Raw genomic sequence first — 288,358 nt, forward strand, 5'->3', positions numbered from 1 at the left:
GATTTAATCTCAACAAGGTTTGATATCATGAATCGAGGTATTTATATCTAACCATTTATTTATGCATTATAGATATATGAAAATCATGAAGTTCTAAGATATGGGATTCATGTAAATTTGTGATTAATGGCTTAACACGAATTATTAAAGTTTACATCTTCTTCCATATATGTGTTTATTTGTGTGTCCGTGTGTGATATATGTATATGTATAGAGTGAGACCTTGTCAATGCCAACATTAGGTTCACTATAATCGGCTACCCTCTTCCTGATGGAATATCTTTAGCAGCATTCTTCAAGGAATATCTATGGTTCATCGTCTTTGTTTATACGAGGGTTCAAGGAATAATGTAAGCCCAGCTCAATCTATTTTTCATGATTTTATTATTATTATTATTATTATTATTATTATTTTCATGAAGATCTTTCATTTGTGCCAAATTTTGAACATTAAGCTTGTTGCTTCCCAGTATATTGAAATGAAATTATTAAATTTGAGTCCTTACTATTTATAATTTCTAATTTGATTAGGGTCGGTTAATAATTTTAATTTACTTGACTTTGTCTTTATTTTACTTATTCATTTATTTTTTACAGAAGATCGTTCAGTCTTGTTGGCTTCTGCTCCCAAAGTTTGAAAATTTGACTTATTTGAATTTTACTGCTTTCTCATATATTCAATTGAAATTGTTACTGAATTTTCTTGAAAGCTCACCACAACTGAAAACTCTTTTATTTTTGGTAACGCTTACTGTATTTTGATTAATTGTGCAGTTAAATTTGAGTTGTTACTAATTATACTTTCACTCTTATGTAATTAGGGTCTTTCGTTCAATTTTCAATTTGACGATGAAGGGGAATGTCATTCTACATGTTGTTGGTATCCACCTCAGGATGTGCCTTCTTGTTTGTTGTTTCACCTAAAGAAAATTGAAATTTGGACGTTGGGAGGAAGGAGTGAGGAATTGCAACTGGTGGAGTATTTCTTGACTAATTCAATGGTTTTGGAGAAACTAATTGTTCCTTTGGATGACGAGATTCGCGAAATGTTATTGAAGGTTCCAAGGGCTTCCAAGACTTTTAGGGTTGCAGAAAGTTTTGGTAGCCATATTGCTGATGCTACCTAAGATGAAATAAGCTGGATTTGTTGCAGCCAACCATGTCCAACTCATTTTATGTGAGTACTATTTTTCCAATGAAATCTTACAGTCGTTTGTTCTGTTCCACTAGAACCCCTCCTTTTTGTTGGGTTGTAATGTAAATAGTACATGGTGGAGCTTGAGCAGAAAGTATTGATTCATTTCTCGGGGCACGGATCTAGGGTTAATGGTAATCAATAAATTGGAACAACTTCGTTAGTATATCTTCGATATAGAAGTAGAAATCGAAAGAATCCAATTCGAGCAAGTTTCCGCCCCAAAAGGAAAAATTGTTGGAATTGATAAAACTCTTTCGATCCAAGGTGTATCGCGCGAGAATCCACAGTTCATATGATTCTTTGATAGAAAGGGTATGTTACTGCCGTTTTGAAAGGATTAAAGATCACCGAAGTAATGTCTAAACTTAATGATTCAAAATAAAGATAAAGAATCCCCAGAACAAGGAAACGCCGTTTGAGTTGTCTCAATAACTGGATCAGAATGTTATTTTCGTGAACTTGGTTTTTAGGGCACAAGTTGTATATATATCTCTTTGCCAACAACAATCATATTTCACTTTTTAGGTAGATCATCCACTAAAACTCACTATGAGGCCTCGTCTTTATTTTAAAACCAAATTAAGGTGTCAAAAATTGGAGACCGAGATACAAAGGAGATTACTATCGACCGATTCAACCCTCCATAGAAGAGTAATGCAACAATGCTCCAGCTGTTTTTTGCGTGATTGCAATAGATAGTATCCAATAAGGACTCTTGAAAACTAAATGGTAAAATTAACTTTTTCATCCATAGAAAATCAATAAGAAACATCTTTAAAAAACATGGAATTGTGGGGGAGAAAGAATTAAGATCGAAATAAACCCAACATATAGGATGAATTTGGGCCAAGGTTTTTGAGGAGAAAGAATTGAAATAGCTTCATGTTGAAGATATATCAACAAATGGCTTTTCTGCTCTAAAAATGCCTTTTCCAAAAGTAATCCCAATCGCGTGGTTAAATTTATCTCATAGATTTTATTTTTGTTTCTAAAACAGTTATATTAATTATGGGATGCTACAGTTCTCCTCTACATTATTAACTGGTAAAGAAAGAGTGAAATGTGTTTGATGGAGAGTTCTTTATATATGTACAGTAATGTTCGACAGTTCCTGTTGAGTACAGAGTAGTATTTTCAATCTGACAATAATTACTTAATACGTAGAGTTACAAACGAACCGAGTCGAGACGAGCCGAACTTTAGGATGTTTGGGCTCACGCTCATTTGTTTATAGCTAAGCTCGGGCTCGTGACGAGCTCAAAAATCTCAGCTCGGACTCGTCATGGTATTAAAGATCTCGGGCTCAGCTCGGCTTGTTTAAGAAATTAAATTGAATTCAAGTTTAAAATCTGCTTAGGCTCATTTGCAAGCTCGTTAGGCTCTTTTAGTAAATCATTACATTTTTATTTTATACTTTCAAAAATTAAATAATTCCAACAAAAAATAAGAAATAGATGTAAATGAGCCTTAACGAACCTATTATTCACGAACATATATAAGCCTTATATGAGTATATATTCACGAACATAAACAAGTCTACACAAGCCAAACCTAACACTGATCGGGCTCGGCTTATTTAGTAAACGAACTTCAAAATTAAGTTTGAGTTCAGCTCATTTTCTTAATGAACAAGCCCGAACCCGAGCAGCTCGGTTCATCTGCAGCCCTATTAATAAACCTGCCATTTCACTGTTTTAGGAAAATTACCCATTTTTAATTACTCATTAAATATCATTGGAGTGAAATGACAAAAGAAGACGCTTTCACAAAGGAGAATAACACTTTACAAGAGACATGTAAAATACGCACCTAAAGGGGCAGACATAAGTCCTTTTTATTTTTTAAATCACATTATCATACAAGATACTAGTGATTGATCACGCAATTTTCAGTTAAATCATACAGCATAATCCTTAGAACTCAAAGAACCTTTGAAACCAATTATAGAATTGTTTGTTAATTGGGAAGCACTATCAGTTAAGTCAGTCCTTTGACTGCTGAAGTTTCAAATTATAAGAGCTTTCCATCTCCTCCTTGCAATACAAATTTTACTGCTAGAATAAATTATTGGACTGTTAATCTGCTCCTTATTACAATTCTATACCATAATTCAATTTTTTTTCCTTGCCAAATACCATCACAATCAAAACAAAGGTAGAACAATAAGTACTGAATCACAAGTGTACCCAAAGGAACTGATCGACTAATAAGCGTAAAAACCAATCTAGAATATGTAATAAAGAATGAATTTGAGGTCTTTGAAACCAAATCGTAAATGATCCATGAGACTGTTTTCCGCTTCGCTTCAGTTCAAATATATCCCATACCCAATTAAGCTATCTCTAATTCAAAAAATGTGAGCCCTAAGTTCTTCTATCTAACAATTGCATATTAATAGACCTCTCATATGCAGAAGGTTAAATCCAGAGATAAATGTATTACATAATATATGAACGAGGAGAAAGGATAGGACAGCTAGACAGTCATTACGAAACCACACCAAAGCTAAATCCAGAGATAAAGATTTTTAAGTAATATATGAATGAATAGACAAGGTTAACACATAGGACTAATTAGCCATGATGAAATCAAACACACATGGACATGACTGCTACCCCTTCATAGATAATAAGTTCTCTTATTGGTAAAACAACGCAATCCACCAAACCAGTGTAAATACTATATAAAAACACACACTGCCATCACAATCACCACATGAGCATTTTGCGGACCAAGAAAAGAACGAATAATTGAAAGATAATGGGAACTATGAAGCAAATCTGCCGGTTGTCAAAATTTAATTAATTGAATCAAGTACTATAACATCACAGGTAAGAAACATGAATAATCACGAAATTTTTGAAGATGTGATAAAGTCAACAGAGAAAAATAATGCGATCTTCATAACATACAATGTGATCTTACCTCTTCTTATACTGCATCAGCCACCAAAAAAACCTCACTGAAGTGCTTAGAGGATCACTTCTTAGATGGAAGACCTTATATGCAGCCAAATCATCGTGATATAAACTCATATACACCATATTGTTAGTCTTGTTAGTCCTCTTCTGTTGCTAGCAGGTCTAGCAGTTGCGCTTTTGTGATTCCACATTGCCCTACAATTTAGTATTGAATCCTTGAAATCCTATCTCGCCCTCGTATGCTTTGATTACCTCAGGAGCTACCTCCTTATACTTGGTCAGAAACCTGGTTTCAAAATTCTTTTTGTTACAACTTAACAGCCAAACCAAATTTACATCTCTCCCAATCAAATCCTTTGACATAAGAACTTGCAGAACAGAACATCTTGGAATGATTCTCCTCTCCAAGCTAAATAAAAAAATATTTGGGCATTTAGCAATCTCTGATGCTCTCAACCCCGCCTTATTCATGAAGAAATTGTTGGAAACGGCATTAGAAAACGCAAACTTTGGAAGGATTATTAAAAAGATTCCGCTAAGAATTTTTTGCGAATCTATTGATGAGCGCGTTCCTCTCTGCGAGGAGATGAACGTGGTATATTTATTTTCTCAAATCCGTTTCCGGGTGAATGAGAAATTGGCTCCAAAGTAAGTGATTTATAAAGCCTAAATGGGTGTGAATAAAGTGGGAAATGGTTGTCCCACATCGAAAAAGTAGCAAAGCAACCTTGAGTATATATATGTCTAGTATGGGATTTGGGTTTGGGCCCAAGGGCACCCAAGTTTTTAAGAGGGGGAGGACCTAGGCTAGCCTGGATCTGAACCAACTACCACACGCGCGCGCCCCCGACCCGGTCCGGTCCGGGCTAGGGCGGGGCGGGACTTGATTGTGAAATGGGTTTAACTTTTTACCCAAAGTTGGGATGGGCCTGTGTGTTTGTAATTTTATTTTGTTGCTGGACTTATCAAAATGGGCCTGTTTACTGGGCTGAATTAATGGCCGAGTTGGATTATTTGCTTGCTGGACTGGACGAAATTAAAGGGCTGGGCTGGATCAGAATTAATTTTGAACCAAGAGTTGCACCCTTTACAATTTAAAAAACCACCAACAGTTTTTTAATTCTGATTGGTCAACAATGGTTGCACCCATTCGGACTATGGGTGCACCCATTCAGAATAGGCACCAACAAGCCTATAAATACCCATCATTGGGTTCATTTCAATTTACACCAAATTCAGAAATATTCTTCTCTTCTTCTGAATTTCTTCTTCTAATTCTTCTTTGTTCGGTTCAGCCACTGGTTTGGGTTCAACCTAAACTGGTTTGGATTGGGTTCGAACCTTGGTTTCCAAGTTTAGGTTCAATCCTGGTCTCCGAGTCTGAGTTCATCAGAGAGTACTACACCGAGCCGGTTCGCCTATTCCATTGGTTTGAAGTGCTACTACCAAAGGAAGAAAAGTCGTTGTATCCTGGGAGATAGACGCCGAAGAGTCCGTTAGCACCGTAGCGGGGTGTATCTGTCTTAAGGCTATAGAATTAAATTCTAGCCTCGACTTTATCAGGTTCTTTTATAGTTTTATTTTCTTGATATTAAACCATATAAATATATATATATAGATTATTATAATAAATATTATATTTACAAAATAATATTTAAATAAATTATACTATAGTATATGATACATTATTTTTTTTTTATTAACAATCTTAAGACAGATACCTTTATACTATAGTAATAATTATTTAATTATTATTCTTGTTATAATTATTATAATTTGACTCGTGGTCTGTATATCAATATATAACAGACAAATGGCAAGTACGAGTATTACTGTGCCTAATGTTCCCGTCAGTCATGGGGAGAAGCCCGAAAAATTCAACGGGACAGAGTTTAAAAGGTGGCAACAGAAAATGATGTTCTACCTTACAACTCTGAATCTAAGCAAGTATCTGACTGAGACTGCTCCAGTGTTAGATGAGGGTGATACAGACATTACCAAGCTTGGAGCTGTTGATACATGGAAGCATGGAGACTTCCTATGCAAGAACTACATCCTCAATGGATTGGACAACACCTTATATAATGTGTACAGTCCAATAAATACTGCTAAAGAGCTTTGGGAGTCGTTAGACAAAAAGTATAAAACAGAGGATGCTGGATTGAAGAAATTCGTGGTTGGACGATTTCTGGACTTCAAAATGATAGACTCCATGACAGTCGTGAGCCAAGTGCAGGAGCTCCAGCTAATCCTACATGAGATACTTGCTGAGAAGATGACATTGAGTGAATCCTTTCAAGTAGCTTCAATCATTGAAAAGCTGCCACCTACTTGGAAAGATTTCAAAAATTACTTGAAGCATAAGCGCAAGGAAATGGGGCTCGAAGACTTAATTGTCAGGCTGAGAATTGAAGAAGATAACCGTACATCTGAAAAGAGAGCCGGAAATTCTTCAATAGTGTCAAAGGCAAATGTAGTGGAAGCAGGACAGAAAAATAAGAAGAGGAAGCACTCTGGAGAAGGTCCTAGCCAAGGAAACTACAAGAAGTTCACTGGGAAGTGTTTCATATGCGGCAAGCTAGGACACCGAGCTAAAGATTGTCGTAGCCGCAAAACACATCATAACCCCAAGAAGAAGACCACTGAGGTGCACATAGCTGAAGAAGATAAGTTGACAGCTGATGTATCAGAGTTAAATCTTTCAGCTGTGGTTTCTGAAATCAACCTGGTAAGCAACAACAGAGAATGGTGGGTGGACACAGGAGCTACTCGTCATGTTTGCTCTGAAAAGAGGATGTTCACTACCTATGAAACTATAAATAATGAAGAACAACTCTACATGGGGAATTCTTCTACTGCAAAGGTTGAAGGACAAGGAAAAATCAAGCTACTAATGACCTCAGGGAAAGAGCTCACTCTTAATAATGTGTTGCATGTACCAGACATCAGGAAGAACTTGGTCTCTGGGTCACTACTAAGCAAGAATGGGTTCAAGCTGGTCTTTGTATCTGATAAGTTTGTGCTGACTAAGAATGGGGTGTATGTGGGCAAAGGGTATTTAAGTAATGGACTATTTAAGTTCAATGTAATGACTGTTGTACCCAAAGCTATTAATGATAATAATAAAGCTAGTGCTTCTTCTACTTATATTATTGACTCATCTGATGTATGGCATGGTAGGTTAGGACATGTTAATTATGATACTATTCGTAGATTGATTAACATGGAATCTATACCTAAATTTAATATTGATTTAAATCAAAATGCCAAACATGTGTAGAAGCAAAATTGACTAGAACCTCATTTCACTCCATAGAGCGAAGTACTGAACCTCTAGCATTAATTCACAGTGATATCTGTGACTTTAAATCTGTGCCAACTAGAGGTGGGAAAAAGTATTTCGTTACTTTTATTGATGACTGCACAAGATATTGTTATGTATATTTGTTAAGAAGTAAAGATGAAGCCTTGGAAATGTTTAAACATTACAAGAATGAGGTTGAGAATCAACTTGGAAAAAAGATAAAGATGTTTAGAAGTGATAGAGGTGGTGAATACGAAATACCATTCGCTGACATTTGTTCAGAACATGGTATTATTCACCAAACTACCGCTCCTTATTCACCTCAACAGAACGGTGTTGCTGAACGCAAAAATCGTACCTTAAAAGAAATGATGAATGCTATGTTGATAAGTTCTGGTTTAACCCAGAATTTGTGGGGGGAAGCTTTGCTCTCTGCTAATTATGTTCTCAACAAGGTACCTCAAAAGAAATCAAATGTGACACCTTATGAATTATGGAAAGGTCAAAAACCTTCCTATAAATTTTTAAAAGTGTGGGGGTGTTTAGCTAAGGTTGCGGTTCCTACTCCTAAGAAAGTTAAGATAGGACCAAAAACCTTTGATGGTATTTTCATAGGCTATGCACAGAATAGTAGTGCATATCGTTTTCTTGTGCATAAATCAGACATTCCTGATATCCATGTCAATACAATTATTGAGTCAAGGAATGCTTATTTCTTTGAGGATATATTTCCTTGCAAAAATCCTCTTAAAAGAAATTATGATACTGCTAATAGCAATATACAAGAGAATATAGACCAAGAGTCTATAGATGATGAAAATGAGGAAGAACCTAGACGTAGCAAAAGAGCTAGAACGTCTAAGTCATTCGGTCCTGACTTTCTGACATATATATTGGAGAATGAGCCACAAAGCTACAAGGAAGCTATGTCTTCTCCTGAAGCTAATTTATGGAAAGAAGCCATAAATAGTGAAATTGAATCCATCATGCAAAATCATACTTGGGAGCTGGTGGATCTTCCTCCTGGTACTAAACCTTTAGGGTATAAGTGGATTTTCAAGAGGAAGATGAAGCCTGATGGTTCAATTGAAAAATATAAAGCCCGACTTGTTGCTAAGGGATATAGGCAAAAAGAAGGCCTGGATTATTTTGATACATATTCACCAGTCACAAGAATAACATCCATTAGATTGTTACTAGCTATTGCAGCACTGCAAAACTTAGAAATACATCAAATGGATGTTAAGACTGCCTTCTTAAATGGTGAATTAGAGGAGGAAATCTATATGGAACAACCTGAAGGGTTTATAGTTCCAGGGAAAGAAAAGAAGGTGTGCAAACTTGTAAAATCCTTATATGGATTAAAACAAGCACCTAAACAATGGCATGAAAAATTTGACAAAGTGATGTTGTCAAATGGTTTTAAAATTAATGAGTGTGATAAATGTGTGTATGTGAAAAACACTCAAAATGGATATGTCATTGTGTGCCTATATGTGGATGATATGCTAATAATGGGTAGTAATGATGTTATAATCAAAACTACTAAAAAGATGTTGACCAAAAATTTTGATATGAAAGATTTAGGCATAGCAGATGTCATACTAGGAATTAAGATTTCTAGAACATCAGATGGTCTAGTATTATCTCAATCTCACTATATTGAGAAAATATTAGAAAATTTTAATAAAGGGGATAGTAGTCTTGTAAAGACTCCTGTTGATGTAAATCTTCATTTATCGAAAAATACTGGTCCTAGCATATCACAACTTGAGTATTCTCGCATTATAGGAAGCTTAATGTATTTGACGAATTGCACACGCCCAGACATAGCATACTCAGTTAATAAATTGAGTAGATATACTAGTAATCCAGGAAAGAACCATTGGACTGCAATAATTAGGGTTCTAAGGTATTTAAAATATACTATAAGTTATGGATTACATTATTCTAGATATCCAGCAGTACTTGAAGGATACAGTGATGCTAATTGGATATCAGATACTAAGGATTCTAAATCCACAAGTGGCTATGTCTTTACTATTGGAGGAGGTGCCATATCTTGGAAATCTTCAAAACAAACTTGTATTGCCAGATCCACTATGGAATCTGAATTTATTGCTTTGGATAAAGCAGGTGAAGAAGCTGAGTGGCTTCGTAATTTCTTAGAAGATATTCCAAATTGGCCTAAACCGGTGCCCGCTATATGTATACATTGTGATAGTCAATCAGCAATTGGAAGGGCACAAAGTAATATGTACAACGGTAAGTCTCGACATATACGTCGACGACATAATACCGTTAGACAATTGCTCTCAAGTGGGATAATCTCAATAGATTATATCAGGTCAAAAGATAATTTAGCGGATCCGTTTACAAAAGGTTTGACAAGAGAGCAAGTATATAGTTCATCGAGGGGAATGGGATTAAAGTCGAAAGCTAACGAGTCATCTTAATGGAAACCCAACCTAGTTGACTGGAGATCCCAAGATCTAGGTTCAAAGGGACAACACAAATTCTGAATGGCTCACCAGAAGCACTGGGAAGATTCAATCTTCTACCTATTTCTATGATGAGACAGTGTTACCTACAGCGATAAGTAGGATAAGCTATGCTTTTAATGACTCTTATACCTTGAAAATTCAAGTGGGGTATGGTAGGATACTCTTAATAAGAAGTCACCTATATGAGTGTGAAGTGGGGCCGCTTCTATGAGAACTTCTAAGGCTAAGTTTTCTGGAGCGCTCATGAAATACCAGGCGTTGTTCAGGGCCATATGAACACAACCGTGAGAACCGACTTTGTGTGGGAAGGAATTGTGTGTTTGCTATTGTCTTGGTTTACATCAATGGCTGAACAGTTCAAGACATAATGTTCACTGGTTAGCTAGTAAATCCGATAGTAATACACTAGGGAAGGTTCAAGGCCAAAAGCTACCTATCCCGATGCAGTAACTTTCCAATAGTACTCTCTATAGTGTCTGTATCTTCTCCTTTTGTAATCTGCGAAAATTTTCATTCATGTGGGGGATTGTTGGAAACGGCATTAGAAAACGCAAACTTTGGAAGGATTATTAAAAAGATTCCGCTAAGAATTTTTTGCGAATCTATTGATGAGCGCGTTCGTCTCTGCGAGGAGATGAACGTGGTATATTTATTTTCTCAAATCCGTTTCCGGGTGAATGAGAAATTGGCTCCAAAGTAAGTGATTTATAAAGCCTAAATGGGTGTGAATAAAGTGGGAAATGCTTGTCCCACATCGAAAAAGTAGCAAAGCAACCTTGAGTATATATATGTCTAGTATGGGATTTGGGTTTGGGCCCAAGGGCACCCAAGTTTTTAAGAGGGGGAGGACCTAGGCTAGCCTGGATCCGAACCAACTACCGCGCGCGCCGCCCGCCCGACCCGGTCCGGGCTAGGGCGGGGCGGGGCGGGACTTGATTGTGAAATGGGTTTAACTATTTACCCAGCACCAACAGTTTTTTAATTCTGATTGGTCAACAATGGTTGCACCCATTCAGAATAGGCACCAACAAGCCTATAAATACCCATCATTGGGTTCATTTCAATTTACACCAAATTCAGAAATATTCTTCTCTTCTTCTGAATTTCTTCTTTGTTCGGTTCAGCCACTGGTTTGGGTTCAACCTAAACTGGTTTGGATTGGGTTCGAACCTTGGTTTCCAAGTTTAGGTTCAATCCTGGTCTCCGAGTCTGAGTTCATCAGAGAGTACTACACCGAGCCGGTTCGCCTATTCCATTGGTTTGAAGTGCTACTACCAAAGGAAGAAAAGTCGTTGTATCCTGGGAGATAGACGCCGAAGAGTCCGTTAGCACCGTAGCGGGGCGTATCTGTCTTAAGGCTATAGAATTAAATTCTAGCCTCGACTTTATCAGATTCTTTTATAGTTTTATTTTCTTGATATTAAACCATATAAATATATATATATAGATTATTATAATAAATATTATATTTACAAAATAATATTTAAATAAATTATACTATAGTATATGATACATTATTTTTTTTTATTAACAGAAATTCATCAGTTCCTTGATCTTCTTCTCCGAACAAAGCATACACAATGGTTGCAATTTGAATGCGGAATTAAATGTGCTATCAGACCAACCAAAGCTCATATAAGCTTCCTTCTTCTTTTCCCAGGTGAGTTTACTATTAATCAACATTGAACGGACAGCCAATACGTTATGATACAGTTTTGGGATCAAAACCCATTTCCTTTACTGCATCGGCAGCCTCTTTGAACACATCAACTCTCAACAGTAGTGTGCCCACCTGCAACATGATCAGTCTTCCAATAAGGGATTCAGGCACACCATGAGCCCGCAAGGTGTAGATATTTGGCACCATAATTTTTTCAACTTTGTACAGAACCACACGGCTACATCGCTTAATAGCATAAATTAAATTCTCATTGGTCCTTAAGTATTGTTTAAGGAAATCACATGTGGGTTTGATTTGGTTTTCCAAACTGCTATTTAACACGTTACATGAACAAAGAACCCTAGGCAAGTCAGGTCCGACAAGACCTAAAGATGCAAAATAATCAATTTTGGGTCTCACAGTTCTCTCTGGATCAGCCAAAATTAAACCTGGCCAACAGGAAATTAGGCGAGAAATGTGATTTTCAGTGAAGCCATGCGACCTTAGGAGCTCAAGAACCGAGTCCGGTTTCTCAGTGCTCTTAATTTTGAGCTTCTTAGAAGCTGAAATGGCAGATTCTAAAGACAACCCACATGACTTTGTGAGGTAAGAGATCGTGACAGCTTGTTTCTCTGTGAAATTTGAGGTGTTTGCTATTGATTGTGTTTCAAAAAAACGAACAACTCTGTGTGTATTATGATTGATTCTGTGATGTATGAGAGTGTCGAATATGAAATGAAACATGGGTGAAATAGACCTACTGGATCTAAAAGCCATAGGGTTGAGCGATTTGAATGTTAGCCTCTATCCTGTGCTCGATCTTCGACAAGCATCAGGGAAAAACCTTAGCCCTAGGGCTGGAGAGTGATTCAGAAAAGCCCATTCCTTTTTGTGAGTTAGCTTAGCTCAGAGTGAGTTAAGTTAACGAGTCTTGAGCTATGAAAATTTAAAGTGGTGAGATGTAGAATTAGGTTATCATCGGCCCAATAAGAATATGAAATTCTAGCGCCTTGAAAATGGGTTCTCCTTGTATTAAAGCCCACGTTGATATAAATGTTATCCACCCTGCAACAAGCCACATTACCCACAATTTGGAGACTTACTACCATTATTAACATAAATTACTCTCAGCTCCCCTGAAGTTTGGGCTAATTACTTACATATGAATTTTTTTGTAAGAAATAACTTCAAACACCCCTTACTAAAACCCACATTCATACCCACCTTGAGTTTGAAAGGGATGTTAGATTATAAGTTTATCCCTTTACCTATCACATAAGTTTCTTGCATACTACAAATTATCATCAATGATTACACTTACCATATTATTATCTATAGGTTACTTGTTCATCACTCACCTAGTCCCAAACCTTCTCCTATAAATAGGCCGTTTATGTAACTCATTACATACAATACAATACAATACAATACAGAGTTCTATACTCTTTCTCTCTCTCTCTCTCTCTCTCTCTTTATTTTTAACAAGGAGATAGATTTCCCCGTGATAAAGACAATAATTATCATAGCATTATCATATGACATTTTCATTTTTCTCCAATAGATGAACAATAATTATCATAGCATTAGAGACCTAATTTTTTTTAAAATAAATAAATAATTATTGCTAGACAATGACTAAGAAAGTTGCATAACAGAACACAGAAGCTCATAGAAGTTCAATTACACTGTTTTTGTCTCATCCTTGTGTGTGTGTGTATATATTCATGTCCAGTTGTAAACTGGAGAGAGGGAACAAACCACGGATAGCTACATACTATATATATTACATATTATATAGTGCGTGTATGTGTGAAGAGAGAGATGATAAGAGAGAGGGGACGTACATGTTTGTGTGAACAAAAGGCAAAGGGTCTCTTTTTGCCCATGCTCGGTGCTCCTCGGCTGATAAAAAAGAAGAGAGGATTGCATATACTTATAAAAATGAAAAAATATATATAATTATTTTCTATGGAAACTAATAAAAGAGCCGGTCGGTATTATTACTGTTTTCTGTACCCATCATTAATTTAAGGGTGAATTATACTAACCTCCCATGAGGCTTGCCCTAATTACACATGGCATCAAACTTGTACATTTTGTTTCACTGTGCTCCCCTACCTTCAAAACAATTGCCTTTTTCATTCAAAATTTTTGTTGCAGTGGCCAAAATGCTCATCAAGTAAATGAAAAAGATGCAATATGTCATCAAATTAAGAAGCAATAATTTTGAGACACACAGTTTGTAAATATAATTAAATAATGCCAAATGAATCTCAAATGTAAATGAAAATGTGAGATATAAAATTTATAATTAGCAAATTTTTGTGTCAAAACGTATCCGATCGAGTTGTTACTTTGAGTCTTGATATCGAAAGTGAAACTACAAATGTTGTAACGTGCGAGCATACTTCGATTTGATGAGTACATCATTTACAATAGGTATGTGAATGGGGAACACTTGTGTTTTTTTTTAAAGTTGGGTACGAGAGTTTAGGTTGGAAATAGTAATCAACAAAATCCAACCGACTACATTTCATTTTAGAACCATTTGCATTTCTTGCACAAAAAACAGCTCTTAGGAAAAATCCAACCGGTTGCATTTTCAAGTAGAACCGGTTGCACTTTCTAAAGGAAAATGGGATTCAGTGAAAGTCAAACCGGTTGCACTTTGAAATAGATCCGGTTGCACTTTCTTGAATGTGTGAAAAATCAGATCTTGGTAACTTTTCAATTTCCTATTTTTACCCAAACTCTTGGAGAAGTTCTTATACAATTTTAAAACAACTTTCTATATATTTTAGAGACTCTCCAAGTATATATAAACTCTATTTCTCTCTTGATTAATTAGGGGTTTTAAAGATTGAAAATATTTTTGCTATTGAGAATTTTTTTAGAATATTTTTCTACAGAAAATCACCTTAATTGTTCTGTATATTTTTTTATACTTCAGAGCACACATTATTACAGGAGAGTGATCTTAGGGTAGTGATCTCTATTTGATCAGAGTTCAAGCATATTGAAGATTTAGTTAAATTTGTATATAAAAAGTAGGGTTTCTATTTGTCTTCATCAATTTAGATTTGAGAAAAGAAGAAAGCGATCGAGCTATCGCTATGAAGGGCTCAGAGCATTCACGAAGTGTTCGTGATCTACCAACAACCTTGCTACAAGGGTTGAGGAGTAAGCGTGTAGCCTGCAGCAATTGGATGGGGAGTCGCAAGTGTTGGGATTTATATGCCCTGGCATAACAAATTCCTGTTTGGATTAAAGTGACATATGTTCCTGACGTTTGTGAAATATTTATGTTTTATACAATTGGTGAATTCAATGTATTATATTTCGATTCATTATAGAATTAATAGTGTTCATTTGATTACAAGAGATATTTATATATATGTTTGTGATGGCAATCAATGCATGATATATAAATAGTAATCATAAATGGTTCATAGTCGGTAATTATGGATGGACTCATAATTAATTAAGATTTGAACTGGATCCGCGTTAGGTTGAGATATATTGCGAGAGCCGTCGTATGCAATTGCTCCCTATCACCGTCATGGCATTTGACTCTTAAGTATGAGAAAATTATAAACTCTTTTATTAATTAATAATTACTTTGATTTGTTCGGCGGATTCTTCGGGATCCTTAGACTGACACTTTGGGTAGCTATGTAATTAATAGTTAGAGGGTTATATTTTCAATATTTGCATCATTGCTACTTGTATTTATTTTGTATTGATTATGGTTGATCACAAAGGAAATTCGAAGGCCTTCGTGTATTTTTAGACAAAATGATTTATTATATATTTATTTATTTAAATTATTATTTTTGTCAAACAAATATTTTATTGTGATCGAGCCAGAAATAATCAAAGGTACCAAAATAAATATATTAACTAAGTAGTGTTTTTGACTAAATCTTAGTTTGAATCACATGCGCATATGGGGTAGTCTTGCACATGTGCGCTTGATATGGACAAGTAAGTTGGAAACAGATCATACGCATGATAGATTTGATAGCTACTCTAAAAGTCACTAGGACGGATTATTTTATGATCTCAATGATAAAAGTTGATTGTTTACACTCACTGTTTATCTATAGGAGAATCATATTATAAATCACATACCTAGTAGCATAGTGTTAGAGAATATGGTATGAGTACCAGATGTACCACATATGAACACACTTAGTATAGAGATTTAGAATTATAGATGAATTCCCTATTGATGCGTCAGCATCGTCTAGTACACAGATTCCTTCATCGATACATTGATGTAGTGGGAGGATAATTATCTAATCCGACAAAATAATGTTTTTAGGTGAGACCGTTATGGACATCCCTGTTAAACATGAGTTGGACCCAGTAAGCTACACGGAAGCGTGAACCGATATGGATACAGATCGTTTTGGCGAGTTACTATGAAATCAGAGTTGGAATCTATATATTCTAATAAATTCTGGGATCTTGTAGAACTTTTTAGTAGGGTGATTCCTATGGAAGGCAAGTTAATCTACAAAAAGATACCAGAAGATTTCTTAGTGAATAAATTATGAGTGTACAAGGGAATGTCATTATTTTTCTGATTTTATATATATTGATGATATCCTACTCGTATAGAATGATGTGGAAGGTTTGTCATCAATAAAGAGGTAGTTGTTCAATTACTTTTAAATGAAGGATTTTTCAAGATGTAAGCTATATTCCTAGGATCAAGCTTTTGCAAGATCAGGTTAAAAGGAAAATAGGCTTATCTTAATAATCCTACATTGATAAAGTTTTGACCAGGTTTGGTATGCATAACTCAAAGAATGAGTTCTTGTTTTATTAATATGGATTGCTCTCTCTAGTAAGTAGTTTTCCAAGACTAGCAGAGGAGACTGAGCAAATGAGACTTGAACTATATGCTTTGGCATATGGGAGTCTCATATATGCCATGGTCTATACTAAACAGGACATCCGCTACATAGTAGGGATAGTCAGTAAAGATCAGTCCAATACTGGACTTGACAACTAGTCTGTTGTGAAAAATATCATTAAGTACCTAAGGATAATCAATGATATCATACTCATTTATGGATGTGATGATATGGTCCTAGTCAGGTATGCTAGTTCTGATTTTCAATCAGAAGTAGATACTATGAGGTTCATGACTTAGTGTATGTTCACTTAATGGAAGGGAAATCAGTTGGTAGATTATTAAGCAGATTTCAACTGCTGACTCAAACCTGCAGGTGGAATATATTGCAGCCTTAAAGGCGGCAAAAGAAGCCTATTGGTTTGATCTCACTGATTTAGAGGTTGTGGAGCATACTAGCCTGCCTATCGAGTTATATTGCGACAATAGTGCAGAAATAGTCCAAACCAATGACCCAAGGTTCCATAGATGAACAAAATACACTAATAGGAAGTATCATGTTCTACATGATATTGTCCGGCAAGAAAATGTACTTGTGGCTAAAACATTGCATTGGAACACAACTTTGTTGATCCATTAACAAAGGTGTCGTCGATCAATAGTTTTGATCAACACCTGGATAACATTGGAGTTAGATGCAATTTGAATTGGCTATGAGGAAAATGTACTTGTGGCTAGAACATTGCATTGGAACACAACTTTGTTGATCCATTATCAAAGGTGCTATTGATCAATAATTTTGATCATCATCTGGATAACATTGTAGTTAGGTGCAATTTGAATTGGCTATGAGGGCAAGTGGGAGCTATTGGGATTTATATGCCCTGGCATAGCAAATTCCTGTTTGGATTAAAGTGACATATGTTCCTGACGTTTATGAAATATTTATGTTTTATACAATTGGTGAATTCAATGCATTATATTTCGATTCATTATAGAATTGATAGTGTTCATTTGATTACAAGAGATATTTATATATATGTTTGTGATGGCAATCAATGCATGATATATAAATAGTAATCATAAATGGTTCATAGTCGGTAATTATGGATGGACTCATAATTAATTAAGATTTGAACTGGATCCGCGTTAGGTTGAGATATATTGCCAGAGCCGTCGTATGCAATTGCTCCCTATCACCGTCATGGCATTTGACTCTTAAGTATGAGAAAATTATAAACTCTTTTATTAATTAATAATTACTTTGATTTGTTCGGCGGATTCTTCGGGATCCTTAGACTGACACTTTGGGTAGTTATGTAATTAATAGTTAGAGAGTTATATTTTCAATATTTGCATCATTGCTACTTGTATTTATTTTGTATTGATTATGGTTGATCACAAAGGAAATTCGAAGGCCTTCGTGTATTTTTAGACAAAATAATTTATTATATATTTATTTATTTAAATTATTATTTTTGTCAAACAAATGTTTTATTGTGATCGAGCCAGAAATAATCAAAGGTACCAAAATAAATATATTAATTAGGTAGTCGGATTGATGGCTTTATTTATCCGATAACTAATTATGCATAGAGGGGTCAAAGTGCAATATTGACTTAGAGGTTATTTATTATTTAATTGGAGTTCAATTAATTTCTTTTAGTGGAGTAGAAATTAATTTATGAATTAATTGAATTGGGTCCATGGACCGGGCCAATTATTAATTCGTTGTAGCCAATAAAATAATAGGCCCAATGGATTCTCACTCATAGCCCAACTTGATATTGGAATCATATTAGATTTGAGACATATGAATTAGAGATTGAGAAGGATTTGTTGTTTCCTTTTCTTTACCTTTATGTTGCCTATAAATATACATGGTCTATGTATATTTTAGGGGTGATTTTTGGAAGAAGAAAAAAGGAATAAATTTTCTCTTTCTACAAAAAATTAGGGTTAGTGTTCTCATCTAATGGAGGCTCCCACAAGCCTAGTTTTTCAAGGTCATTCATGGAGGCATATGAGTGATTCCTAAAGGCAAAACAATTATCAAGAAGATGGAGATCCATGGAGAATGCATCTTGCTAAGAGATCTACAATAAGTGAGAACATTCACTTTAGAGAAGAGATCTAAGGTTTACTCAAACCTTGATGTAAGTATTCAATCTTTTAATTGAATGATACATCATGTTTTATTTTTGCATAAAACTTGTCTCTAAGTAATGAATCAAGATTTATGAATTTAAATCCCTCGAAAAGTTTTTAAAACTAGCACGTTTCCCAACAACAAGAGTAAGCTTGGAATGTTCAGCAACTAGTTCTTAGTAAAGCAAAGTGGGTGTGAGCCTAAGTCAATGTCTATTATACTTTGCTTCCAAGTTAGTGGATTGTTTCGCTCGAGGCTGCGAAAGTCTTCATGGTTTTCATATCGGTATTGCGTCGACCCTTTAGGCGTCTAAACAAACGACGGCCGCTATTATGCTGCAATAGGATATAGCAGCAATTTTTTCAACTTTTAGAGGTGGTTTCAACTGTTGCTATAGGTCAGTTTGGTTGCAGTGCTCACCACCTTGGCAAAATAGCTTTGAGATATACGACTGGACTTCTATTTGTTCAGGGGTTGCCTGAATTCATTTGTGAAGAAGTTGGTATTGATGTATTATCCAAAATCGATTTATATAATATGTATTCTTGCCTTGAAAAACAAAGTGTTATTTCTCTATTTCTTTAACATTTTGTTTTTTTCTTCATAAAAGGTCTCAATAAAGCACTTAAAGTTTCAGAACTATTTGATATATATACTTTAGTTCTTTCATTTATAGACACACTTATTGTATATATGAGTTTCTTGTCAACGACAAAAAAAAATTTTCAAAAAAATTTATAACTCTTATATCATTTCAATGTTTATACACCAAGTGACCATACTTTTTTATATTTCAAATCAAAAAATAAGGTTTTTGCCTTGATTAAAAGAATTTACATTAATGTGTTCCATTAAAAGCCTAATTGAAGGTTAATTTTAGTTTTTGATTCTTCAAATTCTTTAATATTTTAAATTACACTTCAGTGTATAGCCTTCGTGGTCATTGCCTTGATAAAAAGAATTTACAGTAATGTTGTTCCATTAAAAGTTTAATTTTAATTTTTTACTCTTCAAATTCTGTAACGTTTTAGATTTCATAGAGTGAATTGATTTTTTATTTTATTTTTATTTTTTGTGAATTCTTCGAATTTATGTTTTTTGAATTCTTTTTTTCAGGTTAAGATTTTTTATAATATAAAATATTTATTTTTTCACGTGCATCCCACGTGGATTATACCAGTATATATATATATATATATATATATCAAAATGTCCTGTTTGGAATTGAATTCAAGTTATTGAATTATATTAGGGTTTGTATCCTATAGGCTACAGTAATATATAAGTTTTGCGATTTTTACTTTTAAAATACCAAAAAACAAAACTGCCAAATAAACAGTCATCTAAATTCAGATACTAATTCACTAATTATATTTGTGATCGATGTTCAGCAATTTACTAAAAATAAAAATAAAAATAACATTAAAAACTACGATATTAAAAAGTTTAGCTCCCCATAAGGAACACCAATCGATGAATGTTCACAACTCATGAGAAAATTTTTAGTCACTAAGATGAATTTAGAAACAGAAATCACCAAGATGTCCAACTTTTTAGCCAAATTAACATGTTTTAATTCAGTGGCTCTGGAAAAGTGAACCATTTGATTGCCTTTCACCTATCTAGTTCAGATTTTAATTCAATTTAAAAAATTAGCACACAATCAATGTTCTTCTAGGGTGCCCAACGGCCATCTAAATAAATTAAATAATTGAGTTGAAAATTCTATAAATAGACAAGAGATATTATTGGATCACAAGACTCTTGGTATAATAATATTAAAAAATGAATAATCAAAAAATGATTACCGAGTACATATTTTCTACTACAATTTATATATATATATATATATATATATATATATATATATATTTTGTTAAAGACTGTCCCACTTACATAATTTTTTGGGTTTGTGCGAAGTATCAAATATTAACTAATTTTTTTTTTTCTTAGTTGGTACTCACACACACATGTCTTTTCTGATTCTTGAACCCCAGAATTTCCTTTGAAAAATAAGAGACCGATACCGCTAGATCACTAGCCGTTGGTATTAAATATTAACTAATTACTATCTTAAAAATCTTATGCTTAATTTCAAGTGTTTAGTCTCCTATTTTATAAGGCCAAAAGTGCTTATAAGACAACTAATGAGTTAATGGAAACAATGGATTCAATCTATTGTCCCAAATAATAATAATAATAATAATATATTTTAAATTTTTTTATTTAAGTTTTTTGTCATTGGCAAGAACTTACATATACTATTCACACACTTACTTTGCTTTTTTAGACACTTAAACACTCACGGTCTATTTTGAAAGGTAAAGAAGAATCACAAGATTCTTGGTATAATAATAAGAAATAAAAAATTAAAAAATATGTATTACGAGAGTACATATTTTCTACTCTTTTTTTTTTTTTGGGTTGGGGCGGGGGTTGGAAAGTGAACCATTTTTCATGACCTATCTCATTAGAATTTTAATTCAGTTACAACGTACCCACCACCTTCCTCGATCAATGGTCTTATGGGGTAGCTAAATAGTTGATTTCAAAACACTATATATAGACATATAATTCAACAAGTTATTCACTGCCATCTTTTTAGACGTTCATAAATTTATTCTTTTCAGCCTGAAATATCACAGGCCGAAGTGGAGTCAATTTCAGAACTCAGGAAGGATCTTGAGGAAGTGAAAATGGAGGAAAATGAAGACAGAATTAGCAACTTGCCGCGTTGCCTTCTTGAACAAATCCTCTCTTCTCTTCCAACGACCAAATGGAAGTGTCTTTGGACTTCCATCACTAATCTCGACTTCGATGATTGTGAGGTGGGAGGGAAATCTATAACTCAACAGATGAATAGAATGTGAAATTAAACGAGCTTCGTCAATTTTGTCAATAGAGTTCTAATGCGTAATGTATCAGATTTTCAGAAATTTAGTCTGAGATGCAGTCGGGCTTATGATGTTTCACATCTTAATGCATGGATTTCTACCGCGCTATCACGTAATGTGCGTGAACTTCATATTTTCTACCAAATGAGAGGCAACAATGGGAACTACAATGGGCTGCCTCGTGAGCTTTTTACTTGTAGTACAAGTCTGGTGCTTCTTGAACTCTCTGCTGGAATTGTTCTCAATTTCCCTACTTTGGGGTGTCTACCGAGTCTTAAAATTCACCGTATTTATTCAATTCAATTTGTGGATGATGACTCAATTTATAGGCTCTTTTCCAGCTGCCCTCTGCTTGAAGAATTGTTTATAAAGAGTGATGGTTGGAAAAATGATATTAGTGTTTTTAACATTTCTGCCCCATCTCTTATGAAATAAAAGAATTACGCATTACAGTGCTGGCACGTACGGGGTGCACAAGTATGTGGTTAATGCACTGAATCTTCAAGATTTTGTATCCGACGTACGACTAAGTAGCAAAAGACTATTCAGTGAATACATTACATGCCCTTGTCAATGCCAACATCACTTTAAATCCAACTCGCAACCATGTTCATGATCGATCTGTGGACGTGCTTGTTGCTGAATTTCTTCAAGCAATATCTAAGGTTCAGTGTCTTAGTTTATCGGCCGGTTCAATGAAGGTTAGCTCGTTCTATTTTTCATCATTTCTTCTTCTTCGTCTTTATTTATATATGCCCAAATGTTCTTTCTAGACTTTAATTAATAATTTCTTTTCCTTGTTTTTTTCTTTCATGAAGACCTTTCAGTCATGCAGGGTTACCCTGCCAAAGTTTGAACATTTGACTCATTTGAAGCTTGCGGATCAATGTGTTGAATGGAAATTCATTCTGGACTTTCTTGAAAGCATGCCACAATTGGAATCCCTTGATATTTTGAGGGAAAAACACTATTTGTCTGGATTAATTCACTCTATACTTGTGCAATTCAATTTGACTTCCTTTTTTTCCTTTATTATTATTATTATTATTATTATTATGTTATTTATTTATTTTATTTTTCCGCATGTAGATCCCATGTAGATCTATCAATACTCTTGCTGGCTTCCTCAGCCAAAGTTCGAACATTTGAGTTATTTGGAGCTTTTCCATTCGCAATTATGTTGAATGGAAATTCGTTCCGGATTTTCTTGCCAGCTCGCCACAACTGGAAACTCTTATTTTTAGGGTAAAACTAACAGTCTTGATTAATTTATCTGTGTAATTAAATTTGAGATGTTACTACTAATAATTTCTTATTTAATTAGGGTCTTAAATTCGATGCTGGAGAGGATGAATTCTATGATGAAGAGGAATTTGATGATGGAGAGGATGAATTCTATGATGAAGAGGAAAATCAGGCTACGTGGCGTTAGTATCCACCTCAGAATGTGCCTTCTTGTTTGTTGTTTAACCTAAAGAATGTTGAAATTAATTTATTTCAATGGGAGAGTGATGATCTGAAAATGGTGGAGTATTTCTTGAAGAATTCAGTAGTTTTGGAGAAACTGACCATTCTTAATTATTTTTGCAAAAGAGTTTTGCAAAAAGTTTTTGATGTTACCAAGGGGCTCCAAGATGTGTCAAGTCGAGGTTTCATTTTCTTGTGTTGCCTTGTTAGAAGAATTTCTTGGTAGCACTTTTGCTATATTTGAAGGGAGTTGTCATCAAGGTTGTTAAAATCGAGATTCTAAGTAGAATCGTTTTGGATTCTGTAGAATCGGAATCGTAGAATTGGATCGTAAATCGTTAAATTCTACCAAATTAATAAAAATACAATTCAAACTAACTTTTTCAACAAAAATTATTTTCAAAATAAATAAAAAATAAGCCAAACACACAAATATATATATAAAAGAATAATTTCATATAAAATTATTAACAATTTCTTTTAAAATTTAATTTATTTAGTTTTTGGAATGTAAGACAAATTTTATATAAATGTAAATATTACATTGGGCTTCAAAAACTTAAAGTTTGCAAAGCCCGTTTGGCCCAGCTGTATAACAGAACAAATAGAGCCCAAGAGAAGTACAAGGCCCAAGACCAATCTTTTTTAGGCAAGTCTCAACTTGCCCATCTGTAGAGAGTGAAATTCCCTAGCCGGCGCAGACGAACTGAAGAGACCAAAATTCCCCTGTTGCAATTCCACAGCGGCAACGGCTGCGGCAACTCCTATTGTCTTTTTCAAGTAAGCTCTCTTAGCCTCTTGTTCCCTCTCTCCTCCTCCTCTGCTTCTTCGTCACCAAAACCCTAGCATTCTTTTTGTCCTCGGCATCTTTTCTCTTCTCAGAGCTGTGCTAGAGGATACGAAAGAGATGGAATTGTTGCACTGTGGTAATCGATTTAGGGTTTCTTCACAACTCTTAAACTCAAAAAAAGGCCGTAATCGTGGATAATTCAGAATCGTTGGAATCGTATAAAATCGTACGATTCCACGGTTTTATGTACGATTCCGGCGATTCAACTCACGATTCTGCCAAAGCCACGATTTTCCTGCGATTTGGATCGATTTGGGCATTTGGATCGTAAAATCGCATGATTCTACGAGTTAGAATCGCGATTTTAACAACCATGGTTGTCATGCTTAAGAACTTATTAGACAAATAGAGAAGTACTTCTTCTATTCAGTTATTTAGGTTCGGTTTGGTAACTATGTTTTATAAGCAAAAGTAAAAGCTGTGTTACTATGCTGGAGTAGTTGCAGCATAAATTCCATGTCCAACTCATTTTATGCAATTACATTTTTATTTATTTTCGTGACCTTGGTTCAGACGGGCTTTTCAAGGGAATCAATATATATTTACCTTTTTGCCTACAACAATTATATATAAAAAATAAAAATAATAAATAATAATAAAAATAAATCAAATAAATTCCTGTCTTCAACTAGATCATCCACTTTGAATACTGTTTATTCCATTATTTTTGACCCAGTGGAAATGCGACATGTGACGAGTTCCAATGGAACTTATCACACTGAATCACAACTCTAATAAATTATTATTGGAAGCTATGCAATATTATGTAGTAATTGAAATCAAAGACAAGTGGGCCAATATAATCCTACCATGTGGGGTTTTCTATTTTTAAAGGAAAGAGGTGAGTCCTAGACTTGCCATCTTTAAAACAAGGGCCCACATCTTCCTGTATGGAATGAGTTTTACTACATATGGTGAGTTCTACTGAGCTTACTATGGTATTTACTGCTATGGATCAATTCTTTTAAGGGATTGTTATCTTACCAAATATGGTAAGACCAAAGTTGGTTTAGCCAAAAAAAAAAGGAAAACGTGGGGTTGATTCTCTCCTTAATTTTAGGAGACTTCATTTAGCCAAGTCAATCAATGTTACTTAAAGGGAGGAGACGTGGGAGTTTAATTTCTATATATATATATATTTATCAGATTTGGCCCACGATGAAGTAATTGTTGTGAGGAAGGAATCCATGGCGCCATGGGTTCTAAATGAGGCAAAGCTGAAGGGAAGCTGCTAAAATTAAGGAGACGTGATTGTCCAATATGGAGGATGATATATCTATTCATGGAAGGAACAACCCATGATAAAAGCTAAAATCAAGGAGGTGTTGTCTACATAAGAAAAGGGTGTGGGATGATTTGTATCCATATATATATATATATATATATATATATATATATATATATATGTCAGATATAGTCCATAATGAAGAAAATGCTGAAATTCAGGAGGCCATGATGTTATGGAAGATTCAAGAAGGAAAGTTCAGTTAAAAGAGGGGAACGTGGGTCTACAATAATTCTTATATACACTCATGTATATATGGAATTAGAGGAAGAGAAGGAGTTTAAAAAAGGAGGAGATTATAAGACTCATGGGACACTTGGCTAAATAAGGATACGATAGTTGAATGTGGTGGTATTTCATGCAACTGCTACTACCAACTGAAGGGAAGTTATCGTAAAGCATGGAGGGCAAGTCTAGTTAAATCGTGTCTAGAGGGAGAGATATTTACGGCAGGGAGAAGAAAAACATGGAGACGTGGGACACATGTCAACCTATGGAGAAACCAAGTGGAAAATATATTGCAAGAACTATCCATAAACTGAGATCATGGAGGATATAGCTGAAGTCTGCAACAGAGAAGAGAAAGATGGAAGTTACAACTGCCAAGAGATCATGGGGCACATGGCAGTCCAGAATCTGGCCACGTGGAAATCGCTGGAGCTACCACATCAAGCTGCTGCATGCATGGAAAACTCTATAAATAAAGTACTTAGAGCTAGTTTGCAAACCCTGTTCAACACACACAACCAACAGCACTTCAATTTCTTTACATTCATGTATCTTTACATTCATGTAATGCACTTTCAATATGTTTAATTCAAGTTTTGCACTTATTATTCCTACTTTCCAGCACTTTACTTTGAAGTCATGCACTTTCAATATAACTTTCCTTTCCACTAGCCATAATTTAGTCCGAAAGTCCTTTTCCAAGGCAAAAAGAACCTTTAAAGGTGGTAATTCCAGTCCTTCATACAATCGCCTGATCCCTACAATCTCCTACTGGATAGTTGTTCGGATATCCACTTTGGAACGACAGTAGTTTCTGGCATGCCCGACGTTCACCCTCCATTCCGCACTTGGAAAGGACTCCGGTTTTTAGGAGCCGAACACATACCATGAAGCCTTGTCTTTATTATAAAACCATATTAATTTATCAAAGACTCAAGATCGAGGTATCAAGGAACCAAGATTAATACCAACCCTCTATAGAAGACTAATGGTACAATGCTCGGTTGATTTTTTTTGTGATTGTAATAGTTACAATTATTGTCTAACAAGAACTTTTGTCAATGTCAAATAATAATACAATCTCTCCCCTTCCGAAATGTTTAACTCAATATTTGTCACATCAGCGGTGTCAAAAATTGATTGACATGATTATAATAAGTTACAAGTTAGAGATAAAGAATAGAAATGGTTAAAATGTTGACGAAGTTCCTTGGACATGGTTAGAATATCATTTGTTTAACTCAACAAAATAATTAAGAGCACACTTGGTCTGGTATTAAGAAATTTCCACTAAACCATGAGTTTTTTCCTAGATCACTTGAGAAGAGCTTCTTGGAAAAGCTAGTTCTCTTTTAAAGACACGTCTTCATCAACTGGTTAAAAAAAAAAAAAAAAAGTGAAAGGTTTGTTTGATGCAGGGTTCATTCATTATATGTGTGGTGTTCATGAGATAACTGAATTTTTAGTTCAAATCGAGTTTGAAGATTTAACAAGCTTCATGATAAATACCATGGATCTATTTTCATAATATCGATCTTGAATTATGTGACTTAATTTGTAAAAGAAAGAGTTGTAATCAAAGTGAGTTTTAAGAATATCCAAAATTTACAAAAAAATAAAAAAATTATAATTTAAATTAGGGTTTTATTTTCATTTGTGCATTGATAAAGCTAAGATTGTAAACACGAAAGAAATATATAATCAAAATTAAGGTTTCAGTTGGGATTGTGTGATGATAATAATAATAACAACAACAACAACAACAACAACAATAATAATAATAATCTCATGTAAAAGTAGCAAGGATAAGGTTTTTTTCAAAAAAAAAAATTTGGCAAGAAATTCCTAAAATTGACACTCAGCAACTAATGTTTGGGCATAGATTATCTCTAGGCTTGTGTGGGCTTAGTTGGTCTATCTGGACTTGGCTAGGCTAATCCTGTTTGGATTTCTTTATATGATCCATGTATTGGCCTTCCAGCCTCTTTTTGTACAATTTACTTTTTCATAGATATTGTTCGGCTCCTAAAAACTGTGGTCTTTTCCAAGTGTGGAAAGGAGGGTGAATTGCGGGCATGCCAGGAACTGCTGTCGTTTCAAAGTGAGTATCCGAACAATTATCCAGTAGGAGATTGTAGGGATCAAAAGACTGTACGAAGGACTGGAATTACCACATTCGGAGGTTCTTTTTGCCTTAAAAAAAGACTTCTGGACTACTTCTCTATGGCTAGTGGAAAGAAAAACGGTATTAAAAGTGCAGGACTTCAATGTAAGGTGCTGGAAAGTAGGAATTATAAGTGCATGACTTGAATTAAACATATTGAAGGTGTATTACATGAATGTAAAGAGACATGAAATGTAATTGAAAGATAATGTGCTGTTTATTGTGTGAACAGGGTTTGTAAACTAGCTCTAAGTGCTCTATTTATAGAGCTCTTCCATGCATGTAGCAGCTTGATGTGGTAGCTTCGGCAACTTCCATCTGGCTTGACTTTGAACTGCCAAGTATCCCATTCTTTTGGCAGTTGTAACCTCCTTCTTCTATCTTCTTCCTTCTCTTGGTTTCTTCCGAGCATATCTTCATGGTATATCTCCCACGATTTCAAGTTGTACATAACTCTGAACTGAATTTTCCACTTGTCCTTTTCACAAAGTTACACATGTCCCACTCTTGCTTGCTCTTCTTTCTTCTGCCGTAGATTTCTTCTCCAAATCAAACACGATTTCATCATCTTAGTCCTGTTATCCATAATTTAAGACAACTGCTTTCAGTTAGTGGCGATGATAGCATGAAGCACCGCCACTTTCAACCAAAGTATTTTTGTTCAGCCAAGTGTCCCACGTTTTCCAAGGTCTTTCCTTCTGCAGATATTTCATTCACGTATAACTCCATATATATCATACATATATGGAAGTTATTTGCAGACCCACATTGCCCTTTTCCTTAGTAACCTCTCGTTTTGGACTTTCTAATTTAACCTTGGCTTTCATGGCATCATGGACCCAAGACTTCAGTAATCTTCTCATCATGGGTTGTATCTGATACAATATATATATATATATATATATATATATATATATATAGATAAGCCACTACCCACGTTCCTTTTCCTTCTAGGTAACTTCCCCACTTTTAGACTTTCCTGTTTGATCGTGGCTTCCATGACGGCATGGTCGCATGATTTTAGCGATTTCTTCAACGTGGGTTGTATTCCAGCATATATATATATATATATATATATATATATATATATATATATATATCACTCGCTTCCCTACTTGTTTGCAACTCGGTGTCTTGACCTAGCCAAACAGTTATTGAAATCTCCTACAATCTAGGAGATAATTCAGCCCACGTTCTCCTTCTTCTAGCTTTGGTCAACTTTAAGTCTTGCCACCTTCCTATTCTTTTAGTTTATTATGCATATCATTTAAAGTTGGTAAGTCCTATTAAGACTCACCACTTCCCCTTTTAATCAATAATTCCACATGGTAGAATTTAACTGGACCAATTATTCTTAGCCCTCATATGCAACCACATAATCTCAATAAACTGAATAGAATTTTACTAAGGTTATGATCTGGCATGGTAAGTTCCATTGGAACTCACCGCACACCCCCTCTTTATTGGTAGATCGTATTCAATCTTCCTTTAACAATTCCACCTCACATGTTCCTCTTTTAGATATTGAAAATACCAATCTAGTGTAGCAAGTTCATTGGAACTCGCCGCATGTCGTCTTTCCATTGGGCCGAAAATAATAGAGTAAACATATGCCCCCCAAATTCCATGCCGTGTGAAACAAATTGATGACAAGGCATACGATTTGAATTTCGCCATCATGACTCACTTAAATTTTAAGGTAATCAAAACTGGTTTATCAACTTCCATCACTTCAAACAGGTGACTCCTTGGTTCCTTCCATATCAATATCACTTACCGCCAATTTCAAAAGTGCTATATATTCCAAGAAAATCTCATTTATTTAAGGTTCATAACCAATCGTCTCTTTAAAATCCTATCACTTCTTTCTTTCAAATTTTGAAAACTTTCCAAACAACTCCCTAACAAGTCGTCCTTGGATTGGGCATTTAAAATAATCATGAAGAGTTTCTGCATATCACACGGCTGTCTCCTCAATTTCCTCCATGTCAATCTCACTTGCCGCCAATTTCAAAAGGGATTCCGTATCTCAATAGGAGTCTTATCCATTTATAGCAAAAACATCTTAATCCTCATTACTTTCCTTTGGAATTTTAAACTTTCCAACCACCAACCTTAAAAGCCTTTCCTCTTTTCTGATTCCTTCTCTGCCTATATATATGTGCATCTACTTCTATCCTTATCATCTAACGCCTAAAACCTTTTTCTCTCTTCCTCTTTCTTCTCCTCCAACCAAACCCTAAAGTAACAAACCCAACTTTTGTGGAATTCACGAGTCATGGCTCCTGCCAAAGTCAAGAAACCTTCCAAGCAAGTTCATCCCTTCCAGCTCCTTCAACTCAACCCAAACTAAAACCTAAAGCCCTAGTCATCAAGTTCAATTACTTTTGAAATCCTTGATGGGCTTCATCTTGAACCCTCGGTGTCCTTTAAAGATTCTTCAGTTGGGCTTGGACCAGCCTTTGCAGGTGTGGCCCCTTCCGAGTTGGCAGAGTTCTATCTTTCTGGTACGTCCCCTCTTCCCTTTGATTAAGAGTTCCTTCTTATTTCAAAGAAGGGAAAAAAAGTAAAGACCTGCTTCAGTATAAAGAATTAGCCACTATACCGCTCCTTTTGGACTTCTTGGGTGAGCCGTTTTTCCAAAGACGAAAAGATTTCCTCACAATGGAGAAGATAATGAATCTTTGACATTATCCAGATTAGTAAGGCCTCCATCATACTTGACCCAAATCTCCTCTTTTCAGCCCTTTTCTTTTGGTTCACAACTACGAATGCCCTCCACCTGAAATGTGGAATGATGTCTCCTACTCCAAGAGATATTTGTTGCATTACCGGCCTTAAACCCCATGGAGATGATGTTAGTGCCACTCTCTTCTTTGACCAATTCCCTTTTCCTACCAAAACTACTGGCAGTAAGAAATTCATTTCCTCCCACCTTCCTTTCATCAAGTATTACAAGAAAACTGGCAAGTCGAAGAGGACGAGCACATAGCTTTCCTGATCTGTTGGCTTTCTAGCTATTTGCTATGCGTTCTATCTAGCCAAGTTACCAAGGACTTTGTTCAGGTTGCCATATCCTTAGCCAGGAATGGAGATTTGGCAAAGGCTCCTCTCGTGCTCTCCTATCTGTATAGAGGTCTGAATGACCTCCTTGCTTCCAAATTCTCAAGATTCAAGACCCTTTCTAGTTATTCCAGATATGGCTTAAGGTATATTTCTAGTTATAACAATGCATTCACCTAAGTTGTCATTCATCAAACCATTCAATAAGTGCAAACCATATTTATCAAACCATTTAACTATAGCAATTAATATCTTACTAATAAGCGTTCACTAAACATAAAGCATCGGTGTAAGTCGTGGAATTGCTCTTGCAATCAAATTAATTACTATCCCAAGAAGCCCCATGCTTGTTAAACAAAAAATGTGTATCATCATGAACTAAAAACCTTGGATCCACATCGCAAGACTCCGCCCAAATCCATAACCTAAATTTTCCTTCTCTTCTTCACCTTCCATGCTCACTATTTGTTGAAATTATCGATAAAGAAATTTAGATTAAAAAAAAGAACTTTTTATCAATAAAGAGATTTATTCAATTTAAACTCAATCTGCGAACTTTTTATTATGAGAGAAGGACAATCATAAGAGATTGAAAAAAATGTAGCAACCAAACATCATGTTACATAGGGAATTTTTTTAATTTTATTTTAAGAGATTAGAAATTAGATATTCCTTAACACACTGTTCAATCAGGTTTCTACAATTTCTAGCTAGAACAAGTGAACTCCACGATTCTAAAAAAAATTATAAATCTAAAGTTACATTATATTCGTTTGGACACACTCATTTTCGATTATCCGTGTAGTGTTTGCAACAAAAAATAAAAATAAAGAGTAGTGGTACGAGGCCCAAAAATCGGACTAATAAATTGAACTTCATTTATATGGGAGGAGAATGACTCATAGTGAGGTGAAATTGGTTTAGTCCAAATGCTATTAATTACCTAAAAATAAATACTAATATATTAAATATTTTCTACTATCTGTTAGTTCATTTATTTAATTTTTTTGGTACCCAACATAAATTATTGATGAGACAAAACGTCTCATTCACATTCATTACGGGGTAGATTAAACGAAGAAGTCCAACTTTTTAGTCAAATTAAGGTATACATCAATTCGGTGGCTCTTGAAAAGTGAACCATGTGAGTGCCTTTTCATCTATGTATTTGATTCGAATTTTAATTCAATTTCGAAAATTAGCACACAAAAACCCACCCCCTTCCACAATCAATGTTCTTCTGGGGTACCCAACGGATAGCTAAATAGTTGAGTTCAAAACTCTCTCTATATATATACACATAACTCTACAAGTTCTTCATTGTCATCTTTTTAGCAGTTCTTAAATTTCATCTTTTCAGCAAGAGAGTCACAGCAGTGATGGATTCAATTTCAAAACTACGGAAGGATTCTAAGAGTGTGAAGGTGGAGGAAAATGAAGATAGAATAGCAACTTACCAAACATTCTTATCAAACATATCCTCTCTTTTCTTCCGACCAATGTTCTTCTAGGTAGCTAAATAGTTGAGTTCAAAACTCTATATACAGACGTATGCCGGGCGACTCAATTTAATTTAAGGTCTTAGGCAAAAAATAAAAAGTAGCCTTTTACTATTATATAATTTTTTAATTCTTTTAGATGGCGTGGTTAATCATTTATTGAATTTTCACCTAATTTTTTTTTATTATTCTTGTTGATGGTTTGGTTGTTCATTTATTGAATTTTCACCCATTCTATTTATTATTATTATTATTATTATTATTTGTTGTAACAATTTATCTATTGTCTTCACTTTTTAGTAGATATATTCAATCATATAAATAAAAGTGGTCACACAACTTACAAACAAAATATATAATTTTATAATAACAAAAATTAAAAAACTACAAAAATAATAATTTAAAGTAAAGAACAATAAAACCTAATTTAGAAAAATCTGATCTAATGCTCCAAAAAGTTATTCAAATAATTCTTCACGTGGAGTGAGAGAAGAAAAAGTATGTAAAAATTAAAAGGAATAAAAAGGAAGATAAAAATTTAAAGAGGAATATGGAAAGTTTTACAATTCCCATAACCATATATATTCAATAAAAATAAAAATTGAATTAGGGCTGCTGTAATTATAATGATAGAGGATAATAAAAAAAATGGAATGACGGGTAGTAGAAGAGGAAAAAAGAAAATTGAAATAAGTAATAGAAATTTATAATTTACTATTTTTTTAATTGGAATGAAATAAAAATTTTAGAAAGATTATTATATATGGAAGTAAAATATTTTGGGGGCTTTTTAATAGCTGAGGCCTTAGGCAACAGCCTAACTCAACTCCAGCCGGCCTGGACGTATAACTCTACAAGTTTTTCCCTGCAATTCATAAATTTCTTCTTTTCAGCAAGAAATATCACAGCAGAAATGGATCCAATTTATGAACTATCGAACGATCTTGAGAGAGTGAAAATGGAGGAAAATGAAGACAGAATTAGCAACTTACCAATCAGTCTTATCGAAGATATCCTCTCTTCTCTTCCAGCAAAGTATGCGGTGTCAACTAGTGTTTTATCAACCAAATGGAAGTATCTTTGGACTTCCATCACTAATCTCGACTTCGATGATCATGACACGCGAATGCGAATGCGACATCATGAAACGAGCTTCATAAATTTTGTCAACAGAGTTCTAATGCGTAATGTATTAGATTTGCAGAAATTCAGTCTGAGATGCACTCGGAATTATGATGATGTTTCACATCTTCATGCATGGATTTCTACCGCGCTATCACGTAATGTGCGTGAACTTCATATTTTCTACCATATGAAGGCCAACAATGGGTTGCCTCGTGAGCTTTATACTTGTACAAGTCTAGTGTTTCTTGAACTGTCTGGTGGAATTGTTGTCAATTTTCCTACTTTGGGGTGTCTACCGAGTCTTAAAATCCTCCATATTTATTCTATTCAATTTGTGGATGATGACTCAATTTATAGACTCTTTTCCAGCTGCCCTCTGCTTGAAGAATTGTTTATAACGAGTAATGGTTGGAAATATTATATTAGTGTTTTTAACATTTCTGCCCCAGCTCTTAAGAAATTAAGATATAAGCATTTCAGTGTTGGCATGTATAGGGCGCACAAGCTTGTGCTTAATACACCCAATCTTCAAGATCTTGAATATACAGACAATGTAGCAGAAGACTATCCAGTGAATACATTACATGCCCTTGTCAATGCCGACATTAATTTAAATACAACTCACAATTATGTTCCTGGTCGATCTGTGGAAGTACTTGTTGCTGAATTTCTTCAAGCAATATCTGAGGTTCAGTGTCCTGGTTTATTTGGCGATTCAATGAAGGTTAGCTCGATCTATTTTTCATGATTTCTTCTTCTTCGTCTTTATTTATATGTGCCCAAATATTCTTTCCAGACTTCAATTAATAATTTCTTTTCCTTTTTTTTTTTTCTTTCATGAAGATCTTTCAGTCATGCAGTGTTACCCTGCCAAAGTTTGAACATTTGACTCATTCGGAGCTTGCGGTTTCTCATGGTGTTGAATGGAAATTCGTTCTGGATTTTCTTGAAAGCTTGCCACAACTGGAATGCCTTGATATTTTTTGGGTAAAACACTATTTGTCTGGATTAATTCACTCTATGGAGAGTTGTCATGCTTAAGAACTTATTACACATGTAACACAACAAACAGAGATACGTACTTCTTCTATTCGATCAATTAGTTTGCGTTTGGTAACTACGTTTTGTAAGCAAAAGTAAAAGCTGTTTTACTATGCTGGATTTGTTGCAGCATAAATATATTCCATGTCCAACTCATTTTATGCAATTACATTTTTATTTTATTTTGGTTCAGCGGGGCTTTTCAAGGGAATCAAGTTATATTTATCTCTTTGCCTACAACAATCATATAAAAAAATAAAAATAAATTATTAATAAAAATAAATAAATAAATTATATGTATTCCTCTCTTTAACTAGATCATCCACCATGCAGACCATGGGACCTTGTCTTTATTCTAAAACTATATTAATTTATCAAAGACTCAAGACCGAGGTATCAAGGAACCAAGATTAATGCCAACCCACTATAGAAGTGTAATGGTATAATGCTCAATTAATTTTTTGTGTGTAATTGTAAACGTTACAAATAGTGTCTAATAAGAATTTTTGTCAATGTCAGTCAAAAATATAATCTCCCTCCTTCTGAAATGTTTAACTCAATAATTATCACATCGGTCAGATTTTTTCCCTAGATATCTTGAGAAGAGCTTTCTGGAAAAGCTAATTCTCTTCTAAAGACACGTACATCTTCATCCAAAGCAATCTTTTCAGCTGGTAAAGAAAATAGTGAAAGGTTTGTTTGATGCAGGGTTCATTCATTATATTTGTGGGGTTCATGAGATAACTGAATTTTTAGTATAATTTGAGTTTCAAGATTTAACAAGCTTCATGATAAATACCATGAATCTATTTTCAAGATATCGATCTTGAATTATGTGACTTAATTTGAAAAATAAAAAATTATAATTAAAATTAGGATTTTATTTTGCATCTTTGCATTGATAAAGCTAAGATTGTATACAGGAAAGAAATATATGATCAAAATTAAGGTTTCAGTTGGGATTGTGTGATAATAATAATAATAATAATAATAATAATAATCTCCTGTAAAAGCAGCAATAATATCTGTAAAAGCAGCAGCAAGGATAATTTTTTTTTTTTTTTAAAAAAAATTTGGCAAGAAATTCCCAAAATTGACACTCTCAGCAACCATCTACCATGTTTGGGCTTAGATTCTCTCTAGGCTTGTGTGAGCTTAGTTGGTCTATCTGGACTTGGCTGGGCTTAGCCTGTTTGGATTTCTTCATATGATCCATGTATCGGGCTTTCGGCCCTCCTTTTGTACAATTTACTTTTTCAAAGATAGACGGGCAGATAGATAGATAGATAGATAGATAGATAGATAGATATATATATATATATATATTTGCTTAACGAACCCAAAAAAAAGCCTTACCCTTGCTGCTTTTACATTTTCCATATAATATTTATCAGAAATTATTCAGCTTAATCCAAGCTGTGCAAGTAATAATACAATTAAGTGGGATTACTATGAATAATAAGAATATGAAACTAATAGACTTGTGATATAAATGATAATATCTATTCACAAGAATCACAAGTCTTTTAGTTTCATGATTCATTGCATGTTTTATATGTATATAGCTGATGCCCGCATTGCATGTTTTTATTACGGAGTATCAGATATTACCTATTCGTTATGTTTAAAATTTTATGTTTAATTTCAAGTTATAGTCTACTATCTTATCAGACCAAAGTGCTTATAAGACAATTAATGAATTAAGAATAGAGAAATGATAGGTCTTCCGATTTCAATTGCCAACTCATCTTCCGAATACAATGTGGTTGAAGTACAATGGAACTCTTAAAACAAAATCCTATAAACATCTTTTTCTTTTCGACTCATTCCCAACTACGTTATATTCGGTAAATGAGTCGTCAATTGAGGTTGGAAGACCTATCACTTTTCTTAAGAATAATAATAGAAAACCGTAACTTTTCCACCAAATTTGAAATCAAACATGACATGGTTTGGACACTCAATAAAATAACTTAAAAACAAGTATACCCTCCCTAAAAAAATAGATTCTCTCTATATATACATATAGCCCTTGCAATTATTGCTCCATATTACTTCCTCAGTTTTTTTATTTGTTTATATCTCTATCTATTCACTCTCTCTTCTATATTACCCATCTCAGCTGTAAATTTTTGGACAATAAAACTGTTTTGATTTTGGGTAAGAACTGTGTATGTCTCTCTAGATTCAGTCTATGTTCATATATATCATCCATCTCAGTCATAAGTTCCTTTTATCTCACGCTTTGATCAATCACTTCGTTTTTCTCAAACACTCTCTAAGTAGAAAAGGGGTTTAACCATGAATATATATACATAATACATACATATATAATTTGACGTGGAGTACTATTTTAAATAATCTGATGTGGCAACACCAATGTTAGGTTCGGTGCCTATTCAGTTTGGTTTACCTTGTTAGGATTTGTGTATCCTAACATAGCAAATTCTTTCTTGGATTATAAAAGTCATTATTCCTTATCTAAATATTATTATTAATGCATTATATAATTGATAAATATAATGTATTATTTTTTTGATTCATTATGGAATTGATTGTGTTTACTTGAATACAAGATATATATATATATATGATGACAATTAATATAGAGTTATAAATAGTAATTATAAATGGTTCAAAGTCGATATTTATGGATGGCCATTTAATTAAGTAAGACTTGAATCAAATCCACGATAGGTTGAGATATATTGCAAGTTAGAGTCATCGTATGCAATTGCTTTCTATCACTATCCGAGCATTTGACCCTCAAGCATAAGAGAAGTATAGACTCTTTTATTAATTAATAATTACTTTGATTTATTCGGCGAATAATTCGGGATCCAAAGACCAGCACTTTGGGTAGTTATATAATTGATAGTTAGAGAGTTATATTCTCAATATTTGCATCAGTACTATTTATATTTATTTTGTATTGATTATGGTTGATCACAAATTAAATTCGAAAGCCTTCGTATATTTTAGACAAAATGTTTTCTATGTATTAATTTCCTAAATTATTATTTTTGTCAAACAAATTTTTATTATGATCAAACCGGATATACTCAAAGATACTAAAATAAATATATTAATTATGTAATCAGATTAATGGCTTTATAATCAGATAAATAATTATGCATATAGGGGTAAAAATGCAACATTGACTTAGAAGTTATTTATTATTTAATTAGAGTTCAATTAATTTCTTTTAGTGGAGTAGAAATTAATTTATAAATTAATTGAATTGGGCACATGGTTTAATGGACCAGCCCAATTATTAATTTATAGTAACCAACAAAATATTAAGCCTAAGGAATTCTCAGCCATAGCCCAACTTGATATTAGAGGTCCATTAAATTTGAGATATCACGTTAATTTTAGAGATTGAGAAAAATATAGGAAAACGATATTCACATTTCACTTTTCTCCAATTGCACTTCATTTATCATTTTCTTTTAAAGGAAATGACAAGAAGGTCCTTAAATTCATTAATGCACAATTCCTTAATTTGTAATGTTATAACTACCTTTTATAAATCTTTAATATATTTTTTTTTTACCTTCTTTATTTTCTTTACTATTTTTTTTTCCTTTCTTTTTGTTTTTCTTCCGGAGGCCCTCTCAAAGAAAGTAATTTATTTCATAATAATAATTTTATTTTTGGCAGTCAAAATGGAGATAATTTATTCCATAATAACTTTTTTTTTTTTTTTTTTTTTTTACAATGGAAAGAGATATATATTCAACAAAATTAACTTTTTTTCAATTTTGTCAAAAGAGGAAACTTTATTTTTTGGTAATTTTGTATGGATCCGGTCAAAAGAAATAATTTATTCGATAAAAATAATGTTTTATTATTATTATTATTGGGTGTTGTCAAAAGAGATTATTTATTCAATAGAAAAAAAAAAAATTAATCATCTTCCTTTTGTACTTTTTACTATTATTTTTTTGGGGGTTTTTGACCACAGATATAATTTATTCAATAAATATATATTTTGGGATTTTTTTTTTTCGATGTCAAAAAGAGATAATTTTTTAAATGGTTACTTTTTATTTTTTTGATCCTGTCAAAAGAGGTAATTTATTAAATATAACAATATTTTATTTTTTTGTCCCTTAAAAAAAATTATTCACATTTTATTTTATTTTATTTGTATTGTCAAAAGATACTTAAAACATTAAAGATGAGAGATAAGAAGGGAAAATATAATAATTTATTTAAAAAATTATTATTATTTACTTATAAAGATCTCAAAATATATTGTCTTTAATATTTATTTTTATTTTGCCTATATATAAGTCCAATGTATATTTTATATTACACGTTTGTCAAGATAAAAAAATTTAGAGTTAGCTTTCTCATATAAAGGAGGCTACCATAAGCAAGTTCATTTTTATGAGTGATCGTTAAAGAAAGATTACTACCAAGAAGAAGGAGATCATAGGAGAAAGGATCTTGCTAAGCAATAAGTGAAAACATTCACTAGGTTTATTCAAACCTTTTCTGTAAGTTTTCAATGAATGTTTCATCATCTTATATTTTTTTTGCATAAAACTTGTCTGTGATGTATCAAGATCCATGTATGAAAATCACTCAAAAAGTTTTAAAACTTCAATTTTCCAAACATAACTATCATTACTCGTGAGTTAATACTGGATTCAATCTATTGCCCTCCAAAAAATAATAATAATAATACGAGTAATACTAAATGAAAAAACAATAATTTATTACATATTTCCTTCTACTTTTTGTCATCAATTTTCATCACTTTTCACATTCATTACCAGGTACATTAAAGAAACTTTTTAGCCAAATTAACGTGCTTGGAAAGTGCCTTTTCATGGACCTATGTCGTTCTAATTTTAATTCAATTACAACCAATGTTCTTCTGTGGTAGCTAAATAGTTGAGTTCAAAACTCTATATATATATATATAGACGTATATATAACTCTACAAGTTTTTCACTGCCATCTTTTTAGCAATTCATAAATTTCTTCTTTTCAGCAAGAAATATCCTACGCAGGAATGGATCCAATTTCCGAAAATGAAGACAGAATTAGCAACTTGCCGCGTTGCCTTATTGAACATATCCTCTCTTCTCTTCCATTAGAGTATGCGGTGAAAACTAGTGTTTTATCAACCAAATGGAGGTATCTTTGGACTTCCATCACCAATCTCAACTTCGATGATTGTGAAACGAGAAATGAAACGAGGTTCATAAATTTTGTCAACAGAGTTCTAATGCGTAATGTATCAGATTTGCAGAAATTCAGTCTGACATGTTATCAGGATTATGATGTTTCACATCTTAATGCATGGATTTGTACCGCGCTATCACGTAATGTGCGTGAACTTCATATTTATTACAATCACACACACAACAATGGGCTGCCTCGTGAGGTTTTTACTTGTACAAGTCTGGTGTTTCTCGAACTGTCTCGTGGAAATATTGTTGTCAATTTTACTACTGGAGTCTTAAAATTATCCATATTTATCAAATTCACTTTGCGGATGATGACTCATTTTATAGGCTCTTTTCCAGCTGCCCTCTGCTTGAAGAATTGTGTATAAAGAGTCATTGCCGCCGTTGGGAAAATAATATTAGTGTTTTTAACATTTCTGCACCATCTCTTAAGAAATTAAGCTTTGCGCATCACTGTGATGGCAAGTCCGCGGTGCACAAGTTTGTGCTCAATGCACCGAATCTTCAATATTTTGGATACCACGGCTATTTAGCAAAAGACTATTCAGTGAATACATTACATGCCCTTGTCAATGCCTACATTACTTTAAATCCAAGTCGCGACCATGGTCATGATCGATCTGTGGGAGTACTTGTTGCTGAATTTCTTCAAGCAATATCTAAGGTTCAGTGTCTTAGTTTATCGGACGGTTCAATGAAGGTTAGCTCGTTCTATTTTTCATGATTTCTTCTTCGTCGTCTTTATTTATATATGCCCAAATATTCTTTCTAGACTTCAATTAATAATTTCTTTTCCTTGGTTTTTTTCTTTCATGAAGACCTTTCAGTCATGCAGGCTTACCCTGCCAAAGTTTGAACATTTGACTCATTTGAATCTTGACGCTCAAGGTGCTGAATGGAAATTCATTCTGGATTTTCTTGAAAGCACGCCACAATTGGAATCCCTTTATATTTTGTGGGTAAAATACTATTCGTCTAGATTAATTCACTCTATACTTGTGCAATTCAATTTGACTTCCTTTTTTCTTTTATTATTATTTTTATTTTTATTATTTTCCTCGCATGTAGATCTATCAGTACTCTTGCTGGCTTCCTGTGCCAAAGTTGGAACATTTGAGTTATTTGGAGCTTTCTGTTTTCAATTATGTTGAATGGAAATTCGTTATGGATTTTCTTGCCAACTCGCCACAATTGGAAACTCTTATTTTTACGGTAACACTAACTGTTTTGATTAATTTATTTGTGTAATTAAATTTGATTGAGACTTTACTATTTATAATTCCTTATTTAATTAGGGTCCTCATGAGGATGAATTCTATGATGAAGAGAAAAATCGGGCTATGCGGCGTTGGTATCCACCTCAGAATGTGCCTTCTTGTCTGTTGTTTCACCTTCAAAAAATTGAAATGATGTCGTTTCGATAGGAGAGCGATGATCTGAAAATGGTGGAGTATTTGTTGAAGAATTCAGTAGTTTTGGAGAAACTGATCATTCTTGATTATCATGGGGAGGGAGAGATTTGCAAAAAGTTTTTGATGTTACCAAGGGGCTCCAAGATGTGTCAAGTCGAGGTTCCATTTTATCGTGTCGCCTTGTTTGAAGAATTTCTTAGTACCACTTTTGCTACTTGTGAATGTCTTTTTCTCTTTTAAGAGCACTAGAGAAGTACTTCTTCTATTCAGTCTATTTAGTAAACTATGTTTTATAAGCAAAAGTAAAAGCTGTTTTACTATGCTGGAGTAGTTGCAGCATAACTTCCATGTCCAACTCATTTTATGCAATTACATTTTTATTTATTTGCGTAACCTTGGTTCAGAGGGGATTTTCAAGGGAATCAAGTTATATTTATCTCCTTGCCTACAAAAATCATATATAAATTTTTTTTAATAATAATAAAAATAAATAAATAAATCATATATATTCCTCTCTTTAACTAGATCCATCCAATCAATGGGCAAGTGATCTAACAGTATCAAATCATTACATCCTCGGAGGCATGTGTGTGTGACTGTGTGAGTACCAATTAATTAAAAAAAAAAAAAAAGAACAAACAAACAAACTAGATCATCCACTATGCATACCATGAAGCCTTCTCTTTATTCTAAAAGAATATTAATTTATCAAAGACTCGAAACCAAGGTATCAAGGACCAAGATTAATACCAACCCACTATAGAAGAGTAATGGTACATTGCTCGATTGATTTTTTGTGTGATTGTAATAGTTATAGATAGTGTCCAATAAAATTTTTTGTCAATGTCAAATAAAAATATAATATCTCCTCTTCTGAAGTGTTTAACTAAATAATTGTCACAGTTGATGGATTAAAAAACAAAAAAAAAAAAGAAAAAAAGAAGAAGAAGAAGACTAGACATGGTAAAAACGTTGCGGTTGTTGATTGGTCAAATTGAAAAGTGGGCCAAGTAAAATTTGATAAACAAAGAAGGCACAAGAATAAATAAAATAGAATATTTGTTTTAAGGGAATTTCTCTAGTTAGGTTGATTATATTATTATTATTTTTTTTTTAATCTTTGCAACAAATTCACAAACTCGATCACTTTATTCTCTCCTCCTTCTAGAAGGTAAAAAAATACCACTAAACTATCAAGCTGGTGCTTGGTTGATTATAGTCAAATTGACACTTACGCAAGTGCTTGGTTGATTAATTTGAGAATCTTCAAGAGGATTTCTAATTCCCAACATTCACCCTTGTTGAAGATATGGAATTCAATACGGGACAAACTCAAATTCATCTCCTTCAAGAATTGTCCGGCTGCCCAGCCAGCGTACTCGTCCTGCTTGGGACCTTCCACCGTCAGTTATCCGTCCACCGCCTCGACCACCGGACGACTATAGGATGGCCTCTCCCAAGTGGTGAGGCTGTATCAACCATCACAAATGGTTCAGTGGCCTATTATTGGCGTGTTGGGCTTAGATTCTCCCTAGGCTTGTGTGGCTTAGTTGGTCCATCTAGACTTAGTTGGGCTTAGCCTGTTTGGATTTCTTCGCATGATCCGTGTTTGAGAAAATATCAGTTTGCACGTTGATATTATCCCAAAATATCTTGTTCTCTCAATTACAGGGAGAGGAAGGCTTGTAAATTATAAAAAAAAAAATTTTGTATTTTGTGATGTTTGATTGTCATAAAATATTTACGAAGAAAAAAAAATATTAAAATCTAACGAAAATAACTTATTCATTAATTTTCAACAAGTTATTTTACACACTCCCACCGGATGGACTCGACTTTAACATCAACCTAAACCTACACCTTTGCAAAATACTGAAAATATATATATTTTTTAGCTGAAAGAAGAAAATATTTTCGAAAAAAAAAAAAAAAATTATGTCAAAACAATTAAACTGAACCGTAATGTACTTTGTTGTTCATCAAAACAATATTATTCTTACACGCTAATTAAATGCATTGTATTTGTGTTTCATTAATCTAACTTATTTATAATTCAATTAGATCTATTTAACTAAACATATCAAAATGACGTGTTCGAAATAATCTTAATAATATAAAATTTCATATAAATGTAACTCTTTTTTTTTTTGGTAAAAAAAATAATAAATAAATAAAATTGTCTTTTTTTGCGATGGTGAATCTTCCTTAACACCAACCCGTGATGGAGAGTGGAGAGTGATATAATAAGCCTTTGATGGACAAATAAACCTTTTTTGCAAAGGAAGATGATGTGGTTTATTGAATCGTATCTGGTTTATTGGTTTCAGCTTACTAATCAATTAGTAGTAGTAGGTAGGAGATCATTTTCAGTGCACTACTTGATGCGTTGTGTCTTTTATTTTATTGAATCATATGTAGTTTATTGGTGGCTAAATAGTTGGACAAAGTTGTATTTTACTGATTTTGTTTAGTGCATGAATGACAGAATTGTGTCCCTTTTAGTTTGTTGTTGGCTAAAAAATTTGGACAAAATTTATTACTTTAAGTTAAAATATCATCAATTTCGTTATTCTATTATTTTCCGCGTTCAAGTGACACGGTTGTATTATTTTAAGATTAAATTTTCAATTGCAAGTTAATAATTCGAGTTTAAATGACATGTGTTATTTGTTAATAATTATATATATATATATAAATAAAGATATATATATCTGAAATTTTTACCTTGTAATTACAATGCCAAAAGTGTTGTGGTTGAAAGAACTCACTTTGTAATAAACAAATATAAAAAATGATAATTGGATAATTTATGCCAAAAGGGGATACTTTAAGATGTATGTTTGTAGAATATAAGAGGGATTCTAAAATTTTTAAATAGGAAATGAAAAAAAAAAAATAAGGAATTTTAAATTCTTGCAGAATAGTTGCAATAAATTATTAAACTTACTCTTTTAATTGGTCAATTATATAACAAATAAGGAAGTGGAGCCATCCACTTAGTTGTATTTAATATAAATAGCCAATTAAAAATTATTCGATTAGGCAATTCACTGCAAGTGTTTAAATTTAACCGATAAGAAGTTGGATAATAAGCATTATTAAAAAAATTAAAAATTTGGATATATGTCTAAATTGTATTTGGCCACATCAGTCTTCATCCTCCTAAGGGAGGATCCTAGTATTGCCTATCTGAAAATCACACGTGTCATCACACATTCACTTACCTTACTAAAGAATTGTTTTTATTATTACGGAGCGTGTCTAACATTTAGACATCATCAATCTTCAATTTCGTTCACTGAGACTGAAAAATAAACCGGAAGTTTACAACTCATAGAATTGTTGTCACTTGGGATTTGCATTATGATATTATTACCAAAATATCCGGATGCTCTCGAGAGAAAGTGATGTATATTTTGTTACGAGGAATGCTAATCACAATCGCGCCGCGACTGTACGTAAAATTTCAGTCGCTAATTGAGGGATTGACGCGTGTGTTTTTTTTTTTAATAATTAATTACTATTTTTCTACTAACTTCCTTTTGGATCTCTCATTATATATAATTACTATACTAGCCTCTTAATTAAGAAATTTCATAAACTTTCACGGTTCCGTCTCACTTTAAAATTTTATTTTTTACAAAATTCTAATAATTAATTACTATTTTTATACTAACTTCCTTTTGGGTCTCTTATTATATATAATTACTATACTAGCCTCCAAAAACCAGTAAAAAAGTACTATAATTTGGTTCTCTCTAAAATTATCTGATTTTTTCAAATCCATATTCTCTGTTTTTAAGTATTCGGTTATTTTTCAAATAAAAAAAAAATCAGATGAAAAAAAAAGAAAAGAAAGTATAATCTAAAAAAAATTATAGTACTTTTTTCTTTTTATTTTATGATATTTTTTTTTTTTAATCTGAAAAATCGGAGCAATACTTCGAATATAAAGAATATGAATCTAAAAAAAATTCAGATTTGAACTTCAAACATTAAGATATGGACTTTTGTATAAAGAAAATTTTAGTGTTGGAACTTCAAACATTTAGATATGGAATTTTGTAAAAAATAAAATTTTAAAGTGAGATGGAACCGTGAAAGTTTCAGATTAAAAAAAATAAAAAATAAAAATCAGTTAAAAAAGTACTATAAGATCCTTGTTCTCTATTTCGCAGAGAATAAAAAATAAAAAATAAAATAAAAGTATAATCTGAAAAAAAAAATTTATAGTACTTTTTTCTTTTTATTTTATATTTTTAATCTGAAAAATCAGAGCAATACTTCGAATACAAATAATACAGATCTAAAAAAATTCAAATTTAAACTTCAAACATTTAGATATGTAGTTTTGTAAAAAAAAAAATTTTAGCGTTGGAACTTCAAATATTTAGATATAAGATTTTGTAAAAAATAAAATTTTAAAGAGATGTAATCGTGAAGGTTTATGAAGTTTCTTAATTAAAAGTTAGTATAGTAATTATATATAATGAGAGACCTAAAAAGAAGTTAACAGAAAAATAATAATTAATTATTAGAAAAGAAAACACACGCTTTTATCCCTTAACTAACGACTCAGATTCTTCGGTCGCGGAAGTAATTGTGATTAGCAGCATCCCTCTTTTGTTATTCATCAAAATAATATTATTTCGTTTGCACGTGTTACGATTCAGGTCGTAATCATGTTGACTCATAAACTAAAACATCAATTAAATACATCTCGTTTGTGTTTGATTGGTCAACTCATATTTGAAATGACTTGTATAGTGTTAAAAAAAAAAAAAAAAAAAAAAAAAAAAAAAACCTAATGTCTTTTGGCAATGCAATGTTCACACCAACCCGTGATCGAGACACTGAGAGTGATATATAGGTCTTTCATGTACAAATTAACCCTTTTTACAATGTTAGATAATGTGAGAAAAAGATATTAAGTAGTAGGTAGGAGATCATTTTCACAGCACTACGTTATTTAGTGTGCTACTGTGCTGTCAGATGATGTGTTTGTCTCTTATTGTATTCTATCATATGTAGGACAATTATTTTTTAGTGCACCCATCAGAGATTGGGTGTCCCTTTCAGTTTTGTTGATGACTAAAAAGTTGGATTAAAGTTGATTAATTTATGTTAAAATATGATTGAATTTCTTTAATTTATTATTAAAAAATGATTCATACGAATAATTACAATAAATTATTAAACTTATTTTTTTAATTAATCAATTATGCAATAAATAAAAAAATAAAATTTTTTATTTAATTGTATTTGGTATGAATAACTAATTAAAAATTATTCGGTCTGCAAATAATCAATGTGAGTACTACTATATTTTATTATTTTGTCCTTCCAAATAACACGCCTAGCATTATTTTAAAATTAGAATTTTAATGGCAAGTCTGTCAAGGTAACATATTCAAAATTTATATTGCTTGATGATTAGAAGGGTTCTTATTTCCAAAAAAAAAAAAGTTTACAATTGTGTAATTTAATCAAAAAGGGCGTAATATAAAGGGTTAAAGTGTCAAAAATATAGCTCCAGTGAGTTTAAAATTTACATGTTGTAACATGCCTATTTCAAGAGGCTATATATATGCAATTTACCCGTGTGTGTGTGTGTGTAAAAACAAAGATCGTTCTAACTTTTTTGTTCTTTTAAGAAATAAATTAAAATAATTGTTCTTAAAAACACAATTGCAATGATAATATTAACATATAGCAATCTTGTCATTTTATTAATAAAATTACTGTGAATATCCCCCTATGTTACATAGTGAAAATGATAAAAATACTAATAAATATCTATTCAAAATTACATAGTCTTGACTTCAATTTTGTTAGATTAGACTCCTTTCGTACTTAAATTTAAGTTTTTAAATTCGGCAGCTTGATTTTTATCATAAACCAAACAAAAAAATACTTCCGGTCAAGTTTGGAAATACTCAACACAATCACCTTCTTTTTTCTTTTCTTTTTTTTCTTTTTTTTTTTTTAAAGCCCAGGATTTGCACCGAAATTCTTGTTCGAATGTTGTTTATCTCCGTGATATAATAAATGAGACTCACCTTCGATCACACCTCACTAAATTGTGGATAACACTGCTCCATGGAGGATTTCAGTGTTGGTTTTGTGGCTCTATTAAGTTTCTATTTTAGGGTTTGAATTGATATAGTGACTTCTTGCAAGCAAGTTGAGGAAAATTTCGGCCCGGTGTGGGGAGGCATCACTGGGCAATGCCTCGGATACTCCGGATTATCCAAAAAAAAAATGTTGAAAAAAACTTGTCCAACAAGAAATTTAATTTTGAAAACTCTATAAATAGAGATGAGTGGGTGTGAGGGGTTTAAAGAGAGAAAGAAGAGAGAAAATATGTAAGGGTTTTAGGAGTGAATGTTGTGAGAAGATGGGAGAATATATATAATTCCCGAGTGTATACATGTAGCCTCAAAAGAGATGATGAGTAAGTGAATGGGGTTTTGACATGTATATGTAGTTGTATATTCTCTTCTTTAATTCATACAAAATAGTGAAAAAAATTTCTTCCATGAGCGTAACCATAGAATTGAGTGAATCATGTAAAATATTATATTGTGTGTTGATGTGTATGATTGTTATCTCTATATATATTTATGTTGATATGATCTGATGTGATGATGCTTCTGTGCAATTAAGGAGAAATTTAACTCTGAACAGCAACCGTTAGAGGAAGTTAATTAATCCCCACTCATTTTTCAAATGGAGCAAAACACCACAAATTATATATTTAGTATGTAAGTTTCTTCTATTTTCAATAAATTCATCAATTGCAACTTTATAAGTTTCTTCTATTTTCAATAAATTCATCAATTGCAACTTTAACTGATTTTATTCTAAGTCTCTTCTAAATGATTGAGTTGGAACATAAGGACACTTAGTTGGACCACACCAAAATCCCACCAATGTTAACTTGCTGGAATTAAGGTTGGAAACCCACCTTTATTCTATCTTATCTCGGAAAAGAGAGGTATTAGGTGTGAACAAATCTTCTAGCTAAAATTCACTTAGGATATGGTCCAGCAGTTGGTTTGCTAGACTTTAGTGCGTTGAAAGTTCAAGGTCTCGATTTTGAGTTCTCGTTGGTTACTTTTTGTGGTTAGTCTCTATTGCTCTTGCAGTAATTTATTCAGTCTGGGTAGAGAAACACCTTTCCGACCTCACGAAAATTAGTCGGGTTGTTGAGGGACCTGCCTTTCCGAATACTCAGAATTAATAAAAGAATTGTTGCTGCTATAAAATTCTATTTTTTTTTTTTTTTTTTTTTTTTGGGTCCTAAAATAATAAAGGATGACTTTGTAGACCATGTTTGTTTTGCTATGCGGTCTCTGGAAGTTTCAGTTTTATATAGGTTTTATTCTAACAAGCACGCATTTGTTCCATGGACTAGGATCACTAAAAATTGCCAACATCTATTACATAATTGTATTACACTTCTTGGAATTAAAGATATGTGACTATCTATATATATATATATATATATAATTTTAATCAAAATTTTCAATGATTCATGAATTTTATAACAGCAACAACAACTAGATTAAGACCATGTTTGTTTGCTCATAATTCTTGAATTTTATAACAAGAAGAAGAAATCAACAACTACAAGATTAATACCATGTTTGTTTGCTCTACTGTCTCCATAATGACTATATATATATACACACACGTGTATATATATATTATTTTTCTATTTTATGTAGGTAATTCATACACGCACGCATTTGTTGATCCATTGACTAGAATCACAAAACTTTAATTCTTGGATCAATAAATAAGTGTTACACTTCCTGGAGTTGAAGTTTTTTTTTTTTTTCCGGAATGTCTTGGAATTGAAGTTTAGGTGACTATATATATTATACACACACGTTTCAAATAAAAAACAAGACTATATTAATTTTATGCAAATTTTCAATAATTCATGAATTTTATAATGGCCAACTAATCAAACTAGGTTCAAGTTCAACCATCCTCTCCAAATGTTATTGTAAAATCATAAAGAATAAAAATTTGATTGTTCTATGATGCTTGACTTGGATATAAAAAATAAATAAAAAATAAAAAAAAACCATTTAAATAATTAACCCAACCCTTCATCAAATAGTAGAAAGTCGGAATTTATTATTTTTAAAAAAATTAATATTAAATACTTATATTGTACTCTTCAAGATACCGAATACATTTCTCCTTCTTTAATTATGAAAAAATATTAAATACCTTGGAGTATTTACTATATAGTTTTTCGATAATGTGAATTTTTAATAAATTGTGTAATATATATATTAAAATAAAAAACAAAGTAATATTTCATGATCCAAGAAATAAAAAAATAAAAACAAAACATTTTGGCCCACACCAGGCAAAGTAAACAACGTACCGACCAACTCCGACGGACGGTTGTGAAACTGTTACTAGTGTTTTTCTCGTATGTTAAACACTCAACGGTACTGATCTGATTTGAATCTATATATATTACATATACATATATGTATTACCTTTATATTTCTATATAATATCATCACATCAACGTAACAGAAAGCCTACAGTCTCGGCAAAGTGTTCACTGACTCCATCTTTGGCTCCTTGCTTCTTCATCAGTAAAGCTTTTTGTTGAGAGAAATTTTACCATGAGGTTGAGCTCACAATAGTTACCTTGTTTTATAGTTTTTCGTTGGATTAAGTATATCTAGATTAAGGATATCAATATAAATATTAGATTGTAATGTTAAAGCCCCATTCAAAGTACGACCATTAGAGTAGCATATAAGTAAATGCCTTCAAAGTAAAGGAAAAAAAAGTTGTAATTAGAAGCATTCAAGGTCAATGAGTAATATTGCGAAGGTGTCCTGAGTAGGGATGGCAATTTGTCTGTTCCATAAATATTCGTTTCGCCTCGTCTTGTTTGTAATAATTTTGGGGGATCGTTTAGCTTATTTGAGTAGGGATGATTTGATGTATTAAAAATTCAAAGTAAGATGGCAATTTGCTCTGCTCCGTAGATATTCGCTCCGTCCCGTCTCGCTTTTGACAATTTTGGGGGATCGTTTAGCTTATTTGAGCGGGTATGGTTTGATGTATTGAAAACCCGCACGGATTCGGTATGAGAGCGAGAGAGGTCGTCCCGTCCCGTTTAGATAGATAAATTACTTAAGTACCCTTATTTCATTAATATATATATTTTGCATTAGTATCTTTATTTCGTTAGTATATATATTGAGATAGTTTGTTTTGTAACAAAATCTAAAGAAAAAAACTGAAACAAGTAACATGTGCAACCATTTAGAATGTTTTTAATGTTAAATTTTATGTTAAACTATTTTTTGTCTTTTTTTTTATAAATATTTTCAATAATTCTATAATTTTAGTTGATAAAAAAATTAAATGGAGGAGAATTTCTGGTCTTAAAAGGGGTGGGGATGGGGTGGAAAGTCCTCCCATTTTTGCAATTTTGGACACGGACATGGGTGTTGTTTTTAAATGGTTGTGGGAGCAGGGGAGGGTATACTCGCCCAAATATGCCCCCGTTGCCATCCCTAGTCCTAAGGCATAGTAAGTAAGAGTGCCTCAATGAATTTGAGAACATGCAGTAAAATCTACATTACACAAAGTGAGAACGATAACTAAAATGCAAGCGACACCCATTTAAAAAAATTCTATAACTTAAAGTGTGTCTATCTTCACTTGAACTTTCAAAGAAAAAAAAATAATAATAATACTCTCATATTATACTTTTTTTTAACAATAGAAATTGCATAATTGATCAACGGACCAATAGCCTAATGGTATCAAGTTCTTACTTTTTAAAAAAAGGTCGGGATTTAAACTTCTTCAGAGACACGTGTGTGTGAGTATTAACTAAATAAAAAATAAAAAATAAAAAAATTTGGTGTAACAACATTTATCTGTCAAAGGGAACCATGTCATTTGATTTTTTTTTTTTTTTTGTGTGCAATTATCATTGTCCTATTAATATATAAATATAAATTCATATCATTCTTGTCATTCGTATCATTGAAGTAGTCATCATTTTTAAAGAATGAGAAATACTTTTAAAACACATTTAATTTTGAAAATAATCAACGACCACTTTATCAGCAACATATCTTTCAATGAAAGCTTACCCTTCCTAATTCATTGCTCATTAGTAACTTCCAGCAACACCACCCAAAGCCCACGCGCCAACACAAACCAATTCCCGTACTCGCCTCATTCTCTCTACAAAACTCCACGTGTCAATCAAAAACCGGCGAGTACACATCAACACTCACACCATAGAGTGAGAAAAAAAACACTCTTCCCCAACTAATCTCCCATTCTGTTTCTTTTATATGAACATTTATTCTTAAACACTCCAGAGGATCTAAAATTGATATCAACATCGATTTAAGAAGAAACAAAGCTGGGATGGATGATAATGAATGGAGTCAAGTGGGTCCCACTTGATAGAGAATATATTCCCCACCTGTACCAGCTGATTCCAGTTCAGTAGTTACTGCACACAAATTTTGTTCACAAATATCCAAACACAGTGAATGAATGTTCAAGTTTCAGAGTATGCTGATATTTTTTTCTTGGAAAATATTAAAAAAATAAAAATTATGGGTTAGTTTCCCAATGCACCTTTTTCTCTGTCCCTGTCAATTTTGTTTTTGCTGAAAATGCCATTAGTTGTGGATGTCATGTTTATCTTTTCAGTTTTTATCTTCATAATTTCAGCTTTCTGGTTTTGGGTTGTACTCATAAGTTGCTTTTGTTGGTGCCTTGCTTCCCTCTGCTCTTAAACGAGGGGGTAAATGGCACATGTGTGATGTGTCTTCTCTCTGCATGCTTTCTCTTGTTTGGTTGACAACTTTCCATTCTCTCCTTTTCCCTCCACCTGTGAGTAGTTTCCATCAACCAGTCATGCCTTTCTTCTCTCTCTCTCTCTCTCTCTCTCTCTGTTCATGTCTTGTGATCCTTCAATTTCTATCTGCAACCTAAGTGGGCTTTCTTGAATGTGTCTCTTGTAGTCAAATTTTTTATTTATTTTTTAAAAATCGGAAGTCTCTATCTGATAATTGATACTGTGGTTTAATTTTATTCCCTAATTTATGATCGTTACTTCTCATTTATTTTGCAGTTGAAAATGATGTGATTGTGTTGTTTCTTTGAACACTTGTAGGGCAAGTTGGCAACCCATTCTCAAGCTTTTTGGTTTGTGATTGTCAGTAATGTCCACTTTTGATGAATTCTTGAAAATTTGAGATTGATGATCAGAAAGGGAAAGGAAAAGGGAAAGGGAAAGGGAAAGCTGAATATGATGTCATGTGATTGTAATTAAGAGTTGGTTGGAAGGAAATGACATATAACAGTTTAAAGTTTCAAAGGGCTTGTTGAGGGTCTTTTTTAATTGGTTGGAATTTATGATTGTTTGTGGAAAAGAAATGGAGCCTCTGAATCAGAAGTCCATTGAAAGAGTTTTTTCTCAGAGAGCTCTGCAAATTGGGAGCTCATTTCCATGCCAAATCTGTGTGGTGGGCTTTCTGTGTGGGGTTTGTCTCACCTCTTTGTTTCTGGCTGTTCTTACTTCAATTGGTGCTTCTCAGTTTGGAGGGACTTCGTTTTCGGCATTTTCGACATGGAATTCGAGCTCCAAAAATATCAGTATGTGGGGCTTCCTCTGTTTTTTCACTTAATTATTTCAGTTTTTTGCTTTTTATTGTTGTGCAATTTCTTTTCTAGTATTAGTTTAAAATGGCTCAGATTTTTCCATGGAAAAGGAAAAAGAAAACATATGTCTTTAAATATTATGCTTGTCTTGCATCCTTATTGTTTTTGGGAAATTCATAAGATAATGTGCTTAACCTTAACATTAATCGCAGCTAAGTTAAATGAAACAAAAACAAAAACAAAAAACAAAACAATTTGCAGATAAATGTAAAATTTAGTCATAAAATTCTAATACCAAAAAGCTTTATAGCCAAAGAAATGAAGAAGAGTTTGTGGGTTTTTTTTTTTTTTTTTTTTTGAAAATTTTTAAATTCAGATAAAGTATATTTGAAATTCAATACATAGTGTTTGCTGAAGTTTGGTCAATAGTTTTCTAGTTTGGAATATTTTTTTGTTGAGGTTTAGTCAAATTTGGCCGGAATTCATGATCAGAGGATGTAAATGGTGTATTTGAAGCAACCTAAAGTTGTAATTGCTTCTAATCCAATATTCATAATTTGCTTTAGCATTAAACTTTATCCATAACTACCAGCTTATGGTCAGTTTAATAGCAAAGTCTACTTCCTCTCTTTAATGACTGACTTCCCAATCAAGCAAGTATTTCCAACTTTATAACTAGTCTATAAGAAGACATTATTATCTCTTAAAAAAAAGAACAAAAAACAAAATTTGGGAAATTCAAAAATTTTGACATAATAGAATTAAAACCAATGTTCAACCGGAAGTTCATTTATTCTGAAATTTTGTATAGAACCTCAGTTAACATTTAGCTGCAAAATCACTATTTGAAGTGCATCATAAATGCATCGAATATCTATTATAAAAGATTTTTCCTGTTAAAACAGAACATAAATGTTTAACTAGGTTCAAAACCACTATTTGAACCCTAGTTTAGTAAAAGTCGGCCGGAATTCACGAGTTGAAATTCATGAACAGAGGATGGAAAGGGTGTATTTTAAGCAACCTAAAGTTGGAATTGCTTCTGATCCAATATTCATAACTTGCTTTAGCATTGAACTTTATCCATAACTACCAGCTTATGGTCAGTTTAATAGCTAAGTTTCTTCCTTTCTTTAATGACTGACTTCCCAATCAAGCAAGTATTTCCAACTTTATAACTAGTCTTTAAGAAGATATTATTATCACTGTAAAAAGAACAAAAAGTAAAATTTGGCCGAAAATTTGGGAAATTCGGAAATTCGGAAATTTTGACAGTATAATTAAAACCAAAGTTCAACCGGAAGTTCATTTATTCTGAAATTTTGTATAGAACTTCAGTTAACATTTAGTTGCAAAATCACTATTGGAAGTGCATCTTAAATGCATCAAAATTCTATTGTAGAAGATTTTTCCTGTTAAAACAGAGCATTAACGTTTAACACGAAAATGCGATTATAATCATACTTATTTTGAGCATATTATTTAATTAAACAGTCTTTCAGCATAATCTTTTGGCCTGGGCATTTTTTGTTTTCCTTTTTCTCTTTCTTTATGTTTGGAAATTACAAGATTATTCCTGATATTCAATCCAACCTTAGTTTCCCATGAATTTTTATACCTTATCTTTTTGAATCACTTATTTCAGGTATGGTTACAAGTGGAGGATGCAATTTTAAACCAAAGGAAATAGAAGCAAGGTTGGATTCACAGAAGAGTATCAAATGGAGAGCCGATGATAAAGTGCCTTTACTGTATTCGTCTTGGAGTGATATGCTAAATGACTCGATAATTGAGGAAGAAGATCAGTTCTTGCAAGGTATCGGATGGGGTAGTTCTAATGTACCAAAGGCCCCTCACTTTGAGAATTGCATGTTGAGTGCACAAGTAAACGAACGTCTTGATAACCGTGTTGCAAATGAAAGCTTCCCTCCTTGGACAATTTGGAAAGGGCAGCTAGATGTCTTCCCATTTTCGGCAGCTGACGAGCAACTGAGGTATTATAGGCATGAAGCCTTATCTGAAGGTGCTTATCCTCCTTGGGTATGTTTCTATGCTATAATCAATTAGTTATTTGTTTCACTCCTAAATATCATTTCAGAAAAGTACAAAAATGTACATTTGTTTTGCAAGTAATTCTATATCTGTTGATATCCATGCACATGTGTAAAGGTATATTTTTTATTCAGGTAAAACCACATGTGTGTATGTGTTCATATGCAAAGCGGGGTTTTGATCTGTTGGAATTGTAAGTATGCGGCACGAGTAGAGCTTACATAATACTGAAAACTAACATCCACATGTGTGCACATTTATCCCTCTGCAAGTGTATGAGATAATTTTAATTGACCCTATTCGATTTTTGAGCGATGAAACAATTGGCAAATAACAATCACTTAGGGTATTGTGTATATGATAGAAATGTGCTGGTCAGATATTGAGAATTTTTAACATTTTAGAAGTCCATCAATTTTTGCAGATTACCGGATCAGATGAGGAGAATTATCCCTTTACTAGGAAAGTACAACGTGACCTATGGATCCATCAGCACCCTGTAAGCTGCAGTGATGCTAATGTGAGGTTCCTTGTTGCTGACTGGGAAAGGTTGCCTGGCTTTGGTATTGGAGCTCAGATTGCAGGAATGTGTGGGCTTCTTGCTATTGCAATTAATGAAAAAAGGGTCCTTGTTACGAACTACTATAATCGAGCAGACCATGGTGGTTGTAAAGGTACGATTTCTGATGGTCAGCATTTTAGTCTCCTCCAAAATGAATTTTTCGTTGACATTTTATTTCATTGTCTTCTTAATTCTTTTGTTTTGATGTTTAAGTTTCAACTTCAGAGCTCTAAGATTATTTTCAATTATTTAAGCTTGTAGCTAGCAGAAAACAACCATCTTACAAAAAATTTCAAATGTTGTTACTGATTAATCTCATTATATGTTTTTATAGGTTCATCACGCTCTAGTTGGTCTTGCTACTTCTTCCCAGAAACATCTAATGAATGCCGGGAACGTGCATTGAAGCTTATGGAGAGTAAGGAAGCATGGGATAAAGGAATTGTAACGGGAAAAGACAATTATAGTTCTAAGGTAATATGGTCAGGACGGACACCAAGGTGAGCTATTACATATTTTTCCCTTTCTCTAAATCATTTTTCAGATTCCATGAACACATCATATTTTTGGCAATTCTAACATCAGTTTTCGTAACAGGGTTTGGGGGAACCCTTGGAGTTATTTGCAGCCAACAACAGAAATAAATGGGAGTCTGATCGCTTATCATCGCAAAATGGACCGGAGGTGGTGGCGAGCACAGGTTCAACTAAAAATTTAATTTAGAAATTTCTTAGTTTTTTAAGAAACTAGTATTTGCGAGTATACACCTAAAATGAAAATAAATAAATATATATTTATATATAACAATCACTCTGTACGAGCAAACAAAATAATTTAATTATGAATAATGTTCTTACACTGTCAACTGAGAGGAAAACCAATGTATATCTATCATTAGACCTGCGAATTGCTGCAGTTTTATAGGGGTGCTATACAAGGCGAGTTGGCATAAGCCAGCACTTTCAAAACGGCTAATTAGGCCCACTATCGACTTGTGAGAGAGTCCGAGAGTCTGCTTATGTTGACTCAGCCTAAGAATTATGTTTATGAAAAGAATGGATCTTCTTTCCACCATTGGGACATCATGGGGTGTATGTGTTTCTTACAAACACACACACACAAAAAAAAGGGATGGTTGGTTCATGAGATAATAAGTTTATTTTTACATCACTGTCAGGCAGTGCGCTACCTAATGAGGTTCCAGACCGAGTACACTTGTAACTTACTTAATGTCGCAAGGCATGCAGCGTTTGGATGGGAAGCTGCAAAAATGGTTCTTGCAAATCCAGTTGACAAATGGCCAGAGGTTTGTCAAAATAGATGCTTATGCTAATTTCATGAAGGCACAAGTAAATGTTAAAAAGTAGAAAAGTCTTGAGTTCAGCACAGATCACACACACACACATAGTTAATAATTCTATTAAAATGTTTCCCTGTACAGGATGTCATGAGAACGCCGAGATCTGACATTGAAGAATTTGTATGGTCAAATCACAAGCCATGGATCCCCAGGCCATTGCTAAGCATGCATGTAAGAATGGGAGACAAGGCATGTGAAATGAAGGTGGTTGAATTCGAAGAATACATGCATCTCGCTGAACGCATCAGAAAGCGCTTTCCACACCTTAAAAGCATCTGGCTTTCCACTGAAATGCAGGTTCATGATTATTTCAGTTCTGCTTTAAATCCTTCCATCTTCTAGAACAGGTAACTCTTTAAACTTCATCTTCAAATTCTCATAGCAATGTTCGTTTTCAGGAAGTCATCGATAAATCAAAATTGTACCCCAATTGGAAATTTTACTACACGAACATAACGCGCCAAGTGGGAAACATGACAATGCCCATGTATGAAGCCAGCCTCGGAAGGGAAACCAGCACGAATTATCCTCTGGTTAACTTCTTGATGGCTACAGAAGCTGACTTCTTCATCGGAGCATTAGGTTCGACATGGTGCTTCTTAATAGATGGAATGAGGAATACAGGTGGAAAAGTGATGGCTGGCTACTTGAGTGTCAACAAAGATAGGTTCTGGTAGAGAGTTATCCATAGCAGGCAGCCTACTAGGAATGTAAATTATTGTGATATATAGTTATACGTATAGTTCCTTTGTGTATATGGTATCCATTTTCACCAGATACCTATGTCTGCATATCACTCTGTATCTATGGCCTCTTAGATGTGCACAAAGCTTCCTATAACTATGCAATATATTGTTCTTCTTGGTGAACAGGGTATTTTAGTCTTGACGTCTTTGGAGGTGACCTTGAGCCTAGGTTTGTAAAACCTCCCACTGAAGAAACTAAGTCAACTGGCATCTTCCTCACTATGACATAAGGTAGTTTAGTAATTAAACACTAAACTATGCTCTTGTGCTCACTCTTATCGTTCACTCTTACACTTTGTTAACTTATCATATAATACATATATCAAATGAATAAGAAAGGATGTGAAATAATGAAACAAATCACACAAAATTGCAAAAACCATGCAAAAATATTAGTATATTTTTATTCATCCATTAAATTGTTCGTACAAAGAATTGACAATGAAAACTGATGTAAAACCCTCAAGTACAAGGCCACACCATAAGAATAATAAAACACTATAATATGACACAGACCAGCTGGCATGTGCTTGAACACCAGCACCAATGCACCCATCACCTGTCCAAGTTCACCCTGAACCTCCACCTATTACCGGGCCGTTGTTGATACCGAGTCGAGTAATGAGGCTCTGATTGCATATTGCCTATCCACCTATTACCGGGCCCTTGTTGATACCGAGTCGAGTAATGAGGCTCTGATTGCATATTGCCTATCCACCTATTACCGGGCCCTTGTTGATACCGAGTCGAGTAATGAGGCTCTGATTGCATATTGCCTATCCACCTATTACCGGACCCTTGTTGATACCGAGTTGAGTAACGAGGCTCTGACTGCATATTGCCTATCTCTGTGGATGATCCCCTCGCTTGGTCTCTCCTATTCTCTCTTCTTCCTTCCGGCACTCTTCTTCCTTCCTGTCTGTCCACAAGAAGTTTTGATTTTGAACTGTTCAAACTTTTTGGTGTGCTGTCTTCATAGGACAAGGGTTGAAGTCCCTGCAAATCAGGCTCCGGAACAAATCCAATAGGCCATTTTGATTGATCCATTTTCCGGAAAGTAATTGATATCCTATGAGTTAGACAGGAAACATATTAATCAAAATCATTTATTCAAATAAACAAGAAAGAATATAATAACCAAAAACTGCAGTAAAAATAACCAAACTAGAGTGTGTCATGTACCTTTTAGTAGGTACTGCAGACACACAGTGCTTAGCCACATCGGCCCCATTTCCACTTAATACAAGGACAGATCTGGATGGGAACGAAAAACAATGAATTTCAACTTGAAGAATTTGATTTCTCAGAAACAAAAATTAAATTTAATAAATAATAAATAAAAGCATAGCATGCAGTAGATGGAATAAAACAAACAGGAAATGCATGGAAGCTGGTATGCACATCAGACTTACCCCAAGGGCAGGGGGATTTCGCTAGGACCAGTAAACTCGCCAGGACCCACAACTTCCAAGTTTGTTCCAAAGATTATATTACACTGACTCAGAAATGAAACAGTACAAAAAGGTCGAACAAACTGATGGTTGTCAATGTGAGGAGGTATGCAGTCGCCTTCATCATAAATGTTGACGATACAGCTGTCAGGTACACAGGATGGAGGAAGAACATGCCATCTTATGAGCCTCCTGATCATCACTTTAAAAAGATGTGGTAGAGGATCCACAATTTCATTCCGCATGATGCCTGGGCGATTACCATTTTTATCCTGCCACAGTATTGAAAATTTGAAATCATAAGCTCTTCTATCCATTTTACACACTTTTTTCATTCTACAGCTGTCACACAAGTATCATATCTACTAGAGCTTTGATTAGAAAATTTTACAAGTCAACAATTAATTGGAGAAAAAAGTAAGAGAAACTTACTGTCGCGTAGTTGTAACAGCAACCAAATTGGATGGTCACACGCCCCTTGCCCCTCATCCACTTTTCTGGTGCAGTATATGTGCGCGCTGCAAAAAGCAATACAAATGGATAAATGCCATAGCATAAACATAGATGCTTCTCAAACAGTTCATGGAAGAACGACAATAAAAATGAAAGAAAAGCACCCTTTCTAGGGAGAACCAAAATAATATCTAGATAATTAAATTTTAAAATTCTACACGCAGACGTGTATAGAATCCACGGCCACATTAGCCACTGGCACATTCATCTCTTAATATGCAAAGCAACAATAAATTACATTCTTAATCATCTAATTAACCAACAAATCAGATGAAAAACTTTACCCAGTAAGGAGTACAGAAATTGTACCAGCTGACATTCAAAATTTGGAAAGTGCCATTTTCTCTTGTGGTCACAGTTTGAAGACTCTTTAAGTATAAAATGCCCAGATAGGCATCTGACACACAGGCTTAATTACTTAATGTAGCATAACATGACGGACAGACGGTTATGTGTTACCCACTGAAACTACTTACGGTGCCACGACAGAATGTGATGGTATGCAATGGCTTTTAACTGCATGTAACAAGCCTGTTACAAATTTTAAAGCTGTGAATTTTAGTAGGACAATGTTATTGTAAGTGATAGTTTCGCCAAATGCCTTCATGTAATGTTACGGCCAATATTAAAAACCATATTCTATATTATATGTGCTGTTTTCTATTATTGTTATTTCCTGATGGACATTGCTCTAAGTTATAATGCCATAGAAAACCCACTTTAAAATCTTGAAGCAGTTCCCCAAGATCAAACAGCTATACTAATAGAGTCAACTAGGATGAAAATTCGTACCATGCCAAAAAGAAGAAAAATAAACTTTTTGTAGATGTCAGACAAATAATAATTTCATAATTTCATTTATTTTTCAACTTATGACCCTAGTAAGAAACTGCAAGCTTATATGAGAGCAGTGAAGCTACCCATATCTATCAAAATTAATAACGGAATGAATTTAAAAATAAATAAAGAAAGAACTAGAATTAAAAGTAGAACAAAGAATCCAATTATTTAATGCATTTAGATTATGGAATGGAATGATCAAGTAGTTAATGATCTCTAGTTAAGCAAAAGGTTGAAAGTCAGAGATACCATGAAGCGCAATACAATGAGATAGAACTAGCTCTACAGGATATACAAATAATACAATTACTTGACACCCACAACAAACCCTGAGTTTTGCTTGAATTCCCTTGACATACAGCATACAGCATATGAGAAGGTAACTGATGACCTAGGGAGCATTGTAAAGATAGCAAAATAGAGCTAATACAAGAACCAATAACCTAGGGCAGTGGAAAAATGAAAAATAGACTTAATTTAACAAGAAATCATGTCAGTGCAAGCTAAGGCACATAAACCATCATGAACAATGAGTCAACAAATTGCTGCTGTTGTTATTTAAGAATGAAGAACCTCTACAAGATTTTCTCGTGATTGTTCCTACCATTCTAATGCTTATGGCAGTTATAAAGAAACTGCAATCAGGATGTTCTCATGTCTAGCCTCCATGTAAACAGGCTTCACCACGACTCATGCAACAAGTTCCAATAATCCTTGAAATTAGCTTTTACACAAATGATAAATGAAAAAATATGGGTTTGACTTTCCATATGTGGAGGGGAATTGGCTATTAGAACATGATAAATGGTCATCATTCGATGTACAAAAACTTTGTCTAATCTTTAACTCAAAAAACCATGATTCTAATGAAAACAAACAATTAAATACAGTAAAGTAAGAGAAAAAAATTTAAAGCATTATGACAAGCACTGCACAAAGTTTTATGGACTAGTGGTGGACTAACCTTTCAACTCCCCATTCTTTCCCTTCTCCTCAAGCAAATACACCAAGTCAACTATCCTCTTCTGCTCCGCAGCACTGAAAACCCCCATGTGGAGCTCCAGCCCATCAAGAATGTTAACAAATCTCCCTTTAACTCTCTCCAAGCAGATAAAATCGTTCTTCCTCCGAACATTATTAAACCGGATGTACTCTCTTCGATCTATTGAGAACTCCGGCTTCAGCCTGTCCTTAGCTGCCATTATCACCTCTCCTGACAGCGCATGCCCATTTGATTCATTCTCTTCCTCTGCCTCAAGCTCATCTTCCTGCACCATCTCAGCCCACGACATTTTTGCTCTCCAGCTTTCATCATGTGATGGGGAGCCTGTCATTCCGCTTGTCGAGGTGGACTCACCAACAGGGTCCAACCACCCATTTGTATCTGCCGTATCATTCGTATCTGCCCCATCCTTCCAACTCCCCAGGGAATTGGAGTCGGAATTGTCACTAATCTCATTCAAATCCACATTATTTGAACTCAAAATCCCAACTCTCTCTTCTTTGTTTAAGATTTCCACATCGTCGGCAAATTCTACAATTATCCCAACAACACACAACCAAATTTTCCAATCAGATTACATAAGCACTCAACAAAAGCGTTAATTTCTAAAAATTGAATACCAACCGAAACCCTAACAAAAGGGGGCGAATTACGAAGAAAACAGAACCGAAACGAAACATAAAAAAACCCTAATACAAACCAAACCCTAATATTCATAGGCAAATCATAAATTAAACAAAACCAATACATATATATATATATATATATATATATATATATATATATATATATATTTGTCATGGACATTAATATCAATTAAAGAACAGAGGGGTTTTTGTACCTGGTTTAAGGGATCGAATGCGATCTGAGAGGGTTCGAGTGCAGCGGCCACAGAGGCCTCTGGATAGGAAAGGAAGCCAATTGGAGAGAAATTCCGACGCGATTCGCAAGTCGGTGGCGTTGTAGTTAAGGAGGAACGGGTCGTCCGTTCGAGTTCGCTGGCCGTTCATGGCGTTTTCTCCAACCAATAAATCAGAGAATCGGTGGTGGTTCGATAGATTACAGAGAATGGAGGGAACAAACTCTTCCTTGCGATTGTGTGTGTGGTGTGTGTGTGTGTGAAAGGACAAAAAAGGCAATAGTTGGCGTGATGCGTGGAGAAGACGCGTACTCAGGCGTGCAAAGTCCTTTTGAGGAGACTTTGAGTGGACTCGTCTATTTGTAATGAACTTTAAAGCTAATTTTAGAAGTAAGCTTTGAGTGGACAAGTCTAATAGTAATTGACAGGGTTTTGGTTCATATTTTTACATTGATAAACTGGTGTTTTATTATTCGGAAAAATTCATAAGACCAAAAAGGAACTAAAAATTGGTGACGTTAAATTCAAAAGTGTCCAGAATAATGTCGAATGCAATGTTTTGCGGTTAGACTTATTTAACGAAGCTGATTAAATAGGACCTCGCACCTTACCAGGGTCATCATTTTCTCCAACATTGGTATTTGAAGCTGATTTATTTATTTATTTATTTTTTATTATTTTTTTAAACTATACACTTAAATTCTCTGTGGGGTTTTGGCATTTAGAGATTTTGATCTCAAATAGCATATAGGCACAAGATGTTTTTCTTTGTTTTAGGTTTTAATTTTATTTTTATTTTTTACATGACAGAAGTGAGAAAGAGGGAGAGGAGAGAATTAGAATTTGATTAAGATTTATTTAGGTTTAACCTAGATAGGTATCAAATCATTTATTTTTTATTTTTTTAAATATAAAAAATATTTGTTAGTTTAACATTGCACCACATATGTGGTGAGTATTGTCCTTATATTAATATTGATATAAAATTTATAGAAAGTCTATCAGTTAGAGAATTGTTTTTATATTTTTTTCATCAAAAACTCCATGTATTGTTAATACTAATATATCATTAATGTTGTGGTAATCATATAATTTAAAATGATTTTACTCCAAGGTCGTGCTTTTTATGGTTTAAAATTTTAATCTATTAAATGAAATTATTAAAAAAAAAAATTCGTTTTTGGATAAAATAAACTATAAATTTGCTTCTTATATTGCTCTTAAAACGAATTAGCCCATTTACTAAAAATGGAGCCTGCCCATTTGTTCATTAGCCATATTATACTGGAGTGACCCGGCCCAAAAAAAATTCCCAAGACCAGGCCCGAGCAGATTTTGTTTGGTCCAACTCAATGGACTTTGAATCCCGAGCTTCTTAGGAAATATGATCAAGGCCCAAGGTGCTTTTTTTTAAAATTAAAATAATTCAGAATTTCTTCGGACGGTTGTTAGGCCAGGCCTAGCTTTAGACTCTAGGCCCAGGCCCATCTTACTAGGTTAATGGGCTGGACCCGATGAATCCCGATGGGCTCTAAAGGGCCTAATCCAAGTTTCGAGCTTTGGATTATCTGGAGGATCCCTACAGCCTAGTGTCACAGGGGAGAAGTTACTATTCTATTAACACCAAGTGTAACAAGGGTCATTTATTCCACATTGAATCCGAATCGAAAAAGTGATTGGATATAAATAGGTAGGTATGCAGCACTATTCAATAATTTGAACTTTTGAATAAATGGACAAACGCGAAGCAAGACGGTTCTAAGTCAGTCAGGTTCTTTTGAGGAGACTCTCTCCAAACAATTATGTTTCATCATATTATTGAAAACTAAAAAATGATTCTGTGTAAAAAAAAAAAGGCAATAGTTGGCGTTGATTATGTTTCATCATATTATTAGGGGTTGTACAATTTTTTTTTTTTTTATTTTAAAAACACCAACTTGCCAAACAAAAATAATATATTTAAGACGGTTCTAAGTAAGTCAGGCGGGCGCAAATCCTTTTAAGTAAAATGATGCATGGAGAAGTTACCTTGTACTTCCCCTAATATATAATGATAACGCGTGGAGAAGACGCAAAGCAAGACGGTTCTAAGTAAATCAGGCGGGCACAAATCCTCTTAAGTAACATGATGCGTGGAGAAGACGCAAAGTAAGACGGTTCTAAGTAAGTCAAGCGGGTGCAAATCCTCTTAAGTTACATGTATTTAATACCATAACATTGTGACGTCATGCCTAATGTTTGGGCAAGCTATTTTCACTGATATATTTTGCTTGCTGTGGGCCCCAACATTGAGTTGGTAACATTGTGTGTCAAACAAACAACTATCTCGACGTTACCTGGCGTGATAGATACGCTTCTGTTTCTGACATATAGGGCTGCAATCTGAGTCTTTTGGAAAGTCCCCAAATCCTTTCTGTCCTTTGATTTTCAGATAGCTTGTTGATGTTAGTAGTCCTATCATTACTGACACCATTGGTTGTTGTCGAGACTGTGATCTTGACATGGGTGTTAGTTAAGTTATTGCTAGCTTTTGTTCTTTGATGTTTTATGTGGTTCTTGTTGTGTATGTGGGAATTGGTCCTGTCTTGTAGATGTCGTATGGCGGTTTTCTTGCCAGGTTAAAATAAATAAATAAATAAATAAAACTTCAAGTTAAAATATATTGGATAAACCTTCAAATTCTCTCACACTGTCACAAGCTATTCTGCAGAACCATACCAGAAATAAAATTTTGATAGGTTTCACCGTCAAAGATCTTTGTGAGTTAGGATTTCTTAAGCCAAGAAGATGTTGTCTAGATATGCTTCTCCCACTCCAAGCCTTAACTCTAACTCGATAGCAGTAGATCTAAAAAAACAATCACAAATCAAGCCCAGAATCCCTCGAAGCAAAATGAATCAAAAAAGCTTGGGCAAGTGGGGTTGACACTATAATGACAAAATTGCATTGTGAAAGTATTGCGAGAAATTTTGAATTCACTTGTCTTTTGTTTTTATTTTCTTAAATATAATTTACATTTATTGGAAAAAGAAATGAAGTTCTCTTGTACCTTTGAAATAAAATATGAATTTGAGGGAAAATCAAAACGCATTGCATATTTAATGTGGCAAACTTACCTAGAATAGAGGAATCCTATATAATTCTATATCTTATATAGACTCTGAACTCTGAAGTATAATTGTATAATGGAAGTAAGATGCTAGCAACATGACACATAATAGTATAATGGAAATAAGATATTAGCGACAACATACATAATGGAATACACAATGGAAAGAGCAAAAGCGTTAGTGAACAAGGCCCTAAGAAAACCTTATTCCCACCGTATGTTTTTCCACCCCATAAGAAAACCTTATTCCCACCTATGTTTTTCCACCAGCCCCGTTTACTCCCAAATGCTTTCTCTTTTATTTTATTTTTTCCCAAACACATTTACAACCAACTAATAGTGTATAACATAAAATTCAATTTACAAATATTTTATAATAGTTTTTACTATTTTATACCTACACTACACTACGATTGACATGAAAAACCATGCTAGGGCAGGTAAGGTAACGGATATAATTTTCAAAACAGATATAACACAATGCAATCCTATTTGTCCACTGTCATAGCATCTCCAACAGATATAGCAAGCTCCTTATGTCTAAAATTGAAATGTAAATCCTGAAAATGAAGCAGAATCCGTGAATGACACAATCCACAAAAGAGGAGGATTCAAACGATAGCCAAGGCAACTTGTGCTACATTTTAAGGAAATACAGACCCCAAAAATGGTTCCAGAACCTCCGATCTCTTATTTGAGTGACAGTTCGTGGTCTGATATTGTGAAACCAGTTATCTAAAGGGCTTCATTTTTAGTCACCGCGTGGTGAAGTATTTCTTCCTGTCCCGGAAACTTTTTCTTCAGACGGAAGTTGTTCGCCGCTTATTTGTCCAGCCTGAGGAATTGCATCTCAGCCGAGTAGAGCCAAGTTTCCTTAAAGAATACAGTCATCTAACAAGTCTGGAATTAACAAAGAATCACGATCAGGAAGCATAAACTAGATAATTGAAAATAGAAAAATCAGAACAAGAACAAGCTACTGAAGAAACGAGGAACTTCTGTTCCTCGCCAATTTTACATCTCATAACAATACGACGATTGGAAGAAGATGACATATTCTGCACCAACAATAAGCAATCACCTCGCAATTGTTTCATGAGCGGTACGCCCCTCCACCACATTCGAAATAAAGAATAGAGGTCAGACATGCAAGAAATGGGCTTTACCTCTTCCTCTTGCAAAGTATCCAGAGGCAGCAAAGTATGACCAAGGATCTTCTATGCCTTTTATTCTTCCAAATCCTCCCTCAAGTGCCCTCCACTGTCCTTACTTTTGCTGCTGATTGTTTCCTATTTTTCTTGATCCTGGCTTTCCTGGCCTTTATCCGGCGTTTCCTCTCATTGATGTCAATCCAGGCATAATTTGATGGTATGTGGAAAGGGTTAATCTCATCCTGGAAGTTGCAGCTTTCACTGTCGCTTGATTGCCCACCTCTGCTCCCTCTCATCCAAGAAGTCCATGACGTGGAAGCCTCCGACTCCTTAGACTTGGCATCTCGGAAATTAGCAGGGCTGGAGAAGGGGGTTGAGAACTCCTCCATTGGCTGAAGCTCCTCAAACTTCGTAAAGGTGACAAGCACCCGAATGGTTGGGACAATTGGAATAGCAACCTGCATTATGGAAACCAGTCATCATCATCATCCTTGATGGGAATGGCAAAGTAAATTGTCTTCTTTCACTCTTTTCGGTACAAGCTTGTTCACCTATTATATTTAACTCATTAAAATTCTCTCTTATTACTTAAAATATATTAATTTTCGTTTGCCTCCTTGTCCTTTACCTTCTACTGCAATAGGTATATGTTAATGTTCAAAAATTAAAGCAAAAATCTAATCACGAGATGCAATAACTACTTTTTAGAACAATGAATAATCAAAGGATAAATTCATGGATTAAGTGAACCATGAGGATTAGAGAGAATAATCATTGTACCACAAATCTAATTGATATAATATCAGGAATAATTCCTAATTTTTGAAGGAATTAACCCCAACTCTTATCCTAGTAACACTAATAATTGTGCTCATGGGTTCCAACATTTCCACCCAATGCATCATAGAAATCATTTATCAATTAGTGACAAGACATGGTTCAAGGTCAAGCTATTAGATTAAGTAACCAATGACAAGGTACGGTAAATGTCAAGCTGTTTGATTGAGTAACCAGCAGTGTGTTGGTCATGACATCAATGTAAAATCGTGACGGACATAAGAAGCATGGCCAATATATATAATGAGAGCAGGAACCCCAATTGAAAGTTACACCCATACCATTCATTTATACTAAACAGAGCAAAAATACAGAAGAAAAATTTCCTCACGTACTCATGTGGAATTTCTCTGCCTAATTGAAAATTGCAAAGAAAATACACTTCAATAAGCATGTTAGTATAATGAGAGCAGAAACATGTCATAACATCATGAAAAATCGTGACTGACATCAGAAGCATGGCCAATATATGTATAATGAGAGCAGGAACCCCAATTGCAAGTCACACCCATACCATTCATTTATACTAAACAGAGAAAAAATATAGAAGAAAAATTCTCCTCATGTACTCATGTGGAATTTCTCTGCCTAATTGAAAATTGCATAGAAAATATGTTTCAATAAGCATGTTAGTGGGTGGACAGAAACGCAATAAAAATAAATAGAATTCAACTATCTGATACTGTAGGAATAACTTAGAATATTTTAGAGCGGGGTGAGTTTGTAATTGTCTATCATATTAAGCACAGTAGTAGAAATATGTGGGACTAGAGATGAGTGTTTTCATCTCATTCTCTAAAAACCCTTCTTTCATTTTCGTTCTCTCATTCTCCAAAACACAATTAACCCTAGTTTTTTTTTTTTTTTCAAAAAAAAAAAAAAAATTCAACTAATACTTAGTAAATGCATAAATAAATAATTTGAACTCTGTCATTTGGCTCACCAAGTAGATAAACATTTCAACTATTTAGTTTTCTTTTGAAAATAAGCGTTTTCATCCCATTCTCTAAAAACCCTTCTTTCATTTTCGTTCTCATTCTCCAAAACACAATTAACCCTAGTTTTAACTTCCAACTGATACTTAGTAAATGCATAGATAACTAATTTGAACTCTGTCATTTGGCTCATCAAGTAGATAGACATTTCAACTATATAGTTTTCTTTTGAAAATAAAGGTACAGAAAAGGAATAAACCATTCCTTCATGTTAGAATGTTATATATATATATATATTGGGCCATTATGTAATTACATTATATTAGTAGGCCCTTGTGTTATTAAGGAGGCTTGTATCCCTTATATAAGCCTATATAGGCTTATTTGGTAGTGTGTCGGTGAAATATATATACATTTGTTCTCTCTGTTCTCTCTATCTCTCATGATAAACAACATGGTATCAGAGCGGGTTGTAGTTGTGATTGCATCTGGGTTGGGTTGTTCTTCTACAAATCAAAATCAAGATCGAAGCCAACTCTGTTCTTCGCTGAAGATTTGTTCGTCGTTCTCAGATCTGACTCGCTGAAGATTTGTTCGTCGTTCTCAAATCTGACACCTTTCGTTTTGCTAGTCGAGGCTTCCTTGGCTGTCGCAAGTTGCAGAAGCTCCATCATCGCGATCCCTCTCCGCTCCGTTGTTAGATCGCTGTTTTTTTTTTTGTTGTTGTTGGGTTGTCGTCACCGCTGCAAGGGCTAGGGTGTGTACTAGCCTTGTTTTTCCATTGCGAATCTCGGGTGCTGGAATTTCTTGTCGGTGGCAGAGTTCTGGTTCTCGCCGGCGCTGATTGTGAAGGAGAAGGGTGGTGTTTGGCTGCAGGAGTGAGGCTATTCCAACCCTGGTTTACTAAACCTGGGATAGTTATTCCAACCCTGGTTTCGTAAACCCGGGATAGCCCAGATTCGGCCAGTTTGACCAGATCCGATCCGAGATCCGACCCATTCGTCCAGATCCGACCCGTTATCCGGATCCGACCCGTTATCCGGATCCGACCCGTTTGCCCAAATCCGACCTGTTCTCGGATCCGACCCGTTTGCCCAGGTTCGGCCCGAATACCAATTCTGCTTCATATTTTCTTCTCTGTTTTGCTGGGTAAGACATGGCCTCCACTTCAGATTTGTTTTCTCCCACTTTTGGTCTTCATTCTTCCATGACTTCTGTTAAACTCAATGGGAAGAACTATATACTGTGGGCTAAATCAGTTAAAAATTTTCTCAAAGGTAGAGGCCTTGGTAATCATCTGACTAAAGAGAAACTCAAGGAAACTGATGCTTCTTTTGATGCATGGGAAAAGGAAGATGCTCAGATCATTTCTGTGATGATAAACAGTATTGAACCCCAAATTAGTACAACTTTACTTTATTTGGATACTGCAAAGGAGATATGGGACAGATTGCAGCAACTGTATTCTAGGACAGGTAATATCACTCGTGTTTATGAGCTTTGTAAGCAGTATTTTCATCTTGAACAAGGTAGTCACAGTATAGAAGAGTATTATTCCAAAGTTATGGGCATTTGTGAGGAGCTAAATATGTATCAGCCCATTACTGCTGATGTTCGCAGTATGCAACAACAACGTGAGGACTTTAATGTTGTTCGTTTTCTTACTGGTTTGTCCTAAGTTTATGAGTCTTTTCGTTCACAGATTATGGGCAGTCCCACACTTCCATCTCTTGCTGATGTGTTTTCTAGACTTCAGCGCGCTACACTTGTCAGTGATACCTCCACTTTGACTACTGGGCAGAGTGGTGAGCGTTCAGCATTGATTGTTTCAAAGGGTGAAAATACTGTTTTCCGTGGAGGTCGTGGGGGACGCTCCACACGTGGCGGTCGTGATTCACGGGGAGGACGTGGCCGTGGCAGGGAATCACGAAAATGTACTCATTGTGGTCTTTCTAATCATACTGTGAATTTTTGTTGGGACCTTCATGGCAAACCATCTAGTTATGCAAATCAAGTTTCCTCCTCTCCGAATGATGTTGCTTCTGGATCTCATAATGTAGCTGAATCAGATACGGTCCCTATCTCACGTGATGAGTATACTCAGTTTTTATCTTATAAGCAAGCATCTAATTCATCTTCCACGGCTACCTTTGCCCAGTCAGGTACTGCACCCACATGTCTATTGTCTTCCACTCGCAGTCCTTGGATCATAGACACTGGAGCATCCGATCATATGACTGGATGTTCTTCTCTTCTATCTGATTTTAATTCTGTACCTCCTTCTCAAAGAGTTACCCTTGCTAACGGTTCCTCCGCTAAGGTTTCAGGTTTGGGGACAACTCAACTTAGTGATTCCTTGTCTCTCTCATCTGTTTTATATGTTCCTCAGTTTCCCTTTAATTTAATGTCTGTCAGTAAGCTTACTAAATCTCTTCAGTGCTCTGTTACATTTTATCCTACTTTTTGTGTGTTTCAGGATCTCAAGACGAAGAAGACGATTGGTACGGGGAATGAAGCTGGTGGCTTATATTACTTTGATGTGGCACCTTATCCTGTGGCTCTTCAGTCTTCTCTGTCTCCATTCCAGTGGCACTGTCGTCTTGGACACCCGTCACTTCAAGTTCTGCAGCGTCAAGTTCCTAGTCTTAGTAATTTGAAATTCTTGTCATGTGAGGTTTGTCAATTTAGTAAGCACCATCGTGTGTCTTTCAAGTCTAAGGTTAATAATCGTGTCTCTAGTCCTTTTCATTTGGTTCATTCAGATGTATGGGGTCCAATAAAGCATTCTTCAATCAATAAATTTCATTATTTTGTGACATTTGTGGATGATTATTCTCGCCTGACTTGGTTGTTTTTAATGAAAGATCGTTCTGAGTTATTTTTAATTTTTCAAAAATTTCGAAAAGAAATCAAAACTCAGTTTGGCTGTCCAATTCGTATTTTACGTTCTGATAATGCTAAGGAATATTCTGCAACCCCTTTTGATACCTATCTTAGTGATAAAGGAATTATTCATCAAAATTCATGTGTTTATACTCCTCAACAAAATGGATTTGCAGAACGTAAGAATCGACACCTCTTAGAAGTAACCCGTGCTCTTTTGTTTCATATGCGCATGCCTAAACGGTTTTGGGGTGATGCTGTTCTTACTGCCTGTCATCTTATTAACCGTATGCCGTCATCTGTATTAGATGGCAAATCTCCACATTCTATTTTATTTCCTGATTCTCCTTTGTTTTCTCTTACTCCTCGAGTTATTGGTTGTGTCTGTTATGTCCACAATCTTGGTCCTGGTTTTGATAAACTTGACCCACGTGCCACAAAGTGTGTATTTCTTGGATACTCTCGTTCTCATAAAGGTTATCGTTGTTATAGTCCTGTTTCTCAACGGTACTTTATTAGCGTGGATGTGACCTTTTGTGAGTCCGTCCCATATTTTTCAGATAGTGATTCAATTCTTGATATTACTTCTGAGTCGCTTCTTCCTGCGGTTCCACTTCCCTCACTTTCTCTTCAGCCTAGATCTCCTTTGCCTGCCCCGTTACAGGTGTACACTCGAAGACCAAAGCCATCTGCTGTCGTGCCTCCTCCGTCGTCTTCAGAGTCTTTGGATCCAACACCTTCCACTGTGTCTGAATCCTTGCCTATTGCACTACGTAAAGCTCCTCGCTCCTGTGTTACTAAACATCCCATTGCTCAGTATGTCTCTTATAATTCCTTATCGCCATCTTTCTCATGTTTTTCCTCTCAATTGTCTACTACATTTGTTCCTAAGACTGTGCAGGATGCTTTGTCTGATTCAGGCTGGAGGAAAGCCATGCAAGATGAAATTGATGCTCTGCATCAGAATGACACGTGGAATCTTGTTCCTTTATCTCCAGGTGTCAAACCAATTGGTTGTCGCTGGGTCTACACTGTGAAGTATCTTCCAGATGGGTCCGTTGAGCGGTTAAAAGCTCGTCTTGTTGCCAAAGGTTATACCCAGACTTATGGTATTGACTATGATGGGACGTTTGCCCCTGTTGCTAAGATTTCTTCTATTCGTGTTTTGATTTCTCTTGCTGCTAATAGACATTGGCCTCTGTTTCAGTTAGACGTTAAAAATGCTTTTTTGCATGGTGACTTAGTCGAAAAGGTTTATATGGAGCAACCACCTGGGTTTGTTGCTCAGGGGGAGTCTCTTCACACTGTTTGTCGCCTTAAAAAGGCCCTATATGGATTGAAACAATCTCCACGGGCTTGGTTTGGAAAATTCTCTGAGGCAGCATTAAAATTTGGTCTTAACAGATGTCAGACTGACCATTCGGTATTTCACCAGCGCACTAAAGCTGGCTTCATCTTTCTTGTTGTATATGTAGATGATATTGTGATCACAGGTGATGATTCTGAAGGCATTGCTAAGTTGAAGTTGTTTCTGCAATATCGATTCCACACTAAAGACTTGGGTAAACTTAGGTATTTCTTGGGTATTGAAGTTGCTAGATCCAAGAAGGGTATAAGTTTATCACAACGAAAATATGTGTTGGATTTATTAGAAGAAACAGGTATGTTGGGTGGTCGCCCGGTTGATGCTCCTATGGATTCGAATACAAAACTTGTGTCTGATGAGGGTGATCTATTTAATGATCCGGGCAGATTTCGTCGTCTAGTTGGGAAATTAATTTATCTCACTATCACTCGACCTGATATTTCATATGCAGTTAGTGTTGTAAGTCAGTTTATGGGAGCTCCTAGAATGCCACATTGGATTGCTGTTCTTCGGATTATCCGATATCTCAAGCAAGCTCCAGGTGTTGGGTTACTATATAAATCAAATGGTCATCTCAGGGTGGAAGGTTTTACAGATGCCGATTGGGCTGGTTCTCCTTCAGATAGGAGATCTACTACAGGCTACTGCACATTTGTAGGAGGCAATCTTGTTACATGGCGAAGTAAAAAGCAAACGGTGGTAGCTCGATCTAGTGTTGAAGCTGAGTATAGGGCAATGGCTCATACTACTAGTGAGTTGACCTGGATACAACATTTTCTAAAAGAACTTGGGTTGACAGTTGAAGTTCCTACTCCATTGTTCTGTGATAATCAAGCAGCAGTTCACATTGCCTCAAATCCTGTGTTTCATGAGAGGACCAAACATATTGAAGTTGATTGTCACTTCATTCGAGAAAAGATATTGCTTAGGAGCATCTCTACTCCATTCGTGAAGTCTGAAGATCAATTAGCTGATATGTTTACCAAAGCATTGGGTCATAACCGGTTAAGAACTATCTGTTCCAAGCTAGGATTATTTGATATATATTCTCCAACTTGAGGGGGAGTGTTAGAATGTTATATATATATATATGTTGGACCATTATGTAATTACATTATATTAGTAGGCCCTTGTGTTATTAAGGAGGCTTGTATCCCTTATATAAGCCTATATAGGCTTATTTGGTAGTGTGTCGGTGAAATATATATACATTTGTTCTCTCTGTTCTCTCTATCTCTCATGATAAACAACACTTCACAAGAGATACTTCTAGTGGTGTTTGAAAGTTGCCAAGGAGAATGAATGACAGTTTGGAACATTTGATAATCGAATCTTATGATATATAGGTGGCACCATTTTATACAATCCGCTAAACACCAATATTACCGACAATAATGAAGTCAAGTTTTGATATTGTGTGGAATAGGCTGGGCCATGCCTAATGGATCGGTTGATTGTCTGAGTGACTTATGCAGCTATGCCGCTTGGATATTTAGGCTTGATTCAGCTTGGATGTTTAGGGCCAAATTTTTATGTTATGTGTTTTTTTTTTCCCCCAATAAATTTCTAGAGCCAAAGTTGCTTTTCAAATATGACCAGAATTTATTTTTCTTATTTCTTTTTCACCCCTTTTTGGTGTCACGAGATACCCGATCCCATCACGAATTCAGTTTGCTGGCAAAATTTTCAGTACTATTCTAGGGCCACTCATTAGGGGGAGCAAAATTGTGTGCATTTAGGCCATAACTTGGAATAATCTTAGAAAACTTTAGAACCTAGGAATTTATGTTTCCTCCAAGACTCTAACCATTGGGGTGTTACTTAAGAGCTAATATATAATTCATTATAAATGCAGTATAATATAATTAAGTTTAATCACTCTTATCCACAGCCACCGAAGTAAGTTCACGTTGCAGTATGACACTCAGTAGCAACCAAAACTTACAAATAGTAAGTAGCAAGAGTATGATCTAGGGCCAGTGCTTGTGGCTCATGTCCAGAATCTATGCCAAATCAAAACTCAACTAAAGGATTGATAACTTGACCTAGCCTACCAGAACACAGAATCATTAGGTTGGATGGGGATGGCAAGACTCGCATTTGGAGATTATGACAATAGAACATTATTCACTAAACAGGAAATCTAACAAAAGTTTTTTGTGGATTTTGTTAGGTGAAGGGAAAGGTGAATACTTAAAAGTCATTTGTGGATTTTGTTAAAAATATAGATTCTTTTGTCTGTTTATAGGTTCCCTTTTTCTTAATACGTCCTGTGTACTGGATTGCACCTAGAGATGGAAATTGGGACTGGCAATGATGGGCCTGCTATTCTGACTCCGTGGCTACGCCTGTTGGAAATATCTTTTAATCCAATATTAGTTCTCATCTCAGACCTGTAATGGGCTTGTTAGACAATCAAATGTGTCCTAAACTCTTAATCTATTAATGAATGTAACTAACAATGTCTATCAAACTCGTACACTTCCTTGTTACTTGATCTTTAAAAAAAACAAAAAAAGCCCATACACTTCCACACAAACAATAATGTCTCAAGCACACGGAGATATAGAGAGAACAAATTAGACAAAAAAGACAAAACAACATAATGCAAATATAAATACAGGTGGAGTGGGACTGGGAGAACAAAAGCACAAAGGCTTGAACCCACAACCTCCTAGAAATAAAACTCTGGCACCATATTAGGTAACATGTTTCTCCATCCTGTTTTATCTGTTTTGAACCTCATTCTCTCTGTCTGTCTCTTCATGTGAGGAGGATAAGTTGATAGACAATACTTAGTCCATTCCTTATCAAATTAAGCCTTTAAGGCAAATAATAGTCAAACAGGGTATTAGAAATTTGGTTCCGGGAGGTCATAGTAAGGCAATGATGTATGTTTATAAGCTAATAGCATCCATCATTTTCTGGTTATATTCATTACTTTTTGTTTCTTAATGGGGCCATTGCTTGGTGCAGTGGCAAAAACTCAGGCTAGCAACTTTGAGAATAGATGTTCTAGTCAAAGGAGAGCCATTTTGTGCAAATAACGCCAAAGGTTAACTCAGTATATAATCCACTTAAAGGGATGGGGATATGTAGAGGCCCTAGAGGGGTTTTCTGATAGAAGGATACATGTCATAACCGGAAAGGCCACCAGAAAGGGGTGAGAATGGTGGAGGAGGAGGAAAGAAGAGAGAGGAAAGAGAGGGTGGCCATCCCATGCCCAAGGAGTGGGATATTCTCTAGATAGGGGGAGGACCCTTCATTTATCAGTGGAAGGGGTGTTTATAGCTAAAATCACATGTGAGGCCTCCACACATGTGAAAGACAAGTAATGAGTTGAGGACACGTCTTGAGTGGTGTCATTCCAAAAGAATGACGTGTCTTATTGGACCCTTTCCATCTCTCTTCTCAACTATGTAAATACCACTTACTAGAAGCGGCTAATCGCGTGGTATAAAGAGAATGAGTCCACATGCCGCTACTTCAATAGCTTGTAGTGACCCAATTACTGTGTCAAGATCCCCCGTGACACCATTCCTAGTCAGCACTTCCCTCTTGGCCCACTAAATCACACCCTCCTTGACGTATTATGGTTTGTTATGACAAACACAACGAACCCAAGATAGAACCAAAAATCAAGATAGAAAAGTAAACACACCACACAAAGAACACAAAGAACACAAAGATTTATACGTGGTTCAGCAACAGCCTACGTCCACGGTAGAGATCCAGCGAAAGACTTCACTATGTGTAAAATCGAAGGGTACAAGTTTTCAACCGCTCTCTGTGTTATGTACGAATTTCAGAATCTCTCTCTTACACTACTCCAAACCCTAAGCGCCCTTATATATCTGGCTACAAGAGACTAATTAGGGTCCACGACCCATGAGCAAACAACGGGTCAAAATTTTGGTCGTCGAGTAGTAAGCAGGTCGAAACGCGACCTGGCACCAAATTCGGACCACAACATCACATGGTTAATAATTACCTATGTGGCTAACAGGTGGCCAAGACCGAAATCTTTTACCTACGGGATGGAACTATAGAAAATGACCTTCAAGCATCTGCATTCCATGATTTTCACATTTGAGAGCAGTACCACATGAAGATTTAACTACGTACACAATCTTCTTTTATTATAGCTGTGGAAGTGTCCTAAGTCTTAGCTTTGTAACTAAGACAATTCAGTTTTTACTTTGACCAAATTTAAGGACATATCCTCTTTTAGCAAATATGTTTATTGCATGAATTCAAAAAATACATCCACTCAAAACAATCAGTCAACCTGAACCATTCGGCTAAAGCAAGATGGTGCTGCTGTCAACCTGCGACTACACTCTCATAATTGAATGCATGTCAAATTTTATCATGAAATTCCATTCTTGTCATTTGGCCTCTTACGGAAGAACATGCCATAAGTAAACAACAGAACCCGCTTAGATTTTGAGGGGCATCACATCAACAAGGATCTTAGCAAAGTTTGGGAGAGACGACAATAAAGTTTTTACCAGATTCTGTCTGAAGAATTGGAATTTATTGATATTTAAATACCATAAGTTTTAACCATTTAACCTCCTTGATACAGTTTGCAACAAGCTTATTTATCACATTAAATGTTGTCATCATGATTTAATGACTACATGACAGCAGAGAGCAGTGAGTCAAAGTTTATAATACGGACCAAAGCCAAATTGATTTAGTTGCGCTCAACAGAACCAATGAAAGCTGTCAAAATGAATTGTGTCAACAACACAGTACAAGATTTACGACGGGCTATAAAATTTTAATCCACCCTGGAGATGTTATCTAAGATTAGCACGCAATAAAGATGTGTCAGAGTAACAATGATGAAATTCCTATCAGCAATTGAAGGCTCTAGGAAGCTTGATATTGGTATGAATGAATTTTGTCAGTGCAAAAAAGTTTGACCAAAATGACAAACTGCTCATAAAAAAACACAGAAAAACACGTCAACACCTGACCAGTTCTTTCTTTTTTTTTTTTTTTTTTTTTTTTTTTATGCCGCTTGTTGAGGATCTACCTCGAAGATTAGTGATTGTGTCAAACGCAAGAGACAAACTTTGCAGATGACTTATGTCCCTTAACATTGTAATGTGGCATGTCAAAAAAAAAAAAAAAATCGCTTGGAGATTATATGGGAATTCACAAATTATAATGCATTTGGGACATAACTATGCTTCAACACAGTTTCACTCTATCAGAGAGAGAGATACAGTGCTGAAGCATAATTAATTAAGAAACACTAGTAAGCGCACATAGATGATAAAATTAGGAAAAGTAGACTTCGGTGGTATGGACATATTCAGCGTAGACCCAAGTGCACCTGTTAAAAGAGGAAGAGTTGTTTTCCTAGAAGGTAAACGACAAAGAGGCCAACCAAAGCAATAATGTTCCAAGACCATGTCCAGGAAGGCAATTTTTCAGAAGAAGGGTGGCTGGTTATGAAGAGTGTTGACATTCATACAATAATGTTCCAAGACCATTATCTTGATTTCCTTTTTTTTTTTTTTTTTTTTTTTAGTAGGAGGTGAGGGCTGCAATCCTCCTTGAGAACTACAAAATAGTGATATGTGTTCCCAAGGTAGATGCTAAATTGCTACACAACAGTATCCTTTCAACATTTTGATACAGTATGGTCATTCTTAAAACCTTTAGGAAAGAGAGAACTTCGAGGAGAATTGCTGAGTAATTGGAAGATGTGAGGATTGAACAGTCTAAGTAACTTTACATAAGTGTCATGTATGTCATGCAAGCGTGCACAACACACGTGAACACACACCACACACACTTATCATTATAAGAACATCACATCATTTAGAAGAATAGAAGTAGCAGCTATGACTGAAATGCTCCTCTGTTCTCCCTTGTCGGAGTTGAAGTAGTTGCACCAGCGACACCCTTCTAGAATCTCAATATCTCAAGTGTGCAGCGAGTTCTCTTTATAGGGTCAGTAACATGAGTAGCAAGTTGCTTACTTATCAAAAAAAAAAAAAACATGAGTAGCAAGTTGCTTATAAGAGCCAAATAAAGACTATTGAATTTGGAAGGGAAAAAACTTGATTAGTTAGGAGTTAGGACTCGTCCCAAGCCTTTCACTAATTCTCAAACTATCAACAAGGAAAGCACGTATGAACTAAATAAAAGCTGAAGAGCAGACGCAAAAAAAAAAAAAAAAAATCTAGGGAAGCCAAAAAAATAGAAGCTATGAATCATAGTCGTGACAAGAGGAATGAACTTATATTTCTATTCAGTGTAAAAACACCAACAGACTTGCTTCACTTTACACTTTACGGGCAAACTAAAATATAAGTGCTCCTGTGAGATCTAAATTTTGCCCATTTTGAAACCATGTATGAACATATGAAGTTCAGATGAGATGACATGAAGTACTATAAGCATATGCAAACAGTGAAAAAAAAAAAAATCATATGGAAAAGAGGAAAAAAAAATATAGAAGGACAAACACAATAACAGCAGAATCAAATATGCAAGAGAAATTATAATCACAAAATACCTTGACAGGAAATGTGCCTTGAGGTAGTTTAGTAGTCAAAAGATCCCTCAATCTCCTAATGGCCCTCACCTTATTGGCTAAGATGTCAAGTAAAGGCAAGAGCTCTTCTATCTTCAAAGGGAAATCTGGTGTCAACCACAGAACAGGTCTCAAACCCTTTTTATACTTGCTCTCATTCTTAGAATCACTTGTAGCCCCTTTCTTCTTTTTTTTCTTGCTGCTTTTATCTTTGTTCTTTTTAACATCCCCCATTTCTTCCCTGGGGATTTTAGATGATGATCTTTGACTATAATTAGGTTGCCGGTTGCTATTCTCAGGAGCCAACTTTGACAACTTCTTTAAAATCTTTAAATCCTCGGGATTATCACCTCCATGCTTCGAACCTTTCTTATTCCAACCAAACCAACTCTTCTTCTGTTTGACAACACCATTAAATTCATTACTTTCAGAGGAAGCTCCACCATTTTCACTGCAATCCTGACCCTCATGTTCCTCGTCCTCACAAAGACCATCTGAATTCCCCATTTCAAGTGCAGAATCTAATTGCATCCTTTCCTCAGCTGTCAACAAATCATCATAATCATGTTCACCTCCATTTATTATTCTTCCATCATCATCCACAGAAAAAAGCTCCTCGTCAGTCATAGCACCAGGAACCTGCCTCGATTTCACACTCACCGTCACATTAAGCATGTCATAGACCTTGGCTTTCCAATTTCCTACCATCTCACTCCTCTCTTGCCGCCTCCAATTATGTTGGGGAACAAGCTCAGCCTTAGTAATGTCAATACCTGGCTTATACATGTTAGTTTGAGACATCAAGGTCACTTCGTGGGCGACTTCCGCTTCCGTTGGTTGAGCACCAGCTCCCTCCAAAGTGTTTGTTATTTCTTTCCTCTTGTGAGCAAGTGCAATCAAAGAACCAGGAGGTAAAGATATATTACCATCTTCAGAAGAATATCCATCTCCAAGGAAGAGGAAAGTTTGATCGGAGCGTTGAATACGAAACCCATCAAAGCCAGCAAGGGTCATATCAGCACGGAGATTAGAGCCACGCTTCCAAATTCTGTAAGTGTCTGACGGGGCAACGCGGCCGATGAATGGAATGACAGAGCTTTCAAAATGGAAGGTTATTTCCATGTAAAAATCACGAAGTCGAGCTGTTGAGGCAATAATGCGAGGAAGCCTACGACACCATTTAGCCCAGGCAAGAAACTGGTAATGCTGGGCGATGATAATAGCAATCTTTTCCTCTCTGGCACAAATTGCTTCTTGAAGAGCACTCCATCCATCCTCATTCTGAAGACTCCAGTCAGCACCGGCTGCCATTAAAATCTCAGCTGACATTGGATCACGGAAGCGCACAGCAAGGTGCAGTGGGGTTTCACGGCCCGGAACATCCCGCCGATCAATAACAGCAGATACAGCGTCAGCTTCTACCTCAGCAGCAAGAGATTCAGCTTCAGTGTTAACCTCGCCAGCCTTAGCGAGCTGAGGGAGGGTTGAGGTGATTCTTCTGAGGGCGGCATGGTCACAGCGTGCAACCGCTAAATGAGCAGGACTGTGGGCATATTTAGACCAATCTTCCATTGAATCTTTTGTTTCCTATTACTTTTACAAAGCTACGGTTTCTTCCATTTCTATTCTAAAGTTCAAACTGCAGAGTTGGAACATTGGAGTATATACTCAAAACTTTAATCTTCTCCAAACATCCAATTATTGTGTTATTGTAGGGTTTCAGACACTATAAAAGGCCAGAAAAACTTATGGGTTTTGGCCCTCTACTACTATAGTCAACTTCAGATTCACAGTTATCACTATATATCTCTTCAATGGCACTCAAATTATTCCGAAAATCCAAATCAAAACCCTCTAAAGAAGAAGAACAATTATAAGAAATTTAAATTCAAATTCAAACCACTTCAAATTACAGTCACCTAATCATTCTTCTATATCATCAAAGACACCAGTCAGTTGCTGAAAGCGTGGCACACTTCAACATCCTATATGAAATCCAATGATCCGTACAGTGGCTTTCAAAGAGCTCAAATCTGAAAAATTAAATCAATAATAATAAAATACCATAAAACAGAAAATTCAAAATCGCATAAATTACCAGAAAAAAGCAAATCCTAATTTTGTGCATCACATACTGGATAACAAGCAATTCTCTTATAGCTAAAAAGTACTTGACTCCGTCATTTAGCAGGTTTACATATACATTTATATATATACACACATACATACACGAAGCTCCTTTTCGATAAGATAAATTTGCTTCTTATCCGGTATCTGATGCCCAAATATTAGCTTTATAATAGTAGGATTGGTTATGTGTGTGTATATCCATATATGCTATATATATAGCTATCTATATATGCATATACAGCTATCTCTTGATTTCAAAATTCTTTTCTATCAGTTAATTTTTCTCTCTCTCTCAAGTCGAGATGGGTTGTGAAAATTTATAGCTGGGAAAAAAACACCTGAAAATGCGAATTTTGAGTCGGAGATGTGTTGATTTATCTGATATATAGCTCTGATCCTTCTCATTGTTCTTCAATTGAGCTCTGGAGAGAGAAGATTGAGTTCTAGAGAGAGAAGATAGAAGAAATTAAACGAACAGATCATCACATCGGAGAGTTTAGGATCAGTCAATGGTATATATGGATCTTCTTCTTCCTCTCCCCTCCGCTGTCTCAGCCATCAATGCTGTTCTCGCAGAACAGACATGACAAACTCGACCCGAGTCGTTCCCCCAACCCAATCAGCGCTCTCTCTCTCTCCACCTCCCTCCCGCTTTCCCTCTCTCTATATATATATATATCAATTTTTCTATATCTACTACCTATGGACTTGACTTCTTTTTGGGGTTTTTATTTTTTTACTATATATAAAAAAAAATCCTTGTGTTTTCTCTCTCTAAAACTATTGGGTGGGTCAATATTTAATTTGAGTGAAGGTACAAATAAATTAGCGGGCAAATGAAATCATGAACAATTAGGGCTAGTTTATTAAGCAAATGAATTAAGTTCGCACTCGTTTCTTATGCTCGTTTAATTAATAAGTCGATCTCATATAGAGTGGAGCTCGGCTCGTGAAAATGAGTTCATATAGACTTGTTTATGTTCGTTAACATAGGCTTGTCTAGGCTCATATATGGTTTGTGAACCATAAACTCGTGAACATGGTGAGTTTGAAAACAAGCGTGAACCAATTTTGAACATATGAGTTCAATTTGTTTACTTAAGCGAGACGAGCCAAGTTGAGCTGGGTTTGAGCTGTTTAAAATCATAATCAGTTTGAGTTCAATTTTTTGAGCTTATCATGATCCCGAGTTGAGCCTGTAACAAACGGGCCTGAGCTCGAGCAGCTCAGCTCGATTACGTTCGTTTGGAGCCTTATAAATAATGATGGATCGACTGCAATGAATTTTATTTTATTTATTTATTTATTTATTTTTTGTGACTCAATAAATAGTGTCGATAAGAGAATTCTTGTCATCCCTGAATAAAAATGAGCACTGAAATAAACTCCGACACCCAACTGTCTTTAAGTTTACTAATTTACGGTAAGAATAAAGTCTTTCTCCTCGTAGGGTGTTCATCTCGGAACTTCTATTATATTTTTTTATTTTATATAAAACTCCAATAAATAGCGTCCAAGAAAAACTCTAATCCACATCTCCTACTAAGGTGTTTCTATCTCCAATAACTTGATGGATCATTTCCCTATATAGTTATATTATCACAACGCAAGAAAAGTATTATGATCTATATTTTTTACGATTAATTTACAAAAGAAAAAGGAATAGTAGTTATTTACCAATGGTAAAGTTTTTTTACTTTATTTTCTTTTAATTCAATTTTTTGTTATATGATGGTTAGCACCAATACAGGAGATACCTATAATGATGTACAATTTTTATTAGGATAGGATCAATTTACGCGAGGTATTTTTTTTACTTTCTTTTACTTTTTAACTTGTGTTTAAAGGTTTTTTTTTTTTTTATTTTTTTTTTTTACTTTCTTTCTCTTAGTAATATAATATTGGAATAAAGTTTTATGTTGAAATGTTAAAACTTCGTGTTTGTGAGATAGATGAGGTTAAAAAAAAAAAAAAAATTCCTATAAAATGAAATTCTTTTTATATTTATATAAATAGATATCACCATCATTATCATTAGTAGTACTAGTTTGCGTAATTATCTTTCGATGCCTTAAATTATAGATGCAATTTGATTCATTTTTTCAAAATAATGCATATACATTGTGTATTGAGCTTGAAGTGCTAGTAAATTTTCAATGAAACAGTAATAACAACGTGACACCACCCATATGGCACTACATATAATATATAGAGCCCTCACTCAATTCAGATACAATATTGTACGTGTCATTACGATTTGTGTCATAATTAGTGAAGAACCTACATATAACACTTCATTCTTCTACACCTAGGCGATGTGAAAATTATGAATACATGTAAATTGCACACATAGCTCACAACAAAACCTTGCCTCTCCCAAGCCTCCTCCCGCCGCTCACACTACAAGTTATTAAATCTTACCATGCAAACAAGTTGGAATAATAAACTCAAAAGCCTACACACCATGAGCAAACCTCCTCTCTCTATCCAGTACCACCATGAGCAACTACAACCACCTTCCATCTCCAATCAGTCTCACCACCATCACCAACCTTAGCAACCCCAGCTCAAACAGAAGAAAACTATACAGCATCAGCTGCAACCCTTTGACAAACAGAAAACTATGCTCACCAAAACACAAGGCCAAAAAACATCTTCCCAACAGTTTAACCAAAAACCCTCACTCAATCAAAACAACCACTCTCATCACCAGTTCCCCTCAATTAATAACCCCATTCCAAATCATCTAAAGCCACCATTCTCCCCTTTACGTTGTAAATGCATCCCACCTATAATCACAAAATAGACCACAACATTAAAAAAACCAACAAAAACAAGTCACCACCATTCACCGCTAACTTATAGACCAACAAAACCTACAACCCTGCTAACACAAGTTTATCATCCCCATTACCATCTTCCCTCAACGGAAAACCATTCCCATCACCAACCATCAAACCAATCCAAAACACAAGGAACACAATACATGTTCCCTCCTCCTTAACAAAAGAGCACATTTCCCCTCACTCACAGGAAATCTCCACTGTCCATAAGCAAGTTTCAACCTCACCACAACCATAGTTCTCCAGGGCACCAGATTGATCGCCTCACTGAACAACTGCAGTGGAAAGATGAGAATTTAGGCAAAGCATTGGACATATTCAAGGAAAAGAACGAGATCATCTTTGAATTAAGGGAAGAAATTGCTCAATCTAAAACCCATAATGCATAACCTAACATGCACTGAGGCTACAAGGACACCATCTCAAAGTTACAAACAGAACTTGCTGAGCTCAAGAGGCAGATCCACCACCAACAGCCACTAATAACCACCACCTCAAACTTCGATGATCTGACAAACAAGGTGGACCTAAGTTTGTGTTCAAATTTGAATTTGAATTCAAATGGAACTGCTACATTACCATTGCAGGCACATCTACAGGCATCACTGTCAACTGTACCATCCTTACCACATACCCCACACACCATTCCAATTAAGGTAAGCCCTCCCACCAACCTCATCCCATCCCCTACTTTACAACCTACATTTGGCTTACAACCAAACTCTCCACACACTATTGCCAACCCTATACCTATATCTACCTTAGTACATCACATCACTGATCCACAACTTTCCAAACCTCATTCCCCCCCCCCCCCCCCCCCCCCGGGAGCCATTAACCATCAGACAAAACTATGGTCTGAAGTGGTGAAATAATGCAATGACAAAATGAAATTTGAATTCCTCCCTCCACCCTCACCTTCAGCCATCATTGAACCTCCAAAAGAAGTATTTGAAGAAGGTCTCCAATTCTGGAATGAATCTCACCTGGTAGGGATATCCATCCATAAAAAAATCCCCTTCAAGGTCATCCAATCAGTAACAACCAAGTTATGTAGGAAACATGGACTCATTGCCACAATCCAAGGAGCAGGAAATTCCTATTTTTTTATATTCAAATCAACAACTGAAATAGAAAGGGTGTTATCACTTGGGCTATGGAACATTGCTGGCCATCCTTTCTCTTTGATGAAATGGAACCAAGTCAACCAACCTCATTTAACTTACCTGGGTTAAATTTCACAATATTTCCCCCAATTATTGGATAGCCAAAGGTCTTAGTTACATTTCCAGTTCAGTAAGAGAGCCCCTTTATGCTGATGAAGCCACAGAAAATAAAACCAAGCTTAAATTTGTAAGAATTTGTATTAATCTTAATCTATCCAAACCACTACAGAATGAAGTTCAGCTCAAAATGGAGGATGACAGTATTGAACAAACCAGAATTAAATACCAATGGCTTCCAAAATTCTGCACTAAATGCAACCAGCTCAACCACACTGAAAACTAATGCCCTCTAAACTTCATTAAACCTCCTCACCACAAGACCAACCACAATGTAAACACCAATAATCCCAGCCCCCCACAGAAAGATCACACCCCAGCAAACAATCCCCCCACCACAGAATGGATAACAGTCGGGAAGAAAAAGAGAAAACCACCAACAATCATTCATGAATCATCACTGTAATCCCACTCCAACTCTCTCACCAATAAAATGCTCTAGCACATCTACCTCAGGATGCCAACCCACCCAATCACCTTACTACATCATCCCCATCCACCCCTATTGTATATCACACCCACTCCTCTGCTGATACATTGGTATAGAATACTTTCTCAAGCTTAACCATGTCACCTACTACACACACTCCTTCCCACTCCCCACTATGCTCCAAGAAACTAAACTTCTCAAACATAAGCCCACCTCCTCCCAAGACTCAACATCCAGCCAACTCCATAGCCACACCAACCTCCCCATCTACCTTCCCTCAGTTCAGGAAACAAGGAAGAATCCACCAATCAACAGATTGGACATACCCTCTGCAAACACAAATGAAAAGTTAACAATTAGATCCATGAAGATAGTAGCAAGGAGGAAGTCTTGCAGCAACACAGATTTGATGTCTAATGGCTCTGTTCAAGGCCACAAGCATCCTGAAAGTCCTCTCTCCCACACTTTTTATGTTAACTTTCCTTACTTGGAATAATAGAGGGCTGAACCAACCCTCTAAACAGTCAGAGATCAAAAAACGCATCTTTGACAAGAAACTTAATTTACTTTGTATTGTGGAGACTAAGGTCTCACTTACAAACATTGAATCTATCGATAGATTCTTAGCTCCCTCAAGGTATATTGTACACAACTACAATTTCTCTCATTTAGGTAGAATTTGGGTATTGTGGAACCCCAATGTAATACAACTCACCGTAACAGACATCAATAGGTAAGCAATTCACTGCAGCATAACCATCATAGGGCAAAACATTTCCTTCTTCACCTCTTTCATATATGCAGCTAACTCAGCAGTTGAAAGACAAGTTTTTTGGGAAAACATCACTTTTCATGCAGGCAACTTGGCTCAATCCCCATGGCTTTTAATGGGTGACTTTAATGTCATCCCTAATGCTGGTGAGAAGCATGGTGGAGCAATCAGATAGTGCCCAGCCATGACTGATTTCAAATAGTGCCTACAAAAAGCTGAACTTGAAGACCTTAAATTTAATGAAATCCTGTATTTTTGGTGTAAGAAGAGCTTGGGAGCAACCTGTATTGCCAAAAAATTGGATCGAGCCTTGGTCAACCAAATGTGGATCAACTCTTTCCCGTTATTTGAATATTGCTTCTTGACACCAGGGATCTCAGACCACAGTCCCATCTTGGTTTCCATGAATTTCAACATCCCAAAAAGAAACATTCCCTTCAAGTTCTTCAATGCCTAGAGTAGTCATCCCCAATTCTTACCCTCAGTTCAGGAAGTATGGAGCACTTACATCAAAGGCACAACAATGTACCAATGTGTCCAGAAGCTCAAATTACTAAAGCAAGTCCTCAAAGCCAACTGTAAAAAAGAATTTGTAGACATTGACTCTAAGTTATTTGCAGTTAAATTGGAGCTTGATTCCTATCAAACTGACCTTGACATTGACCGAAGTAATGAATGCCTCAAACATTTAGAAAAGTCACTAACTAATCAATACCTAAGGCTGGCAAACACCAAGAAGACATGTTGAGACAGAAATCAATAATGACTTGGCTAAAATTCGATGATAGCAACATTTCTTACTTCTATAAATCCCTCTCATCCAAGAATAACAGGAAGAAAATTGTGTTTCTCACCACTGATAATGGTCAGGTACTAACTGATTGGGAATCCATCAAGACTGAAGTTGTAAATCACTTTAAAAACCCGCTTGGCTGTTCCCCCCTTTTTACACACAGCATCTCTGATCTGCAACCTTTCATTACCAAAATGGTTCCTGGTCACTTATACAGTCTTCTGGATGGCATTCCTTCTCACAGAGACATCCAGCTATCTATGTTCAAGCTTAGTAAAGATAAAGCCCCTGGCCCAGATGGTTATAATGCTGCATTCTTCCAAAAAAACTTAGGGAATTATGGGGAATTCTGTCACCAAGGCTGTTTCTGAATTCTTCAAAAATGGAAAAATGTTATCTGAATCAAATAATACATACATTGCATTGGTCCCCAAACGCCAAAACCCAACCTCCATCCATGATTATAGAGCAATATCATGTTGTAATTCCATCTACAAATGTATAGAAAAAATTCTGGCATCCAAGTTGCAGTTCTCCCTCCCATACATAATTGACATGTCACAATTAGCCTTCATAAATGGGAGGAAGATTACAAACCCCATACTCCTTGCTCATAAACTACTAAGAAGGTACCACATTGAATCTTCCACTGCCAAATGTGCTATCAAGATTGATCTAAAGAAAGCATTTGATTCAGTCAAATGGGATTTTATCTTAAGCTGTCTCACTCTTCTTAACTTCCCAACCAAGTCCATTTCATTATTACAAGCTTGCTTCTCTTCACCCTCCTTCACCATTGCTCTTAATGGAGAATTCCAAGGGTTTTTCAAAGGGAAGAGGGGATTGAGACAAGGTGACCCCATCTCACCTTTCCTATTTGTTATAGTTATGGATGCACTGTCCTACATCATCAATGAATATGTAATGAGAGTTCATACCTTCAAATTTCACTGGAGATGTGGTGCATTGAAGATCACTCACCTCTCCTATGCAGATGATCTCATTCTGTTTTGTTATGGAGACATCACATCAGTCTCAGTGTTAAAGTCTGCCATTGATCACTTCTGTTGTATGTCAGGTTTGGACATCAATCTCTCCAAAAGCAATGTCTATTTCTCTGGAACTGACCCACACACAGAAGCAGCAATCACAACCATGCTTGGCATTGGGATTGGATCCCTTTCGGTCAAATATTTAGGTGTTCCATTCATATCCACCAACCTGAAATCAGCCCACTACAGCATACTTATTGAAAAGATCACAAATAAAATCTCACATTGGTCTTCAAGATCACTCTCTTATGCAGGAAGACTCTAACTTATCAGAGCTGTATTGGTCTCAACACAAGTCTATTAGGCAAACATCTCCATTCTCCCCAAAGCAGTGATCAATGAACTCAACCAAATCTTCAGATCATTCCTCTGGTTGACCTGAAATGAAAACAACTAATGCCAAAGTGACTTGGAGCAAAGTTTGCTTACCAAAGGGGGAAGGTGGTTTTAGCATTCCAAACCTGGAACTATCAAACAAGGCTAGAATCCTAAGGTATATTTGGGATCTTCACTCAAACAACTATGACAGAATTTGGATCACTTGGTGTAGAGTTCACCTCATCAAATCAAGGAAATTTTGGAGAATCAACTTCCCCCAACCTTGCTCTTGGAGTTGGAGGAAGATTTTGTAACTCGGACATACTACTAGACTGCTTCTCAAGCACAGGATTGGCAATGGCTCAGAGACCTCATTTTGGTTTGACAACTGGTCTTCAGGTGGCCCTCTTTGCAGTCGTTTTCCATTAACAATTCTTACTAATGCAGGGTTCAATGAATTAACCACAATTGACACCTTCATTCATAACTCATCATGGTCATTTCCTACATGCCTCTCCTTTGCTATTCCTGAGTTACTACTTCAACCCCCCCCCCCCCCCCCCCCAGTTCTTCAAGAAGTGATAGCTAGCAAGATTTGGTTAGCATCACCAAATGGCAAGTTCAGCTTCAAGCACACAACATTATACGTTACAGAGCACTCTCAATTAGTCCATTGGCACAACTTAGTTTGGATTTCATCGACAATCCCTAGGATGAAATTCAACCTATGGTTAACAGCACAATCCAGGTTACCCACTCTTCATAACAGATCAATGTCCAGCCACAACAGCATATGTGCTCTATGCCAATCATATACAGAATCACATCAACATTTGTTCATCACCTGTTGTTTTGTATCTCCTATCCGGCGATTCATCAAACTTAAATGTAATTTCTTTACTGCAATCACTAATTGGGAGGATCTAATACAACTGATTTCTACGCAATGGAAAAGGAACCCCCCAGCAAATCTGCTTCGCAAGTTATGATTCTCATCCATGGTATCACACTTAGGAGGAAAAAAATGAAAGGATCTTCAAAGGGAAGAGCTCAACTCAAAGAATGGTGCTTGCTCGAATCACTTCCACCATTACTGCTGCTCTCAAATTGGGGTTCTTATGCGACTGTTCCTCTTCGAGGAAGATTCTCTTGGACTAGAATCTCTCTCCTGCTTGCTGCCATCCTCCTCTGTAGCCACCGGACTGATAATTGCACTGGTCATCTTCTTTAGGGCTACAAACCGGATAGCTTACTAACAACCACAATTAATTGCGATTATTAGGTTTGAAATATGGTCCATGGCCTTTCCCATGTTGGGCCTCGTTAGGCTTCTGTTTCCATCATTTTGGATTGTTTTTGGCCAATCAGCCCACCACTTGTAATTATTTCTTTTATTTATAAATTTGCTTAAAATTCCAAAATGATAATAATAATTATAATAAACTCATCAATCTTAACCACTCATTCAACAATACAGGTCAAATCAATAAAATTTTCACATCAATTTAACCTAAGATTTGTCTTATTTATATGTATGGAAAATTTTAAATATATGAACTTTTGGAATACAACTTACCATTTCATGGAGTCAAAGTTATGGCTTTTCGAAAAGGATAAAATATATATATATATATATATATATATATATATATGTATGTATGTATGTTTTTGAAAGTTTGATCAGGACATGAAAAAACTATTCATTTTATTTAAGTGTCCAAATTACAAAATTAGGAAATATGCTTGATATTATATCAATTAGATTTGTGGTACAACAAAATTTCTCTAATCTTTATGGTTGACCTAATACCTGATTTTATCATTTGACTATTCATTGTTCTATAAAATAGTTATTGCATCTTGTGATTATATTTTTTCTGCATTAACTTTAATTTTTGAACATTATAACATATACCATTACAGTAGAAGGTAAGCCACAAAGAGGCAAACAAAAATTAAAACGAAATAAGGTAAACAAGAGAGAATTTTAATAAATAAAATATAATAGGTGAACAAGCTTGTACAGAAAAGAGTGAAAGAAGACAATTTACGTCCCAATCCCATTCTGTTGAGGGTCAAGGCAAGAATGATGACTATGACTAATTTTCATACTGTTCAACAACAAGAACAATAATAGAGCTAATGATAAGAGACCTTATATGCTTATAGCTAGGAAACTTTGTGCGCATAAAGTGGCCATAGATACACAAAAATGAATACCGTATACACAGAAAAGAACAATAGAGTTATGACTGTTATAGATAAACTCTCTAACAGAACCTATCTTTGTTGACACTTAAGTAGCCAGCCATCACTTTCCCGCCTGTGTTCCTCTTTCCATCTATTAAGGAGCACCATGTCGAACCCAATGCTCCGATAAAGAAGTCAGCTTCGGAAGCCATCAAGAAGTTAACCAGAGGATAATTCGTGCTGGTTTCCCTTCCGAAACTGGCTTCATACAAAGACATTGCTGTGTCTCCCACTTGGCGTGTTACGTTTGTGTAGTAAAATCTCCATTGGGGGTATGATTTTGATTTATCGATCACTACCTGAAACCAATTTTGTTATGAGAATTCAAAGATAAAAGTTTTAACAGTTATCTATTCTAGAACTAGGAAGGATTTTAAAACACACACACACACACACACTAACTTGCATTTCAGTGGAAAGCCAGATGCTGTTAAGGTGTGGAAAGCACTTTCTGATGCGTTCAGCACGATGCATGTACTCTTCGAATTCAACCACCTCCATTTCACATGCCTTGTCTCCCATTCTTACATGCATGCTTAGCAATGGCCTGGGGATCCATGGCTTGTGATTCGACCATACGAATTCTTCAATGTCTGATCCTGGCATTCTTGTGACATCCTGCAGAGGGAAACAGTTTTATGTGTGCGTGCGTGTGCAGAATTCATACTTTTTAACATTTACTTGTGTTTTCATGAAATTAGCATAAGCATCTATTTTGACAAACCTGTGGCCATTCTTCAGCTGGATTTGCTAGAACCATTTTTGCTGCTTCCCATCCAAATGCTGCACGCCTCGCGACATTAAGTTACAAGTGTACTCGGTCTGGAACCTCATTAGGTAGCGCACTGCCTGACAGGGATGTAAAAATAAAATAATTATCTCATGAATCAACCATCCTTAGACATTTGTATCATGAATCAAGCATCCCTTTTTTCCTTTTCTGCGAAACACACACACACAACACCATGTCCCAATGGGGAAAGAAGATTCATTCTTTTCTGAAAAATTATTCTTAGGCCGAGTCTGCATAAGCAGACTCTCTCACGAACAGATGGCAGGTCCCACCATTTCCCATTACCCTTTGTGAGAGAGGCTGCATATCATATCAACATCATTGAGCATTGAAGACTAATACTACTTGCAGAATAAGAGTAAGACATTCACATATAGTTGCTAATATCCATTGCTCTCCTGCACTTTATCTTAATAGAACTGAATTTCATGTGTTTTTTTTTTTAATTCTTTTTTATAATTAAATTTCGTGTACTTTTCAGGTGCTTTTAAGTATAGAAGTTGTGAAATATATATTTTGTAATTGGCTAATTTCGGTGTCAAAACAAATCCGATCGAGTTGTATTTTCAAGTTTAAAATTCAAGATCAAGATCGGTTGCGGAATTGAAGAGATATTTGATAGATTGAGGTCCAAGTATGAACAACACTTTAGCAAGTTGAGTTAAAAGGTTAGGACATTTTCATACATGGTATGTTTTTCAAAATTTTCAAAATCGAAATTTTTCTAAGTGTTTAATCCTTCTGTTCAAGTCTGACCAACTTGAACTTGTTCAAAATTCTACTTCGAATCCAATTCAACACTAGCCAACTTGAACTGGTTCAAGGACTCTAAACCGGTTCAAACTCTTCTGCAGATTTTGGTAACTTAGTTTCTTGTTCCGTTTAAACTTCCTATTTGATATAAATTTCTTTCCAAAAGACCTATGCACGAAATTAACTTCTTTTCTGAGCATATCTAGGTTTTTGAAAATCTATATAAACACATTTTCTCATCTTTGTTTGTGTGAATTTTTGCATTAAAACTTCTTATTTTTCAAAAGCCTTTGAGAGATATTTTGCAGAAAATCAAATCTAATTTTTCAATTTTTATTTTGAACACACACATAAATATACGAGTGATTTTAGAGTGTTGTTCAATTTGTGACCGTATTCAAGTCTATTGAATATTGCATCTACAACAATCAGAGAAAACAGATTTATTTCTTCTACATCAAAATTCAAATCTTGAAGAAAAGAGGTGAAACGATCACACTTTGGAAGGGTTAAAGCATTCGAGGAGTGTTGTTTGATCTATCAACGTATAATCCTGTTACAGAGATCAAGAGTAAGCTTGGAGTCAAGAGCTATTAGACAGGACGTCACAAAGCCAGAGATTGTCAGCAATTGGTTTTTGGTAGAACGATAGAGTATGAGCCTGAGTCAAAGTCCACTGTACTTTCTTTCAAACATAGTGGATCGTTTTGCTCTGGACTGCACAGTCCACGAGGTTAATTCCTAGTGTGATCTGTCAAACTTTATTTGCTTTTATTTTTGCTAATTTAAGTAAAGTTAATTGAATAAAAAGACACAAAACTTTCCACAATTTATTCCACTGTACAACTCACATAACTCAAGTACTAGTTTCTTGAAAAACTAAGAAATTTCTAATTTCTAGATGAACTTGTAGTTGAACCTGTGCTCGCCACCACCTCTGCTCCATTCTGCGATGATAGGCAACAAGACTCCCATTTATTTCTGTTGTTGGCTGCAAATAACTCCAAGGATTCCCCCAAACACTGTTAGGAAAACTGATGTTAGGAATGCCAAACTATGATATGCTCATGAAATCTGAAAAATGTTCTAAAAAAAGGTGAAAATATGTAATGGCTCACCTTGGTGTTGGTCCAGTCCATATTAACTCAGAAGTATAATTGTCTTCTCCCGTTATGATTCCTTTATCCCATGCTTCTTTTCTCCCCATAAGCTCAAATGCACATTCCCGGCATTCATGTGATGTTTCTGGGAAGAAGTAGCAAGACCACCTAGAGCGTGAAGAACCTATAAAAACATATAATGAGATTAATCAATAACAACATTTGAAAATTTTCATAAGAAGGTTCTTGCAACACATCCTTGTTTGAAGAGCAATGTTCACCAAGAAGAAGAAAACGGGTGGCTTAAGAAAGGACCATTCACTTTTTGGCCTCCGCACAAGGAAGGAACAAGAGAACATGTGCTCATAGTGTCTATGATACTCAAATATTTTTCAGTAATCAGAATCAAGAAGAACATTAAATTCAATTTCAACGAAAAAAAATTATTTAAGAGAACGAACATGCTGACCATCAGAAATTATACCTTTACAACCACCATGGTCTGCTCGATTATAGTAGTTTGTAACAAGGACCCTTTTTTCATTTATAGCAATAGCAAAAAGACCAGACATTCCTGCAAGCTGAGCTCCAATACCAAATCCAGGCGACCTTTCCCAGTCCGCAACAAGAAACCTCATATTAGCATCACTGCAGTTTAAAGGGTGCTGATGGATCCATAGGTCGCGTTGTACTTTCCTAGTAAAGGGATAATTCTCCTCATCTGATCCTGCAATCTGCTTAAATTGACGGTCTAAAATGTTAAACATTCTCGGTATCTCACCAGCATATTTGCCAATTGTGTCATCATATCTAGCTCTATATAATTGGATAGGGTAAATTAAAATTATTTCATGCACTTTCAGAGGGGCTAATGTGCACACATGTGGATGTTAATTGTCAGCAATATGTAAGCTCTATTGGTGCCGCATACTTACAAATCCGGCAGGATTTGATTCTGAAAACCAAAAGTCAGATCAAAACCCTGCTTTGCATATATTGAACACATACGCGGATGCTACTTCACCTCAACAAAAATGTACCTTTCCACTTGTGCACGGATATAAACAGATAACAGAATTAATTGCAAAAAAATGCACATTTGAATACTTTTCTGAGATCATATTTAGGGGTGTTAAACAAAAAAATTAATGGATTGTACCGTAGAAACATACCCAAGGAGGATAAGCACCTTCAGACATGGCTTCATGCCTATAATACCTCAGTTGCTCATCAGCTGCCGAAAATGGGAAGACATCTAGCAACCCTTTCCAGATTGTCCAAGGAGGGAACCTTTCATTTACAACACTGTTATCAAGACGTTTGCTTGTGCACTCAACTTGCAATTCTCCAAGTGAGAAGCCTTTGGTACATTAGAACTACTCAATCCGATACCTTGCAAGAACTGACCTCCTTCCTCGTTTAACATAGCACTCCAAGCAGAATGCAGTAACGACACTCTATCATCAGCTCTCCGTTTGATACTCTCCTGTGAATCCAACTTTGTTTCTATTTCTTTTGGTTTAAAATTGCATCTTTCACTTGTAACCATACCTGAAATAAGAGGCCCAAGAAAATGACCCCCAATGAAAGAACTTCCTGTGCAAAATGAATGATGAGCTAAACCTTGTGACCAGATCAAAGATTTCATAGATGTTACTCTTTTCGCTATAGAACAAAACTTTGTCCTTAATTAAGCTAAGAGGATTTTCTTGCCTCGCGGCAAGTCTTAGTTCCACTAGTATCAACATTTATCCTCCGAATTGATTGGGAAGTCCGGTCATTAAAAGAGAGGGAGTGGGCTGAATTATTCAACAAAACCATAAGATGGTAACTTTGTGTAAAGTTCAAAATGAAAGTTGGATTAGAAGCAATTCCAACTTTAGTTTGCTTTAAATACATCCTTAACATCCTCTAATCATGGATTTTGACCTTAAACAAAAAAATTTCCAAAACTAGAAAACTACCGGCCAAACTTTGGGAAACAGTATGTATTGAATTTCAAACATGCTTCATCTGAATTTTAATAATTCTACAAACTCTTCTTCCTCTTTTGCAAAAACTCTTTGGTAATAGAATTTAACATTACAAAAATTTATATCTATCTGCAAATTGTTTTATTTATTTAACTTAGCTATGATTAAAGTTAAGGTTAAGCACTCTATCTTATGAATTCCCCAAAAACAATAAGAATGTAATTGAAAGACATATGTTTATTTTCTTTTTCTATGTTTGGATCCTAAGCAAGAGAAAGGGAAATATTCAATCTATTTAATTTATAGAAAATCTGAGCCAACAAACTAATACTAGAAGAAAAAAAAAAATTGCACAACAATAAAAAGCAAGAGACTGAAATAATTGAGTGAAAAAAGCAGAGGAAGTCCCACTTACTGATAGTTTTGGAGCTTGAATTCCATGTCGAAAATGCCGAAAACGAACTCCCTCCAAACTGAGAAGCACCAATTGAAGTAAGAACAGCCAGAAACAATGAGGTGAGACAGCCTACCACACAAATTTGGCATGGAAATGAGCTACCAATTTGGAGAGCTCTCTGAAAAAAAAACTCTTCCAGGGGACTTCTGATTCAGAGGCTCCATTTCTTTTCCACAAATTATCATAGTTTCAACCAACTCTTAATTACAATCACATGACATCATCATATACAACTTTCCCTTTTCCTTTCCCTTTTCCTTCCTGATCATCAAAGTGAAAAACCCATCTCAAATTCATTCAAATGTCAAGAATTCATCAAAAGTGGAGATTACTCACAATCATAAACCAGAAAAGCTTGAGAAAGGGTTGGCCTCAAGTGTTCAAAGAAACAACACAATCAAAGTATATTCAACCCCAACAACAATAGGTGGTCCTCTTATGGCTTCCATTCACCTGCAAAACAAATGAGAATTAACAATCATAAAAAGGGATTAAAAACCACAGTATCTCAAGAAAGAGGCATTGGGAGACTAACCTTTAATTTTTTTTTAATTTCTCTTTTTTAAATTCTCAAGAAACACACACTTATCAAACTCTTAAACTTGAACATTCAGTCAATGTTGTTCGATATTTGTGAAAAGGAACGTGTGCAGGAACTACTAAACAACACTCCTATAGAATATATAGTATACACAACAATGTCTAGATACAGGTTGGAATATATAGTCTATCAAATGTGGCCCAGTTGACTGCATTTATGGGCTCAGTACAAGTTGCTAATGAGCAATGAATTATATGAAGGCTAAGCTTTTCATTGAAAGATATGTTACTGATCAAGTGGTTCTGATTATTGTCAAAATTAAATGTAATTGACATGCAATTGGTATAAAATGTTCACATCACATTGACTACTTGAATGACAAGAATGATAAAATAAGATTATATATATATATAAATAGGACAATGATAATTGCACACTACATGATGTTTCCTTTCCATACACAACTGAAAACCAGTGGAATTCCAAATAAAGGAAGTGAAATCTTTAGCTTAACGATTGGTTCACACCTAATGCCGCCTTCTTTGTTCTTTTTGTCCATAATGGTGGTGTCTACAGTTTTTAAGCACTCAATAATTTAAATTATTAGTGTCCGAGTAATTATCAAAAAAATCTAATGCCTCTTTGTTTTTTCAAAATTTGTGGGACTTTGATGTGATCAAACTATGTGTACTTGAACTCAAACCATTTTCTGTCTTAAAGATTAGTTCACACCTAATGCCCCCTTTTTTCTGTTTTTTTTTTTTTTTTTTTTTTTTTTTTTTTTTTTTTTTTTTTTTTTCTGTCCACAATGGTGGTGTGGACAGTTTTTAAGCACTCTATAATTTACTATCAGTGTCCGAGCAATTATCAAAAAAAATTTAATGCCTGAAAATTTGTGGGACTTTGATGTGATCAAACTAAGTGTACTTGAACTCAAATCATTTTCTTTCTTGTAATATGATTGAACTGAATACAAATATCTTTTGAGCCCCCTCTCTCTCTATCCACACAAGATATTTGGTGGCTCCAAATCCTCTTAATCTCTTCTTCAACATGATCACCGTTAACCTGTGGTGTATGTATCATTTAGTGCCATATTAATTGTTGAAATTTTGTGGGGGTATTACCTTACCTCTCCAAGTGAAAGACCAAGGTTTAAGTTTTTTATACTTTCTAATTACCAAACTTCACCAAAGGGATTGCTGCATAATTAGGCCGGTTACCCGATTAAATTTGGACCGAATCGATCAAATTCATATTTAATTTATTAAACTAACATATTATCAGATTTAGAATACCAACGGATTATCGAATTGAATATTCAGATTCAGATTAAAATCATAGTCATTGATCTCTATAGTTATAAGTTAGATGGAATGGAAAATTGTTAATATATAAGATGGTAGGTGATAGGGAAAAATAAAACTAACCTACTTTGACCTAACGATAGAGGCAACTAAGTGTTGACCAGCCGCCAGACCTCTTCGACTTTCGAACAATGATATTTCCATTGGATAAGAATGATAATATTTCATTATCAAGGATAATGAAAGATGACGTGGTTCAACAGGGTAAGGATAACCTTGGCACAATTTGAGGAAGTCAAAGGAGTAAATCATATCCCTGACAAATCTGACAACAAACGGATCTCCTCTGATCTCGCACAAGTGGATGATAAGGGAGACCTCAACCATCGACATCGGCGGGACCAATTTGATTCCAATCGATAGCCATAAATAGGGCACCAAGCCATTAAAGAAGGTACGGGAAAAAACCCCTAAACAGAGATTACATAATTATTATGTGATACGATTACAAGTACTAACTTGATCGTCGGAGGGTCCTCGGCTGTTAAACGTCGTCGTTCCGAGTCACGACGATTTTCGCATCAACAGCTGGCGCCGTCTGTGGGAACCGACGATTCCCTTAAATCAATTACTCTGTTGGGTATATGCACTTGCGGTCCGGTATGGTAACTGGAACAGAAACGTCGTTGCAGGGATCCAGTCAAAGAGAAGGGTCGGGTGAACACCCAGACGTCCCGAATGACCAGGAACGGCTTACAGTGTTAGAACTACAGGTCCAAACTCTGAATCAGGGTATGAACCAATTGATCCAACAAAATGTAGAGATCCTGTAACATCTTATCCTAGCGGGACGACCACCTCAACAAGAATTGTCCGACCCATATCCTCCCAATCTGAATGATGGGGGACAACACGAGGAGGACCGAGAAAACGATCCTCCTCACAAGTTCAAGGAAAAACAAAGCCAAGTAGAAAACCGACACAGAGAACCTCCTTCCCCACCTCCGCGGAATCCCTAGCCTCAAACAAGCACAACCTTCTGTGTTAAGGAAAAGACAGAGAAAGTTACTTATTTCGACCTACAGATCGAGGATCTCAAGGCAAAAATGGAAGATGTAATGCAGGCTATGAAAGGGAAAGGTCCTGCCGCCATAGATGACCTGGTGCAAAGGACCAACTTGCCGTTCAGCCCCGCTATTATGAAATGCCCCATGCCTAGCAAGTTCAGGATGTACTCGTTCGAAAGCTTCGATGGGACCAAAGATTCCCTCGATCACCTGGAGACCTTTCAAGCTCTTATGCATTTACACGCCGTGCCAGATAAAATCATATGCCAAGCTTTTCCCACTACACTTAAGGGATCTGCAAGAGTTTGGTTCAACAAGCTGAAACCAGGAACCATCAACACCTTCGAAGAACTGAGTAAGCAATTTATAAGCCACTCATTGCAGGTCAGAGGCATAGGAGGCCAGCCACTTACCTACTTACCATGAAGCAACAGAAGGGAGAGTTAATCCGGGAATGCATCACCCGATTTAACACAGAGATGTTGCAGGTAGAAGAAGTAGACAACGAGGTGGCTTTGACCACTTTCATAGGAGGACTCCAAACCTCCAAATTTTTGTTCGCCTTATCTAAATAACCTCCCACCAACATGGCAGAGTTGTTGATCAGAGCGCAGAGACATATGAACGCTGAAGACGCCATAAATTCACGGAAGGGAAAGAAAGGAGAGGACAAGATGAGGTCAGCCCCTCTCACCAGGGATTAAAAGAATACCAGCTATAAGAAATCATTCTTTAGCCAAAACGATAGGATATATTGTGAGAAGGACTCAGATAAGTATACCGACTAACAATTGTCTCACAGCTGGAATTAGCCTTATCAAGTCATTCAAAATAAAGACCGGGGGCATCTCAGTTCATCATTTTAAATGGAGGGTAGCTCCCTCACGTGTTATTTTGTTTTCTAATAAAGTCACCATCACCAATAAGATGGATGACCCTCAATTTTCATGTAATAAAATATTACGTTTTCAATTACCTACCTATGTGGCTCATAGTAATCTATTTTTCTCATTAAAGGGACCAAGGGCCAACAACACATTCTTCCCTCATTAAAGGGACAAGAATCCAACTACTCCTTCTACATAGAAGGGTGAGATAATTAAAGCTTCCTTCATTTACTAGAGAGACAAGACAACTACCTCTCGTATTAAAAGGGTCACCCTCCTTCAGACTACACCTCTTTCCCCCATAAAGGAACGAAGGGTCAACTTCATCTTCTTCCCTTGGTAAAAAGACGAGGGGTTATGTAACATTTCTTATTTTTTTATTTTTCTAATGGGCCTTACTTTGACTTGTCATTATAATGACCAATGGTCATTTTCTAGACCATCTTCTATCTCTCTATCGGGCGCAATATCTCTCTCCCTCTGTCTTCTTTTTCTTTTTCTTTTTTCTTTGAGCTTTATTATTCTCTTCCATTTTCCAGCCAAACGGTAGGGTTTCCGATTTTGATTCCTGATAGAAAACGTTCCTCTCATCGTTCTCTATCACATAGTCAAAGGATTTAATTTTTGGAGGAGCGGTGATTATTTTACGAATTTTTGAAAATTTTTCCAATCTAAGGCTTCAGATGAGGTTTTGAGCCACTTGAAGTCGGATTCCGGAGCTCACCCTTTGGAATAGTAGAATCACCTCGTCGACGGCTATATTCCCACTGAACAGTTTTCCATTCCGCCGCCGTTGACCGGCGTTGACTTTTGTTGACCGGCGTTGACTTTTTCGGCCGGGGATATATTTTGGCTACTTTTGAGGTAGGGGTGCTCTAATTCACAATTTCTTAGGTTCTATGTGAATTTTCCTTCTTAAATTGAGTATAAGCATGTTTAATTTCAATTATTTTGGCTTTGTAATTGTGGTAGATTATATGTAAAGTGGTGGATGTATGTTATGTGATAAATGAGTTTGTAAATTTAGTTACATCCTTGTAATGAAGAAGCATGCTTAGAAATAATAAGTTGTTTACTTTATATATTTCAATTGCCATGGAAATTTGATGTCATGATCGTAGAAATAAATATTTAAAATATTCTTTTACAAGTTGTGATTATGATATGGGTAAAATGTATGGAATATAGTTATTGAATTTGGCATTTGGAATCATAAAGCATTTATGCATCCATTGGGAAAGAAAAAGGGGAAAAGTATATTTTTTAAAACCAATGAAATTGTTTCGGAGAAAAGTTTTTGAAAAGTGTTTGTGAAAACCCGGACGCCTAGGAGGCGCTTAGTGGTCCGTGGTGTTAGTGTGGTTTAGAGAGGGGACTAAGGAGAGACCCTGTGTGGTTGAGCTAACCAGGCCAGATGCGACGCCTTGGAGGTGCCTTATAGTCGTGGATGGTTAGCCAATCCCCCTTTCGTGACGCCTTAGAGGTGCCTTGGGTCGGATTACACTAACGGTTTGGAAGTTGAAACGGTATGGTTTCAGAAACGGGGAGTGACATTGCATAGCATGGCACATAATTGGCATACGTGGTGCATTTGGTAATGGGTTGAGATAGGTATGTTTGTTGATAATACAGTGGTTTTACTTGACCCCCAAGATATGATCCCGTTCTCTTGCTTTCTATTCTCTATGTGGATTCACGGAGTCATAAAAGGTGTGTCTTAGACACTTCCTACTGAGCGTTTAGCTCACCCCATCATTTTAACATTTTTCAGGACACAGATGGCAGGTGACGGACGACGCTCCTCCACAGGGTTTGATGGGTTAGTGGACTATTTTGACATATTTCGTAACTATGATTTCATTTCATTATTATTGTTATTTTCTAATTTTTTTAAAACCATGGTATGACTCGTATATTATATATTGACGTAGGAAAGGACGGTAGTGTCCTTAGTTGACCTTGGGTTCGGATAAGGACCCGGTCAGCGATTCGAACCCTCGGGTTCGGGTCGTTACAAATTTGATATCAGAGTCATGGTTCAAAAACCAGTAGAACGACGGGTAGAGGCCTACCTAGGGTTGTGTGGAAGGTGGATTGCACTGTTTATATGTTTATGTGTTAAAGTGTTTGTTATCTGGGAAACATACTTACTTGCTTAATTGCTTATGTATTTACGGTTTTAAAAGACATGCTTATTTGCTAAGTGTTCACATGTTTACGTGTTTAATTGCTAAAATGTGTGTTATATGGCTATGATGATGAAACGTATAAATAATTAAAAACATATTAATTATGATATGATGACAAGTGTAATTTAGGTGGTAATGGCAAGTGGTAGGCATAGTGTGTGCAGTTTTATTTTAAATGATAATGTGGCAAGTAGTGAGCATGGTAGGTGCAAGCATGTCTCGTATGGTATTGTGATGGTTATTAGGCATGATTATGCAAGTATATTTTTTAAAAAAAATAAAAGATGGGGTGCTTTTTAAAATAATAATAATAATAATAATTAAATTAAATTAAATTAAATTAAATGATGGGACATGATTGTATCATGGTATGGGGTACGGTTATTATGTATGTGTGTTCACGTGTGTACATACAGTTGCGTACGGGATGATTGTTAGTACGGTAGAGTACTTGTTGCGGCATTGATGGCTGTGTGAGTTTTGACCTGAGTAAGCGAGGGGCTTGGTTGGTCAAGGGTTGTTGGGTGTCGGTTCTTATCGAACTAATGGCATAAGTCTTTAGCTCGTGGATTGAGCTATTCAGTGAATGGTTGCTTCATTTTTTTTCTTGTTTTTGGGGCGTAGTGCTTGGGGCATAGCACAGTGCAATGTCCGAGGTGTGACGTACAAGTTTTAGGTGTTAGTGTATGGGTTTTTGTGACTGTGGAGGTCAGGTGTGCACTGTAGGGGAGAGGTATGACCTTAAGGGGTTAGTAATTGTGACTTGGGTCACGGTTTGGTACTGAGGTTCTCTTCGAGTCGATTTGTGGTGAGTGTGATAGAGGTTGCTTGAGTCATGAGTGTAGTCCATGGATTGTAAATGTGTATTTCGAGCATTTTAGAATGGCTTAAGGAAGTGTGTTGGTTTTGACTGTCGTGGAAACTTGTTGGATTCTGTAGGTCTATGGTGATTTAGGATCGGTTGCCAGATGTAGATCATTTCATGGTCTTGTATGAGTCTGTTTTAGAGACTGGTTTGTCGAGGAATGATTCTCATTTCGAAGAGTTATAGGAGTGTGTTTTGGGTAATCGACTCTCAGTGAGTCGGTTGCATGGCTTGGTTGATGAGCGGGGTTCTGGGTTGGCGCGGCTGTCTAGAGAGTCTTGAGGTGGTGTATAATGGTTAGTTTTAGTGGTGTGGTGCAGGATTGCACGATAAGGTAGGTAGTATGGGGTCTGTGATACCCCCTAATTTCGGAACACGGGTTGATCAAGTCCGCGCACAAAATCAGGGGATATCATACCAATTATAGTATTTAAACAAGCACGGATTACAAAATGAATTAAAGAATAAAATAAAACGCTGAAGAAATCCAATTAATAGTAAATCCATTAATAACTTCCAAATGGTTACAACTCGGGAATCCCGTAACTCAAGGACCCCTTAACCAAAAGTTACTATTTAGAATTTCAACCAAATAAATACTAATATCAACTGAAACAAAACTAATATCCTACTTTTAAGTAAATAGAAGGAATGGATAAGTCCTCCAGCTGCGGATCCTCAACCTTGAGACTTGACCTTCTAACAACTTGAAAAAAATAAATCGCGGGTTAAACCCTACGAGCAAGTTCTCTCTACCAAGCCTCTGAAAACCAATAAACAGATCATCTTTACCAAAACCATCCCTAATTAAACTTTAACTTTAATATACGATGCTACAAATATATATAAATACTTATATATATAGTACAAGAATCCTATCTGTTAATAGGGCATTAAATTGTCAAAACCACTCACCAATAATTAATTATCAGTCATACCTAGACCAAGCCCCCCCTTTTATAATTTTCTCATAAAGTAAACCCCACTCACCTTAACTCCATCCTAAACAGTAATTTAGTCATCTAAACATATAGCAATTTAAATATGCACCGGCAAATCAACCATGCCTTTTATAAATATATTTATTTATATACTAGCAATTCAACCATGCTTCCTTCAATATATTTACTTTTACAATTAATTAGCAAATCAACCATGCTTCCCGTATATGAAATTTATTCATAACCAATAAGGCAGTATATCAAAGCCTTTGGCAACTCATCCATGCCTACAATTCAACCATGTACTAACTTTAAACTTAACTCTAAGTATAATTATATATAGACTTCGCATGAATATAATAAGCATGTCCTTAATTTAATAACCGTGTATCTATTACGATTTTAAATCAACCATACCATCCACCAATCAAGTCATACCAAACAAGATTTATAATATTTAATAATCTTAAATAATATATATATACACATATATTTTATAATATATATATGTGTGTGTGTATCATACATTCCATACCAATCGTTGACTATTTAAAATCATATCTACATATATATATACATATATACACCTCCTTTCATTGCAAAAATATTTAATTAATTATATTTATACCACTAAATGCTACTAGGTATCTTAGTAACACTCTGAGGCTCTCAGAACATCAAGAACACACCCTCTAATGATTAATTTTAATCCTAACAAGGTTAAGATAAATACTGGAACTTCACCGGAGTCTCAAGCAACTTTCCAGGACCTCATACGCATCCCCACGCGCCTTCACGCGCCGCCATATACCCCTAGACTACTCCCACGCGCCTCCACGCGCTTCCCCTTACCGGCAGGAGCGTCCACGCGCCTGCACGCGCCCTCACACGCCTGAGCCACTCTCGGCGCGTGTTGGCAGCTCCTAATTGGTTGCTGTTGGTTGATTTGGTACGCCGCGCTACACTGGATAATCCCTCCTTTGACCAGACCTAATGAATGGTCTAGATGCTCAAGTGCACCATCCCTCCATGCACCGCGAAGCATAGGATTATTCTAATCACTCATCAACTTAAGCCATGACCCAGATCAGTGCTACACCAACTTACTCTAAGCCGCACCACACTGGATTGCACACCCTATTTGCTGCGCAAGTTACAGCCGCCTCCAGTAATGTTATATGTTAAACAATTTAACATATTTCTATATATAACAGTATATATAAATAATTTCTATAATAACATTAAAAATATAAATTAATTCCAGAAAATCTTTAAAAAAAACTCAGAAAATTCCAAAAGCTTTATTTATTATTTTGGGCATAAATGAACATATACAATTAAATTAAAATCCATTTAATTTAATTAATCGTGCTACACAAGGTTAACGCAAAATATAAAAATTTTAAAAAAATAAAATTTAATTAACCTAACCTCACATACAAAATCTAAATTATCAGAACAATGCATACATATATTCACATGTTTAATTCTATAATTTTGTAAAGAATAAATACGCTCCTCCAATTTGAATAATAATTTAATTTAATAAAATAAAATTATAATTTCGATAATCAAGGTGATAAGTTTATGAGTTCTAAGAGGAGAAGTAGAGAAGAACTCGCCTTTTCTTTTCCAAATCCGGTCTCCTCTTACGTTCTTTGATCTGGCCTCCTCTTCGTTAGCCCTACTTCTTCTCTCTCTAATTCTCTTATTTTTCTAACGTAGAAAAACTCCTAACCCTAAAGTCTTATGTGTCTATTTATACACATCCAAAAACCTAAATCATTTTCCCATTAGGATTATCATATAAAATAAATAATATTTATCTTTTAAATAATATTTATACATACATATATTTTAATATAAATATATATATATATATTACCTTCCATATATAACCATTAGTTAAATAAATTATATATACCTATATATATCAATATATAATTATATTGACATATATACCCCTCCACATGATTTAATAATGAATTAATATATAAATGTAATTACATAGGTATAATTATGCAAAGATAATTATTAAATATCCTCACAACCACGGGTCTTTACCAATTAACCCAACAAGGCTTCCTTCAAGCCCAATACCACATCCGTTGGTCCAACTTCCTTTAATCTCAATCCAAATAACTTAAATACCTAAAATAATGAAATTAAATTTAATAGCTACCAATAATTAACAATAAAGTTACACCAATATAAAATCACGCAAATCAAATAAACAATTCACTAACTAGCATTCCACAAATCAAACACCATATAAATTTAACAAATAAAATTACAAAATATAATTTAATTAAAACAATACAATTTACCTACGTACTTAATTAAATAAAACAAATCACAACTATCAAGCACCTAATTAAATAAAACAAATCATTTAAAAATAATAATAATAATAATATAATATAAATTAATTTAATTAATAAATCCTTTTTAAAATATCGGGGTATTACAGGGTCATTGAAGTACTCGGTTGTTTGCGGATGAAGTGATAGATAGTAGGTACTATGCTACCAAATAGACTATGTATTGGAAGTTGAAAGTTGTGGGCTGGAGTTGTAATCAAGTTGTGTCTGAAGTATCAGGAGATAGTGCTTGGTGTTTGAGGATTTGAAAAGGGTGAACTGATAATGGGACGAGGGTGATCTCATAGGTTTAGTTGGTAGCCCCATTTAACTTTTCTCGGGGCCAAGGGGGTTCTGAAGAACGGGAAGAGGGGAAGTAGTGACATTGAACCTGAGGTATGAAGCTTTTTTTGTTAAGGCATGTATATTGTCTTAGAAAGAGTGGTTAGGGTGGTCGGTTAAGCGTTGGTGATTGATTACATTGTGGATAGTTTTGAGGAAGTAGTTGAGTGTTGAGCATTCTAGGTTTTATGCTCATTTTTGTTTTGAGGATTTGTCGGCATGGCATTGTCGTATGGAGGTTCTTTTTTAGTGGTAAATAGTGGCCGTTGTGGGGGAGTATCGAGAGTGTTGCTTATTCTCTTGTTATGATGGTGTTACCTTAAGGATGTTTGAGGATGAATAGTTTGGTAGTAGCTTGATGGTCCGGTAAAGATGGGAGGTTTGAGTGTCATTCGAGGATGATGGTAGTTGAGGCGTTATAGGGTGATGTTTAGTGCTGATGAGCATAATGGTTTGAGGTAGGGATTATGAGTTGTTTGTCAGTTATGTGATGGGATTGTACACCAGTTGAAGCGATTGTGGACAACTTAGTCTTTAGAACTAGAGAGAGGTGTTAACATATAGGCACCTTTTTCTTTGGACGAGTCAGTGGGTTGTTATGACTGAGGTCACGAGTCGGGTGTACACGGTGATCGAGGTAGTATCTTCTGGGAAGGTAGTGATGGAACGGGTGGTAAAGTGTCATTTTATGGCATAAGGGTTGTTAATTGGGTGTGACGGGATGTGGTGTCCAATGGATTGTGATCGTTTCTAGTGTTGGTATGTTGTGAGCATTGATGCTCTTGTCTGATGGTTGTGTCGTGAGTTGTATCTTAGTACTCGACGAATGAGTGGTAGGGATCTGATTGGTTTTGGTTAGTATGGGCGTTGTAGGGTATCGCATGCGAGGTTTCTGTGTTGATAGTGTATGACGGTCAGTTAGTGGCGAGGTAGCCTAGAATGGAGTTCGTAGTTCTATATGGGTATCCATTTGGTTCTTCTCTTTGCGTGTAAGGAGTTTAGTTCATCTCAGGTGAGATTGGGTGTCTATGGTTAGACAATTGGTGTGTAGCATGTGACAAGGTGTCGGGTGTATTCAGGTGTGAGTCGTCAATCTCTTATGAGAGCGCGGTTTGTTACCCTTTCCATTTGTTCTAATCTTGGCAAGGATGTCGTTTGTCGTGAGTCTTATTCTCCCTTTAGGAGTTGTGCACGTCCACGGATGGATGGACCTATGTGTGGTTTGTTGCGCTGTTTGAGTTCATCGGTAAGGTTTGGTTGGTTTAGTCTACTCACTCCTACGGAGGGGAATAAGTCATTGGTTCTTAGTGGTGCTTGTTTTGAGAGTAGTTTGACGGCACAAGTTACCGAATAGGGATTGTGTTTCCGGTGCCTAGTTCTGTCAGTGATGGCTAGGGGTATGTCCTGAATGGTAAGTTTGAGGATGGTTAGGTAACGTGATATGAGTCAAGTACTTGGGTGTTTTTATTGATACTTGATTTGAATAGTGTCTCAAGGACAAATGTTAGTATTGTTTAAGTGCTATGCAACTAGGAAGTGAATATGGGATTCCATTGAGGAATAATGGAAAAGATTTAACTCTGGTTTCGAGATCTTAGGCATGGGATAGTTGTATTGTATGTTTTGACGAGGTAAGAATTAAATTGAATGATGTTATGGAGTTGTCTACCTAGTATAGATGTTATGAAAAGATCAAGAGCTTGTATGCTGATTGATGATTATGGTATTTGGTGTCGTATTGCTTTTACCTTGTTAGGGTTATATGATTAAAGCATGATTGGGATTTTTGGAGTAAGTATGTGACTGTTTAGCCGTTGTGGTTACGTAGAACGATTGATTGATAGTGAATGGATCTCATTGTAGTTTTATGGATTGTGTGAGATTATGTTTGAGGTTTGGACCTGAGGACAGGAACGACCTCAGTGTTGAGATCAGATCGATGATGGGAATGGCCCGACTAACCATTTCTCCTGAATCAATCCCTCTTAGCACGATGTCGAGTCAAAGGTCAATGATTGTTTAAATTTGTCAAGGATAGTGAAAGCATGGTATTGCACGTTGTGTCAGTGTGACAGTGTGGACTCGGGTTACGAGGTGTGTTGGTAGGACCAAGTGTCCAACAAAGGGGTTTGTGGTACAATCGTTAATTATTGAAAATCTTGTTTTGAGGATTTGAGTCCTGGGTATAGGATAATACGCTTTATTGTTTTGGTGACTTATGATTATGTAGTCATTGGGAGATCTATCGTTTAGTCATCTTGAAGTTGTTTAGTATGATGATTGTCACATAGTGCGGTTAGTGGTCGCTGTTGCGGTTATGTGATGGGATGGTATAGCTATGCAGTAGATAGCGAGTGCTTGGTTTAACAAGGATGTGTAGGTTTGAATTTGAGCTTGATTGTGTGATGAACGGGGTTCTAGTCTGGGGTTTTGTGTGTCCTTTAAAGGATGAGTGGAGTTTGGATGTTGTCATATTCAGTGGTCTGATAACTATTCTTCTTCGGGTTTTGGAGACTTTTGTGGTAGTGTAGAGTGGACCGATGTCCGTTTTGAGTCGGGTATAGTGTAAAATGTATCAGTTGGTTTTGTATTCTGATGTTGTGAGTGATGATCGAGTACACTCATAAGGTGGTGAACATTGTGATTTAGTGGCAGTGGTATGTGATTGCCTGTTGACGTCCAGTGACAAGGCAATGAGGTTAGTGAGCTCTTAGTCTTGTAGTTTTGTGGGGTGTTTCTTAAAAAGGCGTGTGGCCGTGAATTTTCTTTTAAGGAGGGTAGATTTCGAGGACGGAATCTTTTTAAGGAAGGTAGATTGTAATATTTCTTATTTTTTTATTTTTCTGATGGGCCCCACTTTGACTTGTCGTTATAATGACCAATGGTCATTTTGTAGACCATCTTTAATCTCTCTCTCTAGCGCAATATCTCTCTCCCTCTGTCTTCTTTTTCTTTTTCTTTTTTCTTTGAGCTTTATTATTCTCTTCCATTTTTCGGCCAAACAGTAGGGTTTCCGGTTTTGATTCCTTGATAGAAAACGTTCATCTCGTCGTTCTCTATCACATAGTCAAAGGATTTAATTTTTGGAGGAGCGGTGATTATTTTACGAATTTTTGAAAAATTTTCCGATCTAAGGCTTCGGATGAGGTTTTGAGCCACTTGAAGTTGGATTCCGGAGCTCACCCTTTGGAACAGCAGAATCACCTCGTCAACGGCTACGTTCCCACCGAACAGTTTTTCGTTCCGCCGCCGTTGACCGGCGTTGACTTTTGTTGACCAGCGTTGACTTTTCCGGCCGGGGATATATTTTAGCTACTTTTGAGGTAAGGGTGCTCTAATTCACAATTTCTTAGGTTCTATGTGAATTTTCCTTCTTAAATTGAGTATAAGCATGTTTAATTTCAATTATTTTGACTATGTGATTGTGGTAGATTATATGTAAAGTGGTGGATGTATGCTATGTGATAAATGAGTTTGTAAATTTAGTTACATACTTGTAGTGAAGAAGCATGCTTAGAAATGACAAGTTGTTTACTTTATATATTTCAATTGCCATGGAAATTTGATGTCATGATCGTAGAAATAAATATTTAAAATATTCTTTTACAAGTTGTGATTATGATATGGGTAAAATGTATGGAATATAGTTGTTGAATTTGGCATTTGGAATCATAAAGCATTTATGCATCCATTGGGAAAGAAAAAGGGAAAAAGTATATTTTTTAAAACCAATGAAATTGTTTCGGAGAAAAGTTTTTGAAAATTGTTTGTGAAAACCCGGACGCCTAGGAGGCGCCTAGTGGTCCGTAGTGTTAGTGTGGTTTAGAGAGGGGACTAGGGAGAGACCCTGTGTGGTTGAGCTAACCAGGCCGGATGTGACGCCTTGGAGGTGCCTTGTGGTCGTGGATGGTTAGCCAATCCCCCTTTCGTGACGCCTTGGAGGTGCCTTGGGTCGGATTACACTAACGGTTTGGAAGTTGAAACGATATGGTTTCGGAAACAGGGAGTGACATTGCATAGCATGGCACATAATTGGCATACGTGGTGCATTTGGTAATGGGTTGAGATAGGTATGTTTGTTGATGATACAGTGGCTTTACTTGACCCCCGAGATATGATCCCGTTCTCTTGCTTTCTATTCTCTATGTGGATTCACGGGGTCATAAGAGGTGTGTCTTAGACACTTCCTACTGAGCGTTTAGCTCACCCCATCATTTTAACATTTTTTAGGACATGGATGGCAGGTGGCGGACGACGCTTCTCCACAGGGTTTGATGGGTTAGTGGACTGTTTTGACATATTTCGTAGCTATGATTTCATTTCATTATTATTGTTATTTTCTAATTTTTTAAAAAAACTATGGTATGACTCGTATATTATATATTGACGAAGGAAAGGATGGTAGTGTCCTTAGTTGACCTCGAGTTCGGATAAAGACCCGGTTAGCGATTCGAACCCTCAGGTTCGGGTCGTTACAAGTTAACTACTCCCTTATTAAAGAGTGAGCTCACAACGCTCGAGCAAATCTACTTAACTTAGTAGGACTTGGCATTCTCGATGCTTGACAAAAATCTAATTCCCTTACTAAAGGAACAAGCTGAGTGAAGCTCGTAAAACCTAGTTCCCTTACTAAAGGGACAAGCTGAGTGAAGCTCGTAAAACCTAATTACCTTACTAAAGGGACGAGCTGAGTGAAGTTCGTAAAACCTAATTCCCTTACCAATGGGATGATCTGAGTGAAGCTCGTAAAATTTAATTCTTTTACTAATGGGACGAGCTGAGTAAAGCTCGTTCCCTTATTAAAGGAGTGACGAGCTGAGTGAAGCTTGTAAAATTTATTCCCTTGCCAAAGGGATGGGTTGACTGAAACCCACAAAGTTTAAAACTAGTATATTAGATTTTCAAAAGAAAAATCCAACTTTACATCATTAAGAGTCATTGACCATGGGTTTGAATCCATGCCCTTCCAAAATAGAACCTTAATTTGGTATCTGTATTAATTCCACCATTGGGAATAGTACCCAAGGGAAGAGTACCCATGGGAACATTATCTAAGGGAAGATTACCCAAGAAAAGAGTACCCAAAGGAAGATTACCCAAGGGAAGAGTACCCATGGAAACATTACCCAAGGGAAGAGTACCCAAGGGAAGGGTACCCACAAGAACATTACCCAAGGGAAGAGTACCCAAGGAAAGAATACCCACAAGAACATTACCCAAGGGAAGAATACCCACGGGAACATTACCCAAGAGAAGAGTACCCACGAGAACATTACCCAAGGGAACAGTACCCAGGGATACAACAACAAAAAATAAATTAAATTACTGTTCAAGTGAACAGTACTCGTGGGTGCTATTCCCGAGGGAACAGTGCCTAGGGCAAAAAAAAAAAATTTCACATTCCCAAAGCTAGACGAGCAAGCTTGGGAATGGGAGGCAACTGATAGGGAAAAATAAACCTAACCTACCTTGTCCTAACGATAAAGACAACTAAGTGTTGATCAGCCGCCAGACCTCTTCAACTTTCGAACGATGATATTTCCATTGGATAAGAATGATAATATTTCATTATCAAAGATAATGAAAGATGACGTGGTTTAACAGGACAAGGATAACCTTGGCACAATTTGAGAAAGTCAAAAGGGTTAAATCATATCCCCGATAAATCTGGCAACAAACGGATCTTCTCTGATCTCGCATAAGCAGATCTTCTCTGATCTCGCACAAGCGGATCTTCTCTGATCTCGCAAATGAACTGAGGGAGAGTGACTATAAGAATAAGATCTTACTAGTCAATAAAGGTACGACAAAAAATGATTATTAAATCCATGCCTTTATTTTAGACCTCCGGTGACTGACTTGATCATCGGAAAGCTCTTAGCAGGCACCACACCGGTACCGTCAAGATTCACCTATCTTTTATTCTCTTCTTTGCAGAACAATGGTGTCGTATCAGACCGTGTGGATTTCTCCCCCAACAGTAAGTAAAATAACTATGCAACCAAATTAATATAGTGGTTAATAATTAATATAGATATATATATATGTGTGTGTGTGAATAGGATTGAATTATTATCAGATTGGATTACTTACAATTCATATCCAATTTGTTAAGGTAATGAATTATCGGATTTGAATCATTATCGGATTATCAAATTTTTTTCTCAAATCATACTCGGATAATTAGATCGAATTTGGATCAGAATCCGATCAATTGATAGGTCTAAACAGAACAGAAGAGGTGAGGGTTTGAGCTAGAATGTGGCAAAAAAATGTATGGGAGTGAAGCCAAGAGTATGTTTCTTTCCCATTGAAAATATATATATATATATATATATATATACTTCTAACAGGCTTCAGTTTATTTGGGTCATACCAGTTTTCAAGGTTCGGGCCTGATTTACTTCTGTTACCACCCAAACTCGGCCCATTTACAGACATGGGCCAGAGTCCAGACCCGACCACCGTATTTTTTGTTGAATAAATCATTTGAGAAACCCTAATTTGCTGCATTGGAGGCTCAGCTCGAACTCTTTGCGTCTTGAGATCTTAGCACAATGGTGAGAAACCCTAATTTTATAACCTTCACACCTACAATCCCATTATGCTTCTGAGCTTTTAATTTTGCAGTGGCTCGCTGTTTGTTTGCTGAGAAAAACCGTGAAAGAAAAGATATGGAAATAAAAGTGTTGAACCCCATGTCAAATGTTTTCTTTTTCTTCCTGCATTTTCTCAGCAGCCAAACGGGCGGCTGTTTGATTAGTCAGTTTGGTTTGGTAATTGTTTTGTGTGCTTTATTTTCGATGGTTCTAATTTGATGTTATTATTTGTAGCCTTTCAAGAGATATGTGGAGATTGGGAGAGTTGCTCTCGTGAATTATGGAAAAGATTATGGAAAGCTTGTTGTCATTGTCGATGTTATCGATCAGAATCGGGTTTGTGTTTAATGATCTAATTACGTGCATTTTTTGACATTTATTTCTCTATTTTTAATTATTTCTGTTTTGTGTTTTTGTATACAAAAAAATAGAATAGTTGTGGATATGTGGCACTAAAATGATGTATTCTTTATATCAAACCGTAACCTAAAACGAATGCACATGTTCATTCTTGGAATGAATATATATCATGTTAACTAACAATTAGTATTGTCATTTCATGAAAAAAAACTACTTCAAAATAAAAATGGACTAAATTTGAATATAGTGGAAGAAAAGGAAGTCCTGCAATAGTTGATTTTGGTCAGAAGAAGAAGTGTGTCTCTTAAAAACAAGCCTTTGGACAATTCTATGACACCCTTTTAATATTTATTTAAATTTTTTAAGTGTACTTGAATTAGATGACAAACATGCACTGGGGGGTGGGCACAAAAAAAAAAAAAAAAAAAAAAGAGTCATGGAATTACAGTTATTTTTGGTACTCTAATGGCATTATAACCATTTAGGTACTAATTATTAGTTGTGTTGCTTAAAAACTTTATTCCCATGTGGTGAATTTTGATCATCATCCTAATTCGCCAGGGTTTCGTCATTTGGGCATTCCAGTATAGCAGTTTGTTAAGATACTATATCTGTTTGTACTTTTATTAAACGGTAGTTATTTTATTTTATTTTATTTCTGAAAAAAAAAAAAATTTAATGCAATTTTGTTAAAGATGCAAATAACTACTTTTTACGAGTGGAACCAAACGGTATCTTAAATTAATTAATTTATATCTAAAATTTCTAGTTATTATTTGCATCATTGCATGATCTATGAATGACAGATAATATCTGCATTCCTTACATATTTGTGGTTATGTGTCAGCTTTCAAAAAATCCATTTTTTATAAGTCTAATTTTTTTTTTTTTTTTTGCAACACATGTAATTAGTAAACAAGCCGAGCATGAACACTGTTAGGTTCGGCTTGGTAAGCTTGTAAACAAACAAAAGGTTTTATTTTATATATAATCAGCCTATATAAATGATGCCCATTAAAATTTTATAGTTTATCCCACATATGAATCCCATAAAAAAATGTCCAATACTTTTCTTCACAAGTCTAACATACAAGCCCATATATATTTTTAATTAGAAACCCTAAAGATCTACACGTTCATTCCCCACCTCTTACCCTAATCTTATCTCATTCTCATATTAATATCACCAATTCACCACACTCCATCCCCCACCTCTCATCTCTCGTTTTGTCTGGTGTAATTGATCTATCTCCATCTTCAGCCCCATGATTTGTGAGGAGATGGAGATCAATGGCAATGAAAATGGAAGGAGAAGGATGGATGACCCCCAACCTCCAGATATGCATATATAAAATATATCTACAATTATATACATGGATTTGTTTATATATACATGTGAATATGTGTTTATTTACATATGAATCTGTTGATTTCCTCCGAACTTGTATGAATCTGTTGATCTATGTATGATATATGCGTGTGTGTGTGTATGTATGTATACATGCAGGACTGAGATTGTATGTGTTTGGGCAAACGGGTTCGAGCCGAACCAAGCCCAATCTTGCTGAGAAACTGACGAGCTGTGCGCCTGGCTCACCCGATCCCGAGCCGACGCCAAACACCTCCCTAATCTAGACAAGCTGAGCCTGAACATGCCAAAGCTTGGCTCGGGTCGATTCATTTGCAGCCCTAATGTCAATATGTCACACCCCAAATTTTAATACAAGAACTACTTATCCTGCATAAAAAAACTAAGGTATAACTTCCATCAATTCTCAACATACATCCTCCATAATAGAACTACAATGAATCCCGTCATTCAACTTAACAAACATGAGAGTCTGACAAATTTTATACAAATCCATAAATAGAGGTGCAATTCCCTCTAGTAAAACAAAACATCTATGACTACTGAATCAACTCAATAAAGTTTCATAAAACGTTAACTTTATTACAATAATCAGAATAAAGGAAAACCGAACTAAAATAAATCAATGCGTAACGAGCTAAAATCCGTTCCCGTCACGTGTCACCATCACGTTCCTACTCTACGAGCACCTGAAATGTAATAATGGGGTGAGCTCACAAGCTCAACAAGAAATGCTAAACACAATCATCGTTCAGCAAGCTAACCTTACCTTGTATTCCCATATATATAAACAACTCAATAAATTCATTAATTAAAGGTATATTCTAGTTAATTATAAACTCAATAAATAACCATCATTTATTTTAAGTAAATTTGCATATCTCATCTGAGCCCCGGGCTCCCATCCAATAAAGTGGTGTGATTCATATAGTCCCTGACTACCGAAAACACACGTATGGCTGGATTGTACGTCTACTCCCCAGATGATCCCTGATCACGTCCACACAATAAGGGCTCATTAGACCCATGGCCATAATAAAAGGGTAGTGCACTCCCAAATAGGCAGGTCCCTGACCATATCAAAAAGTCATCATAGGGTCAGTCCCTGACTACCCTTCCGATTAATCCAAACTCATCCATTAATTATTAAATATGGTGAATTATGAAAGGCATTATTAATTAATAATTCAAATTAATTATTAAAGCACCAAAATACATATTTAATTCAAAAACAGAACTTTAATGACCCAACACTGAGAGTACAAAAATTCTGGACATAGCCTAATATTATATATGATGCCTTGCAAAATTTCAAAATCTAGCTCTTATTAGTTTTTCTGTACTCTCCCTTTTAGTGCTAAAAAAATAATACTTTTCATGTTTTAATTTCGTAAAACCATCAAACAGTCATTTAACAATCTGGATTTCAGCACAAATAAGTTCATTATACTTAAAACTAATATTCTGGAATTTTTCCCAATTTTTGAAATAACAATACTATTTTTCATAATTTCCTTTAACTTAAATCAATTTTAAAAGAATAATAATTAAATAAAGAAATAAGATTTAAATTGCACAGTAGACACCAAAAATGGGTCTTCCACATCTCATCAATCACGTTTTAGCTAAAGTTTTGATCCATTATATATATATATAAATATAATTATAATTATCTAGTTTCCACATCAAACTAAACCACTGATCAAACTAATCATAAATTTACTACAGTGCCATCAAACATGTTCCGTACCCATTCTCTACTCTCACTGATATAAGCCATTACACCTGAGCTTTACACATATATAAAAAAAAACTTATATATATGTATGTATATTACACCTATAAGTTATCTAATCTAATCATTCAATTATTTTCCTGTACCACTTATGGCACTTAATACCAACTCATATATGATAATCATCCCAATATTTTCAACGAGAATAATATAAAGCAACATGTAACTTTAAATTAATTTATTAATTAATATAACAACAATATAACCAATCTGTACAATTTAACAGAAACGATAATCAAAATTTTTTGTAAATAAATTTTATTTAATCTTTAATAATAAATCATTCTCCTAATCATACCCAATTAAATTCAAAATAACAACCTACACAACTTATACTATTCTAATCTTAACAATCATTAAAAATAGTTTCTTTTTCTACCATTTATTAAAATCATATGAATTAGATTTTCCAGATTATCAAAGCAAGTTACAAATATATATAAGAGTACAATGCAAGATTAACTTGCCTGTTAAATATCGTTAAACCTTTCTCTCTAGCCGATCCTTTGGTCACCGTCTCTTTTTCCGGCTACTGCAGATTGCCAACGAAAAATCAGTAACCCGCTTCCTCTCTTTCTCTCTCGGTAATTTCTTTCTTCTTTTTTTTTTTTATGAAAAATAATATCCTCGTACCGATACGATGTAAAATATAAAGGATAAATATAACTGTATTCGAGATAACCTAGGACTCTTATTTAAAGTTTTAAATTTTAAAAAAAAACTCTATTATCTCAACTATCACGTTAAAATACCAAATACTAAATAATAAAAAAAATAATGTACGAAATTTTAGGATTTTACACAATACGTCTATGATACTTTTGGGAACTCATACACGTCCTGAACATTGAGATGCTGAATTTTCAGTATTGCGTTCGAATATTTGTAATGTCATTTAGAGAAGAAGAATTTAGATATAATGAAGAGAAATTATGCCAAATTTGGTTGCAGGTCCATGCCAATGCGGCATGCCCTTGGTTTTTATAGGTTAGAGCTTAATATATGTGAGTAATAAAATCAAAGATAATTGATCAAAGGTTACATCTCCCTTCGTATACAAGGAGCTTATTGTATGTATGTGTGTATTTATACATGTCTGTTTGTGTATATGAGTATATATGTTGTAATATGTATATATAAACATATCTTATCCATTTTTAACTTTGTCATATCCAAGTGTCGGAACTCATAATAGTATTCCATTTGTGTGTTCATGCTTCATGCTAATGCTAAATCTAAGAAATTATAATTTTTCAATAAACAACTGAAATTGCTACACCATGTGGCTGTGAGTTCTGGTCAAAATACAGGTTTAGGTCCATTGATTTGTGGATCTAAAGTGTATTCTTGTCTTTGAGGCTTTTGTCATGTTTTTGGAAGCCTTAGTTGAATGTTACCTGCATAACCATTTTTTGTGAGTTCTTTAACTTTATATGCCATTACTATTAATAAATTGAAAAGGAAACTGAATTGTCGTGGGAAGTTCTTTAATAAATTAAAAAGGAAAGTGTGGATTTTATATTATTCCACACTTTTTTTTCCTTGACTTTAAGAAGGAAGTACGTTAATAAATTATTGCCTATTTTTTGGAATCGATACGACTTAGTACTGGTCAGATGTTTTGATTGTATAATCTTTTTTTTTTTTTTTTTTTGATAAGTAAAATGTATTAGAAAGCGTTCAAAAGGGGAACGCGTCCCGAGATATACACAAAAAGAATCTATGAACTCAAAGAACCCAAAAAGTCCACAATGTCCTCTAAAGAAGAATAATCCCTCCCCCAACCCCAACAAAAAAGGGTACAAATAATAGAAAATTTCAGCTCTCCAATAGAGGACTCCTTCCCATCAAAAGATCTTCTGTTCCGCTCTTTCCAAAGACTCCACCAAACGCAAAGAGGGTTCACCCTCCAGAAGTCTCTAGCCTGAGCCCCCACCCATTGCTCTGTTATAATCACTTGGTAGAAGTTATTTTTTGCTTTTAAGCTGGGGCAGTTATTGAGCAATACTGCAATGGCATTGCTATCTTCGGATTGTTATTTTCACATGCGTATATATTATTGTGTGCTCTTTGAATACTCATTAAGGTGGTATCACATTTTCTTTATCTAAATATCTCTGTATTGTTGGGGCAATATTTTTTTCATTGTTAGCATGAATATGAGCATGTGCTGATTCTGAGTTAGGAGGGCTAACTTTGCAAGTTTCGAATTGCATGAGCATTTGGTTGTTACAATTCATTTCTGGATTTGAAATCATTCAAAAGGGTGATTCAGCCAATTACAAAAGAAAAGCCAAAAGCTATACCCTCAAGCTATATACAAAAGACAAATCTATGGAGCTTTTATTGTTTTTGGTGGATGGCTTGGGGTTATGACTTTTGGTTGGAATTGAAAACACTCCCCTTTTGAGTGCTTTTCAATGAAATATTACTTATAAAAAGGGGGGGGAAAAAAATCACTTCTGAATTTTTCCTGTCCGTAAATTATATAGGGACTTAAAATTAGTTATTTTTCTTCTTCTTAAAAAGTTAGGAATTTGTAATATAATACACGGTAATAAATAACCTTATAAGCGCCCCTATTGGATAGTGTAACGGGCTGGGCACTTGCCATCTGTGCTTATTCACCGTTATTGGAATAGAGCTTCAGATTCAATTAAATGTTTATCAATTTTACCTTTGAAACCCTATATACTTGGCAGGCTTTGGTTGATGCCCCTGATATGGTGAGAACTCAAATGAATTTCAAAAGACTGTCACTTACAGATATCAAGATTGACATCAAAAGGGGCCCCAAGAAGAAGACTCTTATTGCTGCCATGGAGGCTGCAGGTAAGGGCCAGCATAGCTTGCTTGGCTTGAAATTCGGATGTCTTTCCTCGCCTGTTGTAATATTGTGAGCACCACTAACAGACTTCGTATTCTATGTTGGTAGATGTCAAGAACAAGTGGGATAACAGCTCCTGGGGCAGGAAGCTGATTGTGCAGAAGAGAAGGGCCTCACTCAATGACTTTGACAGGTTCAAGCTTATGTTGGCAAAGATCAAGGTAGGCATTTTTTTTCCCCCTCAATAGTTGTCGCCATTGCAGTTTCACGTATAAGTTCCGGATAATTTACCTGCATAATTTGAATTTAGTCGTATATTTATAATTTACTTGCATAACTTTGAATTTAGTCCTATATTGCTGATCTTGGCCCAAACTCATATGTGGTTCTTACCAATACACATGACAAAACTGAGTAAGGTCAGTAGGGTTTGTGATGTGGACTTTTTGTATTCGGAAGTTGCTTCTTGACATCTTTCAGTTGGTCGAGGCCTTCTCAAAGCTTGGCTAGATACTTTTTTCGCATCTGCATTGGTCTTAACCACTTGGCATGATCAGACAAAACACTGGCAAGATCAGGTCCCCAAAAATATGTGAATTTACAGCATGGTCTGCTGCTCGGTATTTTACCCAATCATGCCCAATCAAGGTTTCAGTGTTCTGCATTGTTCGGGGCAAAACACTGAAACCCTGTATGAAATGTCAATTATTCCTTTGTATTTGGAGGAAACAGCAATGATTGAATTATTATATTGCTTGCATCTTTTATGAGAACCGCCAGTGTTGATGTTCATTTCAGTCCTTGTTCTTATCATCATTCTTGAATTTGCAGAGGGCTGGAACAATCAGGAAAGAGCTTGCAAACCTGAAAAAGCAGAGTGCAGCTTGAGCCTCACAACTTAGGAACGCCTGTTTGAGATTTTGATTGTTTCTTGCACCAAAGTCTTCCCTGTATTTTCATATAATTACTAAAACCATTTACTGGTGAAACCTGTAGTTGGGTTTCCTCTAGTGTTTTATCAGATGAATAATTTTGCTTTGTCTATGGGTTTTCAAGTAAATCTTGCACTACATTTCTTTTGACAAAATTATAGCTTGTTCTTGCTTGGGTACATGAGTGGCCTGCAATTGATGGCTTACCTAGCAGTATAAAGCTTACCTAAAATGGTTACGCAAAAGGTATTTTATAAAAATAATCAGTTATAACTGGAAATTTTAGGGGCATTTTGCCGAGAAATTTTTACATGGCCCCAGCAAATTGCATAGAACTCTCCTTGATTAGTTGACACAAATAATCGTAGGTTCGACATAAAGAAGCAACTAATTTCTCTAACCTTAACGGCAGTTAATTTATGCTATTTGATCACTGAAACTTCATGTAACCAAGGCGAAAATCGTAACATATACATATAATTTCTCTGCATGCCTGTTAATGGGTTTTCAATTTCCAAGAATATGACGAAACCCGTATCAAGGATCATCCAAAATTTCATCCATAGACTAATCTCAGCTTAAGGTTAATCTCAGAGTCGATCTCATTGGATCAGTGTTTATTGTCTCTATCTATATATATACTCCGTATATATTGTCTTTGTTGATTTCGTTTTGTCAAACTAGTTCATAATTAATGTTTTGATTGAAACAAAGAGGAAAGACTAGGTTTGTTCAGTGGTTTTGTTTACAACATGTTCACAGAATGGTGTAACAATGCTGGTAATGTGTATCATAGTTTGAATCATGAGTACTAGCCGAAACTGTATCTCAATCTGAAAAAACCCATTGGAGAATACATTGTTCTTTGGGGCAAGGAATCCTCTGAAACTGTATCTCAATCAGAAAAAAAGGCAAAAACAGACCCTGATATAGAAAAGTTATCGTAAAACCCTGGAGAATACATCACAATTACACTAATTAATTAAAAAAACAAAATTCTTAAGCATATGGTTTATAAGGTGACCTAAAACAAAGGGTTAAAACCACAATCAGGTGCTAAAAATTCGTACTGTCTAAACTGCTCTTTTCCTTGCTGGTTTCTTTTTGATGTTTACATAAAAAACAAATGAAGTGCTAATTATTCGTATGGAATGGAACCTTGTTATGAACTGCTCGCTGGATTCTTGCTGATTGCATAAACAAATGGCTCCACAAAGGCTAATGGAGTTGTTCAAGATTTCCTGGCAAATAATTCACATGTAATAATATCATCCATCGATGTTGCAGACCTCCCAGCCCCTAAGACAGGAACAAGGTTGAAAATCGGTTCCTTGCTACTCTTAACCCTCCCACTCATTTCAGCGAATTCGTTAAATACATTGCTGAACATGACTGATAATGTTTCATGGGACATCTCAAGACTTGTTGGGTAATAGAGCCTCAAGTTCTACAAAAGGACAAGACAACGCAGATAAGTAAGAACATGCATTAGTATTAAAAATAAATAAACAAAGTAATCGACAAAAGAGACTGACAACATAGAATAAATGCTGCAGGAGATGTAACAGAGAGGACTTCAGATAGTAGATACAGAAACTGAATCTCACCACATACAACTCAAAAGTAAACATAAAATCCAAAGCCCAAATTGTATTATTTTTTCCAAAAGCTTTCCTGCAATGTTAGTATAGGTTTGCTAGCAACAGCTGCGCGCGCGATTGTTACTAGAAAGCCACCTATCTGATTGGTAACGGTGTTGGTTTTATATATATATATATATATGAAAATCAATTCTATCACGTATTGTTTGGAAATGCCTTCTTTTAAAAAGGATTCTAAATTCAACACGGCTCTATATCCAACAGGAAGAAACATACTTGGTCATGAAGTGATCTTCTGGAGTTGAAATTGTATGCAGCAAGACTATATCCAACATTCTAGAGTCCTGTTGAATTTAGAATCCCTTTTTTTTTTTTTTTTAAGAAGGCCTCTCCGAACAACGATGGAATTGATTAATAAAAAATACAAACACCGTTCAGTCGCCCAATCAGATGGGTGACTGTTTACCAACATTCGTGCGTACGACTATTACTAGCAAACCTCATGTTAGTATAGTAAATGCTCTCTGTCAATTCTCCTCTCGGTTTTTTGTTTTTTTTCCCTGTTTTCATAAAAAAAAACTATAATCATTTAAAAAAAAGGGGGTCAGGAAGCAGAAAAGAGATCTCATCAGCAGAAGACACAAGTGGGGTTTTGAAAAAGAAGGATTTTAGATAACAAAGGATTATCATATGATACACAAAATACTCAGACGTCAAGGGTTCAAGGCTGTCCCTTGTCGCTAAGAAAAGATATCTCAAAATCAGCCAATTTGGGAGCCTTAACATGTCCTTAGGGAACTTGGAACACAGTTCCCTGAAGACAGTTTCCGGTTCTAATACTCAAACAACACTCACAAAATTGCTAAAGATAATCCAAAAACAAGAGTTTTAATTAGATTACAAGGTTATTTATGTTTACTTTGCAGCTTCCAAATAGAAATGGAGGTTCAGCTTCCAAGGAGAAATGGCCAAATTCAACAATACTTTATACACATTAAACAATTATTTTTCAAAGCATTGGACGATGAAAATACATGTATTATACAGAAAATAGGAGCTAAATGTCAGGGCAATAGATATGATTGTTAATGAATAGAATTACATGAAGATATTTTTTGCAAATACAAAAAATACAGTATATAAGCTGTTATAAATATGTACTCCCTCCATTGGCCCTTTTTCCATTTTTAGTTGTCACAAAATTCATGTCCCATTTGGAAAGTCAAATATATAAATATTTCCCTAAGTTTCTTCAGCTTCTGAAAACTTTTTCAAACAAACAACGTAAATTTTAAACTTTAAAGGGGTAATTTTGGAATTTCAGAAGAGAACAACTCATTAAATGCATGTCCCCTTAAAAGGTTAGAAATTTGAAAAGGAAAGGAATTTTGGTACGAAGGGAGTATGTTGCACCAGTCAACTCAACTCATATGAATAAAGAATGTTGGGTTGCTATAAGACGACTATAACAAACTTTAAATACTCTATATCCATCCCAAAAATTCTTGTTCATTTTCGAGATTCTAACTTTTTAAGGGGACCAGCAATTAATGCATTAGCCCCTTTCGTAATTCCAAAACTTGTTTAAAAACTCACATTCTTAGTTTGAGAAAGTCTTCAAAAGTTAAAAGGATATTTTGGGAAACATAATTTTTTTCTCCACTGACTTTCCAAATAAGACATAAATTTTTGGGCAGCCAAAAATATAAATTTCTTTTTGGACCAGTAGGAGTAATATTTACCAATGTATATGTGCGTATGTATATAAGACTAACTATGCTTTAGTTACAAAATCTTGGCCAGTTATTTATATATGAAGGTTGTTAGAATCGGGAATCTAAGTAGGATCGTTGGGGGCTCTGTAGAATCGGATCGAGAATTGTAAGATTCTACCGAACTAGTAGAAAAACGTTTCAAACTAACTTGTATCTCTAAAATACAGCAAGAATAAGTCCAAAACACAAAAATTGTATAAAAGTACCACTCCAAATATAATATATAAGTTGTAAATATATATATATATATATATATAATATAAGAGATGTAGTGCTACTAATGTATCCAAATAATTCAACTAATCAAGTTTCAAACTTCCAACATCAATTCAATTTAGATATGAAATATAACTTATTAGATGTTACTTATCAAAACAAAATTATTACTTATTAGATTCTAGTGCTCCTAACTTAGATACTACTGACTATATGAATTATTACTTATTTTTTTCAAGATGTTGGACATGGTCATTCTTAGATGTAATTGTATTATACAAGTGTTAAAGTTATTCATAGATGTAATTGTGTTATACAAGACTTGTGCTAGGAGTGTGCGAAATGTGTAGATTATGTCTGTGATGTATAGGCTAAGTGTCTAAAATTTTAATTTTAAATTATGGACATGTGTCAGAAATGTCCATGAAGTATCAGTTTCTACGTGTGTCCAATGTGGACACAATATAAAGTTGCTACAACAAAGGAGGGATTAAGGCACTATATGAATTTGAAAATTACTTTTTATGACAATGAACTCCACATCCTGGTGTTTCTATTTATATAAGAAGAATCTCTCCCATTTCTAATATTGAAAAGTAGCATCAGGTCTCAGGATCGATTCCTGCTAAGTGCAAACAATTCCTTGGAGAGGAGGAGGAAGTAGGATATAAGGTGCTATAAGAATTTGAGCATATTCTCGGTCAAGAAACTGCCCCATATATGTATAAAAACACAAAATTATTTTTGTATACAAATTCCTCGAACTTGTTGCAATTGCTAAGATACAGATTAATCGAAAGCTCAACATCCTAGGTACGCATATGGTTCCATTTGCCAAGCATATGTTTCTAACATGGAATAAAATGTATTCAATCGATATACGCAAGCACCAGGATCCAAAATGCTCCCTTCTATTGCACCAGAAATTCCTTACAAAATTACCTTTGGCATTCAACAAAATCATCTTTGCACTATTTAAAACTAAAAGCACTTTTAAAAATGTGTTAAGAGAATGACAATCGAAAGAGGAAAAATGCAACATTAGTATGCTTATCTATTACTTTTTGCAAAGCATAGATTAAATCACAAGATAAATAACAAATATATATATATATATTTATAAGTCAGAATGTATTAGAAAGCATAAATAACAAATATTTTCTCAGCTTAAAAAAACCAACTAAAATCAGAATATGAGGGTTCTTTAAAGGAAACAAACTTACCATTGTATCATCCCAAGTAAAATAGCTTTCCAGAAGTATTTTATCAAGAAGATAAATGGAAAACCTTGCTATTTTTTTCATTTTTCCTTCTGTGAGAAAAGTTCGCCGATCCCCATCAACTTGATTTGTGCTTGCAGACTCAGAACAGATCTTCACAGCCAGTTCATCTGTAATTGATAGGATGATTGCACATATTTTTCCATGAACAATACATTTCTGAAAGCAAATATCATGCCAGAGTTCATGCTGGAAACCCCAGTAACCGCATGCCACTTTGCATGACAGGTCTGGCACAACATGATCATTAGCAGTTTCTGTATCCTCCGCAGCATATAGGGTAGGCTTCACTTCCACAAGCGCTCTGAAATACCACCAAAAGATTAAGGTAAAAATGAGAAAGGAAATGTTGGGATCGAGTTTTGAAAGTCTAAATATGTTCTCATATTGCTGCTGTGTACAGTGAATGCCATGCATCCATTTAATCAGTATGAGCTTGAAAACATACAAAAGCATAAATGAAGATGTATAAAACAAAATAGATCGACTCACAAAAGTAATGGGAATTTTTTTTTGTTTTGGATCAGGTAGTACTCACAAAAGTAATGGTAAAATTTGAATTTTGAAAAAAAAAAAGAAGGAAAAAAAATGTGAAAGGTTTCTCAAATGGCCAAAAGTTAATATCGAAGCGAAACATATCCAAATATAGAGTTAATTACCTTTTTGGGAGATCAGGCACAAGAACATATAAAAAAATGGGGTCAAGAATCTTAGACATGTTTCCATTATCTAAATGAAGCGATCTCTTTTGCTTAAGATACGAATCCTGCTTGTCCAGGATACTGATCCTTTCTGATGAAGGAATGTCATGCGAACAGTAAATGACAAAGGCAATAGCCGATGTAGATATAGAATACTTGAAGCATTGTGCCACTGCCTCACTGTTCTCCAGGGCTTGCTCAAGCTCCACAGTAGGGCCTCCACTACAGAGTGACATAGTTGGAGGGTCAAGCCCCAGCTGCCCAGCCATGTGAAGCATCTCCTTGTGTAAGGTTGCCTGAAGGAAAACAAATTGTGAACTCAGCAATCTAACAATATGACCATTTATTTGTGCAGTTATTTATAACAATAGTAATCACATACCACCAAAGCCTTGGCTTGAGTGTTATGTCCCCTCCACCATCCCAAAGGGGAGGTTGAAGGTTCAAGCCCAGTGGAGACGTGTGTGTGTGAGTTTATTTGCCTACCGGAGGATTAAAAAAAAAAAATTTAGTAGTATTCACATCTGAAGGAGATACTATAATCACGGAGTCTCTGGAAATTATTTCAAGGAGTGTTTAACATTAACACCTAACCGTTTCCAACAAAAAGCCATCTTAATTACACTGAGAATGCATGCATTTTATATATGTTATAATAATTCAACAAACCCTTTGTCAACATCTGAGCCTCTACCCCATGGCAGCAAGAAAATTATCATCATAATCCGGATGTGATCATGCTTCTGGATCTCATCTAATTTTGGATGGGAACTGTAAAGAAATCCTGTGACTAGAGAGACAAGGGTCTGAAATATCGTGAAGTATTTTAATCACCAAGTGTGTCAAAAATAATCATTTCATTTTAAATCAATCAGGATCCAGTCCAAAGAGTATTCAACTAATGCAAGTCCCAATTTAGCGGTTCTACGGCATGGACAAGTGGTAGCACATCCATAAATAACATGAAAGGCATGGAAAATATGCCTCCAAGGCACGCAAGCATTGATTACATGAGGGCAAAGAATCTTGCAAACACAACTTCCTTTAGCATGGAAGAAAAATATAATTAGGAAAAATCAAATTAAATGTTTATGTGAATTTACTAAAATGGTTGACTGCATTTAGACAACAACAGTAGAAAACCAGAAGATTTTTATCAAAGGAGTGGACATGGATAAGGAGATGATTCATCATAATTATGCACATGTACACATGAATATCTACATATGTATTATATATATGGGTGTATTATTAAATATTTTGATTTATAAGTAACATTTTTCATATCGGTTCAGTTTTTGAAACTTCAGTTAGATCCAAGTTTAGCAAAAGCTCTTTTGTAACTATCATTTGGAATATTTAGAAGGAGAGGAATTCTAGAGTTCATGGGGGTCCTGTCAGATCTCCTGATCTTCTTGGGGTTGATTCTGCCTTGGAATCTGTACCTTATTAGGGATTCCAGTTGGAGAATTGAGTTTGTTATGATTGTTTTCTGCAATTTATGTGTTCTCTTTGGTTCTGATCTTCCTGGAAGTGGTTCTTTTCACTCGAGTCTTGATGTAATTGCAGGGGTATGCCCCTGCTTGCTCTTTTGCACTTCATCCCTTTCGCTTCTTTTATATAATTGCCCCATTCAGGAGAGAAAAAAAATCGTATTTCAGCCATTGAATATTAGTTTTGTTATGCTAAGTAAGGTTTACTGTACCTGTACTTTATATATCTATATATAATTCTATGTTTCCTTCTTGTGTCCTTACACTATCATTTTTTTTTTTTTAATTTGTCATAGTACATGCTTAATAGATTTTAACAGTTTCAAAATTTGCTAGAAATGTACTGGCATAGTGGTCCATAGGTTGCATATTGGGTCAATATGTGCCTTTGGATCTTTATGCATGGAACTTTATAGGTTTACATGATTTATACCTGACAAAGTCACAAAGTTCAAAGAAGCAAAAATAGATGATTTCCATCAATTCACTTCTTGCCTTTTCTTTTGGGTCCATGTCAGATTTCTGATCCTCCTCCTCTCCACTAACAGTTCCAAGATATATAGCATTCTACAGAACAAAGTATAGAAGGGGATAAGGAGGTTCTTCATGTCGTTGCGAGGCTGTTTGAAGATTATTTTACACTTAATACATTAAATGCAACATATGAGGAACTCAAACCCTTGCCAATTGATTAATGACCTAGCTTCTACCTTGGTCTCTCTACCCGGGGCTTAAAAGGCCTCTCTTCGTGTCAAAGACGGACAACTGTGTTTGGACTCAACCAAGATTCTAAAAGAATCACAGTATGAGAACACCGAAGTTGCCTGTTACATTTTATATACAAAGAGAACTTGACCCTAAACATTTCAAACTATGGAGCACAAAGAAACTATAAGAAACATTTAGAAATTTAACAAAAAGATTCCAAACAAAAATAAATAAATAATTAAAGAGATCTGAGAGGAGGTAAAACTTGGCAGACCAAGAGTGCACAAACAGAGTACTGAAACAACACTACATTGAAGAGGAAACCTTTTTTTTTAATAAGAACACCTAATTAAGAAGAACTAAAAACTGGTAATTCTAATTACCTGGCTATATGGTCCAATGCAACTAGGAGCCCAGCAAGAGATACTTTGAACATGCAAAACTCTTTTACTTTGATCATTTGCCACCAATACTTCAACATATGCCCTTCCTAAACCAACTTGCAACAGAGGAAGCTCAATCGTACTGCGGGATGGAACACCAAAACGGCACTTCTCCTGCGTTATAAATTGCACGTACGTCTCATTTGCCATTGCGAACTCATTCATATCAGCAACATATAGATGGATGTACAGTACATCCTCCCAAGAACAACCATACTCCTTGAGTTGTAACTCGATTTTCATTAAAACGGCCTTAAGATCCTCTTGCAGATCTGCCAATCAAAGACTAAAATGCTAGAAATTTTGAACAATACAAACTCAAAACAGATACCAAATAGAACACAAGCTAGGCGAGGGAAATGATAAATACTAGGTTGGATACTGTCCATATATCATCCTTCCATTAAAACATCAAACTTTTTACCTGCTGAAGTTTTGCAAAAATCCTGCAACCAGCAACTTATGGAAAATGTATTATCCCGTTTAGTTTTTGAAATGTGGAGTTTATGTTCTGGAACTTCAGTTGAACTTAAGGCCACAACAAAAGACTGGCTCTTAACTTCACATCTTTCTGGGCAGTCCCCAAGAACTTCATATACAGAATCCATTTTTCCCGGACAGGAGCCACTACTATTATTGTCGCTTAAAGAGACGTGCTCTGGCTTATTTTCCAAATGGAATGTCAGAGGATGAAGGATTCCAACAGGAGCTATCGAGTCTGAAGAGTGAAGTACAACTTGAAATTCATCCAGCACAATACTAGCATTCTGGGGGGGGGGGGGGGGGGAATGTGTACGTTAAACATTGTTAAAAGATGGCAAGAAAATAAAAACTACGAATTTTTTAAACATCTAAACTTCTACAACAACATTACAGGACATTTTGCACAAGCTTAATAGAAAACATAAAATACCTTGCATCTGAAACATAATCCATAGAAATAAAATTATAAATTCAAGAAAATGGATATTATACAATGTAAAATTTATAATTCATCTACAATTAGAACAATTGAAGATCTGCAATAAATTTGCGAAGATGAAGAAAAAGGATAACCAAAGGAAAGTTATTTCTAGAGAAATATTAAAATTTTGAAACTAAAAGACAAGCTTACATTGAAGAGGGGACAGTCAAGTGTTAATGTTTCATATTCTCCTCCTTCACCACATACATTTATACCATACAACCTGCCAGTAAAGCAATCAACTGCTTAAAATTTAAAGTACAACTTAAGCTCAACATATTTTGTTTGACCTTACTCTTTTAACTTGTGTAGATGGGTCTTCAAGTGAGCTAGTTCTTTCCCCAAGTGCTTTGAAGGGGATAATCCAATGGCTGCAACCTATGACATTCAAAGAGCATGAGTTCACATTATAATCCACTAGCTGTTTTTTTTTTTTCCCTAGTTAATCCGCTAGCTATTAAGAAAATATATAAAAAAATACTACTGCAAAAACTATTAACAAGACAACATGTGATCTAAAATTGTGTACACTTGCGTTACAGTACATATCATAGTACTCATCTTGAAGTAAATAAAAAATAAATAAATAAATAAAAATGATATTTACTAGGATCTCCCTTAAACTATGTCATAAATAAGGGACCATGCAACCCGTCTAACATATACCTTTTCTTTACATTCAGTGCATCGCACTACAATACAATTTCCTGTTGCAATACATCATGTCGTCCATTCACGTGTATAATTGCAAATTTTGGCTTCTCATAGAGCATAATGGAGAAGATGGATCCTTGTTCCCCAACTAGTTGCAATTAAGACTTGTTGAGTTAATAATGTAAAAATGTTGTAACTATAGCATATAAGTTGTGAAGTCAGTGCCAATAGTTCAACTAAGAGCATGGAAGGGGCATTTACACAATCAAGTATTGGTGTAAGCAAGCATATCAGAGTGAAAATTTTCCTATCTATAACTCAATAGATGAGGTTTAGGCACAAACAAGACAACAATTGCATAAAAACTGGGATAAATTTCTTATTTTTCCCAATGAATATAAAACCCCAGCATTAAAACAGAATGCAAACATCAAAACAAGAAATTAAGGAGTTCATCACATCGTTCTTAAAGGACAAATCAGCGCATGACGAGGCAATACACTTTATGGTTTGAATGCAACCACATATTCTGCCTATAGGTTTACGTCTCAAGATCAGTCTTTTATTTTAGTAATCTTCCGTAGCTTCATTGTACAGTGGAAGTTTTAGATGCTCTGTAATGGATTATATATTGCTCATACAGACAGCACAACACCATCTCCACATATATAAAATTGTTCATTGTTATTTTTTATTTATTTTTGGTAGATTGTTCATTGTCAATATAAAAAATGTAAATCATCAATTCTAATATTACTTGATAGTGGATGTTGTGAAATAAAAAAATAAAAATAAAAATAAAATCACGACTTACTCATCACCAACTTTAGTCCAGAGAAAACTGATTTTTTTTACTTCTCCTCCTGGGTTGTGTTCACACTATCCTGTGTTTAATGTACATTTATGGGCAAATTACCTTAACATCCCCTAAAGGTTAGTCCATGCACCCACATATTAAATTTTGGTCAAATTTGTGGTCAAACTCTCCAAAATCTGGCCAAAATATAGTTCTGTGGCCATTAAATGTCTTTTTGTGCCGTCAAATTTTTTTAAGATGAATGCTGAGATTGCCCTAAGTTGGAATAAAATTAATATTTACCCTTCTAATCATTTTTAAGGAGACATTGTTCCTCAATGATATGACAAAAATGCCCTTACTATGGTCAGATTTTATTCAAAAATGTGAAGATCATCGCAGTGTTGAAGATCATTGTGTGTAGTATATATATATATATATTAATATATATACACACAAATGTATATATACACACAGTGTTGAAGTTGTTTTAGGCTTGTTTGAATTCCTTTCGAAGCGCTCCCCTTTTGAGCGCCTTCAATGAAATCTTACTTATCAAATATATATATATATATATATATATATATATATATACACACACACACAAATGGTTCTCTGAATATATATTTATATATATAATATACATAACCAAAAGCATCGCCCACTCCACCAGAGCAAAAGCATAATCGCAACAGAAATCAAGTCACAATAGACATCCATAACAGCAAGAAATAAGCCAAGCAAAGCCAAAGCCAAAAGCAGCGACACTAGAGCACAATCAACGTAAACAGAGAAATCAAATTCAGAGATTAAACAATGAAAATGAGATAGGGAGGTTGTAGTGGTGGTAGGAAGGGCAGTGATTAAGGGATAGAGAGTAAGAATCAAGGAATTAGCAGCAATGGAGAGGAGAAAAATTGTAGAAGGAAGTGGCATGGTACTGGTACTTGTGCGATGAGAGAGAATCAGTTAGTGATGATTGAATAAGGTGATTCACTGAAGCTCAATTTCTTTAGAGATGACTACTGGACAAATGTTAGTGAAATTATATAGATACATGAACCCTAGTCTTGCATCAGTGAAAGAGAAACCCCAAAAGCAGATCAATTAGGGCCTGTTTAGCAATAATTTCCGTTTTGCGTGTCTGTTTTCATCCGAAACAGTAAAAGCGTTTTTTTGTTGTGGAGTGTGTTCAATAGTGATTGGAAGCATGCTTGGTAGCGTAAAATTTGTTGCAAGATTTTTGGAAACAAAAACATAAAAACATATTTGGTAAAAAGTATTGCAAGATTCACAAATAAAATGGCTAGTTAAGAAAAGGCCACCTAGAGTTTTTTTATACTGTTCACTGCTACAGTGAACGAACATTAGGAAACACCAATTTGGTGTTTCCGATTTGGGCCTCTTTTTGGCAACAAACTCTATACTATTCAAATCACAACAAAGTTATCAAAGGCATTTCGGTGTTTTGCTTCGCTGCAATACACCACTCGCAACACAAAACACCAAAAAAGAAAGGTTGCCAAACAGGCCCTTCGTTTCAAGAAATTGATAGAGAGCCTTTTAGAGAGACACCTTGACAGAAAGACAGTGGCAGTGCTGGATTTGCACAGAGGAATTGAGGTGTCTAGGATGAATATGCTGGCAGCACAAGAAGGTGATGTGGTGTGTCGGAGTTGTAACTACGATGTGGTGCGTTCGATTTTCATATCTCAATCTATCTCCCACCATCACCAAACCCCTTCCAAGCCCACAACTGCCACCGCCACCATCTGCAAAACCACTCCATTACCATCATCTACAAAACCACCCTCCACCACCATCTGCAAAAACAACTCCTCCATTCTACCTGAATCCTAAAAGTGTTTGAAACTCTTAAGACACATTCCCCAAAAGGTAGCAACCTTCAGATTCTCATCTTACTTGCACAAAATCCAATTATTCTCTAGACAATTGCATTCTGTCAATTAGAGGGAGTGGAGGGTGATAATTGTGACCGACATAGTTGGGGAAGAGAAACAGAGTATGTTTACACATCAAATGTATAATTAAAAAAATATAATATATTGTCGCTTTTATGGATATTTAATAAATATAATATACTTGATAAATATATTATATATTTTTACCCATAAATTAAAGTGATGAAGAGAGGTTGGCTAAGGGATACAATGGGATCAAAATCGTCATCTCAAATTATTAATATTCCGTCAAATTTTCAGATTTTTATACCTATTATAATTATAAATTTATATGTTAAGGGTGAAATGGTAAATGTTCATAAGATGTTTTATAAAGGGAAAACTATATTTAGGTAGAGTTAGGAGTCCTAAATAATAAAGTGGTCTATTTTAAAAGTTTATTTTTCATTTTGGTTGAATTAAGCAAAAATAATTACATATGCATTGAGAATTATTATTCAGGTTCAAAATGCCCTTGGAGCTCTACTTCCAAAATATCAAATTATATTATTATAAAATAATTCCTTCACTCAAGAAATTTCAATGTATGCTTTTGAGAATGATCATTAAAAAAAATATAAAACCAATAAAAATAAAATAAAATAAAATAAAAAAATAAAAAAACAGGGGACAATCTATATAAACAAAAGTCTAAAGCAAATATCCTCTAAACCTAGTTTGCCCTTTTTTTTTTTCTTTTTCTTTGGTTTTGTGTCATATCTAAATAAACAATTTTTTTTTTTTTTTTGGTGTATTACGTAGATATCCAAACAAAAAATATCTCAAACTTGATACATTTTAGGTTGATTCTTCAGTTAAAACCACTAACATTTAGCAAATTGTGTAACGTAATATGAGATTAAACACCAAATGTCCAGTTTAAAAGTAAGCACACCATCAACGTAATACATGTTTGAGCACATCACACAGTGTGTGGGGATTATGGTTTTTAATGGTCTAACATACAAGAATATTTTTCCTTTCCTTGTTTAATCCATATTTTATTTTATTTTTTAAATGGTGTAACTGCCTTGTGTTTTGTTTTTTTTTTTTGGACTTGAACAATAATTCTTCATGCATATTTAATTATTTTGCTTAATTCAACCAAAGTGAAAAATAAACTTTTAAAATAGACCACTTTGTTATTTAGGACTCCCAACTCTATGTAAGTGTAGTTTTCACTTTTACAAACCCCAACTCGGACAAGGGTGTCAGTGATTTAATCTATATTCATTAATCAATCCATCCTCACTCTAGTTTCTTCATATTTGTTAAAGTATACATAATTATATTTAAAATAAAAGGCCCAGCTTCTTTTAAATTAGCAATTAATATGCCATTAGCCTTTTGATTCCATTTACAAAAAAATTCAAATGATATTTCCATATGGGATGCTGTTACTATATTTTTCAATAGTATCAACAGTCTGAGAACAAATAAAAGAAAGACATCGGTAGATAATCAAGAGAAATGAAGTACAAATGTATGATGGGAAACAAAATAACTATAGTTGCGACATAATATGCGAAAGACAGGCATATAAAAAGTGCACTGAAAGAAGCTGCATGAAATTTTAAAAAAAAAAAAAAAACAAAAAGAAGTGAAAAATAATATGTATTAATTTAAGGGGAAAATAGAATATATATTATACCTTTACTGTGACAGCCACAATCCCATTGTTTATCTGGTTGGGACAGAAATGAATTTTTTTTAGTACAGATAGTCTAAATGTTGTAGGATTATCATATAAAGTTTGATCAAACACAACTTACCATTTCTTGAAGGAGCAATGACTGATTTTGCTTCCATAAATAAGCCAGAGAAACAAGTCCCAATCTCGAACACACACTTTCCACCCGTAGTCTCTGATAATCTGATGCAATTGCACCAGAAGAAACTGCCGTAATGGAGGGTATCTGTCGTTTTACTTCATTTAACAAGATAAACATATCTTCAACTTCATCACCGGGAGTCATATTGTAGCTAAGATTATGATCCCTATTAATCCAAAATAACCATTAGAGAGTGAAAATCTATGAATATGTCAATTATTCGTGGAGCAAATTATACTTATCAAAAAAAAAATTCGTGGAGCAAATTAACTTCCTCTGAACTTCAATTTGAGAAGTTCTTGGTTGGAAATCTTGGACCTTTTAATATTTGGAAGTAGCAATTAGTTATAGATCTTCCAAAGACTTCAGCCTTCTTTGCATTTGAAATCTACCACAAGAATTGGCACAGAGCAAAACGCTACTTCTAACTGAAATCATTTAATGTTTAAAACAACACGACCATCTTCTATGACCTTAAACTGCTTTTTTAGTATATGATTCATCATATAAAGAACCTTACGGGCATTGGTTACACCAATAATGTGTCGCCTAGGAGGATCCATCTATCTCTAAGGTTAAGAAACTCGAACCTCAAATATATGCCATTAGAAATTAAACTTCTACTTGGGTTTAGCGTTGGTTCACTTCAAAAGTAATATATATTACATAAAAGTATAAAAGTATTTCAAAGAATTTTTTATTTATTTATTTTTGGATAAGTTCAAAGAAATTTTTTCTCATGGAAAATTATATGATAAAGAAAAAATATTATTAAGAAGCACTAAAACAGGAGCACCCCCTTGTAGACAGGAATTTTTTTTATATAAAAACAAATGTACGAAGTTATACTCTCATTCACCTAAAAAGTCAAAAGGAAAACGGAAAAAGAGGAATCTCTCAACAATGATTTCATTTTCGACATTCATGTCATTCAACATAATTAGAACACAGTATACATATCACTGAATGCAAATGAAATGGTTTTTAAAGCAGTAAATCAATTTTATATAAAACAAGAACTTCGATCGATCAAAACACTGATTGTCCCTCACTGTGTGAGTCAGCTCTGAGATCCAGGGTCGCAATACCTTTTCTTCAGGATCAGACCTAGGGTTGTAATACCTTTTCTTCATAACAAATTTAATCTACTTGGTCTAGGGTCCCATGGTTTATGAATATGTCAATTATACGTGGAGCAAATTACACGTAAAAAATTAACTTCCTCCGAACTTCAATTTGAGAAGTTCTTGGTTGGAAATCTTGGACCTTACAATATTTGGAAGTAGCAATTAGTTATAGATCTTCCAAAGACTACAGCCTTCTTTGCATTTGAAATCTACCACAAGAATTGGCACAAAGCAAAAAGCTACTTCTAACTGAAATCATTTAATGTTTAAAATAACACGACTATCTTCTATGACCTTAAACTGCTTTTTAGTATATGATTCATATAAAGAACCTTATGGGCATTGGTTACACCAAAAATGTGTCTCCTAGGAGGATCCATCTATCCCTAAGGTTAAGAAACTCGAACCTCAAATATATGCCATTAGAAATTAAACTTCTACTCTTTTTTTTGTTTTTTTGATAAGTAGAAATTAAACTTCTACTTTGGTTTAGCATTGGTTCACTTCAAAAGTAATATATATAACATAAAAGTATAAAAGTATTTCAAAGAATTTTTTTTTATTTATTTTTGGATAAGTTCAAAGAAATTTTTTCTCATGGAAAATTATATGATAAGAAAAATATTATTAAGAAGCACTAAAACAGGAACACCCCCATGTAGACAGGAATTTTTTTTATATAAAAACAAGTGTACGAAGTTAAACTCTCATTCACCTAAAAAGTCAAAAGGAAAAGGGAAAAAGAGGAATCTCTCAACAATGATTTTATTTTCGACATTCATGTCATTCAACATAATTAGAACACAGTATACATATCACTGAATGCAAATGAAATGGTTTTTAAAGCAGTAAATCAAGTTTATATAAAACAAGAACTTCGATCGATCAAAACACTAATTGTCCCTCACTGTGTGAGTCAGCTCCGAGACCCAAGGTTGCAATACCTTTTCTTCAGTATCAGACTTAGGGTTGTATTACCTTTTCTTCATAACAAATTTAATCTACTAGGTCTAGGGTCCCATGGTTTTTCCCCAATGGGGTTTTTCCACTATATGTCAGTGTTTTTATGTGAATGCCTTCATCCAAATTTTTGTGGCAACCAATTACTATCTACTTGATAATAGTTCGAGATTTTAACATTCAAATATTCAGTTAAAAATTTGTAAGACTAATTCACCCCCCTTCTAAGTCTAATTTAGGACTTGGAGTACTCTCAAGTATCACAACTTAGGGTGCAAGTCCTATGGCAACCTTTTGGGCGGGTGCGCCGTGGGCAGGTGCGCCGTGGAACTGGCAGACTACTACACTGGGCGAGCTACAAGTGCATCGTCTGGTGTGAAAAAGGGAAGTGCTATATATGTAGGTGTGTCACTTCAATTGGTATGAGGCTTTTTGGGATAAAACCAACGAGCAAAACCGTGCACACTCGAGCCCAAAACAAACAATATCATACCATGTGGTGGAGTGGGTCTTTACAAATGGAATCAAAACCTGACCCAGCCGGAAGTGTGGTCAACGGGGACGTTAAACCCCAAAGGGGGGTGATTGTGGCAACTTTGTGGGCGGGTGTGCCGTAGGTGGGTGCAAAAGGACACTGGGCGACCTACAGGTGCACAATCTCATATCGCCTAGGTTTGGAAAGGGAAAGTGCTATATATGTAGGCGTGTCACTCCAATTGATATAAAGCCTTTTGGAGTAAAACCCAAAAGCAAAACCGTGCGGACTCAGACCCAAAGCGGACAATATTATACCATGTAGTGGAATGGGTCGTTACAAGTCCTCCCTTCAAGAATGACGGTAGAGAGAGAATACTGAACCTACCTCCTTTCTACTAATAAGCTTCATTCACAATAGCTTATTCCACTAATAATCCAAGGCAATCTCTAGTCAAAACTAACAAAATCCATTCAGGATAAGACAGTGTTGTTAAAGGCGTGTTTAGGCTCAAGGCACAGGTCTAGTGCCTGTTGTCATCCCATGCTCACTGATGTTTACTAGGCGCGAGCCTCAGTTGCGCCTCGTCCTATTTGTCAGGCGCGCCTCACTGTTTTTTTTTATTATTATTATCATTTAAATGATTATTCTATCCCTTAAGCCAAAAAAGGTACTTGTGGCACTTAATAAACAAATAAGAAAGCCTAAGCATATGAGAGAAGGATCTTTTGATCAAAAGAATTAACAAATAAGAAAGTCCAAGACCAAACATAGAAAGAGTGAAACTGTGAGACCAACGACGAAGCCCTAGTGGCAGAGATGAACGATGAAACCATGTCAATTCTTTCTACTTATCTCTCCTCTCTTCTCCTCTACTCCTCTACTCTTCTCTTCTCATCTTTGTTTACTTCTTTCTCTCTGTCTTTTTTTCTGGGCTCTATTTTTTTCTCCTTTTTCTTCTTTAACACTTTCTCACTTCTCATCTACTTCTCTCTCTTCATCTATTTCTTCTATCTCATAGTCTTTTTCTTTTTTTTTTTTGGCTCTATTTTTTTTTTTCTTTTCTTGTTAACAATTTTTTTAATAGATTTATTTCTTTTGGTACTTTGTTTTGCCTTCAAAGAAAATAAATTTATGCTGTGTTTTATTGTTCTTGAATGCTTATATAGTTGATGGATTTACATTTTTATATTTGATTTTAATTTTTAGAATATTGGTATGACTTGTGAGATATGAATGCTCTATGGTAGTTTAAAATTTCAATTATGCGCCTCACTTCACTCAGGTGTAAGCCTCGCCATGCGCCTCACGCCTAGGCTCCAAAGGACCTCTAGCACCTTGGTGCGCCTTGAGCCTTTAATAACACTGGGATGAGATAATTGAGAAGTGCTTCTACCGTAGTATGTGATTGATGCTTCCACCGTATAAAGGTAAATTTTATAAAATGATTATTAGACCAACCATAAGTTGTCAAATAGATATGAACTAACATGTTCATTAAATGATCGGGATTGAAAAACAGATATTGAGATGGATGTGTAATATATATATATTGAACATAATGCCAAGGGAAGGGAAGGCCAAAATGGTCTCTATATACAGTCCAAATGAGCATAATATGGTCTACATTGGACATAATACTAGGGAAAGGAAAAGATCAAAATTAACATGATACCTTATTTTAAAAAAATGAACTCAAATAGTTTTATATATATATAGTGAAGAGCGATAGCTTAGATAGAGTAGATAGCGAAACATTATTCATAAAGCTGACCACAAAAACTTGAATATAAACTTTTTAGTTGAGTTGAACTTCTTTACTACTATGAGTACTATCCACAGCATAACGAATTTGCAAATATTGGTGCTTAGATATATAAAAATTAGGAAAGAAAAAAGGTGAAATATTTCAAAATAGTAGTCAAACTTTTTAGTTGAGTTGAACTTCCTTACTACTATGAGTACTATCCACAGCATAACGAATTTGCAAATATTGGTGCTTAGATATATAAATATTAGGAAAGAAAAAAGGTGAAATATTTCAAAATAGTAGTCTTTTAGTACCTTTTACGCTAATTCCTTAAAATTTACAATGAACTCTAGAAACACACAATGCCCTGGAATATCCAACATAGACTTCGGGCTTGTTCAAATGATCAATAATAAGTCTAAGCCAAAGCCAAGTACTAGATATAGCAATGTCTGTTGCACCATGAAACCAAACTACACGTAGGTCAATGGAACAAAAGGGAAGAACGTGGCTTTAAAGGTGAAATTACAGCTTATATAGTGTGTGTCCCACATCGCCTTTGGGGAGAGATTTAATGACACTTATATCCCCAAACTTTATAAACTCGTTTTGAGGAAACCCGTGAGCACCGAGAGGAGAGTGTGCAAAGCAAAAAATATATACACGGTGTGGGCTAGTTTAGAAGGTTACTAATGGTGAAGTACTTAAAATAATCTACAAGTCTTTGACAAGTCGCGTAAAAGCGACCACCCTGATGATAAGTAGGTGGCACCGTGGCAAATAACTTATGGTCTCCTAAATGAACTACATCTTATAATAGTGAATGATTTGACATCCAGTTCGCATTGGTAATTGATGTGAAAAGGTATCACCTAGTGTTTGTCCCACCCAATTGGGGTGCTGGGAGGGTAAAATTAGAGTAAACCTAACATTTGGCATTGTTTCTCAAAAAATGGTTACTCTTAACTCAAACTTGAATTTTTTTTTTTTTTCCCTAGTTGGTACTCGCACGCACATGTCTCTTCTGAGACTTGAACCCCTGACCTCCCTTTGGGAAGTAAGAGGACGATACCGCTAGGCCACTGGCCCGTTAGTTCAAACTTGCATTCCAATGCTTGTCCATCCAAACTTTTACCTTAATACCAAACAAAGACCGCTAGATTAGTTGTAAAGCCCACTCCACCACATAGTATGATATTGTCTGCTTTGCGCCTAAACCCGCACAATTTTGTTCTTAGGTTTTACCCCAAAAAGCCGTATACCATTCAAGATAGCACTAGCACATAAAAACACTTCACCTTCACCTTACCCAAGCAACGTGAAACTGTGCAACCTATAGCTCACCCAGTGTTTCTCGAACCCGCTCACGTCATACCCACCCACATAGGTCGCCACAATCACCCCTTTTAGGGGTTCAACATCCTCGTTGGCCACACTTCTGGCTGGACTTCAACTCAGATACCATTTGTAAGAGCCCACTCCACCAGATGGTATCATATTGTCCATTTTGGGCCTAAGCCTGCACGGTTTTGTTCTTGAGTTTTACCCCAGAAGGCCTCATACCATTAGAGATAGCACTAGCACATATAAGTACTTCACCTTCACCTTACTTAAGCGATGTGGGATCGTGCAAGCTGTAGCTCGCCCAGTGTTTCTCGCACCCGCCCACATAGGTTGCCAAATTAGCATTGGTGTAATCAATAGTTTAAGTTCCTTTCTTCGAGATATAATCATTAGTTAATTCTTTTTTTCCTTTTTTCAACTAAACTAGCTCTCAAAAGTGTCTAACAAATTCCACTTCCAACTTTATGGAATTCAAAATTATGATAAGAACCCCCTTATGGTATGATAAAAAAAAAAAAAATTATCAAGCATGACTACAAAAGTATCAAATAGTTATCAAGCGTGTCTAGAAAAGTATCAAACAAATTTCACTTTGTACTTTATGGATTTTATAATTAGAAAAATAACCCCCTTATGGTATGGTTATAAAAATGAGTGAGTGAATAGCGCAATTCAACTAGAAAACTAGAGAAGGCAAACATGAAATAGAAAGTTAAAATCCAAAGGGAGAAAGATAATATTCTTAATCCTGTAATGCAAAGAGAAACTGTAGCTTCCACGAATAAGATAATTGGTTTTACCAAAACTTCTCGCTTAAAACGCTTGCCTTGTTGATCCTTGTATTCGCCTTCGAAATAATGGCACTCCCATGCATTTTGCATAGCTGACAACTATCTGGTGCCCGACCTGAGGGGAACATTCAAAAGTCCTAACTCAGCAATGAAAAAGTAAATATCAAAATAAGAATTCAAGGTCCCTCATCTAAGCAAAAAATACCCTAAAAATCTGAAACATTTATTTGTAGAAACTAAACATGAGAGACATCTATAGAATCACACACCCAGGCACATGCACAAACTCAAACACAATTTCATCCTCTCAGATTTTAAAAAATTAAAAATCAGTTTTGTGGCATTTAATTAAAATTAGTCAAACTAATTCTATCTACAAGTTCACCTGGACAGCACCACCACATACAAGTGAACTTTTAATGAAAGCTAATTTTAATGCATCTGTACCAGTAATAAAAAATACAGTTCCTCAATTTAAAAAATAATGATTTTAGCGTTATTGATCCAAATTTGGAAATTTTAATCAGAAACACAAAAAGCATGCTAACATATTTTCTTCCAAATATTGAAATCAACATTTATAAGATGATTTCATGCAAACCTTGGCCATGTAACCTCTCTAGTGCAATTGGAGAATCGAAACTTCTCCACACAATTGCATAAATACATACATAAATGTGTCTTGTAAGAAATTAATATTCTTAAAAAAAAGAATAATCTAACAAGTGCAACATACATATTCAAGTGGTCTAAGCCCCACACAAGTTATTAAGAAGTATGTTCAAATTAATCCGTGTCACCTATAAATAATGAGCTTAAAAACAACAAGAGATTCATGCAATAATGTAATTATATAATATCATCAAATATGCCTATGATACATTCCCATTTGATCTAGGCTATTTAGGATTGGCCCACTTGTCCTTCAAGAATGTCTAGATGTTATTTTACGGAAGTGGTACTGGTGTCGCAACACCATACTCTTACTCATGAATTGATGTATTTTTACAATTAATTGTACATCTTCTAATATTCTTATATGTGTGTGAGCAAGCATTCATTGAACGATTAAATCGATGGAGTTATATACATAATTACATATATATATATATATATATATATATATATATATATATAGTGAGAGAGAGTAAAAAAAGCTTACAGTTTGATACATGTAGCTATCAAGCTCGTCCACTGAATCATCAGACGGCAACAAATTCGCCAATGCGACAATCTGAAGTAGAAAAAAAATATAGAATTCCATAACTAAAGAATTATATATATATATACACACAGAGTGAGAGAAGTTAAAGATTAGACCTGGTGGCCGTATTCGATACATTTCATCATGGCATAGCAGCTGTCCTTGCCGCCACTTACTAGTCCCACAACCTTCATCTCCGCCGCACGTCCGTCACCGGCCACCGACTGACCCACCGCACAACACGGGCTGATACGACAGCAAAAATCGTTCTGGTTGCCGTAGAAAGGGACCTTGGACGGCTTGGCTTATAGGGTTTTAATCAGATTCTAGTCGGAGTTCTCTCTCTCTCATGCGTATATATGTATATATATATATATATAATACTATTATTAATACTGTAGTGCACGCATTGACTAATGAGATCATTTTGATACCTACTACGAATATATATTATTATTTATTACTACATTTACATAATTTTTCTTTGTTACCTTCGCAAGTCACTTTCATGTTTAACGTGAAGTCACCGTTCAAATATGTCACTCTGGCTAAATAACCAAAATTGACCGAAGTCAGGTCTACCCTTTGACATGACCCAAAAGTAGTTTTTATTTTTTCTTCTAATATTTCTAGATGATCGATACAAGTTCAAAGATTGATTTTGAATTGAGCATCCCTTTAGTAAAGCTCAGTGTGAACTGAATTAACATTTTCATCAGTAGTTCAAATTATTCAGTTACAACTTAAATAGTCAGTTGCCTACTTTATTTTAATTTTGAGGACTTATTAAATGATTTTGCTCGTTTATACTATTTTACCCTTATCCTATATGTTATACACAATATCACTTTTGTTTGAAGAATATTGATGTCTAATTGGTTAATCTGGTACAATTGTCTCAAATTTAAAAGAACTATTACATGGTTTATAATCTTAAATATTAGTTTTTATAATTTGAGTGAAAAAATTTGGAAAAAGAAAAATGAATGAGAATTTAAACAGAATAGGAATGGAGTTTATTTGTAAATAATTTTGAACCGAAACAAAACCGAAGAACTTAAACCCGGAAGCAGGGATACAAGGGGGACCCCAACTCACCCCGCCCATTCCCTAATTGCAGATGTTCCCATCCCTACGTACTGGCTGCTACGTGGGTAGAGTGTCTTTGCACATTGATTCCCTCTCATCCTAAGGGGTATAAATAATATCTTATGCAATGTTTGGCAAATCGGGATCTTAAATTTGGAATTAAAAAAAAAAAAAAACAAAATAAATTTTTAATTAAATTTTCTCTAATCCCAAATCTAAAGCACCAATTTAATACTCTCGAACATAATATACTTTTTTAAATTTAGTAACCACTATAATAGCTACTAAATTGCAATGACTTTAAAAAACTAGAAATCAATTTTCTTAGGTTTTACAATCACAATGTTTATGGTTGTAGACTGAATTTGCATTTGTTAAAGGAGTAAGACCTCCTTGCACATTTAATACTTCCTTTTATCCCTTCAACCAATTATATTTTGTCACATATGTAAAAATACTTCATTTTAATATGTCATATCACCACGCGTCAGTATTTAATAAATTCGTAATACAATGTCATCACTACAACCGGGACGTAATTAAGTTTTTCTCATTAAGAGGATTGCTTGATCCAATTGCAATTCAACCAGCTACCCAAATCTAACTTAAAAGTAAAGGTTCCCAACAATTAAAGGGTGTTACTAATCAAGGAAGGTCAACAAGATCTTGATTATAGTTGATCTTTCGTAGTTTGTTGTCTCCAAAATTCATCTTCTTTTTCGTACCTCATTGTCATTCATCTTAATAATCCAGTTCTTGTAAAAGCTTAGGCAACAACTCGAATGGTTAAATGATAAGGAATTGAAGATTGTAGATGTATAAAACTCCCTCTCACAAGATAAATCCAGCATAGATCACTATCATGAAATTAAGAGGTCACTATTCAAGTCAGAATTGCAAAGAATTAAAGAAGCAAAAAAGAAAAAAAGAAAAAAGAAGGAAAGAAAAAAGAAAACAGAAGCAGCAGCAGCAGCAGCTCAGCACTCACCACATCTACCCTCATTCAGAATAGAAGCACTGGAGACCAACTTAAAACTCCCAAAAAAGAAAATCAACAAAAATGATATCTTACATCTAACAAAAAGCAAAGGCTCTAACATTGTGAACTGCTGTAAACTGTTTGATTAATTTCTTGTCAACCGATTAGCTCGCTCTTTGGCCAACGTCTAATTAGAGGCTTCCATTCAACACGGCTTTTTCTCGGCCAGAACACTGTTCACATCAAATAAACATCTAACTAGGCCAACCCAAGAATATCTTTGGTGGGATTGAAGGGGCCTGCTGACTCATCCGGTGAAATTGCTGTTTTTCCCATTTAGTCGCCAGCTTGACGTAAGAATTTAAAGCTTCTCAATAAACACCTGTAATTAAAGACGAATCCAGAAACAAAACAAGTGAGACGTTTCTGTAAGGATTAACAAAAGGAGCAGTAATATGTTATGTAGGATTGAAGTTAGCCATTCAAACTGCACTCCAAAATAAATTAAGCATCCGCTTTGCAGATCCTTAGTTTTCCCCGCAACATTTTAACACCTAAAGTAATCACGGAGAATCAAATGATCTAAATCATTTGGTCATCCTGACATCGTCAGACTCATCTGTTCTGCTAAATTTTTTGTCACTCTTATTAGTTAGCATGGACCCAACCATTCGAAACTCTACCATCTCGCATTTCTTTTAACTAATTTAATCAAATGAAACCAGCGATGCTTAGAATTAAATTCATTTTCACAATACGCTTCCTTCAGAAACTAGTAGCTCACCTGTTACAACTCAAAAGGGAGCCTCAAGTGATTCATCCCAAACATCTGCACTTCCATTGGAGGCATCTTCAGCATCTTCTTCCATTGAAAGCCTAATATATTCCCTGTGTGCAAAGCGATCCCACTCTGTCAAGGTGGGATTCTCGCGCTCCTGTACTCAATCAAACAGCATTGTGATCGTTACCAACACTGACTAACAGTTCTGCAAACATAATATCTTAAAGTGTGATAAAATAATTGCTAAGAATAAACATAAATGCATTGCATACCTGACGAATTAGGAAAGGATCACGAGTTTCAAAGGCCATGAACTTATTAAGGTTAAAGAGGATATTGAAGACGCTGCCCGAAAGTTTACTACCTTTCAAGTCACGTAGCGTAAAATAGTTCTCAGTCTGCAAGCAAGAAAATGTACTTGAAATGTCACATATCAATATTATCAATAGAAGATGCCAGCTAACTTAGCTGATAAGGCATGTTAGTGAAAATACCAAATGCACGGGTTCAAATTACTTTGAGCTTGAACATCGTCTTCCGTCATGCCTATTTTCAACTAAAGATTTGTTTGGGGTAATATTTTTAATGAATAAAGGCTTCTGATGACCGCATGAGTTCAGTTGATGCTACATGCTCCTACTTATAATACCAGTGTATGGTACAATTTTCTTCTCATCGTAGACTTAAAGTGATCTCAAAGACATGCAGGCATCACCAGCATTCAGGTAAAGTACAAAGAAAGAAAATCACAAGATATCAAGTAGGTAAATAGTCATCTCTACATCCATCCCTATTTAACTTTCTAAAAAGAAAAACGTGTCATAGGACACTCACTCTACAAAAATCCCTTCCTTAAACATAATTTGAGAATTTTTGGAATTGCACCACTGAAAACAAATTTACCATCTTATTTTAGCACTCATTGGAGAAAAAATTAGAAAAAATTAACTAAGATGTTCTGGTCCCGTGTAACAAAAACTAAGGAGAGAGAGCACCATGATTCATATTGAGGGTAAAGCTAAGAGAGGGAATATCAAAATCAATAAAAGTATGGTTTTACTAAAATTATGACCATAAATGGGAGCATAAAACAGATTCATATAGCCAACCCCAAATAGTTGGGAAAAGGTTTTGTTGATTTCAATTCAGTATTTTATAAGAAACATTAAATAGTTTCTGGGTAATATGGCAGGTGATTGCTAGAAATTGTGAACAATAATATGTGTGTGTGTGTGTAAGCCAGAAGGTCGTAAAATTTGATAGTAGGGGGCCTAGTGGCCATTAGAAGTCATCCTCAAAACTAGGGCAAAGTGAGAAAAACACCCCTAATGTTTAAATTTTGGGCAAATCTCACCCCTAAGGTTTTTTTTAAGTATATAAGTGCGTTAACTTTGAAAAAATGATCAAAGAAGGCCTTGAGGTCACTATTTGGTTACAAATTTAGTCATGTGCATTGCACATGACCTTTTTAAGATATAAAATTCTGAAAATACTCTTTTCTCTTCCAATAATGTCCTTGTATATAAGGAGGGAAAAAAAAAAAAGGGACACTTTAGTCATTTCACATTTAATTATTTTTTCACTCTTTTTTTTTATTCAGTTATAGAGGGAAACTTTAGTCTTTTCAGCATTCAGGTACTTGTTTGCTCAAAAATTGAATTTTATGGATTTTTCAAAACATATAGGGGGGTTATACACTCTATATGCATACCATAGGGGTGTTTTTCGCTCGCGACCCTCAAAACTATTTCCTCACTCACCTGAAACACTCAAAAAATGATGAAACCACTTATAATAATAAAAAATTAACAATTGTAAAAGATAAAATAGATTAACCTCTGGATTAATCATGTCAACGATTTGACACAAAATATCCTCAAACAGCACAGGTTCTTGGGCCATGCATTCCATTCGATGCAATTGCTCCTCATAGAAAAATTGCATTTCATTTCTTGTCAAGACGCCGTTTCCATCCAAATCTATGCACTTAAACCTGATCGGGAAATACAATGACACAGGTAACAGATCTAGTTGACTACACAACATACTACATAAATATAAACCAAAAAGGTTGTGAATGATTTCAATAATAAGTTCATTAATTTTCAACAATCCTCTTTGATGACTCATTATTAAAGGTGCCATCATCTTTGAAGATATTGTTCAAGTTAAATCTCTCTATAAATAGGAAGCATGTAGCAGAAATCGCTAAAAAGATAGATAGTTCCACAATTATACAGCATAATAAACTAAAGGAGTTCATGTATGCAAATATCTTTAAAATATACGTTGATGAGATAAACAACCCTTCCTATTGCATGGTTATCAAAATTGCAATCCTCACGATCCTACTATTCATATTAAAAAATTGATCCAGATCGTATAAAAAATCGCCAGAGGGTAGGATTTTGACAGAATCGCCATATGATCCTTCAAGATGGCCATCACCAAAGGATCGTAGTAGAATCACCCCATAAGATCGTTGAGGATCATTCAAAAATCTGATAATTTGTTTCTTTTCTTTATAGTATTTGAAACTAATTGCAAAGTACACTGATTTTAAGCCTTTTATAAACAATGTTATTTATTTATAGTATGTGTAAGTGGTAGGTTGTGTTAAAGAATTCGCTTGGTTTGTTTCATTAAAGGAGTAATTTTGGTCTTATAGGACATAAATTTTTGTAAGGTAAACATGAGAATGGAAGGATTTAAATTTTGGCCTTCTCATGTACACGCTGCTTGTAAATTGCATGGTGTTAGGGTACTTCTACCTTGTGAACTACATTATCAGATTCACTTCATGAACCTTTGCAAACGTGCATGTTCCATATGTTTATAATCATATATATAATTTTATACTTATAGTTTATGCTTGTCTAATTATTTTAAGAATTCCTTAGTAATGCATATAGTTTTTGTATTTTGCCCTCACTTTGTAGGATCTTATAATTCTTGATCTGATCCTATGGACCCCAAAAATCAATCCATAGTAAGATCCCAGTCCTAATAACCTTTCTTATTCATCACATAGACACTCCCAACCGTACCTGCTCCGACTTCTCTAGGTATTTAAGATTGATTATTTTTCAGAATTGTATCTATATTACTAGATAAGGTGCTTTTGCACTCAACTCAACTCAGTGAAGCCTTTTTCCAACTACTTGGAGTCAGCTACTTGAATCTCATTTTCCATTCCGCTCCATCTAAGGCCATAACTTCAACTGAACCACAAATTACCATATCTTTCTTTATCAATGTGAACCATGTCACTCTTCCTAACTGGTTCACATAGTGGTCTTAAATAGGGTGCTTTTGTATAAGAATACTGTTCATGGGTTGCCGTGGGTACTTTCAGCTAAAGGCTAATTTGTTCCTGGACTTACAGGACTTGAGAGAATTTTGGGCAGGGACAAATTCATTCTGTGATGAAGAAGATAGGGAAGAATACATAACTTGAAGTATGACTTCTCTAGGGGCCTGTGGAATCTGGATTTGGAAGACTAGCTATCATCACGGGCTTCCATCACAAATTCACAATTAAGACAATAATTAAGAAAAACAAATTAATTATTTATGGGATATTCTATCGTACTGACCAAGCATAAAAATATCAGTTCATAAGACAGCAGGTACCCCCCATGTTGAAAGCAGACTATTATCAATTAAAATTTTAAATTAGTGTGCCTTGGGGGTGCCGGGGCCTACACTGTGAGAATATAAATGAGCTAATAAGAGTTCCTAGAGAAAGCTTAGTGTTATATATTAGCTAATAGGAGTTCCTAGAGCTAATAAGAGTTCCTAGAAAAAGGTTGGCGTCATATCATGTGGTCCATGAGAATGAACATGAGAGTATTTTCAGAGTTATTTTCTCAATGTTTATGGATGAGAGAGATGTCATAAGCCTATAGATTCTGTTTTCAAAGTTTTGGGGGATTTTTCTACTTTCTTTCCGATTTGGTTGCTATCTTGCATACTTCTTGTCTACACGCCACACAAAGAACACAACGATTTAGCGTGATTTGACACAAGGTGTATCTATGTCCACGATGGAGATCCGGCGAAAAATTTCACTGCGCGAAAAACAGGAGATTACAATTTTCAGCCCCCAAATCCAAATCCAGGCCAAAACATCACATAAACATACTTGGGATCTACCTCCAAAGTGTTGTTGGTTGTTATTGAATATTTAATAGAGAAATGAGTGGAGGAAAATCTTCCTTGTTTCCTATTTTCTCTCTCTTTACATTCTCATAATTTCTTCTCCTGTACAAAGGAGCCTCCACCATTGTATTGTATAAGAATTGAGAGAGTACCATAAAACTGACGTAGCCCTTTGGGCTCTTTGTGCCATGGATGTAGGCCCTAGTGGCTGAACCGCGTAATATCTTTGTATTTTTCTCGTTTAATTACTCTTCACATACATTTTATGCTTTACAACAGTTGTCGTTGGGTTTTCACAATGAAAAATCCTGATGGCACTGTTGATCGTATAAAGGCTGACCTAGTTGTTAAGGGTTTCACTCTGACCTGTGGTATTAACTATACCGAGACTCTCTCCTTTGGCTAAGCTACACTCTATTTGCATAATTATCTCTCTTGCTTTTAATGCCAATCTTGACTGACCTCTTCATCAACTTGATGTCAAAAATGCTTTTCTTCACGGTAATCTTGCCACAACAGTATACATGGTTCAACCTCCTTGGTTTGAGTCCAAGGAGGAGTGTGTTTGTCAACTCAGGTAGTCTATTTTATGGACTCAACCAGTCAACTCGTGTATGGCTTGATAAATCTAGCAAGGTAGTGTTGCTCATGACATGACTAGAAGTCAAGCTGATCATTCAGTTTTCTTTAGAAAGACAGTGTGGCATTGTGATTTTGGTGGTATGTGGATGATGTCGTCATTACTGGGAATGACAAGAAGGGTATTCAAACCTTGATTCATCATTTAGGTTCGAATTTCCTCACTAAATATTTGGGCAAGCTCCGTTATTTTCTTGGTATTGAGGTTGAGAGATCAAAGAAAGGCATCTCTTTATCTAAGAAAAAATATACTCTTGATATCTCAAAGGGATACAGATTTATCTTTAGCTCTAAACCTGCAGAAACACACATGGAGACTAATCCTGAAGCTATTGTCTGATGTTGGTGACTTGACTTACAGAAAAGCTGATTTACGTAACCATTACTCGTCCAGATATTGCCTATGCAATCAATGTTGTGAGTCAATATATGGTCAGCCCATGAGTCCCTCGCATGGACGCGGTTATAGGGATTTTTAAGTATCTCAAAGGAGCTCTGGTTCGTGGTCTTCTCTATCAGTTTGCGTATCGAGGGTAACATTGATGCTGATTGGGCAGGTTCTCCTTTAGACTGACAGTCAACAACTGGTTACTGTACTTTTATAGGAGGTAATCTAGTAATTTGGAAAAGTAAGAAGCAGCCGGATGTGACACGGTCCAGTGCTAAAGTTAAGTACCATGCAATGGCTCATACTTCATGTGAACTAACTAGGCTGGGAACTCTATTACAAGAGTTTGGGTTTTTAATTCAAGACCAGATTGTGATAACCAGGCAACTATTCACAGTGACAGTAACGGGTTTTTCATGAGTGAACCAAACATATTGAGGTTGATTGTCATTTCATTCGTTCTAAGGTGACTTGCAAAGAAATTGTGACTTTGTCTGTATCGTCTGGTAATAAATAAGCAAATATCTTTACTAAGACTCTTCCAATACATGCCATCGATTCTATCTGCAGCAAGCTGGGAGTTGTTGACATCTACTCTCCAAACGCATTATATCTTAATCATTCAACATAAAATCTTGTTGCAAAGAAGAGAACTAGATTTAACAATCTAAAAAACAAACACAGTAATTATTCAAAAATGCCTTCAGCTTAGCATTGTCAAGTTGCCTTCAAAGTTAGCTCAAGAATCATGCACTGAGAACATGATTTATCAGCTACCAGAATAAATATTGCACAGAGATTACTATAGTATCCCTATGTTGTCAAATAAAAGGTGCAAACGTACCAATACTCAAGACTAGGCTCAGATGATTTATCCTCCTCTGACAGTATGAAGTAAACAAAATCTTCATATCCCATCTTACCCTCAACCTTGCTGGTAAACTTTCTTGGAACCTAAGACGATATCAAAGCAAAAATAAGTAGAAGAAAAGAGAGTTCACTAGCAAAGTATTGTTATTTTTGTATAAAGCAGCTACTTAGGCCTCTGAGGAACAAAAGCAATATCTGAATGACACAAACCTGGGAAAATATCCTATCAACAATCCTGTAAGTAAGCGCATGGTTACCATATCTGATAAGATTCTCTTTGTCGATCAAGAAATCATGATCCGTATCCAGCTCCCAGAACTTGCAGTATATCACATAGAAGTGTTCATAAGAAAAGTACCTGAAGAAAATTTTGAAGTACAAGAAGATATATCTATAAATATATAAAACAAAATGGTGATAAAAAAATAATATCAAATAGGAAAAGCATGCAATGCAAAGAAAATAAATGTTCTCTTTTTTCTTACAAAGAAACCACTAAGGGTGCAACAATTGCAGGAACAACCCAAATGAGGTGTACAAAACTCCATAAAATGATCAAGAGAATAACTCCTATCTCCCATTACAAAGTATTTATTAATTAAGCACAAACTATACATATTGTTAAATGAATGGAAGAAATTTCTGATATCATCCAAAACAACTTCAGTGAAGCATCAAAAAATTAAGACTAATATGCACAACAAAAATAAAATCAATCTTTCATGAGGAATTTAAAATGAGTAAAATACAACAATCTCCCTAAACGTTTATGACAAATTTTGTTAAGGGTCAGCATTGGTTAATGACAAAAGTTGCCGATGCTTCAAATAGAAATCTCAAATACCATTTTGGTTACCATAAATTGACTTGTCAACTGGAAAATATATTGAAAATTGGGGGGTAAAAAGTAAAATAACACGCTCTGACAATGACATTCAACTACACCGACTGATGGGGAAGGTCGGTGTCATCCCTAAAGACAAAGGGAAGGTGAGTAAAATCATGAGAAATGTCAATGGGAAGTCAATGTAATTTGCCCATTTAAGATACAGGTAAAGTAATCAACTGTTGCAAGAAAAATATTATAGCTGGGCCAGCATAGCTTACCAACTGATAACGAGAGTTAAAGAACAACACAAACTAAAGACGACTTATGAGCATTTCATAATTGATAGGAGCAGTTAGGAGCCTTGCCAAGCTTCCAGCTATATACATTCAATAGAGAAACCAAAAAGTATGAACAATTAAGACAATCTTTTAGCTGCTATCTCTACCTCAAAACTTTGTTGATGTCCTCTTCTTCATCTGCATGTTGCATTGCAGTAATCAAGTCGCCACGTTTCAACTCCTTGAGCGTAAGACGACCATTACCCAATCTATTCACGTAGTAAAATATTCTGTATATTACAGTTTCAGCTGGCCAGTTTCAACAAAATTAAATGTTAAAAATTCATCAATCGAATATGACATCTTTATTGGCACTAGGAATTGTGAAAAACAATCTAAACTTGATGACAATTAAGCCGCACAAAGTCAGTAAACGCATCTATGCTTGCTATCAACCAAATACAACACTCGTTTCCTGGCTCATGCAAGCAACAGATTAGGATGTTGCATAGCCAAGGAAAATACCATGCATACAACAAAATTCAAAAATGAAAGCAGCATGAAAACTACCTCAATTGAATTCATCATTGGAAGCTAAAGGAGAATATGGCTATATGTTACATTAACATATTCAGGGTAAGTGGGGAGTAAGAAAATTTAAGAATTATCATGTACAGGTATTATAGTAAAGGTGCTGCAAGGAGAAGGGCTGAAGAGATTTTTGTATGTCATGATATTTCCATAATCATTACCTGACCCAGTTTAAATTCACTGTGAAGCTATAGATATGCAAACTATACGACAGATCTATGGCACCACCAATTTTCTAACCATAAGGATGAATCACTGGAACAATAGACAACAGTGATGCTGATTCATTGCACCAAAAAGGACCAATTTTAATGAAGAATATTCGTGGGAAATTTTAACGTCCATGAGGTGCTTATTAATTTTTGTTTATATATGGTACATCTTAAAGCCCTGATCCCTGTGGTACATCTAAATCAATAAAACCCTTTTCATTGTGGTACATCTAAAACCCTGAAGTCAACACCAGACCCCTTGATGAGTTGAAAGGATCAGAAGCCTAATTCTCACTCCAGTAAAGTTTGGATAAAAGCCCTCTATCTTTGGTTGGTTATTTGTCTTAACAAGATTTCTATAATCGAATCAACTCAACGGTGTCTTTAAAAATAATTAATCCAAAACCATAAAATCTAAACCCCAGACTGGGGACAAGAATCTTGGGTAGTGACCCAGTTTAATCTAGTTTAACAAGTTAGCCAGAAATCAAAAGAAACTGCAACCCAGCAGCAGTATTGCATTCTAAGGAACTAACTCAGACATTGCAACATATTTTTTCCTGTGTTACAATGTATAGTAGTCCTATCAGAATGAAACTCGATAACCCATGTGCTCAATAGTTTTTCCTTAAAAACATAAACAGACATCAAGTATCTGGAGTTTTATGGTAGCAAAATGAAAGTAACAAACACAATCATAATATCAAATTGAGTCAATAATAAACAGATTTACCAACTGCGTAACATACCATATCTTTCTTGAAATTCAGGTGTGCTTTGTAAGAACTCCAACCCCGGGTGAGTTGCCAAAAGTTCTCGAAGCACGGCTTTGAAGTCATCCTATCGTCAAGCCAACAAACATATAAAACAACAGAGATGAAAAAGATTAGCTACCTGTTGACAGAACTATAGTTCAGCATATATGAAGATACTTCTGACAGTTTTGTAGCCACACAACGAGAACCCAATTTAAACTAATCTTTAAAGAAACTACAAGTAGCTTAGACAAGAAACAACAAACACAAAACATGATTGAAAGCCACCTGACTGAGGTATCTAGAATCTGGCTGTTTTAAGATTGTAAATATTTGGGTAGCTACATCCTTTGTCAACATGTTGCCATGGACCCAATAATCAACAAATGCATCCCTACAGGCATGTTAGTAAACAAAGTGAGAAAAAATACATACAACTAGGAAATGCAATACCAGTCAACAGAATACAACCAGGAACAGCTTATGTTGTTCCACATATAGCAACCCAGCTTCAACAATAATAAAAATACAGTCCAGATACAGTGAATATGAACAGAATTTTCATACTAACAATGAGAGGGAGGGGGAAGTTACTGAATACCAAATGAAAGCTGAAGTCTAATTCAACAGTGTTAGGCAGATAACAGAATGTCAAAAAATGATTATTATGCTACAGTTACATGTATGTTTTTGAATGACGTTTTCAGAACCCACACCCATATATATTTAACTTTTTTCTCTGAAGATGCCATGCAAGATACCAACAACCATGTCATTGTCCTATAAGTGCAGATAGCTAAAACGCAAAAACAGGATGAAGGCATGAAGTACATAACTATTTTATGTAAGTATTGGAATTAAGAAAAATATAACATTATTTGGTCCCCAGAAACATGAAGATAAGGAGTGACTATGAACGGTAAAAAACCATTACATTATTTATTCACTAGATTTCCTTCAAATGCATGTTTAAGGACACCATCCAATGGATAGACAAGCAATTATAATCAGGATCTAAAATACACAAGTAATAATGAAACAGCTCCTTGCATATTCATTCAGAATAATTCATACTCTTCTCCCATTAGCGCCCCCTACTGTCATAAAGTGCATCATTTTAATCAAGCATGTCACAAGTTCGGTAAGATCATGTGTTCATAAAGTTCATCATCTTACTCAAGCATGCCACAAGTTATGTAAGATCATGTGTCCATCAAGTGCATTTATATACCATGTGTAAAATCATTTATATAAGATCATGTGGTCATTCTACAATAAAGGGCAAGGAAAAAAACTAAACTATAATCTTGATCATCTTTCTCATCCATCCTTACCATGCAGCATTACTAGTGTTCTGCTTCACTAACCTAGTATAATAATTTGCTATTGCAGGTATTGGTTAATTGCCTCCACGACATCCCTTTTGTATTGGTAATATATTTTTGTGGGTTTAGTTAGCAGAGCAATATGATTGTTTTGTGGAATTTTGCATTTCTAGCTATTGTCTGCCTCGAAACAAATGTTAGAATCTTTCAGGAGAAGTAATTGTTAGTTGATATGTTGCAAGAGAAGGTTGTTTCATTAGCTGTCTATTTTGGTATCAGTTACTAAAGAATTTGAACGAGTCCCACTGGGAATCATCTTTAGTGATTGGAACCGATCCGCTCTTCCATTAGTTTTCTAATGAAGAAATAAAAGTTTTGGTCCCCTCCTAATGTAGAAAGCATCAAATTTAACTTTGATAGTTGTTCCCATCAGAATCCAAGTCAGCTTGACATTGGAAACACATTTATAGAGCATGATATAATATTCATTTCATTTCTCAAGGCCAGCTGGGACAGATTTTGCCATCAAAACTTAACTCCTTGCTCCTCTAGAACGCTTAAGAGGGCATACGAAATGGGATTGTCTAATATTTTGATTGAGGGAGACACTTTTGTGGTCATCAGCTTGACAAATTCAGGGCATCTGGTTCCAGGCATAACAGTCGAAAGATTTCAGATCCTAAATGTACTCATCTCTCTCTCTCTCTCTCTCTCTCTCTCTAACCCCCACAGGGTAGAAGATGGCATAAATTGAGATCTTTGGGGCGTCAAGCCTCATTACGATGAGTTTACTGATACCCGTGGTTTGGGGGTGATTGCAGGCATCCAAAGATATTAGACACTCCGTCACCAAAATCAATAAATAAATAAATGACCTGTTCTACAACATGAGAATTTTATTCTTGCTGCGGAACTTGCATAAAATGATGAAAATAAAGTATGTTCCTCGGCCATTTAGTTGTTTATTTTAATTTTAAAATGATATCTCAACACATTCAATGAGGCCTCAGAAGGGGCTTGAAACATTATCTAACTCAAGATATGTGGCACTGATGCTGGATATAATATCCATAACATCTAGGTCATGCAAGTTTCAGACCACTAAGTTCAAAAAGTACTGACCGGAGCACTTTTACTCTCATATAAGTTTATAGCGATGTTTACTGGGCTCGGTTATGGTTGGACATGGGTGCATGTCTAGGTGTCAGGTCCTTCTGATTGTCAAAGTTTGGGATACGCATCATATGTGGACATGGATAATATGTCAAAGAATCCTTGACACAATTGTTATAGGAGTTTAAAATGATGAACTAAGATTAAAGGCAAATTTGAAAGAGAACATAAGATATTGGGCAAATTTAAGAATAAGTATTATTTTTAGGTATTTTGAAGAAATATAAAAATTTGGGGGGCAAAACTGCAATGATAACCATTTTAACCTATTCGTTCTCCCTTCGTTTACAAGTTGCACCGCTGTAGAGGGATAAAAACCCAAGGTAATCAGGATCAGAATTCAACGTAGGATCGATGGAGGTTCTTTAACACTAGTACAAAAATAACATAAATCAACTTTCTAAATAAAATTATTTTCAAATAAATAGTAAATAAGGCAAAACACAATATCATCAACATTCTCGCAAATATCAATTAACATTAAAAGAACCTAAGAGAGCAAGCGTGACACACACTTAAACCAATTTCTTGATTTCCTCTATGCAAGAACGTCAACGTAACAACCTAAGCAGAATTTCATAGAAGCAATTAAGGCAAAGCCTAAACAAAGAGAAAAAATGGAACAAATAAATAGAGTAAAGAAGAGCAATTAAGGCAAAGCCTAAACAAAGAGAGAGAAAAGAAACACAGAAATATACAGAGTAGAACAATATAGTTGCCTGATTATCTAAACAATTATGTTGGAAAGACTATTTTTTGATTAAGAAGAAGAACAAAACAGAGAGAGAGAGAGAGACAGAGAGAGAATAAAGGGTTAAAAACAAAGTCCCTCTCTTTTTGTGCAGAATGGGCAAATAATAGGCGGAGAAACTGAGCCTTCATTTTTTTTTGTTTTAAAAAAGATGGAAAAAAATATAAAAATCAAGAGGTTTTGGGCAAAATAGAGAAATTTTTTAAAGTTTCGAGTCATACTTTTGAAGTTCAGAGTTGCATCGTGTTTACCTTTGAAGTTGGGTTTCCGCTTTTTTTTTATAAAAAATAAAATTAGACTGAAGTGTTGGGACATTATCCTTAAAAATCTTAAATTCTTTGCCAAGAATGGATTGTAAGCCCAAATAAATCCAAGAAATGAGCAAAACAACACGATTCAGTAGGATCGCAAGATCCTACAAGATTCTACGATCCTAAACTCGATCCTACTGCGATCCTACTTCCAAGCGATTCTTTATGTGATCTAGATCAATTTAGCGATTTGGGATCCTAGGATCGCCTGGATCAGGATTTTAACTACCATGATAAAACCCCAGCCCTAGCCACTTAGGGGACCCCCCAACCCACTGTCAAGAACTACCCCATCACCGAACCCAATTATGTTATCAGAATCTATCTTCGGCCCACCACTCTATATATCCTCCGACATAAATGCGCGCGCATCAATATCTAGAGATAGAGAGAACAGACACGAAGATGAAATGGGGATTCTACATGCATATTATGCAGATATCGCGGGTTGAAACCTGAGGTGTGGTTGCACAAAATGTGAGGGCAAAAGAGTTACTAATTGTAGCTTCTGGAAACCCTAAGGGTGATTTTAAATAGAAGGCATTTAAGAATAACAAATTAAGTAAATTAACACAGTGGCATTTAGTAAGTTAAACATATAACAAGGGTGGGCTGATACCCCTTGAACCTGTCCCTGGCCCCACCTGATTCAGCCTTCAGGTTTAGATTTTCCTCTCCATTTCCTCCCCTACCCCATTTATAGTATCCACGAAATTGATGTCAACAGATATGAAATTTGCTAGGATGCTTGAACCAACCTTTCTTTTATACAAGTAATGATTTTATGGAATCAACCATTATGTAGATACAAAATGGACACATTCATAAATTATTAATTTTGATAGAAATAAGAAGTAATTACCTGGTTATAATGCCAGTGCAGGCAACATCAATCTTTCTAAATAGAGCAGTAGAAAAGAAAGATGGAAGCTTGCAAATTTCCTTCGTAACTGGTTTAAATTCTGACATAAAAAATTATGATAAAATTAATTAAACTATTGACTTCCAAATAAACAAACAAATCAGTTTCCATACCGAGAATATATTTCAAGTATATCTCACCATTTATTTGTAGTCCATCTAAGTGGCCATAGAAAAACTGATTGATTCTAAACAAACACCGTTCCTTTAGTTCATTCGGAGGTGGACGACCATTTTGAAAGTAAAACTGAAAGTATTCCAATCAAAAGTTCAAAACCAATAAACAAGAATACTAATATTAAAAGCTAAGCACATACGGGGAGGGGGAATCATCAGAGATTGATCGAACCTGAGGTATTAATTCCTTTACTGGCTCACTAATTAATTTTAGAGGAGAACCCAGAGCTGAAGGCCCCACCCTCTGTTTCACAACACGAGGAGAACCGGATGAACTTCTTGGTGAAAGTGGCGGAGCACTGCCAGCAGGAAACATGGACGGCAATGAATTGATTGCGGCAGCATTTGGGCTAGAAGATGTCCCAGGGACATTCAGGGGAACACCTGCCTTTGCATTGTTAAGCAAAGATTTCACCTGCACCAACAGAGATAACTCTATAACTCATTGCTTTTCTAATATTGAGTTCTTTTTTTTTTTTTTTTTTTTTTGGGGGGGGGGGGGGTGGACACAGAGGCCAAAACCAAGGAAATCAAGAAAAGAAATACAATAAATACTAGATCATGAACAGTCCTACCATCGGAAGTGGTGAACTCGGGGCTATGGTGTTAGCAGTTCTAGCTTACCAATAACAAGGCCACAGGTTTCTAAACTTTCTATTTACCAAATATATATGAATGTTAAGGTTAAGGGCACTGCAAGACACAAACTGGGTTGTGTTTCTACTATTAGTAAGGCAAGTTCTACCAGAATTAACATCTTCTTTTCTTTTTAATCTTTTTTTTTTTTTTTTTTTACAACAGAAACCAATATGTTAATTCAGAAAAAATCATTAATGCAATGAAATATTTGGCAGATTTTCCAACATTTCCATTTACATCAGATAATGAATCTATAGTTCTGCACTTTTTTCCAATTTAAGCCCTGAGCACACCATAATATCTTCTGACTTATATCAAGATGCAACTGAAAACATATTCATTCAAGGTAGACTGATGCATGAGGGGAAGAAAGGAAGAGAAAGAAAATAGAAGATAAGAGAAGAAGGTAGATTTTCCGACATTTCCATTTACATCAGATAATGAATCTATAGTTCTGCACTTTTTTTCCAATTTAAGCCCTGCGCACACCATAATATCTTCCGACTTATATCAAGATGCAACTAAAAATATATCCATTCAAGTTAGACTGATGCATGAGGGGAAGAAAGGAAGAGAAAGAAAAAAGAAGAGAAGAGAAGAGAAGAAGAAAGAAGAAAGAAGAAGGGAAAAGAAAGAGAAAGACAGGAAAAGATTGCAAGGAGATGGGAATTTGTGACAAGGTCTATAGGTGGTGTCACTTCAGTGGAAGGTTCCCATCGATATTGAAAGTTGTGATTGTAGATTGAAAACTGGACCAAAGGATTGAATCAACATCTTGCTTCAACCTTCATCAATTACACGATATAAACAAGGTAAGCGACCTAAGAACCATAGGATCCGGAGTGAATAATGATAAACTTGAATTAAGTTGGATTTAATTTAACGCTAATTATAACTTAGTTTAATATAATTATAAATTTAAGTTGAATATTACGGAGTATTTCATTACGAATGCATTTGGAAAAATTTAAAGTTGGTTAGAAAACATATATTTTGAGTACAAGGTAAAAATCATTGTTTCAGGAAAGGATTTCAAATTGTGGAAATTGACCTTTGCGTCTTTAAGAAAATCATCAAAAATAAAATACTTGTAATTTCATGATGAAATTTATATTCAGAAACTAGATTTGATAAGCTTTCCAACAATATATTATATGCCTAATTTCAAGTCCGTTTGACCCCTCAATGGAGTGTCCAACATAAGGGTATATGCAATCAGGTTTAGCTGAAAAGGTGAATGTGGATCATCAAAGTTACTCCAAAATAGCTTGATCGATCAAGGAAAACCCAGTAGGTGTCGATCAGTCAAACCAATACCCAAAGTTGATCAAAGACGCATTTCCAAGTCCTAAAAGGTTTCTAAACTTTCCAAACCATCCCTAATCAATTTCTGACACCTCCAACACTATAAAAAGGTGCTCTAGGATTCTCTAAACACAAGCATAACAAAAGAAATAACTACACAATTGTGAGAGAGTTTGAGAGCTTTGTTGTCAATCACAAGCGAGGTTCCTCATAAATACCATATATTATTGTGTGATCGAGTTCCAAAGCGACAAGCTTCATTGAATACTTGAAGACTGGTCAACCACAACATTTACACATCAAAGCTTGGACGACTAGTCATTGGAGATAAAATCACTGGTTAAAGAAGCGGATCAAGTAAGCGGATCTGTTAACGAGCTAACTAGGTGTGTGCCTGGAGTCTCGAGTTTAGTGTTTCTAGTGTTTGGGAAACTCTTCACCTAGTTGTAAACTTCTTTCTCATAGTGGATTTGATTAGCCTGGACTAGGTCAGTTGGTTTTTCCCGTTGGAGTTTTCCACGTAAAAACCATGTGTTCATGTATGGTTTCATGATTTATTTATTTCTGATCTCTGTATTTAACTGATTCATATTGCTGTCTTTTAGATATAATAATTACAATGTAAAAACAGATACTATTAATCTATTAACCAATCTAAATCTTTATTAGGCATAGCACGTACTCTGACATATTAGCATAGTTGTTAAAGGCTCAAGGCGCACAAAATCGCAAATGCCTCCCGGAGCCTGAGGCGCAAGGCGAGGCGCGCGCCCGACTGAACCAAGGCGCACGTTGAAAAAAAAAAAAACAAAACCCACCCAATAAAGTATTATAGATGCAATAGTATATATAAAGATGCAAAAGTCAACTAAATAAATTACTTATGTTAAATATTCAACATAAAGATGCCAAAACCTTGATATCCATGTTTGCTAGATGTAAGTCTACGAACCAATATTAAAATAATATGTATATATATTAGTTAATTTCATTACCCCTGTCCATATATATTCTTGTAAGTTTGTAACTCTGCTTTTCCTGTGGTTTTGTATTTGCACAGACCAGAAAAAACCAAATTTGGTAAGTGTAGACTGATGCACCTTCAACCTTGATCTTATATTGGTGACAAGGTTAATTTAATGATGCAATGAAGACCTGCAGTTGTGTGTGTGAGAGACTGTGCAATTGGGATTACAAGGAATGGGTGATGTGATGATCCAAGTCTGTTCAACTAAAGAAATTTCATGCACAAAGCAGAAACGCATTGATTGTTCTATATAAAGTATGAAGTAAAGAGATTCGGATTATTTTTTTTTGACAAATTTAGGTGAGTAAGCCAACTGCCAACAAATCATTATCTCACTAATTATCATTATTCACTAATTATCGGCATATTAGAAAGATGAGGCAAAATAAATTGTGACACAATTAAGTTGAATCAACGAACTAGATTACTAGAATCCATTAAATCAACAAATTAAAAATATCAGTTACACTCATATATCATTGGGAATATATCCTATTAAATCCACAAAATTAGAAATAGGAAAGTTAAATTAGAGAGAGCCAAGAGAAGAAGAATAGAGGAAAAATAAAAAATAAAAAATAAAAAATAAAAAAATAAAAGAAGAGGAGACTAGAAAGAGCCAAGAGAGAAGAATAGAGAAAATAAATAAATAAAAACGAAGAGCCTAGACTCGGCTCAAAGAAAAAAAAAGAAAAAGAAAAATGAGCCTAGACTCGGCTCAAAGAAGAAAAAAATAAAAAAAATAAAAAGAAGAGCCTAGACTCGGCTCAAGGAAGAATAGAGAAAAAAAAATTAAAAAAGAAGAGCCTAGACTCGGCTCAAAGCAGAATAAAATAAAAAAATAAAAAGGAGCAAGAGAGTGACTAGAGTCACTAGAGCCGAGAGAAGAAGAAAAACTGAAGAGAAGAAGAAGAAGAAAAGAGAAAAAAAAAAATTGCCGAGAACTGAGAAGAGAAGAAGAAGCAAGAAGGAGAGAAGAAGAAGAAGGAGAAGAAGAAGAGAGGGAAGGATAACTTACCAGGCTTCGGCGCAGATGCAGATCTGGCAGATCCAGTCTTCGGCGCTTCACAGATCACTCGTACTTCTCTCTTCTCTGTCTCTTCAGTCTTGACTCTCTTCTTTCCACTTTCCTTTTGCTCTTTTATTCCTTTCTTTTCTTTTCTTTTTCTTTTTTTTTTTTATGCTTTTTAACTTGCAAGTTGTGTAGATTTTGTAATAAACAAATAAAAACAACAAATAAACAAATAAAAAACAGATACAAGTAACACAACCAAGATAATTAAAAAAAAAAAACCCATTTTTCACACAGGCGCGCCTGCATCTCGCCTGTAGCCTTGCGCCTTTGTCTAAGAGGCGCGCGCCTATCCCAAACCACTCGCCTTAAGTCAATCAAGGCGCCAAGGTGGCGCCTGGAGGCGCCTTGCGCCTCAGGCGCGCGCCTTCGGCGCCTTTAACAACTATGCATATTAGAGACTGGGATAACAGTCCTACAATTTTTTATCACTCCAAAATAGAATTCATAGTCCACCCAGTTCTTAAAAGCCTTGTATATAGGAAAACTCACACATTAATATAAAAGATAAAATATATATTTTCAAAAGACAAATAATATGAAAAAGATAACATAAATACTAAATAACCTAATTCCTAAAATATCCCTAAAAAATAAAGAAATATAAAAGATAACCCTAAAATTTCTCTCTTGTGCCTACGCCTTGCATAGTTGTGTATCATATGTACATGTGAGTCCCCTCTTGAATCCCATCATTTCTCCCCGTTCAGAAGAACATGCCTCTACAAAATTGTGGTAGTGCACTGCTCCAAGAGCTAGGATCAATCCACCCTTTTGCTTCTTTTTTTTTTTCCTAGAGGATCAAAAAAATGAATAGCTCCTTCAATAAATGTTAGGTCCACTGGCCTCCGCACCTAAACCTTAATCAGGTCAACATCACAGATCGATTTAAATACACAAGAAACATACTCAGTATGCAACTTCATATCAACATCTGCATGTCCTAACTGACAAAGACTGAGAAAGCCTGCACGGTAAGTACAAACTACAGGGAGCTTTAAATATATATTTCTCGGGGAGAATCTCCCCAGATTTGCGGTGCTTTATAAGGCCCATCAAAATATCCTTATTTCCATGCATTGAGAGAGGAATCCAAATACTTCCCACTCTATACATCGAGTGCTAGCAATTAGACCCTCATCTTGCTTAATTAGCATATGTCGGAGTGCATGACCAAATCCAAGGAAGACAGTCTCAACCTCCGGTAATGTCGCAAGGCCCGGCTTCTCTCCTACTGGAGGCATTTGATTGCATACCATATAGGCCAGAGGCACCATATCATGTATTGACTGCTTAAAACAACCTCATCCATTCAAGCACCTCCATGTTCTTTAGATGGACATCATGGACTAGAACATGGATCAAAATAGAAGTATGCAATCAGATTGCATGAAAAATCTTCAAGACGATGGTTACTAAAAATCATTATTCCAAACCTTTGAGGAAAATTTTCAACTCAAGATGTTAGAAGGTGGCTGGACCCGAACATCGATTGATCAATATGAATCTCGAGAAAGGATGGTTGACCGCTGCCTCCTTTTCCTAGAGGCTATCCAACCGTGGTTTAGAGTATAAAATTTCAAGATAGGTATCTGTTCCTACTTCAGTATCTTCATGCTACTTAGTTTGACAACAACATTGTCTTCATAGAATTTTAGTCATCCACGGTGTCATCAGTCCCTTCAAATCTCTGTTAAGCATCACAACCGTGTTAATTAAAACAAAACATCAATTAGATCATCAGAATCCACGTCAAGCATCACCATGCATGACCTAACCTTTGCAACCATGTTAAGCACCCAGATAGCCTTCACATAACAACAACCAGACAAATTAGACAACTTTTAAAGGCCATTACAGTTAGTTGAAAATTTTCTTTCACTTGTTCATCATTCCAAGGCCCATCACGAGCTGTGATTCTCCTAATATCACTGATGCAATAGAGGACTGGAACTTTCACGTCCAATCCGGGTGCCAAAATAATTCATTAGCAATGTAAATAAAAGAACTCCCTCACTGAGAATGCTTTAGAACTAGATTCCATTACAAATCATACGATCCTATAAGGAATATGATCTAAAATCGGGAACTTAACCCGAATAAGATCAATGAACCTTAAATCAAAACTTTATCTAAAATAAGATCCATTATCATAACTTAACCTAAAAAGGATAAATGGACCATTAGCACAGCCCATGTCCAGCAAATCTCCAAAAAAAAATAAAATAAAAAACCCTCAACTTCTTAACATTTGAAGGCATAAATAAATAAAAATATACCAACAACATACTAACATAAACTTAACACAAAATAAGACCTAGATTAAACCATAACAAGATTAGTCAAGGTCCAAAACAAACTCCGTGTGAAATTCCAAACTTGCTCCTTGTTATCCGGCTCAAGTCCTTTCATGGTCAGAAGGCCCGTAACTTTGACCATGTTTGTGTACATAACATGCAAAAACCAATGACCATAACCTTTCGCACTTTGTCTATTAAATGGAACGTGTTGGTTAAGCCAGAGTATTTACACCTCCTACACTCTTGGTTACTTGGTTTAGGCAAATGCAGAAGAAAGATGCTGCATTTAATGCTCACTTGTACCCCTACAGTCCATTTTGGAATAAAGTCAAGCTCCTTGCCTTTCTCCGGTCTTCACTTTTTCTCGAATTAAAAGGCTACACCTCTAATTGGAAAGGTAATTCCTATCCTTTGCCAACAAAATCTTCTATTCATGCTTTTTAGATTATTTTTCTCACCCTCTGTTTGAAGTTTTCTCACCCTTTGTTTGAAGTTGAGCTTTGAACATTGCCCACTTGATTTTAAATAAATAAATTTATATATATATAAAAAAAAAAAAAAAGGGTATTCAGATTATTTGGACACTGCAGCAGTATTACTGGGTTTTTACTTCTACCTGATCAGCAAAATACAAAGGGGCTCATGTTATGTTGCTTGCCCTCGGGAAGAGTCAGCACCATACAGAGAGCCAAATTATGAGCCAGGTAATCAAGGTGGTCACTTGGAATTTCTTACAATTTCTGATAATGCCGTACCATTTGTTTTCTATTTCATTTGTTCTTAAATTTATCAATATCATTTCCTAAACTAGGACCAAATTATAATAACAAAACTAATCCAAAAATGTAAAGCAACACTTTTGTTAAACTGGAAACCAGGATACTCTATAAACAACCAAAAAGGGCATAGTACAATGAACACCAATGCAATTGGATATGATGGGACCAAAAAAAAAAAAAAAATTAAATGAGGTGTTGATATAATTACCACAGGAGCAGTCTCGGGGAGAGAAAGCCATTGCTGGTACAGTTTTTCAGCGACGTAAGGGTTTGCTTTTATGGCCAAAGGAGACACCTCTGGAAGCTGCAACAATTCAGCGTCAAGACGCAACACATCCCCATTGTAATCCATATCCATCACAACCCAAATTCAATTTTCTCGCCCACAAAACCAAATCAACACAATCTTCAGATCTTGAAACCACTACGATCACCAAAACCTAAACAATCGACAATATCTCACATCACACCAGTTTCGTTCATTGCAAGCGAACTTGGAGCGTCAATGCCTTGAATTTTTAATTCAGGATATGGTAAACGTGATCAGATAGTACAGATTTGAAGCTCTGAAACTAGAAAAGGTCACAGATCTTCGTCGAATGAGGATCCAGCTTCGAATCTGACTACCGGAACCGATTGGGGATTGAGAGAGTAGGCAGATAAAACCCTAGAATCGAATTCTGTCAGATATAGGGAGAAGCGAATTTACAGGATATTTGGAAGAGGATTGAGAGATTCGATACCTCGAAACCCTTGAAGAGAGAGAGATAGAGAGAGAGTGCACAGTGTTTGTAAAATTAACACCTGAAATGAAACTCACAAAGACGAAGGACACGTCTGTGATTATCGACGGTCTTGGTCACGTGACAAAAACGTGATATGTTTACTGCTCACATTTGTTAAGGCTGTGTTTGGATGAGGCATTTTAGAAGGGAGTAAGACCAAAAAACAATATAGGAAAACTACCAAACTAGGCCCTGTTTGGTTTGCGGTTTTATTTTAACCCAAAACATAACAAAACATCTTTGGTAATGTTCATTTGTTACAAGATTTTTAAAAGTAAAAATACAAAAAACATATTTAATAAAAAAATATTGCAAGTTTAAAAAATATAATGATTAGTTTTAAAATGTCATTTAAGAATTTTTTTAATTTTTTTATTAGTGTTGAAATATCTAAAAATATCAAATTGATGTTTTTATTTCTATCGACTATTCACGAAACGTTTTGAAATTGTACAAAACAAAATATATTGTTCTAAAACTCTTTTTTTTATTATTGTTCACTATTATCATGCCCAACAAAAATTAAAAAATTGTACAAAACAAAATATATTGTTCTAAAACTCTTTTTTTTTTTTTATTGTTCACTATTATCATGCCCAACAAAAATTAAAAAATTAAAAACAAAACGCATATCAAACAAGCTCTAAAAGAGCATAGAAATCTGTTCAAACCATCAATTCATTCCTAATATATTAAATCTAATGATTTGGTTCGATTTCATAATTCAATGGTTCGGTTTATCATTCCAAATGTGGTGTGGTATCGTCATGAATGATTCTATTTACTATTTTATTTTTATTTTATCACATGTCTAAATAATCTTAACCTATTAATCACCTTGCAAATGTAGTAATCAATTTTAATTCTATAATTTTGTCTTATTACACATTCATCTCAATTTTATAAATTTTCTTTTTTTTAAAAAAAATTAAAACTATGAAAACATTAAACAATTTTTACATAACCGTACAAAAAAATAAATAAATAAAGGGTTTTCAGATAAGAATTTCATATTATTTATTCTGTTTCACTTCTCAAAAAATTTTAAAATGGATCAATCTTGACCCATAATTACCACATTTACGAAAAAGACAAAATGCTCTCTTCAAACCAAATTTTGCATGTCCAAATTTACCAGAAAATTACAGATTTGACTCGTGAATTCAACTTTCATGTATGTAAATGTCGTGAATCATGGCTTTAGTTTAAATATTATTTTCTTTTGAATAATACTTAGGTCCTCACTAATAGGAACTACACCATATCAATAATAAATAAATGTGTCATTTTTAATTATCAAATCAAATATGGTGGGGTAGATACCCACTTACCAAATCAGAAATCTCTAATTTTATAACTAAAATAAAATGTATTTATTTATTATTGGTCCACATCAACGATAAGTATGGTGTAGATCTACTATTGAGGACCTAAAATATGGCACAACAGGTAAGTTATGTGTGACGTGCATGTCTATGTCCAAATTTACACACCATTGTGACAACAGAAACTTTAGGTGTAAATGTTATATTGTGTTTTTATTCAACATATACAAATATCTTAATAACATAAAAACAATTTACAATTCCAAGCCAACGTCCAATTAAATAAATAATCGGTGTATGAACCCTAAGAAGATAGTTGTCGGATCCGAATGGAAAAATGAATGGGTATAAATGGGTGGGTATGCACTACTACCTTATAGATTAAGTTTTTGGATAAATAAATAAGCGTCCACCCGTTATAATTGATATCAGAACCAGACCCAGTTTTTGATTTGGTGTCACATCAAGCACCTGCCCGGAAGGCGTCCAGGTCTTCACTCCGGATTGGCAAGGATGGTCTGAGCCACAACAAGAGTTGGGGGAGAATGTTACAAGGGGGAGCTTGTCCCACAACAGATCCACTTTTGGATAAATGGGCAAACGCCTACCCATTACAATAGTCTAATAGCTCAGACATTCACCTCACAACTTCAAGGTCAGAAGTTCAAATTCCCTTGAGGCCACCCACAGGTGGAATTCCTCACAACTTCAAGGTCAGAAGTTCAAATTCCCTTGAGGCCACCCACAGGTGGAATTTTTCCAATAATTGTTCGGTAGATGCGAGATGGGAGACCGCATGTGCCAATTTATTGTTACTCATTTACCAGATAAGGTTTTTTAGCTTCAATCATCAAGGCAATTTCATCAGTACAATGAATTTAGGCCTCCAAATATAATTTCACCATAACATTCAGACACACTGCAAAATGTTTTCCTGGCTTGAAGCTGGAAATCACTCTCCATCAAAAGCTTGAAATTCAACTTTGAGCATCAAAAAAAAAAACTTTTTATAAAGTATAATGTGTGCCAATCAAACAATAACCAATGTACATCATTTTTTAGGACAACCAAATAAAATTAAAGAAAATATAAGAAGGGGATTCAATAGTTCTAGTTGTAAGTGATTCCCACAAGGAGTTCAAGTTTGCATCAAATTTATATTGTCAAAATGCACAATGTTAGAACCATAAACAAACTAAACGAGTGAGAAGTTCATCTAAAGAGGACAATGTTACAATCATCATGCCTCGAATATATTCACAAATTTCCACAGGAAAATTTACTTCCTCTTGATGACTCTACAACACATTATAATGGCCCTAGGAGGAGAACATTCGTTACAACATTCAGTTCTCAAAGAGAAACTTGTACATAACATTAGGATATCTGCCTATTACGATTCCAAAAATAATGGCGTAAGGGAGCTCTTTCCCAGTATAAGCAGCATCATCTTCCAATTATTCAAAAAAATTATTTACTTCCTCTTGTCTGTACCAATTGTGAGAAGCTCAAAGCTCCTGAGAGAATCATCACGCGGGCCTTTTGAGGCATTAAACCGGTGAAAAGATGTCATTTTGGGCTCGGACCCAGACTGGTTCCTTTGGCTGGTGGACAGGCGGCCACTGCCTGTGACCAACCGACCTGATCGACTTTCAGATGGCTCACCAGAAGAGCTTGGTCTGCCTCTTGAAATGACAGGCCTCTTTGATGTGCTACCATGCCGAGAGGTAGGTGTGCGGCCTCTCTCAGAATCTGGATGCTGATGAAGTAAAAATGTAGAGAAGTTCATTAGCACAGGCCAATAAACACAAGCAAGTTCATATTCGTAGGTTATATACAGTAATAAGACAACCATAAGAATTCTGAAGGTTAGCTGTGCACCTCCAACTTTCTTCTAATTGATGCAACATTTGTATAAATAAAAATAAAAAAGAAGTAAAGAAATGTGTACATTCTATTGTAGATTCCATGGTTTTCATACTGTTTAGCACAATATACTTGTGATTTTAATTAATCCTCGCTAATCATATCCTAGTAAACAGCTTCAGATACAATTCTAAATACACAGAAAATACACACATCAAATTATTTTCGTTTCCATACACATGAAGGTTTATATGTCAAAGACACTCCATTAAATCTTACATTAACATTCAAGATTTCTACAATGTTAGTTCACAAAAATGTAACATTTGCAACCTTGACAGGTAAAAGCAAAATTCAATATCACACACAAATATGGTTTTAACTGATGTCACTATCTGGAAAACCATGAAATTCATACAACCAAAACTAAATATTACAATGTTTAATGCCTCGGTTCAATTTTCAAAATTTCACCATTTGTCAAATAGAGAAAAATACTTGTGATCTAAAAAAGGTAACACTATAACTAATTGAAATAAAAAAAATTATATATATATATATGTATGTATATGTAGAAAGAAAACCCAAAAGACTTTCTGGTGATCCTAAGGGCTTTGAAGCAACTATATAGTTGTTTTCAGTTTTATTGGTTAAAGAAAGAAATGCAGCAGCTTATGATAGATTTCTTATTATTATAATGTAGTAGTCATATTATCATGGGCTGCCTAAGTTGCACCATAATTTTATAACTGATATTGATTTCCTATTATTATTATTTTTTTGATAAGTAAAATTGTATAAAAAGCGCTCAAAAGGGGAGCAAATCCCAAGAGAATACACAATGCCAAAAAGAGCCTCTAAGCCTTCAAAGAGGCCAAAAAATCGACAACTAAATTATTATTATTACGGAGTTGCTTCAGTCCAATGACAACTAAATTATAGGATTACTGTTATATACCTGGATATTTCTGCTTCTTAGATTGACAAAAGGTAATAATACTATTACATATATGATCACATATATATATTAAGAAAATTAAAATATACATATATATATTTATTATATATGATTTCCTAGCCATATTTTTCAGGATTTACATGTGATACCAAATTCATATCGTGTCATATGATCATATGTATATCCTATATCCATGCTTCATAGGACCATGGCCTAATAAGAAAATCCTTTTAAGAGTAAAAAGAATGGTTCTCTCAACAAGTATACGAGAATAATACAGTTATCTTAGCCTTTCCTTGTGAAGAAGGCTAACAGTTAAGGCTATAATTTAAGGCAATGAACACATTACAAGTGATTTAAATTTGGAGCTACGTGTACACTCTCTATTTATTTGGTGGCACTATTACTTACGAAGTCAACATTTTTTGCCATTTTAATATGATTGGTGAAAATACCTATTCTCCTACTCATGAAAAAAAAATTATGCAATATCATCATCAAACTTCCACCAACAAATGGCCTCCTGAATTCATTGATCCCAAGGATTCTGCTCCACTCTGAATATTCTTTTATTTGTAAAAACTCCTTTCTCTGTAATAAGTCTGAAAGCAACACCGACTTTATGTGATTGTCCCAATCATGTTTCTAGAGACTGGCTTAGATGCCTGTTGATCAAAAGCTTCCACGTTTTAATGGATTCTAATCAAGTAACATGATTTGTGTTAAAATCCAGCCATGAGTTCTATTGCATCAGACTGTTAGGCATCGGTGCTACCTCAGCCGCCAATGATAGTGGCACCACTAAGATTAACTATGTTCAAAGTCCGATATGTGCAAAGTCCATGTTGTCAAATCCAACTACAAATGGAATTAAACTATTCAGTAACAAGAACCAGAATCATACCACTCCTATCAATCCTTCTTACTCCCAAACAGTTGATTAAGATGAAAATCAGAACCAAAACCAAGTGACTGTCTGGTCTGGGCACTAAACCAGCCTTCCTCTGCCTCTCAGTGCCAGAATCTTCAAATCAGCATCTAATCCACTTCAGCCATTCTTTATTACCACGCTCAAACTATGCAATGGCATACTGACGTGAATACAACAAAGGTAGCTGAATTTCCTTGGTTTTGTGTTCATACTAGAGAAACAATTTTGAATTCTAAATAACTTCATATATTTCCACAATTATCAATTTCACTTAATGCAACAAGAAATACTTGCCCATTCTTTTATGGTGCAGATTTTTATTTTTTTTACTTCCATGTAATAAATCAACTAAGTTTATAATTTTAAAGTGACACGTTATTTGGATTTAGTTACAAGAAAACTATTTCAGTTAGATTGTCTTAGATGATAACGCCACTCATGGTATCGAACAGTAGTGCTTAAACCTCTTGCGGTCAATTTTGATGATCTGCAGTTGACAACTATATTAAATAACCTTTCTTTTATTATTTTAAATTAATACTAAGTTCATCTTTTATTGAGATTGTAATCCAATGGCCTAATTGTCTGCATTCGAGTTTGCTCTTGCTTCCTCAAATACTACGCATCCATCTATCCTTTTCCAGGTCAATAGTGCAACTAACCAAACGGATTGTCCATAAAATTAATAGCTTGTCAGAGGAATATCTAGGGCCTGTTTAGTTCAGTTTTCTGAAAACAATTTTCTGTTTTATGTTGTCTTTAATAGTTCTCTTGACTGAGTTCTTAAGAACTGTTTTTAGAACTGAACCAAACAGACCCTTAGTCACTAGAATCTCAAATTTTCATATATACCAAATCTTACATTCTGCCAAAGGGATTTAGCATCCATCATTTTATTAATTTAACATTTTGCATGTGTTGGGGGGAGGGGACATGGAGGAGATTCCTTCAAATCAATCTGTTCACTAGGCCATATGAAAACTTTGCAAACTCCTTTTTCTGTTTCTCTCCCCCGTATATGCTTCAGTTTGTGATGCACAGCGACTTCAGATCATCATCAACAATTATGACAAAGAAATATTTCATTCAGTGTTCATCTCTGCTTTGAAAACATCCGGATGATGACCTCAAAATTTGGGAAGGGGATAAGTTGTTAGCCTAATTATGATCTACTGCTTAAGGAAGAAAAATAAATAGATTCATGCTATACTTATACTGTTTAACACTTGTCATATTAATTATTTTTATCAACTTAATTTGCTATTCAGGATGCCCAAAGTCAATGATTTTTAAGGACAAAGCTGCATTTATAATCTATGAAGAGGCACACTAAGATCAAATCCATACAGTAAAATGAAAGGGAAGAAAGCCAAAAGAACAGAGAAATTAAGAACTCAATAAACAAATAGAAAAAAAAAAATTAAAAATAGTATTGCCATAAATTACCACATCCTTTGATGATGGTACAGCCTCTGATGCTTTGTGCTTCGAATAATCACCATGCAGTCCAGCACCCGAAGTGTTCCTTCTGGTAAATGCTTCCATCGCACCAGAGAATTTATCACGAATCTCTTGTCCCACTGGATAACATGCATAAAACCACGTAGAAAAACATTAAAATTTATTATTAAAAAATATATATATAAAACAAACTTATATTCGGAAATAAAAAAATGAAAAAAAAACGTACTTATTTTTCCAACAGAAATAACCCATCTTTCTAATGTGATTCTATGAGCCTGTTTCCTATTGTTTTTTTTTTTTTTTTTGATAAGTACAAATATATTAGAAAAACGTTCAAAAGGGGAACGCATCCCTAATACAAGAGAAAAGATCTAAGGACCAATAGAATCCAAGAGATCAAAGAAATCATCAATCGAGGAGCATGTACTTCCTCTAACATAAAAGAATAAAGAACGAAGAATATGAATTTTTAAATTAGCTAAGGACGATTCTTTTCCTTCAAAGGATCTGTTATTTCTCTCACGCCACAAACACCACCAGACACAATGAGGAACAATCTTCCAATAAGCACGAGCTTGTTTCTTAACAGGACAATTTTTCCAAGCGTTAATCAACTGAGAGGAGTGCTTAGGCATTACCCAAAAAATGCCGAAAATGCTGAAAATAAAACTCCAACAACCAAACGCCACAGGACAATGCAAAAGAATATGATCCACGGATTCACTATCATCTTTGCATAAACAACACCAATTAACAATGATGTTGCCTCTCTTTCTCAAATTGTCCAAAGTCAAAATCTTCCCCAATGTAGCTGTCCAAGCGAAGAACGCGATTCGAAGAGGGGCTTTAGAGCACCACACGGACTTCCAAGGAAACTCAGAACCAACGAAATTGGATAAATGAATAAACATAGAGCGGACATCATACCGACCATGAGCCAAAGGAACCCACAAAATGTCATCACACCCTCTGCCAATATCCTTCTGCCTATACAAAATATCCAAAAAAGCAGAAACTTCCTCCATTTCCCAATCCTGAAAAGACCGCCTAAACCGCACATCCCACGTAACTCCATTGTTATCAAGATGATAACAATCAATCACGAAAACATGCTTATTAGTTGCAATGCTATAAAGCCTAGGAAATGAGTGTGAAAGCAACTGGTCGCCACACCAAAGATCCTCCCAAAAACGAACATGCCTGCCATTACGAACTTTGAATCTAATAAGAGTAGAGAAAACATCCCATCCCTTCCGAATAAATTTCCACAAACCAACGCCTCCCGTAATAGTGACTGGAAGAGATGACCAACCCCCACTCCCCTCACCAAAACGACACGAGACAACTCTTCTCCACTGACGATGTCGTTCCCTTCCAAATCGCCATAACCACTTTCCTAAGAGAGCACGATTAAAAGGAACAATTTTTCGAATGCCTAACCCTCCGAATCTCAATGGTTGGCAAACTTGATCCCAATTAACAAGATGATACTTAAACTCCTCTCCCCTTCCACCCCACAGAAAATCCCTCTGAATTTTTTCAATTCTATCAGCAACAGAACATGGAATTTGAAACAAAGATAAAAAATAGGTAGGAAGGGATGAAAGAGTACTCTTTATAAGTGTGACTTTCCCACCCTTAGATAGATACTGCTTTTTCCATCTTGCTAATCTTTTCTCATATCTATTAATCACTGAGTCCCAATTCCCAACCAGAGTAGAAGAAACTCCCAAAGGCAATCCTAAATAAGGAAGAGGAAAAGAACCAACTCCGCACCCTAAAACAGCAGCTAAGGAGGAAATATCTGGAACATCCCCCACTGGAACAAGCACACTCTTTCCGACATTAATCTTAAGCCCAGAAACTGCTTGGAAGCAAGCAAGAGTGCACCTCAGATATATGAGTTGAGAAATATCAGCATCACAAAATACCAAAGTATCATCAGCAAATAAAAGATGGAAAATCTGGATCTGATGATCAACATCTCTGCCAACTCTGAACCCCCTAATGTAACCCAAATCTTCCGCTTTTCTCATTAATCTAGTCAGACCTTCCATAACGATGAGAAAAAGAAAAGAAGATAATGGATCACCTTGTCGCAGACCACGTGAGCTAGCAAAAAAACCCGCAGGAGAGCCATTCACAAGAACATAAAACATAACTGATGAGATACAAGTGTCAATCCATTTTATCCATCTATCACCAAATCCCATCCTCCGAAGAAGATACAAAACAAACTTCCAATTAACATGATCATAAGCTTTCTCGATATCAAGCTTACACAAAACGCCAGGAACCCCGCTTCTTAATCTAGAGTCAACACATTCCCCAGCAATAAGAACAGAATCCAAAATCTGCCTTCCACCAACAAAAGCGTTCTGCGATTCTGAGATAAGACCATCCAACACTTTACTCATCCTGGAAACAAGAACCTTGGCAATAAGCTTATACATACATCCGATTAAGCTAATTGGCCGAAAATCCTTGATATCAGATGCACCGCCCTTTTTAGGGATGAGAGCAATAAAAGATGCATTCAAAGATTTTTCAAATGTGCCATGAAAATAAAAATCCTGAAAAGTACTCATCACCTCCTCTCGCACCACCTCCCAACTCTCCTTAAAAAAGCGCATAGTAAATCCGTCTGGCCCTGGTGCTTTGTCCCCGTTGCAACTAGAAAGTGCCTTAAGCACTTCCTCTTCCGTGAATGGAATCTCAATACTATCCCTATCCATCGCAGAAATAGTATTAAATGGAAGACCATCAAGAGTAGGTCTTCGATCCAAAGTTTCAGTGTAAAGCTGCTGGTAAAAAGAAGCAATTCCTCCGCGCACATCTTCTTCTCTCCACAAATCAAAACCATTAACCCGAATACTTCCGATATGATTACACCTTCTGTGAGCATTGGCCAGTCTATGAAAGAATTTTGTATTCCGATCACCATCTTTTAACCACAAAGCCCGAGACTTTTGATGCCACGAAATCTCCTCCATATGAGCAATCTCAGCAAAAACCGCTTGACAAGAGGCTCTTTGAGAGCGTAAAGACTCCCTACTCTGTCCCACCTCAGCTAAACGATCAAGCTCAGCAATATCAGCAAGGGCTCTATTCTTTTTCCATTCAAGATTCCCAAAAACTTCTTTATTCCATCTCTTAAGCTCAGTTTTAAGAAACTGAAGCTTTCTAGCTAACACAAAACTAGCAGAGCCTGTGAAAGACCCTTTTTGCCACCAAGACTGAACCTTCCCTTGAAAGTCTTCAGATCTAAGCCACATGTTTTCGAATCTGAAAGGAGTGCGTCTAGACCTCAAACCACCACAATCCAAAACAAGAGGTACATGATCAGATGTGACTCTAACCAACACAGCCTGAGAGACATCCGGGAAATGCTCTTCCCAAGCCCCAGAAATCAGGAAACGATCCAATCGAGAAAAAGTAACCGGTTCCCTACCATTAGACCAAGTAAAAGCCGCTCCTTCCAACGGAAGATCGATAAGAAAATTATTGTCAATAAATTCTGAAAACATGGTCATTTCTGAAGACCACCTACCTCCTGTGGATCTCTCAAATGGGGATCTAACAGAGTTAAAATCCCCACCTAAGCACCAAGGCAATGACCATAAGTCCTTAACAAAGCAAAGCTCTTCCCACAGGACTGGTTTATCACTATCAGTAACAGGCCCATACACACCTGAAAACGTCCATTTGAAATTGTCTTCTTCCATCTGAAACATGCATGACACCGAGAAAATACCCTTCCAACAGTTCAAACTTGACAACCATCTACGATCCCACATGAGGAGAATACCACCTGTAGTGCCTGTTGCATTTAAAACTTCAAAGTCCACAAACCTACATCCCCAAAGACTCCTGACAATCTCAACAGTAATATCAGCCAATTTAGTTTCTTGTAAGCAGACAACATGAGCACTCCACTTCCTCAAAGCGACCTTGATAACTCTTCTTCTTTTCGGGTCATTAAGACCACGAACATTCCATGCTATAAGTCGTAGCTTCATGAAGAACCAAAAACAATCAATTCACCTCCTCCCCTTTTACCACTCCTGGTTCTCCCCCTTTCTTTGGTCGACCCATTCTTTCCATCGTAGTTAACACAAGAAATCAAATTCTTCACTTCCTGTTCGCCTTTCCGATGTGAATTTCTGACTTTGACTTCTTTTGTGTCACGAATAGGTTCACTGCTACCATTTCCTGCAATAATTTCGTGGAGAATACACAGGGTTTGTTCCTCATAACCTTCTGCAGAGACACCCAAAGCTTCACTAACTGCTCCAACATTCTCGATGACCCATTCCATGCCCAGATCAGTGGTTGTCTCCAAATAATCAGGCCGCACAACAGCCAAAGGTTCCATAAAGTCCACTTCATCGTGAACAGGATCTGTCCCGGAAAAAGATACGTTAAAAGGGTGCTACTGAAGAGCAACATCAACCTCTCCTTCCTGTAAAATCCCCTCTATTTCCGAAGCATTAACTTCTTTGGATGGGATTACTGAAAACTCCTCATGCTCAGATGAAAAATTCCTCAAACCTTTAACTGAAGTAAATAGCCGAAGCTCTTTAAGCAAAGCTACGGCTGAATCATTATTCAATTTGAAATGCAAATCTTTTCCAACACAAACTGTCACTCCATTGAAAAAACTCGTACTCTCGGTAGTAACCTTTGAGACGTCCAACTCTGATTTAGAAGTCGAAATCCCAATGATACTTCTCTGTTGACCCGAAACATTCTCAACAACATTCCTGTCGCTAGCCACTTCACCCGAAGAAGAAGGAGAAGAAGTAGAAAGAGTGTTGAGAGAAAGATTAGGACTCAAACCTGGAGAAGAAGTGCGAGAACGTGCGACCCATTTCTGCTTTTCATTCCGAGTCCACCGAGATCCATGGCGTCCGACATTCGTCAATCTCCTCTCGGATTTCATCCAAATATTAGAGGGTTTGGTATGGGCTTGTGATTCATTAGGACCAGGTTTGATGTTTGTAAGTGAGATAGATAATGAGTTAGGCCCTTTTCGTACCTTTCTAATAGGCCCAGACTTGAGAGGCCCAGTTTGGAGTTGCCCAGTTTGACCAAATCTTAGTGGCCCTTTCTGTAGTCTTCTTCTAACAGGCCCAGAACCCAAATACGCTCTGTAAGGTTGAGATTCAATGAGCCCATGATTATCAGGCCCAAATTTCCTAACCTGTCTTGATAACTTATGGCCCAAAGTAAAACCTTTATCAGCCCGAAAATAATCCTTCCCTACCTTATCTTCAAGAGATAAGGATAAAGCTGAATCTGAAGGGGTAGCCCACCGTTCACCACGTGTACACCGGTGTTGCTCATCAACGACGCGTTTGCTCGGCGTGTGAATCTCACCTCGTCGTCTACCTCCAATAAACTTCACCTTTTGCTGAATTTCACGATCCTTCAGCCATTGTTGAATTTCGAGAATCCCTTCTTCACCTTTGCTAAGAAGCTCGTTCCATTTTTCTTCCGACATAAGATGAGATCCGTCACTGCCTTCTAGACTTTCCGTTGAAGGAACAAGCTCCGGCGAAATTTCTTCCCAAATCGCGACCTTGTAGCAGAAAGTGTCGTCGTTGATATACACAAACTTCGGACAATCACGACCAACTCGTACTATTATCCGAACGCTTTCAGCATCCCTGGTCTCATCCGCGTCAGATCTGACATAACCACCACAAAGTTCTCCCACTTCGACGAACAGAGCATGGCACCATAAATGTAATGGAAGTCCAAACAACCGGATTTGCTTGAGACCTTGATCACTGAGAACGCCACGGCAACCAACACGAAAGGACCACACATCGATCCTCAAAGTTGCAGAACCCCATTGTCTTCGCCCTTCTTTCAACACACGTTTGGCCTCTGCCTGAGAAGGAAACCGGAAAAGAAGCATTGAATCGGATAACGGTGAAACCCCCACTCCACAAGTCGTATTCCAAGCCCTCGCTGCCCATTCTTTCACGCGATCGCAACTCCCCACTTCCTTGTCAAATTTTCCTACCAAACAAGAGGAGAGAACAGATATCCTTCCTCCGACGGATTCCCCGTCGATATACAACGACGGACCGCGATGAGGAACCGCCGACTTCACATCTCCCCCAAGCGAAATTCTTGGTAACCTTGCGATGTCCAGAAAAGATTTCATTCCAAACAACCAAAACACAGATCGCCTCACAAATCGCCCCTAGTGGGGTGAAATCGCACATCCTGTTTCCTATTGTTTTTCAAGGCTCACTTTTTTCATTTATGAAATGGATTACAATTTTGAAACGCATTTTAGTCTCAGTTCCCCATGGACCCATGTACTTAGAAAGGCCTAAAAACAGCCTGGTTTCAGAAATTTTTTCAAGAACAAATTTTGAAAACACTGCAAGACAGTATTTTTTTCTCATAAATTTTCATTCTTCAAATTTCAAGAACTGGAAACTGCTTTCGGATACAACACTGAACAGACCCTAAAAGACTTTAAACACTTCAAAAGGGATCTCAAAGACTCCTTATAAATTGCAACCTGCAAACCTCAACCTATATATCAGAACTTTGGAGGGCTTAACTTGATCAAGCACTTACATAGTAAAAAAATTAGAATTGAGAACATTTTATTTCAAAAATTGTAGTTTGACGGTGTCAGTTGATCAAACGTGGCACTCACATCTCAACATTGACTTGTCTAAAAAGGAAAAGTTAGGTTGCATCGGCCCACATACCGGTTACGGACACAACAAGATACAAAACTATGTTACACAGACTAACTTAGGTGTGCCAAGTGTTGGTATGTGTCGAAGTGTTGGATGTATCAAATCACCAAACAAAAGGACACTGCTAAATAGTAAATACCAATATCATTTAATATTTTACTTTTATTTTCTGGAGAATAATAATCTTTTTATGGAAAACATAGGCATTTCCCTCTTTTTAATATACAAAAAAGGTAATGAAATTGAATTATCATATCTACTTTTTAGGTGCACAATCAAATATTTCAAATACATATCCCATAAATACATCCATATGTTGTATGTCCAACACAAGTACTTCTCATATTTTTGGAGAGACGTGCATTATAATAAAACATTGTATTTTATTTTCTTTTTTAATTGGCAAAATTTCTCTAGAATAGAACGCACCTGAAGGCCTTTCTACTCTTTCACAAGATGGTCCGGCATTTAAAGCTGCCTTTACGCCAGGCTGTTGAAACATAAATGCAAGTTACAGAGGAAGAAATAACTGTGAGATTCAAATTACAAATCAAGCAAGTCTCACCCTTTGTCTTGAACCAGCGCCAATCTGAGGGTACTTCAATATTGTCCAGTCAAATACATAGTCAAACTGATAGCCTGCACAAGCAAACCATGGCAAGAGGGGAAACATGAAAAAGGCCTCCTTATTTCTGTAAAATAAAAATATGAACAACATTTATGAAGAATATTAATAGAGAAAATAACCTAATTTTCTATTATATTGGATGCATGGAGTTATGTTCTTAATTTTTAAGATCATTATTATCCCTTTCAGTTTAGACTGAATTCTAACTAATAACTCAACTCAACCAGGTCCTGTCCCAAATATTTGGCCAGCCACATGAATCATGTTTCACATTCTACTTTAACTCCATGACTTCAATTAAACCACAACCCTTACATGTATCTTGCTACTATCTAAACACACATGATGATCCTGGTTTTTCACTTCCCTAACATTATGCTCAATATGGATCAAGTCGCTCTTCCTCACCAGTGCAATGATTTTTTTTTTCTTTATTTATGACCAAAATATCTTAGTTGATTTTCTCACAATTTATCTCTGAAGAGTGACAATTCAATTATCTCCAAAAGCACTTAATTCCAACTTTATTTTTTCTTTTTTTATAACACATTTCTCAGCATCTATATTTCAACCATTTTCATTTAGTAAATATGGTTTTTTGTTTCTTAGTCCCTAATATTTTGCCACACAATATATGGGGGTTTAGAGTCTTCCTTGTAAAATTTATCTTTCAATTTAGAGGTATACATTTTTTTTCCCCCTAGTTGGTACTCACACACACCCCTCCAAGGAATTGTTTGCATCCAAGAGGAGTCAAACCTTAGACCTGATAATTTAATGGTATACATTTATCATTACGACATAAGAGAAATACTCCATTAAATCAGTCGAACTTCTAATTTTATGAGCAATGTCATCTCAAATCTCTCCCTCTCTATGAACCACGAGTCCAAGTAAAGGAACTATTTCTTTATAAGCATCTCATGGCCCTTGATTTTCACTACATTCCCAATTGTGTTTTTAGTTTTGGAAAACTTACATTCATATATTTCATTTTACTCACTTATCAAAAAAAAAAAAATATATATATATATATATATATATTTCATTTTACTCCTATTTATTTTAAACCCTCTTCATTTTAGTGCTTCTCTACAAGTCTCTAATTTAGCACTTATTCAAACTTTAGTTTTGTCCATCTAAACAATATCATCAACAGGTATCATATGTCATGGTACCACATCCTAAATGTGTTTTGCCATTCATCACTAAGACAAACAAAGGACAAGGGCTAATGTCAATTCCTGGTGCAAGACTACAATTACTAAAGTTCATCTTTTCTTTTAAATTATACTTACTATAGTCACAATCCATTGTACATGTCCAAACTCCAAAACATCTATTTGTGACTCATTTCTTTTAGAAAACCTGTGGACATTGCTTAGTGCAATGATGAAATCAATGCAAAATAAAGACACTAATTCGAGTTTGAGAGCAGCAACCACTTTATAATAATATCAAATGTTAGGTCTATCTCCATTTTTTTCACCCAAAAACTTGCGTATGCGAGACTCGTATTGGAGAATCTCCTTTTTCTTCTCTAAATCCCACCATATTATTTTATTCTATAAGAAAATCTTCATTGAGAAACGCTTCAGAGGGGAGCGCACCCAAAAGAACGGGATAAAAGAATTACATCTCTACGTTCTCTAGCAATCCATAAAATCAAGAAAATCCTCTATGGATTTACAAACACTCCATGTAAGTTGTAACCCATAAAAGTAGAGAGCTCATAATATGGTGCTTTATTACCCATATCGGAGCTTCAACACCCTCAAAATACCTCATATTTTTCTCACACCAAAACCCCACCAAATACAAAGAGATCTGGCCCTTCATGCAGATTCAGCCTGGCTTCCCATTGTACACCCCCTCCTAGCCTCGAGCAAACCTCTCAAAGTGCGATCTACCGCTTCTTGCCCTATGTTAGTAATGGTCCTGGTACTCGCCCCTTACCTGGACAACAGAGAGCTTTTTTCTCTCAGATGGGCAGTCAAATTGAAGTTGTGATTAGCACTTCGCATTCTGTCAATCAGTTTCGGAGGTAGAAATCGGCATAACCCACTGCACTCCAGAAATCGCAAAGAACAGAGCCCAGACATCCCTAGCCACTAGGCATTGTAAAGGAAAATGGCTCATCATCTCCTCATCCCTCTTACATGTGCAGCACCAATTGATAACAATATGTCACCTTTTCTTCAAATTGTCGAGCATTAATATCCTCCTAAGAACCGTTGTCCAACCAAAGGAGGTCACTTTGAGAGGAACTTTTGTTTTTCCAAACGGCTTTCCACGTGAAGATAGCATTTTCTTAGTTACTCTCTCCAAACTTTCATAGTATAACTCATTAGTTAATATAGCTATAATTTGTCAAATTCAATTCTCCACACTCATCAAACATTCTCTTGGTCACTAAAGTAGACATGACACATTCCCATAAACATTTACAAGCTTTATTGAAATGTCATTAGATCCAAAAATTGTTCCTTTCATATTCCTCAATTTATTTTTTATCTCATTCCCCTGGTTATAAGAAAAAGAAAATTTTATTTTCTAATTTTTAGAAGGTGAATATTTTCCTAAACCTAAATATATAGTTTTCATTCAACTACTTCTTAAAATAACTTTTCCGTCTCTGTTCAATTTTATCATATTTCACCAAAACCCTTAGATCCTCCCAATCTTGAAGCCCCTGATATAACAAATATCTACTTTCATTCTCCCTTAAGTTTGCATACATTCCCTTCCTCATACTTTTTACCCTCCTAAGAATATCACTCAATTGTGTTCACTGTGTAGCATCTCTCACTACTATTTTTACTTCCTTTTTTGTTTATTTTTATTTTTCATCATAATTACCTTTTGGACAAATTCTTATATTGTTTTTAGTACGGTTTAGACATCATCATTCCTCCACCAAATTTTCTTTGATAATGACTCCTTTCAATTTGATTACCGGAGCACCATCTTTGATATTCTTTTAATACATTAACCCATTCTATTCACATTTAACTAATTTCATAGTTTATATTCCATGTTACGTCTTTTAATATCTAATCCTTATATAGTTCTACTCTCATCATTGAAGTTCCACTACATAGTTCTTAAATTTCTAATAATCATTTTTTTCATTAATTGTTTCTTAATGTATACGGATGAAACTGTAAACCAATATTCAGATGTTAAGCTCTCTTATAGAATAACCTTATAATCTTTGCATGTTAGTTGATCCGCTCTTCTCGTACGAAAAGTCAATCCGACTCCTAATTGATACACTTTTGAAGGTTATTAAATATTCATGTATTTTATAAATAACTAGTTATTCACTATCGAAAGATTAAATGCCACTGGGATGACTTGAATATCTTTCCTAGTGTCATTCCTATCTCCAATTTGTTTCCATCATTCTCCATCTCAGAATTTCCAGTCTTTTCTTCAAGGACTACTAGAGTCTCATCCTATCTATAAATTTTTTTATTTGGGTATTCCCTAAATCAATTTATTCATATATTCCTTAAGTTATGGTTAAATGTGTTTGTCTAATCCTACTTGAGGTGCAAAACACTAATAATGTTAACCATATTGTCTCTCAATACAAATTTCATTAATATTATCCTATCCCATTTTTTCATAAAGGTAATGTCCTCTTTTAAATTCTTCCAACCATTTTCCCTACTTCATTCTATATTTATCATTTTCAATGTAAAGTCTATACCCGATATTTTCTACATGCCATATTAATGTTGTGTCTAATAATAGTGTCTACCAATTCCATCCCTTTACCTATCAATTTACTACATTACAAGTTCCTATTCTAAGTCTAATATCTTGGATAAACTTCTTCATCCACAAGCGGGAACCCATTTATCAGTCAACCCCAATCCAATACAGAAATGCCACTTATTCAAAACATGAGCGCACACAAAAGAACAATAGAAAAAGTGAAAAAATATTTAAAATGTAAATAATAAACTGAATTTGGGTTGACCAAACTAGGGAACCTGACCTGAAATGTGTCCATAATAATTGATGCTCAATTAATCAATTCAGTGCAGATTAAACAGGACAGCTTTGACTTTTACTCTAGCTTTTAACAAAATGGTAGTGTCAGATTAAAGGATATAAGACCATTTTTGTAGATTTAATTGTCTTACACCGTAAAGATTCCAAGTGATATATCGTAAATATTCTTAAAATCAAAAGAAATTTATTCTGATATTGCCATAACATACAATTATAAGACATTGTACATGCATATGAATAGGGATCTAGTACACCCATCCAAGTCAATCTTCAATGCCATAGTTAAATACTAGATGATACTGGTCTACCTTTGTCCTGGTGGCTTTGGGTCTTAACTCCCAAGCCCTAGGTCAAGGTTTCAAGACTGGAGAGGAGAGAGAAAGGAAAAAAAAAATACTAGATGATACTCACCATCCTTGATATGGCCTAAAACTTTGTAGTAATACAAACCGGTGCATGTTGAAATCAAAACATTCTAAAAGAAAATTAGGACCACTAAATTTGGTAGAGGCATTCATATTGATGAAGAAAATGTTTCCCTTTTGCTCTCTTTTTCCTTTTTTTAGGTGGTTGGGGCTTGCGGAAGAGGGCAACTCGATGATTGCTTACATCAAATACCATCGACTTAAATATGGACAAAGAAATTTGAGTAAAACCTCTTAGATTACCTTCTCGAATAAACAAGTCCCGAAAAAGTCTCTTCAGATATGCATAATCTGGCTTGTCCTCAAACCGCAGTGATCGGCAATAGTGGAAGTATGATGTGAATTCTGGTGGATAGGACTTGCAAAGGCCCTGTTTAAGAAACTTTAGTATCTTGCAAAGGACCTGCTGTTTATTGTATGCTATATTTGGTCTACTAATAACTGAACAAAAATGGATGATTTCAATCCTGGTTGCCGAATGAAACTTTATATAGAAGATTCACCATAGAGAATTGAAATTAATGAAGGCAACTTGCAGTTCACAAAGTAATCTATTGTCATACCTCTATTGGTGTGAGCATCTTCTTTTCACTGATCTTATCATATTTCTGCTTCTTTGTACCCGCTTTTAATCCCTGCCAGGGTAGGCTGATGCCCAGAAATACAATACAACAAAACTCAGGTCAATAATGAATAAATTAACATACTAAACAAGTAGAAAATAAAAATAGAATAAAAAAAAAAGAAAAATTAAGGGTGAAATAAGCAGTATTTCAACCTTCCCCTGAGGAAATACATTAGTACATAACCAAGAGATTCCAGATCATCTCTTCTGCTTTGTTCTGCAAACAAAGCAAAAAAAAAATTTAAAATCGAACATAATGCCTAATTTTAATAACTTAGTATAACTGTTATAGCACTTGCCAACTCCAAGGTGAGTGTTAACGCTAGCATAACGAGCAGTGCCTGTAAGGTTTTTGTTTTCCCTGTGGAAATATATACAAAATTGATGCTTAAATACGCAGCTCCACATATGTGCACGAATGCACCAATAAAATAAGAAGAAATGGCATAAAACTGAATTCATGTAAACTTTCAAGTAACAACAATATAAGAAAGTTAATGAAACATTAAATCCATGTCACATGTGTGTGGGTGTGTGTGTGTGTGTGTAATTTGGTAAGTACTAAATCCATGTCAAATACTTTTAGAATTTCAGAGAAAAAGAACATTCACCCAGCAAAGGGTCCAGTACAGATTCATGGCAATGAAACATTGTCATTCTATATTCCAATAGTGATTCTAATGGAAGCTTTAATTAATATATAAGAAGATGTGCCAAAAGATTTCAGAATTTGAACTGTGTAGATCAAAGATATGACCTATGATCCATGAAAGATACAGCTCAAGTAATTCTTAGGTCCACATCTTGCCTATCAAATATATATATATATACACACACACACACACACACATACATGGTTAATTATCAAGATGCTTAGGAAGTGAGTTTTACAATGGAATGATCATGGAGATTATTGATGCATGAGTGAGCTGCTGTAATAGTACACAGAAGGGAGAAAAAAAGAAGTAGAAGCATTCCTCTGACAAAATAATAATACAATCAATTAACTTATCAAGGCCAAAACATATCATCAGTAGAATTAGAGACCACAGAATTTTGGTTAAGAACTGTCTAGAGTGCCAATTATTTTGTGTATGCAAGGAAAACCATGTAAAAAGAACAATCTTACAAAATGAAACAGAAATTACACATTAATAGACCACATACCAACCACAACGTGGCATGTTACAACCCAAAAAGAGCCTTAGCACGTTATCTTGTCATCAAAATAGAAAACTATGAAGCACGGTCCACACAAAATTGAGAAGTATGAACAGAGAAACAAAACAAGCAACAAGAACTGCAGAAAATCATGATGAAGTTTCTTCTTCTAACTTATAATCTAAAATGCAATGCAACGTAGAAAAGAATCAAAGGTAATACCTGTATGGTATATGCTTATGAGTTTGAAGATCCCTATACTTCTTTGCAAGGCCATAGTCGATGACGTACACCTATGGTATGATCAGCAAACAGAGCACAGATTTAGAAAATTATGAAGCAAATCCCAGATAACCACACAATTTAAAGCACATTTGATACAAAGATTCCGTCTCTTAATAACTTCTGAATCCATAAGCATGCACAAGTTCAGAAACCTACCAATAGTTACAATATGAATTCGGCAATAGTTTCATCATGTAAAATTAACAAGATCAATCTCCTAACAAGACCCACTAAACAAATAGATCCATCATGCGTAAAGACTATCATGGGTTCAGGGTGATAATTAAAAGAGAGAAGGTATAACACACGATATGATGGAACTCCTAGGTGCACTGGGCTACAATAAAGTCAAGGTTGACTCACTAGAGAAAGAAAGGGAGAGAGAGTAGCCATCAAAGCCACCAAAGACTCCTCAAATCAGGGACTTGTTGAGATAAGAAATGAGATATCTTGAGGTATGGTCATGGTAAGACAATCTCAAGTTCTAACTGAAGTGACGCAAATGAGATAAGGTCCGGATACAGTCCTTTTTTCTCTTTTTACCTCTAAGTTGTATGATGAGGGTATATTCATAGTCAAGGGGAACAAGGCAGTGCTTATGCCGACACGACAGTCAATAATCAGATCATATTATACTCACCTATATGTCGGGCCTATGGGATGCCTCCACATGCACTAGGGTTGTCCAATTAGAACTAAAGGATCAAGCGAATCCGGACCTTATCTAATACGCTTAGAAGAAGAATCTCTTTGTAGAGAGGGAGTGGCATTGCTGCTATAGGATAGGCAAAGGAATCTTCGAAGAATCAACCAATTCCCTGCAACCCGACCAAGTCACAACAAAATCGGTCGGAGGCCATACTGAGTCGTGTTGATATCTCAGTGGGAACAAAAATCATGACAGACTCGACTAGTTCTCTGAAAGACTTGGCCGGTTCTTTGAAGACCCATCTGGTTTCACTCTCCCATTTTCACTCTATCTTGCAGGAAAAGAATTGGATGTAACTTGTTTCAATTTGGAACCTTGTGATCATGATGTATAGTTCCAAGTTTTTATTAGTTTCTGTAACTTAAAGTATGAGGATGCACTTGATCAGTTCATGTTGCCTGCTTACATTGTTTAGTGAGTTTGAAAATTGAAACCGTGCTGAGTCCAATATTTTGTGTACCCTGTCCAAGTATCAGGACTTATTCTAGATGAGAGCCCCATCCTGGCCCCTATACACACATGCACATCTGATACCCATATTCTTACCATATAACATTAGTGATACGTACATAATAATTTCTTAATAAGGAAATATGAGCACCTCACTAAATCAAGTACCTGATTTGCTTTGCGTCCCAACCCCATTAAAAAATTGTCAGGTTTTATATCGCGGTGAAGAAAACCCCTCGAGTGCATGTACTCGACTCTGTTAATCTATAAAATAAGATGGACAAAACAGTCACAAACGGAAGCAAACAGACCTGACCAAATAAGTTATTGAACAAAAGTTACAAAACTTACTAACTGATCTGCAAGCATCAACACTGATTTCAAAGAGAGCTTCCGGTTGCAATAGTTGAACAAGTCTTCAAGACTTGGCCCGAGAAGGTCAATAACCATGACATTGTACTCTCCCTCAACTCCAAACCACTTTAGGTGGGGAATTCCCGCTTCATTAAAAGCAATAAATCAGAAAAATATGAATGTATATATAACGTGAATTTATCATTGTAGTTGCAACTTAATTTCATTTCAAATTCTTCCGAATAATAGAATTAAAACATGTTTCCACTTTCCAGATGAGCCAAATAACAAGATTCAATTCATACATAATGTGAACATATCATTGTGGTTGTAACTTAATCTCATTTCCAAATTCTTCGAACAATAGAATTAAAACATGTTTCCACTTTCCAGATGAGCAAAATGACAAGATAAACTTACTTCCTCCTTGTAGAAGCATGTACAATTTGGACTCGTAGTGAAGCTGAGGGTGCTTGGACTTTACAGATTCCTGAGAATTCCAAAACACGACAATGAACATGCTAACAGCATTGGAACAGAGATGACAAGTGTAGAACATATAATGAAGAAACATGTCTCCACAGAAATAGAGCAAAATTACGTAAAACAGCATAAAAGATGTTTTTTCTATTGGAATTCCCTTTTTCTCCTTGGCACATGGATTTTCAAGGTTCAATTTCTTTCAAAGCATTTCAGGTTTATGTTTTCTTCTTATTCTTCCTCAACCCACTCTAAAAAAGAACGGTAAATATTTAGCAGTTCAGATGAGAATTTTTACTCTCTTGATGGGAGTTGAACATGATTTAATCATTCCTTGCCAACATCTTATTGTATATGTCCATCTTCAATATCCATTTAAGGTTGAAATATATGGAGAAACTTCAAATAAATTTCTTTTATTATGGGAACACACAGTGAACAAATTTATCAGGAAAAAAGAACACAGTGAACATGTTGAAGGGGCCACTCCTTGGTGCAATGGTAAAAACTCGGGCTGATAAACGTGAGGAAGCAGATTTGACTCTGAGAGCAGCAAATCTGGGGCAAAATAGTACAAAATCTTAGATCTGACTGCAAATTTCCTCCTAGTACCCTGTGTAATGGTAGTGAACTGCATGGGGAAGATGGCAAAGTAGTCTGGTTTATAATCCTTCATTAAAAACTGGCAAAGGTCAATGTATCAAAGATTTGGTTTCAATAAACTAAGCTTTAATCAGCAAATCGAGTGGAGATTTTCTCGTGAGCAGTGTAGTTGTATATAAGCAGTGCTCTAGGATAAAGTACAGGCCTCAACTCAATTCAAACAAAAAGTTGACTAATGATTTGGAATCGGTTATAAGAATCATGTTTAGATATTATATTCCGATCATAGTCATGTAATCAGTTAAACGACCAACTACTGTGTTTTTCCTTACTATCCCGACCAATGCTAATTTTGATCCTTCCCCTCTTTAACATTACCCCAAAATAGACATGTTATTTTTCAGTTAATAGTCTTCGCTGCACAATTACACCTCTATTGTGCCAAGAGTATTATCTATAAACAGATGTCTCAAAGCTGAAAAATGAGGAATGTTGCATAAGGAAGCTGCAAGACAGCATAATGTAAACTTGAATCCTGAAATAGTCGATTAAATACAAGGGGCGGTCCTATTAAACCATATATTGTATCAACTTTTGGTGCTTCAAAAAAAGGCAAGGGGCGCTGCATTAATGACCGGACACACTGAAAAATAGGCAAGTATTCCCATATTATTTTGGAAAAAACTATTTGCAAGCAATATTTTATTTTTAAGAGAATTGAAGATAAGTATGACCAAATTTGAATATGTGATGGAACTTTAATAAATCTAGAGATAAAAGTAAGTATGTTTCAAAAATCAAGGGTTGAGCCTTATTGGGAAAGAAAAAAAATTTGAGGGTCAAGCATACTAAAAAAAAATTATTATTTCGTAACCGGAACTGGATTACGCACAGAGAGTAAGAGATTGAGATGATATTCATAGAGTTATAGCATCATAAATTAAATGGAGGAGCTTTTTTTGGCATATGATAATTACCTCTAAAATATAAAAATAAATTATATACAAGAGTTATTAGACTAACCATACTTCATGTGACAAAATATTGAGCAAGTAAGAAACAACACGCTTACATATGAGCATTGCCGAAATGCAAATGTGAGATGGATGTATTCTAATATAAGAAATGAGAAAAAAAAACTATTACACAAATGATTAAAAACTATTACACAGACACGATAAAGATCATTACCCAACATACTTTTTGAGGGTCATGGAAGGGGTCTACTAGGTACATACCTAACTTTTGGCTCTATTTGCACAAAGTGACTGCTCTTAGACTCGAATCTCTATTCTCATGTTTAGAAATTTGATCTTTTACCACGTAATGTTAGGGATGTGTGAAGTAGTTGCAATTGCAAGAGAGGTTTCATTATTAAAATGAACAAGTAGTTCACTGGTGAAACATTTTTTATACAATAATGCAAGCGGAAGTATTGAAGCTTGGGTACCATATATATGTTTAGCTCTTGATGTGCTAAGGGACTCCTTCACTATTTTGGTCTTAACAAGAAAACAGAGTGAACAAATGAGAGTTATTTTTTTCTTTTTCTCTTAAAGACAAGTAGCGGCTCTCATATTTGAACTTGCGTCATCAAGCATGTCTATATGAGCTTTAACCGTTCCATAAAACAACTACCCCAAGAATTCCATGTGGGCTAGACTTAAACCAAGTACGTAGAGACAATTTTTTTTAGCAAAAGTGTCCCATGCTTTGGAATGTACACCCAATAATATTGCTATGGTATCAGCATTTTCTAGAGAATATGCTTCTTAAGTTTCTACCTAATTAAAAGTTCAGAAACTAGCTTCAAGGGATACATTATCCTTGAAGAGATTTTATAGAGTTAAGTCTACCTATTTTGAGTTTCTTTTGGAAGACTTCATTTTAATATTCATATTGTTGAAAGAAAAAGCCACCCACACTTCATAATTCCAATTACTTCTTAAAATATCGTCTGCTCATTAAAAAGAAGAGTTCACTGATGCTTGCGTGGAAGCCCCGCTAGCAAATGAAATGTCGATCGTTCTAACCTAAGATGTCATTTGATCATTTCTAAATCCTAATCATATATCTCCATAAAATGATTAATCTAATTGCTGCATTTCTAATTTTTTGTGGAGCAGTGAGGATTATGTTGCAACTTCACTCAATTGCACAAAACCAATACACAACCAACACTTCTTTTTATCTCACATCCACTATATCTGGGGTCTGAGGCAGGGTCTCCTATTAAAGCACTTCTTTTTTCTTTTCTTTTCTTTCTTTTTTCGTCTTTTAACTTTTATGGATACCTGCTTTGATCACTGACAGGGAAATTGCACAAACAAATCCATTTACTAATAATCATGAATGCTAAGTAATTTAAAATGATCATACAGGCATAGAAATTGTAGAAACAAACCCTTGTGTTCTTTTTGTTATTGTTTAGTCTATAACTGCAACATTGGAAAATTTTACCCATGGAATCTACATTTGAAATTACTTACCGGAAAAAAATTTTAAAAAAAAATCTACATTTGAAATTGACAGCATGTCTAACATGAACACTGAATTGCATGGTAAGTTTGTTAACATACCAGCTTAACCGCAACTTCCTCTCCATTCTGTGTATTAACACCTGAACAAATCAACCCACGGAAGCACATTAAAGTTCAGAAAGTTGATTTACAAAAACTATCACAACACCAAAATGAAAATCATTAAAGCTTCAATAAGGTACTGAATTTACATACCCAGATAAAGCTCACCGAAAGATCCACTCCCAATCTTCCGACCCAGCTTGAATTTTCCACCAATAACATGATCCATAGTCAAACCGGTCCAAACTCCAAACCAAGTTCTACTTCTGCCACAAACCCTATAACCCCAACTTCTTCACCCAGCTAGATCCAAACCCTTCAACTCATTCACACCCCATTCTTTCAAAATTCCCCAGTTTCACAATGCCAATTGAGCAAGGTCTAGTAATCTTGTCCAACCAACCCAACAACAAATTCATCAAAACAAAGTCTCACAAACAATTTACAACAACATTGAACATTTAACAACATACATGTATATAACCCTCAAACCCACCAGATCTCCTTGCAACAGCCACTCGTATCCCCAAAAACTCCCCACCCGAACTGAATGACTACAGATCTACCACATTGCTCATACACAAGAAGATTCAACAGAAGCGGAACAAACTTGTGATACAAATAAATATTTCACAAACTATGAAGATGAATCAAAATCCACGATGAATAATAAAATAATTCAAGAACTTCACAAGAGTGTGAACGGAATGAGCTAAATGACAACGAAAATTAGGCTGATGATGATGATAAAGAGAGAGAGAAGGGAGGTGGAAAATGTAAGATAAGAGAAAGTTGGTGTGAATTTTTTATTTATTGGTGATTGATTTTTATACTCCTTGCGTGTTTTGTAGAATCAAGGGAACAAATATAATATTAATTTAACCCAAAAGAAAACAAAGGAAAGAAAAGAAGAAGGGAACAAATGTATATGTGTGTGTATGACTGTGTGTTGTGGTCTTTCCTTTTCCCCTTCGTTCCTCGTTTTTTATTGAAGAAGTGATGAAGAGAAAGGGTACTCTCTCTCCATCTCTCTCTGTGGCTCGGCCCAGTGCGTAAAAAGGTAATGTGTAAAAGAGTCACGTGCCGGAGCCTGTAATTTATCCATACAAGGTCGGGGACGGCACGTGAGATGCAATCCACACCAAATATATCTATATATTATATTAATATATATCTATATATACACTATTAAAGAGTGGCATATCTTTTTCTTTGAATGAAAGTACAAACTCACCGACAGCATAGTGTCGACCCAGGCACAGCTCCTTTTGAATAGAGTATGATAGAGCCCCGCAATGGCACGAATTGTTTCAATAACACATAGTATGGAGTATTACATAAGCGATTTAAAATAATTATGTACTTCATATAATATTAATGCAGTGGCACAAGACATCTTGTGTCACTTGGGCTTCGTTTGGATACATAGGAGAGAAAAGAAAAGAAAAGAAATGATTACGAGAGAAATGAAAAGAAAAGAAAAGAAAAGAAAGTAAATGATAGCTATAATGTTTGGATTGATAGGAAAGAAAAGAAATGAATTGATAATATTGTTGTTTAGATAAGACAAATGAGAGAAAAGAAAGGAATTGACAATAATAAAATTACCATCTTACCCTTTCTTTTTAGGGTTGGAGGGCAAAATCAGATCAGCCTCCTCCATCTCTCCATTCTCGTTCTCACTCCCCCTCACTGTCTCTCTCTCTCTCCTCTCTCTCCCTTACTGCAAACTACAGAATATACAAAAATATATTAATGTCAAGACCCATATCGGCTCTCTCTCTCTCTCTCCAACTGCCAACTACAAAATCTACCAAAATTAGAAGATCAAAACCATATTTCCATAATTGTTGATTTCACTTTTGTTGATTGGGCATCGTCTTCTTCGATTACTGGCAGACAAGGCTGTAGATTCATCTTCCTCCTCCGCGGCAACTAAGAAGCCTGTTAGCGAAGAACCCAAAGCTTACCACATTCGAACCCTAGCTTCCGTCCTCGGCAGGTTTTAATCTCTCTCTATATAAGGGTTTTATTTTAATTTTTTTTTCTAAAATCAACTAATCAAGGTCTGTAATCAACTTCCGGCGACTTTTCCGACGATCTCTGCAACTTCCAGCGACTTTTTCGACGATCTCTGCAACTTCTGGTGACTTTTCCGGATGGGCTCCAAACGTCATTTGCTCCTTTTCTCTCCAAATCCCTCCAAATCCTGTCAATTTTGGAAGGATTTGGTTTTACTGTTTTGGAGAGATTTTGAGGGATAGGCTATCCCTCCAAATCCTTCCCATTCCTTTCTTTTCTCTCTAAAACCCTCCATCCAAACACACCTATCCCTATCCTTCCCTTTCTTTTCTCTCCAAAACCCTCTAAATCCCTCAATCCAAACGAGGCCTTGAGGATTCGGCTACGCCTACCACACTCCGATGCCTTCGACTTATCAAATTAAGAGGGAAAGGAAAAAATAACTCAAAATAATATATCAATCAATAAGTAGAAAAAAAATAGTTAACAAAAATCCTAAAAATGAAAGAAAAATGAGAGAAGGGAAAAAAATTAGACTTTGATTCAAAAAGGAAATTTTGACTTTTTTTTAAAGGAAATTAAACGAATTTAAAGAATAACAAAGAGAAGAAATACAAAATTTATTAGATAATTTTAGAAAATAAAAGTTTTAGGGGAGCATTATATGAAATTTTTTCATATATCTTGTAAAAATATATAAATTTAGTATATGTATTAAAGCAAGTAGGGCAGGCCAACACTGGCTCCGCCCCTATCTATGGTCCCTCTCTCTTCCGGAGTTGGGCGTTGAGGGTCACAGTTTTAAGCTTTATGTTTCTCTAAAAGTTGTGGCAGAGTAACATTGTACATCTATCCTACTAAATTATTTTTGGAAAATACTTACCTACTCACTGGTGATTAGGCAATTTATACTCACCGCGTATGTGACGCAATGTTAAACTGAAAGTGTTCTTATATTATAAATAATTAAAAATAAATAATTTGATAGCTATTGGGTTAAACCCAAATGGATTCGAATCAAATTCTAATTCTCTCTCTTCTCCCTCTTTTTCACGCTTCTATCACGTGAAAGCCCTAATTTCATCCGTTCTATTCCTCTCCCCTTCTCTCTCACTCATATTTTTACAGAGTTGGAGGATATGCAAAATCTGCAAATTGAAGTCCGGTAAACAGCAATGTAATAACAAGAGATTGAATGATACCATCATCAGAAAATCGAACATGATACGCAATCAAGAGAAGATTATATTTATTTACAGAAGTTTATACCCAATAATCAACGTATTCAGCCTTTCTATCCAAGTGGTAATATGCATCATCCTCGTTGTCCTTTTTCATGAACTGTCACTCCTCCATTGAATTCATACTCCCAACTCTATAACAATATAATTGAGTTTAGCGATCAGACGGACTTTGATTTGTATCTTCAACTGAAATGAGAATACAATCCTTGATGACCGCGTAACCGAGGACAGTCATGGGTAATTTTTCCTCCTAACCCTGAAACTGATGAGGTACTAAAGAAGAATCCCACTCTTGATCATCATCATGATTAATAGTAGTATAAGCGCGAGAGAAATAAAGGGAGAGGAACAGAACGGATGAGATTAGGGCTTCCATATGATAGAATCGTGAGAAAAATGAAGAGGATGGAGAATTATAATTTGATTCGGATTCATTTGGGTTTAACCCATATAACTATCAAATTATTTATTTTTAATTATTTTAAATATAAAAATACTTGTCAGTTTAGCATGTTGCGCCACATACGTAGTGAGTATAAGTTTCCTACTCACCGGTGAGTAGGCAAGTATTGTTCATTATTTTTTAAAAATGTTTATTTGTTTATTCATTGGTAATAAATATACTAACACACCTACACTTTTGCCCTTATGAGAATTTTAACACTCAACCTTGTACTTCGGAGGCGGAGGTAGGCTAAAAGGCCCTTGGCCATTGGTATTATATATTAATGTTTGAGGGTAGAAATTTGCACCTTAAGATTGAACTTAAGGGAATGTTATTCGAAACTTTTTAAGTAAATTATTTTCCTTCTGATGATAAGTTATATAGAAGTATGACCAAGGAGAAGGTGTGTGTATACACACACACACACACACACACACACACACACATATATATATATATATATATTATTACTAAATGTGCAGAGAGTTTTACTATTTCAGTAATTATTTATTAATATAAAAAAAAATTACTTAAAAATTATTTAAAGAGTTTAATTCAAATTACAAATTATATAATAAAATTCATAAAAATAAATTTAAAGAGTTTAATTCAAATTACCTAATAAAATTAATTTTTCTTGTCCCATATTAATTTTGAGTTATAAAGGATTACATGGAAGCCTCTTATAAAACTATAGACCTAAAGAAATATTAATCACACATTTCTCGGTCTTTTGGCTAACCTTTCTCGGCCTTTTCAGTCTATACTATTATTAAATTACAAAATTTTTCTCCTAGTATTATTAAATTACAAATTAATTTAAAGAGTTTAATTCAAATTACAAACTACTTTATAAAATTCATTTTTCTTGTCTCACATTAGTTTTGAGTTATAAAGGATTAATGGAAGCCTCTTATAAAACTATAGACTTAAAAAAATATTAATCACACCTTTCTCGGCATTTGGCTAACCTTTCTCGACCTTTTGACTTAGATTAAGTACAGTACTAAATTTCTTTGGGTCGGCCTTTCGGCTAACCTTTCTCGACCTTTTAACTAAGAGAGTTTCGGTATTTATTTATTTATATATATATAAAAAAAGATTTTTATAAATAAAAAAAAAATTATCTAAAAATTATTTTAAAAGTTTCATTCAAATTACAAATTACCTAATAAAATTCATAAAAATTAATTTAAATAGTTTAATTCAAATTACAAATTACTTAATAAAATTTATTTTTATTGTCTCACATTGGTCTTGAGCTATAAAGGATTACATGGAAGCCTCTTATAGAACTATAGACCTAAAGAAATATTAATCACACCTTTTTCGCCCTTTTGGTTAACCTTTCTCGCCCTTTTGGCTAAGATCAAGTGTAGTACTAAATTTTTTTAGGTTGGCCTTTTGGCTAATCTTTCTCGGCCTTTTGGTTAACCTTTATCGACCTTTTGGCTAAGAGAGTTTCACTCTTTCAGTTTATACTATTATTAAATTATAAATTAATTTAAAGAGTTTAACTCAAATTATAAATTACCTAATAAAATTAATTTTTCTTGTTCCACACTTGTTTTGAGTTATAAAGGATTACATGGAAGCCTCTTATAAAAATAGACCTAAAGAGCATCAATCATTTTCAACCATAATTTGGCATCCCTAGTAAAGTTATAGGTAGCCAACATAATCTTCACAGAATCATTTTCAACTGCCAGAGCATCAATATGCTTTTCCACCTGGTCAAACCAATCATCTGCCAACAACGGATCAGTCCCACCTTCAAACAGTGTAGGCACGAGCCTGACAAATGTGGAGATAAGTTTGAGACGTCTTTTTGTCTCATTTTCCCCTGTAGACATCACCGGCGGTGGCAAACCTCCCTGTCCCATAGGGTGAGATGCAGGACTCTCCCCAGACCGTCCAACTGCAAGCCCACTCTCTTGGCCTCTCGGTGCCTTGTCCTTCCTACGAGGCGGCATACTACAATGAAATGCACATCAATAACAATGTCACTATCCACAGTCCCAAACTGACTCATATGAATAAAAGCCATAAAACCTATAGCATGCTTTGTCGTAATCAACACATAATCACATATTCACATAAGCATGCTTACAAGACAAATACCAGATAAGCATGTAAGCATATAAGACAATGAAAGCCCCTACACACACAGCTGTAGACAGACCTCTACCCGTCGTCCTTAGGTTATAGAAACCATACTCTGATACCATAATTGTCACGCCTCTAGACCGTAGTCCGGATTGTGAACACAACACATAAATAATCACAGTCTCAAAATCACTAAATATCCCTGTAACCTGTCTGAACCACACATCCACCTATCTATTTCTCTTTATAAAATCAAGACTGAAAATAAATAGATAAGATGCAAATATTAAAACTTTAAAGTTTTAAAGTCTGAAAAAAAATTTATTACATGCAAGGAAAATTCTAGGAAATATAATACAAAACATAGTTTATTATGCGGAATATAACACAACAACACCAGCCCCGACTCTGTCTACAGCTGAGGAGGAACACCTTCCACACCATCCATGCTATAACCTAAAAAGATATGAATAAAATAGGAATAAGCAACCACAGCTCAGCAGGAATTACCTAAAGCGCACTCCTTAATACCTCCGTGAATCCAAACAAAGAATAGATAAAGGATAATGGGATCATATAAACTCGGGAAAGAAATAATGTCATGTAGGATAATAAAATGAAGTGCCATGCAATGCGGATGCTAATGTTAATGCCACAGACACTTCTCACTTCCCAAAAATCCAATTTCCATCACAAAAAGTTAATGTAATCCGGCCAGAGCTGCTCCCTGTACCACGAGAAGAGAATTGATCATCTATCCCTGATCCAAGGCAACTCCTTGTAATCATTTGGGGCCTAGTGACACAATTATGCGTAGGCAACTCCTACGTCTTCTCTAGATTTCCATTAACTGCACAGACAAGGCAACTCCTTGTCCGGTTTTGAAATCATTGAATCAATCCCACTTTCCTAACTCACGGATACAAGGCACCTCCTTGTTATCCGGTTTTCAAAATCATTTTATTGAACTTTCACTTCCTTTTTCCATTCTAACCTTAACCCCATGACCATGCAAGATGAATGCACATTTGTGTCATGTTCCGAAGTTTCTAAACAGTAAACAGTTCACATGCAGCATGTTATTTCCATCTTTGAAAATTCAAAACAAATTCAAGTATAAGTCAAAGCTAAACAGTAAACAGTTCACATGCAGCATGTTACTTCCATCTTTGAAAATTCATAACAAATTCAATTATAAGTCAAATTGAGTGATTCCAAAGCCTAATGAAAGCTTAAACAATGTACTTTGAGAGTATCAATTTAGTTTAACAAAATCCCTTCCCAATTGGAACAGTTTTGACCCAAAAGTTCGAACTAAAATCTGCCAGAAACTGATTTCCAGCCTGTAGCTTCTATCTTTGAAAATTCATAACAAATTCAATTCTAAGTCAAATTGAGTGAGTCCAAAGCCTAATGAAAGCTTAAACAATGTACTTTGAAAGTGTCAATTTAGTTTAACAAAATACCTTCCCAATTGGAACAGTTTTAATCCACAATTTCGAAATAAAAATCTGTCTGACACTGACTTCCAGCCTGTAGCTTCCATCTTCAAAAATTCATAGTAAATTCAATTTTTGTTCAAATGGAGTGAATCCAAAGGCCACTGAAAGTTAAAAGACTATATTTTTAAGATAAATTTTATTTCATCAAAATACCATACCATCTAAAGCAGGTTTGATGAACAAAACTCGGACAGAATCTGCCCCAACCTAGAATGCCCAGCAAGAACCCTTTAACTTCAAAAAATTCATGGTAAATTCATTTCTCAACCAATTTATGTGAAACCAATTCTCAATGAAAGCTAATTCACTATATTATCATAATATCAACTCATCTCTACATGATAAATTACGAATTTATATGAATTAGAGCAAAATAACAGCATGCAATTTCAGCCAAGCAGTTTCAGCATCAGTTTAGGTTGTTTATACACTTTGCAACTCAAATTGAAAGAGATAACTCACTAAAGGCAAAGGAATTGAGGGTTAGACAATCCTACCTCAAGGGAAGCTTGAACACTTGCTCAACAATTCAAAACCACACCAAAAATGGATCAAAATCAGCAACTAGAAGGTGAAGAACACTTTCCTTCTTTGTTTGCAACCAAAACCCTCTTCTTTTAGCACCACTTTCCAAACCCAGCAACAAAAGAAATGGACTTATGTTTGATATCAAAAGAACCCTCACTATCTAAAGAACATTTTTCCTTCACAAAGCCCCATCAAAATCCCAACACAAAGCTTCCAAAATTTAGCTTTAAAGGTATCACTATGGAAAGGAAATAGAATGCACGAAAATTGGGTTTTGCCAAAATGGTTTCTAAAAACAAAACACTAGGCATACTATATGTTATAAAATGAATGGATATGGTGCAACCACATACACATGCACATGTCATCCCCTCCATGGATTAAAACCAAAATCATAAGAAATGACTCAAAAGTCCTTTTATTTCCTACTAAATACCATTCATGCCATTTGCATAATAAAAGTCAAGAATACCCTTGCACAACTAACCAAATGCCAATTATGCTATTTTGCATAGTAAAAGTCTACTTTGCCCTTGATCAAATTATCAAATACCATGCATTCCATTTGTAAAACAAAAAGTCCATAATGCCCTTTATGAAATACTAATTGACAAATATGTTATTTGCATAATATAGTCTATAATATTTCTTAACACATAATGATGTCTAATTCACATTTGCAAAATAATCATATTTTTGACAATAAAAATAAAATGCATGAATGCTAAAATGTTCGAAAAAATGATAAAAATGCAAGTCCTCACAATTTATATCTATACTATTATTAAAAGTGTAAAGATTTTCACTATTTCGGTATTTATTTATTAATATAAAAAATATTTATTAATTGACATAAAATGAATTAAAATAAAAGAGTTTCTATAAATAAAATGAATTAAAATAAAAGAGTTTCAAATCATTATTAAAACAACTAAAAATAGGAAATTTTTTAATAAAATAATTTACCAAATAATAAAATAAGTTACAAAACATTCATCACGCACATTATGACGACACTGGATTTCCAAGCCTAGTGCATCCTATGATGACCCGAAAGTTGATCCGAAAATGGATCAAAAAATGCAGAAGCGAAAGATAAAACCAAGGTTTCTAGAGATGTACGTCATCCCTAAGACACACACAAATGTGGCTTCTCGAGAGGTCCCGAGACTTAACGGAAGCAAGAAGAAAATGAAGGTTTTGAAACCCTCCAAGAAATGGACCAAAGGTAAAATGGTCATTTCATAGATAAATGGATGCTACCAAGCATACCATTGGAAGGACAATAAAAAATGAATGAAGTTAGACTCAAGAATCGCCTGGATCGGAGTCCGGATGAAAAAGTTATAAAAAAAGAGCAAGGTGGCGTCCTCCGATTAAGAGATACTACGACCCTATCTCACTAAAACTGGTATAACTCTCACTACGGTTGGATTTTTTTGATTTGGTTGGTACCATTGGAAAGCTAACTTCAAGCTATTGAAGTTAAGCTCAAGAATGACCTGATTTTGATAAAAAAAAAAAATGAAGGAGATATAACCATCTAAAGTTGACTCACGAAAGTTGTCCAAGAAATTGAAAAGAAATCAAGGTTCAGAGAGGATCAGCCGGCTGAAACACCCTGTCAAGTATGCAAACTCACTAGAATTCATTACTAAAGGTTATCAGCTGGCTGATGGCTCTTGTCAGCTGACCAACGCAACAGATAGTAGCAAAAAAATTACTGCTGCAATGTGTGGGAAGGTGTTCGGTCCAAAACTAAGGCTATACATGCATCTTATATGATCCGAAACAAGTTTAAAAATGTCCCATGGTCTCATATAAGCATCCAAAGCATTATAAATCAAAAGGAAACTTCAAATCATACTCCAATGCATGAATTTTGCATAAAAATTCATAAATCACCCTAAAATAGTTCTAAAGTCGAAATATACGAGTTTTGTGAGATTTGAACATGCACATAAACGTAAAATGGTAAAGTAAATGGGCTACAATGGCTTACGGCCTCATTACAATCCATTTACAAATTTTGACATACCTAACCTCCAATTTTCACAAAATAGGCTACAATGGCAATACTTAAGTTTTAAAAATATACTTACAAACTTTAAAGTTAATGGCCTTGGCCTCATGTCATACATATAAAATAAGTATAAAAAAAGTTTACTTAGATACACATTACATAATTTAAGGCAAAAATAACATTTTACACCAAAATGAAACTACATGCTAACACTTGCATGTTTTCCAGATTACATTAAATTACTTCAAGGCATCAAAGTAACTTCGGGATGTGATGCATCCCAAAACAAAGTTTTTTTACCTGCAAAATAACCCAAATAACTAGGGTGAGTAATCAAGTTATTCGTAGGATGTGGTGTATGCGCATACCCTATAGTTTCAAGTATAATGCGAACCAAATATAGATCATCACAAGGGTGCATTCCACCTAACGTCTATGTTTTCAAGGTACTCTAAGAGATCATCTCAAGTTATATAAATATTTGAAATGATAAACACATAGCATCCAAGTATACATAAACAAGTACACTAACCGCATTAAAACTAAAATCACCAAATCATAAGCTACAAGAAATCCATGATTAACAACTTGGAATATAATGCGAAATCAAATAATGAAAAGACTAGAATATGTGGCCACGAGACTATACAAGTTATTTCGGGTAATTACGACCCACAAGGTATTACCTAGTGCGCACTATGACTTAGGAAAATTCTTGTCCTCCGTACTAGAGCCAAACCCTAGCCATCAAACATTTCATATCCTTACAAGCTTCCAAAAATCAATAAGTCTATAACATTTATATAATCTCAATGCATGAAACTACTTACCAAGCACAAGTAGGGTGAAACCACACAAACCATGCCCAAAGGTTACATATCTAAAGTGGCAAGTTAATGATACTACACATTACACTAAAGCAATTTACTATCAATGCAGGCCACAATACTAGTCATGCAATATAATAATTTACTTACAAGTAAATACAAGCGCTATATACAAGGTCTTTATACTAAATCTTCAATGAAATTTCTATCACTTAACAATATAAGTACCATCACCAAGAAATTCATAATAGACCCTCAATAAAATCACAAGTATTAGGCAAGTCATTAAACAATAATTTACCTATTCAATTTAATAAATCATATGCATGCTTTAATTCACAATTCCTAAGTCAAGTATAAAAAATCTCTACTTATATGCAAATAGAAGAATTAATAAGGCATGCAATCAATATATATCAAGCTCCAATATATATAAAACCCAAAGAGGATAAACATACAACTACCCCTACCTCAATAGAGAATTGTATCTTTATATTCCAAAGCAACCAAGCTTAAAATGAAAAACCAATCTAGGGTTTTGTAAAGGAGAGTGAGGGGAAGCTAAAGTATTCCAAGTTTTAGGTTCAAAAGTGAGTGGAAAGTGACCTAAATGAAGTCAAAAGCTCTAAGCCAAGCTTTTCCTTCAATGGAGGTTAGGTTGGGGTTTGAGAGCAAAGGGGTGAGGAAGATACAATAAAGTGAGGTGAATGAAGGATTTAGTAAATTCCACTCACTATGTGATCCTACAACATGGTCTTCACACACATATAATACAAGACTAAATATGGTGCCTACACTTGTCACCATCCTAAGTAATCATCCAAGGCTTAATATTAAACCTACACTTGTAACCATTCATGCCAACAAGTGCTCCTATCCTAGGCCAACAAATGGGTGTATCTCCACCCTCCATGCGTCATCATACAAAGCTTTCAAGTGGTTCCATCATAATGTCAACAAGTGGCTTCATGGGAGTGTGACACTTGTCACATTTTTCAAAAATTACAAAAATGTCATTTTCCAAAATATCTTTCCAATTAAGTTGCAAAATGGTCCCTAAGACGAAAAATAATTACTTTACTTAATTACACTAAAATCCCAAAAGTCAAGAATATTATCGAAGAAATTATGCATCTATACCTTTTACAAGAAAAGTAAACATTTAGCATGTTTTTCTACAAAAGTAAAAATATGCATATTATGAAAATTAAATATCATGAATGCATGCAAAGTCGGAATCAAATTCGAGCACAAAAAGTGAGGTTATGCAAATGAAAACGAAAATCGGGAAAAAGACGAAAATGGAAAGGAAAAAAAAAAAAAAAAAAAAAGAGAGAGAAAAATGCCAAAAAAAGAAAAGAGGGAAATGAATGGGTCATTACATGCATCGTAGGTGCCTTTTACTAGTTATTATTAAAAGTACAAAGAGTTTCAGTATTTATTTATTAATATAAAAATAAATTTAATAAAATATTTAGTAACTGATATAAAAAGAATTTTTACTAAAAAAAAAAAAATTATTAATTGATCTAAAAAGAGAATTATCTAATAAAATTCAAAATTAAATAGGCAAAGAATTTCAGTATTACAGTATTTATTAATTAATATAAAAAAATAATAAAAAATTTAGTAAATGATATAAAAAGAATTTTTATAAAAAAAGATATTTATTAATTGATATAAAAAGAGAATTACCTAATAAAATTCAAAATTACAATGTGCAAAAAGTTTCAGCGTTTCATTTTTTATTAATATCAAAAAATATATAAAAAATTTATTATCCAAAAAAAATTTATAAAAAAAGATATTTATTAATTGATATAAAAAGATAATTACCTAATAAAATTCAAATTACCTATTTATCTATTTGTTTCTAAAAAGTCTAACACAAAATAATATTTATTTATAAATATAAAAAAATATTTAAAAAATTTATTAATTGATATAAAAATAATTTTTTAAAAATATATATTATTTAATTGATATAAAAAGAGAATTACCTAATAAAATTCAAATCACAACTTTCAAATTACCTAATAAAATTGAAATTACAAATTACTTAGTAAAATTCAATTTACCTATTTATCTATTTGTTTCTAAAAAAATTTATACTATTAAAAGAGTTTTTATAAAACTCTAAAATAAAATTCAAATTACAAATTACCTAATAAAATTAACATTACCTATTTATCTATTCGTTTTTGTAAAAATCTAACACAAAATATAAAAAAAAATATTTATTAATGGATATAAAAAGAGTTTTAAAATAAATATCTTTTTTTAAATATTCTATACTATTTTTAAAACTGTAACAAATTTCAGTGTTTTAGTATTTCGTATTTCAGTATTTTTTTATTAAAATAAAAATATTTATTAATTGAGATAAAAAAGAGTTTTTAAAATAGTTTCTATAAAACTCTAACATAAATTACTTATTTATCCATTTATTACGAGTTTTTTAATAATAGAAAATCTAATTAGAAAATAATTATTATTACTGAAAATATTTATTAATTGATATCAAAAATAAAATAATTTATCTAAGACCACAAATTACCTTTTATTTTAATAAAAAAAATCTAATTAGACAAGAATTATTAATATAAAAAATATTTATTAATTGATACAAAAAGATATTTAAAAGTGTTTCTATAAAACTCTAATACATTTTACCTATCTATCTATTTATTATGAGTTTTTTTTAATAAAAATAAAGCTAATTAGAAAAGAATATATTTACAATTGTACCACAAATTACCTATTTTATTTTTTTAAAAACTATCATATATAACCTGAAATAATATTTATTAATTAATATAAAATGAGTTTTTAAAAGAGTTTCTATAAAACTCTAGCACAAATTACCTATTTATCTATTTATTATATATTTTTTAATATAAAGAAATCTAATTAGACAAAAATTAATAATATAAAAAAATATATTTATTAATTGATTTAAAAAGAGTTTCTATAAACTCTAACACAAATTAACTATTTATTTATTTATTATGAGTTTTTTAGTAAAAGAAAGTCTAATTAGATAATAATTATTAATATAAAAAATAAACAATTTTCGTAAAACTCTACCACAAATACATATTTATTTTCTAGAAAACTCTATCATATATAACATGTATTTATCTTTTTATTCTGAATATATTTAAAGAAAATAAAATAATATCTATAAAACTCTACTACAAATTACCTATTTTATTTTCTATAAAACTGTATCATATTAGACAAAGATATATTTGAAGAAAATAAAATATAATGCATGTCTTCCAAAAAATCACAAACTCTATACAATAAATTTTTAGATCAATTTCAATCTAATGCTGATTAGTATAATTGAATTTCTATTTTAAAATTTAATTAAAAATTATTATAATTGATTTTCTATTGTAAATTTTAAATTATACTAAATTTTAAAGGGTAATTTACACAGACTTCTCCTATGATTTGTCATAATTATAGGCGGCACCCTTCCTGTTTCGTAAATTACGCGGATGTCCCCTACTTTTGAAAATATCCTACATGTATCTTCCTTTTGTTAAAGTCAACGACAGTTAACGACGGAAAATGATGAAACGCCAAAAATACCCTTGCGTATATATATATATTAAACCAGGATTCCTATCAGACCAGAATTCCTCACTTTCTCTCTCTAAATTATTCAACTGGCGACCAGATTGCACATCTTTCGAGTTGAATCTCAACTGATCAAGTTCTGTGAATCCATGGCAGTCTTGTTATGCATATTTTATTTCCTTGTTCATTTTTCAAAAAAATTGTCTCGGATCAAGCAAGTCTTGATCGATTTGTTATTTGAGTTTGTTATCATTCCATTAAAGCGTTGTGAGAAAGAATTGTTCTGTGTTAGCTCTCGCCCATGAAAGATTGGGAATTTTCTTTGTGAAATTCTCCAACTATTGGTTCAATTCTTAGGTTGTGTAGTATCAGTGTCACTAGATTGGTCTGTGTTTTCAATTTTTTTCTTCCAATCACAACTTTCAATTTCTGGGTTTTTTCGTTCATCCGTTCTCTGGTTGAGATTGGTGTCATCCTTTTTGGAATTGAAATCATCTTGGTTTTGCTATGTTATTATTCTGATAAAATCTCAAGAGATTGATAAAATCTTAATAACCGGATCATATTTTCTGGCGAGAATGCATACGTTGCGGTAGTGCAGGGATGGGTTAATTTTTATTGAAGAAATTATTTATCTCTATTGAATAAATGGTACAGTAGATGATCCGGGATCAAATGGGTTAATTTTTATCCCGGATCATATTATTGTTGAATAAATTTAATGAAAAAAGAGCATTCCCTTATTTGATCCATACAAGAAGACTTCCTTGGAATAATAATAATATTAGCATCCAAAACCCCCAAATTTGTGATTCAAAATCCGATTCGAATATGAAGCGAATTGGATCGAGAGAGAGAATGAAATGAAGACTTATAAAATACCAAAAATGGCAATTATGATGATGACAGTACGGACACCAAATATTGGAGACAAATCGCCACCCAAAAAAAAAAAACAAATCAATATCAATACCAATAGGAGGTCGCTCAAAAGGAAAAAAAATAATCTCCTTATCAGCTGGCGTCTACAGGTTCTCTTTCTCCACTCTTGTACCCTAACTTTTTATGTAAAAATTGGTCGCTGCTGTGTGTGCGTCTGAGTTGCTGGGGATCTATATATGTTTGTCTATATGTGTGTATGTAGCAGAGCATGAAAGAGAGAAATATATATAAAGAGAGATAGAAAGTTAGAGGAGGTTGAGGAAAAGTGTTTAAGGGAGAGTGAAGGGGGGCCTTTGTCTTTGTGAAATGGAAAAATCTTTGTTCTAGAGAGGAAGAAGATGATGGTGGTGGTGATGATGCGCCATCATCTTTGGTTGTGTTGGTTTCGTTTCGTCCCCTTCTCGATTCGTTTGCGAGATGCGATGCGTTGTTGCCAGGTAGTCTCACACGTGGCACCATTTCGTTTATCGAACTAGAGCATCTATTTATCTTCCCCCAGCTGTAATACTTTGTACGCGTGGTTGTTAGTGCCCCCCCCCCCCCCCCCCCCCTCTCTCTCTCTCTCTCTCTCTCTCTAGGGTACTTCAGTCATTTATCATAAAAAAAATTAAGAGCATTTTAGTAAATAAGCCAGATTCGTTAGTGTATTTGACGGTCCGTCACACATAAGAGAGGTCCGTGTAGGATATTTACAAAAGTAGGGGAGGTTTGCGTAATTTCCGGAACAAGAAGGGTGCCGCCTGTAATTATGGCAAACCATAGGGGAGGTCTGTGTAAATTACCTAATAAAATTCAAATCTATACTATTATATATATATATATATATATATATATATATATATATATATATAATTTTTAAAATATCACCTAATAAAATTAAATTACAAATTACCTAATAAAATCTAATTAAACAAGAATTATTACTATAAAAAATATTTATTAATTGATATAAAAAATAAAATAATTTATATATGATTCTTGTTTGATTTTAAGCTTGAATTAGATTTTTACTTTGCATCTCTATCTCTAGATTCTGGCTTCCTTGATAGACTGCTGTTGGTGTTGAAGATATCTATTTTTGTTTACATTATTGGAGCTTTGAGATTATAATTTTGATTATTTATTTTTATGGTATGTAAGTACTAATTTATAAAAAGTTGCAGATTTTTTGTAAGGTTTATTGTTACAGTCTTCAAATCAACAATTTAAAAAATATATGAAAGAAAATTTTTATAAGTTACAAAGCATTCACCACGTGCATCGCATGTGTCTTTTCCTAATATATATGTGTGTATGTTAATTTACACACACACACACATATATATATATATTAAGTGGATATTGATTTGGTAAATTATACGTGTTGGAGTTTATTATTTATTATTTATTTATTTTAGTTTGACTTAGGTTAGGATTTGTGGGTTAGTGTACATATATATATGTGTAGTAGTCAGAATAAGTTAATTTACATAGATCTCCCTTATAGTTTGCCCTAATTACAGGGAGCACCATTCCTGTTTCGAAAATTACGCGGACCTCCCCTACTTTTGAAAATATCATACGCGGACCTCCCTTTATATGACAGACCATTAAATACACTAACGAACCTGTCAAAATTACTGAAATACCCTCTCCTTAAAATCTGAAATTACTAAACTACCCATAAGTTATTGAGTAAGCATGACATCAGCTTGTCTTCTCCAAAAGCGCGGCACTAACAGACCTTTCTCAAAATTAGGGTTTACATACAAATCCAAGAAAATAGAAATTAATAATCCAAATCAAAGTTACCAAAATCATAATTACCAAAATCATCACCAAAATTAGTGCCTTCCAACGAAAAATTATGATAATTAAATCAAAGTTACCAAAATCACAATTACCAAAATCAAAATCACAAATCCAAGAAACTAGAAGTTAATAATCCAAATCAAAGTTACCAAAATCAAAACCATCACCAAAACCAGTGCCTTCCAACGAAAAATTCTGATAATTCTAATCAGAAGCTAAGAAACTGGACAACGGCATTACCATTTGATCCACAGCTGCTTGATTCATGATCAAATTATTTGCTTCCATTGCCGTCTGATCCGCAGCCGATTGATTCATGATGGGTATTTTTGGATGAATTTTGCAACAGAGGTGGTGTTTATGGGCGGCAGCGGTGAAGAAAAAAGGTTAGTTTAGAGAGAGAAAGAGAGGAGAGAGAGTAAAGCTGAGAGGAAAGAGACAGTAAAGGCTGTCTTAAAAAATAGAAAAACAAAATTAAAGTGCTTAGGATCTTAGTGATCCTTCTTATCCAAAATGTGAAATTATCAAATTTTCTTCCTCGCGTAGGGACCTGGAGAAGACAAATGAATTTTTTACATCTCATAAGAATCCTAGTCGCTCGCATTATCTTGTGGAATCGTCAAGGGATCTTTTGTTAGTTATGAGGTTTTATGCTGCAGAAAAAAATTATGTACAATGTGAGCCCAGCAACCCATAAAGTGTTGCATCTCTTCTAGGTGAATCCGCAGCGGGCAACACCACTGATAGCTGTCGTCGCTCCGGCGTCTTGCAAAAATGCACCGCCATCGCCGGTGTCCTGCAAAAATGCCACGGAGGACTACGTGGCACCAGAGATCATACTAGGGAAAGGCCACTACTTCGCCGTGGACTAAAGAAGTCGCCAGAGCTCACCACCGTTGAGTGACTTGAACGGTTATATATGTATATTATATATATATATATATATATATATATATATATTACATATACTATGTAATTATATAGACAATGGTGTTTTAGAAATTTTAGAAAAAATAGTTGATGACGTCATTATTTTCCATCGTTGACTGGCATTGATCATAACAGAAGGGAGGTCCGTGTAAGATATTTTCAAAAGTAGGGGAGGTTCGTGTAATTTTCGAAACAGGAAGGGTGCTCCCTGTAATTAGAGCAAATCATAAGGGAAGTCTGTGTAAATTACCCATAAGAATAAGAGGACTTTTGGTATATACATGAGTTACAAAGAGAGGTAGAGATCTAGAGACGGAAAGAGAAAGAGAAGATGATGAAGAAGGTGACCGGAAAAGAAAATAAATGTGACAAGGGTTATCGGAGTTGGAGACGAAGACTGGAGAGATTAAAAAGAACTTGGAGATTGGTTTATTGTCCAAAAACCTAAGACAAGTTCTATGTTTTACTCTTCCCCTTTGATCCCTTATTATGTGCATCGTTGGTTTAGCTTTAGGGAATTTAAATAGAATAATTAAATTTGTTTATATGATTTAAATTTGATTGAAATTGATTTGTTTATGTGTTTATATGTGTTTGTTGATATAAAGATGGGTTTTGTAAATTGATGCATGAAAACCTGGATTTAATTGCTCTAGTCATGTATAAATGCTTCATATAAATGATAGTAAACTAGGAGTGGGCAAAAAATCCGCGAATCCGTGGATCTGATCCGATCCGATCTATACGGATCGGATCGGATTGATAGAGCCACGGATCGGTGGTGGATTAAAAAAAATTGAATCCGTAGTTCACGGATTAGGCTGTTAAAAATCTAATCCGATCCGTGGCCAATCCGTTGCATATATAATATATATATATATAATACAATTATACCATATTTAATTATACAATCCCATATATATAATATTACTATATTAGTGTTGGGACCAGCTCACCTTGAAATTTACGTGACTTTGAAAAGGCAGTGGACGTTTTGCATCCCCAACAAAATGGAATCTTTCGGCTTCCTAACCAGGTTTGGCCAGATCTTGTGTCAAGACAGCTTCCTCCTTCGAGTAACTTTACTCTTTCTTCTATTTTCATTGAATCAATCCTTCTGATCTACTCTGCCTGAGAACTCAGGGAAGACCAAAGAGAAAAGCGGCCCTCACCAAATCGAAATCTAGCCATCAATCGGTGAAAAAAACCCCGTCTCACCTCTCTTCTTCTAATCTTCTCTCCCATCTCCTTCTTCTTCTGTCAAGCTTTTCTTCATTTGTGTCTCAGTAGGCACATCACAGATCTCGCCAATCCTTAGTATCTTTCTTCAATGGCTCAGCCTCTTGTGAAAAAGGACAACGATCGTGATGACGAAGGTATATGATAATTCGATGTTTTTTTACTGATAATAGTTTCCTTTGAATATTTTAATTCTGTTGTTGTAACGATTTATTTGATTTATGCATTCGGTTCAATTTAGCTTTTAATTTTTGATTATTGATATCAAAAATTCAGATCTTCTTTACCGTTTGCCTCACTGTGTTGTGGTTTTCTGATTTAAAGTTCATTGTTAATTTAATTAAATTTTTATACTCTTCTTGCAGATGTTGAGGGGATTCATGGAGATTGTTATGGCATATTCAGTCCACGGATTGGATTCGATCTAATCCGCCATTTCACGGATCGAATCCAATCCGATCCGTTGGCTAACGGATTGGTGGCGGATTTAGATCTCCTAATCCGTTGTGAGCGGATCGGATTAGAATTGATGCCTAATCCGATCCGTGACCACCCCTACAGTAAACGATTTGGGACTTAGATGTATGATTTATGACCAAAATGATGGATTTTCAGACCTGTTATAAACCCGATGAACTGCTGCCGTGACTTTGTGCTTGAGCACAAAGGGTTATGCTCAAGCATAACATTGTTCCGGCACCAGTGCTCAAGCACTAGGGTTTGTGTTTGAGCTTTAGGAATATGTTTGCTTCAAAAGTGTTTTGAATGACCCCGATTTGAGTATAATTGATCCCAAACATGTTTATAAGTATTGGGAACAGTGACATAGGGCTAAAATATATAAAATTGTATTAGAATATCGGGATTTGGTGTTTGATGAAAATGATTAAATTAACTAACAGATATAAATTAATCTTTTGTGATATTTAATTTATGTGATTAAATGTAATTGTTGGATTCATGATTATAATAATTATTGTTGTTGTACTTATGATTTATAAGCACAATACATGGCTGTAATTATCTGTTTTAACATTGTTAAATATGAGTAAATAGTATTGTGATATTAATCATTCTTTTATCGCATGTGTGTGATCCTAGATTCGATTTATGACTGTTTGTGGTTGTTGTGTCACTGTAAGATATAGCTATGATAAGATTGATCCCTGTATGTGTTGAGATCATTGAGATAACTAATAAACTAGGCTCATTGATATTATATGTCATTATTAGATATGATTTGACAATTTGATGTGTAGGTGTGCTGGCTAATAAGTCAACGACGAGGCGGGGTCGCTCCTATATTTCAAAATAATGTAGTGGATATGCGGTTCAAGAAAAGCCTTTTAGGTCAAGTTTAAATTTATAAAAGCCACTACTACCTCTAACTAAAAATATAGCTAGGGTGAGTAGAGATTGTCCCAAGAGATTGGTGGGTCATGTTACTATGGAAACAAGATTAGGGTTAATATGTCGAGTGATCAAAATGTAGTTGGTTTGATTGATTAAACTACAATTAAGACTAAACAAGCTCAATATAAAACAAGTAATTAAAGGATAGAGAAAACAAGAGAGAGAGGTCTTAGAATTTAGAGGTCACCACTAAGCATTATCTTTCTGTACACTCAATTCATAATTAATGAGGGGGAAAACATATGTTGTAATAATAGTGAGTGTGTGTGGTTGTTTCAACAAGCATGTATGACCAATTAAGTATATATTGTCTAAACAACACAATGAATAGCACAATTTATCAAACTAAGCCATTAATCATTCCTTTAAGCTCACAATCTAAACACATCACATGATTAGAGAAATATACTACTTGCATTTATAAGTATGAAACATCGAAGAACAAGCATGGATTGTCTTCTCATTTAACAACTAAGGTAACTACACTACACCTAAGCTAATGGCATGAAAATTAAACTAATTAAACTAAGGGAGAGGCACAATCCATCAAGAAATGAGTATGAACCATCAAATAAGTCACAAGAGCATTCTATTAAGCATTATGTCTTGACAATCTCTAGATCTATAGTATCAACACACATAGACATGCATCAACAACACAAAAGTTAGAGATAAACACATAAACATTTATTCTAGCATACATAGACATATGGATAGAATAAAATGACCAATTGGAAGAATTAAACCACATAAATCATTGAATAAACAAAATCTATGTATATAAGAATGTCAAAACATGTATTACAACACAAATCCCCTCAAAAATACATAAATCAAGGTAAAGAAGGCATGCTTAGGGCTAACTCTAGCCCCAAGAGGATGTCTGGCCACTCATGGATGGTATCCTCCAAATCTCAAGAGCTATCTCCATGGTATAAATTGCTCTTCTTCTTGAGGTAGATGGAAGACTTCCCAAGAATGTGTCTCTAGCCTCTTCTTCTCTTTTCTTCCTCTCTAAGAATATATCAAATGTTGTATCTAAAAAACATAAAGCATCCCCTTTGTAAAAGTGGCTCATAATCCTTATATAGGTAGCTCAAATGTTACACCTAATGGTCTAGGCTCGTACACAAGGGCTCCTCCAATGATTGCACCATAAGACAACTTTTAATGAGCTGGAAATTGATTTAATTCGCACTTGAGAGGGTTCGATCGATCGAACCTATGCTGAGATCGATCGAACTTGGCTGAGATCTATCAAACTTTGGCTAAATCGATCCTCCCTTGGCGGCGCCTTTTTGGATAAAGATAAATCTGAGATATTTTTGAGATATTTCAGGAAAGAGACAAAAGTAATAGGTGCGGTGGTACAACAGGATAAGATGAAATCTTTTCGATCGATCTGATAAATGTTAGATCGATCGAACGTTGTGGGATCTTTGGATAAGGATAAAAGAACTTGGATCCATCTTGGAGTGCATAGATCGATCTATGTCAGATCGATCGAAGAAATTATGTGATCGATCAAACTTGGCTGAACTTCCACCACTTGCTTCATTTTGCTTCCACTTTGCTCTTTTCTTTCATTCATCTCAAGATTGCTTCAATATGCTCTTATTTGGCTGAATTAGCTTATTTTGGGGACAAGTGTCTGAAAACGGAAATAACATGAAATCAATCTAAAGCGGGAAAATAAGATAGATAAAGGTTCTAGAATACCTAAGCTTAACGGGTTTAAATGCGTACTTTTCAGCGCTCATCACACCCCTAAACTTAAATATTGCTAGTTCCTAGCAATGAACTAGAAAGTAAAGGAATGAAATGAACAACTATACAACTATGAACTAAAAAGCAATAAATGGATAACGCCACTTTCGTAGAGAACATGATTACATTTAGCATATGCAACAAGCCTTTTAAACCCCTAGGTTACCCCTAATGGACGAGTGAAGTCTCATGAGGGTTTCCAGAAATGATACCCACAAACATTAAGCTCGTTCTTTCAAAAAAGGCACCAATATTGCAAACAAGCATTGGGAGAAAACTACCTCAAATATGCAATTTTTCAACCATTTCCAAGCAATCTCCCAAAATTTCAACATCAAGCAAGCAAGTATGGTTCTCCACACATCAGAAAAATGATCATGCAAATCAAAACAACTCTAGAATCCTTTTTAAGTGGACCGGCATCAAATATGTTACTAACTTAGCCAACTAAAGAAATGATCACATTCTTACCCTCAAACTAGCACACAAATCTAGTACTGATCATCAAGATAAAGAGTGAACCTTTTATTAAACCTTTATTGATCTAGGCACGCTTATTCTTTTCACTCGAATTTTTTATTTTATTTTATTTATTTATTTATTATTATTATTTTTTCTAACCTAAGGATCAAAGATGGAAGTATGGTGCAATGTGTTGATCTATTAAGCTTTCTAGTAATCTATGAGGTCGACCGTTAAGTCAATGACTCCCAAACCGGATGGCTTTAGGGTACTAGGTGTTCAAACACCCCTAAGGACTTACAAGTTCAAATCAATTAGGCTACAAATCAAAATAACCTCCATCTCATCATTTCCCACTCTCACATTTTGGGATAAGTCCTTACTTTTTTTTTTTTTTATTGCTTTTACAACCTTTTTTTTTTTTTTTTTTTTTTTTTTTTTGTATTCAATTATTAACCTAGAGTTTGGGCCCTCCACCTTTCGACGCGAGAAATTCAGTGCTTGATGAGGCTAGAATCCCGGTTACTCAATGAAAAGGGTTTATTATCCACTTTTATCAAGATGAAAGCTTTCAATGCACTACTAACCCAATTGGGATATAACCAATTTAATAATCAACAAAGCATGTACCCCATAAATGAATGCTAGTGTGCGCCTGTGCTAGTGTAGAATCCTAGAGTAAATCTTAAAACAATTACAAAATTAGGATGATGTGGACCATAAGTGCTAGCAAGATATCAATTTTTCGAAAAATTTACTCCTAAATGGCATCCACAAGGCATATAAGGAGTATTGGACTCTCAAGTCGAGCAATTTTTAAATTTTAAGCAATATAGTCTTTAAAAGATCAAAATCATAGCTAGTTATGGACCAATCATAGCAAATCCCTCAAATACACAAGTCATGCTCAAAATTTTGAATTTAAAAACAAAACAATGCAAAGCACACATTACCCCCAAACTTAAATGGCACAGTGTCCTCAATGTGCAAAGAGAACAAAAGGAAAGAGTATACTAATGCAACTAAGGCAAAGAAAGGCCGGGACAGAAGTATCCAAAGTGGATGGTGTAACTCCCCCAAACTTGGGATTAACTATGGTACTGAAAAGATGGCACTGAGATAAAACTCATTAGATAACAAAAAGGGATAATAACAGTGCACAGTGGACATGCAAGTGTAAATGGAACAGTCAAATGAAATAATGAGAGAGGAATAAGGGTGGTCCTGGAAATTTGGGCAGCACTCTCTCTCACTGAAGTCACTGGGATGCACTTGATGGAGTCAATCATAGATAGATATATCAATACAAAGATATGACATCCAAAATATAACTATGCATAAAGAAAATAAAGAAAGTAAATAGTACATCCAGTGTCTAGGCCAACAGGCTGGCCGCAAAAATAATATAATTGTATCAAAATAACAAATATCACAGATATATAGAGCAGGTAAAAAAGAGATGTGAAGATCATGCTGAGGAGGTAGGATGGGCAGGGCGTGATCCGCGTATATCTCTGGAAATGTCTCGCAGTGCAGCCATGACATCCGTATGGAGTGAAGAAATGTCAACTCAGATAGAGACAGTGTCTGCATAGATGAAGACTACGTCGGACTGAAGAGAGACAACGACATCCTCCAAAGCCTGGATACGCTCTCCAAAGCTGGGTGTCTGTGCTGGAGCGTCAGGTATGACTGGGTCAGGAGAATGATGCTCATCCTGACGAGGCTCGTGGACATATAGTGGCGACCCTGCTGGAGAGTGATGTGGTAACTCCTCTGCTAGAGGCTCATGCTCTAAATCTATGTCCATATGTACGGCAGCCGAATCGACTGCTGGATCATCCGCTGCTACTGGTGCGTCTGCCTCTGCTGCCGCTGCGGCTGCTGCTGCCTTCTCCTCAGCCGCCTCCTCTGCAGTTATGAGGGCATCCTCTTGTAGGCTCTTAATCAGGTTTGAATGGTTTGGACATCCAAATTATCATGTTTGAATGGTTTGGACATGTCCTTAGCTAGTAAATTACTATTGTTTATTACTGGTGCTAGGTGTTTAAGATTCCTCATATTGTTAAGGTGACTTTGAAGTTTAGATAACTTGAAGACATTACTAGAGCTTTTACTTGCAAATTAATTTAGGAATATCAGATGTGTAAGTGTTGTTTATGGATGGCTAGATTAAAGAACAAATATACTAGTTTTTCTTATTAAATAGTTTGCCCTCAATTTCACAATCTGGGATATATAGTGTTAGATTTACCAAAAAAACAATTGCACCGGTCAGTAGCATTATTGATAATGAATTTTGGAATTTATCTCATCCAATTATCCAAATTATTTCACACTACAACAACTCAAAATTTTCATTCTATCCATTATGTTGAACTCAAAATCGAAGCTATGAGTTGAGAGTTTCTCTCTATTGTTTTTCTTTTTCAAAACAACATATATATCCATTATAGTTGAAGATGAAATATGGGATAGGTTGAACAAGGTTAGTAATTTAAAGATAATATATTTATCACGTACTAATACATCCATAATCTTCTAGGTTAAATTTACTATTTAGTTCAAAACCACATACATATTCAGTTTATTTGTTGGTAATTGTTATCACTGCTTGCTGTTAATGGCCACTTAGTATGAAAAAAGGTGAACATGTCCATTTTTCTGCTCAATTTTAAGTTTTCACTGCTTTCCGCAAATAGGAATTTTTTTTTTTTTTATTTTTATTTTTGTGACAATTCATGTTGATTATGACTTGAAAATGAGGAATTTAAAAGTGGAGGGGTTACTGAATTGGATTGGTTGGTCGTTGTTTACGGTGTCTATGCTGTTTCAGAATATTTATAAAATGTTGTAACAAATATTTTTTTTTTATATTTTGCTTCTTGTAATAAATACTACAATTCAAATATTTTTTCATTTTGTCTCTTAAGAAATAGTTAATTGAAGAACTATGTCTACATAGATCAGATTTATGTGCAATATTAATGGCAGAAACAAAATAGTATGGGACAATGATAAGTTTTCTTTTTAAGATGGCATGGTAGTGCTGGAAAACTAATTTCAACACAGTCTAATGGTATCCCTTGTCTTGGAGTGGGTGCAAACAAAGGGTCTCAACAACATGTTGTATTATATATTAGGAGAATAAGGTCCTAGTAAAAGACTTTCTCTCTCTACACCTCTTTCTCTCGCCTCTCTTTAAACCCAATCGTCCCCTTGGTTTTCTCCCTCTGTTTTGCTCCCCACCTCCTCCCATGGAGGTGGGGAGGTGCCGATCCCCGCCTTTCACCGCCTAATAAACTCGGCTTGTTGTACATAGTCGTTCAGTGGGTGGGTTTTTTATGCCCTTTTTTGTTGTTGTTTTGTTAGCTCTGCTCCTGTTAGGCTTGTTTCTGGCTTTACAGGGTAGATATGCTTTTTGTTTTCCAACTAGATCTCCGATATATGTGTGGGTTTTGTGGTCCCCGCCTCCGTGTGGCTTTTGTTGTCCCTACCTCTTGTGCGGGGTTTGGAGGGTTTCTTCCCCGTCGGCGGCGTCTTGTGAATGCAGTCTTGGAGCAGTTGCCTTGATGATGGCCTGACTTGTGGGTCACTTCTGTTATTGCTTTCCTCCCTTGGTAGTTTCTGATGGTGTTTGTTTATCAGCAAATCTGGAGCCTATTCTTCAATTTTAGTCTCTTGCTTTATAATTTGTTTATTGTTGTACGGCCTTATGGCGCTCTTTGTAGATGCTGTATGACTATTTTTCTTATTGCCAGGGTAAAAAAAATATTAGGAGAATCATTATTCCTCCAGTAATATGAAAAGAAGGGGCATTGCAATTGCATCTATCACTTGTGTTACAAGCTAAGAGCATCTCCAGCAATCTGTTAAAATACTTTTTTGTGTAAAATATACACTGTGTGATGTGCAATTTTTTTTTTTTTTAAATCTTTAACAGTTTATTAAGATATACTGTCATATCATCAATGTGTAACTTGTTATGTATTTTACACAACCTTTTTACACAGACATATCAATATATTTCCTTTCTCTTCCATCTTTCTCATTCCATTAAGGAATCAACCCTATATTAAGTAAGTTTGTAAAAATTATATAGAACTCAGGCATGACACTGATTGGTTATTATTGGAGGATATATTTTTGCACAAAAGCTATAAAACAACCGCTTAAGTTAAAAATAAATAATTAAATTTTTTTTTGTGTAAATTTATTATGACACGTCATATATACAAAAAAAAAATATATACACAATGATTGAAAATGCTCTAATGATGCATCATATCACCTATTTTTTTCTTGCCAATTCTCAAGACAAGTTAGGAACTGATTTTCCAACTTTATGTCATGGAATTTGGATGGCATTTATTATTTACACCAACTATTGTTCTTACTTTTAACTCCAATTCATTGGTTCACAGAATCAGTAGGAGACTGATTCTAACCATTATTTGGCACACCTGGGAACAGAGGAACTCTAGAATGCATGGAAGTGACTCTTCATTGATCGTTTATAAAATCATCTCATTTTAGAAAAAAATAAATTTCAATGGGATTTAAGATATTAGGAATAAGTAAAATTTTTGCTTACATTAACTTCAAATTTTTCCTAAAATTTTTGCTCAAGTGTTAATGTCCAATTCAATTTCAATCCTTTCGCTTATAAAAATAATGTTATTAATCACATTGATTTTTCAAATAAGCATTGACATTGATAGTATTAAACCACATTATTCAACATTCAATTTTAAAATAAGAATTACAATTATAGTCTTAAACCACATATTTATATACTCACATTTTCTATACTTTAAATCAATTTTTTAAATTTTATTCTAAGTCTTTTAGAAAGAAAAAAAAGAATGTGTAAATAAATTTTCAAACCATATCCAAAATTGTACTATTATATAAAAATAATAATGTATTAATATATTTTAAATTTTAATAACAAAACAAAAACAATAATGTCTTAATATTTTACCAAACAAGTTTCTTGTTTTTGATTTACCAATTTTGGCAAAAGTCGAACTTGCCAAATATGTTTTGTTTTTAAATTTCTTGAAACAAAAAATGTTGCCAAATATGTTATACATGTTTCTGCTTTCGAAATTCCTACTCCAAATTTGCATTGCCAAATATATTTTCGTTTTTAACCTACAATGCTTTACAACAAAACACTCATTTATTTTATTTCGGGATAAAATAAAAAACATTATAACAACGCGTACCAAATAAAAGGCACAGTATAACCAAACGGCTAATTTTGTGCCAAAAATTATAACGGTCGGGGATGCATTTGTTATATATATATATACCTGTCAATCACAACCTGTGAAATACAAGTTAAATAATGTATAAAGGGCAGATTGCAGCCAATTGTAGCGTCACACCCAAAAAAACATTGGTAAGTAATTCAGTTTTCAAATTTATTTATTTGTCAAAAATTGATAAGTATTCCAGTTGTCAAAAAAAGATACATACTCATGTACTTAAGCTTTATGATACATTACACATACTTTTTACAATTAAAAGACTTAAACATGTCTATTGTTGATTTTATAATAATACTCTTTCATGGAGTGCTACTATATAATTTATAAGAGCATTCAATATTTTATAAAATAGGAGTAAGGGTTTAATAGAGGGATACCATTGTTTTAAAAGTTAAAATTTTTAATTTCATTCAATAGGTCTACTAATCTAAAAATTTAATATTTAAAAGTACTCTTTTTTACTTCCAAACGCGTTTAAAAGAAAATTTTGAAAATAAAGACACTTTCAAGTTTAATAATAATCTCAAACATGATTTAACAACTCAATTTATTTTTCTTCATAAATTTTGTTAGGATATTTGTGATACATTAAACCTACTAACAAAAATTGGTTAGTGGGATTTGGCGCCATGTGGTGCCATTTTGTTGTTGGCGGAGCCATTTTGTGGTTGGTGTTAATTGAAGGGTAGGATTTGTTTTAGGCATTTCGTTTTTGGTTAAAACATAAATAGTGTTTTGAAAAAAAAATTAGAAACATGTTTGGGAACGATATTTTAGGCGTTTTGTTTTTGGCTTGTGTTACGCTACTGTTATGATTTTGAATTATGAATAATTGTCAAAATAAGAAAAAATAACTTTTTTGTGTTTTGGTCTTAGGCCACTGTTCATGAACTGTGTAGCACGGTGTAAAATAAAATAAGGCTACACCAACCATGCTTTTGTTGCCAAAATTGACATTGTATTTCAAAAAAAAAAAAAGCAGAAACAAAACACATGTCAAATGGGACTGAATTTTCAATAATTTTAATATTTTACAATAAAAATAATTTAAATATTGAAAGCAATGTCGTATTTTTCAACTAGGCTTATATATTTGGATCATTTATAAAAAATGGAGAATTTGTTGTCCTTGGCTATTGGCTATTAATATGGCAAATCTACTAAGGGCGTCACTCTAATTTACCCAAAAACATACGTTCAAGTTTTTCGTTTTTTTTTGGAAAATAAAGCAACTGACATAGAGTTAAAAGTATTTACAAAGTTTGTCCCCGAAGCCCAAATACAAAGGATAAACAGGCCCAAATGGGCAACAAGGCACAGGCCCATTCAAAACAAAGTGACTCATAGTAACTGACATTAGCAATGAGAACACTTTAGAATCAGTAAAAGCTAAGTAAAGCAATCTGGAGGGCGAGGAGGTGGTCTACAGCACGACGGAGGGAGGTTCCATTCTAAGAGGATTGATCTTGAGAGGCTGTGCAATCCTTTAGAAATCCCAGTCTCAGAATTGAGGTGATGGAGTAAGTGATTTTGGCTAGAAGAGTTCTTTGTGAGCAGCTTCCCTTCTTGAAGATTCTACTGTTGCGTTCTTCCCAAGTGTGATAGACAATTGAAGAGAGACAGATCTTCCTAACCAAAATTTGTGGAGAATTGGACTTCCACATGAAACTTACCAGCTGCACCAACATGCTCCAGGCACACACACTCACCGGCACTCTCTCTTACACACACAAATTGGGTCTTTCTCTATACGCATAAACTCACACAGGCACACACACTTCTGATCACAACAATTTCGCGAATCGAACAATGAGTAAAGAAGAGTCGTCGCAGTGCGAGGGAAAGACTCTGGACCTTTTGAACCAATTCGAGCTCATATTGGAAGCTGATCCTTTAATGTAAGTCATTTTTATTTGTTCCATTCATTTTCAAGTTAAGGATTTGTGATCATATCTGTAAGTTTCAGTACTTGATTTGAAGGTTATGATTTGTTGTTATTCCGATTTTGAAGTCTATAGAAGGGTTTGTGATCATCTCTACAAATTTCAGTGCATATTAAATTAGAGTTACAGACTCAGTAATTGATTGGTTTTTAAGAGATTGTGATGCTTTCTTCATTCATGTCTGCCACTTATTATTCTCTATATTCCTTTGATTTCTTATGCTTAAACACAGTTTGATCCCTTACTAGAGAATGTGATTTTTTAGTTAGAAGATCAGAGAGTTGAATCAGGGGGAAAGTGGCTGTGGAGGTCTATGGTTGTATCTGAGAGAGATAATGTTAGAATAGTTGTGGGTCTGTTGCCTTTAAACATGGGGAATTTGGGGGTACGGGAAGATATTGGGTACGCCAAGCATACCATGTCAGTTTATTTATTTATTTATAATAAGTGCACGTCTTGGTAATACCCAACCAATGAAAATGCACCATATCAGCTTCTTGTTAGCATTTTTTACACCTAGGACAACTCTGTAAAAATTTGTCCCGTGTAAAAATTGCTGACAAGAAGCTCATATGGTGCATTTTGATTGGGTGGGTGCACCAATAACGTGGTATGACTGGCGCACCCAAACCCATGTAACACTCGTACTAGCTCTGGCACCCCTTGTACTCCTCAAAACCACAACCATTGATCTTGAGTTAACCATATTCCAAAGAGGAAAGAAAAGGGGCAATGAACCCCTAGCTACTGCAAAATTAAGCTGAAGGTGATTAATTTTTTTCCTCAGCTCCCTTTCAGATGGCACACAATTAGGGGAAACTTTTTCACATACTCTTGTTAATTTTTTTCTCCCGAAGAATTATACACTAGTGGTGCACATAGAAACTTTCTATCTGAATTTGTTGCTTCTCAATGGTTAAGAGAGCTTTGATGTATATGAAATTTAGAATCCCATATAGATGAAAGGTAATTAGTATTTCATTGTTTACAGCCGATTTTCTCTGCGTCGTTGTCATTTATATTACAAAATCCTGTTTCACTAAGCAAGTTCTAGGACGCAGCATCCTACTTTTATTTATTTTTTTAATTTTTTTAACTTTTAACTCAACAGGCTAATCATTTATCAAATGCATGTTAAAATATTATTGGACAATTTTGTAGTATATAAATGTGTGTTTGTGTGTGTGTCTATTAGTGGTTTTATTATTTTTATTTTCTGCTTTCGCCTGAGATCTATAAGTGACTTTATTTATGTATTACCTGTCTTCTTTATGTGCTATAAATTTAGATCGTCTTTCACTCTTTTGGTCCTGTTAGTCCTGCTGATGATATTTGGTTCATTGTGGGTAGGAGTGCAATTTTTCATTTAAAAGTTGTTATAAGTCTTTCTATGGTGTTGTAGTCCCACTAAATATTTTATTTTTCTTTTTTATTTACACCTAGTGATGAAGTGGGGTTTATTCATCCATCCCAATTTGTTTCATTAAATGAAGAAGCAGGCGGTCCCCTCCTCTCATCTGTTGGAACTGTGTTTCAGTCAGCAGATGGTATCGTGAGATCAAAAATATCCGAAGCTAATTCTTCAGATACAGTTTTCTGGAGTAGAGATCATAAGTTGGGCATTTCAACCCAGGTTCTCTTTCCGTTATATAACACGGCCAAACATGCATTTATGGTTGCACTTGAACAATACAAGACACGTATTAACTTGACTGTAGAGAAAGATGAATCCAGTGAGAAAAATGGGTTAACTTGCTATTCAGCTTCCTCAAACATCCTCGAAAGTGAAGTTATGAAGCACAGCAGGGCTCTTTTGTTGCTAAGCAGTGATTTTGGAACTGCATGGAATTCCAGGTTGTTCCCTATCTGTAATCTGTTTTCTGCCAACCGCTTTATTCTTTATTCTTCGTTTGTATTATATATGGTGCTAATTATGAAAGTTCAGGGCAATTCTCTTGAAATGTTTGTAAGCATTGGTCTTAGTTGATGAACTGAATACTCTAGTAATGCCATCTATTGGTACACTTACTAGTAGTCTGAATGTGTAGCTTTGCATTTGTAATTTACCAACCAATGCTCCAAACCTTATCCAAGCCTATCTAATCCATTTTTGAAGGAAGGTTGGTATACAAAAAATATCAGTATGATTTTTGGTTTTTATTCTTTTGTATAATTACGGAGCCTTCATTTTCCTCCCACCTTTAATAGAATGAGGAGTTCCAGTGAGAGCAAATGCTAGGTCCGTTCTCAGCACGCATGCTATCAGTCTGATTCTTGTATGAGATCATATGCTCTCCATTGGATGGATGGAAAGTACGAATGGAGGAGCCTCTACATAGACTACGTCCTGGATATTTTTATGAAGTAATTATGGGCAATTTATTAGATCCCTTTTATTTTAAAACCATGTTTACGATTTTAGGGGTGATCATGACAAGGTATTACTAACGGATGATGAGATTAATTAATGATGCAGGAGACATTTTCTTAGATTATTTAATTATAAGCATACAAGGAATTTAAGTTATCACTAATACGAATTACATATTCTCTTAAAGGATTAGGGCAGGTGAGGTAAAAGAGGCTAAATGGATAAATGGAAAAGATTGTAGGACCCAAATCACTATTGAAGCATTGAAGTGTTTTGGTGATGATACAGCAGTTTGGTTACATGTAATTGTTTAACAAGAGTTTACAGGATAAGAAGATACCTGATGGAAGAAAAACACCTTGTTGTCTATATATAAGAACAAAGGGTTCATCTATATATAAGAACAAAGGGTTCAACGCCGCAATATTTATCGTGATATTAAATTATGAATTTTTGTGTTTATACAATACATTTTTGGAAAGAATAATTGCGCCAAGGTTATGACATTAGACAACAGTACCTGAAAAGCACTCTGATCCTTCGTGCAGGAGATTTACATGGGTACTATTTTCCTACCAAAACTAGTATTAACGAAAAAAAGAAGAAGAGAAAATCGAAAGACCTCCATATGGAATTTATTGACTGTTGAAAAGCATATGATAGGATTCTTAGGAAGAGTGTCAGTTTGGAGGGTTTTAGAAAATAAAAGAGTATCAGTTATATGTACAAAATATAATTAGGGATATTTATGATGAAGTTGTAACTTTTAAAAGTAGGAGGAGAGAGAAGTTTAAAAATGGCCATTACCAGTGCAAGTTCATAGGGTGCTAGGAGAGGAATACTAGAGACAAACCTAACTTTTCACATTATTTTTTATGAAGTGGGTGCTCTCAGCCTTGAACCAGCTTACTAGTACTCTCAGCCTGATCTTTTACCATTGCACCAAACAAGGAACCGTTATATTTTTAGTTAGCTGTAAATGAACTTGTAAGGTGTTCAAGAGGATATCCGGCTGTGTATGTTGTTCGCTGATAGCATGGTTTTAATAATTAAAACTGGAGTATGGGTAATTTAGTAAATATAGAGAGATGTTCTAGAATCTAAAAGTTTGAGGTTGAGTAATTATAAAAAAAAAAAAATGTTTAGGTTGAGCAAGACCTTAGGGTATATATATTGTAATTTTAGTAAAGTTAAAATTCTAAAGTGAGGAGATGCATCATTTCAGATTTTCAAAGTTTTAAGGAGGTAGCAGGAGTCTGAAATTTTGGTACCTGGGAAAAGATTTGTCTGAGGCTTGTCTGTAGAGCAGTAAATCTCTATGTACCTTTTGGTAGTTTTTTTTAAAAACCTTTTGGTAGTTTGTTTCCCCTCTAATTAACAGAATGCGGTTGGCTGCTTGCTTTGATTGATGGAACATGAAGGTGTTTAGTTCCAGAGTATTACAGAGATTCTTACATGTGCAAGGACCAAATGGTTTTCTTCTTCTTCTTCTTCTCCTTTTTTTTTTTTTTTTTTTTGTGGTTCCTAACAAGAATTTTATAGTTTCTTTCCTAATCATTCCACACACACACACACATATATCTCAAAATTTGTTGACTTATCCACCATCCTTCATTAGGTTTACATTGCTTCCAACGCTATTTATTGAGTCAAATTGTTTAACATAGCGGTTCAATCTGAGCTGCGATACAGGTCAAGTGTTGCTATGTCTGGCACAGCAAAAGAGCCAGGATAGGAGTGTCTTGTTACTGTCGGATGGAAATGTTTACATGAGATCTGGATGATCTGGCCCATGGAAGTTTTGTGGCATTTATTTTACCTGCATGGGATCTAGTCCTTGAATAACTTGGAACCATGTTTTCTATTGCTGTTATTTGACATGATACTATAGAATATGTTTTCAATCTATCACCAATTGTGATTATGACACTTTGTTATATGTTGTTTATATATTGCAGGAAACTACTTTTGTCTAACAACCAACATTATCTGACTATGATTGATGAACTCCTCTTGTCATCGTTGGTTCTTTCATATTCACCAAAAAGTGAAAGTGCTTGGAGCCACAGGTAGCATTAGTAAGGGTCTTTTTACACTTTTGTAAGCAAAATAGTGATGAAAGCTTGTCTTTTTAGTGGTGTCCCTAGTGATGAGAAAGAGAATATTTTTTATGACAGAAAAAAGATAACTAATTTTGACTCCATCAGGACAAAATAAGACTAATTTTTCATATTTATTGATCTGTTTCACTTTTGTGAGATGTATGATTTGATTTGTTTAATGATGATCCCAGATAGATATGTATTGAAGTCATTTCTTATAGTTATCTTATGTTTCCATGGTTCATCAAACCCAATTCTTATTAATGTCAATTATTGGTAGGCGGTGGGTGATCAAGATGATTGCTGGAAAGTGTTCAAATCTGCAAGAGATTGTGGAAAAAGAATCTGAGTTAGTGAAAAAGATAGCGGAGGTTTAATTTCAGAGTGGGAACTGGTTTTATTATTGTTAGGCTTGTATATTATTCCTGAATAGTCTTCTACCTTTTTCCCTTTGTTTCCTTGAAATGATATTTTAGCTTCCTCTACTCCTATACTTCTTGAGTTGTTCTATATATATATTTATGTATTGTGTGTCAGAACTGAACTATTATTTGGGAAATTTTTGTGAATGTGATTATCTAGACTTTATTATTATTATTATTTTTATATAAAAAAATGTGATTAGCTAGAATGTAGCAAAGAACATCTAACATTTAAATGGAAAATAGATCATATCTGTTTGTGACATAGCTTTTTTGAGCTTAAATATTATTTGCTTTTGAAATGCAATATTTGTTTTTTTGAATGGTAAAGCAAATTTATTGATAAGAAGAGAAGAATGTGCTTTTGAAATGCAATTGCTTGTTGAATTTCTTGCAAATTTATTGATAAGAAGAGAAGAATATACTTTTGAAATGCAGTTAGTTGTTGAATTTCTTTTGATGTAGATATTACTTCATTTAACTCTTGTTTTCTAATCACATAAAGAAAATACTATATTGTGATCATTACTTGGAGATGATGAGTAAATCTGCAAGGGAACAACTTCACCAAATTTGCCAGATATAAATAGAACTACAAAGAGGAAAACATGGGAAGAGGGATGAGAGCATCTAAATCTGGAGGGTATTGTACCAGGTCACATGTATCTGGTTTGTTCAGTTGCATGTTTTCTAAGTTTACTGGAATTTGAGTTACAGATGCATCAGTGGCATCTTATAGATTATTTTTCAGGTTGGAATTCATTTGCTCTTTGCACTTGGTTGATGTTTGAAAGTGGCATACGTCCTGACAAGTAGCGATTGAGAAAACAATTATCTCCCACTTAAACTGAACATGTGAGAGATTGGGGTCCGTGTCTCTGGTTTGGACCATTTAATACCCTTTTGCGGCTTGAACTCGATATCAGGGTTCCTCTGGGTACGGTTCAAGTTCTTTTTATCATATAAGTTCATAGATTTTAAATTAAGAGGAAAGTTGGGGGGTCACTGGTTCCAATTTGGGTCATCCTGCACTGCTTTGGCTTTAACTCCTTTTGAAGGTTCTTCTGGAAACATGTTAAAGTTCTTTTAACCATATTAGTTACATGGGGAGCATGGCATTTACTTAATAAAGTCCATATAACTTCTAACCAAAAAATTCGTTCTTTATGAATCAAGTGCCATTCAAAATTTTGAAATCATAAAATTTGAACAATAATAATAATAATAATGTGCAGGGCTTGTAAACATCACCATAACGGAAAGTTTTAAGGTGATAAGTAGAAACAAATTTGTTTTGGATAGGGTTTTGGTATATTTAAATTTTGTTACTTTTTTTCCTTTTTCAGCACTGGATAGTGGTGCTCAAAGTATTGGCAGGAAGTTTATTAAATGGTTTCTTGTAGGGACACAGTGATCTTCTATTTCTTAATTTGGTAATGATACTGTTCTTTCTTTTTCATTATTATCATTTCGAGTGATGTTCAATGTGCCCATTGGTATGCTCTTAGATATGCTTTGAGTCAGCCTCAAGAATTCAAATTTGTTTTGCTGCAGTAATTTTAGGATAAGAGAGTTTTCATTAGAAATTGTGGCCATTTGTGTGTGGAGTCATTTATCCGTGTGCTGCTTGGAATGGTCCATTATTGTTGCTTCTCCCAGTATATATGTTAGATGTTAACCAATACTTGCAGAAAATGTGGGAATAGAAGATGAGGTACCTCTAGAATGAAGGGTGGAGTTGCTTTTGGAGTTCCAATAAATAACCTGCCTATTGCAACCATTATCCTCCGTTCATGAATTATGTTCTTTTGCTTGTGGAGCTTTAAAGGTATTTTTTTTCAAGTACTGCCGAGGACTGATTCAAATATAAAAAACGGTAGAATGGGATCTATAAGTGAAAATGGAAGGGCTGGCAAAACTTGAGGGAAACTAGAATTGCTTTTAGTTATGTAGTCTTTTCTTTCAGTTTTCTACTCTCTATCTTTGTTTCCTCTTCTGGCTAAATTGTGTTGGAGATCAGAGAAGCCATAGAAAGATTTTTCATGGAGTAGAGGATGAATTAGCATTTCATTTTGGGAGGGATGAATTCTTTTAGGGGAAGAAATAGGATAATTCTTCCTAGCAAGCAAGTTTGGAGATCTTTTGGCAGAATGAGAACATGAGAAATCATCATAACATGTATTCTGGTTTCAGGACTGAGGTTGAGCTCCTTGCTTGTGGCCTATTTTGGGGGAGAGTTTAAAATTTTTATTATCCTGAAAGTCTACGAATTACGAGATCAAGTATGTATTTGGAACACATTTGGTGCTGGGAAGAATACTAGGTTGTGCTGCCAGATCACCACAGGTTACTGGACGCAAATTGGGTGAGGTTCATTTCTTATTAGTCTGATGGATTGACTTAAAAGATATGTGATCAAGATTCTGGACCATGTCTATTGGAGGAACATTTATGATTGGGGCATAGATGATTATATAGATAATGCATTGCCCAATATGTCCCTCCTACAGGGTGTTAGGAGAAGAAGATTGGAGACCTACTTAACCTTTTGCAACAAGATTAGATGTTTCTACTAAATGCTGTATTCCATCTAATTAATCCTATTCTGCAGTCTATGTCCACTTATGGGGATGCTAGGAGGGGAAGATTACAGACATACTTAACCTTTTACAACAAGACTATATGTTTCTACTACCTTCATCGGTCTAGGACTGATCATTAAGTGTTTGTGTATGAAAGAACACACGACTTCCGTAAAAGTGTCCGTACAAAGCTCTAGAGAGACTCAGGTTCAACTTTTAAGTCTATTCATCTGCATTTATACTCCCTTTCTATTTATATACTCACACTTACTTCTGTTTGTTCATTTTCCCATCCACTTGCGAGAGAGGGTTGCACATGAGGGAGGGCATGAGAGCTTGTTATACATTGTTTGGTCCTTTCCGTAACAGTTTAAAAGTGTTGGTCTAGTAGTTATATGTTATGTGTGTGTATTTATATATTTGCTACATTGGTAGTTTAGAAATCACACTATATTACTTACAACACACTGTAATAAGGTTATTTCTTTAGTTAAAGGCTTTCATTGAAGAGGAGAAACCTTCACTTGTTAAGTTATCTGGGTCGAGATCTCTTCTATCCTCTCAAAGCCTCCATTTTTTCCTTTATTTATTTATTTATTTTGTTTTTGACCTTTTCTTTCTTATTTTATTTTATTTTATTTTTCCTCCCCTCTTTTTGTTCGAGCATCATGTTATTGGCCATTGGTAGGGCATGTGATGCTTGTGGCCTTCGGCCCAGGTTCGAATCCCCAGCCCATCAATTGTTAGTTGCTTTAACTTCCAAAAAAAAAAAATCATTTCTAGCCTCCACTTGTCCATATTCACATTTATACACGACCATCCTCTGATAACATGTATTTTTCATGCGGTTGGCCTGATTCTATTTTCGGTCTTTTTTGTTGGATTTGAAACAATATCCCTGTTTGATTTTTAAGGAATTTTTAAACTCCAGGTTTGAACACAAGTTTTCGTGTAAATGTTTGCATCATGTAATGTGATATATAAAATGATCCTTTTTTTTTTTTTTAAAAAAAAAAAAAAAAAAAAAAAAATTATTTCTTTTCATTCTTGAGGTAATATGTGGGATCTTTTTAGGGCTTGAAGATGAGTTTTTATGAAGTTCCGTCACTCCAGTGACGTGGAGCTCCCTTAATTGTAGTATTTCTATAATATCAAATACAGAAAAGCACATATAAAGACCAAGGAACAATCTCATAGATGTAGATTCTATGCGGGTCCAAGGCTCCTGGCTTGATTTCCTCTTGACTGAGAACCTGAAACTATTCAATTAACTCTGTCATAATTCTGAAGTACTTGAAAAAAAGAAGAGTATAAGTAAAGGAAGAAATACTATTATTCCAGCTACATACTTAGACATTGAACGGATACTTTTATTTCGACATATATTCTTGGTTATTTTCACTAGAATTTTGAGTAGCCATGGTACTAAAGCTGCCATAGTGTACATTCACTTTTCATCATTTAGAAATGACAGAACTCGTGTGTTCTGATGGAAAATCAGGAAAGTGAGTCTAAGTATATAATGTTGATAAGATATTATGTTTGTGATTGCAAAGTTAATTTATTTTGTCCATTTCTTAAAATGAGGCATTGCAGAAGTAAACAGGTAATAGCTTCCCAGCATTTTCAATAAGTTTGAAAATGTATTTCCTTACTTTTGTGCTTTGAGGAAAACAGGGGGGATTTTCCATTGCCATTTCAAAATTTACTGATCCCAAGGGACTACTTAATGTTTGCACTGGAGGTTCCTTTTCAAGTTGGATACTCTGTACCATATTTCTGTAGAATGTTATTTTAGCTTTACATGAGTTTTCATATTTTTCAAATGTATCTTTAGGTTTAGATGGTAAAGATAAGGTAGAATGGTAAGGGAGCATATAGGGGCAAAAGGAATGGGCCTTATAGTAATTTGGTTCTCACTTTATTTGCAGAAATCAAAAATGAATTACCGTGCGTGGAATCACCGTTGCTGGTTAGTTTCCTACATGTCAAGAGGACAGGTCAGTTTCTAAAAATTTCCAATCGTGCAAGCATTTTGTTTGTTGCAGTACTTTTCGGTGTCCATTTTTAATTCCACTCAATGTGAATGTGTTGGCCTTCATATTCTTACAGGAATTAACTACTCCAGTTTCCCTACTTTTAAACGCGTCTAATTTGTGTTCATTTTCAGATTTCAATCATTTTTTATGTTTGTTTGCTGTGTCTATATCAATGTGTGTGTTTTGTGGCGTGCACACATGCTTGGAGTCATACTAATATATGAAACTAGCCTTAAGTCACTTTATGCGATTCTCGTGCACTAAATGGATGTAGTTCCTGCACATTAGGTGTTGCATGAGTTAAATAAATCAAGAGATTGGGCTGGATTACACGTTGCTGACAACTCTTGTTTTCACTATCGCGCGGTGAGTTCCCCTTTATTTCATCATAAAGTATCTCTTTCATAGAAAAAATCACTTAATTACTGCATAAATTTGTGTAAATATATTTGTTGTGTAGCCATGTGATCAGTGTATCCCTCTAAGATTGAAAGGCAAGTTATTATGTGTATAGGACAGAATGTTTGGCAGCTAAGAAACAACATATGCACAATGTGAGCAGGAAAAAAGTAAAATGTTGAGATGGATGTGAAGCAAGACAAGAAAAGCTAGGATTACAAATGAATACATACGGGAGATAATTGAAGTAACACCTATTGGAGATAAAATGAGAGAAAATCAATTAACATGTTTTGGACATGTGTAAAGAAGACACAAAATGAACCAGTTAAACCATTGGGCACTAGCCTAGATGGTATGAGCTCTCCTTCCCAAGGGGGAGGTTAAGTGTTCGAGTCTCATTAGGGACAAAATATAGTGGATGAGTGTGAGTTTGCTTGAACTTCTGAAAATAAAATAAAAAATTGAATCAGTTAGAAAGAGTGACATGGTCCAAATTTAGGGTAATATTAGGGGAGGAGAAGATCTAAATTAACATGGATAGAGTTAGTAACAATAGGCATTTCTCGATTTTATCGATTGAGACTATGATAACGTGTGGTTTGATGAGAACACAAAAATAGGATTCATGAAGCCAACACGATGAGTTGGGAACAAGCTTTGTTTGTTATTGCTGTATGTGTTGTAGCGAGTTTATAAAAGGTTGTCAGAAAATGCCTCCAATTATGTTTGTGGAATTGCTTTGTAATTTCAGAGTTTTTGACTATGATATGTGTGTATCATTATAATCATCTTTCAGACCTCATCGATATAATTTGGATGTTGGTGCATGATCATGTCTAGCCAAAACACCTTTTATTTTTCCCAATTATTTATGGGTTTTAGCAATTTTTGGTCAATGTGGAAGTTCATTTCATGCTAGGCTGCATGTCAAAGGGCTATTACAATTTATTATGCAATTTCAAGCTGAATCCAAGGCCATAGCAATTGACATTGGGCATGCTCTAGTTTATGATTCACAGAAAAGCCCTCAGATGCTGTTATCACCCTTATGCATAGCTACTGCTCCTTTATTTTCCTTCATCTCAGGTTTGGATAATCAATCATAGTTTTTGATACACATCCATTTTTATATTTCATTTTGGCCATTACTATTATGGTACATATTACTCCTCTCTGTAGAGACAAATTAAAACCTAGATCTACCAAAAATTTATTGATGCTGATGCCAACTGAGCTATGGCTTGTATTTGTTTGTCAGACTTTGTTCTTGGAACAATAATAAACCTGAAAAATAAAAAATAAAGAAATGAAAACCACAGATCTAGAGAAGAGCATAAAGGAAAGCGAAAAATGCTTAACATCCGTGTCTCTGTGATGTGCATTTACTCTGAGCTCTGCAAAATAGCAAAGAGGACAAGCTGTATGCAGTTATTTTGGTGCTGTTGCTACCATTTTTTTTCACAGTCACAGATTTTACTTATTGGCAGCGGTTAATGCTCAGGATGTTAGAGGATTCATGGCATAAACAAGATACAAATGCATGTTCTGGCTGTGATGAAGAACTTCATCGAGTGTGGAAGGTATTCTCTTGTATTTTATTTTTCTTTAGTTTCATTGCCAAATATCTTCCGGTTTTTCTGCAACAAGTCTGCTACATGCTTCTATATCATATACGTCTCTGCATGGTGCTTGTGTATGTGGTGATTTCTGTTGTCAAAATGCTAAATTCCCTTCAAAAGTAGCATACCTGCCCTTGTCTATAATACTCTGTCTCTAATTGCTTTCGAATTTGCATAGCCACGCCCCTAGGAACATACGAGACTTGTTCCTCATTCGAGCTTTCTCAAAAACTTACCAAAGGAAAAAAGTTTGCTTCCTCTAAAATTCCTTAAGTGCTTCCTCCTTGATGAGTTCTGGTTGTTCCTTTGAAGTTTGGGGTATTTCTCTGAAAACATTGTTCATTGTTATATAAACTATGTACAATATGTTACTGTAGAAGCTTGAAGAGCCTTTATTCAGTTTGAATTTTGACCTCATAACGACTCCCACTCTCTCTACCTTCAACGGTTAGCTTATCATTACTTATAAAAGAAAAAGAAGCCCCTAGCTTGACCATAGCGAGAAAAGAGGTTAGGCTATTATTATGTTTCTGAAATCACAAAATGTACATGTAAAATAGTAACAGAAAAATAATATTAAAATTTTCATGAGTTGATAATTCTTTTAAGCCCCGGCGAGTTGTCTAATGTTTCATTTATGGGTTGTAAAACCCCAGTGTGGATGTGGATGTTGGAGTTGGATTATGAAAGTGGTACTCAGATGGATTCAGCAAATCCAGAAAAACAAAGATTTGTTTAATCATGTCATACTTGAGCAGTATGGTAGATCACAATCGACTTTATTAATTGGTTGAAATTAAATAGTTTTTGTTTTACAGGTTGCATCTCATGTTTGTGAGCCTTGGCTTATTGCTTCTAATAATGCCACGTTAGTCACGCCAAAGCTCTTGTAGTACAATTACATTTTGGCATGGATTGGTCATGGGTGGGATTATGGGTTTCGATCATTGCCACTGAAAAAAGAAAAACATATAAAGTGCATTTAGGGATAGGCACTATACATAGATTACGATACATCATGATTATCGTGTTGATTTTGTCAAACAATAGAAGAATAGGCAAGAATCACGTTGGAGTGTCTCAATAATTTTCAGTTCAAAATGATACTAGACTTTCTTAAAATGTTCAGAAAAATCATATATACCTGTTACAATTAAATTGTTAAAGATATATGGTATAAAATCCCTGCTCTTTGACATTCTAGCATGCACTAGTTAATGGGTTTTTATTGATTAATTACTTGTTCATTGCAACTTACACTTTTGTCTCCTTGCGCTTTTAGAAACTCTTTCAAACTCATTATCTTGATTGTGTGATATTATATGGGTGTCACAGGAAGAGCTCGAATGGGATGAGAAGTTGATAAAGCTTTACATAGGGAGAGAGGTATCTGGGTTTACTATAGCTCTTCTACTTTTCAAGTACATCATAGTTAGCAAACCATTCACATTATCAATTTATGTGATGGATCCAGAAAGCATTCTAGTATTTTGACATTTCCACACGGACAAAATAAGATTGGTTGTTTACTGATATTTATATAATCTTTCCAATATATTACTCATAATGGCCTTGGACCCATGGCGAGGAGCCATGGAATCATAAAATAGTTGACATCCATCAGGTAAAGCACTCCTAGAATTCAGTCTTTTGCGCAGACCATGAGAAGCAAACCTTGCAAAATGCCTTATTGGTGTGCATTGGTGGGGACAAGTTCTCATTGGTCATAGTTGTATTTTTCTGTTTCTTGAAGTATACTGGATAAAGCGCCTGTCAATTTCTTGCTCTCTCATGTTACAGCAGTCCCGATAATACATCCGAAATATTACAACCCTTTTATGATTTTTTGATGCACATCATTTGTGAATTTAGAGATGGGGCCTAAATGCACTTCTGCAGAGAAAGGCACTTGTTGCACCGTGACACCCATCTACAGGTTTATTCCAATAATCCTTTATCATGTTTGTCTTTGGCAGTCCCTTTGGCTTCATCGCCGCTTCCTTTTGCTGGTTTGGATAAAGCATTTTGCAACCGATCGTAGTGTTTCCTGTCATCTTGATCGTATAACTAGCCTAAGTCATAACATTTATACCATAATGGATAATGAAATGCAACTCTTCCGCTCCTGCTCAACTGTTCTAAATAATGACTTCGAAGATTTCCAAGCACAAGCGACGCTTTCTGCTACTTATATCTTGTGGTTGACAAAGGTAAATATAATTTCTTTAGTTCTGCTTGCACTTCTTTTACATAACTGAATCTAAGTCTTGGTTGTATCCTTGTGTCATCAGCAAATCTGCGATTCTTTCGGGTTTGATCTTAAAAAGAAGTTGCAAGTGGAACTAAAGATACACCTGATTAAGGTATGCCCGGAAAAGACCTTCCTTTGGGATTCTTTAGTGGGCTTATGTGAAAGCATATAATCCTTGTATTAATATAAACTTGACCTCTTCCTAAGTAAGATCATCCTCAGGTTTTTAGCTTTTTCTTTTTCTTTTTCTTTGCTCTGTTGGGAATGTAATACGCCTATTGGTGTCATGTAATCTCCAAGTTATAAATGGTAAGAATTTAAATTGTTTCGCTGTTACCATTGGACTCTCATGAGGTCATGTCATACGCCCACAAAATTAGCAAAATGTGATCAAATATTTAACCCTCCGGTTTACTCTACGACGTGATCATGCTGAATATCATGCTACGGTGAAAACCCATTTCCTGTCAGTCTGAAAATGGTCTTGGAAGTTGAGTTCGAATCTACTTGTGTGATTAAAGCTTGATTTCTTCGAACAGATGGTAAAGATACTGTGAGAGAAAACTTCTCATGATCAACAAGTTAAAAAAGATATCTTGCATATCTTAATAGAAGTCTGCCCTCGGGGGAGAAACAAGATGAAAGCCACGGAGGCAGGCGCAATTTTTTAGCTTGTTGAAGATTGGGTAATCCTGAGAAGGTGTCTGAGCTCGTATTGTGTGTTTTGGCTCACTTGTGTTCTTGTACTGATGGAGAAGAACTTGAATGCTCCCGGTTTTGTGATGAAATGGTTTCACACACTAATTATGCACTGACACGTAAATAAGAAGGCATCTATTTTAGTGGGCCGTATCATTGTATGTTAGTGTATGATTAGTGCATGATACCATGTCATCACTGCATCTAAAGCAGAGAGCAACTTCAAAGGCACACCAACGACATTGGCATGGTGTCGAGAAGGAAAAGGTTCGTGAGAATCTCTCCAACAAATATGATGATAGGTGTCACAGGGGTAAATTCTGAACACGAATCTAATGGCTTGTGATGGCACTAAGCCAGAAATATGAACAACTTTTCTCTGAATATCTAACTTAGCTCAGCCAACTCATACTTGCTGCCTAGAACACACAGCAAGTAAAACACTCTCACACACAAGTATAATTGCAAGAATGTAAGGATAATAACACTCACGAATTTACAGAAGCACAAGGCTTCCAACCTTTTACTATTATTCACAAAACAATACAAGGAAATGTCTCAACCTGCAGAAGTATACAAAAGTCTCTCACAACACAATTCTGTGTCTCACTCCCAATCTGTCCTTTCTACAGAATCCACATTAACAATATATAGGCAAACTCTCAAAACTGCCCACTAAAGTGGTGGATGACATCCCCATCCACCTAGGGTCGTGCTGGCACCTTCTAAGTGTGTTAGCACTGCATATGCAGTTGACAAGCCCAACTGCTAGCTTGTTGGCACGCTCTGCTCATGTCACATGCATGGGAAGTTACTGAGCACACCTTCACTCCCCATAATATATGTACATGAGGGGGAAGTGTTAGTAACTTTCCCCAACCAACTGAGCCCACTTAGCCATTTTCTGTAACCATCAGCATAGTGGAGAAAACCGACTCCAACTGCCTATGCCACATGCATGGAAAGTTACTCAGCACACCTCCACTCCCCAAAATGAATGGAAAGTGCTAGTAACTTCCGCTAACCAACTGAGCCAACTTTGTGAACCTAGCCCGTGCCAAGCCCACTAATCTGTACCCATATATAAATGTCTCAAAGTGCACGGCGTGCCAAGTCATGCACGCCTGTGTGCACGTCCGAGTGCACGCCTATAAGCGAGCTGCTGCACTCTGGCGCGTATGACGGTGCTCATCTATGCGCGCCATGCCTGAACGCCCGTGTGCACGCGACTGCACGCCCGTGCCCACACCGGGTTGAACCCCTGCCCGTGCGCCCGCCTAGTATAACCATCTTGTTTGCCATTCGGTAGTTTGGATGCTCTCCTCTTGTGTAACCATCTTGGAGTGGTGCAACACGTGCCCATGCATGTTGGCTAAGCCCTCTAAGCAAGCCATGCCATAGCCCAACTGATGTGCTCAACAGACCCCTCCCTAGTATAGTTCTAAGGAAAATCAGCACTCTGACAGGAGTAGACATCACATATGCTTGAGGAGTCATAATGGCCTTTCAGACTCTTCCCGACATCCAAATCGAGTGCTGTCTGCGCCAACCATTTTTTATGGACTCAACGTACCTCTCATAAAGATCTCGAGCCAAAACTCTAAACTTCACTTTTCGCCATATTTACAAAAATGCCACTGGGCACCCCCAGTGCACGCTGACAGCATCCCATGGTTGTCAGGGGGCTTGTCAAGGTCCTAACCCCGTAACAATAGGAGAAATACTTTATTATTCCGGTTGTAGTGACATGGTATCATGAACTGATTAACTATTAACACTTAATGATATGTTTTATTGAAAAAAAAAAAAAAAAAAAAAAAAAAAACAAAAAACATTTTATGACAAGATATAATTAATTGATGGCACGGGTCACAAAGTATACCAGGGCAAGATAATCTCTCTTACTGGGTGATTCACATGCATATGATTTCGAGGTAACGGTAACCTTTTATGCCTGTCTTTCTTTCTACCATATTTGAAAAGAAATAACTTCACACCGGGTATAAAAGGTGCTTAATACATTTTTAACTAAATAGCCATTTTATTTGGGCTCCACATAATTTTGGTTTGGTATAACTGTCACATGGAAAACAAACAAATGATCTTACACATATCCACATAATTTTGGTTAGGTACAACTGTCACATAGAAAACAAACAAATGATCTTACACATATACTTGAGACATTTTTAACTACTGAACTACATGAATCCACACCATCATATTAAAAAATGAAATTACTTTTAACACCAAATTACTTAAGCTCCACTCCACTTCAGACGTGCCTGCCACATAGAAAACAAAGAAATCCTAAAGAACCACATGAACATTTCAAATCCCATTATTGTTTTACTTACGTTCCAGGTTCCAATTCTTTCTTTCATCCACGTGCGGCATTTTCCTGATCCTTAAATCTTTAATGTTAGGAAGTGTGAAGAAAATAACAACCATGGAGTTTATACACGGTGAATAAATATGATTGAAGTATTTAAATATTAAAGTTATATTATCTTGAATAGTTTAACTTGATATTAACAGGTAAAGTTTTGTGTATCAAATTTTACTATAACTCTAATGTATCAAATCTTACCGTGACTCTAATAACTAAAATAGTGAGCTACTTAGCCCCTATCTTGCAAAATATACATCAAATTGCTTTGCTTAAAATGGAAACAACTTTTTTATACGCGAGTTAGATTGCACGTGCATCCGACTCTCCTTAGACTCCGCGAAAGTCTCGAGCAAAAATAAAATATGAACTAAAAACACCTTATAATTAATTTTTAAATTTTAGGGTAAAATGCTTAGATACTCCCAAGGTTTGCCAGATTAAAGTGATGAAAAAAAGCCTAAACAGCCCTTCTGTAATTTTAGCTTTAATTAGTAGGACATTTATACAATCACATCTTATACATGAATTGGCGGTATATGTACTCTTGAAAAAACAATTGGTTTTGTTTGTTTGCCAAGAGAAACTGGAAAGGGTAAAAAAATGATCTATCTACAGTCTCCCAAATTTTTCGTCATTTTAGCTCACAAGCAAACAGAACACCGAACAACTAAATTGATATAGAGATTCTACAAAACTCCATTAAATTTTTTAAAAATTAAAACCAATTTGCAGAAACCTAATCCAATGTAATAAAAAAATGTAAAAATTTTTGTAACCCAAGAAATAAAAACTAATCAACCCACCTTCAAAATCTAATGAAAAGCCTCTCTTCTGACACCCAAATCTAATCCCCTAGTTCTTAATAATATCTTGAGATAAAAAATTTTCTTTCAACAAAACTCCACTAAACCCGGAATCCATTCTCTCCTAATCGAATAAATTTCACACAAATATGCAATATATACCTTGCATGCAAATATATATACACATAATATATATATATATATATACACATAACATATATATATATCTATAGTATATTATGAGAGTATCAATGCGAAAAGCGAGAACCATCCGGGAAAAGCGAGAACCATCCGGCAAATGTCAGGTGCCTGCCCGTGAATATAAATAAGAGTTATGAACATGATTCGTCGTATAAGTCGATTCATAACTCTTTTTCGTGAGTATGATACCTTTAATCAGCAAATTTATTTTGATATTTGTTCGAATTTGTTACACCACAATCGATCCAAATCATGTAATCATACCAAGTGGTGTCATTAATATATCTAGCACAAAATTGGAAGAATATTAAATTAGGAAATAATAAAAGGATCAAGGTCCCAAGTCAAAAAGTATGCCCAAATCAAGTCTAGTTATAAGTTATTCCAGCTCAAATCTTCAAGGGCTTAAATCCTCTCAAGTGAGTTACCACGTGGTCAAGTGTGCCACTACAATTAAGAAAGTACTTGATTTTTTTTCAAATTCTCTGTTAACCTTAATCCCAACTAAAATAATAATGTTATACTCTAAAGGTTTGATACCGTTCCTATAATTAACCAAATTCTATGCGTCCAACCAATCTAAGAAATCGTCATCTTCTTATAATTAGATTCGTTACTGAATATATATTTCATGCACTCATATATGCTTGGTCACTTTAGCCCCACGCTTCTCTTCAAGGCAATACACTCACCCTAGACACTTTTTGTTTAGAAATGAGATTCCACTGCTTTATGTAAGCATCTCCTCCTTAATTAATGGCTAGAATACGTTACAATCAACGTTTAAGATTTACTCTCAAAAAATACTTCTTTTAATATTTATAATTCTACCTTACCCTTTACCTATTTAGAATGTTATATATTATACACAATACTATAATTTTATATAATTCTCAATACTCAACAGTTCTATACATAATTATGTAAAACTTTAGAATCATATTCTCTACACATATCAAATAGAGGTCATGAAGAGTTATGGCTCATGAAATGTGTTCTATATTCTACGCATGTTCTCATCGCTCACGTGGCGCAACCCTTTTTGATGAGACGAGACAATGAATTATATTTGTTACAATACCTCAATAGGATCGTATAAACTGTTTGTTAAAAGTAAATTACTTTAATTTTTAACAAGTAGTACTAATAATATAAAAGGAGCTGATATTGGCGCTCTACCATTCTCCTCGAGCACTCCACTCCTTTTGTTTGAAATAAAATTACAAACAAATTCCTAAATTACGAAATACTTAGTTCTTACACTGTTAATACAATAATTGCCCTTCCTTAAGAATTCTAAAATTTCAATTTATTCATATTTTTTCAACGTTGTTTAGTTTTCAAGCATCATTTTAGTTTAGATTGTAGTATTTTTCTTTTTTCACACCAAGAAAAGAGAAATATTATAAACCAAACATTACGAGCATTATAAGCCACAATTTCAAATAAAATTGATAACTCCCCGAGATAAATCTTTGTCAAAAAGGCTCTTTACTTTCTTAGCCCTAAAGTTCCTAATTCTTGAGTAATACAATTCACTACCGGTGCAGAGGAATTTTTAGTTATTTTTAGTCTTAGCCTTCATAAATTTATATAGTAATATATAACACTATATTGTATACCCTTAAAAGTCATCAATTAATCACATAATAATATTATTTCTAAAAGTTTTATTTTTAAATCAAACAAGCTTTCCTTGGCTTGCTCATTGAACCATAAATCATAATTTTTATTCGAGTAAAATTAGAATTTTTTTTTTTTTTTTTTTTAATTGGGCAAAGTATAATAAACCCTCCTTGACTATGCGCCTTTTCCAATAAACCCCCTTGTCTATGTGAGAGTTAAAATACTAGTAGGGCTGCAACTCAAGCGAGTTGGGTGAGCTTGGCACTCATCTCGAGCTAAGCCCATATAGAAAATCTTCAGCCCAAACCCAGCCCATACATAATTTGTCTAGCCTGAGCCCGCACTAAACCCACCTTAGAAGAATTTGTGTGTAAAAAATAAATCAATTAATGTTACACCCATGACATGAACCTAAAACATTAAGCATAAATTCCAAGCACACTATCAACTTGGTTACTACACTCTTGTAACTTAAGTATAATTATAAATATATATAATATTTTCGGGCTCGGGTTGGACTTTTGGCTTCATTCATATCAACCCAAGCCCAACCCGAATTGAATTCGGACTCAAAATATAAAACTCAGGCCCAAACCAAAATTAGAAAAACATTACCTAAGCCCACAAAATTTCAGGCTGGGCTCGGGTTATTTTGAGTTGGGTCTACCCGAGTTGCAGCCCTATAAAATAGTGGATGTTTAGACCAAAATGTCCTTATTACTGTTTTATTTAAATCATAATTCATTCGAACTTCAAACTTTCGTATCTCACAAATCGTACATTAAAAAATTGCAAATAATATATGTACAGAAAGTTTATAAAACAAGGATTCCAGAAATATAAGATTTGTACAACATGCCACCATAACCAGAGAGAAATAGAAAATCTAAGAATCTGCTCCAACAATTTTATTTTATTTTTAGAAAATAAAATACTTGGGATATTTGTAAGAAAATTTTCAAAATTATTCATTTACATATGTAACATAACATATAAAAAATTTAGCCCCAACAGAGACCAATTATTCATTTTGATTTTTTTTTATTTTTATTTTTTAAATGGTGAGTTTATAAGAAAATGAAAATACCACACAATATGAAATCTCATGAAATGGGTCTCTATTGGGGCTAGAATTTTTATATGTTATGCTCCATATGAAAATGAATAATTCTGAAAATTTTATTACAAATATTTCGAGTATTGTATTTTTTAAGAATAAAATAAGATTGCTGGAGTAAATTCTTAGATTTCTCATTTCTCTCTGATTATGGTGGCTTGTTGACAAAGCTTATAGTTCTAGAATCCTTATTCTATAAGCTTTCCGAGCATATATTATTTGTAATTTTTGGATGTACGATTTGTGAGATATGAAGTTTTGATTTTGGTTCAAACATCCACTCTTTTACCCCTGGATAGTTGGAGGAGGTTCTTTGATAAAAAATTAAACAGGAGGGTTTATTGGAAAAGACCCATAGTCGAGGGGGACTTATTATACTTTGCCCTTTTTAATTCAAGTAAATGTATCTTTACAAAAATAAACAAAAAAAATAATAATAATAATTCAATTAAAAATTACTGTTATAGTAGAAATTGATATGCTTTCAATTAAATATGTTCTCTTTAATGGAATATATATTTATTCATTGTTATAAAGTTTGTTTCAAACTCAAATACCTTTTTAATTCCTAATCACTTACAAATGAGTAAAGGTAAAATCTAACTACTAAAACGTTAAAATGTTAAAGAGAAGGGTAATTATGTCATAAAAATTATTAGAACTAAGTATTTTTTGATGTAAGGTCTCTTTTGTAATTTAACTTTTTTTATAAGAAAAAAATTGTAGAGCGCTAATATGAGTTCCCTAATATAAAATACTCTAATTATCCTTACAAAGTGGGGCCCAACAATCAGTTTGAAATTTCAACAAGAGTAAAAAAACAAGCAATCTCGCAAGTTCTTACCACTTCGACCTACGTAGAAGGCTCTAATAACTTGCTAGGAACGGAAAGTAATTTTCTTATCATTAACTAAGAATAGTAGATGAAGATCACGACTGTTACAAAGCTTTGGTCCTAGTTACACTCCACTTAAACTAACAACACCAACATTTGTGAAAGGATACTAGTAAATGCAATGAACTTGGGTCGAGTGTTTGAATTGGCAAGGCTTTGAGGTGCAACGGTCTTAGCTGTCCTCGCATGAGGGTTCACTTCTGGTGACCCTAACTTCAGGTGAAGGCTCCTTGGAACGGGCCTTGCCTTGTGAGCAAGACCGCTTCGTGTTACCCTTCCCAACCTTGGTGCCTCGACTCTGCTGTAACACTTGTTAGTGGGTCATTTCTTGAGAATAAATTATTAAATGGTCCGAGTTCATTTGACATGGACCAGTATTAGATGGTCCGGGTTCATTTGACATGGAGCAGTTAAATATAGACCCACACAACCAAATGACTGATTTAGGTGCAAAGAAGTTGCAGCTTTAAAGCTTTCATTTGAGAGATTGCTTGTTTTTAACTCTTGTTTCTTTATCTTCTCTACTTCTATTTATCTTCCATCCTTTACTCTCTCATTCACTTCATATTTAACCATAATTCTAGCAATTTCGCACTGATTTGCTGTTTTAATCAAAACAGCAATTTAGGTCACTTGAAACAACTCGTAAGTTCTATTTCAGAACCCTGTTCTACCAATCCATAATTATCATTAAATTGGGTCACACAAAATTTTGAACCTATTTTTTTATATGAGAAGTCATAGGTCGAAACTTCTAATACATTCTCTTATAATCCCCTGCCCTCATCAGACAAGACACTAACTGTCAAAAAATATGAAATCATAAACATCATCAAATTTATTGTTTAAAATCTTATATATATATATATATATATATGAATGAACTCATTCTGCATTCAACCTTAAACTTGACCTCTTCTTAAGTAAAGTGAGATCATCCACAGGTTTTTACCTTTTTCTTTTTCTTTGCCCTGCTGGGAATGTAATACGCCTATTGATGTCATGTAATTTACAAGTTATAAATGATGAGAATTTAAATTGTTTCGCTGTTACCATTGGACTCTCATGAGGTCATGTCACTTGTGTTCTTGTGCTGATGGAGAAAAACTTCGGGTTTTGTGATGAAATGGTATTACGAACTAATTATACACGGACACATAAGTGCGTGATACCATGCTAGCACCGCATTTAAAGCAAAGAACAACTCCAAAGGCACGCCGGCGGCATTGGCATGGTGTCGAGAAGGTAATGTTGGAAACGGGGGCGTTAAAAATATAAACTTTGGATGAGATTTGGAATAGATTCCGCTAATAATTTTTTGCGGATCTCTAGACGAGCGCGTTTCTCTCCGTAAGGAGATAAACGTGGTATATTACTTTCTTAAATCCGTTTCCGTGTGAATGAGAAATTAGTTCCAAAGTATAGTGTTGTGTTTTGATAAGCTTGAATGGGTATGCAAAATGTGGGAAGTGTTTGTCCACATGGAAAAAATATTGAAACTAATTGAAATTTAAATAAGCTAAATTTGGGCTTGGCCTTTGGCCTAATTATAAAGTTCAATTATTATTTTTACTAAATGGAATCTTGGATTGGGCCATTAATTTTGGGCTGGGCTTATTTAAATGGGTGATTAGTTTTTGAATTTAAATTAAAAGTTTTTTGTTTTTTTTTTCAAAGGGTTGCATCTATTTTTAAAGAGTTGCATCTGTTTTTCAAAAGAGTTGCATCTGTTTCTAAAGGGTTGCAACTCAAAACCAACAAACATAACTATTCATGTGAACCATTGCAATATATTGGAGTGGATGTGTCTATTGGTGAACAGACACCATGTGAACCATTGTAACTTATTAAAGTGGATATGTTTCTTGGTGAACAGACACCATGTGAACCATTGCAACCTATTGGAGTGGATGTGTCCAGTGTGAAGAGACACATATAAATGGTTGTGTCCAATGATGAAGAGACACCCAATCCAAAAAGGCACCTTACTTAAAAACTACTTTTTAGTTTTTTCCAAAGGGTTGCACCCAATCCGAAAAGGCACATTAATTAAAAACTACAGTTTTTTTCCAAAGTGCTGCACCCAATCCGAAAATGCACCTTGTTGCCTATAAATACCCCCTTTTTGGATCATTTGCAATTAATTCATTTTTCAATTTCTTCTATCTCCCTTTCTAGACTTGAACCCAACCCAAGTGGGTTCAAACCATAGGTTAAGTGGTCTGAACCACGTAGACCCTAATTTAATTTTATCGAGCCATATTAAGATTGGTCCGAACCATTTGGTTCGGATTGCATCCAATTCAGCATTTATATAGTATATAGATGCATTTTTGAGTCAGAGAGAGTATTACATGGAGGAGGTTCGCCGTATCCACGAGTTTGTAGTGCTACTGCTGGTGGATGTAAACCGTTGTATCATGGGAGATAGACGCCACTGAATTCGTTAGTACCATAGCGGGGCGAATCTGTCTTAAGGACATAGTATTCAATACTAGCCTCGGTTTAGGTTCTTTATTTACTATTTATTAATTTATTGCTTTATTTTGCATATTTAATTAAATATATAGTTGCATATTTAATTAATCATTTCTTAGTATATTGTTAATTATCTCATATCATATTAGTATAAGGGTTGTTATATCTTAAAAGTCACATGAATCATATATTTACCAACAGGTAGAAGGTTCATGAGAGTCTCTCTGGCAAATATGATGATAAGAGAAATACTTTATTATTCCGGTTGTATTAGTGACATGGTATTATCGACTCATTAACTATTAACACTTAATGAAAGGATTCATCAGAAAAAGAAAAAAAAAACATTTTTACTTATGTGCAGGGGCTGCTGGAGCCTTAAGCGAGTTAGGCAGTCGTCTAAGGCCTCAGCCAATAAGAAGGCTTCATAATTTTTCATTTCTTTATATATTGTAACTTTCTTAAAATAATTATGTTAATTATTAAACATCAACAAATAGATGGATTCTTTAACCAAAAAAACAAATAGATGGATTTGATAGTGACCTAAAAGATTTATATTATTTATTATCTTTTTTTTTTTTCTTTTTTTTAGGCCCCTAAATTTTTTTCCTTATATATTATGACCTACCTAAAAATTTTATTTTCTTCTATTATTAAACCTCAGAGAAATTTAATAGTAGACCCAAAATATTTCCATATTTCTATTAAAATTTTTTTTTTATATATATTTTTTTCACATCCTTATTACATGAGCATATACACCAAGTATAAATATTATCTATTGTAGTGGGACTTGTGATATTTTTTTAAGACACCTATTAACTTTTCTTTTATCTTTAATTCTTTTTCCTCACATATTTTTTCTCCTCTCATTTTAAATTTTTTTTTTTTTTTTTTAATTTTTTCATCTTCTCCGCTCCTACAATTTACAACCTCACTCCGTCACAAGACTTTGAATGAACTTTTATTCTATTAAAATTTTTTTTGGAGTAACTTTTATTATATTAAATTTTTTTTTGAAGTATTGGACCAAATTCTTCGAAATCAGTTTCTATTATTCTAGAACTTCAATTAGGCAGTAGTTTATAGTTTTATTAAATTTTGTTATCACAAAATTATTTATTTTGTTTGTGAGTTGTCATTATTTTTATTTATATTATTGAATATGTCTTCTAGAAAGTACATAATCAATTAGCTAACTATAGAACTATAGATTGAAAAAAAAATCACAAAACAAATAATATTATATTACTAGCATGAACATATAGTAGACTCTATTAAAAGGTCATTTTATTTTTTTTTCTGCCTAAAGCCTTAAATTATATTAAGTCGTCCCTACTTATGTGACAAGATATAGTTAGTTGACTGCACAGATCACATTGTGTCACTGGGAAAAAAAATCTTCCGCATGCGGTGATTCACATATATGATGAGTATTAATGATATCCTTTTATGCCTCTCCTTCTCTCCCCCGTATTTGAAAAGAAATAACTTTACACCAAGTACAAAAGGTACTTGAGACATTTTTAATTAAATAGCCGTTTTATTTCACATAATTTTGGTTCGGTACAAGTGTCACATAGAAAACAAACAAATGATCTTTCACTAACTAGTGAACTACATGAGTACACCATCATATTAAAAAAGTGAAATTACTTTAACACCAAATTACTTAAGCTCCACTCCACTTCAGACGTGGCTGCCACATAGAAAACAAAGAAATCCTAAAGAACCACATGAATATTTCAAATCTCATTATTGTTTTACTTATGTTCCAAGTTCCAACTCTTTCATCCACGCGCGGCATTTTGCTGAAATCTTCAATGTTAGAAAAGTGTGATGAAAATAAGAGGCCGGAACAACCATGAAATTTATATAGCAAATAAAGTATTTAAATATTAAAGTTATACAATTTCTAATAGTTTTAGAGTCTGAAACAAATGATTGTTAATTTAATATTAACATGTAATGTCTCGCATATTAAATCTACTGTAACTCGAATGTATCAAATCTCATCGTGACTCTAACAACTAAAATAGTGAGCTATTTAGCTCCTATCTCGCAAAATATATATCAACTTGCTTTATTTAAAATGAAAACAACTTCTTTGTACGCAGAGTTAGATTGCACGTACATTTTACTCTCTTTAAACTCCGCGAGAGTCTCGAGCGAAAACAAAATATGAACCAAAAATACCTTATAATTAACTTTTAAATTTTAGGATAAAATGCTCAGAACACTGAACAACTGAATTGATATAGAGATTCTACAAAACTCCATTAAATTTTTAAAAAATTAAAACCTACTTGCGGAAACCTAATCCAATGTAATAGAAAAATGTAAAAATTTTTGTAACCCAAGAAATAAAAACTAATCAACTCACCTTCAAAATCTAATCAAAAGCCTCTCTTCTGACACCCAAATCTAATCCCCTAGTTCTTACTATCTTGAGATAAAGATTTTCTTTCAACAAAACTCTACTAAACTCTGAATCTGTTCTTTCCGAATCGAATAAATTTAAGACACACATATATGCAATATATACATTGCATGCAAATATATGTACACATAACACATATATATACATATGAGAGTATCAATGCGGAAAGCGAGAACTGTCAAGTGCTGCCCGTGAATAGAAATAAAAATTATATTCATGATTAACTATATTGGTTAGTTTGTAATTCTTTTTTAAGGATCTTATATTGTTAACTGATAAGTTTATTGTTACTCCACAATCAATATTATAACTATGAACCTTATCAATATTATAACTATGAACCTTATAATGATACCAAGTGATGAAAAATAACAGAAGGACCGAGGTCCTAAACCGAAAAGCATGCCCAAGTCAAGTCTAGTTACGTACGCTATTCAAGCTCAAGTCTTCAACTCCTCTCCAGTGAGTTAGTAAGTGGTCCCTGCCAGCGTAGTCAACAAGCAGTACAAAGTGTGCCACGTTTTGCAGTACAATAAATTAACTACTTTGTTTTTCTCCCAAATATTCTGCTGAGTTAAGCCCAACTAAAACAACAATACTGTTACACATTTTTATGAATCGGTTGATTTACTATTATATTCGTCCGAATCTGTTATACCGCGATTACCAACGCTGATCATCACAACTATTCGTAGATAAAATATTGAATTCGGTGATTTTGTCAAATTAATCTAGTGCAATATATATATATTTTTTATTTGTAAAAGCAAATTTAACACAATGTTTAATTTATAAATAAAAATAAAAAAACTCTCTACAACGTCATGAGAACTATAGAACATGAGTTAGGTTGTACCCGCGGAACCAAAGACTCTTTGTCCATCCAACCCAAGAAATCGTCATGGTATTATAATCCGCTTCGTTACTGAATATATATTTAATACAGTCACTTATGCTTAGTCAGTTTATCCCTCGGACTTATATTCAAAGCAATACACTCATCCTAGGCACGTCTTGTTTAGAAATGAGGTTCCACTGCTTTATGTAAGCATGTCCTCCTTAATTAACGACTTGAATGCATTACAATCAACGTTTAGGATCTACTCTCAAGAATACTTCTTTTAATATTTATAATTCTACCTTACCCTTTACTTATTTAGAATGTTCTATATTCTACCAACTACTATAATTTTATATATATATATATATATATATATATATAAAATTCTCCAATAATCAACCGTTCTCTACATAATTATGTAAAACTTTAGAATCATATTCTCTAACATATCAAATAGACTCATGAAGAGTTATTCTCATCGCTCACGTGTCACATTGCCCAACCTCTTTTGATGGGACGTGATAATAAATTATATTTGTTACAAACTTACAATTTGTCAAAAGTAAATTACTTTAATTTCTAATAAGCAGTACTAATAATATAAAGGGTGCTGATTTGCCCTTCACCATTCTCCTCAAGCGCTCCACTCCATCTTTTGTTTGACATAAAATTACAAAAGAGTCCCTAAATTATAAAATACTTAGTTCTTACACTATTAATACCATAATTACCCTTCCTTAAGAATTCTTAAATTTCAATTTAGTCCTATTCTTTCAGAGTTGCTTAGTTTTCAAGCATCATTTTAGTATTGTAGTATTTTTCTTTTTTTTCACACCAAGAAAAGAGAAATATTATAAACCAAACATTACGAAGCCACAATTTCAAATAAAATTGATAACTCGCTTAGATAAATCTTTGTCAAAAACCCTTTTTACTTTCTTAGCCCTGAAATCCCTTATTCTTGAGCAATACAATTCACTACCGGTTTGTTTTTAGTCTTAGCCTTTATAAATTTATATAGTAATATACAGAGTAAATATATATTACTAAATTGTATACTCTTAAAAGTCATCAATTAATCACATAATAATATTATTTCTAAAAGTTCTATTTTAAAATCAAATAAGCTCTCCTTGCCTTGCTCATTGAACCATGCAACATAATTTCTATTAAAGTAAAATTAGATTTTTCTTTGATTTTTAATTGGGCAAAGTACAATAAACCCCCCTTAACTATGGGCCCTTTCCAATAAACCCCTTATCTAATTTTTTTACCAAAGAACCCCCTCCAACTATCTGAGAGGGTAAAAAAGTGGATGTTTGAACCAAAATGTCCTTATTGCTGTTTTATTTTAATCCTAAGTCATTCTAACTTCAAAAATTTATATCTCACAAACCGTGCATCAAAAAATTTAAAATAATATATGCATGTAAAACTTATAAAACAAGGGTTACAGAAATATAAGAATTGTACAACATGCCATCATAACCAGAGAGAAATAGGAAATCTAAGAATCTGCTTCAGTAATTTTATTTTATTTTTAGAAAATAAAATAATTGGGATATTTGTAAGAATTTTTTTAAAATTATTCATTTACATATGTAGCATAACATATAAAAAATTTAGCTCCAATAGAGACCGATTATTCATTTTGATTTTTTTTTTTAAATGGTGAGTCTTAAAAAAAAAATAAAAAAATACCGCACAATATGATATCTCATGAAATGGATCTCTATTGGGGTTAAAATTTTTATATGTCATGCCCCATATGAAAATGAATAATTTTGGAAATTTTCTTGCACATATCCTGAGTATTGTATTTTTTAAAAAATAAAATAAAATTGTTGGAGTAGATTCTTAGATTTCCTATTTCTCTCTGGTTATAATGGTTTGTTGCACAAATCTTATTTCTAGAATCCTTATTTCATAAGATTTTCGTGCATATATTATTTGTATTCTTTGGATGTACGGTTTGTTAGATATGAATTTTTGAAGTTCGAATAAATTATGATTAAAATAAAACAACAATAAAGACATTTTCGTCCAAACATCTACTCTTTTACCCCTTTGGATGGTTGGAGGGGGTTCTTTGGTGAAAAATTATACAAGGGGGTTTACTAGAAAAAACCCATAGTCGAGGGTGTTTATTGTACTTTGCCCTTTTTAATTCAAGGAAACGTACCTTTACAAAAATAATAATAATAATAATAATTCAATTCAATTAAAAATTACTGTAAAAATTGATTTGCTTTCAATTAAATATGTTCACTTTAATGGAATATATATTTATTCATTGTTATAAAGTTTGTATCAAACTCAAACACCTTTTTAATTCCTAATCACATACTAATGAGTAAAGATAAAATCTAAATTTATATAGATAATACACTAATATGCAAACAATTAACTGAAGTTACTAATTCATCGGATTCCATTTGCAACACATCCACTCAAAGTTTGAGGAAAAGAATAATAGATTCACTTTGACAAATAGATCTATCTAATGAATATTATGACTCATAATTAAAATTTAATTTAATTAAAGCTTGGAGTTAAAGAATGATTTATGGACTAAAATTATTGCATACGTGCTATCAATCATTTAATTGCCATTGAAAAGTAGCCAATGCAGTCCCAATTCAACCTTTTTTGAGGTTTTTTATTTTTTATTTATCTATATATTTTTTGCTCCCTTAATAAAAAAATGCTTCATAATAGAAATGTGAATGAGGTTTTTTTATTTTTTATTTATCCATATAATTTTTTTTAGTGTAATTTTAATTGTGCACAATTTGGGGGAGGGTAAAAAAAATTGGGGGAAGTCGTTTTACTTATTCACGGGGCAAAAAAATATATCTTAAATGTCAAATTTTATTCCTTGATAGGCTATGTTGAGGTTAGATATATTTGGTTGTGTGTTTTGGCCTTATTTTTGTTATATTTTACTTATCTTATTGTTTAAGAAGTTAGTTTCAATTATTTTTTCACAATTTGGTAGAATCGTACGATTCACGATCCAATTCTACGATTCCAATTCTACATAAACCAAAACGATTCTGCGTAGAATCCTGATTTTAACAACCTTCGTTGCTTCTTGTATCTTGTGGTTGACAAAGGTAAATATAATTTCTTTAGTTCTCCTTGCACTTCTTTTACATAATTTTACTGAAACTAAGTCTTGGTTGTATCCTTGTGTCATCAGCAAATCTGCGATTCTTTCGGGTTTGATCTTAAAAAGAAGCTGCAAGCAGAACTAAAGACACACCTGATTAAGGTATGCCCGGAAAAGACCTTCCTTTGGGATTCTTTAGTGGGCTTATGTGAAAGCATATAATCCTCGTATTAATATAAACTTGACCTCTTCTTAAGTAAAGTGAGATCATCCTCAGGTTTTTACCTTTTTCTTTTTCTTTGCCATGTTGGGAATGTAATAGGCCTATTGGTGTCATGTAATCTCCAAGTTATAAATGGCAAGAATTTAAATTGTTTCGCTGTTACCATTGGACTCTCATGAGGTCATGTCATACGCCCACAAAATTAGCGAAATGTGATCAAATATTTAACCCTTCGGTTTACTCTACGATGTGATCATGCTGAATATCATGTCGCGGTGAAAACCCATTCCCTGTTAGTCTGAGATGATCTTGGAAGTTTTGAGTTCGAATCCACTTCTGTGATTAAAGCTTGATTTCTTCGAACAGATAGTAAACATGATCTACAAGTTCAAAAAGATATCTTAATAGAAGTTTGCACTTGGGGGAGAAACAAGATGAAAATCATGGAGGCAGGCGCAATTTTTTAGCTTGTTGAACCTGAATTGGATAATCCTGTGAAGAAGGTGACTGAGCTCGTATTCTGTGTTTTGGCTCGCTTGTGTTCTTGTGCTGATGGACAAAAACTTAAATGCTCCGGGTTTTGTGATGAAACGGTAGGTATTACGAACTAATTATCTATTTTAGTGGGTCGTATCATTGTATATCAAGGTATAATTAGTACGTGATACCATATTATCACTGCATCTAGAGTAGAGAGTAAGTTTAAAGTAACGCTTGCGGCATTGACATTGTGTCGAGAAGGTAAAAGGTTCTTGAAAGTCTCTGCGGCGACTGATGATAGGAGAAATATTTTATTATCCCGGTATTAGTAACAAGATATCATCAACTGATTAACTATTGACACATAATCATAGGATTAAAAATAAATAAAAATAAAAACTTTGACTTATTTGATATAATTAGTTGATGGTGTAGTGTCGGGAATCTTTCTGATAGGGTGATTCACACATATGTTGAGGAGATTTCAAGGGATTAACGGCATGCTCTTTCTCTCCACCATATTTGAAAAGAAATAACTTCGCACCACGTACAAAAGGTACTTGAGACATTATTAACTACATAGCCATTTTATTTGGTCTCCACATAATTTTGGTTAGGTATAACTGTCACATAGAAAACAAACAAATGATCTTACACTACCTAGTGAGCTACATGAATACACCATCATGTTAAAAAAAATTACTTGAGCTCCACTCCGGTTCAGACATGGCTGCCACATAGAAAACAAAGAATTGATCTTTCATCACTTAAAGAACCACATGAACATTTCAAATCTCATTATTGTTTTACTTATGCTCCAACTCTTTCATCCACGTGCGGCATTTTCCTGATCCTTAAATCTTCAATGTTAGAAAGTGTGAAGAAAATAAGAGGCTGGAACAACCATGGAATTTATATAGCCAATAAATATGGTTAAAGTATTTAAATATTAAAGTTATACCATCTCTAATAGTTTTAGAATTTGGAATAGATGGTTGTTAACTTGATATTAACAAGGTCTTGTGTATCAAATCTTACCGTAACCCTAATGTATTAAATCTCACCGCGACTCTAATAACTAAAATAGTGAGCTACTCAGCCCCTATTCCACAAAGTATACGTCAAATTGTTTTGCCTGAAATGAAAACAACTTCTTTGTACGTGGAGCTAAATTGCACGTACATTTAACTCTCTTTACACTCCGTGAGAGTCTCGAGCAAAAACGAAATATGAACTAAAAATACTTTATAATTAATTTTTAAATTTTAGGGTAAAATGCTAAGATACTCCCAAGGTTTGCCAGATTAAAGTGATAAAAAAAAAAAAAAAAAAAAAGAAAAAGAAAAAAGAAAATTCCTAAACAGCCCTTCTGTAATTTTAGCTTTAGGACCTTTATACAATCACATCTTGTTTGTTTGCCAAGAGAAACCGGAGAGGGTAAAAAAAATGATTTAAAAATAATAATAAAAATAATAATCTATAGCCTCCCAAATTTTTCGTCATTTAAGCTCACAAGCAAACAGCACCGAACAACTGAATTGATATACAGAGATTCTACAAAACTCCATTAAATTTTAAAAAAAATAAAACCCACTTGCAGAAACCTAATCCAATGTAATAAAAAAAAAATGTAAAAAATTTTGTAACCCAAGAAATAAAAACTAATCAACCCACCTTCAAAATCTAATCAAAAGCCTCTCTTCTGACACCCAAATCTAATCCCCTAGTTCTTAATATCTTGAGATAAAGATTTTCTTTTAACAAAACTCCACTAAACTCCGAATCCATTCTTTCCCAATCGAATAAATTTCAGACACAGAAATATGCAATATATGCCTTGCATGCAAATATATGTACACATAATATATATATATATATATATATATATATATATATATATATATACTTCCTCCATCTCAAAATAGTTGTACATCTTTCTATTTTGAGATGTCCCAAAAAATATGTCCTATTCTAAAATTGAATGTACTATTTTTTATAACATTTCCAAATTATCCTTTTAACTAAACAATTGCACTAATAACATAGCACTATTTTGCCTTTTAGTAAGAGTATATTTGAAACTTCACTCTTATCACAATAAAAAACTATTAAAACTCCACTACCATAAAAAGTTAGATTCTCCCTGCAGGACATGTATATTGGGACAGAGGGAGTACATATATATATAATATAATATGAGAGTATCAATGGGCAAAGTGAGAACCAGTCGGGAAATGTCAGGTGCCCGCCCGTGAATATAAATAAGAGTCATGTCCATGATTCGTGGTATCGGTCGATTCATAACCCTTTTTCAAGAGTTTGATAAATTTAATCCGCAAGCTTATTTCGATATTCATCCGAGTTTATTACACTGCAACCGATCCTAGCCATGCAATGATACCAAATGGTGGCATTAATATACGGGAAATGATTGGCTAATTATGTAATAAATAAGAAAGTAAAACCCTCCACTTAATTATATTTAGTATAAATAATTAATTAAAAATTATTCGATTAAATAATTCAGTGCAAGAGTTGGGTGAGTATTATAATGTTTTGTATCGTTAGAGAAAAAGGTAGTGCAGATTTTTTTTTTTAAGTGTACATCAACTATAAGCTTGAATATATTAACCATTTCTTTATTTTCCGATCGCCTGGAAGGGACAAAAGTAAGATTTTGTTGTTTCTTTAACAATTTCTGATCTCTAGTAAACCTCTCAGTAGGATTCGAACCAGATGAAGTTCTGACCATCTGTCAGAGAGAAAAGAACGAATGGATCTTGTAGGATTCCCAAGAAATTTTTCGATTTCTTCCGGAAGCAAATGTTTTAAAAAAAAATTAACATAAAATTTAATTTATGAGTAATAAAATAAACCCTTGTTGATGGATGGACTCTCTTTTCTTCAATCGTCTGTTTTCATGATCGAAACGTCCTACGAATCGCTATCAATCTCCGATTCCCGAAGTATCCCTATTCTTGGTTTTCTCCCCTGTTTTGTTTCCGGAGGTGAGAATGATGTCGCTCTAAGGCAAGCTCCTTCAGAAGAGAAGTCAGTTTCGGAATGTTCGACTTCGAAAAGTAATGGAATAGCATTCGCTACGTTGTATCGTGAAACCAAAGTATATGTATCCACCCAACCCAAGAAATCGTCATCTTGCTATAATTAGTTTCGTTACTGAATATATATTTCATACACTCTTATGTGCTAGCCCTCACACTTCTCTTCGGAGCAATACACTCACCCTAGACACTTCTTGTTTTGAAATGAGGTTCCACAGCTTCATGTAGCATCTCCTCCTTAATTAAGGGCTAGAATGCATTACAATCAACGTTCAAGATCTACTCTCAAGAATACTTCTTGTTTAGAATGTTCTATATTCTACACCATACTATAATTTCATATAATTCTCAATACTCAAGAGTTCTCTACATAATTATGTAAAATTTTAGAATTATATTCTCTACACATATCAAATAGAGGTCACGAAGAGTCATCTCTCATAAATGTGTTCTATATTTTACACACATTCTCATCGTTCACGTGGCACAACCCTTTTTGATGAGACGTGACAATGAATTATATTTGTTACAATATTTTAATAGGATCATATAAATTGCTTGTCAAAAGTAAATTACTTCAATTTTTAACAATTAGTACTAATAATATAAAGGGAGTTGATATTAGCGCTCCACCATTCTCCTCAAGTGCTCCACTCCTTTTGTTTAAAATAAAATTACAAAAGAGTCCCTAAATTACAAAATACTTAGTTCTTACACTGTTAATACCATAATTGCCCTTCCTTAAGAATTCTTAAATTTCAATTTATTCATATTCTTTCAATGTTGTTTAGTTTTCAAGCATCATTTTAGTTCAGATTGTAGTATTTTTCCTTTTCACACCAAAAAAAGATAAATATTATAAACCAAACAGTACGAACATTATAAGCCACAATTTCAAATAAAATTGATAGCTCCCTCAGATAAATCTTTGTCAAAAAGGCTTTTTACTTTCTTCCCTAAAATTCCTATTTCTTGAGCAATACAATTCACTACCGGTGCAGAGAAATTTTTAGTTATTTTTAGTCTTAGCCTTCATAAATTTATATACTAATATATATAGTAAATATATAACGCTATATTGCATACTCTTAAAAGTCATCAATTAATCACATAATAATATTATTTCTAAAAGTTTTATTTTTAAATCTAACAAGCTTTCTTTGGCTTGCTCATTGAACCATACAACATAATTTTTATTTGAGTAAAATCAGATTTTTCTTTGATTTTTAATTGGGCAAAGTACAATAAACCCCCTTGACTATGCGCATTTTCTAATAAATCCCCTTATTTAATTTTGTACCAAAGAATGCCCTTCGTCTGTGTGGGGGGTAAAAGAGTGGATGTTTGGACCAAAATGTCCTTATTACTGTTTTATTTGTATCTAATTCATTCGAACTTCAAAATTTCATATCTCACAAACCGTACTTAAAAAAAATTGCAAATAATAATGCACAGAAAGCTTATAAAACTAAGATTCCAGAAATATAAGATTTGTACAACATGCCACCATAACCAGAGAGAAATAGGAAATATAAGAATTTGCTCCAGTAATTTTATTTTATTTTTGGAAAATAAATGATTTGGGATATTTGTAAGAAAAATTTTAAAATTATTTATTTACATATGTAGCATAACATATAAAAAAATTTAGCCCAAAAGAGACCAATTATTCATTTTGATTTTTTTTTTTAAAATGGCGAGTCTATAAGAAAATGAAAATACCACACAATATGAAATGGGTCTCGATTAGGGCTAAAATTTTTATATAATTGTCGAAAAAATATTAAATCATTTAAAATCTCATGTATTAATGATCTCATACTGCATTCAACCTTGGCCTATAATGCTAGGTCCTTTATAATTATAATTACCAAGCTCAATAAGCATTAATTTATTGCTTGCCGCCAACGCGGGGAGATGTGAGGTTAAGATTAGGGAAAATAACTGGACATTTTCTCTCTTTGGACCAAGACCCCTCAGAAAAAGGGAAAAAAAAAAAAAAAAAAATCCAACTCATCCACAAAATTGGAAGTAGTAATTGAATTTACAAACTATCCAGAAACTATAAAAATAAAAAATTGGGGATTGAATTTGTGCCAGCAAATTTTTAACGTTTAGATTTCTCAAGAACCATCCATCTTAAAAGTGCATCTAAGAACGACATGACGACACCTGAGCAAGGACCAAGGATAAAGCATGCAGAGAACAATGTCCTGGATACCACCACCATCAAAGACAGGTTGTGGCTCTCAAAAAACTAAACAAATACAATTTCACCTTCCTCAGATCTAACGTTGTTAGTCAAACATTAGTAAAGTTGGATGTAATGTACTTGAAGAACCCCAAACACATGGAATGCGGAATTGTCAGGCATCGCCAGCATGCGCACAAGGGAGTTCCATTGCTCTATCTTGAAACACAAAAAGCACCGCAAAATGTTAGTCCTCCTAATGTATCCATGCCATCAGACTGCATATGCATATCAAGAGTCTTCTTCTAACAAGCTCTTTATAAACCACTGGATTGATACAGCTTTTGATATTTGTGAATAGTTAAATCAATCTTTTAATAAATCTCTCAATCCAATGGTCAACAATGATAACTCATGGGTCCCGTATGAGAGGGCTCTCCTGAAACCATATCCTTCTCAATGGATAATACTTAATAGAGGTAGTGTGCATTTATGAATTCAGAGTCAATTTTTACATCAAGTAGGAATATATACCTGGTCTATTCATGCCTACAACAAACTCTAGTATGTTAAAAGAACATTCAGTTTTCAACAAAGTCCAAACTACTTCAATGTAAAATTTTCCTCGCAAATCAGAGTATTTACCAATACACAAATTCAACTGAAAATATGAATCTCGCAGTACATTATATTAAACGTTTGAAGATGACCTCATAAGTGGATGCCCATGAAAGCAGAACTGGAGTACCCATTCATCTGACAAGCGTTTCACATATGCATTGCACATTAAGGATTTCATAACTTTACCCCTGTGAATCGGAAACCAAAACATCAATGAATAAATATGGGTGCAAGGGCAAAAAGGAACATAAAATAAATAATAAAGATGCGGGTAGCAGAAATCATTCAGAGCACAAAACAAACCACCAACTTATTACAGTTTCAGTCAAATGAAATGCTTGAAAGCTGTTCTAAGGTGAGGACCATGAGGAAGGCTTTGAGGTCAAAAAGGGATTTAGAATCCCACATTTCACATCATCTGTTAGAGGGGCTTTGAGTACGTACCTTTCATGGTTTTATTATATCCTAATTATCCTCATTTGACTACGACCTTTCATGGCCTTTTATCACTTCTAAGACTTGTTAAAGACAAGAAAAAAGAACAAATAATAACATTTGGATATTCTTTTTCTGAACATTGGATAGAGAAACTAAATTAGAATTTTATCATAGAAGATAAAATTATAAATTGCACTACTTTGGTTAAACTTTGATGTCATATATCTAGATTTAAACATTTTATCAGCAAACAGATTTTCCATATCTAATGGATTTCAATTATGAGGAGGATTCTACCATCACATGACATAACCAAAATGGTACCTAAAAGCAAAATCCCATGCTCAAGGCCCGCCAATGTTAGTTGCGAAGTATCAATTTGATTTATTGTACAGAGTTTTTAATAGTACCTTTCCGCTCCCTGATATGTGTGTGGATGTCAATTTCAACTTATCTTGGATTCCTGAACACTCGGAAAATATTCATCCCAAAAAATTCAGTGACCGTTAAATTTTTCATTATTATAAGTTATTAACATATTAGGGGACAACTACTTTCTTTGTTTTGGAATGACACTGTTCTGAGGATGAAAATCTGCCCCCAAAAACCACAAAGGGGGAAGAAACAAGTCGCTTTTCAAGGAAAATTAAAACCCCAACTTAATGAACACAAAATAGAACAGCATGAAGCTCACAAAAGTTGTGTTCTTAAAACTCAAAATGACCGTGATGGATTAAGTTCAGATGCTTTTGTTCCCATTCCATCAACACAATGAATATTAAAAAAGGAAAAGACAAAGCAATAATATAAATATAACTAAAAGCTTTGAAATTTATGTATTGTTTACTTGGCTACCATCATTAGGTGGGTCCTCACTTGTGCAACACGCTCTTCTTATGAAGCCTTGGTTTCTTTTGAGTATGGTTCTGCCATAAAGGTCAGCACAAAAAGCCATGGTAAGTAAGTGGACATATGCAAAATCAAAGTAATGACTTTAAAAGGTATGTTGAAGGAACACGGAAATGCACCTTTTGTCTTTCCAAGGCTTCAAAATCTGTCCTCTCTCTCCAGTTGCTCTTACGTAGTTTGATTGGCCGATTTCCAACATATTTACCTGCAACCAATGCTTCAATTAGCATCGTTTGTGGTCTTCAAACCAAACTGCAGTCATCGTTCTGGAGCCTCACTATTATTTCCACTTCTCTTCATATGATTAGTGATAAAACTATAATCCATGTTTGATTTAGAATTTTAAATAAATAATTATACCATTAGAAACTACTTAATGTGGCACACCTAATTAACAATGCTACAATGATTGTTTTCTAGTCTTTGCTGCCAGCACTCCTGATTGACAAATTTCAGGCACCGAAACCTCGAAGCACAATTTACTTCTGAAACTAATGCCAATATCACTCCTGATTGGCAAATTTCAGGCACTGCAGCATTGAAGCACAATTTATTTCTGCAACTGATACCAATGTCAAATCACTGAACTAGGTATATATGTAGCGATGCTTTCTTGCTTCCTCGGTTTGTGATCAACACCTCACAAGTCACAGAAACTACTCCAGAAAGTGGGGTGATAATACTAAACTATTTGTATGCAGAAACACTGAAAAAACTGAATATGGCTTTGATAGACTCCTAATGTCATGGGTATAATCTTTTGACACGCTGGTCGTGCATGGTGCAGAAACCGACTGTAAGAAAAATCATGGCAAAACAACAATAAGTAAAAACAATACTTACCATTCATTTCTTTAAGTGCTGCTGCAAGGTCTGTAAGGTTGGCAAAACTAACAAATCCATAGCCCTTAGTTTTGCCAGTGCGCTTATCTCTCACAACCTACATCCATGAAAGAATTCATACATGCATTTTTTATAATTAATTTTGAAAATATAGTAAGGAAATACAAACCCTACAGAAAATACTGCCGAGGAGAGTGACAAAGCAACAAATAGTGAAGATAACCACAGCAAATAAAGGTATATGGGAAAAACGTGATAATTAGTGCACATGCACACAAATTCACACAGGACAATAGTAAGGATCGTGGCTTTGTAAAATAAAATAAGTACAGTCAAAGAACCACAATGTTGTCCAGGCAATTATTTTTCTTACAAGCAGACACAAACCAAAAAATGAAGACACTGGGATATGAAAGGGAGATAACAAATGAAAAAGGAAGATGCCAGAAGTAAATAGTCGCTACAATATGTATTCAAAGATCTCCCATGTTTCTAGGGGAGAGAGTAGTAACAAAGATTGCCTAGCTAAACGTGTAAATCTTGTCATGGAAAGGCCAAGAATTGCCAATTTCTACTTAATTCTTCATCTATTTATTTACTGTTCATTATCTTTTTTGTATAACAAAATCAGTTCAAACTTGGAAAACTATCTTTGAAATCTAAAGAATAAATCTCTAGGAAGATTATATATATATATATATATATATATATATATATATATAATAATAATACATCTAAAAACCTTTTCTTTTATCTAAAAAAACTTTAGCGCCAATTGGAATCACTGATCACCATCATATCATATTAGAAAAGAAATGACTTCACACCAACTACATAAGGTACTTCAACATTTTTAATTAAATAGTCATTTTATTTGAGCTCCAGGTAATTTTTGTTGTTAGACGTGGCTCCCACATGAAAACCAAACAAATGATCTTGCATCAACTATAGAACAACATTAATACACCATCATATTAGAAAAGAAATTACTTAACACCAACTACAAAAGGTATTTGAACATTTTTTACTATATAACTGTTTTACTTCAACTCCACTCCACGTAAGACTTGTCTGCCACATAGAAAAACAAAGAAATGATTTTACATCACCTAATGCGCCACATTAACATTTCAAAAATCATAATTGTTTTACTTATGTTCCATTCAACTCTTTCATCCTCACACGTCATTTACCGGGAGCTTAAATCTGTATTGTTAGAAAGTGACAAGGAAATAAAGCCAGAAACAGCCATGATTTGTTGACATGTCCACATTCCGAAATAGCTTTAAATCTTAACATTTATTAGTTAATGCCATCTTACGATTCTTACAAGCTTTTGCCAAAATTTGCATAGGAAGGCAATAAATCTCCTCTTAATCACTAAAATAAGGTTGAAACCTCAGCCTCACACCCAATATTAGTCCTCTCATAGTCCCTCCACCTCTGACTTCTTCAAATTCCAACAAAACACATCCAGCACATGAAAAAACTGCAAAACAAGCCGCTAGACATTTTCACAATGCCTCATTGCATTTGCCACTACAAATGGTTGTAAAATTATTAGCTATTTCTTTGCTTTTCATCTTGCAAACCTAACACATTCTTAAAAGTCAGAACACTTCGTAGAGAATCCTACCTTATAATGTACGAGAAATTTGAGAGCTCCATGCACTTCAAATAAACATCTGAAGAAGACATGTCAAATAGACCATGCAAACAACTATTAATCATGAAACTGCTAACAACAGGCAAACCAAAGTGATTCCAATGGGAACTTACCCTTGCCATGTTAAATGAAGGAAATCGTGAAAATGCTTTTGACAGTACATCATCATTCACCTCATTTCCAAGGTCGCCACAAAATAGACGATAATCATCTGCAAAATGCCAACAATATCAGAACAACGAGAATGTACACCTGGCAAACAAGGGTGCAAAATTGATACAGAGGGAGAGGGCAAGAGTGATGGCTATTAAAAAAAAAAAAAAAACATAGATGATTAATATAATGAAGCACACATAAGATATTTTAGTACTTTATTAGAGGCACTCTTTCACAACACCACCCAAAATATGGTTTTACATAATACTCCATCTAATTGTCCTCCAAACCAATTCATAAAGGGTGGGCCAGGACAGGGTCCCGGCAATCTGGTTGAATTGCTACCCCTATGGATATGCAATTAAGAAGTGCAGTTCTAAAGCTTTATTTGAGAGATTGCTGGTTTTTTACTCTTGTTTTCTTTATCTTCTCTACTGCTATTTATTTCTCATCCTTTTCTCTCATTCACTTCGTCTTTACTCAAATTCCAGGCTTCTAGCAATTTCACACTGATTTGTTGTTATAATCAAAACAGCACTTTAGGTCACTTGAAACAACTCCTAACCTAAGTTCTAATCCAAAACCCTGTTCTACCAATCAATAATTATCCTTAAATTGAGTCATAGCAAATTTTGAACCTAGATTTTTATAAGTGAAAGGTCGTAGGTCGAAACTTCAAACATATTCTTTTATAATCCCCTGCCCTCATTATACAAAACACTAACTGTCAAAAAAATTAAATCCTAAACATCATCAAAATTATTTTAAAAACTTGTATAGGATTGAATAATTTTGCATTCAACTTTGGCCTATAATGCTAGGTCCTTAACAATATAATTACCAAGCTGAATAAGCTTTAATTTTTAAAAAGTATGAGCATGTACAACTTACACAAACTATTTTATGCACACAGATCCAACAGATTTATGCCCAGTTGCTCACTGATCTAGAATTATTTAACCAAAAAAATCAGTAGAGATAGATAGACACGGAGAGAATGGGGAAGGGAAGGAGTCGTACTTTCTGGCCATTCTGCAAGAGTTGGATCCTCCCAAGCCTGCCCTGCAGCTTTACGAGGTATTGCTTTCTTTTTCGTTTCTGCCTTGTGCTCAATTTCACTGCTTGCTAGGGCAGCTTTTACACTCTCAAGAGCTTCAGGTGTGATTGTCTGCGCATCCCTTTGGAACAGCTGCTGGGCCTGTTAAAAAAAAATATTACAAACATCACACAATATGCATATATAGTTATATACATAAAAGCAATGAAAGAAAATTCCCCGTTTAAAAATTGATTTTGCCTAGGAAAAAGTAAATTCTTATATAAGAAAGTTACTTTTAATTGTAATATACATTCCCAAAGGAAAAAAATGCATACATATCTACCACAAACATTAAGGAGCTTATTGCCTCCATTTTCCTGTGCAAGGTATAAACGAGCAACATTATTTCAAAACTATCTTCTTCCTATGTCTTGATTTTGGCAAAGTAATATTTTTTTACACCTGAAATTATTTTTAACAAAAAAAATTCAGTTCCTTGGTGGAAAATACATACAAAGTTCTACGACATAATAGAATTTCCGAAGCAACTTTGCTTCTTTTTGTCTCGTTTCTTTTTTGTCCAAGTTGCTTTTTCTGTCTAACTCGCTTCCTTTTCCAGAATTTTTACATTCCCGAGGCCATTATATTATTACAACAATGCCATTATGCATATCTATATATCATTTTCATCCTCTAATTTATTTCAAAATACCAATTATGTCCTATATTAATAAAGCTATCATATGATTAAACTAACGTCATTAAATATGTCGCATTTTCATCCTTGAACTTATTCTGCAACGGATTTCATTACCCAATGTGCCTGCCAGCAGCGTGGGGTGGTGTGAGGGAAAGGATTTAGAGACAGACCTAGACATTTTATTATTTTGTACAAAGTGAATGCTCGGACACTCAAAAATGTCAGTTTTAGTTTTTACCATTGCATCAATCAATGACCCCTCATTTTACCACACCTATGTCCTACATAGTTCCATTTTTTTCATCCTTTATTGCACACCATTTTTTTTGGTAAGTTTGTGTTAAAATAATTAAAATAGTCATTATACATATTATATTACATTGTTCATCCTCTAACTCAATCTATAAAACCTATCCTGTCCTGCACCACTAAGACTATGATATAAGAAGAGTAAAACCACTTATATACACATTATCGTCCTGAACATATTTCACCACCCCTACCATGTTCCATATAACAATCTATTCCACTTTTCCCTTGACATACATCTATTTATCTATTTTTCATTAATACCCTTATACGGTAACTTACACTAAAATTGTGTCATTTGTTAATATAATTTTATTTTATTCTACAACCATCCTCAAACTTATTGCACACAATACATATATGTCAGCATGAAAAACTAAAGTCAATTCTACTCGACTGAGATATCTTTTTTTTTATAAGTTCTACTCGACTGATATCTCATAGGTCAAATGGTAATGGAATAGCTCTACTACTTCATGCCGTCCATTCCTCTATTTCTTTATCTCTTGCATTTAATGGTAATCTGCAATAACTATGATGTTGGATCTATAGATACACATATTACAAATTATTGATAATTTACTCATTATTATTTCTGAATTCCATGAGTTCAAACTAATTTAATTAGTAAACCCCATCTTTACTCTTTTCATTTTTCTCCACTATTAAGAATGGTAAGGACTTTTGATTTAGGTGTTGTTAGATAAAATTGAATTTATTTAAGCATTTAAACTTTCAAGTGCTGAAATTTTAAGAGCTCAAATTTTCAGTGAAATTTTCAAGAGTTGTATTTTAAGTGCTAATTGAAAACTTCTATGATATTCATTTGAATCATAAGTGTTTAATATTCAGTGGTGAGTGAAGACTCCCAAGCTAATAATTATCCCAATTTAGGTCAAACTTATTTAATTTATTCAATATTAAGTAATCAAATAGCACATTTTTTAGTAGGTTATCAAATAGTACCATAGAATAATAAAATAGAGATTAGAAGAGGTCATTTTCTATAATACCTCAATTCATTTTCTTTTTCCCTTTTCACCAAATAATATAATGTCCTTAATATCAATTTACACTAACAATGACATTATTTCTTATACACACGTACAAATAATATACTCATGCATGGCAACCAAAATTTTGGTCCATCAACATTTTGGTCTAATTCGATGCTCATCAACCCAAATCTTGATATATCTGTCTACCTTCTGTAGGGTCCCAAAGTACGTAGTTTAGTGAGATCAGTTTTAGTATCATACAAAATTGTGATTTTTAGTATTACAATATTTGGGATTGCTAACAGACTAGAAACGAAACATACAGCAGCAACAGCTAGACTCGCTCTGTCTCACTGAAATGGTAGCGAGACCTCGCTCTCTCTTTGCCTCTAAGTTACGAAAATCTTAGTGAAAATCTAAAAGGGGAGGGGCAAGGCGGGTGAGGGGAGAAGAGGGAAGGGTGAGTGGGTGCAATAACAGGGATGCCGATGGAGGACAAAGGTGTACTCTGTTAAATGGGAACAAGATAGGGAAGGGGCCCAAACCTGCCCCGTTGCCATTCATAAAAGAAAGATATAGGTGATCTTGCAAGAATAATGGTTGAGACGGGAACAGATTTACTTGCTTTTGACATTGACATTGATTTTACTAAGAATGAGCGAGAGATCAATGGATGAATGATTGCTTGGTTACATATATTAGGAACATATTTAATAGCATCCATAATGATGTTATCAACATGAAAAGACATGAAAACTCATTGATGAGGACAATTATAATGAACTGAATGTAAATATTATCAATCAATATTTATATTTTTGTATTTATTCCTTTGTTCAATTTTTTCTTAATCATATTAGGTTGCCCCAAGTAAATTCCCCACTCTGCCAATTATTTAAAATTTTATGAATTATTTAAAACTCCAATTCTTGAGGAAATAAACAGCAACAAAAAAAAAAAAAAAAAAAAAAAAATTGAATTCAATTAAACCTATTTGGGCATCTCACCTGTTGATACTGCGGCAGCGAGTAAACACCGGGCAGGGGGACCGGAGCTGCCGCATAGACAGAAGGAACGACAGGAGGCGCGGGGATTTGCACAGGAGGAGCAGCGACGTACGCTTGTGGCGGTGGTTGTTGTTGGAGGTGGAACGGCATCGGAAAGTAGGAACCATTAGAGTACGTGAACTGCGAGGAAACGGCGGTAGGGTTCGAACCCGGGACGGAGACGGAGCTCGATGCCGATGAAGGCACACTCGACATCGCCTCGTTGCAGATGAACTCCTAGGTGAAATCGACAAGTGCTTGATTGAAAGAGGCTGAGAGCGTTGATTTGATTGAATTCGATTCGATGTAGAGAATTTGATTCGATGGGAGTTTAGAGAGAGAGAATCTCAGGGGATTTTAGAGAGAGAACTTACCCACCAAAAAAGAGTTCAGATTTCTCTCGAGTGGTTTGTTTTGGAATCAGACACCAAATTCCATGTACATGGGGACACGCGGCGTTTTTTAAACCATTGGAACAGTACAATTTTAACCATTGAACAATACAATTATTACAATTAATTTTGCAATGATATTCTGAATAATTTCTTTTCGACCCCCAAATTTCACTTTATACATTCACCGGTATCACCACACTAGGACCTACGGAGTATTTGGTTTATGAAATTTGGCAAATATACAAATAAAGGAGTTGGTAATTATTTATTTTGCCCTTTTTTTTTATAACTAGTAATTCTTTTGTAATATCCAACCACACAATTATTTATAGTCTTACTCATGGACAAGAGGTAAACATTTTAATATTTTTCGTTTTCCAACTTTTCTCCAAAACCAATATGAGATTTAAAAAAGAGTTGAACTTGATACATGTTTAGTGAGGATTACATTTTAAAATAAAAAGTTTAAAGGTTTTAAATGACAATATTATTAGTGTTAGTATGGACCCCACTTGATCATGTGTAATCACAAAAAATAACATCGTGCAAGAGTGACAATGTTTAGAGAAATTAATTTAACTTTTCGTCCCTAATTAAACGAATTTGGGATCATTTTAATAAATGTAGGGGCGAGTTTGAAGAGAAAGTTTAAAACTCATCTCGTCCTAATAATAACAATAAATATGTAAATAAAGATTCTTTAATTAGCTGTAGTTTTATTTTTTTCTTCACGTTTTTATGATAAATTTAAATTTTAACAACGTTTTTGTTATTACGATTGTTAAGTATTTCACTAATTTTTTTTTTTTTAAAAAAAAAAAAAAATTATCTTGAATTTGTACATGTTTGAATTGTTTTTCTTAAAAAAATATGTATACCAAGGTGCGACGAACCTAGCTAACTATGATGCAGGGGACGAGTTTGGAAAACAAAAAATTATTTCTCGGCACATTTGAAATAAGGTGCCTCATCCAAAACCCGTGGTTGACCCGTGACTCTCTAGCCTTGTGACAACCTCTAATTCTTAAATAGACACAAATATTATATGAGAATTGCAAACAATGATTAACAAGCATTAATTTAAAGGCTTAATTGCACTTAGTCCCCTATAGTATAATTTTGTGGCACCTAACTCCCTGTAAACTGTGTTTATAGCTGACAACCATATATATAAAAACAAATTGCAGCTTATTTCCTCTTGTTAGTTTTACGTTAAATAAAGAGTTGAAATAACTTTATTATCCATATTAATATATTTTTATTCAATAATACATCTCTTTTAAATATGGGCAATGAAGCCACCTCTTTATTTAACAAATATACGCCTTGCTTGGATTGCATTTATAAAAACAGTTCTCAAGAACAGTTTTTAGAGAATCAAAACATAAAACGGTTTTCAGTTTTTTTAGATTTCAAACCTGTTTGGTTAAGAAAATTTATAAAACAGTTTCCAGAAAACAAAGACTCATAAAACTACTTGATTGTATTTATTGAAAATAGTTTTGTCAACTAAAAAAATAAATAAAAATATTATTGAATCTCACTCTTTTATTTCATTAATATATGATATTAACTATTAATGTAAATTTTTTATTTATTTTTAAATAAGTGTTGGAGGTGAATTTATTTTAGCTAGTATTCTTAATTAATAAAAGCTGCACAAATACAATATATCAAGTTTAATTAAAAATTAACTAAATTTAAATATAATAAAAGCGTTACATAAATTACTTCAAGTGTCATATGTACTTTTAGTTGTACAAACATTAAGTTTAGTAATATATAACCAAAACAAAATATTAAAATTACAGAAATAGCTAATCAAAACAAAACATTAGATAATTATAAAAGTAACTTCATCTAGCATTGCCTTTGAATGATGCCCACGTTTGATTCATTAGATTAGGCCTAATCACGATTCGGATCGATTCGGTTTGAGAATAAAGTTCAAGCCGAACCGACCCCCACGGATTGGTAAAAATTGAAACTGAATCGATCTATGGGGTCTTTCAACCTGAACCAAACCGATCTAGAAAGTAACGGATCAAATCGGATCGGTTTCCATGGATTGGGCTTTTCAAACAGCCCAATAGATTATGGCCCAATAACAACAATAGATTATGGCCCATTAACAACAATAACAGGCTAACAATAATAAAATAGATTTGTAATCATATACCTAATAACATCAATAGATTTGTAAATCGTATTCCTAATAATAGGCTAACAGCAATAAAATCTCAAAATAGATTTACCCCATATAATATCACCACAAACTTAAATTACCTAATAACAAAAAAGATTTGTAAATCATCTAAAGGTGAAAATAATATTACAATACCAAATATAAATTATCCAATTAGAACAAAACAAAACAAAATACTTGAATAGTAGCACAGTAGCATAGAAAAAAAAAATAGCACAATAAAACAACAAACAATAGTAATCTTGATTGGCAACAAAACAAGTATGAAAATGGCAGCAAATCAAGTCTGAAAGTGACAGCAAGCAAGGCCAGGCTAGTTCTCAAGAGATTAACATCTGAACGTGAATCTGAAACTGTAATCACATACACAAAATAACATAATTTAATTAAAAATCCACAATATGATATTTATTTATAAATTGAATAAAAATGTAACAAATTGTTAATACTTACCAGAGTCATATTGTTCAAGTTCCTCAAACTTTTCTTCAACATCAATTGGTGTTGGTGAAGCCTGTAACCGATTTTGTGTACAAATTAAGCATTCCACAAGCTTTGGAGTTAAAGAACTACGGAATTGATCAAGCACACGACTTCCAATGCTAAAAGCGAACTTGAAAGCAACAATAGAGACTGGAACAACTAGAATATCTCTTGCAATTTCAGAAAGTATTTTATACTGGCCTACTATCGTTCGCCTTCAACCAATTCAAGATGTCAAATTCTAGAATAACATCTTTACAAGCTTCCTCCAAATATTTTTTCACTTCTGACTTAAGAGTAGAATTTTGTTTTTGTATCTTGCGTTTTATGTACAAAGAGGAAAAATCATCTTCCATATTTGCATTATCAACTCTCACCTCATTTGCAATTTTACTTGTTCCACAAGAGCTTGAAGTAAATGCATGAAACTTTGTGTATTCACTAAAAATGTGATTCAATGTATCCATTACCTTTTTACTAAGGTTATGAACCATTTCAAGAGAATAAAGTTCGGAATAGCAAAATTTCACAAATTTCAATTTATAACGAGGATCCAACACAACCACAAGCACCACCAACATGTTCACTTTTTCAATGCTTCCCTAATATTTTTCAAATTTAATTTTCATTTTTGATGCCAAATTACTTAACCAAATATCAGGACTCTTTGACCACGCATGTAACAACTTTTCAATTCCCAACACTTCATGAAAATATCTATTAGAAGTAACATAAAAAAATCCAGAAAACTTGTTAGTGGACTAATAAATTTTTTTTTACAAAAAACAATTAAAACTCGAGCATATTCCCAATCACTACCAGTAGGAGGTTTATTATTAACTTCTAGTAGGAATAGAATATCATCATCTTCCAACCTTTCAAAAGCTTTTTGAAACTTTAAGGCCACCTCTAACATAAGGTACGTGGAATTCCATCTAGTTGAAACATCTAGGCACAAATGTGACTTAAATGTTATATTCTCCCTCTTCACACATGCTTAAAAACGCTCTCCCCGTTGTGGAGAACTCCTAACATACTTCACAGCTTCACGAATTCAAACTATTGAATCATTTATTTCACTCAAACCATCTTTCACAATCAAATTCAATATATGTACACAACACCTCATATTAAAACATTCACCACCTAAAAGGAAAGAGCCAACATTCCTAGAAAGCTTATTTTCTTTCAAATATGCAACCGCAAGATCATTTGAACTAGCATTATCAACCGTGAGTGTGTACAATTTGTCTATACCCCAATCAAGCAAACAAGTCTCAACTGCACGACCAATTTTCTTACCCTTGTGACTAGGCATTATACAAAAATTCAGAATTCTTTTGTGTAAGGTCTAATTCTTATCAATAAAATGAGCCGTAAGACACATATAAGAAAGATTTTGAATTGACGTCTATATATCGATGATGAGACAAATTTTTTGATTGAGTTAATTCACTAAGGTTTTCAACTTTTTCTTTTCAATACCATACAATGCCAAACAGTCCCTAACCACAGTAAAACGTGACAACAATTTGAATTTTGGTTGCAATGCACAAAGAAAATAACAAAAACCTTCACGCTCAACAAACTTGAAAGGGAATTCGTCAATGATTATCATTTTAGTAAGTGCTTGTCCACACAACTCCTGATCAAATTTCCAAGAAACCATAACACCCTTTCCTTCTGTAGTCGACTGAAATGAAATGAATTTTGTTTCTTGTCAACATTAAATAGATATTGTTGGCATCTACTTATGTGGTTTCTCAATGTGCTTGTCCCATTTCCACTATACCATGAATAAGATGCACTACAATAGTTGCATTTCACATTACATTTCGACTTAGTACATTTAGGGCCTATCTCTTTTGTGAAATGGTCCCAAATATCATATATGAAACGTTTTTTTTCTAGGACATACCTGCGTGTTAAAATCATCATCATTAGTGCCAGCGGTAGTAACTTCAGGCCTTGGAACATTAGTATCTTCTGCAATTGTCATCTACCAGGAAAAGAAATTGTTACATTAGATTCAACTTGAATAATTAACCTATACAAATAAATAATAAATCAGAATAAAATATATATATGTGTATATTGAATTGCAGTATAGATAATTCATTCACAGTGTGCCAAAAAAACATAATAATAATAAAGCAAATAAACATCTCAATATACTTAAACATCTCAAATAAACATCTTAGATTCAACTTGAATACTTAACCTATACAAATAAGTAATAAATCAGAATAAAATCTATATGTGTGTCTATTTAATTGCAGTACAGATAATTCATTCACAGTGTGCCAAAAAATCATAATAATAATAAAGCAAATAAACATCTCAAAATATCAATTAGAGATTCATTCAAGCAAAAAGCCAAGCCATTACACAAAGCAATTTGAAATCAATGGAAAGAAACGTAAATTGAAGCAAAAATCTTCATTGGGAAATAGACGTAAATTGAAGCAGAAATCTTCATCCAGTCGAAGAAATCAATGGAAAACCATTACAAAAAATAATTTGTAAGAAGTAGATCCAGTCGAAGAGAAAAGGAGAATAAGAAAAAATAATTTACAAAAAAAAGTTCAGAGAAGAGAAGAATAAGAAGATCCATGCAAAAATCTTGTGAACTCGCCGAAAAAGAGGTAGATCCAGTTGAAGAGGTCGTCGTTGCTTCGATACACAGAGGTCGCCGTTGTTTTGATGTATTGTAGGGTGAACGATGGATTGAGAGGTGCTGGATTGAGAGACGAGAGATTGGGAGGTGAGAGGAGGAAGATGGAGGCGAAGAGTGAAGATTGAAGACAGAGTCACAAAGGCGAAGAGAAGAGGATGAAGAGAGAAGATTGAAGAGAAGAGGCTGAGGGAGGCGCGATTGTAATGAAATAAGAGTAATGAATTTGGAAGTTAGGGTTAACTACGTTAAAGAATAATGAATAAAATAAATAAATACAGTAAGTAATAAGTATATTCAATATTGTATATATATATAGTCATATATAATATATTATTTAGGTAACGGTTCGGATTAGTTCGGTTCACGGTTTTATTCGTTTTTTTCAAGGTCCAATTTGTTAACCGGACAATGAATAGCGGATTGCAATTTTTCCAAGCCATTACCGAACTATGAGATCTGAAAACCGAATCGAATCACACGGATCGGATTGGTTCGGACCGGATTGATGGATTATTTGCTCACCCTTATGTCAGATGAGTTATAAAAGCTCTCATTTGTGCTGCACCATCATCAGATAAATTAAGTGCATTCAGTACACCAATATTACTACTGCTACCATTCTCCCCATCAATGACATTAACATCTTCTTCCCTATATTCCATAAAAAAACGATCATCTAATATATTTTGACGAATGAAATTGTGAATCGTGCTACAAGCAGTTATTATGAGTCGTTGTTTAACCAACTTATAACAAGGCATAAGCTTTAAAATGGGAAAACGAGCCTTTAGTACTCCAAAATAACGTTCAATGACATTGCGAAGTGATGAATGCCATTAGTTAAACAATTCATTTGCACCACACGGTTGCCAATTGTTACCCCTATAATCTTGTAAATGATATATTTGACCACGATAAGGAGGCAGAAATTCTTTTGTGCATGGGTAACCATAATCAACTACGTAGTATTTTCCTGCAAAATATTATTTAAATTTTATTAGGGTTAGTAACATGCTATTATTAATATTAAAAAGACAAAATTAATACCATTAGCTGGTTTCGCGAATCGTGTAACAGCTTTAGTAATTGCATCAATAAAAACTCTCAAGTCATTTGTCGTACCCTTCCAATCCGTGTAAATGAAAGTAAATAGCATATCAACTGAGCAAGCACACATAACATTTTGTGTCACTATAGACTTTCTTCCTCTATAAGGAGTTTGTTTGCTGGTAGGTGCAAAAGCACTTATATATGTTCCATCAATTGCTCCAATGCAATTCTTAAATCAAGGATAGTATAGGGGATTATGAAGTATATGAGAAGGCACGTCACTGCTTTGTGGTGGACGTATAAGGAATTTCTCAAGGCGACATATTACTCTCAATACAAACTTAAAATGTCTAAAAACTGTTTCGCCAGAATGTTGAAATTATTTAGCCACCGCTGCATGACGAATATTATGTCCTATAATGAACAAAAACATTGCCACTGACTCCTAAATTGAAATTGTATGTGTGTCTTCCAACAATTCATGTTCTCTCAATATTCGATATAATTTCATAAAGACTTCTCTATATATTCGTAATAAATCAAAACATCGACGGGTATGGTCATTCAACAATTCTTGAACATACTGATGACCTGTTAACCTTACAGTTCTCTTTGGTACCTTCGATTTAAAGAAATCTTCATACCCCTGCATCAAATTCAAACACATATAATCTACAAGGTCATCAAAATCTTCATCTGAATCACTAGACGATGAAAACAACATGTCACTCCAATCTATGTCCATCTTGATTTTCCAAGAACATAGACAAATTTTCAATAACTATTAAATATAGTAAAAGGTATACCAAAATAAAGTTTTCATAACATAAAACATAATAAATTATCCCCCACATGAATATAACATAATCTCACGTGCATAGAAAAAAAACAAAAAAAGGCATAAGGAATCAATGCTATATTTTTTCTACTAAACCCTTATTTTTTAAAATTAAGAAAAGTGGGTACATTTCACAAAAAGTGATTTTTTTTTTTTTTTTTTTAGTTTTCAAATATCATATAACCTCTTCCACAAAGGATGATGTATACTCTCCTTTGATGATTATTTTTAATATCATGAATATTTTTTCTATCTTTAGAAAACCCCCAAACCTTTTTTCTATCTCTCCAAAATACTCCAATTGGAATCCTTAATATGCATTTTCTACAATTACACACCTCATGAATCAAATACTTTTTTTATGTCTTTGTAGATGCTTTTTCTAGGAAAGCGGGATTGAAGGCGTTAACCTTTTTTTCTCTCTTAAATTGAAAATGCAACTTTGTCCTTTAAAAATTTAATAAGATTTCCTTATTAAGAGCATGATCCCATATGTTTATCATTTAAACCCTTTTAGGGTGATACGTTGACCGATGACTTAACCTCGGTTGATATTGCAACAAAGGAGAATCTGAAAGGGCTTGTGAAAATTACAGAGAAGTTGTTAAAAGAAGCCAGTTTCAAAGGTCTTTTTTTTTTGTTTTTTTTTTTTTTGATGCGCGAGGTTTTCTACGCGTCCCCTATTGTCTTAATAGCACCTTAATTGCAAAGATGAGAATCATCAATTAACAGGGGTTTACGCAGAGGCAAACCAACTATTCTCCAACAGCCTCAATGGATATATTATGTATATAAATAATTTTACACAGGTTCGAGAAAATTGATCGGCGAAAACGCAATTTAAAGAAATAAAAACAGGATACTACTTTGCCATGCAGACTTGATGACGGCATTACCTAAAGATATAAGATGGGGAAAGGCAACTTATCACAAAGCCATGGGAATATTCGACATTCAAAGAACATTTAGTGTAGATGAATATATACATACACATATATATGTATATATATTTGTATATATATAAAAGTGAAAAGGAAAGGAAGAAAAAGATGACCATATATATATATATATATATGTAGACTAATATATACATACACATATCAAATCCCTAAACTGAAAATCAAATCCCTAAACGAAAATCATATCCCTAAACTGAAAATCAAATCTACAACAAAACTCACCCAACCAACAAAATCCATAATCAAACCTGCAACCAAACTCATCCAACCAACCAAATCTATAACCAAATTCATTCAGAAAACAAAATCCATAATCACAAACTTGCTACAGAAAAGAAGAGTGTGCGTATTGTGTTTTAATTAGAATACAGATTTGTGTTTACCTCAAAAAAAATTGACTAAGAGTCTAGATATAGAGAGAGAAGTGCAGCGTTGCAGAGAGAATCAATAGAGATGAGCGAGACTCGATTTCAAATTAGAGATATGTTGTAGAGCGTCTTGAGAAGGAGGAGCAAAAGGCTGTTATAAAGATAGGGTTATAATACATGGACCGTTTCCTTTTTTAAGTGGAGAACAGTTCTCTGCATGTTCTCTAAAAACACCAAAAACAACTCAAAGGTGTTCTCTAAAAAGTGTTATTCTTAAAACTCCAGTTTTGGAAAAACTGTTTTCATAAAATAGTTCTAAGAAGACCAAAAATCTCATGAATAGTTTTTTGTAACTCCTAAAACAGAAAACTGTTTTGGGAGTTCCATTCCAAGTAGCCCCATAGTTCCTAAGAGTTTTGTGCTACAAAATTGTAGCATAGAAAGCTTAAGTTCAATTAAGTCTATTTTAAAAGAATGACAATTTTAGTTTTACAATTAAAAATAATAAATAAAACATAATAATAAAGTGAGATGATCATTGGGAAGGTGACATGTGGACCTATACTTTCATTAAGTTTGCTTACCCAATATCCAACGGGCACTAATATCACACATGGTCATATTTTTAAGCATCTTTTGCGCAGTTTTGTTATACAAGTTTGTTTTTTTATTTAAGGATTGAAATTCTATAATTTATTTATCATTAATGAATATTTGGATGGTTAGTATTTAGAATTTTAGATACAATAGTTGTAAGTGTAAATTGTTTCAAGTTTCAACAAGTACGCTACGATATTCACGGGCACGTTTAGAGAATTATACTAACCTAAAGGATAAGAATTCAAAATGTAATATCCTCTAATTTTCACGTATAAGTTCGCCAGGCTTATACCAAAAAATTAAAGAATATTAAAAAAAAACAATTGATAATATACAGGCACGGAATAAAAGAGGGTAATAACAAAAAAATTAAATGCGGAAAAGAAATCTAATCCATAAACAAATCTGTCCATCCGTAATAATAATCCATAAACTCAATATTTCTATAATACAACTTAGGAATCTCGTAAATCAAGGACCCCTAATTTTAAACCACAAATCTCATTAAAATAAATACAAAGTCTAGATAATAACTAAATCTCATGCTCTAAAGTAAACCAAAAGAGTGGATGATGAATGAAGTCTCTAATCTGCTGAATGCTGAAATATATCAACAAATGTGAGTTAAACCCACGAGCACGTTCTCTGCACTACAGCCCAACAGAGAACCGATAAACTAATCATCTCCAACCAAAACTATCCCTCTAATAAACAATCATATATATTAGATAACAAGTGCATATAGTATATATATAGTGCACTCAAATATAGCCGGGAGAATCATGAAATACACACATATTGCATATGTGATACCCCTTGATTCTAGAGTCACGGGTGATCAAGTTCGAGCACAGATTCGAGGGATACCAAACAATTAAGTATATAAACAAGCATTTGATTATAAAAGAAATAACTAAGAATAAATAAAATAGCATAAAATAAAACTAAATAATAAATCCTTAAATTAATAAATAATTAACCCTCCAACTGAATAATCCAAAACCTTTAATATCATTACAACTCGGGAATCCATCTAGTGGACCCCTAATGATATTCTAACTGAAACAACTGAAAATAAACATAATCCGAAACTAAAACATAAAGGGAGTTCTACGTAGAACCGGAAGAATGATGTAGACTGTCTCTGCTCAGCACGAACAAGCTCTATGCCTAAAACTGACGAACACCTAAAAATAATAATAAATAATAGTAGATCAGGTCCACAAATAAGTTCTTTCTATGACAACCCAAACAGAGACCGGAGAAACTATATATTTATAGCTAATACATGTAATAACTATATAGTCCTTAATATATATACACACTAAAGGAACCTCACTAGACTATAGGGTTGCCTCAACCTGAATAGCAGGCAACATGCAAAACGCATATATAGTGAGCATGAATACCTAGGCCTACCAGGACACACAACCACACTATATATAGCTACATATCCCTGGCAATATACGCACCTATCCACTGTTCTTGAGGCTCAAGCTCATATCATGGCATATGTGTGTGTGTGTGTGTGTGTGTGTGTGTGTGTGTGTGTATATAAAATATTTTATCCAATCTAAAGGAATCTACTATGTATCATCCAACTTGTTCAGTTGACCTTACACAAATATAAGTAGGACTTAACATTTTAGTTAATCCGTTCCCTTATAAAATAGGTAGGACTTAACTGATAAGTTAATCCATCCCTACAGTGCCACCATCCCATACTGGTGCACTACATCCACACAATCTAATAGTTGATGTAACAATTAAAGAAGTACATCAAATAATTCAAAAATAATCACAATAATATAATATCATGTTATCACAAAATATGAATGACTTATAATTTACTTAAGCTTCTTATATCACATATCCTACACAAACTGAATCTAAAACATATTGATATTTTACTATACAGTCAAGTAAGTATTCTCCAAATACAATTCATGCTACACATTTAATCTTAATTGTTAGAACAAAATAAAGATTAAATTAATTCATTCCTCAAAGAATCAAATAGCATGCATTGTTATATTTAAGTTTGTTTAGAATTTATTTGAACTCATATCTAGTCCTTACTTGATGTTTAGGGCCCCTCAAATTCAATTAAAATTAATTCAACGTTGTTTACAAAACTTCCCCAGGTAAGACTTGAGCTTTTGTCCTAATTGTTCGAACTTCCTGCTTCAGGCTTGAGCTTCCTGTTTCAGGCTCGAGCTTTACCCATGGCTCGAGCTTTGCCTTCAAGGCTCAAGCACTGTATCAACGAATCAAATTACGCGATTCAACCCAGAATTCTATTGTGAACCAAATCTTTATTATTTAAGGATTCTAAAGCATGTTTCTAGGTTCCATCAATATTCAGATATGAAAATACATCATTTAAAACATGTATAAACTCATAAAGAAATCACATCAAATCTATGAATTTATCAATTCATAGAATCAGAACAACCATGAAAGATATAATTTACAAAACATATGTTCTAGATCAATTTAAATTATAAATTCTAGTTTTAATTGTTCTTTAAATAATCCTAAGATTATACTAGAGATATAAATTCCACAGATCAAAGGAGAAGTGTAGAACAAGAACTTGCCTTTAGGGATTTAATAAAAAAAACCCTAACCTCCTTCTTCTTCTTCCTCATTCTCTCCCTCTCTCTCTAAAATATAATACATGATATATTTCTAGTCCTCTTTTTCAACCCTATAATTATATATTTATAGACTAAATAATAACCCTACTCCTTTTCCCAATCCACATCAAATTAATAAAGAAAATAATAAAATTAAAATACTAAAAAGGTAACTAAAATATATGTTACGTATAATCTATGTATATTCTTTTTATATAAATAAAATAAATACATCAGATTATCACTAAAGGACTTTCCTTATATATATATGTTTATATACATACATATACACTATCCATGGGTAATTATCTGCACCCATTAAACCCCTTAACCAAGTAATCCATAAAACCCAATTGGTTGGCCCATAACTATTATTCATAACCATTAGAATAAAAATAAAATAAAACAACCAAATATTTAAGTAAACAAATACACATCATCTAACACATAACTTAACAAAACAAGTATTTCAAATAAATACATAATCAATTAAATAAATAGCCAAGAAATCAAATAAAGAAATAAAAACACAATTAAAATAATCAATTAAATACCGAGACTATCCTTTTTAAAATTAAGGATATTACAACATAGGCCCTTTACTATGCTCGGGAACCAAATACATATACAAGTAGCATATAGCTAGGCAACACATGCCTGAAAATAAAACCACTTAGTAACACATGCCCAAGAATTAAACCACATATCGCAACAGCAACGAATCATATTCTGGCAACGAATCCAAAAGGTATAAGTATGACTGCGCTTATTAGTCATCCTACCATGGTTCTACAACACATAATACAATCATAATATAATAAACCCAAACAACTCAATCATGCCTTGACAAATCAACCATGCCAATAAATCAGACCACGTACCTAAACAACTCAACTATGCCTTGACAAATCAACCATGCAAATAGGTACTAGTGAGAATGTGTTAATAGTCATCTCACGCCTGAAAGTTTAAACCACATACCCTCACAACTCAACCATGTCCAATGGGTAAAAGTGAAATTGCATTTATTTGTCAGTCCACGTGATTTCCTCATCACATAAGAAATACAGAAATGATAATTATCATTTAACAACTTATAAGTTGAATTAATTCCTTTACAATGTAAATTATATTACACAAAATACTTCCAATAAGATTAATATCATTTAACAAAAATAAAAATAAAATCCCATTATGATTAGTATCATTTATCGCACTCCAAAATACAATTCCAATATGATTGATATCATTTATCCATCAGGATAGTTATGATTAGTAACATTTATCAATATGAACGAATAATTATAATTACATCATACATCGCAAAACACAATATAATCCCAATATGGTTATTATCATTTATCAAATTATACAATTTAACTCCAATATGATTAATATCAATACACAATACAATTCTCATATGATTACTAGCATTTAACATTGGACAAGAATAATGATAATTAGTATCATCGATCAAAATACCTTATACAATTTAAATAAGATTAATATCATTCATCGCACCTACACCATGTGTTTTATTTATCCATTCATCTTTATAAATTTTCAGCTAACATAACACCCTCTCTATGTTGCCTAAAAATAAGCCTAAAAATCTAATAAATAAATACTATCAAATATAAAATTTGAAAACAATTGGATTTCGTTTCAACCTCCAACAAAATTCACCAAATATTTCGATGGTTAAAAAAACGCAATTTCGGAGCCCTAAATGACTGTTTTCGGCCATAAATTAACATGGTCCACAAGTTAGAGCTAGTGGATTTTTCACGATCGATCATTTCTACCCAAAAAACACTACATAATTAATGAATACTCAAATGTTAGCTCTTAATTGCTCATAAATGTTCTCTCAATTCTTGAATATGTTCTTCATCAATGCATCCTATATATATAGATAGAAGAGGGAGATTATAGCTGTTCCAAGGTAGTTAAAGAGCATCTATGCTTTTATAGCCATTACATTCAAATATGATTAGCTTTGGTTGGCTAATGAAGTACTTTCAATCCATTAAAAGTGCCTTGTCAGTCGGCCAACAAGCCTCATATGGTTAGCTAAAACAAAGATACCACTCTCTGTTAAGCTGTCAGTTGGCCGATCCTCCTCTTAAGGCTATATATTTATCTTTTAAGTGCATTTAACCTTTCTTTAAATCACATGTCAATTAATTGATGATATATGAAGTTTATGACCTATTCTAAGGATCATTTATGATAGAATGATGATATTGTATAGTCCTAAGTAGAAATTAGTTTCAAATAGATTTTTAAATTTGTAATACCCCTAGTTTTAAAAGGGTTATAATTGAAATTTTAATATTTATTTTATTGTTTTCATTATTTATTTTATTTGCTTTTAGTATTTATGTGGCTATGTATTTTTCTGAATTAAATTAAGTGTTGGGTGAATTTAAATGTTTTCGAATTAAATTGTTTTGTTAATTGTTTTATTTTTATTTGATTTAATTGTTAATTGTATTTGAAGTTGCCTTATTTGGTTATTTGTTTTATTTAATTTAATTGTATTTTTATTTTTTCTGTAATTGAATTAAATTCATTTTAAATGGATTAAATGATGTGTTATTTAAAGGAGTTAAAGGAGTTAATTAGGTTTAAATTATTAATGAATTATATTATAATGATAATTAGGGTTTGAGTTTGGTATGTCTCACGCCGACTAGAATTAAGTTTTCCATCGTGGAGTAGGATTTGGTTTAGGGTTTCTTGGTGCTTATATATATATACTATTATGGTTTTAAAAGGGTTGAGAACCTTATACACGTACAATATAATATAGAGAGAACAGAGAGGGAACAGAGAGAGATGGTGAGGAAAATAGAGGAGGAAACGAGGGTTTTGACCAAGAATTAAGGCAGAACCAAGGAGAGGAAGAAGGGGTGTTGCTCATGGGTTGAACCTAGGGCAATAAAGGAGTGGACGACAGTCAAGAGGTCGCCGGAAAGTCTGGACAAAGGACAGTAAACCAAAATTACAGAGGCAAGTTCTTTCCTTTCTCTCTCCCGTTGCCTGTGTTCTGTGCATCCGTAGATTGTCTCTAGGGCTTTAATTGACTAATAAATTGAATCTTAAATGCTTAGTGTTTGCTAGATCAATTATCTGTATGTGTGCGTGAATTAATTTTGTTACAGTTCATGCAAGTTTGGTTTAGTTTTCAGTGTTTATTCTTCCTAAGCATATTTGATCGGTAAATGTTCTAAGGTTTTTAGTTGATGCAAATTGACTTAAGTAAGGGTATGGGATGGTTCTGGACATACTTAGGACTCTTAGGAACCGTTTTAAAAACAAAGAGAAGGAGTGGAAGTGACCGGAGTTGATGCAGATAGTCGGAAACGGAACTGGAATGGAATGAGGCTCACAGAGGGGGAGAGAGCCAGCTCTGGGAAACCAAGAGCCGGCTCCCACCTATAAAGAGCCAGCTCCAAGGTAGTTTGGAGCCGGCTCCAGGTTCTTCTAGAGCCTGCTCAAAGTTTTCAAAGAGCAGGCTCCCTTTTATTTGATGTTTTCTACGTTTTTTTAGTTTCCTTGTGTACTGTTTGGTGCCTTAAATAATTCTGAACAGTTATGGGACTTACTGGGGGGTTTAATATTTCTTTCAAGGCATGATTAAAACCTCAAATTAAATAATTTATACCTCTAAGTTAATGGAACGAACAATATAACATTAAACTATTTTTTTTTCATACTGTTAGCGGATGAAAGGAAACTGTTTGCTTAGTTTATTGTTAGCAATTTAATGGAATATAACAGGACTATGAATCTTATATTGGATGGGTGATTGAGTCAATTATTTATTAGAATTGGCCTATACATATTCTGGATTTTAATTGCGGAAGTAATAAACCCTTTCTGCAAATTTCAAAGATTATGGATAGGATTGTAATTGCTGAAATTTTAAACCTTGTTTGCAATTACATGGATTTTAGTCTGGATTATTGTGTTGACGAGATATGAAACTCCTTCTGCAATTAATTAGGTTATGGATTTAATGGGATTTAAATTACTGAATTGTTATGCACTTTCTGTAATTTACATGGTCTTGGACGATAATTGCTGAATTAGTAAATTAGGTTCTAGCAATTACAAGTATGGTGCTTGGATTATAGATGATGAACTATTTAAATTCTATTTATTATCTATTTGGATTATATGGATTTGTTTGATGTACTGTATAAAATATTGCATCATTTACGGATCATTTGCATGTATGTACCGGTATGGGACGGTGACATACGGAGGGACGGATTAGATCAAAACGCTAATTCCAATCCAATCATACATACGGAATGGATTAACTAAAATAATTAAATCCTACATGGATGCATGTCCTGTCAACTAAAACAGTTGAACGACATAACGGATGGTTGTTTATATTTTCTGTTAGTAGAATGGGTAGGGATTTAATTAAAACATTTAAATCCTAATTTTATGTCGTGTCATGGCAACGTACTGTTGAGCGGCACTACATTGGTTTGGATGGGAATTTATATATATAAACTATGGTACCGCGATCTGAGCTTGAGTCTCATAGTCGACGGTTAGGGAGCGTATATGCAGTAGGATGCGTAGCTAGCTATGCTGGTTGAGGTATACCCTGTTAGGCTTAGGTAGTCATGCCCACTCAGGTGCATTTTTGCATGTTGCCTTCTATTCAGGTTGAGACCCTCAGCATAGCCTAGTGAGAGTCTTGTAGTGTGGTTATATGTATATAACTATTTACGGACTATATAGATATGGTTGAGAAATCTAGGATATATCTGCGTATCAGGTCTTTGTTTGGATTGTAGTTAGGATAGAACTTGTTTGTGGGCCTGACCCACTGTTATTTTTCAGGTAATGAACGGTTTCAGGTCTTAGAGCTTGTTCGTACTGATCAGAGACGACTACTCACTCTACCGACGGCGTAGGCGGTTCCTATATGGTTTAGCGTTGGATTCCTTTCCGGTGGTTCATTTCTCAGTGTTGGTTTTATTAGGGGTCCACTAGATGGATTCCCGAGTTATATTAGAATTGGAGAAGTTGGATATACCAGATTAATACTTTCTTTATAAAAAATTTATTCTGAGATTTTCAGTTTTGGTTTACCATTCTAACTTCTTTTCAGCAATTTATTTATTCCTGTTTTCTTAATTATATTCTGTGTTCGTTTATTGCTAATTGGTTTGATATCCTTAGGTAATCGGGCGTGGGCCTAGCCAACTCGCATCCGAAAATCCGGGGGTATCACAGTTGGTATCAGAGAACTCCAGATTCTAGTGTCCTTAGGAGTGTTTTCGTTATAAGACTTCCGCGTTGCGTCTCTTAAAACTTAGAGCCATATTAGGATTTGTTGTACTTTATTTACGGTTCGTTAGGAGGAATTGATGTCAATTAAATTCTGTAGATACAGAATGGTTGACACTAGGAGGAGGATGGGGTTCACAGTGAAAGCAATACGGACCCAACTGAGTAAAGGAGTATGTTGTCGAGTTCTTTACCAGAAATAGAACTTGGGGATTAAAGGTTTAGTTCCGGAGTTGGCACTACTTAGAAAGTATAAGCCAAGGAAGGAGTAAGGTATAGGTGTTAGGTAACCGTATAACGGGGCCAACACAACTTCGATTGTTATAAAAAATGAGACAAGTGAAGAGTAGGAGTATGAAGAGGATCCTAAGGGAGAAGATTTCGACATATCCAAGAAAAGGGATATAGAAGTTTGAGGATGAAGGATCACACAAGTGTGCTCTCATTCACCAGCAGTATAGTGAATGGTACTAATGGAGTTGGTGTGAACCAATTTACATATAGTTAAAAGTTTTGTATCATCTTTCCGGGAGTTATTTGAGAAGTACTCTTTAAGAGTTTGGGAATCGGATAGAGTTCTTACCAGAACAAAGACGTGATTTTATATCGCATTCCGGAGAGTATGGGGATTAGGTTGTGACATTTTAAGTTGCATTGTAAAGCCACGATCGACGGTTTGCATTCTGCGTATAAGGAGGATGAGGATTAAGCCTTTGGATATTTGTTTAAGTAAACGATTGTGTAGTTAAGCTATGTTTAGCGGATATGTTTCAAGGTTGGACGACTACCAACGAAACTATGAAATGAACTTCTGTGACCTAATTTGGCAACTTGAGTTCAAAGGAGGTTTTCTTAACTAGAATGGAGGATGTCTTAAGTAGAATTATATTTTGGTTGTTTTTGTTGTATTGTGTGTATCTTCATGTTTCATTTTTTATTTTTATGTGTTACATTTTGTCAGTACGTGTTTCATTTCTGTTAATTAGTCCGGATTAGGATATGGATTGGTTGGGGACACAAGTATATGATCAACCAACTATTATTTTAATGACATAGGTAATAGCGCTATGTATGCTAGGATTTGTGAATGTATGGTCAGGATTAGGTAGAAATACAAAGTTATAACCAATTTATCGGATTTGGATATGCATCACTATGGTATGCTACTTGGGAAGGGATAGTTAAACTATCAACACGAGTCAAATAATCTATAATGATTAGATTCATATGCTCTATACTAGGTAGGGATTCATTTTTTTTTTTTTTTTACAACGCTATAATAATGGTGTTTTTTTAATGCTTTGGGGATTCGGGAGGATGTGGTAGGTAAAGATCACTGTAATGCCATTATGGTTCGGATGGAGGATTTCGTGCTGGTAGGTACTTATTAGCATGACGCTAAGAGAGGATAGTGGACTGATGAAAGCTTCATCAGTCTATTCGTAATCTAGACATTATTTTACGAGGGTGTCATTTGGAGGAGTTGCTGGTGTTGCACTTGGAGGAGGAACTAAAGTTTCTGCACTGAATAAAATGTGGAAATTTTTTTTTTTTAGGGTTATCTTTCGCAACAATTAGCTGTTGCTCTAACGTTGATGACTATATGGAGGATGGGGAAAAGTTTCATATCAATTGAAACGAGGCAAGGAGTTAACTTGACACTTACCTATAATAGAGAAGTAGGGTATGTTAAGGATAAGAAGGTGAGACCGAACACCTATATAAGGAAGCGGTGCACAGTGTGTGTGAAAAAAAAAAACAAAAAGTCATAACGAGTTGACCTTCGATGAATGGAATTACCGGTTAATTTTATTATCGGTAAGTTTATCACTAACTGGAGATGCATAGATACAGTTGCAGGGTTAGCTTTTGACAATGCTTCGATGTAAGCAATGGGTGCAGACGGAAGCTGGTGGTACCAGACCAGTTGGTATTTTCTGTAAAAAAACGGGAAGGAGGATATAAGGACTGAGATTCACATCTCTTAGTTCTTTATTCACCCCGGTGCAACATAAAATGCTTCATGGTATGAAGTAGTTGTTTGGAGGATCGGCAAGCAAAGAGACGTAGTGATTTAGATACCATTTCTAAAATGATCGAGATGGACCATTCGAGATTACGAGACCCTTGTAGACATTTTTTATGTTCAATTGATAGACCCTTTTCACGGATTTGGATGAGGGGTTGCTAACTTGTACAAAAAGGTCAGGATTTGGTTGGGATGTTGGTTCGTTTCTTTATTAAATCAGCTAAATTCTGGTTTGTTGCGAACTGGTGGCTCATTAGTTCATATGAATAGAGGGGATTACAAGACGACTTAGATGCCTCAATGTGGTGATTCCATTTTGCATTAAGTTCTATCTGGGGGAAAGGAATAGGGAGGTGGATGCTTTCAACAACCGATCGGATATTCATATCTTGTGATTCATTGTTGAGTTCATAGTGGCAGTTTCTCCTATATAACAATTACACGGGCTGTTATCACTGGAAATAAGGAAGTCCACTGCACATATTGGGGTTGATCTTCGTGGAGGTGTACCTTACTCAGTTAGAGCTTAAGGTACTGACGGGCGATTTGTAGTTTTGTTAGTGCAATCAGAATGAATGTGATTTCACAATCGACACTTCTTCTCAATGCACTGGGATGGTTATTAGGAACATCAAGACATCAACTGTCAGTTCGAGGGATCAGGTTTGGGTAAAGACATGTATATAACTGTCTATACGAGTAACACTTGTTTGCAAGGTGGATGATGGATAACCGGAGCTTATTGGAGATTTTTGCCACTGCCTAAATCAAAATGGGAGTGGGAACCAGTTGATTTGGGGATGTCTTCTATATCAGAAGCAAGGTGCGTTACTGAGGAAGGTTAGTTTTTATATATTACATTGCCGTTCATGGAGGGTGTTTCTCTATTGAGGAGGTAGCTTATCAATTCGTGATTTACAACGTTAGGATGACACGCATAGACGTTTTACACATTTATGCTATTCAACTTGGAGGAATGTGGATCTTTACCCTATTTAAACAATTCCAGTAAGGATAGGAAGTTGCTCACTATAACTTACATGTTGCATAACTTTTATGTTTCCTTGATATAGAACTCATAAGTTTCCTTGGAGGATTTGGAAATCAGTGGAGCTCCTGCATAGCGGCAGCATCCACAATGGATTGGAAATGAATTTTAACAAAAATAATTCAAAGTTTCGTGAATTCCGAGGACGGAATTCCATTTGTTAGGGGAGAAGAATGTAATACCCCTAGTTTTAAAAGGGTTATAATTGGAATTTTAATATTTATTTTATTGTTTTCATTATTTAATTTATTTACTTTTAGTATTTATGTGGCTAGGTGTTTTTCTGAATTAAATTAAGTGTTGGGTGAATTTAAATGTTTACGAATTAAATTGATTTGTTAATTGTTTTATTTTTATTTGATTTAATTGTTAATTGTATTTGAAGTTACCTTATTTGGTTATTTGTTTTATTTAATTTAATTGTATTTTTATTTTTTTTGTAATTGAATTAAATTCATTTTAAATGGATTAAATGATGTGTTATTTAAAGGAGTTAAAGCAGTTAATTAGGTTTAAATTATTAATGCATTATATTATAATGATAATTAGGGTTTGAGTTTGGTATGTCTCACGCCGATTAGAATTAAGTTTTCCATCGTGGAGTAGGATTTGGTTTAGGATTTCTTGGTGCTTATATATATATACTGTTATGGTCTTCAAAGGGTTGAGAACCTTAAACACGTACAGTATAATATAGAGAGAACATAGAAGGAACAGAGAGAGATGGTGAGGAAAATAGAGGAGGAAACGAGGGTTTT

At 34.5% G+C, this 288,358-nt stretch overlaps 13 protein-coding genes and 1 pseudogene across 19 annotated transcripts; 5 read left to right on the forward strand and 9 right to left on the reverse strand.

Moving 5' to 3' along the window:
- Positions 1 to 11,629: 11,629 nt before the first annotated feature.
- Positions 11,630 to 12,331, reverse strand: LOC132314196 (uncharacterized). The gene has a single exon (XM_059813089.1). It carries the CDS (start codon positions 12,329 to 12,331, stop codon positions 11,630 to 11,632), a length of 702 nt encoding a protein of 233 aa, XP_059669072.1.
- Positions 12,332 to 32,960: 20,629 nt separating this feature from the next.
- LOC132314197 (F-box/LRR-repeat protein At4g14103-like) lies at positions 32,961 to 34,213 on the forward strand. Its single transcript, XM_059813090.1, has 2 exons — positions 32,961 to 33,896; positions 34,016 to 34,213. The coding sequence occupies exons 1-2, from the start codon at positions 32,961 to 32,963 to the stop codon at positions 34,211 to 34,213; spliced, it is 1,134 nt and encodes a 377-aa protein (XP_059669073.1).
- A 5,026-nt stretch (positions 34,214 to 39,239) lies between these two features.
- On the forward strand, positions 39,240 to 40,841 carry LOC132314198 (F-box/LRR-repeat protein At3g59200-like). Its single transcript, XM_059813091.1, has 3 exons — positions 39,240 to 39,557; positions 40,486 to 40,629; positions 40,713 to 40,841. Exons 1-3 carry the CDS (start codon positions 39,240 to 39,242, stop codon positions 40,839 to 40,841), a joined length of 591 nt encoding a protein of 196 aa, XP_059669074.1.
- A 10,753-nt stretch (positions 40,842 to 51,594) lies between these two features.
- Positions 51,595 to 57,429, forward strand: LOC132311694 (uncharacterized). The gene is made up of 8 exons (XM_059809736.1): positions 51,595 to 52,499; positions 54,151 to 54,545; positions 54,982 to 55,231; positions 55,454 to 55,619; positions 55,717 to 55,819; positions 56,297 to 56,425; positions 56,561 to 56,776; positions 56,878 to 57,429. Exons 1-8 carry the CDS (start codon positions 52,259 to 52,261, stop codon positions 57,154 to 57,156), a joined length of 1,779 nt encoding a protein of 592 aa, XP_059665719.1. The 5' UTR covers positions 51,595 to 52,258; the 3' UTR covers positions 57,157 to 57,429.
- A 166-nt stretch (positions 57,430 to 57,595) lies between these two features.
- LOC132311697 (RNA demethylase ALKBH9B-like) lies at positions 57,596 to 62,224 on the reverse strand. Its single transcript, XM_059809739.1, has 6 exons — positions 61,874 to 62,224; positions 60,994 to 61,563; positions 59,109 to 59,194; positions 58,638 to 58,948; positions 58,408 to 58,479; positions 57,596 to 58,294 (listed from the first exon to the last, which is right to left on the reverse strand). Exons 1-6 carry the CDS (start codon positions 62,040 to 62,042, stop codon positions 57,781 to 57,783), a joined length of 1,722 nt encoding a protein of 573 aa, XP_059665722.1. The 5' UTR covers positions 62,043 to 62,224; the 3' UTR covers positions 57,596 to 57,780.
- Positions 62,225 to 65,413: 3,189 nt separating this feature from the next.
- On the reverse strand, positions 65,414 to 81,524 carry LOC132311695 (uncharacterized). Of its 2 annotated transcripts, none has more exons than XM_059809737.1 (4): positions 81,197 to 81,524; positions 78,711 to 80,761; positions 66,167 to 66,609; positions 65,414 to 65,900 (listed from the first exon to the last, which is right to left on the reverse strand). In XM_059809737.1, the coding sequence occupies exons 2-3, from the start codon at positions 80,298 to 80,300 to the stop codon at positions 66,247 to 66,249; spliced, it is 1,953 nt and encodes a 650-aa protein (XP_059665720.1). In that variant the 5' UTR covers positions 80,301 to 80,761; positions 81,197 to 81,524; the 3' UTR covers positions 65,414 to 65,900; positions 66,167 to 66,246. The 2 variants fall into 2 exon arrangements, with proteins under 2 accessions (XP_059665720.1, XP_059665721.1); XM_059809738.1 differs by having other exon boundaries at positions 66,082 to 66,609.
- A 9,032-nt stretch (positions 81,525 to 90,556) lies between these two features.
- On the reverse strand, positions 90,557 to 94,633 carry LOC132314886 (uncharacterized; annotated as a pseudogene).
- An 18,021-nt stretch (positions 94,634 to 112,654) lies between these two features.
- LOC132311698 (large ribosomal subunit protein eL14z-like) lies at positions 112,655 to 120,166 on the forward strand. Its single transcript, XM_059809740.1, has 5 exons — positions 112,655 to 112,734; positions 113,008 to 113,109; positions 119,000 to 119,129; positions 119,233 to 119,345; positions 119,956 to 120,166. The coding sequence occupies exons 1-5, from the start codon at positions 112,732 to 112,734 to the stop codon at positions 120,010 to 120,012; spliced, it is 405 nt and encodes a 134-aa protein (XP_059665723.1). The 5' UTR covers positions 112,655 to 112,731; the 3' UTR covers positions 120,013 to 120,166.
- A 798-nt stretch (positions 120,167 to 120,964) lies between these two features.
- Positions 120,965 to 142,504, reverse strand: LOC132311699 (diphthine--ammonia ligase). Of its 2 annotated transcripts, none has more exons than XM_059809741.1 (12): positions 142,248 to 142,504; positions 142,090 to 142,161; positions 140,963 to 141,042; positions 134,421 to 134,646; positions 134,300 to 134,332; positions 129,533 to 129,615; positions 129,388 to 129,460; positions 128,698 to 129,040; positions 128,214 to 128,545; positions 125,588 to 125,925; positions 124,872 to 125,232; positions 120,965 to 121,503 (listed from the first exon to the last, which is right to left on the reverse strand). In XM_059809741.1, exons 1-12 carry the CDS (start codon positions 142,323 to 142,325, stop codon positions 121,288 to 121,290), a joined length of 2,235 nt encoding a protein of 744 aa, XP_059665724.1. In that variant the 5' UTR covers positions 142,326 to 142,504; the 3' UTR covers positions 120,965 to 121,287. The 2 variants fall into 2 exon arrangements, with proteins under 2 accessions (XP_059665724.1, XP_059665726.1); XM_059809743.1 differs by having other exon boundaries at positions 140,937 to 141,042; positions 142,248 to 142,314.
- A 1,547-nt stretch (positions 142,505 to 144,051) lies between these two features.
- LOC132311700 (serine/threonine protein phosphatase 2A regulatory subunit B''beta-like) lies at positions 144,052 to 166,309 on the reverse strand. Its single transcript, XM_059809744.1, has 13 exons — positions 165,692 to 166,309; positions 158,534 to 158,776; positions 158,326 to 158,431; positions 158,126 to 158,225; positions 153,992 to 154,097; positions 153,698 to 153,788; positions 152,313 to 152,454; positions 151,249 to 151,396; positions 151,013 to 151,122; positions 146,817 to 146,973; positions 145,253 to 145,378; positions 144,984 to 145,134; positions 144,052 to 144,581 (listed from the first exon to the last, which is right to left on the reverse strand). The coding sequence occupies exons 1-12, from the start codon at positions 165,839 to 165,841 to the stop codon at positions 144,994 to 144,996; spliced, it is 1,620 nt and encodes a 539-aa protein (XP_059665727.1). The 5' UTR covers positions 165,842 to 166,309; the 3' UTR covers positions 144,052 to 144,581; positions 144,984 to 144,993.
- A 2,418-nt stretch (positions 166,310 to 168,727) lies between these two features.
- LOC132311701 (casein kinase 1-like protein 10) lies at positions 168,728 to 192,918 on the reverse strand. The gene is made up of 14 exons (XM_059809745.1): positions 192,019 to 192,918; positions 191,863 to 191,903; positions 188,621 to 188,690; positions 188,198 to 188,346; positions 188,015 to 188,110; positions 186,625 to 186,695; positions 185,541 to 185,602; positions 185,395 to 185,458; positions 185,180 to 185,264; positions 184,860 to 184,986; positions 180,106 to 180,179; positions 179,970 to 180,030; positions 172,795 to 172,928; positions 168,728 to 169,352 (listed from the first exon to the last, which is right to left on the reverse strand). The coding sequence occupies exons 1-14, from the start codon at positions 192,092 to 192,094 to the stop codon at positions 169,068 to 169,070; spliced, it is 1,395 nt and encodes a 464-aa protein (XP_059665728.1). The 5' UTR covers positions 192,095 to 192,918; the 3' UTR covers positions 168,728 to 169,067.
- A 4,179-nt stretch (positions 192,919 to 197,097) lies between these two features.
- On the reverse strand, positions 197,098 to 200,008 carry LOC132311702 (uncharacterized). The gene is made up of 2 exons (XM_059809746.1): positions 199,682 to 200,008; positions 197,098 to 197,550 (listed from the first exon to the last, which is right to left on the reverse strand). The coding sequence occupies exon 2, from the start codon at positions 197,547 to 197,549 to the stop codon at positions 197,190 to 197,192; it is 360 nt and encodes a 119-aa protein (XP_059665729.1). The 5' UTR covers position 197,550; positions 199,682 to 200,008; the 3' UTR covers positions 197,098 to 197,189.
- A 21,344-nt stretch (positions 200,009 to 221,352) lies between these two features.
- On the forward strand, positions 221,353 to 236,037 carry LOC132311703 (uncharacterized). Of its 4 annotated transcripts, none has more exons than XM_059809747.1 (10): positions 221,353 to 221,868; positions 223,357 to 223,767; positions 226,243 to 226,353; positions 226,667 to 226,757; positions 231,322 to 231,390; positions 231,718 to 231,795; positions 233,319 to 233,411; positions 234,786 to 234,836; positions 235,427 to 235,660; positions 235,742 to 236,037. In XM_059809747.1, the coding sequence occupies exons 1-10, from the start codon at positions 221,780 to 221,782 to the stop codon at positions 235,871 to 235,873; spliced, it is 1,359 nt and encodes a 452-aa protein (XP_059665730.1). In that variant the 5' UTR covers positions 221,353 to 221,779; the 3' UTR covers positions 235,874 to 236,037. The 4 variants fall into 4 exon arrangements, 3 of the variants coding, with proteins under 3 accessions (XP_059665730.1, XP_059665732.1, XP_059665731.1); XM_059809749.1 differs by having other exon boundaries at positions 223,451 to 223,767; XR_009483081.1 differs by lacking the exon at positions 235,742 to 236,037 and having other exon boundaries at positions 233,333 to 233,411; positions 235,427 to 235,515.
- A 22,691-nt stretch (positions 236,038 to 258,728) lies between these two features.
- Positions 258,729 to 267,418, reverse strand: LOC132311705 (uncharacterized). 2 transcript variants are annotated; one of them, XM_059809751.1, is made up of 7 exons: positions 266,951 to 267,418; positions 263,918 to 264,095; positions 262,855 to 262,952; positions 261,076 to 261,172; positions 260,352 to 260,437; positions 260,179 to 260,249; positions 258,729 to 259,073 (listed from the first exon to the last, which is right to left on the reverse strand). In XM_059809751.1, the coding sequence occupies exons 1-6, from the start codon at positions 267,203 to 267,205 to the stop codon at positions 260,196 to 260,198; spliced, it is 768 nt and encodes a 255-aa protein (XP_059665734.1). In that variant the 5' UTR covers positions 267,206 to 267,418; the 3' UTR covers positions 258,729 to 259,073; positions 260,179 to 260,195. The 2 variants fall into 2 exon arrangements, with proteins under 2 accessions (XP_059665734.1, XP_059665733.1); XM_059809750.1 differs by having other exon boundaries at positions 260,171 to 260,249.
- Between the last annotated feature and the right edge of the window lie 20,940 nt (positions 267,419 to 288,358).

The sequence above is a fragment of the Cornus florida genome, unplaced genomic scaffold (assembly GCF_030987335.1).
Source record: "Cornus florida cultivar Cherokee Brave unplaced genomic scaffold, ASM3098733v1 CherokeeBrave_3.0.0_Hap2_Chr06, whole genome shotgun sequence".
NCBI lineage: Eukaryota > Viridiplantae > Streptophyta > Magnoliopsida > Cornales > Cornaceae > Cornus > Cornus florida.

Excerpts from the sequence above, each read along its gene's own strand:
- LOC132314196 (XM_059813089.1), bottom strand. The coding sequence starts at position 12,331 with ATGTTTCATTTCATATTCGACACTCTCATACATCACAGAATCAATCAT.
- LOC132314197 (XM_059813090.1), top strand. The coding sequence starts at position 32,961 with ATGGATCCAATTTATGAACTATCGAACGATCTTGAGAGAGTGAAAATG. Across the intron at positions 33,897-34,015 it reads TATTTGGCGATTCAATGAAG|ATCTTTCAGTCATGCAGTGT; the intron begins GTTAGCTCGATC and ends TCTTTCATGAAG.
- LOC132314198 (XM_059813091.1), top strand. The coding sequence starts at position 39,240 with ATGGATCCAATTTCCGAAAATGAAGACAGAATTAGCAACTTGCCGCGT. Across the intron at positions 39,558-40,485 it reads GTACCGCGCTATCACGTAAT|ATCTATCAGTACTCTTGCTG; the intron begins GTGCGTGAACTT and ends CCTCGCATGTAG. Across the intron at positions 40,630-40,712 it reads TGGAAACTCTTATTTTTACG|GGTCCTCATGAGGATGAATT; the intron begins GTAACACTAACT and ends TTATTTAATTAG.
- LOC132311694 (XM_059809736.1), top strand. The coding sequence starts at position 52,259 with ATGATTGTTTGTGGAAAAGAAATGGAGCCTCTGAATCAGAAGTCCATT. Across the intron at positions 52,500-54,150 it reads TTCGAGCTCCAAAAATATCA|GTATGGTTACAAGTGGAGGA; the intron begins GTATGTGGGGCT and ends CACTTATTTCAG. Across the intron at positions 56,426-56,560 it reads CAGTTGACAAATGGCCAGAG|GATGTCATGAGAACGCCGAG; the intron begins GTTTGTCAAAAT and ends TTCCCTGTACAG.
- LOC132311697 (XM_059809739.1), bottom strand. The coding sequence starts at position 62,042 with ATGAACGGCCAGCGAACTCGAACGGACGACCCGTTCCTCCTTAACTAC. Across the intron at positions 61,564-61,873 it reads CATTCGATCCCTTAAACCAG|AATTTGCCGACGATGTGGAA; the intron begins GTACAAAAACCC and ends GGATAATTGTAG. Across the intron at positions 59,195-60,993 it reads AAAGAATGGGGAGTTGAAAG|CGCGCACATATACTGCACCA; the intron begins GTTAGTCCACCA and ends TGCTTTTTGCAG.
- LOC132311695 (XM_059809737.1), bottom strand. The coding sequence starts at position 80,300 with ATGGAAGATTGGTCTAAATATGCCCACAGTCCTGCTCATTTAGCGGTT. Across the intron at positions 66,610-78,710 it reads AAGGCACATTTCCTGTCAAG|GTTGCTATTCCAATTGTCCC; the intron begins GTATTTTGTGAT and ends TCCATAATGCAG.
- LOC132311698 (XM_059809740.1), top strand. Across the intron at positions 113,110-118,999 it reads ATGTTATCGATCAGAATCGG|GCTTTGGTTGATGCCCCTGA; the intron begins GTTTGTGTTTAA and ends TATACTTGGCAG. Across the intron at positions 119,130-119,232 it reads TGCTGCCATGGAGGCTGCAG|ATGTCAAGAACAAGTGGGAT; the intron begins GTAAGGGCCAGC and ends CTATGTTGGTAG.
- LOC132311699 (XM_059809741.1), bottom strand. The coding sequence starts at position 142,325 with ATGAAGGTTGTGGGACTAGTAAGTGGCGGCAAGGACAGCTGCTATGCC. Across the intron at positions 142,162-142,247 it reads GTATCGAATACGGCCACCAG|ATTGTCGCATTGGCGAATTT; the intron begins GTCTAATCTTTA and ends TTTCTACTTCAG. Across the intron at positions 129,461-129,532 it reads CATCTACACAAGTTAAAAGA|GTTGTATGGTATAAATGTAT; the intron begins GTAAGGTCAAAC and ends CTTTACTGGCAG.
- LOC132311700 (XM_059809744.1), bottom strand. The coding sequence starts at position 165,841 with ATGGATATGGATTACAATGGGGATGTGTTGCGTCTTGACGCTGAATTG. Across the intron at positions 158,432-158,533 it reads TAAAGGAATTAATACCTCAG|TTTTACTTTCAAAATGGTCG; the intron begins GTTCGATCAATC and ends GAATACTTTCAG. Across the intron at positions 153,789-153,991 it reads ATTCTAGATACCTCAGTCAG|GATGACTTCAAAGCCGTGCT; the intron begins GTGGCTTTCAAT and ends GCTTGACGATAG.
- LOC132311701 (XM_059809745.1), bottom strand. The coding sequence starts at position 192,094 with ATGGATCATGTTATTGGTGGAAAATTCAAGCTGGGTCGGAAGATTGGG. Across the intron at positions 188,111-188,197 it reads TGATGCTTGCAGATCAGTTA|ATTAACAGAGTCGAGTACAT; the intron begins GTAAGTTTTGTA and ends CTTATTTTATAG. Across the intron at positions 186,696-188,014 it reads TGGGACGCAAAGCAAATCAG|GTGTACGTCATCGACTATGG; the intron begins GTACTTGATTTA and ends ATCATACCATAG.
- LOC132311702 (XM_059809746.1), bottom strand. The coding sequence starts at position 197,549 with ATGCCGCCTCGTAGGAAGGACAAGGCACCGAGAGGCCAAGAGAGTGGG.
- LOC132311703 (XM_059809747.1), top strand. The coding sequence starts at position 221,780 with ATGAGTAAAGAAGAGTCGTCGCAGTGCGAGGGAAAGACTCTGGACCTT. Across the intron at positions 221,869-223,356 it reads TTGGAAGCTGATCCTTTAAT|TGATGAAGTGGGGTTTATTC; the intron begins GTAAGTCATTTT and ends ATTTACACCTAG. Across the intron at positions 235,661-235,741 it reads ATATCTTGTGGTTGACAAAG|CAAATCTGCGATTCTTTCGG; the intron begins GTAAATATAATT and ends TTGTGTCATCAG.
- LOC132311705 (XM_059809751.1), bottom strand. The coding sequence starts at position 267,205 with ATGTCGAGTGTGCCTTCATCGGCATCGAGCTCCGTCTCCGTCCCGGGT. Across the intron at positions 264,096-266,950 it reads CGCTGCCGCAGTATCAACAG|GCCCAGCAGCTGTTCCAAAG; the intron begins GTGAGATGCCCA and ends TTTTTTTAACAG. Across the intron at positions 260,250-260,351 it reads AAGCCTTGGAAAGACAAAAG|AACCATACTCAAAAGAAACC; the intron begins GTGCATTTCCGT and ends CCTTTATGGCAG.